This window comes from Moschus berezovskii, chromosome 17 (genome assembly GCF_049115385.1).
Source record: "Moschus berezovskii isolate FMDL1 chromosome 17, NW_MosBer_1.0, whole genome shotgun sequence".
Classification (NCBI taxonomy): Eukaryota; Metazoa; Chordata; class Mammalia; order Artiodactyla; family Moschidae; genus Moschus; species Moschus berezovskii.
In genome coordinates this window covers 54,776,946-55,034,153 of record NC_142476.1, presented here as the reverse complement: position 1 = coordinate 55,034,153, position 257,208 = coordinate 54,776,946, and the positions used below count along the sequence as shown (strand labels likewise).

General features: G+C 40.5%; 4 protein-coding genes and 1 long non-coding RNA gene across 7 annotated transcripts; 1 reads left to right on the top strand and 4 right to left on the bottom strand.

The window, feature by feature from the left end:
• Positions 1–31,614: 31,614 nt before the first annotated feature.
• F5 (coagulation factor V) lies at positions 31,615–109,934 on the bottom strand. Of its 2 annotated transcripts, XM_088845483.1 has the most exons (25): positions 109,635–109,934; positions 104,851–104,942; positions 94,207–94,329; positions 79,176–79,388; positions 77,821–77,964; positions 74,714–74,935; positions 73,292–73,457; positions 67,278–67,455; positions 65,228–65,327; positions 64,124–64,335; positions 63,417–63,567; positions 61,276–61,488; positions 57,052–59,842; positions 53,121–53,283; positions 52,150–52,386; positions 51,057–51,267; positions 48,284–48,463; positions 45,536–45,652; positions 44,582–44,653; positions 43,376–43,479; positions 42,198–42,353; positions 39,790–39,934; positions 37,402–37,553; positions 34,050–34,232; positions 31,615–31,910 (listed from the first exon to the last, which is right to left on the bottom strand). In XM_088845483.1, the coding sequence occupies exons 1-25, from the start codon at positions 109,790–109,792 to the stop codon at positions 31,764–31,766; spliced, it is 6,630 nt and encodes a 2,209-aa protein (XP_088701609.1). In that variant the 5' UTR covers positions 109,793–109,934; the 3' UTR covers positions 31,615–31,763. The 2 variants fall into 2 exon arrangements, with proteins under 2 accessions (XP_088701609.1, XP_088701610.1); XM_088845484.1 differs by lacking the exons at positions 67,278–67,455; positions 73,292–73,457; positions 74,714–74,935; ... (3 more) ...; positions 104,851–104,942; positions 109,635–109,934 and adding an exon at positions 66,428–67,044.
• A 3,460-nt stretch (positions 109,935–113,394) lies between these two features.
• SELP (selectin P) lies at positions 113,395–158,839 on the bottom strand. The gene is made up of 16 exons (XM_055419678.2): positions 158,739–158,839; positions 146,677–146,767; positions 144,281–144,667; positions 139,949–140,056; positions 139,071–139,256; positions 138,155–138,340; positions 135,349–135,534; positions 132,242–132,427; positions 128,869–129,054; positions 121,828–122,013; positions 120,506–120,718; positions 119,285–119,470; positions 118,254–118,373; positions 115,930–115,960; positions 114,776–114,831; positions 113,395–114,123 (listed from the first exon to the last, which is right to left on the bottom strand). The coding sequence occupies exons 1-15, from the start codon at positions 158,739–158,741 to the stop codon at positions 114,777–114,779; spliced, it is 2,310 nt and encodes a 769-aa protein (XP_055275653.2). The 5' UTR covers positions 158,742–158,839; the 3' UTR covers positions 113,395–114,123; position 114,776.
• LOC148775162 (uncharacterized) lies at positions 148,820–153,503 on the top strand. The gene is made up of 4 exons (XR_016039631.1): positions 148,820–149,172; positions 151,289–151,446; positions 151,802–151,968; positions 153,156–153,503. It is a non-coding gene; the product is annotated as an uncharacterized LOC148775162 (long non-coding RNA).
• Positions 158,840–212,138: 53,299 nt separating the features above from the next.
• SELL (selectin L) lies at positions 212,139–236,896 on the bottom strand. Of its 2 annotated transcripts, XM_055419676.2 has the most exons (10): positions 236,739–236,807; positions 235,650–235,734; positions 234,505–234,679; positions 233,996–234,382; positions 232,539–232,646; positions 226,272–226,457; positions 224,812–224,997; positions 222,850–222,978; positions 218,390–218,408; positions 212,139–213,235 (listed from the first exon to the last, which is right to left on the bottom strand). In XM_055419676.2, exons 4-10 carry the CDS (start codon positions 234,324–234,326, stop codon positions 213,217–213,219), a joined length of 978 nt encoding a protein of 325 aa, XP_055275651.2. In that variant the 5' UTR covers positions 234,327–234,382; positions 234,505–234,679; positions 235,650–235,734; positions 236,739–236,807; the 3' UTR covers positions 212,139–213,216. The 2 variants fall into 2 exon arrangements, with proteins under 2 accessions (XP_055275651.2, XP_055275650.2); XM_055419675.2 differs by lacking the exon at positions 234,505–234,679 and having other exon boundaries at positions 236,739–236,896.
• A 6,179-nt stretch (positions 236,897–243,075) lies between these two features.
• Positions 243,076–255,280, bottom strand: SELE (selectin E). Its single transcript, XM_055418834.2, has 12 exons — positions 255,187–255,280; positions 254,767–254,851; positions 253,543–253,929; positions 252,469–252,576; positions 251,641–251,823; positions 250,534–250,719; positions 250,248–250,436; positions 248,468–248,644; positions 247,811–247,921; positions 246,928–246,949; positions 245,056–245,128; positions 243,076–244,139 (listed from the first exon to the last, which is right to left on the bottom strand). Exons 2-11 carry the CDS (start codon positions 254,801–254,803, stop codon positions 245,071–245,073), a joined length of 1,458 nt encoding a protein of 485 aa, XP_055274809.2. The 5' UTR covers positions 254,804–254,851; positions 255,187–255,280; the 3' UTR covers positions 243,076–244,139; positions 245,056–245,070.
• Positions 255,281–257,208: the final 1,928 nt, after the last annotated feature.

The window sequence follows — 257,208 nt, the reverse complement described above, 5'->3', positions numbered from 1 at the left end:
TTCATCTGCAGTAAAAAAAAAAAAAAAAAAGAAGAAGAAGTAGAAGCCCGGTGTCTAAGCGTTCTGAGGCATTGACCAAGAGCCTGAGCAGGAAAAAGCAGATAAAATACTGTGAAAAGAATGAGAGTCAGTCACTTAAAGAGAAAGATGTCCTGGAGTCCTAATTTGAAAGCGTTTTGGCTTTATTTTGTTACAATTTGTAAGCGGAATACAATGAAAGCAAACATAATTGTTAGTGTAGCCAGTGTTTAAAAGATAAGGGGGAAATCCCGAGTCATAGCAATCACGAATTATGATCGGTCTCTTTATTAAAAAAACCACAGCAGAGGTCTTGGCATAGTTTTCAAGGGCAAAGCGTCTCAAGAATCCGCAATGGTTTCTTTCATTTCTCTCTCTAAGCCTTTTTCTGCCTGACTCAGCTTGACTGTATCCCAGTCCTCCTCCTGCACACCAGCTGCACCGTTTGAAGCAATTTTCCCTGTGCTGTATTTCCAGAGTAACAGATACTACCAGAAACTCAGAGAAAACATTTTTTAACTCTGTTTTGCATAATATGTGTTAGACCTATCTAGCCCAGTTTTCCTCCAGTCAGTAAATGACAATTTCTGCAAAAAGGGTACTTTTTGCAATAGCCACAAAAGTAACTCTACTAAATGAAACAACGTACTAGTAAAGGGAAAGGAGATTTGTTTCTAAAACTGCGTAAGTGAATGCACCAAAGTAAGTGAGTTGATAGGTTGCTGAAGAAATGCAGTTGTTATACATCTATCAGTGGGTATCAAAGTGTGGTCCAGGAAGCCCTAGGGAACCTTGCCATCTTTCCAGAATTCCACAGGGTCAAACAACTTTTGTAATAATACTAAGATTTTATTTCCTTTTGCACTCTAAAGACTACATAATGTGTGATGATACTGTCACTCAGTAGGCCAAGACAATGTGTGTGTATATTTTTCTGTTTAAAAACTTTCCAGATTTAATTATAATGTGGCAGCTATCAGCAGGTATACATTTGTGCTCTGTGTGCTAAGTCGCTTCAGTCATGACCAACTTTTTGCGACCTTATGGACTGGAGTCCTCCAGGCTCTTCTGTCCATGGGATTCCCCAGGCAAGAATACTGGAATGGCTTGCCATGCCCTTCTCCGGGAGATTTTCCCTACCAAAGGAGGGAACCCTCCTCTCTCATATCTCCTGCATTGGCAGACAGCTTCTTTACCGCTAGTGCCACCTGGGAAGCCTATCAGTAGGTATAACCCACAAAAATAGTCTTTCAGTTCAGTCGCTCAGTCATGTCCAACTCTTTGTGACCCCATGAACCGCAGCATGCCAGGCCTCCCTAACCAGCACCAAATCCTGGAGTCCACCCAAACCCATGTCCATCAAGTCGATGATGCCATCCAACCATCTCATCCTCTGTCATCCGTTTCTCCTCCTGCCCTCAATCTTTCCCAGCATCAGGGTCTTTTCCAGTGAGTCAGCTCTTGGCATGAGGTGGCCAAAGTATTGGAGTTTCAGCCTCAACATCAGTCCTTCCAATGAACACCCAGGACTGACCTCCTTTAGGATGGACTGGTTGGATCCTTGCAGTCCAAGGGACTCTTCAAGAGTCTTCTCCAACACCACAGTTCAAAAGCATCAATTCTGTGCTCAGCTTTCTTTATAGTCCAACTCTCACATCCATACGTGACCACTGGAAAAACGATAGCCTTGACTAGATGGACCTTTGTTGGCAAAGTAATGTCTCTGCATTTTAATATGCTTTCTAGGTTAGTGTTTAGAAACTTCAGTAACAGGCAACTTGAGGCCAAAAAGTAAGAACTGCATAATACAATTATCTAGTCCCCTAAATTCCAGCCACAGTATCTGCCTTTCATTTTGATTACAGAGGGAACATCAGTGGTCCTCTTAGTAATTGCTTCACATTTACATTTAGTGCTTTAGTAAAAGAGAAAGAAAGAGAAAAACAAATGAGAGGTTTCAGGAGAAGCCCAGTTATTAAGAACAGCTTTCCATCTCGTCCCTGAGTCTTGGAGATCTGAATTGTGTTCATCTGTAAATCATTAGTCCTGAAATTTTTCCTTGGTGTAAATCACTTAGGCAATGTTGGGTATTAACAAATAATTGTTCTTGACTTAACGGAAATTGTTTCATTATTTTTCTCTAAGAGATCATGACAGAATTGTAAGAATGACCCCCAGCAAGCCGGCCCTTGTATAATCGACACCCCTTCGAGTAGGGGGTGGAACTGGTAAAGTTAACCAGACAATACAACTGTTATGTTGTATGGCCCACCTGAGATTATTGAGGTGGGCCCAGTCTAATCACAGGCACCCTTTAAAAGCAGAGACTTGTCTCCTGTTTGAAGTAAGAGAAAGATATACCATGCTGTTTTTGGAGGGGGTTATGTGCCAAGTCACCCTGTGGCAGTTGAGACTGACTCTTGGCTGACAGCCAGCAAGGAACTGGGGATTTCAGTCCCACAATCAGGAGGAACTGAATCTGGCTACAGACAAGCCTGAAAATGGATTCTTTCTCTGAGCTTCCAGATGAGAGCCCAGCCAACATCTTAATTTCTTCCTGTCAAGCTTAGAGTAGAGAAACCACTCAAGATCCCTAGACGTCTGATCTACAGAACTGTGAGCTATATTGTTATTTTAATTTTGTTAAACTGCTAAATTTGTAGTGATTTGTTTTATAGCACTAGGAAACTAAAAGAGGTAAATAGAATATATTTTTTAAATGAGGTAATGTTCATGTAATACACGATGACGCAGTAACTGTACTTAAGTGTACAACTCTGGTATTAGTACATTCTCAATGTTGGGCAACCATCACCTCTGTCTAGTTCTAAGAACTTAAGTGTACAACTCTGGTATTAGTACATTCTCAGTGTTGGGCAACCATCACTTCTATCTAGTTCTAAGACATTTCACCACCTCAAAGGAAACTTGTACCCCTTAAGTATCACTCCCTATTCTTCCGTCCCCCTAGCCCCTAACAAACACTAATGTGCTTTCTGTCTATGGATTTAACTGTTCTGGGCGTTTCACATAAAAGGAATCATACAATATGTGAGTTTTGGTTTCTGCTTTCCTTCATTTAGCGTAACATTTTCAAGGTTCATTGACACATTGACACATGACACACATGAATCATGTATCAGAACTCCATTCTTTTTATAGCTGAAAAATATTCCACTTTATGTATATAACACATTGTTTATCCATTCATCGACTGATAGACTTTTGGGTTGTTTCCCTTTTTTTGGCTATGTGAATAGTGCTGCTATGAACATTTATGTGTAAGTGTTTGAATACCTGATTTTAATTCTTTTGGGTATTTAGGAATGAAATTGCCAGATCACCTAATAATTCTATGTTCAACTGTTTAAGGAATGACCAAACTGTTTTCCTCAGACCCTATACCATTTAACATTCCCACTAGCGATGTGTGAGGATCCCAATTACTCCACATCTTTGGCCGGCACTTGTTATTTTCTTTCTTTCCAATATCCATCCTAGGGGTGTGAAATGGTGTCTTGTGACTGTGATTTGCGTTTCCCTAATATGACTAATGATACTGAGCATCTTTTCATGTGTCTGTTAGCTGTTTGTGTAGCTTCTTTGGAGCAAGGTCAATTCAGATCTTTTGCCCTTTTTATAATTGGATTGTTTCTTTGTTCTTGAGTCATAAGAGGTTTTTCTTAATATATTCTGAAAAGTAAAGGCTTGTAAGATATGATATGCAAATCTTTTGCTCATTCTGTTGATATAAATAGAATATTGAGAGACATTTTTTCTCTATTCAGATGGTCTCCAACTTCATAATGAGTCAGCTTAATGGTTTTTTGACTTTATGATGGCATTCTGTAAAAGTCGTACTTGGAATTTTGAATTTTGAGCTTTTCTATAGCTAGTGTTGGCTTCCCTGGTGGCTCAGTGGTAAAGAGTATGCCTGCCAAGCAGGAGACCTGGGTTCGAACCCTGGGTCAGGAAGATCCCCTGGAGAAGGAAATGACAACCCACTCCAGTATTCTTGCCTGGGAAATCCCATGGACAGAGGAGCCTGGCGGGCTACAGTCCATGGGGTCTCAAAGAGTCAGACACGATTTAGCGACTGAACAAGAACAAGGGGCTCACATGGTGTGTTTCTCTCTTGTGATGCTAGGAAGCTGCTGCAGCCAGAGCCCCAAGTCAGCCAGGTACTCAGGAGGGTAACTAACCAACATACTTATAGCCATTCCATACCCAGATAACCATTCTGTTTTTCATTTTCAGTAAGCATTTAATAAATTATATGAGATATTCAACACTTTTATTATAAAATAGGCCTTGTGTTAAATGATTTTGCCCAACTGTAGGATAAAATCAGTGTTCTGAACATGTTTAAGGTTGGCTAGGCTAAGCCATGATGTTTGGTAGGTGTATTAAATGCATTTTTAACTTAAGATATTTTCAACTTACAGTAGGTTTATTGAGATGGCCCCACTGTGTAAGCTAGGAAGATCTATATGTGAAAGAATGAGGGAATGTGTATTTTGCAAAAGTAGAATTATATTATGTACCCTTTTGAATCTTGCTTTTTCTCAGGAATAATTCATGGAAAACATTCCATGTAATAAGGTTAAGCTTCAATTTTTTCTAATATTCCATTGTGTGGGTTTACTAAATTTTAGTCAGCTATTCCCTTTTATGATCATTTACTCTGTTTTTAGCTTTTTTTGGTCACTGCCAAACAATGCTGCAATTAAGGTCCTTGTACAATATGTGTTTGTGTATTGTTTTAATTTTGTGGAATTTATCCCTAGGAGTAGGATAACTCCTAAATCAGAGTTACATATTTTTAGTAGACATTGTTCAGTCACCTTCTATAAAAGCTATAATAACTTACAATTTTAGTAGGTACAGATGAGAGTATTCCTTTTGCATTGGGTGCTTGCCAACAACAGGTGTGATCAGGCTTTAAAATTTTTGCTAGTCTGATAGGTGAAAATCATTGGTTCTCAATCTTTATTGATTTTGCCCCACCCCTACCCCCCAGGATATTTGGCGGAGTCTGGAGATATTTTTGATTGTCAGTCAAGGTTGAGGGTCAGTGCTACTAGCTTATAGTGGGCAGAGCCAAGGATTCTGCCAAAATCCTAGAATACTTAAGCCAGCCCCCACAACAAAGAGTTATCCAGCCTACAATGCCAATTGTACCAAGACTGAGAAACCCTGGTATAAAGTGATGCCACATTTTGTCTTCAATTCGAAAATCTTTATGGATGAATTTGAGTACCTTTCCATATGTTTGCCAGGTATTTGGATTTACTCTTCTGTAAATTACCTATTCTGGAGAAGGAAATGGCAACCCACTCCAGTGTTCTTGCCTGGAGAATCCCAGGGGCAGGGGAGCCTGGTGGGCTTCCGTCTATGGGGTCACACAGAGTCGGACACGACTGAAGTGACTTAGCAGCAGCAAATTACCTATTCATGTACTTTGTTCATTTTTCTTTTGGTTGTTTATTCCTCTCATCAATTTATGAGTGTGTTGTTTTATAAAGGCTTTATTTGTCCTCTCATTGAAGATATTGTTTTTCAAAAGTATTTCTTATTGACTTGACATAAAACAATGTGTGAACCAATGGTCAGACATATTATGACCTTGGGTAGGAAAATAACATCATAAAAATGTCCCTTTCACCCAAGTTAATTTATAACCTTAATGCAATTACAGTTAAATCCAAACTATTCAATTAAGAATCCAAAATGATTTTAAAGTTCATGTAAAATAATAAATGTACAGGAATAGCTAGTAAAAATTTTTAAAAGGCTAGTAAGGGGGTACTGGTTTTTCCAGTGGTCATGTATGGATGTGAGAATTGGACTGTGAAGAAAGCTGATCACCAAAGAATTGATGCTTTTGAAGTGTGGTGCTGGAGAAGACTCTTGAGAATCCCTTGGACTGCAAGGAGATCCAACCAGTCCATTCTAAAGGAGATCAATCCAGGGTGTTCATTGGAAGGACTGATGCTAAAGCTGAAACTCCAATACTTTGTCCACCTCATGTGAAGAGTTTAGTCACTGGAAAAGAGTCTGATGCTGGGAGGGATTGGGGGCAGGAGGAGATGGGGATGACAGAGAATGAGATGGCTGGATGGCATCACCGACTTGATGAACATGGGTTTGGGTGAACTCCAGGAGTTGGTGTTGGGCAGGGAGGCCTGGCATGCTGTGATTCATGGGGTCGCAAAGAGTCGGACACGACTGAGCAACTGAACTGAACTGAAGGGGGTACTTGCCTAAACAGATATCAGAACATACTTTAAAGGTTCTTGAAGCATATCAATTTGGTAATATAATTGAAATAGAGAAATACATAAGTGAAATAGACTAGGAAGTCCAGAAATAGGATTTATTATGTGTGAAAATTTAATTGATAATTATTTTGTTCCATTAAATGAGAAAAAAATAATTTAACAAATTTTACCAGCAAAACTGTTGATTCATATGAAAGAAATTAGATTTGAGGCAATTTTATACCATATGTAAAAATGAATTTCAGATATAGACATTATTTAAATTTAAGTAATAATAATCCTCCCCCCAAATCTATGAAAGCTGAATGTATACTTTAGGAGATAAAGAAGCCCTTAAAAATATAAATGCACTAGTATAAAAAATAAACTACAAAAAATATAAAGGGAATGATAAAATGATTATACTTATTAACCTGACCTTATTGAGGAGACTGTTGGACTGAAAATAGAAACCTTTTTGTTTTAATGATCTGTTTCTCTGGCACAGTATCTGACTATCTGACTACTTGAAGGAGCCTGATAAATCTTGGTGAATGAATGGCCTTCTATACATGACTAATTCTAATCCCTTAATGACCCATTTAAAAACCCTCAAGGATAGCTTCCTAGCAAGTAGGGATCTACAAAGCATGAGCGAGTCAAACATTTATAACCTATTTTGTGGCATATAGAACTTTAGAGCAAAAGCAAGGATTATATCATCTCGCCTATTGTATTACCTTCCAGAGGAAGAGTCCAGATTACAGAGAAATTAAGAGAAGTGATGTGATGAAATTGGAAATATGCCTGCTGACCCAATTTGAACTTTGTTCTACAATAGAGATAATGATGTACTTGAGAAAAACATAATCATAGACTATTAATTTTGGAAATAATATCAAAACTGAGGCCAAGAAATGTAAATCAGTCTACCAAGATCACTAAGAGAATTAACAGCAAACTCAAAACAGTCTTTGGTTGTGCAGGCTAATGTTAATCCTCCTTGCCATATAGCCTTTTATGTTCTCTATTATTTAATATTTCCTTACTTTTCAATATAATGTACCATAAATCAGTTCTTCTTGAAAGCAGGGTGTTGAAATGCCTTTCAAATGTATGTTCTCCAACTTATATCCTCACTTCATTCTTTTAAGTATGATATGTACAAAATAGACATTTTCCTCGGTTTATAAGTGGGAACACTGAGTGACAGGGACTCTCAGTCCTTCTGAGTCATGTTTATTCCAACAGGAGTTTATTAAGAGTCTTCTCTCAGGCTTCCCCGATGGTTCAATGGTAAAGAATCCACCTGCCAATGCAGGAGACACAGATTCGATCCCTAACCCAGGAACAATCCCTGTCCTGTCGAGTAATTAAACTCATGCACCACAACTACTGAAGCCTGCGCTCTGGAACCCAGGAACTGCAACTGCTGAGCCCACGTGCCACAACTGCTGAGGCCTGCATGCTTAGAGCCCGTGCTCCAAAAAGGAGAAGCCACTGCAGTGACCAGCCCACACACTGCAATGAGAGAGTGGCCCCCGCTCACCACAACTATAGAAAAGCCCATGCAGCGACAGAGACCCAACACAGCCAAAAATAAGTAAAACCAATATTTTTTCTCTTTAAAAAAGTGCCTCTTGTCCAAGCATTGTCCTTGGTGCCATAAAAAATAATCATAAAACAATCTCAACCTTGAAGTGTCATATGATGGATCAGCAGTGAATCATCAAGCCCTACTCTCGGCTGTACCCTTGAAATACCTGTAAGCTGATGACCTGTGTCACAAGCAGAAGCATGTTGTGTCCTGACAGTAATCATAGCCTGAATGACTATGCTGTGCTATCAAGTAAAGGGTCAGCTCAGCCCACAAGTGAGTCTTCTGCCTGTTTCTTACATACTTGACCCAGAATTTTGTATACAGTCATCAAGACATCACCCTACAGCTCAGCCGTGCCTTGGAGCAGCCCTTCCATAGGGCTGCCTACTCATCAGCCAGTTCTGTCTGTGTGGGCAGGAATGCAGTACCACACAGGCGAGGCATTACCACACGAGCAAGGCCCTTTGGGATAGTGCTTGGGGTTTGCCCAGTATACACTTGGTGAAAACATGCCCCCCTCCTGCCTCTTCCTGTCTTCTAATATCCTTTGAGATCCAAACTGAAACATCTTCCTCACTCCCTAATCTTAAATTCTGCCCTGTGTGAAAAGTTAGTGCACCCTCTGAGTTATGGTTAACAATAGATTAACCATAACTCAGATTATTAAAGCACCATTTTCATCCTCTTGCTTGCATTTATTTGATTGTACTTCTCTTGTCTCTAGTCTCTCCCTAGCAAGGTCGGTTTCCATACTACAGTCAGAATAATCTTCCTGGAATCAATTATTACCCATGTCCTTAACTCTGTTTAAGAATTTTGGGTGTTTACTGAACAAAGCCCAAAATTCTTATTTTTGACTTTTGCTAACTTTTCTAATCTCACTCCTCACTGCTGGCCCTGCACTCCCTATGTTCAATTACAAGTAGCTCACCAGTTTCTCAAGATGCTGCTCAGATATCGTATCTCCTCCATCACTACAACTCTAGTCCAAGCTATGACCGTTTCTTCTCTGAGATACTGTACTAGACTTCTAGCTTGTTTTCCTGACCTCGGTCTTCCCCAAATTGTAGTCTGTTTGCAGCAGCAGCCAGAGTGATATTCTTAAGTCTATATCAAGTCGTATCATTTTTCAACTCAAACCCCTCCAGTATTTTCCCATCTCACCTGGAATTAAATCCTAAGTCTTTACCATGGCCTGGAAAGCCCTTCCTGATTTGCTCACTCCACTTCAGTATACCTCTGTTCTCCTCTCCTGTGACTCTCTAACTTCCCACTTGGGGCCAGCCACACTGGCTTCCTCATTGTTGTTTGTATGTGCCAACCATGCTCGCACCTCAGGACCCTTGCCCTTGCTGTGCCCTCTGCCTGAAACAGCCTCTCTCTAGATTCTTGCGTGGTGCCCTCTCTCACTGCTTTCAGCTTTCTGCCTGATTATCACCTTATCCTACTTAAAATAGCACGTATCTCATCCTGACACCTCTGTCCCTCTACCCTGATTTATTCATCCCCATTTGTAGTATAACTGCTTGCATATTTTCTGGAGGCCTCAAATGAGAGTTCCATAAAAAAAGTGACTTTTTGTTTGTTGCACTACAACATTACCTGGCAACAGTTCAGTTCAGTTCAGTCGCTCAGTCGTGTCCGACTCTTTGCGACCCCATGAATCACAGCACGCAGTTAATATTTGCTGAATGAATGAATGAATATTAAAATTTCAGTTTCTCTCTGCACACTTCCCTAACACTCCACTTTACTTGTTTTATTCTCTGTAGCACTGGAGCTTTGTATATACCTCTATTATAGCTATCACATTTTTATCATGACTTTTTACCTCTTACTCCTTACTAGTCTATAAAATCCTCAAAGATAGGTGTCTTACTTATCTACGTATAATTCCTGGCACCCAGCACTAATTTGGTGCAAATATATAGGGTTAATGAAGCTGGGAGAAGCACGATGATACAGCTATATTGGAGATTTTAGGGTGCAAATATATTAATCCCATCTTCTGGAGGCTATACTGGGACTAAATGCTAGCATTTACTTTAATATAAATGCCCAAGGCAAAAAATATGTGAAAACAGTCTCCTTCCAATCTACCATTATATCCCAAATCTGTCTTCTTAAGAGTTTTTGGCTTTTGTTGGCTCTCCAAAAATGGCTTGGATGGTGATTACACCTGAAGCTTTGAAAACAAATTAATGTGTAAGAGTTCTGACATGAAGGTCATGTTGCAAATACCAGTCACTTGTGGAAATCAGTCAGAAAATGAAGTTGATGGTCTTAGGAATGAGACTGTTATCTATCACCCAGCTGACTGGCATGAGTCTGTGGACCTCATGCATACTCTGGGAGCCAATCTAAGGATACGATTTACTGTTGTAGTAAACAGCACTGTTTAAGGAGTTGGGCTATAAAGAAAGCTGAGCGCTGAAGAATTGATGCTTTTGAACTGTGGTGTTGGAGAAGACTCTTGAGATTCCCTTGGATGGCAAGGAGATCCAACCAGTCCATCTTAAAGGAGATCAGCCCTAGGTGTTCATTGGTAGGACTTATTTTGAAGCTGAAACTCCAGTACTTTGGCCACCTGATGTGAAGAGCTGACTCATTTGAAAAGACCCTGATGCTGGGAAAGATTAAGGGAAAGATTAAGTTGGCATCGCCAACTCAATGGACATGGATTTGGGTGACCTCCGGGAATTGGTGATGGACAGGGAGGGCTGGCTGCAAAGAGTCGGACATGACTGAGCGACTGAACTGAACTTAAGGAGTTGGAGATCCTGAGTAGTAGTTTAGGATTTTCTGTAAACAGTGTTCATGACTTTGGATTAGTGGCTGCATCTGACACATCTCTTACATGAGGAAGGGGACTAGATGAACTACAAAAGCTTTTCCAAGCTGTAAAAATCTATCAGTTGATTCAACCAGGAGGTTGTACCCAAGTGGCTATACCCAGTGGGATAAACCGAGTCTGGGAATGGAATGTATTATCTCTCAACATCATTGACTTTGCATAGGGAGGTATGATGAAAGAATCTGACACTTGGCAGAGCTTGGAGACATGCCTCAAATCCCATTTGCCCTCCTGTTTCTACATAACTGCCTTCCCCAACCATAGAGCAACTGGACTCCCACCACGATGGAAGAGGAAGAGTGAGGGAAGGGATGGGATGCCCCTCTAGCAGGGTTTAAGCAATATGTGTAGCTGAGAAGAACTCAATGAGTCTGAAAACCTGTCAGTATTGTGGTGGTGTCTTAGCTCTGCTCTTGGGTTTTTCTCTGAAAATTAGGATTAATGTGGCCCAGTACGCAGGGTGTGCCCTTTGGAAGTTCCCATGGGGTTCTGGAGATTGCAAGAGGCACAGTGGGAGCAGACAGTCGTTTGTGAAGCGGCAACCTTCAAAGTCCCCTGTGACTCAGACGAAGAGCCTCTTCGCGTCAGACAGACCACACAGGATGGATTTCACCTTAGGCCAGAGTGGCCTAGCCTGTTTAGCCGAGCCATGTGGTGAAATAATTTACTTTCTGATATACTTTTATCTTTTTAAAAGAATGCATAGAACATTTAAGAAAAAATGTTATCAGTCCTGTTTTATAAAAGCCTCTTAGGGCAACCTCCAAAAACAACATTCACCATCACATGTGAGTGAGTCATAAGTTAGGAAATCTGAATGAGCTGAAATAGGGTGTGTTGATTTCTCTCACCTAATATTCATCATGGCAGCATACTTGACCAAGGAATAGATGAAATGCTTTATAAGCTTCTCACGGCCGTGAAGTCAGTTCATATCTATGAACATGTTTCTGATGTGTCACTCACTCTCCTGCCTCTCAACAATGTATGAACACATGCAAACACACAATCACACACACTTCTCTCCTCTTAATTACTTATTTATTCTCCATATGGTTTGATGAGGTATTTTAAAGTACTCTCTAATGGCAAAGGGCTCAAAACATTTTATGTAAAGTCTACCCAGACAGAAGAGATTACTCTTAATCTGAATGCTAGTTCAGGATTTCCTGTCCAGGTTCTCACATATCCCTGAATCCTCCCTATTCTGAGGGCAAGGATTCTTGGCTGGAATCCTTACTAACAGAGAGGACATTGTCAGCTCTCAGTAAGCTATCAAGGTACAGGAAACATGACAGCTCAAACCACGGGTACTTCTGTTAGGCCCTGGCCATGTCCTGCCTGGTAAATGATTTCTGGTAGATATATATATATGACTTCTCTCTCATCAACTGTGGGTTTCATGATCAGAAACTGAATGTAGTCTTTATCTTTATATTCCATGTGTTTATTCTGGTGTTAAGGAGCATAGGAGTTGTACAGTAGATGCTTTTGGTGGACTAGACCTCACAAGTTATGTTTCCAATCTTTGTTAATACTTTTGTACTGTGTATATACAAATATTATAACATCACATATAGCTGAATCAGTTTATGCTCATGGCCCTCTTTTTTGGTGTAAACATCTATTTTGATCTCAGGCAAAGCCACCTTTGGAGCCTGTTAAGAACCATAATATCAAAAAGGGATATTTCTATATTGGCATTTGAATGCCCTTTCAGGAGAATAATTCATTCATGCTGTTACCTATAACTGAGACCAGTTTACATTTCTGACCTTACCTCTCCAGTTCTCTACCTGCAATCTAGAACAGAAGCTCTTGAAAGACAAGAGAGGACTTACAGATTCAGGATATTGTGTCTGAAGATTCACCAAGAATTCTGTGCCTTAATACTTTATTCTGGCAGGGGATGGTTTGGTTGAGAGTATTTTGATGTGCTCCCAGCAGTGAGGATAGGGGCTTCATACAGGATACAGGATAGAGAAATGCACAAAACTTCTGAGCAGCTAGTTGTTCTGATCTCTTACCTCTCCACTCCTACCCTACCTGAATTCTGGGAGGGTTATCAGATCAAATCACCTGGCTTATTATATGAAGAGCATGGAGGTGAATTGCATCAGACAGTCTTTGAGTGTAGGGCCCAGCCCTCACTGCACATTTTGGCAACCTTGCCCAAGGTACCATCCCCTTTTCTAAAGCTCAGTTTTCCCAAGCAAAATGTAAATAGTAATACCTACTTCTTGGAGTGGCTAGAGGGTTAAATAAGGTTCAGTTCAGTTCAGTTCAGTTGAGTCGCTCAGTCGTGTCCGACTCTTAGCGACCCCATGAACCACAGCACACCAGGCCTCCCTGTCCATCACCAACTCCCGGAGTTCACTCAAACTCATGTCCATCGAGTCGGTGATGCCATCCAGCCACCTCATTCTCTGTCTTCCCTGTCTCCTCCTACCCCCAATCGCTCCCAGCATCAGAGTCTTTTCCAGTGAGTCAACTCGTCGCATGAGGTGGCCAAAGTATTGGAGCTTCAGCTTTAGCATAAGTCCTTCCAATGAACACCCAGGATTGATCTCCTCTAGAATGGACTGGTTGGATCTCCTTGCAGTCCAAGGGACTCTCAAGAGTCTTCTCCAGCACCACAGTTTAAAAGCATCAATTCTTCAGCGATCAGCCTTCCTCACAGTCCAACTCTCACATCCATACATGACCACGGGAAAAACCATAGCCTTGACTAGACGGACCTTGGTTGGCAAGGTAATGTCCCTGCTCTTTAATATGCTATCTAGGCTAGATATGATGAATGCTTTGCACAGTGCTTGGCACAGAATTGATCGAAAAATTGAGATCTGTTATTTTCTAAGTACCATTGTGATTTCAGCTTCCAAATACTTAGAAGAGACCTGGGCACATAGTGGAAGCTCTTTGAAAGCTTGTCCAGGCCCAGATGCAGATTCAGTTCAGTTCAGTTCAGTTCAGTCGCTCAGTCGTGTCCGACTCTCCGCAATCCCATGAATCACAGCACGCCAGGCCTCCCTGTCCATCACCAACTCCCGGAGTTCACTCAAACTCATGTCCACAGAGTCGGTGATGCCATCCAGCCATCTCATTCTCTGTCGTCCCCTTCTCCTCCCGCCCCCAACCTTTCCCAGCATCAGAGTCTTTTCCAGTGAGTCAACTCGTCGCATGAGGTGGCCAAAGTATTGCAGTTTCAGCTTTAGCATCAGTCCTTCCAATGAACACCCAGGATTGATCTCCTCTAGAATGGACTGGTTGGATCTCCTTGCAGTCCAAGGGACTCTCAAGAGTCTTCTCCAGCACTACAGTTCAAAAGCATCAATTCTTCGGCGATCAGCTTTCTTCACAGTCCAACTCTCACGTCCACTTTTCTAATTTAGCTTTTATTTATTCTGTAAGAGGTTGGAGTATATTTTGTGAGCTGAGGAAAAAAGATTCAGAGTTTTCAAACATCTTAATTTTATTGAGATATAATTTGCATCCAGTAAAAATCATCCAACTTTAACCAACAAGGACTGTATAGCACAGGGGACTCTGCTCAAAGGTATGTGGCAATCTGGACAGGAAGGGAGTTTGGGGAGAATGGATACATATATGTATGGCTGAGTCCCTTTGCTCTTCAATTTAAACTATCACACCATTGTTAATTGGCTACACCCAAAACAAAATTAAAAGTGTTTTAAAAAATCATCCATTTAAAATGATTGTTCAATAAGATTTAACAAATATATATAATTTTATAATCACCACTGTGAGATTCAGAGGTTTTTGAAAGAGGCTTCTGAGGTGGAGGGGCTGCTGGTTGTTAAACTGAAATGCAAGGTTGACTAAAAAAGGGAGCATTTTTTCCTCCTCAGGGAAGGAGGTAGGGTGGATAGGAATGGAGAAAAGTAGGCAGAGGGTAGAAGTGGAAACAGGGCTTCCCGGGTGACCCAGGGAAGTAAAAAATCCACCTGCCAACTAGGAGACCCAGGTTCGATTCCTGGGTCAGGAAGATCCTCTAATAAAGGAACTGGCAACCCACTCCAATCTTCTTCCTGGGAAATCCCATGGACAGAGGGGCCTGGCAGGCTAGAGTCCACGGGGCTGCAAAGAGTTGGATAAAATTTAGTGACTAAACAGCAGAAGTGGGAATGACATTGAAAGCACTGCCTAATGTTATCTGTTTCTCCTGTGTAGAAGGAGGCTAGGTATGTGTTGAGATAAAGGCGAACACGAATGGGACAGGTTCTACTGCAGAGTATGAAAGTTTTGAAATAGCTTACGTGGGGAGTAACTGACGAGGGACTTGTATGGAGGTGGCCTAGCTCAGCATGTCTGTCTGTGAGAATCAGCCTGCGGTGGCCATGGAGAATGCAGGGCTGGACTAAACCAAGCTTGGGGATTTCTCAGGGCATGGAGACAAGGGGAAGAGAAGATGAGATTGTTCTGAGGGTTGTAAGTAAGGCCGATGAACGGTGGTGCATGCTGCTTAGAGAAGGAAGTGAAGCAGTGAGGGATCTGAGATGCAGGAGATAGTAGAGGGGTTGAGAACTGGAGGCCTCAATGGAATCTGATATTTGGTGGGGTAGAAGTTTACAAGCTCCATAAGGGGTTGCTGGCTGGCTGGGTTAGAGATTCCACAGGAGGACCTGTTCTGAGAGATTCAGGTTCAGGTTATGCACACAGGAGTTAGCTGAAGAAGTAGAGTGGAATCAAAGTGATATGGTAACAATTGGCAGAAGACAAACAAAAAAGATTGCTTAGCACTAAGTGTTTTTAGGAAGCACCAGCAGTGTTTACTGGGAAGAACTTTTCCCCAGAGACTTTGGGAGTATGATACATTGCACATTGTACCCTAACACCTGTACTCCCAAAGGTTTTTACCACCCTGTTGCTACCACCCACTTATATGAATACCTGCAATTGCATCTAAATTAGTCTTTCTGTGAATATCCTTGCTGTGAATATCAATACAGCAGCCAGAAAGAGTCTTTTAAAGCCTAATTCACATCTTACCACTTTTCTGTTCAAAATTCCCAAGTGATTTCCCATCTTATTCAGCAAAGATGTCCAAGGATTTTCTAGACCTACATGTCATGGCCCCCCTCTACCCTCACCTCCTTGTTCAGTTGGCTTCAGTTTCATTGGTTTCCTTGCTATTCCTGGACCACTGCATACTTTTATTGCAGAATGTTTGCACTCATTGGTCTTTCTGCCTGCTAATTTTTCCCCCATATGTCTGTGTTTACTTCTTAACCTCCCTTTGGTCTTTGCTTAAATTTCACCTCACTCTAGGGCCTTAACTAGCCACCCTTTTTCATATTGATCTTACTCCTTCTACAAATACCTTGTTTACTCCTCTGATTTATTTTTCCCTTAGGACTTATTCTCTGCCGTCCTATATGTTTTTCTTATTGTTTATTGCCTTCTCCTTCAACACGAGAGTAGCCACCATTAGAGTAGTGATTTTATCTGTTTTGTTCTCTTTGGTACTTAGAACAGTGCTTGTGACTTTAATATGAACTGACTGAATGGATCTGCTCCTAAGAGATTCAGTTTTCATTGAATGCAAGCTTAGATAGACAAAGGAGAAAGAAACATGATTAAAAGGTCTTTTTCTCTGGAAAAAACAAAGAGAGACAATGAAAAAAAGAAGAGACTAAAAAGCTTCTGTTTATTACCAGATCCTTTATAGTCCAAAGTCAGATCAAAGGTCAGAGAAAGAAAATAAGGGAGTAGGATAAGATTTTAAAAAACCAACTGGAAGCTTTGCATTCTAAGGATATAGTCTAAGAAAAGCCTACAGTTGAATTTAAAATCCCTACATATCTATGCCAATTTAGATGGTAAGAAACATCATTAGAAAGTGTCTTTTTTTAAAGTGTAATATTAGGTTTAAGTGGCCAGTACTTTATTACTTTTTCATAGTATCAGTTTTTTACTGCTGCTGAACGAATCAACACAGATTTGGTGAATTAAAACAACAAAACTGTTTTATCATATCGGTTCAGTTCAGTTCATTTCAGTTCAGTCGCTCAGTCGTGTCCGACTCTTTGCAACCCCATGAATCACAGCACGCCAGGCCTCCCTGTCCATCACCAACTCCTGGAGTTCACTCAAACTCATGTCCATCGAGTCGGTGATGCCATCCAACCATCTCATTCTCTATCGTCCCCTTCTCCTCCCGCCCCCAATTCCTCCCAGCATCAGGGTCTTTTCCAGTGAGTCAACTCGTCACATGAGGTGGCCAAAGTATTGGAGTTTCAGCTTTAGCATCAGTCCTTCCAATGAACACCCAGGATTGATCTCCTTTAGAATGGACTGGTTGGATCTCCTTGCAGTCCAAGGGAATCTCAAGAGTCTTCTCCAACACCACAGTTCAAAAGCATCAATTCTTCGGCGATCAGCTTTCTTCACAGTCCAACTCTCACATCCATACATGACCACGGGAAAAACCATAGCCTTGACTAGACGGACCTTGGTTGGCAAAGTAATGTCTCTGCTTTTTAATATGCTATCTAGGTTGGTCATAACTTTCCTTCCAAGGAGTAAGCGTCTTTTAATTTCATGGCTGCAGTCAGCATCTGCAGTGATTTTGGAGCCCAAAAAAATAAAGTCTAACACTGTTTCCACTGTTTCCCCATCTGTTTCCCTTGAAGTGATGGGACCAGATGCCATGATCTTTGTTTTCTGAATGTTGAACTTCAAGCCAACATTTTCACTCTCTTCTTTCCCTTTCATCAAGAGGCTGTTTAGTTTCTCTTCACTTTCTGCCATAAGGGTGGTGTAATCTGCTTATCTGAGGTTATTGATATTTCTCCAGGCAATCTTGATTCCAGCTTGTGCTTCTTCAAGCCCAGCGTTCCTCATGATGTACTCTGCATATAAGTTAAATAAGCAGGGTGACAATATACAGCCTTGACATACTCCTTTTCCTATTTGGAACCAGTCTGTTGTTCCATGTCCAGTTCTAACTGTTGCTTCCTGACCTGCATACAGGTTTCTCAAGAGGCAGGTGAGGTGGTCTGGTATTCCCATCTCTTTCAGAATTTTCCACAGTTTATTGTGATCCACACAGTCAAAGGCTTTGGCATAGTCAATGAAGCAGAAATAGATGTTTTTCTGGAACTCTCTTGCTTTCTTCAGCGGATCCAGCGGATGTTGGCAATTAGATCTCTGGTGCCTCTGCCTTTTCTAAAACCTGCTTGAACATCTGGAAGTTCACGGTTCACATATTGCTGAAGCCTGGCTTGGAGAATTTTGAGCATGACTTTACTAGCGTGTGAGATGAGTGCAATTGTGTGGTAGTTTGAGCATTCTTTGGCATTGCCTTTCTTTGGGATTGGAATGAAGGCTGACCTTTTCCAGTCCTGTGGCCACTGCTGAGTTTTCCAAATTTGCTGGCATATTGAGTGCAGCACTTTCACAGCATCATCTTTCAGGATTTGAAATAGCTCAATTGGAATTCCATCACCTCCACTAGCTTTGTTCATAGTGATGCTCTCTAAGGCCCACTTGACTTCACATTCCAAGATGTCTGGCTCCAGGTGAGTGATCACACCATCGTGATTAATTTGGTCATGAAGATCTTTTTTGTATTGTTTTATCATATAGTTCATATCAGAAGTCCAAAATTAATATTACTGGACCAGAATCAAGGTATTGGCAGGGCTTACTTCCTTATGGAGTTTAGGGGAGAATCTGTTGGTCAGTACTTTAAATGGGGCTAACCAGTCCATTCTAAAGGAGATCAATCCTGGGTGTTCATTGGAAGGACTGATGCTAAAGCTGAAACTGCAATACTTTGGCCACCTCATGCGACGAGTTGACTCATTGGAAAAGACTCTGATGCTGGGAGAGATTGGGGGCAGGAGGAGAAGGGGACGATAGAGAATGAGATGGCTGGATGGCATCACTGACTCGATGCACATGAGTTTGAGTGAACTCCGGGAGTTGGTGATGGACAGGGAGGCCTGGCGTGCTGTGATTCATGGGGACGCAAAGAGTCAGACACGACTGAGCGATTGAACTGAACTGAACTGAAACATAGGCTGACAAGATGCTCTTGGTAAAGTAGATGATAAAAATGTTTACTTCGAATGAAGTTTTCTTAATATGAAAATGGGAAAGATACATCTTGTGAATTTTGAAAAAAAAAAATAGGGTGAATAAAGTGTTAGGGAAACAGGGTATGTGTTGGAGAGGAAAATGAGGGAAGGTAGTTAAATATAAACCTGGGTTTATTTGCAAAGCTTTGATCTTGATAAATGGCACCCTCTTAAAACAAATACCTCTCCAGGGAGCTCATGACATATTTGTTTCAAAATCTAGGCTATAGTCCAAATGATTTCAAATTCTAGGAGAAATTGTTGGTTTTGAATCCATTGTACTGAGTGTTAATGTAACATATCAGAAAATATTGTCAGCTATTAAGAAGAGGTCAATATATAATTACTCAAACCAGGCCTTAATAACTAGAAATTTATAAATAAGTCTGTTAGTCTTTGAATTCTATAAATGATTAACAAATAAATATTTGTTTAACTGAATTGGAAGACTCTAAACATGATCTGTTCTTTTTTCAAGAAAGGCAATTATTAGAAATGATTAACCTGTACTAAATAGAAAGATTATATCTATACTTATGTTTGAATGTTGATGTGTTTGCCATAGGTATTCTGTGAGCTGGATGAAGGTGTTCTACTTCCAAAATAGAATGGTGCTCTAGTCCAAAATTATAGGAAAAAATTAGACCGGTGCAAATAGTTTTCCCAGTTTGCAGTTTTTCTCCCATTAACTTCAATTTAATTTAATTTCAGTGTCAAAAAAAGGTGCTCTTTGGGACATTTTTCAGGGACACTGAGTTGTATAGCTGATAAGTCTTTTCTTTTACATTGGCTATTTACAGACTTCATGGTACACCCAAGCCCTACCCATAGCAAGGTGAATGGCTTTATGGTATGCATTCTTATACTGTTGATGATTATACCTGTGTTTTTGCTTTCTCTCCTACTTCTAACATATGCTCTCTAGTAGTATTTTATGTTTTAAGCAGTCATGAATCTTTTGGAAGAACAAGATGAGAGATATACAAGTCCATTCATATGTATATAAAATTATGTTGTGTTTAGTCATTTGAGTTTTATTTTTTTTGCTAAGACCATAGTGCTGTCCAATTATGTCACCTCCTGAACAAGTATGAGAATCTTTGATTTAGTATATTAGCTGATAGGAGTGGAGAGAAGATTCTTTATAATGTCTGTAAGATATCAAAGTATACATTCATCACCAGCTGATAAATTTTTAAAGACCTATTTGGTTCATTACAGAAAAATATAGTCTTCATAATACATACTACAGTCTAACCATTCTATGAGCTGACTGACTATTCTTCCTAGTTTAGCCTCTGGCACAACTTATTTTCAAGCCTTCTTCACTGACAACTAATTCATTTTTTTCTTGTAAATTTTTACTTAGTTCTGTTTTTAAAATTACTAAGGATAATTTACAGTAATTTTAAGCCCCATAACAGGCCTGTGGACTCAGGATGTAAACTACTGTTAAATAGTCTATCTCTGTGAAGAGCATAATTAGGTCAGTTAAGTCCACAGATGAAAGTCACCTCAAACTGTTTAATTCTTTGTTTAACCTGGATAATAAAGGCTTGACCTCTGTGTGAATGGGCTTGCCTGGTGACTCAGATGGTAAAGAATCTGCCTGCAGTGTGGGAGACCCAGGTTCAGTCTCCGGGTTAGGAAGATCACCTGGAGAAGGGAATGGCAACTCACTCCAGTATTCTTGTCTGGAGAATCCCATGGACTGAGGAGCCGGGCAGACTACAGTCCATGGGGTTGCTGAGTTGGACACAACTGAGCAACTAACACTTTCACTTTTCTTTCTGTAAGAATGTCTTCAGAACTCTGGCTAGGAATAGTTGAACCAGACGTCATTTTATTTGCCATGCCCTACTGCTTTTTCTGCCTCTAGTTCATAAGCACATAAAAATTTGGGAGAATTAAACATTCGGAATTTCCCATAAAATAACTCTCTATTTGAAAAACAAAAACAAAAAACCCTACACAGTAAAAACAGTGGCTTGGAACCCTCAGATATTTTAAAACATGTATTAGTCCAATTGCCTTAGGGCATATGTCAGTTATAGAACCAAAATCCACTGGCCCATGACTTGCTCCTTTTTGACACCCCCAGAGAAATAAATGGTGAAATATTCATGGCTCTTTGGAGGATCCAAACTGTTTGATAAATGCCTGAGTTTGCCAAATGGTCCTGAACTCAAAATAGGGTGATTATTCAAAGTTATTCTAAAAAGAGACATGTAGTTTGTAATTTCTTTTCAGTTCAGTTCAGTCACTCAGTCGTGTCTGACTCTCCGAGATCCCATGAATCACAGCACTCCAGGCCTCCCTGTCCATCACCAACTCCCGGAGTTCACTCAAACTCATGTCCACAGAGTCGGTGATGCCATCCAGCCATCTCATTCTCGGTCGTCCCCTTCTTCTCCCGCCCCCAACCTTTCCCAGCATCAGAGTCTTTTCCAGTGAGTCAACTCGTCGCATGAGGTGGCCAAAGTATTGCAGTTTCAGCTTCAGCATCAGTCCCTCCAATGAACACCCAGGATCGATCTCCCTCAGAATGGACTGGCTGGATCTCCTTGCGGTACAAGGAACTCTTAAGAGTCTTCTCCAACACACCCTGGAGAATTAATTCTGTATTTTCCCCTGGCCCTTGCATATTTGTGATACATTCATGGCCCCTCTTTTCTAATTCTCAATTAAAATAATTCATCATGTTTTGGATATTATCTGTTAGTTTCCTCTTCCGAGTCATGATTCTACTGCAAGTCATTTAACTCCTTTCAGTAGCAACCAGTTATGATAAAGCAAGCAGTAGACTATGTTATGTCAGTGAAAAAAGTACTACATAGCAAAGGTTGTGATTTTATCTCAATGACTTCAAACAGAAGAAGTCTGTGATTTTATCTCAATGACTTCAAACTTTAAACATAAAAGTATGGTCATGCTTTTTGTTTCAAAATAAGAGGGGTTTCAATATTTCTACATACCATCAGATATAACCCAAACATCTCACTGATCCTCAAATGAGTATATTTCAAATCAGTTAATAGTCCTTATTAATCGATATTCATGTCTAACTGTCTGGGGGGATGAATCAAACATTATAATTTCCATTTTATGAAAGAGAAACTAGACTGAAAGAGAAGTTGGGTATCTGATCATCTGGTTTCTGGTTTCAGCTCTGACATAAACAAAGCATAGCATCAGGCAGATTGTCAAAACTTTGTGGCCTTAATTTTTTTCATATATAGGATGACAAAGCTTGACCTCATGCTTTATTCTCATCTCTTCCTCTGTCACTCCTATTATTTTCTTGCCCCTATTATACTTTGGTAGATTGGAAGAGATCCTACCCATTCCTAGAGGGACCTAGGAATAGCTACATAATTTGTGGGGCCCATTGCAAAATAAAACTGTGAGATGCCTTGTTAAAAAACTGTTAAGAAAAAAAAATATTAAGAATTTCAAGAGGGTGACCACAGAGTGTTAAACTAAACACAGGGCCCTTCTGGACATGGAGACTCTTTGTAACTGAATAGATCATTTTACACCCCTGAGGCTGGTCCTGAAGAGACCAAAGGAAATTTTCCTTCTCATTTTGACACAATCTTTTGCTCTTAAGGCTTCCCTAATGGCTCAGATAGTAAAGAGACTGCCTGCAGTTGAAAAGACCCAGGTTAGATCTCTGGGTTGGGAAGATGCCCTGGAGGAGGAACTAGCAACCCACTCCAGTATTCTTACCTGGAGAATCCAATGGACAGAGGAGCCTATTGGGTTACAGTCCTGGGGTCACAAAGAGTTGGACATGACTGAGTGATTAACACTTTCACTTTTGCTCTTAACAGAATGAAAGCAAGAGAAATTTTGGTGGGAGAGTGACATGAATCATGAAAGAGAAGCAATAATCCAATTATTAGAAAGACAGTGTTTTAGACTGACCAAGGTGGCGAGATAGGGGCTTCAGACTCCTTCCTCTCACAGATTCACTGAATAAACAATTTCATATGGGTCCATTTCCCTTGAGAGAAATCTAGAAAAAAATTGAGTGATCCCTACACATTGGGTCACTGAGAAAATACCCACATTGAAATGGGTAGGAAGGGCTGAGAAACACAGTCACTGCAAAGCCCACCCCCAGCCTAGTGCCTTTCAATCAGGAGAGACCCCCCAATTCTCAGTTCTCCCTGTGAGCGAAGGTTTGGATCACACACCTAGTGCCCCAGCTTTTGCAAACGCTACCTGAGGAATAGGAATGCCCAAATCACCTGGTTGAGAGACTCAGTGGAGTTCAGCATTTGCCAGGTCCCACAGGATCTTAGCAAACAGAGAAGGAGTGGTTAAAGGGGCCATGAACACCGCAGGGTCAGTGCAAAGGGAGAAGTCAGAACCTCCCATCTCCCAGTTTCTGCCAGAAGGGGTTTCACCGCATATTTCCCCAGCTGCCGCCTGAGGGTCCAGCTTCTAATTCGCCTGGATATGGATGCTATCTGGGATCCCAAAAGCCTAAAAGAGCTGGTGAGTATTTCCCCTACATTCTTATTCTGGCTCACAGCGACAACAACAAAATCCAAGTCACCAGCTTCTCCCTTGAAATTTGTGCCCCAACTTTGGAAACTGCCACTTGAGAAGTGTGTGCTCAAATCACATGGCTCTGATATCCAACAGGGCTTGACAGTCAGAGTCCCATAGGACCATAATAAAATTAAAAGATCAGTTTTCTAACAGGCAGGCAAGCACTTTTTGTCACTATTCCCTCTCAAGGCCCAGCGCAGAGAGAACAGGCAAAAACATTCATCTCCTAGTTTCTTCCTAGGTGTATCCTTTCTCAGATGCTATTTGAGGTTCTGGCTTCTAACCAGCCTGCCTGTGGAAGCTGACTGCAGTCCTCCCAGGAGCCTGAAAGAGCTGGTGGGCATGTCCTCTGCTGTCTCACCAAGTCTCCAGCTTCTCCCTGGAAGAAACATACCCACCCATGTAGCACACCAAATATTATGGCTGCCCTGTGAGGGACTGGCTGCCAAGGCACCGAGCTCTGGGTACTGATTCAGCTTGGCAATTATGAGTCCTCCAGGACCAAGAAAATGAAGAGGTAGCTCTACATGGGTGCACAGGTACTACAAGAGACTATTCCCTCTGGCTCAGCAGAGTGACTGGGCAAAAACACCCATTTCCAGGTTTCTCCCTGTTAGGTCTATACTGCATATCTAATGTCTTGACTTTCTTAGTTGTTGCTTGAAAGTCATGCTTCCAATTATCCTCTGTCAATGAAAGTGAAAGAGGAGAGTGAAAAAGTTGGCTTAAAACTCAACATTCAGAAAACTAAGATCATGGCACCTGGTCCCATCACTTCATGGCAAATAGATAGGAAACAATGGAAATAGTGAGAGACTTTATTTTTGGGGGCTCCAAAATCACTACAGATGGTGACTGAAGCCATGAAATTAAAAGACGCTTGCTCCTTGGAAGAAAAGCTATGACCAACCTAGACAGCATATTAAAAAGTAGAGACATTACCTTGCTAACAAAGATCCGTCTAGTCAAAGCTGTGATTTTTCCAGTAGTCATGTATGGATGTGAGAGTTGGACTATAAAGAAAGCTGAGTGCCGAAGAATTGATGCTTTTCAGCTGTGGTGTTGGTGAAGACTCCTGAGAGTTCCTTGGACTGTAAGGAGATCCAACCAGTCCATCCTAAAGGAAATCAGACCTGAAAATTCAATGGAAGGACTGAGTTTGAAGATGAAACTCCAATACTTTGGCTGCCTGATGCGAAGAACTGACTCACTGGAAAAGACCCTGACGCTGGGGAAGATTGAAGGCGAGAGGAGAAGGGGATGACAGAGGATGAGATGGTTGAATGGCATCACTGACTCGATGGACATGAGTTTGAGTCAACTCCGGGAGTTGGTCATGGACAGGGAGGCCTGGCGTGCTGCAGTCTGTGGGAGTCGCAAAGAGTCAGACACAGCTGAGCGGCTGAACTGAGCTGAACTGAGAGCTGATAGGTAAGGCAGTTAATAGTCCTCTAGGACACTAAACAGCCACGTGGGCATGTCCCACTGCCTTTGGGACAGTGGCCGCTCTTAGCACCCAGCAATCTACTGGGAGCACTAGGAACAAAGAAAGTGGCTTGGTCAATCACAAAAGTTTAAGAGGCAGCCAGGAGCTCAGGCTAGGCTGAGTCATGAGGTTCATCTCCTACAGGAGTCAGTCTGTCAAGACTGGAGAGGTGGCTGTTTTATCTGATACATGGAAACAAATGCAAAGAATCAAGAAAAAGGAATAAGTGAGAAAATATATTCCAAACCGAAGAACAAGATAAATATCCAGAAACTGACCAGATGGCATCACGGTTGAATTCTACCACATTAGAATTAATACCAATCCTTCTCAAATCCTTTGCAAAAATTGAAGAAGAAACATTCCTAACTTATATTACAAGGCAAACATTACACTTATACTGAAGCCAGATAGGGATACAAAAGAAAATTAGAGGCTAATATCCTTGATAAACATTGATACAAAAATGCTCACCAAAATTTTCATGAACTTAACAGTACATTAAAAAGATCATATGCTATGATCATGTGGGATTTATCCCTGGTTCAACATTTGCGAATCAAAATAAGATATACCACTATACAAAAATTAATTATAAAAATCATATCTCAATAGATGCAGAAAAAGTATTTGACAAAATTCAATATACTTTCATGATAAAATGGATTTCCTGGTGGCTCAGACAGTAAAGAATCTGCCTTCAATTCAGAAGACCGGGATTCAGTCCCTGGGTCGGGATGATTCCCTGGAGAAGGAAATGGCAATCCACTTGAGTTTTCTTGCCTGGAGAATTCCATGGACAGAGGAGCCTGGTGGGCTACAGTTCACAGGGTCGCAAAGAGTTGGACATGACTGAGCAACTTTCACATTCATGGTAAAAACTCTCAAGTTAGGTATAGATAAAATGCACTCCAGCATAATAAGAGCATATCTGACAAGCCCACAACTAACATACTCAATGGTGAAAAACTGAAAGCTTTTCCCAAAGATCAGAAACAAGAAAAGGATACCTATGTTCACCATTTCTGTTCAACAAGTGGAAGTTCTAGCTGGAGCAATTATGCAAGGGAAAAAGCATTCAAATCTGAAAGGAAGAAGTAAAATTATTTGCAGATGATATTATCTTGTATTTAGTAAATCCTAAAGTCTCAACTAAAAAGCTATTGGAATTAGTAAATAAGTTTAATAAAACTATAGGATACAAGATCATTATACAAAAACTAATTGTATTTCTATGCACTGACCTGTTCTCTGTACAATGAACTACTGAAAAGAAAAATTAAGAAAATAATCCCACCTATAACAGAATCAAAAAAATAAAATACTTAGGAATAAACTCACTCAAGTAAGTGAAAGACCTGTACACTGAAAAGTATAAAACGTTGAGAAAAGAAATCAAAGACACAATCAAATTGAAAGATATTTTCTATCATGGATTGTAAGAATGTGTATTGTTAAAATGTTCATACTATGCAAAGCAATCTACACATTCAGTGCAATTCCTCTCAGAATTCCAATGGCTTTTTTCCACAGAAATATAAAAAGCAATCCTAAAATTTCTAAATATCCACAAAAGCCAATGAATTGCTATAGCAATCTTGAACACAAAGAGCAGAGCTGGAGGCATCACACTTCCTGATTTTAGCTTTATCATAAAGCTGTAGTAATCAAAAGAGTGGGTGCTTCCCAGGTGGCTCAGCAGTAAAGAATCTGCCTGCCAACGCATGAGCCACAGGAGACATGGGTTTGATCCCTGGGTTGGGAAGATCCCCTGGAGGAGGGAATAGCAACTCACTCTAGCATTTTTGCTGGGATAATCCCATAGACAGAGGAGTCTGACCAGCTATAGTCCATAGGGTCGCAAAGAGTTGGACATGACTTAGCAACTGAGCATACATACACACACAATCAAAACAGTATGGAATTGGCATAAAGACAGACACATAGACCAATGGAATAGAATTAAAGCCAAGATAAACCCATGAATATATATGGTCAATTAATTTTTGACAAAGGCACCAAAAATATCCAATGGGGAAAGGATAGTCTCTTTAATAAATGGTGTGAAAACTTGATATCCACATGCAAAGGAATGAAATTGGACCTCTATTTTTCACCATACACAAAAATCAGTTTAACGTGTATTAACATTCAGAAAACAAAGATCATGGCATCTGGTCCCATCACTTCATGGGAAATAGATGGGGAAACAGTGGAAACAGTGTCAGACTTTATTTTTTGGGGCTCCAAAATCACTGCAGATGCTGATTGCAGCCAGGAAATTAAAAGACGCTTACTCCTTGGAAGGAAAGTTATGACCAACCTAGATAGCATATTAAAAAACAGAGACATTACTTTGCCAACCAAGGTCCGTCTAGTCAAGGCTATGGTTTTTCCCGTGGTCATGTATGGATGTGAGAATTGGACTGTGAAGAAAGCTGATCACCGAAGAATTGATGCTTTTGAACTGTGGTGCTGGAGAAGACTCTTAGAGTCCCTTGGACTGCAAGGAGATCCAACCAGTCCATCCTAAAGGAGATCAATCCTGGGTGTTCATTGGAAGGACTGATGCTAAAGCTGAAACTCCAATACTTTGGCCACCTCATGCGACGAGTTGACTCACTGGAAAAGAGTCTGATGCTGGGAGGAATTGGGGGCGGGAGGAGATGGGGACGACAGAGAATGAGATGGCTGGATGGCATCACCAACTCGGTGGACATGAGTTTGAGTGAACTCCGGGAGTTGGTGATGGACAGGGAGGCCTGGCGTGCTGTGATTCATGGGGTCGCAAAGAGTCGGACATGACTGAGCAACTGAACTGAACTGAACTGAAAGACTTGAATGTTAGACCTGAAATCATGAAACTTCTAAAATAAAATACATAGGATAGCTCCTTGACATTTGTCTTGGTAATGACTTTTTTAGATATGACAGCTAAAGCACAGGCAGCAAAAGCAAAAGCAAACAAGTGGAATTTACAAAACTAAAAGTTCTGTACAGCAAAGGAAACCATCAACAAAGTGCAAAAGAAATCTATGAAACAGGAGGAAATATTTGCAAAGCACACAATCAACAAGAGATTAATATCCTTAATATTTACAGAACTCATAGAACTCAAGAGCAAAAATACCAAATAACTGAATTTAAAAATAGGCAAAGACTTGAATAGTCCTTTTTCAAAGATGACATATAGATGGTCAACGGGTATATTAAAAGATACTCAGTGTCACTAATCACTATGAAAATGCATCTCAAAACCATAATGAGGTATCACCTTACACCTATTAAAATGACTGTTATGAAAAAGATAAGAAATAACAAGTGTTGGTGAGGATGCAGAGAAGGGGAATCCTTATACACTGTTGGTAGGAATATAAATTGGTATAGCCACTATGGAAAAGAGTATGGAGATTCCTCAAAAAATTAGAAACAGAACTACCATATGATTCAGCAACCCCACTTATGAGTATATGTCCAAAGAAAAGAAAACCACTAGCTTGAAGACAGAGCTGCACTTCCATGTTCATTACAGCATATTCACAAAATCCAAGATATAGGAATAATCTAAGTATCTATAGATGGATGAATGGAAAAAGGAAGTGTGGTCTCTATTCACAATGGGGTATTATTCAGCCATCAAAAGAATAAAATCTTGTGATTTGTGACAACGTGGATGAATCTGGAGGGTATCATTCTAAGTGAAATAAGCTAGACAGAGAAAGACAAGTACTGCAAGGTATTACTTACATGTGGTTCCTTAAAAAAGTCATGCTTATAGAAATAAGGAGTAGAATGGTGGTTGCCAGGGGTTTGCTGGTAGAGTAAATAGGAAGAGGATGATAAAAGGTACAAATTTACTGTTAAGATGACTAAATTCTGAGGCCCATCAGTATAGCATGGTGACTACAGTCAATAACATTGTGCTGTATAATTGAAATGTGTTAAGATGGATCATCAAAAAAGCAAGAGAGTTCCAGAAAAAAAAAAAACACATCTATTTCTGCTTTATTGACTATGCCAAAGCCTTTGACTGTGTGGATCACAATAAACTGTGGAATATTCTGAAAGAGATGGGAATACCAGACCACCTCACCTGCCTCTTGAAAAACCTGTATGCAGATCAGGAAGCAACAGTTAGAACTGGACATGGAACAACAGACTGGTTCCAAACAGGAAAAGGAGTACGTCAAGGCTGTATATTGTCACCCTGCTTATTTAACTTATATGCAGAGTACATCATGAGGAACGCTGGGCTGGAAGAAGCACAAGCTGGAATCAAGATTGCCGGGAGAAATATCAATAACCTCAGATATGCAGATGACACCACCCTTATGGCAGAAAGTGAAGAAGAACTAAAAAGCCTCTTGATGAAAGTGAAAGAGGAGAGTGAAAAGGTTGGCTTAAAGCTCAACATTCAGAAAACGAAGATCATGACGTCCGGTCCCATCACTTCATGGGAAATAGATGGGCAAACAGTGGAAACAGTGTCAGACTTTATTATTTTGGACTCCAAAATCACTGCAGATGGTGATTGCAGCCATAAAATTAAAAGACAGTTACTCCTTGGAAGGAAAGTTATGACCAACCTAGATAACATATTAAAAAGCAGAGATATTACTTTGCCAACAAAGGTCCATCTAGTCAAGGCTATGGTTTTTCCCGTGGTCATGTGTGGATGTGAGAGTTGGACTGTGAAGAAAGAATTGAGTGCCGAAGAATCGATGCTTTTGAACTGTGGTGTTGGACAAGACTCTTGAGAGTCCCTTGGACTGCAGGAGATCCAACCAGTCCATCCTAAAGGAGACCAGTCCTGCAAGGACTGATGCTAAAGCTGAAACTCCAATACTTTGGCCACCTCATGCGAAGAGTTGACTCGTTGGAAAAGACCCTGATGCTGGGAGGGATTGGGTGCAGGAGGAGAAGGGGATAACAGAGAATGAGATGGCTGGATGGCATCACCAACTCGATGCTCATGAGTTTGGGTGAACTCCTGGATTTGGTGATGGACAGGGAGGCCTGGCGTGCTGTGATTCATGGGGTCGCAAAGAGTCGGACACGACTGAGCAACTGAACTGAACTGAACTGAAGATCTTCAGTATTCTCATTAAAAATAAAAAAAGTAACTGCGAGGTGGTGGGGATGTTAATTAACTTGCTTATGGGAATCCTTTTACAATGCACACATATATCAAACCAACATATACACTTTAAATGTATTTCTGTTTTATTTTTCAATTATGCCTCAAAACTGAACATTTTTAAACATAAAAAAGAAAGTCAATGTTTTGTGGATGTTTGAAGCTTTTGAATACATTCATAATGCTCACCCCACTCAGAGGGGCAGTAGGTAACTCTAGGAGTTAGTATCTGAAGAGGCTCCCAATGACTTACATCTAGAACCACCTTTGTGTCGTGACATCCTACATTGACTCTAGACTGGCCTGTGACTTATGTGAATGAGTAGAATACAGCAGTAGTGGGGCTGTGCCAGTTCTGGGCTTAGCTTTAAAAGGACTGGCAGCTTCTGCTTCCTACCTCTTGAACTCTTACTTTTGGGAGCCTCTATCATGCTATAAGAAGTCTAGCTCAGGTGATGGAGGCACCAAGTGAACAGACCATGTGGATAAGCCATGTAATGAGGAAAGAATCTGAAACTACTTGGAGAGGGACAAAGGACCAGCTGTCCCAACACTGAGTTGAGTCTCCTGATGACTAGAGACCCCAAATAAAGTTAACTGTGCCCAGTCAGCCTACAGAATCAGGAGGGATAATAAATCTGTGGCTGTTTTAAGCTGTTTTAGGTGGTTTGTTCCACTAAAATAGACAGCCTCACCAGTGATTCTCTCTCATGTGACTTAGAGGCTACTAGAAGGTTACCGAGTCTCACAGTATCTGTAAAACCGTGAGATGCCAAGTTCCCAAGGAAGGGAGTGCTTGAAAGGGAAAGGAAGAGGAGGAGGAGGAAGGGAAAGGTAGAGGCTGGGGCCATAAGGAAAAGGGCACTGAGAGAGAATTTCAACTGTTTGCCTGGAGCCAGGTCTAGCAGGAACAGCTGCATTTGGGCCAAGAATTCTGATGATCTGTTTGACGGGTATTGGCCTTCCTTTAGGGGAGCCTATGTTTGAAACAGTGTGCCGTGTATTTAATAGTACCAGCTAGAATGCAGTTAAGGTTACACATTCAGCCATCCCATATTTTTTTGGATCTGTCCTATTAATGATCCCTAACCCTGAACATCAATACATCCAATCATTCCCAAGGGAAACCAGGCCAGAGTCACAAGTCTGGCAGGACCACTGAAAACATGCTTACTTATATCTTTACTCCTGGAGGGTCAGAACAATCATTGTCATGTCAGTAAGACAGGGTATTTTAAATACTTGTTCTTTCATGCAGTAAGATTTTTTTTTCCTCCATTGTCAAGCAAAACATTTAGAAATACTGTTTTTTACCTATACTCTTAAATCATAGCTCTTTTAAGGGAAAATGTAGGAATGAAAGTTATCTGGGTTTATGAGTGGTTTAAGGAAGTAATACTTCTTTTATTAATATGTATAGCATTTAAGAAAACTATAATGAAGAATGTTAATTATATGAATATTATTTTATATAGAATTTTTAATCAGTGAAAGAGAAGCCTTTTCTTGTTGGTTTTTGGTGTTTTCCTATCTATATTCAAATCAATGCAGAAATAATAGTCATCATCTTACTCAGTGGTTATCAGGAGTTATATCATAAAGTTTTCACATATAAAATTTTATTCTCTAATAGAAAAAAGAGAAATAATGGAAACTTTTTAATACTTAAAATAGCTATAAAATGCATTGCCCACTCTAAGTGGTTTGATATCTTTGAGTCCCTCCTATCTTTTAAAATATTCAATTCTAGTAAATGTCACAGCCAAAGAGTTCCAAGCGAAGTGCGATACTCTGATTCCATGTTTTAGGAATGATGCGTATAAACCTGGAGATGATTGGTGGGTTGAAAAAATTCTTCACATGTCCTTTGACATTATTGTTTCCTTCGAAAATCTGAAAGCAAAATATGAGAGACTCTTTAATGATGGCATAATGGGTATGGAAATCTTATAACTAAAACTAAACATAATATTGTACATCAATTGTATTTCAGTTAAAAAAACTTACAGGCAATTTTTTATCTTTTTTAGTTCAAACTGTGGATATCAATGAACACATACAACTTATCACAAAGATGATTCTCAATCAATTATGAAATCTCACTCCAGACATACCTCTTTAGGGATATCACCTCTCCACTGAGTTGAAATAGGAAAAAAATAAAGAAATCTGATATGGTGCTGTGAAGCAGCCACAAAAACATCTCCGCCTTTAGCCCCTTTGTAGTTATGTGACTTTGAGCAAATTACTTATAGACTTTGATTCTCCATTTTTTCCCCGCTGGCAAAATGGAAATAATAGATTTTACCTAGTAGAAGTTGTTGTGAAGATTTTAAGAGCATGTCAACATATGACAAGTGTTTAAGTGCCAGATAAGGAGCAAAAAAATGCATAGTTGCATTTTATTTTAAATGTTAGTAATAGCTAATGATGAGCGCTGAAGAACTGATGCTTTTGAACTGTGGTGTTGGACAAGACTCTTGAGAGTCCCTTGAACTGCAAGAAGATCCAACCAGTCCATCCAAAAGGAGATCAGTCCTGGGTGTTCATTGGAAGGACTGATGCTAAAGCTGAAACTCCAATACTTTGGCCACCTCCAGTGAAGAATTGACTCATTGGAAAAGACCCTGATGCTGGGAGGGATTGGGGACAGAAGGAGAAGGGGACGACAGAGGATGAGATGGCTGGATGGCATCACCAACTCGATGCACATGCGTTTGGGTAAACTCCGGGAGTTGGTGATGGACAGGGAGGCCTGGCGTGCTGCGATTCATGGGGTCGTAAAGAGTCAGACATGACTGAGCGACTGAACTGACCTGAACTGATGATTAGTTATTACTAACATTTAAAATAAAATGCAATCATGCATTTTTATGTATTAATATCCTTTCTGTCATATGCCCTACATCCTCAACTAAACTGTGTTTGAGGTATGCTTTTGTCATTCCTAGAAAGTTCCCCAATATTTACACACATCAGAGACTGAGTCACTATTTGTTTATAAAAATGATGTTCACCTTACTATGAGAACATCCTGATACAGTGAGAAATAAACCAAACCAACCGAAACAAACCAGAGGTTTAGAGAGAGAGAAATTCAAACCCATTAACTAAGATAAGGGCTGGGTCCATGATGAGCATCCAATAAACATCCATCCCCTACTCCTGTGTTCCCCCTCTTACTGGTTTCAGCCCAGTTCCCTTTCCTGGAATATTTGGTTCATCTCCTTAGCTTTGCCTCTAGTAAGATTTTAAATCCACATAGCTAGGAGTTTAAGAGTGTGATGGAGTAATTCATCTTGCAAGAAATTAATCTCCTTGTGGGGAAGGATAACAATTGTTTTCTGCTTAGTAACAGTATGGCACAGAAAGGCATATGGCCATAGGTATTTGATCAGCTGTGAATAACATATATATGTAAGCTAATGCTAATATGGTAGGTTTTCTAGAGCCCTGTTATAGATTGTACGTTTGTGTCTTTCCAAAATTCGTGTCTTCAAACCCTCATCCTCACTGAGATGATATTAGCAGGTGGGGCCTTTGGAAGGTGATTAGGACTAGGAATGGGGGTAGGGCCTTCATAGCATCTCCCTCTCTGTGTGCATACATCAAGGAAGGCACAGTAAGGAAAACTGCCCTGACTAAAACCCTGCCCATGGTGGCACCCTGGTCTAGGATTCTAGCCTCCAGAACTGTGTGAAATACGTGGCTTTTGTCACCCAGTCTGTGGTGATTCATTACGCAGCCCAAGCAGGCTGAGAGGGCCCTTTCTTTCACCATCTTCTTCGATCAGAGACAGTTAAACCGCACACCATCCCTGCTGTTCTCATTATTTTGTAGGTGGATCAGTCAAAAGAGAAAGATAGTATACATGGTCCCTGTCCCAAGACCAGGTACAGGACTTAGAAGACTTAAGGAGTGATGCACATCAATGCACACTTATCAAATACAGGAGCGATTTGCAAATCTGAGGTACTGTTCTCATCATAGCAGTTTTCACATTGTCTTCTTTTTGCCAAGATCTCCCTGTACCTTGTCCACCATTGAGGATTTCTCCCTGTAAGGTTTCCAGTCCATTCCCTGGTCACTGTAGTGGATGGTGTAGCTCTTCACATACATTTCAGAGGACAGAGACTTGCAGCCCTGTGTTACAATTGCAGTTATCTTCTTGATTTTGAGCAAATCAATTTGTAACCACTGATTGTTGTTGTTTGCCTATGAAAATGATTAGAACAATGGAAAAGACAGAGGTTTAAACCTTTGCTTTTTTTTTTTAGATCGAGATACTCAGAAATGCATTGAGGTCAAAGGATTTCTTTTGTGTCTCATCCCTGAGAATTCCCTTTCTCCTAGAATCCTCCCCTGTTCCTTTTCATTTATCATCGGCATGTTTAGAAACTTCTGGAATATTTTACGTATTGTACAATAGTTATTTGTTTACTTGTATTCCTTACTCTTTGAGGGCAGGGACTTAGCTTTGTTTCCAAGTACTTAATACAATGTATGGCACACAGATGGAGCTCAAAAAATAAATATATTTTATCTGAGGAAAAAAATCAATTGCTAAATTATCTAAATATTTTTCTCTTAAGTTGGTTTAAAATACTATGATGGTATAGTCTAAAATGCATCGCAGTATAAGTATGAACATGCGATAGTAGTTGTCTTATTTCTGGCCTAAACAAAATGCCTAATCACATGTTTGGCATTAGTTGCTTGGAGAAAGAGGATCAGAAAGACTTATAAGTATATTTATACAGTATAAGTATACATTAAGTACAAATACTGTTTGATTCCCCTTACATAAGATGCCTAGAATGGTCAAAGTCATAGAGTCAGAAAGTATATTGATAGACACCAGGGGCCATACGGTGAGGAGGGATGGGAAGAGAAATAGGGAGTTAGTCTTTAATGGGGACAGAATTTCAGTCTAAGAAGGTTAAAAATTTGGGAGACGGATGATGGTGAGAGTTGCATAACAATGTGAATGTACTTAGTTCACCGAACTGTACAGTTAAATATGGCTTAAAATAGTATGCTTTATATTATGTGACTTTTACCACAATGAAAAGATAAAAGAATTAAATACTATGATGATATTATTGAAGTTATCTGGGAAAGAACTAGATAGTATACTAGTTCTCTTACTTATTTTAGAAAAGCTCCAGTTTTCTTTCCATTGCTAATGTCAAATAGGAGAAGAGGTCCAATTTCTTCTTTTCTGATATTTCAAACAAACATGTTATTTGAGAGACTTGATAAAGCTACACCCAGGGCTGGACATGCCATAATAGTTGTCTTGTCTCTGGCCTAAACAAAATGCCTAATCACATGTTTGGCATTAGGTGCTTTGGAGAAAGAGGATCAGAAAGACTAATTGAGTTTTGGAATAACTTGAGATTAATTTTCATCTTTGGGAGATTTATCCTGGCTCATAGTCTCATTTGGGCTTCCCTAGTGGCTCAGTGGTAAAGAATCCACCTGCCAATGTGGAAGACGCAGGTTCGATCCCTGGGTCAGGATATCCCCTGGAGAAGGAAATTGCAACCCATTCCAGTGTTCCTGCCTGGAGAATCCCATGGACAGAGGACCCTGGTGGGCTGCAATCCATGGGATCTCAAAGAGTCAGACACGACTTAGCGACTAAACAACAACATAGTTTTGTTTAATTCTATATGAAATAACCAATATATATTTTCTCAACATCACTCATATATACATGGCTGCATGTGTATACACATATGTATGCTGCAATCACAAGTTACTATATTTTTAAAGCAAATTAATTAAATTTAAATGTACTGTATTAGGTAATTTGGGTTAATTTTGTAACACCCTGTAGTGACATCTGCTGGTGTTTTAGTGTGTCTTCAAGGTTGTGTGAATGATACAGAATGCATATAGGTAACTAGAAGATTTCTGTAGGTGTATACCTTTTTGTCTCTACCATAAAAGAGATAGAGACACTTGTGCACATACCTGCACATGCCTGGTTTAGACTTTCAGCCTCTCTAAAGAAGCTCTATAAAAGACATTTTGTACTAAGTGAAGGTTAAGTGAAACAAATAGTTCTGACCTAAAATTCCCTGGCAACCTTGCATGGCATGTGGGATCTTAGTTCCCTAACCAGAGATCAAACCCATGCATCTGCAGGGAAAGTACAGAGTGCTTATCACTGGATTGCCGGGGAATGATAATTATTTTTTATTATCTTATTTATATTATAGGGCTTTTCTTGTAGCTCAGCTGGTAAAGAATAGGCCTGCATTGCAGGAGACCCCAGTTCGATTCCTGGGTCAGGAAGATCTGCTGGAGAAGGGATAGGCTACCCACTCCAGTATTCTTGGGCTTCCCTTGTGGCTCAGCTGGTAAAGAATCTTCCTGCAACACAAGAGACCTGGGTTTGATCCCTGGGTTGGGAAGATCCCCTGGAGAAGGGAAAAGGCTCCAGTATTCTTGCCTGGAGAATTACAAGGACTGTATAGTCCATGGGGTCACAAAGAGTTGGACACGACTGAGCGACTTTCACTTTCTTAAGAGAGAGCATTGGGTAGATAGAAAATAGGGAACTTGGTTTATGTTGATTGACTAGACTGTTCTGATTTCTTATGGCATTCTGATTTTCCAGGTCACTTGAAGAATGAAATAAATATGAGTCAATATTAATAGTTACCCTAGAACTAAGTTACCTTAATTGCTCAATGGGCTAACATCTAGGGCAATATAACTCTCTGTGAGATGTTTGTAAAACTTAGATCACAGATTTAAAAACCTGGTTTAGCAGCATTTTATCATGCCACCAATGTAAAGGAATGTTACAGAGTTCTGAAAAAATGGGAACAAAAGAATTTAAATGACACCCTTAAGAAAATAAAGGATAGTGCTAGATTGTGGAGGGAATCAAAGAAGAGAAGGTGGTACAAATCTAAATCATTTACTGATAATGTAAGTTGTCTCAATCAGGAGCTGGCAAAATACAGCCCAAGGCCCAGTCTAGCCTACTGCCTGTTTTTGTTAATAAAGTTTTATTGGAACACAGGCATGCTCATTCATTTACATATTGTTGATGACTGCTTCCTGTAACAGTGGTAGAGTTGAGTAATTGTGACAGAGAATGTATGGCTCTCAAAGCCTAAATTACTATCTGACCCTCCGCAGAAAAGTTTTGCCTGCCCCTAGTCTAAATCAAGACCACAGAGATGATAACTTCTCTCTGAACTAAAACTGTCAAAACAACACACATCCTAGTTTTCAGACATAGGATCATACTCTGTAGAAACAAGGGATGATCTTCTGGCTTCCCAGGTTCCCATGTTCCCTGGAGTGAGGGCCTGTGCTTTCTTCAGAAAGACTGAGAGAACTCCATTCGCAGGGGACAGTTCACCTTAGCTTGCCAGGCATTTACACGGCCCTGGGCATTAAGACGTGCAAGGAAGGGTTCCCAGTAATTTCCCCACCAAGACTTTTTAAATGAGGAGGCGGTGATTTGCTTGTTTTCTATCTTTCCATTTTCCATACCCAGCGGTGAGGAGCATCCTGTCAAGAGAAAAGTAATGTGATTATTCACACACCACCGATACTCCTGTGTGGTATTTTGTACTTCAGCAGAGACAAATAATATTACTGCTAAGTAACAACAAAACAACCATCACAGCGATGTTTTCAGTCTATACACGTATTACTTAATGCTCTTAAATAGCTCCATTTTACAAATGAAAAAACAAACACAGCAAGAAAAAGAAACTTGACTAAAGTAACACTGCTAAAAGAATCAGAAACTAGATTTGAGCCCAGGCAGTCTGACACCAAATGCCACGTTCTAAACATCTAAACTCATTCCCCTCCTTCAGAGAGTAATGGAAACTTTGGTCTCTGCTTTCAGGTAGACAGTACTCCTAAACATCCATGTATATAAGTGAAAGTGAAAGTGTTAGTTGCTCAGTCATGTCCTACTCTTAACCCCCTGGACTGTAGCCTGCCAGGCTCCTCTGTCCATGGGATTCTCCAGGCAAGAATACAGCAGTGGCTAACCATTCCCTTCTCCAGGAAATCTCAACCCAGGGATCAAACCCGTGTCTCCTGCATTGCAGGCTGTTTCTTTACCATCTGAGCCACCCGGGAAGCCCCTATGAATATAAAGTGTCACAGAGACAAGACACTTTGTTCTTGCTAGTAAGTCATGTAGACATTTTCTTGAAGTGATACCTTACTTTCTCCAAGAAAAAAGAGGCTTAAAAGAAGAATGTCTATCATAGATACTAATTATATAAACATCAAGAAAATGAAGAGATTTTAAAATTAATGCTTAATTATAGAAAATGGAGGTGTTAAACAGACTAGCATTGTTGAATGTCACATTTTAGGGTAGCTTGACTCTATGACCTGAACAAACGACCAGTTAACATCATATACCATATGGAAAGAAAAAAAATAATGACTTAAAGAGCTGTTTCAGGGCTTCCCACATGGCTCAGGGGCAAAGAATCTGCCTGCCAATGCAGGAGATGTGGGTTCGATCCCTGGGTTGGGAAGATCCCCCTGGAGGGGGAAATGGCAATCCACTCCAGTATTCTTGCCTGGAAAATTCCATGGACCAAGGAACCTGATGGGCTACAGTTCATGGGTCGCAAAGAGTCAGACACAACTGAGCATGCACACACTAAGCTATGGAGCTGTTTCAAGTTTTCCTGCTTATACAAAATTTGCATTTTACGTGGAGGATGTTATATACCATGGCTATCTGGGCATGGGTAAAATGCCCTTTCCATATCCCTCATGAATATTAAGAGTTTATTTTATTATTATCTGCTTTGATAAGAAATTGATTCCAAGGTTCAGTTACTTTCTCCACTGTAAGCTATACTTTTTTCCCTCTACCCTGAGAGAAGGTGCTGCACCTTCCCAGTAGGTGTGCTGCAGCAAGTTTTAGGTATGTTTGTATATTGATCTCTCTCCTCCCTCCCCTTGAGCAAGTTGGTGGTGCCTGAATCAGCCAAGCCCAGGATGGTCTGTTTCATTCTTTTACTGCAGACTGTGAGACCGAGGTTATATTCTATATATGCTTTGAAGTAAAAAATGTTGGAAAGTACCACTTTAAGAGAGAAGAATAGTTGATGAGAACCTTAAATATCTTATTATATATAGAAGAATTTTATTATTGCCATTTATGATTGCCTAGGTTTATATATACCACAGGTCACATTACATCCCCTGAAAAACAGAAACTCACTTAGAAAAGCTTGGGTACCTACATAGAATGTGAAACAATACAGAGTTCAGTCAAGGTTTCAGGAAGTTGGGAAGCAGTTATCGAATACCTAATATATGCCAGTAATGTCACAAGACACTTTTATTATATTAAAGTCTGAGTGACCTGGTTGGAAGGCTTTTAGAAGGGTCAGACCCAGTTTGACTCTCAATTCTTATTGAAAATGCACTGGTGGAGGTTATTCTTTGCTAGGGTCCTTCTTTGGAGGGTCAGAGCAGTGTCCATATGGTCCCAACATTGTTCAGAGAGATGGTGCCTGCCCTCTGGCTGCTAGAACCAGGCTCAGTCTAGATCATTCCTTGAATGGAACCAGTGTTTCACAGAGGTTTTTCTAGGAGCCTTAGTAATGGGAGAAAACTAAAAATCCTACTCATTCTCCCATATGCCCCAAATCTTGATATGATGAATAGCAACGAAAAAATGTCCAAGGGGTTGCAAAGAGCTGGACATGACTGAGGGACTGAACTGAACTGAGCAAGAAAATAATGCATCTGTGTTCCTTACCATTAACCTCACAACCTTGCAGCTCCAATCGAAGGGCAGGTTTGTTATAGGATCTAGTGGGAGAGATCCTAATGTATCTAGCCACAACAGGTGGGTCAATCTGATTCTCTTTTACTGTAGAAGCATCTGAATTGCCACCAAAATACTAGAAGAAAAGAAGAAAATTTAGTTATGTAACAATTCTCTATAAAGGGATTTTATAGTAAAATTTTCATCCAATTTAATATTATAATATTACATTTTCAGGTAGCCTGAGTCAAATTAATTTGGTCTTAAAAGATAATTGGGAATACTTCCACTTCAGGAAGATAGTATAGATGAATTTTGCCCTGTTCCTCCTGCTGAGTACAACTGAAAACATAGAAAGACTCTGAAAGGTGGAGAAAAGAAGGCAGACTGGCTAGGGTTCTCAGGACCCAAGGAACAACACGGTGTCAGTCCCCTGGGTTTTCTTTTTACCTCATATACAGACTTATAAGTAAGGAAGCCAGGAATCAGGAGCCACCAATAGGTACAGACAAACATACAAACAAAAACAAAATAAACAGCAAAAGCATTTTTTCTCTGGCCTCAGGACCAGGAAAAGGCAGTCTAGCACGACTTGTTAGAAGGCAACAATTGTTCTACTTTAAGCCAAACACCATAGGTTAGAAAACACTGTGTCCCCGTCCCTACCAACAGCTGCAAAGGCCAGTAGGGGAACCTAGACTCCCACGCTCATGAGATTGTAACGAGGCATCCCAACACCGTCACTGGAGTTGTGTCAGAGAAAACAACATAGAGACCCCAGATTTCTATCTCTTCTATCTTATAATAAGGCTCTCACTCTTGTAGTGTCAGTGGAGACCATTCCATCCCTACCTATTTGCAAAGAGGAGCGGGGTCCCAGGTCACGTGTCAACAGAGGAGGCCAAGTGGAGAATGGACTGTGACCTCTACGGGCAGTGAAGAGGCTGTGTCCCATCCCCTTTCCCTGGCAGAGCAGTGTGGGAAAGAGCCAAGGGAGATCAAAGATAAGAGCAGATATCAGTAGCAGTGAAAACAGAAAAGCAATAGATAAGAGCAATGAAACAAAGGGCCAGTTCTTTAAAAAGATTAAAGAAAATTGGCAAATCTGTAGTAAGACTGATAAAGCAAAAAAGAGAAGAGACTCATGTTACCAATATCATAAATGAAATAGGTACTATTACTACAGACCCTGCACAAATCAAACGGACAATAAGGGAATAATGCAAATAACCTGTACACGTATATTTAACAACTTAGAAGAGATGACTCATTTGACTGAGAAAACACAAACTTTCCCAGTTCATCCAAAATGAAACAGATAATCTGAATAACATTTAACTATTTTAAAAAATGAATTTGTAATTTAAAAAGTCCCAAAAAGAAATCTCCAGGTCTACGTGGCTTTTACTGGTGAATTATACCAAAAATTTAAAGAATTAACATCAATACTAGATAATCTCTTCCAGGAAATAGAAGAGCATGCTACCTAATTTATGTTATGAAGCTAGTATTATTCTCACATTAAAACAAAAGGACAGTAGAAACAAAGCCATACACAGATAACCCTCATGAACATAGAGGCAAAAGTCTTTAAGCTATGGACTTTAATTTGTGTACTCTCTGCAATACTGATTGCTAAGACTCATAATTTAAGGTTTTCATGATCTATTCTAAGGTTATAGTGCAAATGATTTATTATAAGAAATAGCTAAATGAGGACATAGAAGAATAAAATAGTAAACGATTTACAGAAAAAAAATGAAACTGATTCAAGGTTATCAGTATAATAATGGTGGACTGATCCTTGTATTCGGATAGCTTTCTTTGGAGAGAGGGGCGAGGGAGGAGGGGAAGGATTGGGGTTGGAATAATTGGGTCATTGGGAATAACCCTGGCTGACCCTTTGGAAGATCCAGCAGGGGGACATCACTCCTCCGGCATGGCAACAACAACAACAACAAAAAAAACCATGAGAATCACACTACCTCACAGCATTGCTGGTATTAACACTACTATTTCCTTCACTTGGGGCTTCCTTCAGTTACACTGAACTAAAGAACAAAATAAAATGTGAGAGTAAAATCGAAAATTGGTGGCCAAATTTTAGCATGGGCTCTTTAAGGCACACAACCACATATTCTGCTGTATATCATCTGCCAATCTGAGAAGTTCGGATACTTAGTTTGATGATAAAGAGATTTTTCTTGCAAGTTTTATGGAGTTTTGAAATTTCAGAAGTTAAGGGTTTTTTTTTAGTTTATAATATACAGACATATCACTTTATCACTTTTCTTCATAAAACACTAAAAATGCCATTTGTATTTATAACACCCAAAAGGTATTTTTTAAAAAAGATATAATAACCCTAGGCTTGGGAAGAAATAGCGGTGCCCACAGACCATCACATTCCTTGTGCTGTTCCCTTTGAAGATCCGCCAGTTTTTCTGATCAGAGCTGTAAGCCACACAGAACTCGGTGGTGTAGTAGGGTTTCAGGTAGTGTTTGGCGCCCTGGGTCTGGATCCCTGTGAGCAAGACTTCCTTTTGCATGTCTACCTGCAATATAGCAAAGCCATTGAGCAGAACTATCCTTGTCAACAAGTCACACACACACTGCCTGAAGTCACTGTACAGCTAACTTTCTTTAGAACAAAATAACAGCAAACAAACTAATAAAATGGCTAGGTGCAATCCATATTTGAACACAGGATACCTGAAATTGAATCCAAACTCAACCTGAAGCTAGTTGTGTGTGACATTGGGAAGTTAGTTAATTCCTCCATGCCTTAGTTTTTTCATCTGTAAAACTGGATATTACTAGAACTAACCTCACAGGTTTTGATTATGTAAAGTACTTAGAATGCTGCCTGCTGCTGCTGCTGCTAAGTCACTTCAGTCGTGTCTGACTCTGTGTGACCCCATAGACGGCAGCCCACCAAGCTCCTCTGTTCCTGGGATTCTCCAGGCAAGAATACTGGAATGCTGCCTGCTGCTGCTGCTGCTAAGTCACTTCAGTCGTGTCCAACTCTGTGCGACCCCATAGACGGACGCCCACCAGACTCTGCCGTCCCTGGGATTCTCCAGGCAAGAACGCTGAAGTGGGTTGCCATTTCCTTCTCCAATGCATGAAAGTGAAAAGTGAAAGTGAAGTTGCTTAGTCGTGTCTGACTCTTAGCGACCCCTTGGATTGCAGCCTACCAGGCTCCTCCATCCATGGGATTTCCCAGGCAAGAATACTGGAGTGGGGTGCCATTGCCTAGCACCTGGTAATTGCCGTTTCCCCTAAAACAGCACTGTAAGAACAACAAGAAGAAATTGATAAACCACTGTCATTTTTATTATTACAATAGCAGTAACTATTATCAGGTTGGGCCTTCCCAGGTGGCTCAGGCAAGGCAGGAGCCACAGGTTCAATCCCTGAGTCGGGAAGACTCCTAGAGGAGGAAATGGCAAACCACCCCAGTATTCTTGCCTGGAGAATCCCATGGACAGAGGAGCCTGGCAAGCCACAGTCCATGGGGTTGCAAAGAGTTGAACATGACTGAGCATGCATGCATTATCAGGTTAGTAAGACATACCTGGATCCAAGGTTGAGGGTTAAATTCTGTTGAAAGTTTTTCTGCGATCCAAGCATTGTATGATCCACCATTGTTTAATCTTGCTAATTTGGGTTCCCAATAACCTAAATACAAAGGAAGAAAATAATTTATTCAGAATTAAAACAAAACGAACACCCAACTAGCAATTTCTCAAGTGAATTTAATTCCAGTGGAAAATCAGATTTCTAAAGGAACTTCTGATTTAGTTAGGAAACCAGGCAATGGAAACGGGCCTCAGCTACTAAGTCAGTCCCTGATGATGAAATCTTGGTTTCAGGCCTCTGCTTGGACAGCTGTCAACCACCACCCACCCCCTTTTCTTGAATATAGATCATGTTTATTTTTTCTCAGTTATGCTGATGTGGTTTCTGCTGAGTGTGCCTGCCTAACAGAAAGTTATGGGGCAGATTTATGTGAGCCTCATGATCCTTTCCCCCTGGAGGAGGAAATGGCAATCTACTTCAGTATTCTCCAGTCCATGGAGAATCCCATGGACAGAGAGAGGGCTACAGTCCATAGGGTCGCAAAGAGTCAGACATTCCTGAAGAGACTTAGCTTGTACACATGCATGATCCTTTGCATTTGACGTCTTGATCTTGGCAAGTGTTTGAGGCAAAGAGAGGAAATTGAGGAGTTCGTGATGCACAGTGGGTGAACAAAAAATTTCTTGAATAGATGAATGGTTGACACAGCAAAGGGGTTTATTAACGGGAACTATATTATGTTGTCTGTAAGACCCTGTGATTCTGGCTGGAAAATTACACAGTTTAGTCCCATTGACACCTTTACATTCTATAAAAAAAATCAGTGATGAGTAAATTCTGCTTAGAAAATACACATAACAAAGTAAAAGTCCCATGGCTAGAGATTATACCTCTGGTGGGTCAGTGATTAGATAGTTTACTGCTGTTTTACTATCAAAATGTGGCAGAGAAAAGCCTTGAGGGGAGCAGTGACCCATGGAGGCAGGGTCATCATGTATGGTTTTGCAGGCTGTATAGAGCACAACGGTAGGAGGTGCCTTTCACAGGCTGTGATGCTACTGCTGCTGCTGCTGCTAAGTCGCGTCAGTTGTGTCCGACTCTGTGCGACCCCATAGACGGCAGCCCACCAGGCTCCCCCGTCCCTGGGATTCTCCAGGCAAGAACACTGGAGTGGGTTGCCATTTCCTTCTCCAATACTTACCCCAAAACTCAGAAGCCTGGATCTGTGAGTCAGCTATCAGGCCAGTACTTAGTCCCATTGGCATCTTACATTCTACAAGAAATAGAACAGTGGATAAACTTTGCTTAGAAAGCTCATATAACAAAGTAAAATCTCCATGGCTAAAGATATACCTCTTCTGGGTCAGTAATTAGTTGTTTTCACCTATCTGTGTGGCAACTGACTTAAATATATCTGATCATAAAATCATAAATGGACTGGCAAGACTGATACTTAATAGAAATGAAAATTAATGACACCCTAGTGGAAAACAACTTATCCGGAAGTGCAAATAGTTTTTAAATTGATTTCCATCTTTTTGTATCTTAAAATAAGCCATTTTACAATATTAAGTACTACCTTCATAAGACGATGTTCTCAAAAGTTGACCTGAAAGTTACAATGTTATTTATGTCCTGAACAAAGAAGGGAATGCTAGCCACTGAGCTATTTGGATGTTGACACAGTGCTTGGTACTCAACAGGTGCTTAATAAGTGCTGGCTAGCTGGCTGGCTGGATTAGTGGATGGACAGATGGAAACTGTGTTTCTTGAATACCAAAATGCCAAGTTCAGTGACTATCTTGGTCATACTGAATTCCTGGTATCTTTCCCTTCCTCTACTCTAGAAGTCTGGAGAATTTCTCACATGTGGTTCCCCATGGATCACAAATCATGAAGGAAGATGCTTTATTTTGCTTCAACAAATGAGAGGAATGCCTTTGGTTTGAACCATTTAATTTAAGATTCCTAGTGGACTGATGTTTGCAGTATAGTCAGATTCTAGGTTGGAATAAAAGCAATTACTGCTACAGATCATGCCTCTGTTATGTCATAGTTCTCAGAGTTGAATATTTCCAACCTAAAACTTGGTGATATTCTAGGAACAGGTACTTTCCTGCTAAAACAAAAAAATAATGTGGCTCTTGGGTGATACCTCTGTCTACGATGAGAAATGGTGTCTGCATCCCTGCTCTCTGAATTTCTCCAACTTCTGTGTCTAGGAGCCACCAGCCAGGTTTTGATGCCTTCATTTCAAGAGTTTTAAATGAACCTAAAATAAAAGACAACATTGCATACCCAAAGATTAACAGGCTAACACTGGTTGGCTCCTACCAAAGAATCCTAAAATCTCTGCATAGCAAGTAATTTAGAATATAACTTGAGCTAGCCATTTCTCTTTAGACAGTATTACAGGTGTATCAAAACAAACAACAACAACACACACACTCACTAAAAACAAATTGTCCTGGGACCTTAAAAAATCTCCAGTACCCCTTACAAAAAGAAATTTTTTATTTATCTAAATATCATGTTACAAGTTAACCCATACATAATGCAGCTTATCAAACCAACCTTGAATGATAGTCATTGGGCCTCACAAATATTGTACATGTTTTCCTTCTCTTCATTTTTCTAGTTTTTCTTTTTTATATGAGAAAATTAAAATAAAAATCCTTCCCCCATGTTTCATTTTTTTCTATGAAGTTTACATTTTAGATAGAGGTGTACAAATATTGTTTAAGAAAAGCACTGAAAGAATGAAATTTCTGAAACCTCTGATTATTCATTCTGGTATTTAACATTTCCTACCGCCAGTTAATACTTATATTCTATTGACTATGATTTGTGACCATTTCCTAGATTGTGAATAAAAAGTAATAGCTGATGGCCATCCTCCTCAGACACGCTAAAAAAAGATCTCCAGCCTTCTACTCTCTAATGCAGGTGTTAGGTGTGAAGATTTAAGTGGGCCAGTTCCCTGACCAACTTCTCCCAGGCTTGTGGAAGGGATAACTGATCTGGTAATACTTGGTGAGAAGTTAGCAGTGAGCCTGACCTAACCCTTCCTGTCCCTGATTTTAATAGAGTGGCTTTTGATAGCTTTGTTAATGAGAAACTGGTGTGTTACAAACAAACAGAACCCCTTTCCCCCGTGTGCGAGAATGCTAAGTCACTTCAGTCGTTCTTTCTGTAGTGTCCTATTGCTGCTGCTGCTAAGTCACTTCAGTCGTGTCCGACTCTGTGTGACCCCATAGACAGAAGCCCACCAGGCTACCCTGTCCCCGGGATTCTCCAGGCAAGAACACTGGAGTGGGTTGCCATTTCCTTCTCCAATGTGTGAAAGTGAAAAGTGAAAGTGAAGTTGCTCAGTCGTGTCCGACCCTTAGCGACCCCACAGACTGCAGCCTACTAGGCTCCTCCATCCATGGGATTTTCTAGGCAAGAGTACTGGAGTGGCTTGCCATTGCCTTCTCCATAGTGTCCTATTAGGGTGTGTCAAACTAAAGGCTGGAGGGCCTGAGTTCGGTTATGACCCTTAGCAACAGGACAATCCCATTTTCAGGTTGTATGCCAGCAATAAGTACATTCCTTAAACACAAAAAATTACTTACATTATAATTATTTTTGTTAGTTCAGCAGATTTGTTCAGCACTTGTTTCATGTGTTCAACCCTTCTGAGTGTATGCGCAGCCCCAAATGGGCAGAAGTTTCAAGGAACCTCCTGCTGTAAGGCTCTAGCTTACTCAGTGTGTGATTTGTTGTTGTTGTTTTCGTCGCTTAGTTGTGTTCACTTCTTTTGTGACCCCATGGACTGTAGCCCACAAGGCTCCTCTGTCATGGAATTCTCCAGGCAAGAATACTGGAGTGGGTTGCCATGCCCTCCTCCAGGGGATCTTCCCAACCCAGGGATCAAACCCATGTATCCTGCATTGGTAGGCGGGTTCTTTACCACTTGCACCACCTGGGGAGCCTCTCTTCCACCATTTTTAACCACATTGGGCCTATTTAGACTAGTGTGCCTACTTCTGAGGCTGATTCACACAGCAACTTCCCTACTCAAAATCCTATCAAGGAACTGCCGTGACTAGCTTCTCAGATACCATTTGTGGAAGGTAGGCGGCTTATTAAAAATGCAGACTGCTGGGCTCCTGCCCAAGTTCTACCAGATCAAAGTCTCTGAGAGCAAAATCTCTCTTTAAAGCATCTGCATTTTAACCAGCTTTGTAAGTTTTTATTATGCCCACTACAGAGGCATCACACTCCTACTCACACACCTACAATGCACACCTACAAGCAATTCACTGGGACATAAAAATCCTTTTTGATGGTTGTAGTTTGTTTAAACCTAGTCATTATTTTGCATATGAAAAGATTTTAATACCTTTATTTTTCTTTGGCTTTTATAATCATTTAAAAATATATTCTTCACTTCATAAGTCAGTTTAAGATTCAGATTCCGACAGCCCAAAGATATCAGGGTGATAAGACTGAGGAGTAGAATTCAAGAACACTGAAATCCTGGTTAGTCTCTGATTTCTGCCTGACAGAATGGTTTATATGCCTGATCCCTGTGGGATTCATTTTGTAATCTGCTTAAGACCTGGCCTGCATGACACATAATGGCTTGGAAGAACCTGCACGAGACATAGCATCTCTGTAGAACCAGGCTGGTCTGCAGATTTAGTCTGTGCTGTGCTGCAAACAGTGCAGACACTGGCTGAGTCTTCCGTATTCTGCATGCAGTTTTAGAATATAGCTTTGCCCAGGATCCATGTCAGAGCCCATGCCTGACCGCTTTGGAAGGAGATGCATAAAGAGGGAATGGGGAAAGAGTTACAGATGCTAAGTTACAGCCTCGCCATTTGTTACTGGGACCTCTTTTCATTGCCAAGAATTTTACCAGGCAGAAGGGGCCAGACCCCTAACTGGTGCTGTTGAGTGCCGTTTTCTAGCAAGGTCTGGCCGTGAAAGTGAACCACGTGAATGTCTCGGGAGCCGCCTAAGTTCAGTAGGTGCAACCTCACCCACTCTTGCTCGTACATTCTCAGGCCGGGCAAGTTGTAGATCATCCCATTGATGGCTGAAAGGACAGAAAGTTGCAGTCAATTAGAAATCGGTGCCTACCAGGAGAGAGGCTGGTAAGGAAATATAGGGCCTCCCTCTCACCACCCATCTTCTTTATTACTTGCATGCCCACCACCCCCCACCCCAACCCTGCCCAGGCATAGTAAGGGACCTCCTACAGTTCCTAATATCAGTGAGAGACTGAAACAGAACTACTTCTCCTCCTCACACCAGCCTGGGGCAGAAGTGTGGGTGAGTCCCCTTTCCAAGCAGTTTATCACTCTTTTCCTCAAATGTACATGTTTCCTGTTCTGTGCTTTATCCATTTATTCTTTACATTTATAATATGAATTTTCCTGGGCTACTTAAAAGATAAGGACTAATATGGGCAGATAACTGAACTCTAGTCTTTAGAGAAAAGAGGGTAAGTAAGGGGATATGCAGTGTATCACCCTAAGGTCTCCGAAATTCAGAGAGAGTTCCAGGCCAAGATAGGAAGTTGCACTTTATCTTTGTTGGACCCACCAACCTTAGAGACTCATGTTTACCCTCTCATTTGTCTGAGTGCTCCTCTGCCCCTTTCCCAGCTGGGATGTCCAGGGTTCTCAGACTTTATCAACTCTCCCCATACTGAAGTGTGTATGTTTTTAAGCATCTGATAAACCTGGTCATCTTAAAAAAGAATACATATAAAATTTTAATGATAAAGCTTAGGGCCACCTTGCACTTAATTGGGAATGAAGTGACGGAAGTTTTGGTGGTGGTGGTAACTGTTGTTGTTTATTCTTCTGAAGTTAAAGGAACTATTGTGGAATTTCAGGAACCAAGCAAATGAATTTTTGGAGGGAGAAGAGTTGAGATCATTTTGGCCCCCTTAAAATTATATCAGGTATGAGAGCACCTGTCTATATCCTCATAACATCAGCCTCACCTCCTGATCTTAGTTTCTGTGAATAGATCTCCTAAGAATAAAGGTTATCTCCAGCAGTTATTAGGTCAAACCATTACATCAGGATAGAGAAGAAAAGATGCTCAAAGTAGCAAGTGCTCAATAAACATTTGCTGAATTTAGCTGAGTGATAGAATTCATTCATTCATTTATTAATTCAACACATATTTACTTAGTGCATACTGCAGAGACCAGGCATAGGTGGTCTGCTTATCAAATACCCTGATAAGTTCGACAGTGGAAGATTACCAAATTACAGCAATTCAGATGACATTACATTTAAAACTAAAATTAAACAGGATGCATTTTAGTCTTTCCTTGAATAATCAGGAAGCAGGGCCTCAAGGGTACTCAGCAGGTAAAGGGCAGCCATGAGACAGCCTGTCTGATTCTGCAGTCTATACTTTCCCACTGGATTGAGAGGTTTTCAGAGGATGTGCTCCCTACCTTGAGACCAAGAACCTTGGGCTGAAAGGCCTAGAGATGGTAGGAGAATAAAGAAAGCTCTGCCTGGAGTCTCTTGGTCAACTCTCAATCGACTCTATTCCAGACTGCATAATAGAATTTTTTAACCTTATGTGATAAGCAGAGTCTAGAGGGTGGGGTTTTGGGGAAGATTGTAAATCATATTGTTTCCTTTCAGGTGAGATCAGATTGAATTCTACAATTGTAGAAGTTTAATTAAGAAAAATAAACTAAAAAGGGGTAGCCTGAGTATGTAAATAGGGTGGGAGAGGGAGCATAGACCAGCTTAGTCTTGATGACTGACTGGGAGAGGTGGCAGTGAATTGAATATTGCTTATAATGTCTTTTTTTTTTTTTTTTTCATTCTTGAAGCAATAGCAACTTTCTTCTTTCCTATTACATTGAATGACTGGCCCATCACCCAAAGCACAGGACCTTCCTGATCAGAAATCTCATAGCAATCACCTCTATTCATCAAACTCTGAAAACAGGATCTTCATTTGTTTTCTAATTCCTAAATTCTTTAGAAATTTAGGATTTCTAAATCCTAATTAGGATATCGTTGTTCACCATATCCTAAATTCTGCCTTTTCCTAAAACTGTAATTCCACTGACAATTTACTGACTAAATTCCCAAATGGATTTCAGAGTAGATATACTTTTCCCTCTTTTCCCACCCAAATGCTGTCTTGGCACTCTTCCTCCATTACCTGGCTACCCAGTTTCCTCAATCACTTTCTTCTCATATTCTTTGAGTTCCACCCGTGAACTGCTGAGTGTTACAAATATGACAGTCATTCTTATTTTGGAAGTATGTGTGGGCGATCACTTCTACATAAATAATTGGTCCTTTAGAGATCAAGAAACAGATTTATTAACTGTTTAATTGCAGAATAATACTAATTCCTTTCCAATTTATGTTACCAGCTGAAGCCCAGTGGCTTTTTGTTGGTTTGTTTGGGTTTGTTTTGCAGCAGCCTTGTGTGCTATCTTTCAGATTTTGTCTGCTCTCTTTCACCTACACTGTCATCTGCCAGGTAACATCAGCCTCATAGACATTTAAGGTTCTGGTTTTAATTAGCACTCCTGTTTCCACAGAAGCATCTTATGTCTGATTTTGAGAAGACCCGTGGGCAGGAATCACTGTCACCCAATAAGTTGGTTCAGAGATGAGATCAAAGTCAGAGGAAAATACCATGAAACTCATGGGAGTTTTTTACTTCTGAGGATGCACGTCTCCAAGACCTTGTGGGCTTCTTGTCATAATACCAGCTCTTCTTTTCATCAAAGACCATAAAAAGTAGGACAAATTCTCTCATGTCCACAGGCATGTTGGTCTCCTTATGAAGTGTCCCTTTTCGGCAGATCAGAAGAGGCCCTATCAAGCCTGAATGGATATCTTTTTCCTGGAAGACAGTAAGAGCAGACAACACACATTCACGGTTTCTCACGATTTTCTTTGCTCTTCTGACAACCACTGATCCTGTTGAAAAGGAGACCTTCTCAGAGGCTCTGAATTTGAAGATTATAAATGAATTATAGCTTAATAAACCTGGATATTTATTGTCTAATTCTGTGATGCTCATATTGCCTTCCTCTGATGAATCCCTTATTTCAACATGGTAGTAATAATAATTATGGTGATGATAATGATAGGGATACTATTATAAATGCTATTTATTGAGCATCTGTTAGGTTAAATATTTTGCCTGTAGTATCTTATTTAATTCTGACAACAATCCTATACAATAAAAAGTAAATTCATTGATTGAACAAATATTACCAACTGCCTACTCCACATGCTATGTACTGTTGCCTCATTTTTAACTCTGGGAACTGTGGCTGAGAGAGATCAAGTAACTTTCCTAGGGCTACACAGTAAGTGAGGATAGAAATTGAAATCTAAGTCTGTGCTCTCTCTATCACCATCAAATTGGGGGAGTCTTGAATTTATAGTTCTTTTATTTAAAAACAAGAAAAAGCAGGAGAAAGCTAATACTTGTTCAAGGAAATTGCAGATAAACATCTTCCCCTGTAAAGGCAGTCACTCTAACTGGGGCTAACCATTTAAGTAATCCTTCCTCCTTTCCACTGAACAAACGCTTCTCACTGTCTTCTGAAGATCTGCACGGAGAGTCCCTGGTTTTGGTAGCAGTTGACTGTGGACCCTGATCCTTACACATGCCTCATGGAAAGCAGGACAGATATTTACTAGGAAATAATCATGACATTCCATTTGATGGACTCAACTTAGGGGAACAACAAAAATTTTCAATGGCTATGCTTACTGGGTTCACTGCTGAGTAGTAGGCCCAAGCCCGACAGGCAGATCCAGGGTTTTCTGGCCCAGATCGTGTAGTGGCGTGCCATACATATATATAAGTGCTATTGGGCGGAATAGCATTGTCTTTCTTAAACCATTCAGGAGAGTCATCTTCATAAGTCTTTCCTTCTGATGATTTTTCATAGGAAAGCCCATGGGCATGAAGAGAATATGGTCTGGATGCTAAATTTTTAAAACGAACCTAAAAAGAAAGGAATGATTCACAAATGTATTTAAGCTTAATAAAGCCCAGTCCCCAAAATGTCAGCATTATGGGCTAAATTGGATGGCTATTCAATTGAATCTAAGATATATTGAATGCTTGGAATTGCAAAGTAATTTTTGTGTATTATTTAATTTTACAACCATCCAATGAGATAGGGCCCATGTAGTTTTCTCCAGAAACACCAAAACAGGTTTGTTTTTAGGCTGAAAGATTATCTACAAATGAAATGGTAAAGATAGGTGCTACAGATCTGAAAATGAATGAGGCTTTGGTTTTACTCACAATAAGATTTTAAGCTACTGGTGTAAAGAGATATGCACATGTGAATTCCAGTTAAAAATCTGGAGCAAAAGTACTGTAAACAAAGTATGGATGGGATTTGGTGGGAATGCGTGGGAGGAGCAGTTCAGTTGAATGTTTAGGAGAGGTTGAGAGAATTAAAGAAAGTTTCTTCAGAGAGATGAAATTGGCCCATATAGAATGAACAGAAACTTGGTAGGGGAAGAAATAAAATCGTGAGGTCATTTCTTTTTTTTCTTGAAGAGTGGCAAGTGAGTTGGTAAGCAGTCTTGAAAAGAAATGTAGTTATTTGTTAATTTTAGAAGATAAGTAAGTCACCTATAGCTTTCTTGCCACATCCATCTCTACCACCCTCTGGTGCTTTTGGAAATTCCTCTGATGATCTTATCAATGCTCAAAAGATAACTTACTTGGATAACATCATCCACTTCGGCTCTAATGACTGGACCAAGTATGCCAAGATGCTCTTCATACTCCCCCTGAGGATCAAGTTTGGTAAAAGTGCTATCAAGGTACTTTCGGAAAACTACTTTCTTGTATACGGTGTCCTCTGGAACATCATCAGTGTCTTCACTGAAATGAAATAGCATTTGTTTAAAAGAACAAATTAAAGACCATTCAAAGAATTGAGGAAATTCTCTGTTTCTGAACAAAGCGTCTAGTATAAACAAGATATTTGAAAATATTTGATGAGCAAATGAATTAAATATAAGTGACTAAATATATAAGCCAGTAAATATCATTTATCTCCCATCTCACATATTGTTTCTAAGCATATCCCCCAATGACCCTTTCAGTTCAGTTCAGTTCAGTTCAGTCTCTCAGTCGTGTCCGAATCTTTGCGACCCCATGAATCACAGCACACCAGGCCTCCCTGTCCATCACCAACTCCCGGAGTTCATATGACCCTTTCGACTGGATCAAATCTCTCTCTAAAATTCCCTAAATTTTTACAAAGTTACTGTAGTATATATAGTAAACCCCTGTAGTATTCTTATAGGGTTTCTATAGTATATATAATAAATTATATATTATTTATTTGTGAGATTATCTATTAAAATCTGACTCTACCATTAGAGTGAAAGCCCCATAAGATCAGGGACTGTGCTTAGCTTGCTTATAATTTTTATTTCCAGTGCCTAGCAAGGTACCTGGCAAATAGTAAGCAGATATTTATTTTATGTGTTAATGAATAAGGCTTCCCAGGTGGCTGAGCAGTAAAGAATCTGCTTGCAAATGCTGGAGATGGGTTGGATCCCTGGGTTGGGAAGATCCCCTGGAGGAGGAAATGACAACCCAATCCAGTATTCTTGCCTGGAAAATCCCATGGACAGAGGAGCCTAGTGGGCTACAGTCCATGGGGTCACAAAGAGACACAACTTAGCGACTGAACAGCAACAGCTGCAATTAATAAATGACAAATATAATCAGATATCAGCATAGCAGATTTTAATTTTAAAAATAGAGAAAGTCATGCAATGGAATAGTGCCAGGGTTTGGGACAGGCAGATGATAATGGTCAGTTGATATAAAGGGTCACCTTTCTGTAAAGGCCACTGGATGGGTGGGTGTTTTATATTCTGAAAGTAGCCACTCTCCCCACATTTGCTTTTGCCAAATCACATTATTCTGCATGTGGTTCACCAACTCAGTCTGAGGCTAGAGCACATCAGATTTTCCTACTGAATCTTAAATTTCCCTACAATCTGCGTGGTTTAGTCGCTAAGTTGTGTCCAACTCTTGCGACCCCATGGATAGAGGAGCTTGACAGGCTACAGTCCCTGGGATTCTCCAGACAAGAATACTGGAATGGGTTGCCATTTCCTTCTCCAAGAGTCTGGGAAACAGGCCAGAAGCTCACCCGTGAATCTCATAGTATTTGTTATACAATACAAGCCATCATTAGAGAATCCCATTCTGCCTTCTTTCTAGTCTTGCTACCCTATTAATCCCATTCTTCCAGACTCTAAGCATGGTATACAGTCCCCTAAAACATAAATGAATGTGTGTGCTAAGTCATTTCAGTCATGTCTGACTCTTTGTGACCCCATGGACTGTGGCTGGCCAGTCTCCTCTATCCATGGGATTCTCCCAGGCAACACACATGGGGTTTTGAAGGAACTGGTTTCATCTCTTTACACTCTAGAAAACCTTACTCCCTCAGGAACTTGCTTAGCAATCTCCGGATAGACTAGTTATTCTCGTATAGTAAAGGGTGTTACATTTAAAAAGGAAGTCCCAGGAGAAAGTCTCAAACTCACAGAGTTTTAATATGGAAATGTCAGGCACCATATTAATGAAATAATTTCTCTGACTTCACACCATGTGTTGTGTTTGCTTACTCTAGTTGCACTTTGATTTTAATTTATTAGGGTAACAGCTAGCTTTTGTGAAAGCTATGGGCTATATTTGGACAGTATAAATATGGCCATCAGCTACCATGTCATCAGCTATCCCCAAGAATTTGTAGTTGCTTCTTGTACCCCTTTCTCTTCTTTCTCTATATTGTCATCCCAGAATACAGAACCCAGTCCAATGTGGTTTTCCACACTTGAGCAAATTAAAATGAAAACTAACTTTAAAAAATGCATGTCAATCCATTAAAAACTCTCTATTGTAAGTCAATCCACTTACAAAATTGTATCAATTCCTTCAACTCTATGGTTGAAAAGTGGCTAGAACCCTAAAATGTTAGAGCTGAAGTGGATCTTGGGGCCCATTTGGTGTAACTCCTTGTTAAAAAGACTGCAAATATCCCAGTCAACTAGGAGTGGCTTAAAACTTTTGAAGGGTTTCTCGCTGCTCTTTGAAAAACATCAAAATTCTTCCCAGGGCCCACAAAGCCTAGTAGTATCTTATCTCTACAGAGCTAGCCAAACACTTTCTTAGCACACACCCTCATCTTGAGCTCCAGCTACAGAGGCCTTCAGTCTTAGGGCTTTCTCCTTCCCCAAGGCCTTCATCAGGCTGTTCTCTCTGTCTGGAATGCTCTCCCCTCTCCACCTCGTGTTCATTTTCAGATCTCAACTCAAATGTCACTTTTCCAGTCAGACTTCCCACTTCTTATATCGCCATCGATCACCTTTCATTATTGATCTTCATCATGGTTATTTTTTTACACTTATTTATATGAGCACTCGGTTCATATCTACCTACCCAACTAGACACAAGTTTCATCAGAGCAGGAGTCATGTGCGTTTATATTCTCTTTTATTGTCTCAGCACTTAGCACAATGCCTAGGAGAGAATAAGTCCTCATTAAGGAGTTATTGGGCTTCCCATATGGCACTAGTGGTAAAGAACCTGCTCGTCGATGTAGGAGACATAATGCAAGTTCAATTTCTGGGTTGGGGAGATCCCTTGGAGGAGAGCATGGCAACCCACTCCAGTATTCTTGCCTAGGGAATTCCATGGAGAGAGGAGCCTGGCGGGCTACAGTCCATGGGGTCACGAAGAATCAGACATGACTGAGTACACACACACACACACAAAATTATTAACTGAGTGATGCTATAAACCAAGTTAAAATAAAAGTTCCAATCAAGATGAATCATAATCTAATGAATGGCTCAATCAAGGGTATAAACTTGCTTTTTCCTTCTAAGCTACTTTATACCCTTGACCTTTGCTACTGAAATCACATGGAATTTGACTTAATCTTCACCAAGATGGTGTATACTTCATACTGATCAGTAAATAATTTTAAAATGTTTTTGTTAAGTAATAATAAAAGGAGATTTCTACATCACAAATTTAGATTTGAAGCCAACTTCAGTGAAATCATATTGATTATCCTATAGCTATTGATAAGTTACTTCCCAGGTGGTGCTAGTGATAAAGAATCTGCCTACCAATGCAGGAGATGCAGTTTCGATCCCTAGGTGGGGAAGATCCCTGGAGGAAGAAATGGCAACCCATTCCAGTATTCTGCCTGGGAAATCCCATGAACAGAGGAGCCTGGCAGGCTGTAGTCGATGGGATCACAAAGAGATAGACATGACTTAGCAACTAAACAACAATAACATTGATAGACTGGGCTCTGCACTGGAGCAAGAAGGAGTAGAAACATCTTTGATGAGAAAAGAAGAAAGAGGAGGTTGCTGATTTAAATACAGCATATCAAAGACTTCTCACAGTGATGGCTCTTCTGTTGTCCAGATGTCACCTGAAGTGGAAAAGCTTATCTTGGAATTGACAATGGAAACAGTATAAGCCAAGTTGCACTATATAGGGGAACTAAATTATACTTAGTATGATTTGTCTAAAATCATCTCCTTAAACTGTTGTAATTACTTTTTTTAACATTAGTGGAAAAAATGAAAATATAAGAACTGGTCAAACCTTTGCACAAATTTTGAATAATCCCAGGATATTTCTTCAGCTGCAATGTAATAATTTTTTCTGTTTCCATTGTTGCTGCGGAGGTACCATGCTGCAATGTTGTCAGGATTTCTGGAGGAGTTGATATCTGCCCTAAGATCAGTTTGGTAAGGGTCATTATAGGCTACAAACTCAAATTCACCATAGTCTTCTTCACTGCTCTCTTCTTTCTGCCTTGGAATAATTTCAATGTAATCTCCATCATCTCTACTGAGGCCTACTACAACCAGTGGATTAAATCCTTCTGGTATAAAAGTGTTATTTAGTGTAGAATCTGGTGGAGGAGATGGCATCTGACCAATATCTGCATAAGGGAAAGTCTGACCAAATTCTGGAAGAGGCAATGACTGACTAGGTTCAGAAGTGCTGGATGTCGGATCAAGATCTAGAGGAGGTGATGTCTGCTTGAGATCAAGCTGGCTGAGGTCTGGAGAGAGAGACTCCAGGCTGAGGTCTGGAGAGAGGGCAGTCTGGCCAAGGTCCGAAGAGAGAGACTCCAGGCTGAGGTCTGGAGAGAGGGTCGTCTGGCCAATGTCTGGAGAGAGAGACTCCTGGCTGAGGTCTGGAGAGAGGGCCGTCTGGCCAATGTCTGGAGAGAGAGACTCCTGGCTGAGGTCTGGAGAGAGGGCAGTCTGGCCAAGGTCCGAAGAGAGAGACTCCAGGCTGAGGTCTGGAGAGAGGGTCGTCTGGCCAATGTCTGGAGAGAGAGACTCCTGGCTGAGGTCTGGAGAGAGGGCCGTCTGGCCAAGGTCTGGAGAGAGAGACTCCTGGCTGAGGTCTGGAGAGAGGGCAGTCTGGCCAAGGTCCGAAGAGAGAGACTCCAGGCTGAGGTCTGGAGAGAGGGTCGTCTGGCCAATGTCTGGAGAGAGAGACTCCTGGCTGAGGTCTGGAGAGAGGGCCATCTGGCCAAGGTCTGGAGAGAGAGACTCCTGGCTGAGGTCTGGAGAGAGGGCAGTCTGGCCAAGGTCCGAAGAGAGAGACTCCAGGCTGAGGTCTGGAGAGAGGGTCGTCTGGCCAATGTCTGGAGAGAGAGACTCCTGGCTGAGGTCTGGAGAGAGGGTCGTCTGGCCAAGGTCTGGAGAGAGAGACTCCAGGCTGAGGTCTGGAGAGAGAGCTGTCTGGCCAAGGTCTGAAGAGAGAGACTCCTGGCCAAGGTCTGGGGAAAGGGCCATCTGGCCAAGGTCTGGAGAAATGGATGGTTGACTGAGGTCTAGAGAGGTAGCTGTCTGCCAGACTTCGAGTTCTAAGGAAGGGAAAATCTGACTCACATCAGTAGGGATGGCCTTGTTTCTTAGGTCATAATTGGGTATCTGGCTGGGCTGTGCGGGAGGAGATCTGTTACTGGGGGCTGTAGAAGAGTGTGTTGGATCAGAGTCTTGAATAGGGAATGTTTGATAGTGTTCCTCTGGGCTCACTGTCGGATAAAGATCTGGAGGGGAGCTAGTCTGACTGGTGTCATTCGGTGAGGTCTGGTCGTGGTCAGGAAGTGAGGCTGCAAGGCTAAGATTCATAGAGGGGAATGTCTGATTGAGGTCTATGGAAAGAGACGTTTCATTGGACGCATGGAGTAACAACGAATGATTATGTCTTTTGTCTGAAAATGGGGCGTTGACCTCTCCTCTCAGAGGGTGAAAACTCCTTGGAGATAGAGGAACATGGTATGCAGACTTCTCTTCCTTTTTCTTTCTTCGTGTCCTAATTAATGGAAGGCCTTCCTTCAATCTACTATTTCCTCTATCCTGTCTTTCTTTTAGAGGTTTACGTCTAGTTACCAAATATGTCAGGTGGCCCCTCTGCTTTCCATGACTGTTTTTGAAAGGGATGTTTTCTCCCCAAGTCCTTGAGGCATTCTGGGGGCTGTTTGGCAACTTATTAATAGTCTTGTTTTCATTAGCATCTTGGATAATTTCATAACTACCTTTCTCAGAAACCAAATGCCATTCTCCATTCAGAATTTTAGACGGATCCTTTTGTTGTAAGAGTAACAGATCACTGGGAATGTCCTCCCAGGTCCCCATTCTGGAAGAAGAAGAGTTGTCTTGGCTTAAACGTGTCCTGGTTTTATGTCTTGGGAATTCCATCTGGGAGAACTTACGCTTTTCTGCCTGGCCTCTTCCTGCCTGGAATCTTTGATGTTTAGCAGGTTTTTTATTTTGGAATCCTTTGCCAAATGGAAGTAGGCTTATCCCTGTGACGTCTGAGACTGGAGGATCTTCTCTAGGGTCTTCAGAATAAGGGCTGGAATGCTCTGCCATGGGCGGGTTGAGAGCTGAGTTCTTCTCTAAGCCAGTGTCTTCTAGTGGGGGACCAGTCACAGGGTCTTCCAGGTGCGGAAGAGTTTTCAGATGTTCTGCAAAGTTGTTGGCAATAAGCCTGCTAACATGACTTGGGGAAGAAGAATTTGAGCCAGGAGCTCTGTTGGCACTTGGAGGAATGAATTCGGAGTCTTTCTCCAGAGCTAGGGCTGTAAGATTGAACTCATCTTTCTCCTGATTCAGTGATGAATTTCTGAATGATCTAAGTCCTAACGTTAAAGCCAGTTCATCCTGGTAATCAGAGTCAGCATCATTTTCATCTTCGATTTCTGAAGAATCATGCATTTTCCTTGTAGTCATGGTTGTAGATCCTGAAGGTTCATATATAATCTCATAGGAGTCATCATCATCATTCCGGATACACTTAGCGTCCCTGAACTTCAGCCGTAGTTTTTTGCTTCTTGGATTGGAATTCATGGTAGTTAACATCCAAGTTCCTACAAAAATGAGACAGACAGAATAGAGAACTCTGAGGACAGAAAAAGATATTAAAAACCCTACAGTCCATTGTAGCAGATAATTTCCAGTGAACTTTCATCAGGGATACCATGGTCTGTGGACCACAACTGATCTGTGAACTGCTGGTTACTGTTCTACAGTGACATAAGGAATGAAATCGAGAGGAAAGGGTATAGGAAACCTTTTTGCAATCTGACATTTCCATGACATCCAACCATGTGATCAGCACACTGATCTCATTTGACAGAATATGGACCCAAAGTATTAGTCAGTGCAGATTAGGGAGAAAAAACTTTCAGCACAAATGGTTTGAGAGTCCCTGTTTTAGAATATATTCAAAAAGAGATGAATCAAGACTGAAATGTGAGTGTGTGCTAAGTCACTTCAGTCATGTCTGACTCTGTGCGACCCTATGGACTATAGCCTGCCAGGTTCCTCTGTCCATGAAATTCTCCAGGCAAGAATACTGGAGGGTTGCCATTTCTTTCTCCAGGTGGATCTTCCCAACCCAGGGACTGAACCCAGGTCTCTTATGTCTCCTGCACTAGCAGGAGGGTTTTTTTTACCACTGAACCACCTGGGAAGCTCAAGAATGAAATGGTTTTTGAATATCAAAGCTCTTGTGAGTTGCACATTTTGTTAGAGAGCTGAAGTTAGGTGAAAGATGATAAAATAAGAAATAAGAAACATCTTGTTTCTTTTGTTTCCCAAGAAATAAGAAACATCTAGATATTTCTAAGGAATAAATAATTCAAGTGGATCCAGGACAATATTGAATCTCTTTGAAATGGTATGCGATTTCCTGGCAAGTCTTCCATAGATATAACATGTTGATTGTCTACTGAGTCCTAGGCACTTGGCACATATTACAATGAATGTCAGAGCAACTCTGTAAAGTGTTATTGTTCTGTTTTTCACATTAATAAACTGAGGCTCAGTGAGGTGGAGTAACTTGTCCAAGGTTACACAGATATTAAGTGGCAGAGCAGGTTTTGAACCTGGGTCTGATGAACTCCAAAGCCCATGACACAGCTGTCTGTGAAGCCCACCTCTAAGGCACTGTATTGGATTATCGCTAACCCTAGTGTGGGATGACCACCTTAAAAAGCTGAAAAAGGAATTTTGATAAAAGAAATGCGTTGTGGCTGAATGCTCACACTTTCTCCTCAAAGTCATGCCTGATCCTTTTACTGTTATATCTTTGCTTCTCACTTAGCCCAGCGAAGGATAGAAATGCATGTAAAAGGACTGGACCCATCTGAGTAATCAATTCCCCCAATAGAAATCACGAATAGTATTGAAAGGAAAGCCTGCCAGGGATCAGAGAGAGAAGCCCAGGAAGTGTGGTGGTCTGAAGAGCTGCAGCAGACCAGGCTGAGCAGAGGATCCCCTCTAAACATCCAAGTCTTACCAACGTTATCCATTGTGACAGTCACGGATTCCCCCTGCATGGGGAAAAGGGTCAAGGTGTCCTCGTGCCTCTTTCCATAGATGAATGAGTGTCCAGTGAAATGAATGGTTAAAATGTCATTCTGGGTTCCCACACTGCAGAAGTGCCACTGGACGGTGTCATCAAAGCAGAACCCTAGTGTGGGTATACTCTCAGGTACATAGCCATTAATAGCTGAAAGAGTGAAATCTGTTAAAACATCAGGCCTATACCAACAAAAGGGAATGTGGCTAATTATAACCCAATGATACTCTGGTTGTGTCTTAGTGATTATATGGGATAAGCTTTACCAGTTTGAACACCAAACACAGACTTTTCAAATGAGAACTTATTCTTTAAAGTTAGCCAAGGGAGAAAGGTCAGGATAAAAACAAAGCCTTTCATTCACATTGATTTATTTATTCATTTGTTAAGTGTATATTTTATAGTCTAGGTCTGCTTTCAAAGATATTCTGAGGGTCAACTTAGAATATTATCTAGAGTAATTTTACCTGGAGAAAAAGAAATATAATATAAGAAAGTCAAATTCTTGAACCAATAGTTATTGAATACGAGTTATTCCTAAAAACAAAGCCTATTTAGCATATTTTGTAATTTTTATTGCTCCATCTTAGCATCTATATAATCTCTAGTTTGCACTCAGCTATCAAGTTCAGACATTTTCATTCTCTTTCAATGGGATATATTTTTAGGCAGTATCAGTATTTACTTATATACTAAGCGTGGTAATAAAATCACAGATGATTTCTATGAGGGCAGGGTCTATGTCTGCCAGGGTTACCACTATAACCCTCATTCTAGTATAAAGCCTGGCACTAGTGAGCTCTTAAATACTTATCACATAGCTGACCTAATGTGTTTTTACTTTGTACCTGATTCTGGAAGCTTTTCTAAATGGTCTATAGCTGCACTAATATGGTAGCCACGAGCCACTAGTGACTATTGGGCACTTGAAATACGGGTAATCTGGATTGAGATGTGCTGTGAGTATAAAATACACACTGAATTTCCAAGACTTAGTAAGAAATAAAGTAAATCTCTTTAATTTTAATATTGATTATATGTTTAAATGATAATATTTGCAATATATTGAATAAAGCATATTACTAAAACAAACTTCACCTTTCTCTCTTTAATGTTAATATGTCTACTAGAAAATTTTAAATTGTATTTATGGCTCATATATAATTTCAAATGGACAGCACTGGTCTAGAACTATGACAGGTTTGCTGCCAGAATGAAATTAAGCAGAGAAAGCTGAGGCTAACTCCCTGTTCAGAGTTATTTTCCTGGTAACTGCCAGTTCTAATAATCATCAACTGTCGGTCATCTGAAATTATATGAACAGACTGTGGAGAAATTGTCCTCCTTTCTGTGATTACTTATGAGAGAAAGTGAGTACAGTGACTCCCAGCTCTGAGGAAAGGGACCCTGACCCTTGTGGAGAAGTTTGCTTCCAGCTGGCTCAGTGAAATTTCTCCCAGACTTCCCATAGCAATGGCTTTGAGCACGGACTTTAAAATTACAGAAAAGCCTGATGAATCCTGACTCAGATTATTCTTTCTGTTCTGTACTTTTTACTGCTCACTTCAAACCTCTTCATGGATTGGTTTTACAAGACTCTTGGCTCCCTGTTTGCATTTTGCTTAGTTTGATTTGACAGTCTAGCTTCAGATCATTTAACTTGTTTCTGCCCAGGGCATAAAGACTATTCACCTTGCACCCAGTCTAAAATCCTCAGATACCTCTGACCAAGGCCTCTTCCCTCACCCACCCCCACTATTCACCCTGTTCTCTGCTCAGAGCATGTGTTCATGCACATGTACTCGTGCACCCCCACACACATACACACTCATACACACACACAGACACACACACATGTATTTGAAGCAGGAAACCAACAGGGTGTCTAAGGATAAAAAGCACTGATTCTTGCTGTAAAAAGATTTCTTTATCACCCAGTAATTTCATCACCAAATTCCTGGACTGGAAGTAAGGCTAAGAGGTGGGTGGATTATAATTCACACCTCTGCCTGTTGATACAGTCACACTTCAGCCACAGGAATAAAAAACTGATGGACAGAAAGAGTGCTCCAACTTACTACTCATGATGTTTGACTCATAAAACTTGGGGTCATCACGTTTCACTTTCTCAGGATTTTCACAAAACTTGTAGATGTTGTCCTCAATGTACCAGCTCTTGTTCTCATCAAACACAGCAAACACAGCCTGCTGCTCAATATCTGCTGCCCTCTGGAGGATAAAAGTGCTGTGTTCAGTGATTAACATCCTCGCCTATGGATTACCTACAACACTGAGTTCTCAGAAACCAAAGGCACACAGGTCTCGGGGCCCTTGAAGCCACAAATTCAGCCATCTGTGAACCCATTGTGAACAAAGCCCTTGTGAGAGTCACTTTTACCAGGTGATGTCTCACTGAGCCCTGAAACAGCTCTGTAAAAGTTTTAGGAAGGAATAATACTGTTTTGATGAAAGGAAAAAATTAAAAGAAACTAAGTGACTTGCTTATCATGTAGACAGTATGGACAGATCTGGAATTTGAAACACAAAAAATACAGTTATAGCACTGTAGACTTGTCTTCTCCAGTAGACTTATAAGACTTATCTAAGAAATAAATAAGACAATAAAGTAACTAAAGGAATAAACCTTGTTACATTCATGCTAAAGAGGGACTACTAAATATTTTCTGTTCTTCAGAAGCAAAAGTCCCATTATTTAACAAGGAGAACGATGCTGTTCCCATCAGAAGTTCTCAATTTCTGAAAGGTTACTTCAGGGACAAAATACCTGTATGCCTCGTTTATCCAAGGATCTGCTCTTACAAATTAGAAGAAGCCCTATCAGTCCAGAAGCAAGGTCCCTTGTGATGTCCACATTACTGTAGTATGGTCTTGTTAAGCACTGAGCATCATTTTCTGTGGGTTCATCAGATTCTAGGATGTTCCACTTATAAGTGTAGGTTTCACCTGGTTGAACTGCTCTGTTCATGGTGTTACTGCCTAAAAGAAAATATATTCAAAATTGATTTTGATTTTTGAAATTATTTCATGCAAAAAATAAGTAAAAAATGAATGAGTAATTTAAAATAATTGAGCTCTCAAGAGAATCAGTGCTGAGAAAGGGATATTCTTTTTATGTTAAGCTCCATTTGATAGAACTCTGAATTGTTGTTGCTATTTAGTCTCTAAGTCATATCATATGTGACTCTTTTACGACCCTATAGACTGTAGCCCAACAGGCTCTTCTGACCATGGGATTTTCCAGGCAAGAATACTGAAGTGGGTTGCCATTTCCTCCTCCAGTGGATTTTCCTGACCCAGGGATTGAACCTGTGTCTCCTGAGGCTCCTGCATTGGCAGGAGCATTCTTTACCACTGAGCCTCCTGGGAGATGTCCAGAACTCTGGATAGCTTGTAGCTATTAGATACTGGTCCACTTGAGGCCGCTTATTGCACTAACAAAGGACACCATACTTTGTAGTCATCAGGATAAACAAAATCCCTGAAGTGAGCAGTGTTTGGTTGTGATTCTGAGGATACCCCTACATGTATACTGGGGCTTTCCAGGCGGCACTAGGGGTAAAGAACCTGCCTGTCAATGCAGGAGACACAGGAGACGCGGGTTCCATCCTTGGGTTGGGAAGATCACCTGGAGGAGGGCATGACAACCCACTCCAGTATTTTTGCCTGGAGAATCCCATGGACAGAGGAGCCTAGCAGGCTATAGTCATTAGGGTCGCAAAGAGTCGGACACTGAAGCAACTTAGCATACACACTACATGTATACTATCTGACGGTACAAGTTATACTAACAGGCAAGAAGGATAGTAGAACAATATGACAGTCTCTCAGAGGTCAGTAGTTTCATTCAGTAGACGTGAAAGATTCAAACCTGAGGTTGAGGAAGAGTTTACTTCATCGTCATAAGGAGAGAAGGTCACACCATGAGGGTAAATGCTGTAGGTGCGGCTGGCCATATTTTTGAACACAATCTACAAAATTAATTCAAATCCATTATTTCAGGATTTAAGGTCAATCATGAGAATAGACAGTGCTAGCTTTGAATATTTACTTGTTGGATGGTACGTATGTGTGTTTGTGTCTTTATGTGAATGCAAACTAATAACTGTGTATGTGAGGGCCAACCTCTCCCCATCACCTGACAGATGCATTTGAGACAGTTCCACTTACATAGGAAGGTGGAAAATGGAAAGAAAAGCCTGACCTTAGAAGTAACATTGTCCTCATGGTACATCACCCTCTCCAAGTTGAGCCCCATCTCCCTTTCCCTCTCCTTTTGGTTTGGACCACATCTGTCTTTGAATCTGCTCCTTCCCTTCTCCAGTCTGCCAGATTTCCCAAACCCTTGAGGCCATCTTCTCCTTTTTTTAATATTTATTTATTATGTACATGGCTGCACCAGGTCTTAGATGGGGCATGTAGGATCTTCGATCTTCTAGGCATACAGAGTCTTATAACTGTGGCATTCAAACTCTTAGTTGTGGTACATGGACTCTAGTTCCCTGACCAGGGATCGAACCCGGGTCCCCTACACTAGAAGTGCAGAGTTGTAACTACTGGACTTCCAGGGAAGTCCCCCAGAAAACATCTTCTTGATGGGGCATAGCAAATAGCCAGATCTTGAATTTCCAATGAGGCATCTTTATACTTTGTAAGACCACTTAAAAGGGATCAGAAATGAGGGAAGGAAGAGAGAAACAGGAGAAAGGTGGCTTTCTGCCCTTTGGTTATTATTTTTTTTAATGAATAGAATAGGCTTTGTTTGCAGATATCCTGTTAGTTCATTCCCATGAAGAGATGAAGGAAGCAGCTTCATCGCACAAGAGTCCTAATTAGCCTCCTTAATCTAAAAAAAAGAACCTTAATCTTGTCTTCTACTTGGTTGCTTGCCAAAGCATTTGGGTTATGCTTAATCTGCAGATTATATTCATCCTAGAATCTAGCCAAAGATTGAAACTTTTAATTCTCTGCTGTCTAGTTCTTACCAAAAGATAAGGTGATGACATGATACAGCATGTAAAGAAACCTGCTTGAGGAACACTCAGTGTTCTTGACACATATCAAAATTTACCTTCATCAGAGACAATCATCAGAGAACTACATGCTTAGACCACATTGATGAATTGTTTTCATTCAGTTTGGTTATGTCCTCAGCTATAATGAGAAACATTATTTTAAAAAGCTATGCAACTTTTAGGAAATGGAAGAAGATGGCTGAGGAGTAAGCAGGGAGATCAGCTACCCCCCCCCACACAAATACATCAAAAACTCATGAATATGTGGAACAACTCCTACAGAGTAAAATCTAAATGATAGCAGAAGACTCCCACGCCTCCAAAAAGAAATCAAACCAATATTGTAAAGAATCATCAATCAATTAAAAATAAATATAATTAAATAAAAAGCTATGCAGCTTTTACATCTGTAGATTTAAAGTTGTAGATGGGTCAAGGATTCCATCTGCCACATCACACAGTATGCTCTTTTTAAGCATCCATAGGATAACTTCCTCTAAGTCTCAATAACAGGGGAAACTGTACTTCTTTTATGACTACTGTGAATCTTGCCTGACCTATTTACCTATTTATTTTGGCTGCTAGAAAGCCTAGGACAAAATTTGCAGACATTATAGGAGCATATGGTATGTGTTTCATTATACTTATCCTTGGCTTTATTTTGTCCCCACATTATCCTTCACCCCAGTTACATCGGCTCCTTAGTTTATTCCTTTATAATCTGATCAACTATTTTAGATGATTTGTAATATGAGATAGCCTATAATAAATGCAAATATGAAAAAGAATTAAAACCAAATTTGAATTAAAAATTACATGGACACGTTAAAAAAATAAATAACCATTACTTATAATCTGTTTTTTACTATTCAAGTTCTTCCATGGTTCTGTATTTCTGTTACTTACTTTCAGTGTGTCTCGGACCTGGGCTCTGATAATAGGGCCCAAGATCCCATCTTCTTTGCTACTGGGATCCTCCAGGCGTTTGGTGAAGGAGTCATCCTGGTACTGTTTGTAGACAACCTTCTTATAATGTTTTCCAATTCGGTTTGAGAAATTATCCAAATGCAGGGATCTGTATTTTCTTAAAGTGAAATAAAGTTTAAAAGATTAAATAGTTTTCTCATGTAGAGACCCCAATAGGATGGGGGGAACACCCCTATGTTTAGAAGTTCTGCTCTTGAATTAGATAAAATGCTAGTTTTCTTGGGGGGAAAGCCTTAATGAGATTTGCAAAGTCCTGATATCTTCTCTCTAGTTGGAAAACTGGAAACCTCTGATCTGTCTCCACCATTGATGAAATCATAACCTTGATTAGAGGCAGCTACTTATATCTTTCTATCTCTCCGGTTTCTAGAGTAGCTGTCACTGAAAGGTCTACTTGGATGAAAGGATAAGATACACTATGAATTTTTCTTAAGTATGTCTTATCGCTTAATTTATAGTATCCTGTTGGCTTTCCTAAGGGCTCCCATGGTGGCTAAGAATTTCAGTGATAATGAATCTGCCTGCCAGTGAAGGGGATGTGGATTTTACGCCTGGGTCGGGAAGATCCCCTGGAGAAGAAATGGCAACCCACTCCAGTATTCTTGTCTGGAAAATTCCATGGTCAGAGGAGCCTGGCTGGCTACAGTCCATAGGGTTGCAAAAGAGTCAGACACGACTTAGTGACTAAAACAACGAGCAATTGGCTTTCCAGGTATTTCTCCATCTTTAAAAGAATACATTCCCACTCTGGGAAGTTTCTACTGTCTTTATTAAACATAGTTCTGTACTGTTGGGCTATCCCTTCTAACATCCACCCAATCCTGGTGCCAGCTGAAAACCAACTGCCTTCACCCATCTTCTGTAGCTACTGCAATAAATGATTTAGGGGAGGTAACATGAACTACTTTCCCCCTTGGTCCTTTTTATTGCGTTTGTTTGTAAAAGCAGAGTTCCATAATAGAGTTTATCCATTTTGTGGATTTATTCTATACAATAAAAAGCACTGATTGCTTCTACAGAGTTCTGGATTTTTTTTTTTTCTCAACCCCACTTCCCTAACTCTTCCTGCATTTCCTAAATACTCATTTGTATTCATTTCAAGTAGATAATTCCAGAGCATCTTTATGCAAATATGACTTGCAGATATAACTATTCTTATCCTCTCATGCCTCTAACAAAAGGCAGCTATTTGCATATTCTGTACCATACCTTGAATTTTTTGTTGCATTTTCCGGCTTTATTGACATATAACTGACAAATGTTTGTATCTGAGATTACAACATAATGATTTGTATATGAGTATATGAGATTACAACAATCAAGCTAATAACCACTTCTGTCACCTCACTTAGTTGCTAATTTTTTTAATTTTGATAACACTTAAGATCTACTGTCTTAACAAATTTCAAGAATATAATAGTGTTATTAACTCTGGTGTTACTAACTATAGTAAATATACTATGCTCTATATTAGGTCTCCGGAACTCATTCATTTTAAAACTGAAAATTGGTATACTTTGATCAACTTCTCCCATTCCCCTTACCCACTCAGCCCCTGGCAACCACCACTATACTCTCTGCTTGTATGAGTTCAACTTTAGAGTCCACATATGAGATCATGCAGTATTTGTCATTCTGTGTCTAGAATATATCACTTAGCCTAACGTCCTGCAGGGTCATCCATATTATTGCACATGGCAGGATTTCCTTCTTTTTTAAGGCTGAATAATATTCAACTATTACACATATAATTGTAACATACATACACATATATATCTCCACTGGTAGGCACTTAGGTTGTTTCCATGTTTAACCTGTCATGATTAACACTGCAGTGAACATGGGAGTACAGGTATCTCTTTGATAGTATATACTACATTTCCTTTGGATATATACCCAGAAGTGAAATTTCAGGATCATACAATAATTCTATTTTTAATTTTTTGAGGAAGTTCCTTAATATTTTCCACAAGTAAAAGTGTTAGTCACTCAGTTGTGTCTGACTCTTTACAACCCCATGGACTTCCAGGTTCTTCTGTCCATGGGATTCTCCAGGCAAGAATACTGGAGTGGATTGCCATTCCCTTCTCCAGGGGATCTTCTTGACCCAGGGATTGAACCTAGGTCTCCTGCAGTGCAGGCAGTTTCTTTACTATCTGAGCCACCAGGGAAGCCTGTTTTCCATAAAGACTGCACCAATTTATATTTTCAACAGTATACAAGGATTCCCTTTTCTCCGTACCCTCATCAACACTTGTTACCTCTTTTGCATGCTAGTAATCCTCACAGGTGTGAGGTGATATCTCATCAAGGATATGATTTTTCCCTGATGATTAGTGATGCTGGACACCTTTTCATATACCTATTGGCCATTTGTATGTTTTCTGTAGGAAAATGTCAGTTTAAGCTATTTTCATTTGTTTATTTTGCCACTTAATTACATGAGTTCCTTTTACAGTGTGGAAAAACCTGAATAAACTTTTTGGCCAACCCAATATTTTGGCTATTAACCTGTTATCAGATACATGGTTTGCTGATATTTTCTCCCATTCTGTAGGTTACCTTTTCATTTTGTTGTTTCTTTTGCAGAAGTTTTTCAGTTTGATGTAGCTTCACTTGTTTATTTTTGCTTTTGTTACCTGTGCTTTTGGTGTCATAGCCAAAAAAATCATTGCTGAGACCAGTGTCAAAGAGCTTCTTTGTTTTGTTTTCTTCCAGGAGTTTTATGATTTCAGATATTACATTTAAGTTTTTAATTTATTTTTACATAGCTTTTGTATATGTTGTATGTAATAAACTAAGAAGTAAAACTTTCACTGTTCACTGATGACATGATCCTCTACACAGAAAACCCTAAAGACTTTACCAGAAAACTACTAGAGCTAATTACAGTAAAGTTGCAGGATATAAAATCAACACACAGAAATCCCTTGCATTCCTATACACTAATAATGAGAAAATAGAAAGAGAAATTAAGGAAACTATTCCATTCACTGTTGCAACAAAAAGAATTAAATACTTAGGAATATATCTACCTAAGGAAACAAAAGACTTGTACATAGAAAACTATAAAACACTAGTGAAAGTAATCAAAGAGGACACTAATAGATGGAGAAATATACGTGTTCATGGATTGGAAGAATAAATATTGTAAAAATGAGTATACTACCCAAAGTAATTTCTACATTCAATGCAATCCCTATCAAGCTACCAACGATATTTTTCACAGAACTAGAACAAATAATCTCACAATTTGTATGGAAATACAAAAAACCTCAAATAGCCAAAGCAATCTTGAGGAAGAAGAATGGAACTGGGGGAATTAACCTGCCGGACTTCAGGCTCTACTACAAAGCCACAGTCATCAAGACAGTATGGTACTGGCTTAAAGATAGAAATATAGATCAATGGAACAAAATAGAAAGCCCAGAGATAAATCCACGCACCTATGGACACCTTATCTTTGACAAAGGAGGCAAGAATATAAAATTGAGAAAAGACAGTCTCTTTAACAAGTGGTGCTGGGAAAACTGATCAGCCACTTGTAAAACAATGAAACTAGAACACTTCCTAACACCATACACCAAAATAAACTCAAAATGGATTAGAGAGCTAAATGTAAGACCAGATTCTATAAAACTCCTAGAGGAGAATGTAGGCAAAACACTCTCCGACATAAATCACAGCAGGATCCTCCAAGACCCACCTCCCAGAATATTGGAAATAAAAGCAAAAATAAACAAATGGGACCTAGTTAAAATCAAAAGCTTCTGCACAGCAAAGGAAATTATAATTAAGGTGAAAAGACAGCCTTCAGAATGGGAGAAAATAATAGCAAATGAAGCAACTGATAAAGGATTAATCTCCAAAATATACAAGCAGCTCTTGCAGCTCAATTCCAGAAAAATAAACGACCCAATCAAAAAATGGGCCAAAGAACTAAACAGACATTTCTCCAAAGAAGACATAAAGATGGCTAACAAACACATGAAAAAATGCTCAACATCCCTCATAATCAGAGAAATGCAAATCAAAACCACAATGAGATACCACTTCACACCAGTCAGAATGGCTGCTATCCAAAAGTCTACATGCAATAAATGCTGGAGAGGGTGTGGAGAGAAGGGAACCCTCTTACACTGTTGGTGGGAATGCAAACTAGTACAGTTTACTAATATTTTGATAACTTGGCATTTCTGTTCATCAGGGATATTGGCCTGTAATTTTTTTCTTATAATGTCCTTATCTAGCTTTGGTATAAGAGTAATGCTGGCTTTGTAAAATAAGTTTGGAAGTGTTCCCTACTCTTTAATATTTGGGAAGAGCTTGAGGATTCATGTATGATATACTTGTAAAGCCATCTGATTGTGGGCTTCTTTTGTTTCAAGGTTTTTGATTACTGATTCAATCTTCTTACTTGTTGATCTGTTCCGGTCTTCTGTTTCTTTTTGATTCGGTGTTGGTAGAGTGCATGTTTCTAGGACCCTTTTCCCTTTCTGCTACTTACCCAATTTGTTGGCATATATTGTTTGTAGTAGTCTCTCGTGTTCCTTTGTATTTCTGTGGTAACCCCTTGTTGGGGGATACAAGTAGGGAAATCTGCTGTTCTACCATCTTGTTCCCTTGACTTATTAATTAAAAAATATCTCTTGGAGAACTTTTTATATTAGTATAGAGAATGTTTGCATCCTTTTTAAAACAGATACCTAGTATTCCACTGTGTGAATATACTCATATATTCCTATTGAGGGACAGGTTAAAGCGTCTGCCTGAAATGCGGGAGACCTGGGTTTGATCCCTGGGTTGGGAAGATCCCCTGGAGAAGGAAATGGCAACCTACTCCAGTATTCTTGCCTGGGGAATCCCATGGACAGAGGAGCCTGGTGGGCTACAGTCCATGGGGTCGCAAAGAGTTGGACACGACTGAGCAACTTCACTTTCACTTTCACTGAGGGACATTATAGGTTGTTTCAGGGCTTCCCTGGTAGCTCAGATGGTAAAGAATCTGCCTGCAATGCAGAGACCCAGATTCAGTCCCTGGGTCAGGAAGATTCCCTGGAGGAGGAAATGGAAACCCACTCCAGTATTCTTGCCTGGAAAATCCCATGGAAGGAGGAGCTTGGTGGGCTACAGTCCATGGGGTCACAAAGAGTCAGACACGACTGAGCAACTTTCACTTTCATAGGTTGTTTCCAAGCCTTTGCTACTACTAACAGTGAAGCTGTGAACATCCTGTACATACTTCATTTCACCTCTAAGCAAATATATGAATCTATATAGTAAATTCCCAGAGTGGGGTTGCTAGGTCAAAAGATATATGCATTTGTAATTTTCATACATACTGCCAAATTATCTTCTAGAATGGTTTTCCAGTTCACTCTTCCACCAGTAATACATAATAGAGCTTGTTTCCTACAGTCTTGCCACTAGATTATATCATCTGAACTTGTGAGTCTGATGATAGGTGAAAAAATAGTATTCCACAGAAGTTTATTACTAATTTGCATATCTCTCTTGAGTGAGCTTGAGTGTTTTTCAAGTGTTTAAGAGCTATTTGAATTTCTAATTTTCTTAATCCAACTCTCCCATTTCCTAATCTCTAAAATAAATAAGAGCTATTTCTAATTGTGGAGTTAAAGCAAAGCTCTTAGAAAGGTTTACCACACTGCTTGGCAATAGGAAGCATTCAACAAGTGGTATCTGCTATTATTATTGTTGTTGTCCCTATGACTATAGTTATTATCATTCTGAGTTCTCTTGGTGAGTATGGAGTAATTTCAGATTGACTTGAAAATGAAATCCAATACACGTATGTCCTTGAAAGCTGTCAACTCATAATATTTCACCCTATGGATCTAGGATCCTATGAATCTAGGACCCTATAGAACATGTCATGAACATTTGCACAGTAGTAAGAACCCCTCCAAACTCACTTGTCCATGTTTGCTGGTATTATAGGTGCATAGTCCCAAATGACTTCCTCTGCAGCGATGAAGTATTCCCACCTCTTAATGTGTCGCCTCTGATCTCGAGTTAGTTTCTTAGGATTTCTGGTTTGCTTTGCACAGTTTTTAATGTCTATGTGAGCCTGCATCCCAGCTGAGTTAGAACATAAGGAAAATGGAAGAATTTGAGAGAAGAAATTAAGGCTGATAAAAATGAAAATCTTTTAAATAAATTTGTGGAGGTTTTCAACAATAACAGTGAAAGTAGTACTTAGAAAACTTTTAAACATTTTGGTTTGAAACTATTTTAGTACAGTGAGGAAAGCAAGAATAAAAAAGCAAGGGAAAAAGACAGGATGGGTAAGAGAAAAAAATTGGAATGGTTTTCTTTGTACTTTTCAGGGGAGGAAATTTTTGTATAATTTTCAGACTCTTAAAACTTTATGACTTAGACCTTGTCAATTTCTCATTTTTCCTATCATCTGTTTGTAAAATTAAGATAATATTAATACTAATATATACCGTATGAAATTGTAAAAACACAAAAAGTACTTAAACACAGTAATGTTAGTTTTATTATTTCGTTATTATTTGGGACTCTATCTTCTAGGAATATTGAGACAGTTCATTACTTCAAGTATAATTTTGACCACTCAGTATGAACAAAAACTGAAATGATCCCAGAAGTGTCTCTTTTTTGTATGTCTTGCTTTTATACAGATTATTTTGATAACACAATGATTTCCTATAGTGATGTTTACTTTTATGTACAGGAACCCTCCTCCTAACAGTTTTAAAGTAAGTGTACAACAGAGCATTATTTTGTTTACCTGATACCATATAACAACCTAAGCTGACTTTTTTCCCACCAGGATTCACTGATGTCCTTTAAAATCCTCAGCTGGCTAGATTCTGTTTTTTTTCCATTCAACACACATCCACTGAGTTCCTCTGTGGCTGAGGCTTTGTGTTCATCTTGTTATGAAAGACAGTTTTTTCATGTTAAAACTTTTTCACTATTTATAACTTGGTCTTTCTATAAATTTATAGAAGTTTGCCTGGTTCCAACATCTACTTCTTTTCCTTTAGCTGCATATTGAATACCCCAAGAAAGAATATCTGCACATATGTTGTTTCCTTCCTCTTTTCTCCTTTCAAGGAAGTAGAGATCTTGTTGGCTTTTGCATCATTTTAAAAAATCTTTGTCCATTTTTCTACTTCCTCTATCCCCAACTAACAAGTTATAAGTCTAAGAGAAAAGTATCTAAATTTTATTTTTGAGGACCAAGAAATGTTATATCTGGAGCTTAGGCAGCTTGTAAGGAGAAAGGAGAATGAGAGAGTCAGTGCCTAGGTAGGAAGAAAGAAGGATCTGCATTCATAAGCAAGACTTGTGGGAGAATTTCTTGCCTTGAAAATGTTTGGGGATGAGAGAAGCTATGGTCCACCTTCCCTCGGGGCTCACGGTCATGTTTGCAGTTGTGGACGTGGCACTGACGAGAGTGATGGCTGAGATCTTATGACGGTTCTGCTCCAGGACCTGACCGTTGAAATGGATGGAGAACAGTTCTGGCCCAGAGCTCATTCCAATCAGATGCCAACTGATGTGGTCATGGGCACAGACTGTTATATCTGAGGGAGAGATGGGGGCCAACACAGGCCATCAGCAGTCTGTGATAAAAGAATTCACTCACCAGATACGTTTTGAGCACCTGCTTTACATCAGGCCTTGTGCAAGGTTCTGGGGGTATAAACACTCCCACTATGGTACCTTCTCGAAAACAGCAGACATCTGAGTCATGAGCAAACAAGTAGTCACAACTCATTGCAATAAGTGGTACTAAGAGCCCAGAGATGGGGGATGTTAGCTCAGAAACACAGGGACTGCTAAGATCCAAGAAGAGAGGCAAGTAGGTGACCAACACTTCTGGTTTACCAAGGACAGAGGGGTTCCCAGAATACAGAACTTTCAGTTTTAGAATTGAGAAAGTCCTGGGCAAGCCTGAGTAGTTGGTTACTCTACAACCAATCTGGACTCAGCTGGAGTTGCCAGAGCCTCCAATAGGGCTGAGTTTAAGGGCCAAACCTCCAATAGCGCTGAGTTTAGGGGTCAAGTTTAAGTGAAGATGCTTTAAGGAGTTTATACTGTTTCTTTGGGCTTCCAAGGTGGTGCTAGTAGTGGTAAAGAACCCGCCTGCCAATGCAGGAGATGTAAGGGATGGAGGTTTGATCCCTGGGTTGGGAAGATCCCCTGGAGCAGGGCACAGCAATCCCTTCCAGTATTCTTGCCTGGAAAATCCCATGGGCAGAGGAGCCTGGTGGGCTACAGTCCATGGGGTCACAAAGAGTCAGACACGACTGAACGACTGAAGTGACTTAGCATGCATGCACTGTTTCTTTATCCACTGATTGATTATTTTAATGACAAGGCAAAGAGTTACTCTGTGGGTTATAGAATCTCCTTAATATGCAGTGGGTAAATCCTCATTATACTGGGTCACTGGGAGCATTTCATGGATGGAGTAATGAGAACTGAGTACAAAAGCTGTTTGGCTCCTTCTTTGCCCCTACAGTGACCGTGAAAATGCTAATTTGTGCTGCAGGAGATTCCAGCCTTGGCTTCTATCCTTGGCTTGGGTTTTAAATTTCAGACCTATAATCACTTGATATTAGATTGTGGGGCCATGATTCAGTCCCTCACACAAAGAGGGGCTGAGGGCTTGTCTGTTTTAGACCATTGTAACAAGACCATTTCCTGGTATCATGGGTGAGAACAAGAAGCTGGAAGGTAGGAGGTTTTGGTGGAAGAATTTATCTGTCTCAAATCAATGCTTATATTGGTTTGAACCTTATATACAACTGTGCTGGCATTTATCATAGTTTTTCAATTTATACTGCTCCATAAGGCAGTTTAACGAGCATTAACTTTTCTGTTTCTACTAATGACATTTCCCTATGTCACCCTTCTTAACCCCAGCTACTCTGTCTTTTTCAACTATGCTGCTGCGTCGCTTCAGTCGTGTCCGACTCTGTGCGACCCCATAGACGGAAGCCCACCAGGCTCCCCTGTCCCTGGGATTCTCCAGGCAAGAACACTGGAGTGGGTTGCCATTTCCTGCTCCAATGCATAAAAGTGAAAAGTAAAAGTGAAGTTGCTCAGTCGTGTCCCAACTCTTAGCGACCCCATGGACTGCAGCATACCAGGCTTCTCTGTCCATGGGATTTTCCAGGCGAGAGTACTGGAGTGGGGTGCCATTGCCTTCTCCGGCAACTATAAGTTCTTAAATTCTATGCCCACATAGTTATTGTTATTTTTTTCATATGGGTTACTTTGGCTTCTTCTCTGCATTTGCACAAACATTTCACTCTGCCAGGACACAGATACAGTTTCTCTTTTGACCATTCCCCTTAAGGCTCATAGTACTAGACATGCTATGTTATCTGTAAAAAAACATTCTTGAGTACCCTCTGCAGCAGGATAGATGATTAACCCATTTTTGTAAGAAAGTACATTGAGACAGTTAACTGCCCAAAAAACACACTAAGGTAGAGAAGTGAGCAAGTGTGAGGTCAGATGTGCTCAGTTAACTAAGTTTTTAAACTCTGAATCAAAACCCAGAGTCATGTGAGTATAAAGCCCTGACTGGGAAGATGGAATCAGATGAAATGGAACATAATTTAAAAACAATATCCAGACCTGAACTCTTAACAAGTTTTATTTTTAGTAAGAGAAGCCATTTGTGATTTTCAGATATAGAAAATAGCTTCTGAGAAGCTTAGTGCTTTGAAGCATAGTTTATTTAATAAAGTAGTTAATAAAGTAGTATGTTCACTTCTCCCATTTTTCCTCCACAGGACCTTTGGTTCTAGGTCATTTATACCAGAGAGAAGCAGAGGTGGTTTAGATGGGGGTCAATTTTTTTCTCTTAACAATAGTTATAATTTTGCATTTTCACAAGAGTCTACATGCAAATGAAGAGAAAAATATCCCACATGTCATTGAATATTACTCATTCACCATCTTTTGCAATGCTAGCAGTATTTTCATATTTCTCCTAGTCTCCTAGTCATCTTCACTTTAAGTGTCTTCATTGCATTCTTCCTGCTGACCTTTCCTGCTAGGGACTGACCTTGAATTCTGTCCTCTAAGGCTTCCTCTCTGGAGGAAGGTATGGTCACCGTGCGGTAGGAACCACACAATTCCTTGAAGAAGACCAAGCTGATATCCTGGAGGTCTTCTTGGAAATGCAGGTGAAACCTGCTCAGAGCATGATATCTAGTAAGATCACATGCTTCTCTTAGCTTCTAGTTTGTCTGTTGTACTTGCTAGTTTTGGTGGGGTTTTTTTGTCTTGTTTTTAAATAGGATAATAAAATCTTGAGAACCACTAAACTAGATTACATGACCTTTCAGATCAGGAGTTAAAAAAAAAAATAGTATAGTCAACTTCCCTAGGGCCTTAGGGAAACAGTGGGACCAATGCTTCAACTAGTTTTTCAACACTGCCTGTGTATTACCTGGTATCGTCCCATTCACATAGCCATTGACTGTGTACATTAAGGATGATGTCTGGTTCCAGCTTTTACTTTCATCAAACACAGCAAACATCAGTACATGTTGCTTGTCAAACATTTTCTGAATTCCATCCTCGGTTAGGGTGCCTGTGAAAAAAGACATAGTTTTAATAACATACAAGTTTTAATAACATACAAGTTAGAAGACTCTAGCTATTCCTAGATGGCAATGTTTTAGATAAGCAGCCAATCATACTGATGTCTACTGTGAGACATTAGAAAAAATAGCATCTATCAAGTAATAATGATTGAATGCTTATTAAAATCCTGATACCACCTGTTTCCTCTGACATCTGATAGCCCTGAGGAATGGGACTTTAAAGGTAAATTTGATCTGACACAGAGAGAAAACATTTGATGTCTGTCAAGACTTTAGTAAAGTAGCCATTTCTTCCAGTGTCGATAAGTCAATATATAGGTCCCATAGCTCATCTGGTAAAAGCATCACACTCTAAGTTTAATAGGGCCATCTTGCTAGTATTGTAATGAGACATAGAGAACTGATTGAGAGTGTCAAGATTAATCTATTCTCATGAGGGGTAAAAAATGCAGCTGATAATAAAATGAAATAAGAGACTTTTATAAGTTTAAAATCTTTTTCAGTGTCATCACAGTATCTCTGTATACCAGGCAATGAAAATATGTATTTGTGTAGTGAATAAATGAATTAGAAATGTTGTGTAAGTTTGGTATGTGTATATGTATAGACAGATGGTGAATCCATCATATTGTTTCCCACAGTGAAATTTGTTGTGGTTGTTCATTTTAATAAAAGATGGGATAAATTCTTTGGGGTAAAATAATCCAAGCTTACTCCTAAGAAGCCCAGCCAATGAAATTTCTTATAAAGTCAACTGAGTGTGTTTGAAACCTACCACCCAAATTGTTCAGCTTGCTTACAAGAAAGAAACTTAGAGTTTTGTGTATTTGTAGACCAGATTACCAACCCAAGCCTCAGGTATATTGGTCGAAATTCTTTCCAAGGACTCTCAGCAGAGTATATAGGCTGCTGTATACTTTCAAAAAGACTTGGCCTTAAGGTAAATGTTACAGATCATATGGGCATGGCAGCAGAACATACTCTCAGACAAAGATTTACTTGGGAGAGACTCCCAGGACCAAGATGAAGGAAGGATTGAAGAAAGAGAAGATTCTACCCTTCAAATACCAGTGTCAAACAATGATCTGGTTTCTTCACCCTTCTCTTGATTTATGAAAAGATCCCAAGGCACTTTCAAACCTCATTTATGATGCTCCTCACCAATCCAACATCTTTGTGGTCATTGAACTTTTTTTACCTTTCTTACAAATAAGCAGAGGTCCAATCAGTCCAGAGTTGAAGTCCTCTACCAGATTTACATAGGAGTAATAGATGTGTGTGAGGCATGGAGGGTCATCGTGGGTGGGCCCACTGTCCTCACTGATCCTCCACTCGTAGGTATATTCTTGGCCCGGAGCTACAGCATCATCCATCTTATCCATGGGGAGTGTGTGGTCAGAGTAAGATGCACCTGGAGAAGTAAAAGCCATAAGAATATCTGAAGACTTTCTGAGAAATACTTTTTCACTACTCTCAAATCTGCGGGAACATAAGCTTTCAATGAAGATGTTTATGCCTTTCTATAGTAACCCTTCATTATGTGGAAAGATTTACTTATATCCACTTCTGTGTCTGTGTAATTATGAAAACTGAGTCTCTGGTGATCTGAAGTGAACAAGAAATGTTACTAGTACATTATTTAAAGGTTAGCAAGTTAATTTTCCTGTGTGTCTAAACAACTATTATTTAAATTTAATCAAAGAAGTGAGTAACCTTAGATCAGAAAATCATCACAGAATATGAGGATGGGCTGTATCTTCTCTATGATGCTTGACAAAACAGCCAATATTTTAAAAATTCTTAAATTTTTTATTGAAATATAGTTGATTTATAATGCTGTGTTAGTTTCTGGTGAATAGAAAAATTATTCTGTTACATATGTATATCTTTTAAAATATTATTTTCCATTATAGCTTATTAAGGATATTAAAAATAGTTTTCTGTGCTATACAGTAGGACCTTGTTGTCATATTAATATTATATATAGTAGTTTGTATCTGCTAAGTCCAAGCTCCTAACTTATTGTTCTCCCACTCCCTTTCCCCTTTGGTTACCATAAGCTTGTTTCCTATGTCTGTGAGTCTTTTTCTATTTTGTAAAAATGTTCATTTGCATCATATTTTAGATTTTCACATACAAGTGATATATATTTGTCTTTCTCTGACTTACTTCACTTAGTATGATAACCTCTAGGTTCATCCATGTTTCTGCTGATGACATTATTTCATTCTTTTTTATGGCTGAGTAGTATTCCACTGTATGTATGTATAGATAGATAGATGTACATATACCACACCTTTATCCATTCTGTCAGTGGACATTTAGATTGCTTCCATGGCTTGGGTATTGAAATAGTGCCTCTATGAATATTAGGGTACATGTATCTTTTCAAATTAGAGTTTTATCTGGATATATGTCCAAAGTAGGATTGCTGTATCATATGGCAACTCTATTTTTAGTTTTTTGAGGAACCTCTGTTCTGTGTTTCATAGTGGCTGCACCAGTTTACACTTCCACCAACAGTGTAGGTGGGTTCCCTTTTCTCTAAACCCTCTCTAGCATTTGTTAGTTGTAAACTTTTAGATAATGGCCATTTTGACCTGTGCGAGGTGACAGCTCATTGTAGTTTTGATTTGCATTTCTCTGATAATTAGTGATGTTGAGCACTTTTTCATGTGCCTATTGGCCACTTGTACATTTTCTTCGGAAAAAGGTCTATTTAGGTCAGCCCATTTTTTGACTGCTTTTTTTTTTTTTTTGGTCATTGAGTTGTATGAGATGTCTATAAATTTTGGAGATTGCAGATATTTTTGCAAATATTTTCTCCCAGTCCATAAGTAAGATATGTTCAGTAGCCTGTTAGCGTGGGTTGTAAGTACATTCACATCTACTTATATACTCTTTCACTCTGTATTTCATGTCTTCTTTCCGATTGATGCCACTCTGAGCCCTTTTATCACATCTCTACCATTTGATTATCCCAATTCTTTCCCTGGAGTCTCAGAGTCTAGCAGTCGAGTTGTTCTTGTGATTATGAAATGTATCTACCCTGTGAAGGAAACATGCTTTACTTCAGTCCTTTGTGTACCTAGGAGGCCCACCAGTAAGACTTTCATGTGTATGCAACTTTCCATTCTGGTGGGAGATGGGGGAGGATATAGAAAGGGTCTTCCTTATTGAAGAAAGGGAACTGTGATGCTCAAGAGTAAAAGCAGAACAGAGGGTTGGGTGGTGTATTCAGCAACAAAAGGAAGATGTGGCTAGAGATGGAGCAAGTGAGGACAGGAAGGGCAGAGGTCAATGTCGGACAGCAAGAGGGAAGAGCAGTTTCTTCTGAGGAATTCCTCATTTAATTAGGTGACAGTTTCATGTCATCGACTGGTACCAGAACTTCTCTTTGGGATTCAGTTATCTTTGTTTAGTACAACAGTCAATAAATTCCTTGAGGTGGAAGGTAAGACCATTAGAGTGTAAATGTGAATAGAAATTAAGGATCAGAGAAAACGGCTAAAATGTTTAACATGATGGAGCAAAAGGACAGTGGAAACTACTCTTAACAGAAATGACTGTACTTTGGGAAAACAAATGGTTAATTTCTTTTCTTCCCCTCTCCCTTCCCTGTTCCTTTTCTTCTTTTTATTCCTCCCCGCTTCTCTCTCTCCCTCACCCTTTCATCATCTTTCAGTTCAGTTCAGTCCAGTCGCTCAGTCGTGTCCAACTCTTTGTGACCCCATGAATCACAGCACGCCAGGCCTCCCTGTCCATCACCAACCCCCGGAGTTCACTCAAACTCATGTCCATCGAGTCGGTGATGCCATCCAGCCATCTCATTCTCTGTCTTCCCCTTCTCCTCCTGCCCCCAGTCTCTCCCAGCATCAGAGTCTTTTCCAGTGAGTCAACTTGTCGCGTGAGGTGGCCAAAGTATTGGAGTTTCAGCTTTAGCATCAGTCCTTAAAATGAACACCCAGAATTGATCTCCTTTAGAATGGACTCTGGGGTATAAATTACAAACAATGCAATTTACCAATTTTAAGTACAATATTTGCTAAATTTGGATAAATATGTATAGTTCTATAGCTACCATCACTATGGAGGTCCAGAACAATTCCATCACTCCAAGAAGTTTCCATGTACCATTTGTAGTCAGTACCTTCCCCTACTCTCTGGACACAGGCAACTGCTCATTTGCTTTCTGTCTTTATGTTTTGCTTTCCTGTGTTGTCATATAAATGGAATGACACATCTGTTTTGTTTGATTTAATTAGTTACTGTGATATACTTTCCATCCTCTACTTTTTATCTATCTTTGTTTTTAAAGTGGATTTCTTGAGTTCAGCATCAAGTTGGGTGTTGCTTTCAATTCAGTCTTAAAAACTATCTCTTAGTTGCAGTATTCTTCCCATTTGCTTTTAATATAATTATTGATATGGTTAGGTTTAAATCTACCATCCTGCTATTGTTTTCTATTTGTCCATCTGGCTTTTGTTCATTATTTTCTTTTCTTTCCTACTTTCTTTTGGACTAATTGAGTATTTTTAACGTTTCCTTTTTACCTCCACTATTGGCTTTTTAGCTTTACTTTATTCGCAGTGCCCTTCAGTTCACAGCATACAACTTTAACTTACCATAGTCTACCTTCAAATAATACTATACCATTTTACTTACATTACAAGAAACTTGCAATAGTATATTTCCATTTTTGTCCTCCCAGCCTTGTGCTGCTTGTCACCTCCATTTTACTTCTACATTGTTAAAGCTTTGTCATCTCCCGAAAAACCTATAGCCTAGACTCAATTCAGTTCACTTGAGTTCAGTCGCTCAGTCATGTCCAACTCTTTGTGACCCCATGGACTGCAGCTTGCCAGGACTTCCTTTCCATCACCAACTCCCTGAGTTTACTCAAACTCATGTCCATTGAGTTGGTGATGCCATCCAACCATGTCATCTTCTGTTGTCTCCTTCTCCTCCTACCTTCAATCTTTCCCAGCATCAGGGTCTTTTCAAATGAGTCAGTTCTTTGCATCAGGTGGCCAAAGGATTGGAGTTTCAGCTTCAGCATCAGTACTTCCAATGAATATTCAGGACTGATCTCCTTTAGGACTGGTTGGATCTCCTTGCAGTCCAAGGGACTCTCAAGAGTCTTCTCCAACACCACAGTTCAAAAGCATCAATTCTTCGGTGCTCAGCTTTCTTCACAGTCCAACTCTCACATCCATACATGACCATGGGAAAAACCATAGCCTTGACTAGGCGGACCTTGGTTGGCAAAGTAATGTCTCTTTTTAATGCTGTCTAGGTTGGTCATGGAGAAGGCAATGGCAACCCACTCCAGTACTCTTGCCTGGAAGATCCCATGGATGGAGGAGCCTGGTAGGCTGCAGTCCATGGGGTCGCGAAGAGTCAGACATGACTGAGCGACTTCACTTTTCACTTTCATGCATTGGAGAAGGAAACAGCAACCCACTCCAGTGTTCTAGCCTGGAGAATCTCAGGGATGGCAGAGCCTGGTAGGCTGCCATCTGTGGGGTCACACAGAGTCGGACATGACTGAAGCAACTTAGCAGCAGCAGCAGGTTGGTCATAACTTTCCTTCCAAGGAGTTAGCGTCTTTTAATTTCATGGCTGCAGTCACCATCTGCAGTGATTTTTGGAGCCCAAAAAAATAAAGCCTGTCACTGTTTCCATTGTTTCCCCATCTATTTCCCATGAAGGGATGGGACTAGATGCCATGATCTTAGTTTTCTGAATGTTGAGCTTCAAGCCAACTTTTTCACTCTCCTCTTTCACTTTCCTCAAGAGGCTCTTTAGTTCTTCTTCACTTTCTGCCGTAAGGGTGGTGTCATCTGTATATCTGAGGTTATTGATATTTCTCCCGGCAATCTTGATTCCAGAATGTGCTTCTTCCAGCCCAGCGTTTCTCATGATGCATTCTGCATATAAGTCAAATAAGCAGGGTGACAATATACAGCCTTGACGTACTCCTTTCCCTATTTGGAACCAGTCTGTTGTTCCATGTCCAGTTCTAACAGTTGCTTCCTGACCTGCATACAGATTTCTCAGGAGGCAGGTCAGGTGGTTTGGTATTCCCATCTTTTTAAGAATTTTCCACAGTTTATTGTGATCCACACAGTCAAAGGCTTTGGCATAGTCAATGAAGCAGAAGTAGATGTTTTTCTGGAACTCTCTTGCTTTTTCCATGATCCAGTACTCTTGCCTAGAAAATCCCATGGATGGAGGAGCCTGGTAGGCTGCAGTCCGTGGGGTCGCTAAGGGTCGGACACGACTGAGCAACTTCACTTTCACACATTGGAGAAGAAAATGTCAACCCACTCCAGTGTTCTTGCCTGGAGAATCCCAGGGATGGGGGAGCCTGGTGGGCTTCCGTCTATGGGGTCACACAGAGTCGGACACGACTGAAGTGACTTAGCAGCAGCAGCAGCGGATGTTGGCAATTTGATCTCTGGTTTCTCTGCCTTTTCTAAAACCAGCATGAACATCTGGAAGTTCATGGTTCCCGAACTGTTGAAGTCTGGCTTAGAGAATTTTGAACATTACTTTACTAGCACGTAAAATGAGTGCAACTGTGCGATAGTTTGAGCATTCTTTTGCATTGCTTTTCTTTGGGATTAGAATGAAAACTGACCTTCTCCAGTCCATCGTCCAATTTCTGTTCCTTCTGGTGATTCTACCCAATGCCCATTTATTAGGAAGTCTTTTCACTTTTGATGGTGGGAACATACACTATTCCTGATCCTTTGTGTGGTCTAGGGGTTGTTCTGTTTCTCTTTGGTGATATTTTCCTTACCCTTAATACTTTCCTCTTGTGCATATTAGTATAATAGTTAGTTGAAGATTTGACATGACCTGTCACTGGATTCTCACGAGTGCTTTCTCTGTGTCTACACAATTCTCTCTAGGACTCTTCGCTACAAATCGTAAGTTCCAATCACTATAAAGTCTAAATAAAGTTTGTTTCTTCAACTCAGAGAGAATGCTGGGCTCTATTTTGTTTCACCCTCATTGTGCTATGCCCTGGAGACTGTCTCCAGGCAGAGGGCCCATCTCATTCACTTGTGGATCATTCGCTCACATTGTCTCTTGTTCAGTATCCAAAAACTGTTCTTTCATGTGTTCTGTCTACCTGTCTAATTGTTAAGCAAAAGTATAAATCTGTTCCCTCATGTCCAGGAGCTGGAGTCTGAGATGCTGAATTTCTATAAGAAATTTTTTATGTTGTCTCCATATCAGCTCCCCTTGTTTAACTGCACATCATCAGGAAAATATATTCCACTCAGAAACACTCGTGTGAATTTGCATGGTATCAGCATGTATTTGGGCTCTTCAGATGGGTGTGGGAAACAGCATCTGCACTCATCAGCAGTGGGACATTCAGCTGCTGCAGGAGCATGTACTGCTGTACCACATGAGGTTCTAAGCATGGAAATGATAAGATAGAAGATTTGAGTAGTTATATCTAGATTTACTGACCTGCTCTCCACAAGACACCATTCTATGTATGAAAGACAATGCAACCAGATGAACTAATATCATAGTCATGATTTCATTTGCCTTAGAGATAAGAAATAAAGATGTACTTTAATACCCTCAGAAGCTGCCAGTTTATTGTTGATGATTAAGCTTATGTCATGGGGGAAAAAAAAGACTAGTTGTGGATGGACCATAAAGTCTATTGAAGACAGGAAACTGAATCAGTTACTGTAAGCTCAACACAAATCCAACTGTGTCAACTCATTCCATCAAACTTTAAAGAGTTTTGTCTTACCCACAGGATAAAGACTAAGTATGTTGCTATGGCAGCTGAAATCATTCATGAGTTTATCCAGTCTGCCTATCCAGTAACATCTCCCTTTATACCTCTATGTTGTGCATATTTTATAATCCACAGCAATGTACTATCTCTAAAATATACTCCAAGTTTGCACTCTTCTCTGTGTCTCTCTACAGCCATCACTCTAGGACAAGTCTAGACTTGAGAATTAACCTGTTAACTGGTCACTGGGATTCTGGCATAAGAGGAACCCCACAATCTATTTCCCAGCCTATAGATAGAAGGATCCCTTAAAACCAAAGATCTTACTTTGCCATATTCCTGCTTAAAATCCTGACAGTGACCTCTTATTTCTCAAAATCCCTAACAGCAACCACAGGTCCATTTATCATCTAGCCCTCTTTTCTCTCCATTCTCAACATGTGTGACTTTTCTCCTTGTTTACTGTGTATCAGTCACACTTGGACCATCTTTTAGTTTCCCAGATGTGCCAAATTCTGTCCTAGCTCAGGATCTTTGCAGATATTATTCGTTTTGCCTAGAATGTGTTTCCTCCCTTTCTTTCTTTGAATAAATGTGTGTTCATCCTTCAGATGTCAACTTAAATGTAACCTTGCTTCTTCCTTGATTTCTGATTGTATTGTGTCTTTTTTTTCCTTTTATAGCACTCATCACAATTTATAATTAAATATATATATAATTATATGATTAATTTCTTTTCTTCCTACTAGATAATAATTAACTGTACCATGCGCATTTCTATCACTAGAATATGAACAACTCAAAGATAGGTGCTGGATTATACTTCTTTTAGTATCTCTGATGCTTTTACAGTACCTGGCATGGAGAAGGTACTCAATGAACGTATTCAACTCTTAAGATTTAAGGTTCCTATGGGCTAGAAGCAAGGTCATCAAGTCTAAGCTCGTGTGTACATCTGTTAGAATTGCATGGTGTTAAAACAAATCAGATATCAACTTTAACTATATGGAGGTATTATGTAAGAATCTGGATTGCTCGTTCTGTTAAAGAATAGAGACTTCCTGGTAGCTCAGCTGGTAAAGAATCCACCTGCAATGCAGAAGACCCCAGTTTGATTCATGGGTCAGGAAGATCTGCTGGAGAAGGGATAGGATACCCACTCCAGTATTCTTGGGCTTCCCTGGTGGCTCAGCTGGTAAAGAATCCACCTGCAATGTGGGAGACCTTAGTTTTATCCCTGGGAAGATCCCTGGAGAAGGGATAACAACAACAAATAAAACCTAGAGATCAAGGTGACACTGGACCAAATTTCTGCATGGAATTTGGTGGGATCTGAGTCCTGGCTGCCCCCTGCAGTTGGACACTGGCTATCTGATCACCAGTCTCTACTGGACTCAGTTTTTCATTGAATTTCCTTCCTGTCTGCTGTTGGCATCTATGTTTGTGGCCCTTATGCTAGTGAAAAGCTTAACATAGGACTCTCATATCTTCCCCCCCACCCCGCAACAAAGGATATTCTTTTGATACTGATAACCACTATTTAATAGGTTGAACTTTCATTCTGTTGATAAAAAGGATGTGAGTGTTAAAATTATCAAGAGCTGAGAAATGTTAAAAGCTGAAATAGCTTCCTGTGAATAATCATATTATTCCAGCCTAAAGCCAAAAGAAAAAAAGAGTTTATGGGGAAGAGTCTCTGCTAATAAACACAGTGAACTACCTCTGGAAAGTTGCAAAACAGCTTTGGTAGCAGAGCACAACCGGAACTGATAAGGAGATTTGCCATCTCAGGTCAAACCTTGTCTATTGACCGGAATTTGCATGGCAAGTTGTTGACTGACACTATGTGGAATCAAGCATGATGGCCCTTATTCAATGCTTCATGCTTTGTGACCTCATGAAGTTAAAAAATGAAGTTTCTGGACATCATGCTTCCAGTATCCCAACTCTGATTCTACTGTATTAATTTTTCTAGTATAAAATGGCATTCATAAGCTCTCAAAAGGATAAAATGTGATATTCTTTGTAGGGTAAGAGAGAACTTTTGAAGTGTTTCCTTTCTTTCTCTGGATAAACAAATGTTCAAACTTCAAATATCAACCTATATTTCAGCTTATTCATTCCATGATCTCTGATATATATCATATAATTTCACAAATACTTAATTAAAATTGTGATGATACTATAATTAAAATACTTGTGAAATTATATGATTAATGACATCATCTCCCTGCTAGGTTATGGGGGAAAATACATGAGTTTGGGAGCTAGAATTGAAATTTCTTGGTTGCACCACTTGCTGTCTGAATTTGGGGAAATTGAAGCCTCAGTTTTCTTATTCATAACTTAAGATAATGTAATCATTTTCTAGCAATAATAGTTCATTGTTGATGGGTTCTGAGGACTGAAAAATACATGCAAAATATCTGGCACCTAACCAATGTTATGGCAACCTGTGCTAATATTTTCATATTTTGGTTATGTCCTTTCTCAGCTGTGTTTTTTTTTTAATTGGAGGATAGCTGCTTTACAATATTGTGTTGGATGCTGCTGTACATAATTAAACATATATTCCCTCTCTCTTGAGCCTCCCATCCCACTCCTAGGCATTTTTTAAATTGACATCGCCTCTTCCATTTTTGAAGAAATGAACTTGGTGCTTCTGATACTATTTATCTTGTGTTCTTAAAGCCTCTTAATACATTAATCACAGCAAATTTAGTAAGTTTCAGAGCAAGCAGAAAATAACATGTAGTCTTTACTTTCTAATCTGGTCCTCAGTTTCTCAGTTCAGTTCAGTGATGATTGTTATCATAATCATCTGTGTCCCAGGCTCTGGGTTAGATGCCAGGGCACAAATATAAAGAAAGCTTGAAACCCTGAGGAGCTCACAGCCTAGTTAATAGTAGACTATAAGCAAGTTCCCTGATTGTGTTGGATTTCATTTCTAGGTTTCTTCTAGGGCCACTTCAATGGAGAAGCCATGATCAGAACACCATGGTCAGATCAGTTCATCTCTAATGAGACCAACCATATAATTATCTAAGAATCACTGAAAAGGTTCCAACACATGCTGGATATAGCAGTGTAACTGATTATCCAACAATATCAAACTTAATTTAAAATGGTCAGGGTCTCATATCTAAGTTTATTTGAACACATGGTGGTTTTCAATGCCTGCCTTGTTGACCAGGGTAAAGTACTGAAAATTTCAGATTCACTTGTTAGTTAAACACAGGATAAATTTCAAGAAACTAAATGAATGATTACAAAGTGAAATATGAGCATCTTGAAACAAATCTGCATATAGGAATAGATCCTGTAATTAAACTGAGTGAGGATTACTAATGTGATAGTTTGGGGATAATTTTCCACTGCTTTAATTCTTTTCACTTTAAAGTATTTTATTTTACTTTTCATCTAGAATAAAACAAGCAAGTTGTATCTTTGATTTTTGTGAGGTATATAATATGACATATGAAATAGAGATGGCTATAAAAAGGAAGCATTTATGAAATATATTTTTGGCAAATCTGACTTTGACTTTGTAATCAAAATAAAAAATTTAAAACTCTTCACCAAAACGAGAATTATCCAGCAAAGACTATTAAGCTAGAGGACAAAAAATCGTTGTTCAGCTTCCTGCTAGAATAAATTCTTTACACAAGGGTGGCCTTTTATTTTATAGTTCTCAATTCTGTTCATTTCCTGCTCCGTCTATCGTCAGCTTTGTGAATACACTTGTCATGATGAACTAATTATTTGCCAGGAGACTCTCAGGATTTTTTTTCCAAATGTAAAATAGTACGTACAAGCTTTGGAAAAGTGAAGTTACATAAAGGGCCACTTTGGTCACCCACTAGGGTGCTTTTCCTCTCCATTTAATAAACTCAGTGAACTGTCCAATGTGCACTTAAATATTCAGAACATTCTTTTAGAGACTATAATTTAGGCGCTGAGCAAATTAGAGTGCTGATGTTTTGTAAAGAGCCTGGTTTCATTGTACAGGGCCTGCAAGTCTTTTGAAAGAGAAGGACTTTCACGCTTGTCACATTTTTTAGACTTACGAGAATTATTATCAGTATACTAGCCCTTACAATTTGTTTGAGATATTTACTATATACTCAAAGAAGCATCTGCAGGAGGCCAAAATACCCAGAGCAAAGTGAAAAATGTAATTGACTGCATGATGTAAAGCATTGGAATGTTTTGAAAAAATTGAGGGGACTAAGTTTTCACATAGAGAATCTGGCAACACTTAGATGCAAAGAACAATCTCTGGTGGGAAAGTTATTTACTTGTTTATGTATTATTTGGGGAATTGGCTTACCAGCAGATAGCTGAATATTATAGAACTCATTTTGTTGTGTAGTATTCACAGTGCAACTCACACATTTAAATTGTGAGAATATAAGTCAAAGAATAATATTAATATTCCCTCAGAAACAAACTGTTAAAGGGAACTGTCCAAAATAGCTTCAGAAATCTTACTGGACAACAAAATTTGCTCAAGGGTGTAGCACTGTGATCAAACGGTTCAGCATGTACTAGCTACAGAGTTTCTGACATTTTAGCCTCAGATTGAAATTCTTCTAGTGATAAAAAGTTTAAAATCAGGTACAGTTGCAGATATTAATATTTTATTTACTGGTTTAAAAAATATTCCTATAAAATACATTTCTAAAAGAAGTGTTCTTGTAAGTATTTTTATAAATCACAATTTATCCCGTCAAAAGAGCTGCCCATCCTTGCCCTATGTAATGTACACCTGGGGAGGGTATGCAACTGGAAGTAAGTTGAAAACACCATGCTACAACTTGGCATTCATGTCACATGCCCGTCAGTTTATGGAGGAAAGGCCTTCACGAAGCTTCCACACTAAATACAGTAACGTCTTTCCTGGCCTGGACTCACATTTCTAGTCATCTCCTAACTAAAGTATAGTCTAGAATTTAAAAAAGGAACAAAGTTCCTGGACAACCAAAATAAATGTAACAAAATCCATGAATGAAAGCTCAGGGTCTTTATCTGTGACAATACCATAGACAATGGGCTTCCTTTGTGGCCCAGCTGGTAAAGAATCCACCTACGATGTGGGAGACCTGGGTTCAATCCCTGGGTTGGGAAGATCCCCTGGAGAAGGGAAAGGCTACCCACTCCAGTATTCTGGCCTGGAGAATTCCATGGATTATATAGTCCATGGGGTGGCAAAGAGTCGGATACAACTGAGCGACTTTCACTCACCATAGACAACGTAGCTCTTCATTTCAAGTCTGTTTACTCTTAGATTACACACAATTCTAACATTTGTGAATATTTGTAAAATCTCATAGTAGATTGGAAGTAATGGTTTAGGAAGGGATTAGAATTTTACTCCTCATCTTCTGTTTTAAAAATGTCTTGGAAAGTATAACATTTAGAAAGAGCTCTATCCAAAGTGATTTAAAAAAGTATCTTAACACTTAAAGTAAACCTCAAACTATCCGGAAAATGTTATTACTCAAAACAATTCATTCCTTATGTACTCTGGATAACTGAAGTTTTCTGTGCAATTTTAGTTCCTTTTGTCGTCTGAATTCTATTCTAGAATTTTATTTCGAGTAGAAATAAAATGATGAGCACTATGTGCCAAAAACTTGACATATACTGTGACTAATCCTTTCAATATCTTTAGTTGGGAGGAATTGCTACCTCATTTTATAGAAATAAAACTGAGGCTTAGCGATAAAGGCAATTGACTAGTCAAATTTAGGGTTCAAATCCAGGGGACTAAATTTTTAGAATGCCCTAAAGCCAGCATTCTTTCCATGGCTATCTTTTTCTTCCAGCTGATGTCAATAGGTCTCCAAATCTTTGGTGGGGCTCAAGGATTAATTTCCAGATAGAGAAGATTGCTGTCTAGGTTGGATCATTCACTGGTTAGACCAAGCAGCCACAAAGGCTGCTTGAGTCCTCTCTTAAGCCATTTATATTGTTTCAACCTCCCACCATTCATCTCTCAAGTATCTACCTCTGAGATAAGGGAATCTGGATTCTCTTGTAGTTGACTCAGCATATGGTTAATTTATTTCCACTCCTGAAAAAACAGTACAAACCACAGAAGGAGGCTATAAGACATAGGGTAAGTGTCAGACATGAAAAGAGAGATGTTTTATTCTAACAGAGGACACAATAAAATGAATAGAAGGCTTGCCTTTTTATTTTTCACTGCAAAGGACAGATCAATCTTTTAGTCTGTTTACTAGATTTGTATCTTATCTTCAAGATAAAATTGGACTTTGCCCATTCATCTGTGTTTACCTTTCTCAGATTAATGAAACCAGGGGCAATAACCAAGTGACCAATGGAATTGGTGGGAACATTTTAAAACAACTGCTCATAAATTATTCTGGCAGGAGGGGAGTGCAGGGACAAATAAATAGTAAAGGAAGAAGGATAATGTTGCAAGGTTCATTCTCTGTGCAAACAGCTTAGGTGGAGTACAAAGTCTGTAACACTTTGTTACAAACCCCTCCCACATCTGAAACAGAACCTGCCTGGAACGTTTTGAGGGTTCTCCCCTTGTGCATGGCATTGCCTCCTGATGCAGTCATCTGGAATACTTATAAGAAGGTGAAATTCTTCTTCCCTATGTCATTATGCCATTACATGCTGCCTCACCCAGAGTTTTGCAAAGTGGCTAAGATGCCTGAAATTTTAGTTAATGCTTCATTGTTTTTGCTCAAGCCAAAGGTGAAGTGATAATGCTAATGGTCCTGGGGAGGTTAGTTCATTGACATTATCAGTCATGAGTTGTCAGGATGAGTTTTATAGCAATTTACATAGGAAATAATAAATAAAAAGTCACTTTCTAATCCATATGTGCTGTGCGCTTAGTCACTCAGTCCTGTCCAACTCTTTGTGACCCCACCGACTATAGCCTGCCAGGCTCCTCTGTCCATGGAGATTATCCAGGCAAGAAAACTGGAGTGAGTTTCCATGCCCTCTTCCAGGGGATCTTCCCAACACAGGGATTGAACCCAGGTCTCCCACACTGCAGGCAAATTCTTTACCATCTGAGTCACCAGGGAAGCCCAAGAATACTGGAGTTGGTAGCCTATCCCTTCTCCAGGGGATCTTTCTGACCCAGGGATTGAACCAGGTCTCCAGCATTGTGGGCAGATTCTTTACCCTCTGAGCCAGCAGGGAAGCCCTCTAATCGTATACTGTCAGGTAAATATTAAGTTCTTTGAACACATTTCAAATAACATTTTTAGTCAAGATAAAGTTGACATTATAATTTAAAGACATTTTAATTGAATTACTTTTATCATCATAAAATTATCAAGTGCTTATTATTTGCTAATATTTATCAAGTGCTTATTTTATATACAGGGCTTCCCAGGTGGCCTGGAGAAGGAAATGGCAACCCACTCCAGTATTCTTGCCAGGAAAATCCCACAGATGGCAGCCTACAGTCCATGGGGTCTCAAAGAGCTGGACACGACTGAGCAACTTCACTTTCTTTCACTTTCCCAGGTGACGCCAGTGGTAAAGAACCTGCCTGCCAATGTCCAGTCCCTGGGTGGAGCAATCCACTCCAGTATTCTTGCCTGGAGAATATGCAAGGCATTGTTCTAATATTTCTTAACCACAAACCTATATGAGATAGATATGATTACAATCCCCATTTTACAGATGAGAAAGACGAGGCACAAAGAGGTCAAGTTACTTGCCAAAAGTCACACAGCTAATAAATGTCTGAGCCAGAATTTGTACGGGGTGTCTAGTTCCAGACCTACATTGTAAACCACTCTCCTACTTAGTTCTTCTCTTCAAAGAGTATGTCCAAAATTTCAATACTACATCTATTACCATCATCACCACCGAATATCACTTATTAGATGCCATCTATGTGCCAGGCTAGTCCTATGTCAGACTATCCCTATGTCACTATTTCAAACTATGGCTCATGGACAAAATCCAGCCAGCTGCCTGTTTTTTGTAAATAAAGTTTTATTGGGACACAGCCATGCACATCCATGTACTTATTGTCTGTGGCTGCTTTTGTACTAAATGGTAGAGTTGAGTAGTTGCAACATAGATTCTATGACTCGCAAAGCCCACAGTATTTACTGACTCTTCACAAAAATGTTTTTGAACCCCTGCCTTAACCCATCTTGCAATATTATTATTCTCATTTTGCAGAGGAACATATTGGAGTTCATAAAGATTAGATAAACTGCCCATCCAACTATTAAAAAACAAGAAGATAGCAAAAAAAAAACTGAAGTCTAGATGACTCCAGAAGTTTTTCACTTTCTCCTCTGAAATCTACAAAGGCACAATTTTTATTATTACCAGTTACAGGAAAGTATAGTACTCTTAATTAGCAATATGGTTCAAAATGTTTGACACTGGTGTTAAAAGAGTTGTACATTTTCCACGTCAGAGGGATATGATGTTAAATTCCACTTACCTTCTGAGAATTTACTGTACTTAATTCCTTGAGGATGGATGCTTAAGGGCTTGTGTGCTTTATTCTTAAAGTGAACTTTCATGATGTCTCCAACTTCAGCATACAAAGTAGGCCCAAGAAGTCCTATGAAAACAAGGATTTAAAATATATGTATGTATTCAGGATTACCAAGACAGAACTGCTAATCAAGAAAAACATGGAGAAAACCCCACAGGTGATTGCTGTCATTCCTCTCAGTCTTGAGGTTGACAAGTTTATCTTCAATCTAGAAGGCTTTGCCAGCTCATTACCTCTGTATTCCATGCAGACAGATAAGGATGGGAAGGTAGAAATACCTGGCTTGGGCTCAAAGCCAGTTAAGAAAACAGAAGAAATAGGTCTGATCATGTCCACCCCATTCTGATTCACTGTCATTCCTGGAGAGACTGCCATCTTGGGTCAAGAAAGATGTTCACTTTCATTTATACAGGGTGAGGTGAGAGAAGGTGACTGACTACTTCAGATCTCTCTGAGGTGGGAGACTTCAGAGACCTAAATGAAGTCAGGGAGCAGAACAGACCATTCTCTGGCCCTGAGGCAAGTTCAGAGTCCTGAAGCAGGAGTGAGCTTGATGTATCCAAAGAACAGACCATCAGTGTGGCCAGAGTGAGAAAAGTTAGGGTCACCCACTATGGGCCATGGTAGGGACTTCGGATTTTCTTCTAAGTGAAATGGAATATCACTGAGCTTTGTGCAGCAGAGAGACATGGTCTCATATGTTTTAAAGTTAATCCTACATGTACACACTGCTACATTTAAAATGGATAACCAACAAAGACCTACTGTATAGCACAGGGAACTCTGCTCAATATTATGCGGCAGCCTGGGTGGAAGGGGAGTTTGGGGGAGAATGAATACACATTTATGTATGGCTGAGTCCTTTTGCTGTCCACTTGAAACTATTGCAACATTGTTAATTCGCTATCAGTCAGTTCAGTTCAGTTCAGTCGCTCAGTCGTGTCCGACTCTCCGCAACCCTATGAATTACAGCACGCCAGGCCTCCTTGTCCATCACCAACTCCCGGAGTACACTCAAACTCATGTCCACAGAGTCGGTGATGCCATCCAGCCATCTCATTCTCTGTCGTCCCCTTTTCCTCCCGCCCCCAACCTTTCCCAGCATCAGAGTCTTTTCCAGTGAGTCAACTGGTCGCATGAGGTGGCCAAAGTATTGCAGTTTCAGCTTCAGCATCAGTCCTTCCAATGAACACCCAGGATTGATCTCCTTTAGAATGGACTGGTTGAATCTCCTTGCAGTATAAGGGACTCTCAAGAGTCTTCTCCAACACCACAGTTCAAAAGCATCGATTCTTCGGCGATCAGCTTTCTTCACAGTCCAACTCTCACATCCATACATGACCACGGGAAAAACCATTGCCTTGACTAGACGGACCTTGGTTGGCAAAGTAATGTCTCTGCTTTTTAATATACTATCAAGGTTGGTCATAACTTTCCTTCCAAGGAGCAAGCGTCTTTTAATTTCATGGCTGCAATCAGCATCTGCAGTGATTTTGGAGCCCAAAAAAATAAAGTCTGACACTGTTTCCACTGTTTCCCCATCTATTTCCCATAAAGTGATGGGACCAGATGCCATGATCTTTGTTTTCTGAATGTTGAGCTTCAAGCCAACCTTTTCACTCTCCTCTTTCACTTTCATCAAGAGGCTTTTGAGTTCCTCTTCACTTTCTGCCATAAGGGTAGTGTCATCTGCATATCTGAGGTTATTGATATTTCTCCCGGCAATCTTGATTCCAGCTTGTGCTTCTTCCAGCCCAGCATTCCTCATGATGTACTCTGCATATAAGTTAAATAAGCAAGGTGACAATACACAAGCTTGATGTACTCCTTTTCCTATTTGGAACCAGTCTGTTGTTCGATGTACAGTTCTATACCCCAATATAAAATAAAAAGTTTTTTAAGTTCATCCTAAAAAAAAAAATCACAAGAAAGATTTGTCCTAGCTGCTGGGTAGACAATATTCTGTGTAATGACAACAGTGGACACAGACCAGGTGGTATAGACAAGAGAGAACGCTGTGTTGGGCCAGCATGTGCAGCAGTGAAGCAGGGAGAAGAGGTTAGATTCTGGGCATTTTGACAGTAGAGCCAGCAAATTTGCTGAGGGGTTAGATGTAGCCATTGAGAGAGACAAGTCAAGGGTGATTCTAAGGGTTTTGATCTAAGCAACTGGATAAGTAATGTTATCAGTTACTTTGATGGGGAACACAGCAGGGACAGCAGATGGGGTGCAGAAATCAACAGTGAGGCTTCACTTACTACATGCCAGGTGCTGTGCTAGGTCCTGGGGATAAATGGATAAATAAATAACTGTCCTTGTCCTTAACGAGCTCACAGGCTCATTTGGAGATAGACATATGGTAGGAGCTACTGCTCACTCGGTAAAGAATTTGCTACAGTGCAGGAGACCCGGGTTCGATCCCTGGGTTGGGAAGATCCCCTGGAGAAGGAAATGGCAACCCATTCCAGTATCCTTGCCTGGAAAATCTCATGGACACAGCAGCCTGGTGGGCTGCAGTCCACGGGGTTGCAAAGAGTCGGGCACTGCTGAGTGACTAACACTTACTTACTGCTGAGATATGGGCAAAATGCTACAGGAGCAGAAAGGATGAAGGACCAACTCTGTCTGTGGAGTTAGGGGAAGAGTTGGTATTTGACTCAGCTTTCTGAAGAATCATATGTTACAGTTTCCCAAAGTGTAATCCTTGGATGCTTCTGCATCAGAATCAGCGAGGGTTGAACTAAAAGGCAGATTCTCAAGTAAGTACTCTCTCATCCCCAGTGAACCTGAGTCTCTCTGGAGGTGGGGTCTGGGAATCTGCATTTTAGAGGTGTGCTCCTGAGTGATTCTGATGTCCTTTAAAGCTTGAAGACTTGTCGCCAAAAGCCCTTTTTCAGACAGTTGACCATTCTCACTTCTAAGCCATCCATAAGCTCTCATGGGGTTGGCTTCTGCCCATTAGGAGTCACAGGAGCAGGAGAAGGAAGTTACAGTAATCATGGAGTTCAACTAGCATTTGTTTGCCATGGAGATAATTGTAATTGTCCCTCTTGATATATGTGAGCACTCTAAGTCTTTACATTAAACCTTCCAGCATATCTTTAAGATTGTTATTAAGATATTTATTTTACAGATGAAGAAACTGAACCTCAGAGAATTTAAATATCTCACCCAATACTATACAGCTAATTAAAGGCAGAGCCATAATTTAACCTTAAATCTGTCTGACTCTGAATGCTAAGCTTTTAACCACCTCTTTTTATTGCACCTGTAGTTATTCATTCTTTTAAGAAATATTGAGTGCTCACATTATTCTAGGTGTCAGAATTGCAGTGGGGAGTAAAACAGATATACCCTCTGCCTTCAAAGATCTTAGAAAATAGAAGGCGAGACAGATTTTAACAAATGGTCACACAAATCTTTAATTGCAAACTGTGGTTCATATTATGAAAGAAAAGAATAGGATTCTCTGCAGGGCATTTGACAGGGGCTATTCTTAGAGGCAGGAAGGGGATCAGAGTTGGAAAATGCTTCCCTGAGGAAGTGAGGTATGAAGATATAAATGTTGCTACTTTCTCAAGGCCCTGTCTTCTGAAGACTGTTCTTTCTTACCCTTTCCTTGTGCATTCTCTCTCCTGCCCTTAAGTCAGATATTTTGGCTGACACGTCAGCCTCCAAAGGTGGTGTTCTGCATGCAGAACACACTTCCTTATCTTCAAAGCCTTACTATATGACTCCCTTGTCCAAAAAGGGGACTTTATAAATATACACTCAGCGTTTTCTCGGAGAATTGCTCTTTCATGAGCTGTCCCAATACTATCTCTTATAATCCTGTGTGGTTGTGAAAATTAATTCAATATGACACTGCCACGGTGAGACGTTAACTGAAGCCCAAAGGCAAAGGGATGGACAAGAGCAGTCCAGGGAGTGGGACTAGCATGTACAAAGGCACTGAGGTGCCAGCACACTTGGCCTATTCAGAGAACTGACAGACAGCCATGGGAAGACAGAGTTTTGTAGGTAAGAGAGAAAGGCAGAAAGTGAAGCCAAAGGCATGATCAGAGGTCTCATCACACAGGGCCTTGTAGACCTCTCAGAGTTTTGCCTCTTAACCTAATAGTATCTGGAAGCAGGGGTGCAACATGAACCAGTGACCAGCTGCATTTGTGAGAAACCAGAGTGAAGGCTGAGCGAACGGATGGAAGGCTCCAGGAGAGAGATGTTGGTAACTTAGTTCAAGGTTAGGACAATGGAGATAATAAGGAGAGAACGTATTAGAGAGCTGTTTAGATCACACTGTTAGGACTTGATGGGTTGCGTGTAGAGTAGGGGGTGAGCGAGATCAAGTGGCCATGGATGGCTGCTGAGGTTCTGGTTTGGAGGGCTGGGTGGATTGAGGGGGCCATTTCCTGAACTGGAGGACATTGTGGCAGAGTTTTGTTGGGGGGAGTGTGGTGTGTAGTAGGCAGGATAATGCCCTCCCACGTCCTAATCCCTGGGACTTGTAAATATGCTACCTTATATGGCAGAATGGATTCTGTGGGTGCAATTAAGTTAAGGAAGTTGAGATGGGGAGGGTTTCTTGGATTATGCAGGTGGGCCCAACGTAATCATAAAGGTCCTCAGAAAAGGGAAGCAGGAGTATCTGAGTTAGCAACTAGAAGATGCTACCTGCTGGCTTTGAAGAAGAAGGAAGGGGCCATGAGCCCATGGAATGCAGGTGGCTTCTATCAGTAGTAACGGGAAAAGGCAAGGAAATAATTCTCCCCAGAAGCACCCGGAAGGAACAGAGTTCTCCAAACACCTTGATTTTTACTCAGTGAAACTTATTTGGACTTCTGGCCTCAAGAATTTTAATATAATAAATTTGGGTTGTTTTAAACCACTAAGTTTGTGGTAATTTGTTAGAGCAATGATAGGAAACTAATTTTCCCTTAGCAATGAGAAAATGTGATCTTTGAGACAGTTGTCCTATGTTTCCACCTACTGTTGTCTTATTCCACTCCCTGAGCTCCAAGTCCTAGAGTTTACACTGACCTTGTGCCAGAAGCTTTTTGTTTGTGTTTTCTATTAGTTCTTCATAGGACCATAGAGTCCAAAGAGCTGAATCCTCATCTGAGAGATGGTTACAAAGCCTGGGAAGAGTGGCGTGTCCAAGGTCAGTCAGTGATTGGGTGGCATTTCTGGGGCTAGAACTCAGGTCTCTAGACTCTTGAACCAAAGCTTTCTTTTACCACCTTCTGCGGGGCAGGTCAGCTCCCTCACTTTCCTGGAATAGTCCCCATGTCTGCACTGTTTTTCACTCCTGGCCATAGTTGACTCCACTGACTGACCCCTCTCTTCTGGCTGATACCCTCAGGCCTAGCTCCCAACAGAAGCCCCCACTGGCTACTCCCACCTGCCCAGAATGCCCATGAGCCAAGTCAGGAGCTGACTGCAGTCACATGGTCCACTGCAATTTGTTACCATGGATGCCTTGCTCGGTTGATTTGTTTGTTGGCATCACATGGCTGCACATGCCTGATGCCCAGAATAAGTCTTCTAAGTTATTTAACCTCTTACTGCAATGAGTGGTTAGGAATATTTGTTTAGCCTCCCTATCTGCTTCTTCAGAGTTACAGCAAAACAAAGGGGTATTTTTACAAATGCAAACCAAATACCTTCATGCGTGGAGACAAACATGGCTGAATGTTGTTTGAGCTGCCATTTAGATCCTCCATAAACCAGATGGCCTAAGACCTCTGCCTTTTCTTTGGTGTCCAATGTAAAATTGGGGGAAAGAGTGGCCTGTCTTGAGATCCCAGGAAGGTAGCACAGCCTGTATCCAATTTCATGCAGTTTTGGAATGAAAACTGCAGGAGGTAAGCTAACCCAGTCCCCTGCTCTCAGGTGAATAATGTGTTGCAGAACACAGGGCAGCCCATTGTTGCTGGTGTTATAGAACCCCTTTGGGGACAAACATTTCATAATCCTCCTTGATAATACAGAGACTCAAAACTAGTCATTTTAAAGCCCCAGACGGGATTCCTAAAAATGATCCTGGCCCTCTACCTGTCCATGAGTCCATAAACCTCACTGCAGAGGCATCTCTTCAAAATTCCTGTCCTGTAGCTTGACCCCACCTGTAATTACAAAAGCTTCTGGGCTCATGCTACAGAAATGCAGAACATGGCTAGAATCATACCCATCAGATGAGTGGAGCAGGAAATAAGGGAAAGATACAAAGAACACAGAACTAGGCAATGGAGTGGGGAAGCCCATGTAGTCAATGGCAGTGTTCACACCAGATCTTATTAAAAATCTGAGACTTTTCAAATGAAAAGTCTGAAAACACTAGATTTTCCCTCTTGTATCCACTATTAGTGGAGAAGAAAATGGCAACCCACTCCACTATTCTTGCCTGGGAAATCCCATGGACAGAGGAGCCTGGCGGGCTATATAGTCCATGGGGTCACAAAAGAGTTGGACATGGCTTAGCAACTAAACAACAGTCAATTCTTATAGGGATGTAGAGGTGAATAAGATACAGCCCCTGTGCTCCAGGGGTTCATAATAAAGCAACTTTGGGCTTTCAGGAAGAGGTTGCATAAAAATAGATATTAAAATTCCTCAGAATTCACATAAAACATATATGGGATATACAGGGGTTGACAGAAAAGGAATGTTTTAAGTGTCCTAGGCTTAAACAGTGTCAGACTTTATTTTTTTGGGCTCCAAAATCACTGCGGATGCTGATTGCAGCCATGAAATTAAAAGATGCTTACTCCTTGAAAGGAAAGTTATGACCAACCTAGATAGTATATTAAGAAGCAGAGACATTACTTTGCCAACCAAGGTCCACCTTGGTTGCACTTTGCCAACCTTGGTCCAACCATAGTCAAGGCTATGGTTTTTCCAGTGGTCATGTATGGATGTGAGAGTTGGACTGTGAAGAAAGCTGATCACCAAAGAATTGATGCTTTTGAACTGTGGTGTTGGAGAAGACTCTTGAGAGTCCCTTGTACTGCAAGGAGATCCAACCAGTCCATTCTAAAGGAGATCAATCCTGGGTGTTTATTGGAAGGATTGATGCTAAAGCTGAAACTGCAATACTTTGGCCACCTCATGCAACTAGTTGACTCACTGGAAAAGACTCTGATGCTGGGAGGGATTGGGGGCGGGAGGAGACGGGGGCGACAGAGAATGAGATGGCTGGATGGTATCACCGACTCGATAGACATGAGTTTGAGTGAACTCCGGGAGTTGGTGATGGACAGGGAAGCCTGGCGTGCTGTGATTCATGGGGTCTCAAAGAGTCGGACACGACTGAACGACTGAACTGAACTGAGGCTTAAACATAAATCAGCTATCAAGCTCTACTTCTAATTAGGTTGAATCAGGAAATCACTACAAAATTAATCATCTCAAAGGATTTGGACCACAGTATTCTCCTCTTCAAAAATGATCAGTGCCTACATATCACCTAAAAGACAGCCTCCAGTCTGGCACTGGTCCTTCTTTCCCTTACTGCGCTCAGCAAGTGGCTAACACAGCACAGACAAATTCAGTTCACTTGGCAAAAGCCATGAAAAAGAGAACTCTGACTATCTGCCCAATTCCTCTTTTTCCAGGCATAATGAGTATGTTTCCCAGCTTGTTTCCCCTTACCCACCTACAATTTAATTTCATTAAATAGTTCTTAAGTATTTATTGTAATACTAAGCTTAAAGCTGGATCTATAAAAAAATAAACTTACAGAGTCTACAGAGGACAGAAGATTCTTTAAGTTCCTGCCCCAAAACTACAAGCAATTTTTAGTAACTTATTAATAAAAGGTTGCTTACCTGGTCTCTTGCTGGGTCCCCCAGCCAGTTCCCCCATGAGAGCAGTATCTCTTCTACCTCAGGCCGATCCAGCCCAGCTTTGAATCCCATCACTTCCTGTTTCTTCTGAGTCTGGTTCTTTCAGTTATTCTCCCTCAGATGTTTTATCCTCTCCTTTTCTATAGCATTCTTACCTTGGGCACTTAGATTATTTTAAGTCACTGTCATTCTTTTTAAAAATAAAACTCTTGGACTTCCCTGGTAGTTCCTTGGCTAATATTCTGCGCTGCCAATGCACGCGGCCTGGTTTCAATCTCTGGTCAGGGAACTAGATCCTCGGTGCCGCAACTAAGATCTCGCATGCTGCAAAGAAGATCAAAGAGCCCTCGTGCCACAATTAAGACCCAATGCAGCCAAATAAGTAAATTAAAAATAAAATAAAACTCTTAAAATATCCTTTAATCTCTCATTTCCTCCCAGAACTACCCTATCTCTCCTCCCATTTGGAGCCAAGTTTCAGGAAAGAGTTCTCTATGTGAGTTCCTCCCACTTCCGTTTCCTCATATCCCAGTCACTTCCATTCAATTTCTGTCACCAGAGGAAGTGGCGCCAGGGACACCAGGTAGTGACAGAGTTTCAAGAAGGGAAAGCATTACATGTCCTAGTAATGTTAAGTGGGAAAATAAATGGACAGCACCCATTGGTCTGGTATCTCGAGGTCATTATTATTGTCTTCTATTGTCTCAGCTGTTTGTGATTCTTTGTGACCCCACAGACTGTAGCCCGCCAGGCTCTTCTGTCCATGGGATTTCCCAGGAAAGAATACTGGAGTGAGTTGCCATTTCCTTCTCCAGGGGATCTTCCTGCACCAGGAATCAAACCCACATTTCCTCATTGGCAGGCAGGTTCTTTACTACTGAACCACGGGCCAAGTCCCATCTCAGAGGTCACGGGTGCCCTTTTTTGAGAGTAATTTGATATGATAGAGAATGAAATGCACCAATCACACAGGAAGTTGGTAGTAAAAGAGGGAAGAAAAGGCAGGCAGAGTCAAAGGCAGATTTTTTTTTTTTTCCAGATGGTGGTTAACCTGGACATAAGTTGTGTCCTGTTTGATTTTTGAGGATTTTGACCAAAGGGAAGGCTCCAGTTAAGGAAAAATTGAAGATGAAGAGAGATCCAAAGGAGAGGCAGGACAAGATGCAGTGAATAAAAGGTGTAGGAGGATGAGTCTGGGAAAAGTGACAGGTCTTCACCTGGTTGGGGGGGGGGGTTGTGTTAATTATCAACTAGGGGACCTAACTGGAGTCCTGTGAACTATGCTACCATATTCACCACATTTGAGATCCCAGAAACCCATTCAGCCTACTTTCCTTAATTGAGAAAGAGTTGAGGAAAAGAGAAGAAATTTTTCTTTAAAAATTATAGCTATTATGCATATCACACTAAATAAAAAAGAGATGGGAAGGATAGATGTAAAAAAAAAATCAGCCATATACAGTTCCTTTAAATGAATTTCAGGACCCAGCAAATAATCATTTGCTAAAGCTCATTTGTGCTCATTAAACTAGACCCTAAGCTCCACGAAGGCAGGAGATACGTTTGTCTTGTCCACCATGACATCCATAGTGCCTATTTCAATGCTCAGCCCACAGTAGGTGCTCTTTAATAGTTTGCTAGATGAATGAATAAAAATTCAAACACTTAAAAGTTGTGTTTAGCTTTTTTAAATCAATGTTAAAAATAGTTGTCTTCATAGGCATGTGACTCATGAAATTGCAGAGGACCCCATGCTCAGGAGGGGCTTAATGCTTTGTTGTCACTGTTTTGAAATTCTCAGTACTATGAATAAGAGCCCTGCAAATTATGTAGTCACACTGGTTAAAAACAACAAAAACACATTTCTATAAAATATCACTAAATGTATATTTTAGATATATGTGAATATCAAATTAGCCATAGAGTTTTATCTTTAAAATCCTCTTACACTGTTGGTGGGAATGCAAACTAGTACAGCCACTATGGAGAACAGTGTGGAGAGTCCTCAAAAAACTGGAAATAGAACTGCCATATGATCCAGCAATCACACTCCTGGGCATACACACCGAGGAAACCAGAATTGAAAGAGACACATGTACTCCAATGTTCATCGCAGCACTGTTTACAATAGCCAGGACATGGAAGCAACCTAGATGTCCATCTGCAGACGAATGGATAAGAAAGCTGTGGTACATATACACAATGGAGTATTACTCAGCCATTAAAAAGAATGCATTTGAATCAGTTCTAATGAGGTAGATGAAACTGGAGCCTATTATACAGAGTGAAGTAAGCCAGAAAGAAAAACACCAATACAGTATCCTAACGCATATATATGGAATTTAGAAAGATGCAAATGATAACCCTGTATACGAGACAGCAAAAGAGACACAGATGTATAGAACAGTCTTTGGGACTCTGTGGGAGAGGGTGAGGGTGGGATGATTTGGGAGAATGGCATTGAAACATGTATGTTGTCATATGTGAAACGAATCACCAGTTCAGGGTCGATGCATGTTACAGGATGCTCGGGACTGGTATGAGTGGATGACCCAGAGGGAGGATAAAGGGAGGAGGGAATTGGGAGGGGGATTCAGGAAGGGGAATTCATGTACACCTGGGGTGGATTCATGTCAGTGTATGGCAAAACCAACCAATATAATATTGTAAAATAATTAGCCTCCAATGAAAAAAAAAAGAGAGAGAGAAAAAGAAAAAAAAATTTAAAAATATATTTCAGGCTTACCTGAAGTTCTGGATTGTGGTTTTTCTTTCTGAAAATATGCTTCATACTCCCTGTAGACAATTTTCTTAAAGGACGTTTCAAAAGGTTTCGAACTGGAAATAAAATACATTTGAAAGGCTTATATGACATCTACTCATAGTACAACAAAATAGATTTATCATGTCCTGAAACCTTTACTAGAAATAACAGTATTTTTTAACAGCATTTCAGAAACCCCAGGTCTTATAAATATGAACAATAAGTGAAGTTAATAAAATAATTATGGATGTCTTCAAGAATATTCTATTGTGATAACCATTCTTCCACAAATTTAACTTGCATTAACCAACCCTATTACTCAGATCAAATTTCTAAAAAAGAACCCAGACTTTAGGCTTATATTTTAAATGATTAAAGATATGGCCAAATTCCTTATGAATAAATATGTGAGCTGCTTTTCAACTCATCATTCATATACAGTTTTAAGCTGCTCGTGTTAGTTGCTCAGTTATGTCTGACTCTTTGTGACCCCATGGACTGTAACCCATCGGGCTCCTCTCTCCATGGAATTCTCTAGACAAAAGTACTGGAGTGCTTTGCCATTTTCTTCTCCAGGATTCTTCTCAACCCAGGGATTGAACCTGCATCTCCTGTATTGCAGGCAGATTGTTTACTGCCTGAGCCACCAGGAAAGCCCAAGCTGCTGGAGAACACTGTAAAAAACTGTTGATTTAATGGACTCTTTCTTGCTATGAAGTTGAAGATGGCTAATGGAGCCAAAGCCCTGGGATTCATATAGGAAACAAACAAATGAAAAAACTAAGTTTAAGTAACTTGCCTGAGGAGAAACAGTTGATAATGGCAAAACCAAGATTCAAAAACTACTGTACAGTCATCCCTGGTATCTGTGGAGGTTGGTTCCATGACACCCCTGTGCCAGCTCTTAAACTCTTTGTAGATATCAGTTTATTTAAAACTTCAGATGTTCAAGTCCCTTCTGTAAGAGTACAGTTAGCCGGCTGTATCTGCAGATTTCATATCCACAGATGCACAGGGCCAATTGTTTCCATGGTTAAGAATTCAGAGAGGAAGGCAGGGAGAGTACTGGGATAATTTCCATCCTTTCTTTCTCTGTCTCTAAAGATGGGCACATCATTCCCATCCTTGTCATAAACTCAAAGTTAAAGGCAAAAGGAAAGATAATAGTAGTAGTGTTAGTTGCTCAGCCATCTCTGACTCTTTGCAACCCCATGGACTGCAGCTCATCAGGCTCCTCTGTCCATCTGATTCCCCAGTCAAGAATACTGGAGTGGATAGCCATTCCCTGCTCCAGGGGATTTTTCCAACCCAGGGATCAAACCCAGATCTCCTGCATTGCAGGCAGATTCTTTACCATCTGAGCCAATAGGGCTCAGGAAAGGAAAGATAATTGGGGGAAATTTCTTACAGATGTGTAAACCAGTTGCCCGTATTGGCTTTGTTATGCTTCCTAGTCCAGAGAGTGGCCCAGTATAATTAGATCGTAATGGAGAAGGATACTCATCACATTTGCTCTGATGTTTATGTAGCACAGAGACTAGGGGAACTGGTTGTATGTTCAGAGTGTCTGGGTTTGAATCCCGTATCTACCTCTTGTTATCTGTATAACCTTGAAAAGTTTATTTAATCCATTTATGCCTCTGTTTCTGTAATTGTGAGCTGGGACCAACAGTAAAATCTCCTTCATGGATTATTACAAGTTTTAAATAAACTGATACCTACACAGGGTTTAGAGCTGGCACATTGTAAATATTCAATGCATGTTAGCTAGTAATATCTTATAAGTGTAATTAAAGTTGATTTTTCGCTTTCAAGTTTTCCCAGCAAGCAGAAAAATCTGTAATTTTAGTAGTACTCATAATTTTAAAATGTGGAATACAAGAACTGTGTTAATATTTGAAGGCAGAATTAAAAGAGGTACGTGTAAGTATTTTTGGAAAGGCTAGCTATAGAAGGTGGTAGGTTCTCAATCACTGGAAGCATTCAAGTAGAAACTAGACAATTATTTACTAATTGCTTTGGGTGCTTTGAGTTTGGGAAAAAGTAGGAAGTTAAAACATGCAAGTTGAAAATTAATTAAATGACCTCTTTAGAGTTTATAGAGACCAAGAACCCTAAGATTGTATATGTTAGTGTCCATAATGTGAAGGTCCTTTTTCTTGGAAGAGTGCAATTGAAATGTGCTTCCTGTCCCTAACTGTAGATCTTTAAATACAGGAGTACAGGTGACAGTATAAAATCTTTACTAAGAAAAATCAGTCTTTTATGTAGAGTAATTTTAATAGAGGTGTGCTTCCTAATATGTTTCCTTGTGCATATTGTGTGTGCATACTGAGGTATATTTATTTTTAATTTAAACCACTGAATTGCTATTGGAAAATAATCAGTCTGAACAGAAAGTTAAAGATGAATTCAAACAATATGCATGATGAATTTTTCATTTATGAAGATTCTTTAAGGGTAATTTATTCACAATAAAATCATATAAAGCTTAAACCCTTGAGAGACCAATGTACATCTATTTTTTTCAATATCTGTTACTATATGCATTCAAGTGATTGAACATATTTCCTCAGGGAAATTTTCAAAAATATTTCCTTTTGCTCCAGAGCAAGAATAAAAGATATATTTCACCACTAAAAGGCACTGACCTGCCAATATTACATAAAATAAGGAAAGATCTTTGCTTGGTGCTGAAATACACTTTAGGAAAGGATGGATGTTGATTTCTTTACAGTGAGTATCATTAGCTCTCGGTGTAGGACAATTTAAAACAAGTTCTTAGTTTAAGCGGCCAGCTATACAGGTTTGATTTTTCACATAGACGTACTAGACCAACACAATACTGTAAAGCAATTATCCTTCAATTAAAAATAAATAAATTTTAAAAAAGAAGTACTAGAAAGAAATGACATGATTTGAGGTTTGAAAATATCGACAGTTGATCTGGATTATCACTGTTTGGTTTTGACTCAATAATTGATACCAGAGGAGTAACTGTTCCCAGAATTCTGGAAACTCAATCTCAGAGGAAGAGGATAGGATGACCAGTCACGGCTTCTTTTGAGAACTCGCCGTGTAAATCAGGGTGTTGCCCTATGCGATTCTGCCTCCTCCAATATTCAGCTTGTTATTGCCCTATGTGATTCTGCCTTCAATATTCAACTTGTTATTCTCGTTGTTAATTGCAGAAGAAAGAACAAACTCCCAAGTATAAGCAAGCGTAAGCATGACATAGGAAAGCCAGCATCCAAGCTAGTGTTCTACTCATGAGCAGGAAAATAGATGTTGGAAAGACTGCTATTTCCTTTGGGGTTTTCGTTAGTATTGGCTCTCTAAGGGTGTGGTGTGACCTAGATTGCTGCTGCTAAGTCACTTCAGTCGTGTCCGACTCTGTGTGACCCCATAGATGGAAGCCCACCAGGCTCCCCCTTCCCTGGGATTCTCCAGGCAAGAACACTGGAGTGTGTTGCCATTTCCTTCTCCAAGGTGACCTAGATTATCACCTTGAAATACAATATTTTAAATGATTTTTTTAAAGAGGGGCTTACTACTACAAGACCAAGCTGCCACACCCTCCGAAATAATCCAGTTACAGAGAAAAGATTTTGAAAGGATTAATGGTATGCACTAAAAGGCTTAAAACATCACAATACTTTCCTGGCAGATTGCTTTGGTTTCGAAATTTTAAAAGAGGAACACATCTTTCACAATCATTTAAACTGTGATGTTAAGTTAAAAAAAAATCTTAGTTACACTAAGAGGTTTACTATTCAAAGAAATACTGAGTAGAACCTGTAATTTGTTTAATTTCTGGGAAATCTTATTTCTAATCTTTCAGTTAGGAAAAGAGTTTGCAACTCTGATACAGTTTTATTATTTAACCCTTGTCTTAGTTACATAGGCCTTTGAATAGTGACTCTTATCAAAATAGCCAGAGTAGACCATATCCCAGGGACTGATAAAGAATGACAGAAGAATGAAGAGTCATGTGAAACAGAAAAAAAGGTAAAAGAAAAACAATGTTGTGTTTTTATGAATTGATATTTTGAAAGTCATTTATAAGAAGGCAACAAAAGTTTGACAGTTGTTACTGAATAATCTGCTTATAATAAAGTTACAAGGTACACATTTTTAGTTTTAGAAGATGAAGCCAAGTGGATATAGAATAAATAGTATGTACCTAGAAGTTTTGTGTCTGACTCTTTGCGACCTGATGGACTATAATCCACCAGGTTCCTCTGTCCATGGGATTTCCCAAGCAAGAATACTGGAGTGGGGTGCTATTTCCTTCTTCAGAGGATTTTCCCGACCCAGGGATCAAAACCAATGCTCCTGCATTGCAGGAAGATTCTTCACCATCTGAGCCACCAGGGAAGCCCTTCCTAAAAATACTAAACTACTAAAAATCTGGAACAGGAGTTTGAGAAAGGGCTAATGAAGAGGTAGGTGCCTGGTGCTTTTGAATCAATCAATATATTAAACCAACAATCAATGATACTAACAAAATTATATCAACAACAAACTCTTGAAAGCAGTATCTAACCAAATAATATTTTCTGTAACCTTAGAATATTACACTGTATTATTAGAGGCAAAATGAGCATCCACCAATTTTTATTCATTAAACCCTCCTATTAATTGTATGTACCTATCTGAAGTTAAAAACACACACACACAGCAATGGAATTGCAAAAGGAATGCTCTCTAAAAGAAATAGATTATCCTTCCCGGAGAAGCCCATCCAGACACCCCGCCTGCTTTACCTGAGGTGTGTGGACTCAGGGCGGTAGTTCCATCTGATGCTCTGAGCAGCTACGTAGAACTGCCTTAGCCTCGCTGCTTCAGCCCCTAGGTTCCCCCAGCCTGCCCAGCTGGTGCCTAGGACCACGAGGACCCAGAAGCCAGGGCAAGCGGGGAACATGGTTCCTTTCCTTCTCTTGCCTGCCGCCGCCACCCCGGGGGTGGGTAGGGCTGCCTCTGCAAGGCTGTCGGCGGTCCGTGCTGCAGTGAGCTCCCGGAGGCTGCGGGTGGCAGTGTCCTCCTCCTCGTCAACTCCCCCAGGCGCCGCTGATGGCTATAGCCCGGGCTGTCCCCACCCCCTCAGACCTTTCTAGGCTGAGGGTTGGCTAGGTCACTGCCCCAGATGACAGGAGGTTTTAGGAAGAGCCAGAGAGTTAGTGGCTGTTTTACCACGGGTGAAGGAAATGCGGTGATCGGAGGTTCTAGCAGCCAGGGCAGCGCTCAGGGATTCGTGAGAGGGGGTGAAACTGTCTCCCACACTTCCATCTGCTCAGCCCACTGCCCAGGAACCCCTCACCAGCCCCAGCCACCAAAAAAGCTGCCTAGGGCAGAGTTCACGCTTGCCAGGCCGTCTGCAGTTCCTATTGTGGTGGGACCCAAAATCCTTAACCACACTACTCTCCTTCTGATCTGAGGAAGAGGGCATTATGCCCTGTTACTGGGCACAGAAATACTGTATTTTCAGGTGCTGACGAAGCAAGGGGGTGATCACATGAATGGGGCCTGATGGCCTGGCTCACTTTACTAACTTCTACCCATGCACAGTTCTGTCTTGATTCAAGATTGTGTTCGTTTCAGCTCTACAGCAAAGTGATACATATATGAGTTTCCCAGGTGGCTCAGCGGTTAAGAATTGGTCTGCCAATGCAGGAGACGCAGGTTTGATCCCTGGGTGGGGAAGATCCCCTGGAGAAGGAAAACTGGCAACCCACTCTAGTAATTTCCTTGCCTGGCAAATTCCATGGACAGAGGAGCCTGGCAGGCTACAGTCCATAGGGTCACAAAGAGTTAGATACAAGTTAGTGACTAAACAACAGTATAAATGTATATAATCTTTTTTAGATTCTTTTCCATTATAGGTTGTTATAAACTATTGAGTATGGCTCCCTGTGCTATACAGTAGGTCCTTGCTGTTTATCTATTTTATACGTAGTTAGTATATATATTTTTTAATCCAAGATTCCTAATTTATCCCTCCCCTCTCCCCCTTTGGTACTCATTAAGGTTGATTTCTGGGTTTGGGAGTCTATTTCTGTTTTGTAAATAAGTTCATTTGTGCCATTTTTTTAGATTACGCATGTGAGTGAGATCATATGCCATCTGTCTTTGTGTGTTGCACAGTTCTGTCTTGATAAGGGCCTGTGGCCACCTAAGGCAGCGACGAAAGAGAGGGCTTAAAGAGTTTCACTGGGAGAATCAGACCAGATTTCAATCCCACTTACTAGTTGTGTTCTCTTGGATAAGTTACACAACCTCTCTGATCTCAGTTTTGACATCAGGAGAATAAGGATGATAATAATAATTTTCTGCAATAGGATGGTTGGGAGGATAAAGGAATACTGTGAAGTATGTAATTCCTAGCAGTTGGAAAGCACCCAGCACATGTTGATTATTATGATTATATCTTTTCTGCCTCCAGGGCTCCTTACATATCTCAGAGGATCTGGCTGTTTCTCATGGCCTTAAGATATGATTTTGCCATGTATAGAGAATCTGAGAATTATCTTGTCTGAAGCGTCATTATGACTCATCCCGGGCTCCCTGAATCTACTTGCCTCCAAGCTTCTGTCTATGACTTATCTCAGGGGCTTCCCTAGTGGCTCAGTGTAAAAAACCCACCTGTCAATGCAGGAACTGCTGCTGCTAAGTCACTTCAGTCGTGTCCAACTCTGTACAACCCCATAGATGGCAGCCCACCAGGCTCTGCCATCCCTGGGATTCTCCAGGCAAGAACACTGGAGTGGGTTGCCATTTCCTTCTCCGGTCAATGCAGGAGATGTGGGTTCAATCCCTGGGTTGGGAAGATCCCCTGGAGAAGGAAATGGCAACCCACTCCAGTATTCTTGCCTGGAAAGTCCCATGGACAGAGGATTTGTTGCAATAGTTCTCAATAAATTGTAATCTATCACCTCACATGGGATCTCCATGATGTCAGGCTCCTCAACAACCTCTGTTTTTGCTTCTCGGCTGACATTATTTGATCTACTAAGAATGCCATTCTCTTACTCTTCTCTGTCCACTCTTCTAAATTCCAATCAGAGTCTCACCTCTCTCCTTGATTCTGGGACAAACTGACTTTTCCATTTTATGAATTCCTAGGCATCACCGACTCTGTGGACATGAGTTTGAGTGAACTCCGGGAGTTGGTGATGGACAGGGAGGCCTGGCGTGCTGTGATTCATGGGGTCGCGGAGAGTCGGACACGACTGAGCGACTGAACTGAACTGAACTGAACCACACTCTTCAAATAACATACTTAATACTCTCTGTCACTTTGTATTGGTGTCTCTTGTGTCCCCAATTACATTATCAGCAATTGAAGAACAGGAGTGGTGTCATATCCTTTTTCATCTATAATATCAGTGCTTTACAAAGCTGGTAAGGCATCAGAATTCCTTGGGAGGGGGGATTTTTACAAAATACAGATTCTGACTCAGGACACAGGCTGATAATCATCCTCCTATAATACTGAGCCTAAGTAAGTAAGTGTTAGTCGCTCAGTTGTGGCCGTCTCTTCGCCACCTCATGAACTGCAGCCCACCAGGCTCCTCTGTCCATGAGATTTTCCAAAAATCATACTGGAGTGGGTTGCCATTTCCTTCTCCTGGGGATCTTCCCGACCCAGGGATCAGAACTGGGCCTCCTGCACTGCAGGCAGATTCTTTACCAACTGAGCTATAAGGGAAGCCCTAATACTGAACCTAGTGATCAGCATCAAGTGAGCAGTCAGAGGTGCTGTGGGCACTTTCATGTGAGTGAAATGTTTTAAAAGTAATGTGTCCCTAAATCTCGAGGTTACTACCAAAATTCTTGCAAAACCTTGTAACCTTTAGTTAGACTGTTTCACCATTTTATTTGCGTGTTTTATTTGCATTTTTATTTGCATATTTACCTAGTCTGTGTGACACGTTCATTGCCTCACTTTTCACAGAAAGGACAGCTATGTTGTTTGGCTCTGTATTTTTTGTTTATCAGTTTCAGATAAGTACTGTGTAACTTTTAATAACATATTTATTAAATATGTGAATCAAAAAATGGGTAAAACACATTCAGGTGATGAAGACTTTTCTACTTCTCTAATTTTCTTCTTGTGTGTTTAGGGTGGTGGCAAGGAGATCCAACCAGTCCATTCTAGAGGAGATCAATCCTGGGTGTTCATTGGAAGGACTGATGCTGAAACTGAAACTGCAGTACTTTGGCCACCTCATGGGACAAGTTGACTCACTGGAAAAGACTCTGATGCTGGGAAGGATTGGGGGCGGGAGGAGACAGGGACGACAGAGAATGAGATGGCTGGATGGCATCACCAGCTCGATGGACATGAGTTTGAGTGAACTCCGGGAGTTGGTGATGGACAGGGAGGCCTGGCGTGTTGTGATTCATGGGGTTGCAAAGAGTCGGACACGACTGAGCAACTGAACTGAAGATACATATTTGCTGACTCTAGTCTCAAGTTTGTAACTGGGACAATCGTGATTGTGTATTACATTAATGTCAACAAAGTGATGGATACAGACTTTATTCGGCAAAATTTAAAACACTAGAACATGGCATTTAGGGGAATCCTTTTAACTAGACATTCAAGGATTGGTCTCTGGGTCCTCTGGGGGAGAGTGACGGCAGAGGGAAGGTCTACAGTGACGTGTACCTTCCTGTCTGGAGCACCAGTCTTCTGGGGCTTCTGCAGTCTCTGGTGCCATCCAGAGGGCTCTCTTGGAGCTTCAAGGAAGTCCAAAGGCTTCACCAACAGCAAGCACTGAAGCCCCAGGAAATCCTATAGAAATTCCCTCAAGTCAGAGACACCTCCTGCCTTCCAACAAAGTGGAGGAGAACTTCCTCCAGTCCAAAAATAAAGAGTCATTTTTATTTTTCCAGTCTGGTCTTCTGGTGAGTCAGATGCTCTGGGCTCTAGCTAATTAGTACCGCAAGTGACAGCTAGGCCAAAGCCCACAGACCACCGCAGAAAGACTCAGTCCCAGCTTCTGAGGCTTGTGTTGGAGGAAGAGGAAATGGAGCAGGAAGGGGTGGGTGGAGAATTGGGGCTCGTGGTCCAGTCCTTCTGCTCTGGTGCAGAACTAATCTAAAGGAAATTCCATGTCCTTTATTCACAAGTATTTACAGAAAACTGCAGCAAATACTCAACAGTTATAATCAAGTCTTTTTGGGAAAGCTGATGTTCAAAAATAGGATCCTGTGGGGGTTGGACGAGGTCACCAAGACGAGGACAGGTCTCTGAAAATGACAGTAAAAATTAAAATTATTGTATTTTCCTGAAAAAGATCAAAGAAAGCTCTCATCATATGTACCCTCTAAGGCTTTGTATAATCTTTTTCTAGATTCCAGATATTCTATCATCTAGGTTATTTAGGAAACTTAACCACTTTTGGGAAGAAAGAAGGTATTATCATATATGGTATATATGATATTATATGATAATATAACATTATAATATATGATAATATCATATTATTTTTTATAATTGTATGATAATATTATTTTTGTTTTCCCAGCAGGTTGCATAGGGAACTGGCTCCATAAAGTTTGTAAAATTTTTCTAGTTATCATGATTTCTGGTGATCAAGCAAGGCTACAGTATCAGTACCATCTAGCAGCCAATAATGGGAATGTCATACATCCTGAAATAAGTTATGTCTAATTAGAACGTTTATATCCTGGAGTAAATGGAAATGCTCATATATACTCACTTTCTATTGTCACTCTTCTGCTATACCTGTCTCCTACTGCCAACACAATTTCCTACATAGTTTGAGCTTTAATACATGCTTAAAGTGTAACTCCTGATTATATAAAGAAAAGGCAAGCTTTATATTCTTCCTTTTTCTACTGTCTATTTCCTTCAAAAATACCTCCATATGCAACTTACCTTAAGGGCTTGGGTCAAATGCAGCATTTGTAAAAACTCCATATGTTCCTAGGTGGCTAAAGAACAGAAACACAAAGATGAATTTGCCATATGATGCTTTGTCCTTGAACCCAGTCCTTCACATAGTTCATCCAGAGACCATGAAATACCACCCACCCCTGAAATTCTCTGATTTTAGAGGGAAAGAAGAGTAAAAATCAAAGAGATTTTCAAGATCTCAATTAACTGTTCTGGGTAATTTTCTTTGCACTTCATACCCAAGTTACTGTTGATACTTTAGGTACTGAATACCTGCTCTAACCCCTGCTGTAGCCTCTTCCCGGTGAGAGGAAATCCTTTTAAAATTCTACCCTTAATACTTGATCATATGGCAATAGTTTTCAAAGAATGGCAGTACTGCTCCCTATAGCAATTTTTAAAAATTTTCATAATCAGCAAGACTTACTATTGACATTTAGGCAGAGGCTCAGGATGCTGGGTGTCCTAAAATGCCCAAGGCACAAAAGAATTGTCTTATATATGCCACACAACTTTAGAAAAGCTACTCAGCATTCCTGGAGGTGAAAAATCTCTGAGCCTAGAACTGAACAGCTTTACATGTAAATGTTAAGTTGTTTTGTGTGTATCTTTTAAAATGCAATTACCATCTGAATTAAGAGAAGATAATAGGTTTTCCAACTCTTCGCCAGAATAGTTCATCATTTTAAAAAATCAGGTTGGTGTTGACAACCCTTCTGATACTGTTTGACTCACTAATAGAATCAGTCAGCTGACCTTTATGACTGTTGCCTTCATAGTGATTCTACTTGAATGAAGGTACAAGTATCTGATGGATGACCTCACAGCACTTGCTAGTGTGGTGCCCCAGTTCCAGTGTGTTATTTCTATGTCACTTTCCCTTGTATCTTTTATTTCTCCTTTATATTCTCATTAGGGCACTTAGTGATTTTTGTAAAAAAATATTATGTATTGCTGGGACATATTACTGATAAATTTTGCTTCAGAATTAGTCTAGGGGACATTGCCAAAGACTGATTCATAAAAGGCATGTCTGTATAGTCATTCTGACATACTCATACAGTGAATTAATAATTCATAGAGTGAATTAAAAAGTCAAACTAGAAAAACTTAACCATAAAACATTTCCATCTTACCTTTGAGGGTTCAAGGGGCTTTTTCCATCGTCTGAAATAAGCAAGAAGACACAGAAGATTGGTTTAAAAGAAAAAAAAATGAGATGAAGGGAAAAAGTCATCAGAGATAGGGATTATTGGGGTAAGTCAGCAGACTGATTTCCAGGCGGGCTTATTATAAGGGACTTATTGGGAACATTCCCTCCTTGAGAGGTGGGACCTGTTTTAGGCTAAATTAAACATTCAGCAATATGTAACTCCAGAGTCTGCTCATCTTTCTTCTCTTTCACTAACAACCTGTCCTCCTACCTCAGGCATAGATGTTGCATAGAGGGACTGGTTGTAGATTTTTGGTCTTTAAGCAGAGTTACTGTTTATCTGTTGTCCTATTCACTCACTCACAGGACAGTATTTGAAGGAACTTTGGAAAATCAGCCTAATATGATGGTGGCTTTGTGAAGGGAGAGAGCATGAGAATAGGGAACAAGCGGTTCTCCTAAGCAGTGAAGAATAGGTGTTGAAATTTCAATTCCAGGAGAGTGCTGGCAGGTACTTTTAACAGAGCCACTTTCTGTCCCTGGATTTAAGCATTTTTAACCCCTTTGATACCCCCAGTTTCATGAGGAAAGTTGGGCAGCCTCATTAGCTTATTTGAAGAGGCTTCTTTATGTCAGAAAGAGACAAATACCATATTATATCACTTAAATGTGAAATCTAAAATATCACACAAATGAACTTATCTACAAAACAGACTCACAGACATAGAAAGCAGACTTGTGATTGCCAAGGGGGAGGATGGGAAGAAGAGGGATGAACTGGGAATTTGGGGTTGGTAGCTGCCAACTATTACATATAAATGAATAAACAACGTCCTACTGTATAGAATAGGGAAATGTATCCAATCTCCTGGGATAAGCCATAATGGAAAAGGATATTTAGAAAAGAATGTATGTATGTGTAAAAATGAGTCATTTAGCTGTATAGATTGGCACAACATTGTAAATCAACTGTACTTCAATTAAAAAAAAGAAGAGGCTTCTCAACTTATAGACAGGCTGAGCATCTCAGGCAGACAATGAAAGGATGTTTGAACTCTTAAGGGAGGGTTCTCTTTTTTTATTCCTAGGCTACAGCTCATCTTTTGATGAACAATCTGAGAAACAGTTTCCCTTATAGAAAATCTTCATCCATTTGGGTCACTTTCTTGCTTCAATCCTGAATTAGCTCTACAAGTTTTCATGAGCACATACACATCTCTCAGCTTTCATACCAAGTCATTACTAAAGCAGCAGCTCTCTTACACTTCCAGCTTTGTTTTTCACTTCCTCCACTAGTTTTTTTTTTTCCCAATTCAGGTGCAATAAACTGGCCACCTCATGCGACGAGTTGACTCACTGGAAAAGAGTCTGATGCTGGGAGGGATTGGGGGTGGGAGGAAACGGGGACGACAGAGAATGAGATGGCTGGATGGCATCACCGACTCGATGGACATGAGTTTGAGTGAACTCCGGGAGTTGGTGATGGACAGGGAGGCCTGGTGTGCTGTGATTCATGGGGTCACAAAGAGTCGGACACGACTGAGTGACTGAACTGAACTGAACTGAAGCTATTGAACATAGCATTTTCCGTTATTTTGCCCTTTTAGGTCTTGTCACATGCCATTATCTCTGCTGTAACTCTATTTTGATTTTTTTCTTTGGCAAAATCCATTCCTCTTATTCTTCAAAGTTAAACTTAAAAGAGCCTTTTCTGCCCTGTCAGTCTGGGTGGGACCCTTCTATTTTTTGTTTCAGGAGTAGTCAGGTAGTGTTTTTGCCCTAATGCACTTGATACACTTCAGTATTAGCATTGATTTAACTTGTCCAAGTCGCCTACTGAATTATACATTCCTTAATATCAAGGACCATCATTCTGGGTTACACTACCTGATCGGTTGACCAATAAATGGCTATTGTGTGAAATAATGAATAAATTAAGTATAACTCTTTTCTAGTTAGTTTTGGCAATAACTAAGGTTCCCTAGACCAGAAGCCCATAAGTGTCAGTATGCACACTGGCCTCATAAAATCTTAGTAGGTGGAGTTGGGGTGGGGAGGAACTTTTGAAAAATTCAGACTTCCAGGCCCATGTCCAGATCTCCATTATATGAGGATCTGTGTTTTCCTTTTTTTTTTTCCTCCCTAAATTTGACTCTGATGGGAGTTGGTTCTCAAGACCACTTAACTTGGCTTTGTTTTCTTTTAATGCAAATGTTTTCAGACATGAACTACTGAAGTTGTGGTTTCACTGCCTTGCCCCAAATCACATGAAAGAAGAAACTAAGGAGAATACTGTGTCCAATTTACCTTTTTGTCTGCAACGCCTTCTTAGCAGAGCCAGGAGTATCGAACCCGTCACTAAGCCTGTTGTACAAGCTGCTGCTCCACCAACATAAGTCAGGGCTTCCTGGATAGTCAGTGGCTCTGCTGCAAAACAAACACACACACACACACACACACACACACATGTGAGACATAGAAGTGTTTTGTGCAGAAGACCATCATTCCCCCAGAAGGGCCCCAACAACACTAAGGTATGAGATCAAATAAGTCCTCCAAGGTCCTGGCAGTGCTAACAACCCAGCACAAAAAGCCTGGAAGTCGTAAATCACTCCAACAGAATGGGACACAAGCAGGATTTGATTTTCTTCCTAATGCTTAAATATCAAACATAATTTCCAAGGAGTCAAGGTACGGACTCAATAAATGGAAATAGATGATTAAATGGCAGTTTGGACAAACAAACTGGGTAATTTGAGGGGGAAGGTAATTGAAGATTCATTTTTATGACAAAAAATAGTTACAACAAGCTACTAGAGGGGAAAAAAAATGGAAGGGGATGAAATAAACCTTACAAGCAGAGCTTGATTAAGGAATACATATGGTATTTGGGGGAGGTATATGGTAAACAAAGGTCTTCTGAGATAATGAATTAGGATTCTTCATTAAATAACCTTCAGTTTAAAACATCTTGAAACTTCAAGATGTATTAGGTTGGCCAAGAAGTTCATTTGGGCATTTCTGTAAGATCTTATGGAAAAATCCAGCTGGACTTGTTGGCCAATCCAATACTACACAAAGATTATAAGGAAATGAGAGGATTCATTTCACAAATTGGAGCGTTGAAAAAGTAGTGGTGATTGTTTACACAGAGTCGCTACATTTGATTCCCACTGCACTGCGTAAGATTCAGAGATTCTGTTTGGTTCATTGTGAAACAATTATTAAACGCAGGGGAAACCCAGTGATAGAAAGTGAGACCACTTTTAAGAAACACACAGAGGAGAAAAACTGTTTTCCATATCAAAGCGACTTCCTAACCTATGTGAGACATATACCTTGGCAGGTTGGCATGGTCGTTGACCACTGACCATTCTCTTGGCATGCTGTTCTTTCTGAGCCATTAAGTAATTGACCCTCTGGGCAATGGAAGCTGCAGGTTGATCCATAGCTGAAATTTCCCCAAGGGTTGGAGCAGTTCATCACTATTGGCTCAGTAACAGGTAGCTTGGAGCATTTGACAGCTGTAGAAGGAAAAAGAATGTAGGAAAAGCAGACATACAGAATGAACATAAAAGAGATGATGGTTTCATATGAAACATGGCTAGGGTTGCCAGTAGATGTGGTGGAATACTAAAGATCAGAAAGGACATGAGCTATTTTTGACATTCCCACAAGTTCTTCCGACATCAAACGTGCTGAGATATACACTCAAAGAAGGATAGCCAACGAACTAAGGAGGGCATAAAGTGGTGATTCAATAAATAAATTTCCAGTGGGTTGATCAGTCTTGCCCACAAAAGTACCATTTACAGAATTTTGCTTCTCAAAAATACTGTTGTCCTAAATATTATTATTACTACCACTGGCAATTAACTGCCATGTCAGCACATATTTCTTGAAATAACAAAAGTTCAGCATACCTGGCCTCTGAAAGTTTGAAAGAAGTAGAGACCACCATTCTCTTTAAACTGTTTTTCAGGGCATTTCAGGATATTCTCTCAAATTTGTGTACAGAAAACAAAATTTAACTCAAATTTAACTCAACTCAGGAAACTGAATTTAACAAATGTTGTTGGGCAATACTGACATTTGCAAAGCACTCTTCTGTGCTTCATAGGGAATACAATGTTGGAAGAGACACAGTGCTTCATGCATAGGGTATAGGTCTTCAAGAGGTAACATTCATAATTTATCTTTTTAATTGGGTTCCAGTTATGAAATACGGAATGTGTACCAGGCCACATCATTAATAGAGTTGTACCTATAACTCACAATTCATATAGCTGGTTTCATGTTCAGCATGCTTATGGCTCTAACACATTTTGTCATTTCCATATGTTTCCTCCTTTAGGAGTACCAGGCATTAGCTTGTGATGTAGGGAAGGGGAAACATGATATGCATGTTGCTCATTACTTCTAATTGGGATTGGTGTGGTTTTCATGGAGGAGCTGACACTTGAAGTGGTCACTGGCGTTGGATAGGATTTCAACAGGCATGGACAATGCCTAGCATGCTAGAAGATAGCATCGGAGCTGCCTGCTATGTTTCACCTTACCTCTGCATGTGGGAGCTACTGCTGTCCATTGTCTGGAAGGTCTGCATTGGACAGCACTATCTCCCATGAGTGTGAATCCAGCTTTGCATCCAAAGTGGCAAGTGGTATTCACACCAAAGTTCCTCAGATGATGCTGACAGGACATTGTTCCCTGCTTTGGAGTGATGAGGGATGGGCATCGCCCCACTGGAGCAGGAACTGACCCTGTGTCCACTGTGAAAAGAAAATGTTTCAGTTTTTAGAGCTCCCAACTAAGAGGAGCACAACAGAGCTAAGACTGACATGCAGTAACTGTCTTCTGGTCCTTTCATAATCAGGGAGGTTCTAGCAATAGCTCCTTAAGGAAGTTAAGGAAAACTATTAAAATCAGGTATGGAAAACCATGGGCTTCCCTGATGGCTCAGTGGTAATGAATCCGCCTGCAATGCAGGAGATAAGGGTTCCATCCCTGGTGCGAGAAGACCCCCTGGAGAACGAAATGGCACACACTCCAGTATTCTTGCATGCAAATTCCCATGAACAGAGGAACCTGGCAGGCTATAATCCATGAGGTCGCAAAAGAGTCAGACACAACCTAGCAACTAAACCATCCACCACCATAGAAAACCAGATGAAAACAATTATCTAAAATTGTTCTTGAAGAGACGATTCTCCTGGCCAGAAGAAGAATTTGGGAAGAGGATGTCAATGTTGCTTATATTAAGAAGAAAACAAACAAACAAAAAACCCAGAATAATGGATGTATAAATATGAAAATTCGGCAAAATATGCATGGACCAATTGCTTGCCCATTGCTGCTTTATTGGGAAGTGTTCATTATCTTCAGGCCAAAGGTCATCATGAAGTGTGAGGTGAGGAAGATGCTACTGGCTCTGTCATTAACTTGCCGTGTGGCAGAGAGATGACAACTGACCTCTCCCCACTTCAGTTCCTTGATTTAAAACATTTGACCAGTAACTCCACCCCTAGTGCTCTGCTGGTGATGACGAAATGGAAACCATTCAATGGACCCAACAAAGCTCTTTGAGAAAAAGAGGCCAAAATTATGGAAGAAAATTTGTGCTTAAAAATCAGTGTATTTTTTATTCACAAATATGAAAAAGTCCTGCCACTCCTTATATATTCTTTAAATCCATAGGCTATGTTCTTGTATCCCAATAGATAACCCATTTCATGACAGAAGTGAAACTCTCACAGTAATAATAATAACATTATGTGTGCCTGTCACATAGCAAGAGTGTATGGAAGTATTTGTTATTTTTGTTGAGGAAATTTCTAGAAGAAGAGCTGTCTTGCAAGGATACAAGACATGTATCTTTTACCTTTGCAGGTTGGTGGGGGTGCTGTCCATCTCCCGGAAGCTGTGCACTCAACATGGTTGGACCCCTCCAGCTTCAAGCCCTTATTACAGGAGAAATGGCAGATGGAACCAACAATGAATTCTCCATGAGTGTCAAGACATTCCAGGCTTCCCTGCTCAGGGGCAGATAGTTCCGGACACTTGATGGCTGGAGAACCAAATCAAGAATGTCACAATCTCCAAATTGATTTGGAAACCCTGTTTTGCACCAAATTAATTCATGCACGATTTCAACAAATACGTATTGCACTACCACTATCTCCGGTGTTTTGCTAGGTAGCAGACATTTCACGACAAACACAAGTCATGAAGTGCAGAGGGCAGGGGGAAAGATGGTGGGTTTGCAAAGAGGAGTATAGGGAGAATTTCTAAAAATGAAGGAGTCAAGGGTTTAAGCAGTCAGACTTAAGAATTCACCATTTCATCCTCTTTTCTCTAAACCTTTTGCTTCAAAGACCTTGTGGCCTCCCTGAGTCTCACTGCAGTCCAGGGTTTCATTTCCATCCTTCCTTCTGCCTGAAACTCCTTCCAGTTAGATATCCTGCTGTCTCCACAAATTCAGCACATCTACACCTGCAATGATCATGTTCTATCCTAAACTACTATTCCTTCCATTTGGATACCCAGGCTTTCTTTTTTTAAAAAAACCACAGTTTCATAGCACAGGTAAGTGCAAAAGCTCCTGATCAAGCTAGGGTATTCCCCGGGAATTCCCTTAACTGACCTCATGTGTTCTTGGCTCTGGGCCTTGGCTCCCACTGCCCTAAATTTCTTTTGATTTTCACTGGATAAAATCCCAGCCATCCTCTGGGATCCGATCAAACACAGCCTTTCCAAAGCCTGTTCTGATCACTGCAGCCTGAAGTCTTCTCCTCTGAACACATCAGTGTTTTTGTTTGAACTCTCATGCTATCATATCACATGTCAACTCTTCCCTCTTCTCCTGGATGGAAAGCTCCTAAACCTGAGATTCATAAATTTTGTGTCTCCCACAATCACACTGCAGGATCTCAAAAGGTGGTGCTCAACAAACATGCCAAGTGTATGAGTAAATGAATTTACTATTTCCCTCAAAAACTATTTTTACAAATTTATTGAAGTTACGTATTTATCTTAGGATCATGTCTTTCTCTTAGTGACATTCTCTGACATGAGACTATTATTTATCAACAAATATTGGGTTATTGGAGCTTTCCTGGTAGCTCATCTGGTAAAGAATCTGCCTGCAATGCAGGAGACCCTGGTTTGATTCCTGGGTTGGGAAGATCCCCTGGAGAAGGGATAGGCTGCCTACCCACTCCAGTGTTCTTGGGCTTCCCTGGTAGCTCAACTGGAAAAGAATCCACCTGCAGTGAGGGAGACCTGGGTTTGATCCCTGGGTTGGGAAGATCCCCTGGAGAAGGAAATGGCTACCCACTCCAGTATTCTGACCTGGAGAATTCCATGGACTGTAGAGTCCATGGGGTCACAAAGAGTGAACACAACTGAGCGACTTTCACTCACGTTGCATTATTGCCAAATTAAGTGACTGTTCTTTCTTTAAATCCAAGGCTATCTGAAAGCAATGCCTTGGTCAGATAAAGCTCATTTTGCTTAGCTGTTTTGCTTTTTTAAAAAAACCTCTCGAAGCCCTATACAACGTCTCATGGAAAAGTATTGGTTTTTACATGCTGGCCCACGTATTTTTTAGGTGGGCTGTTCACTGAAGGACTGTGGATCCTGATTGTGTGAAACCATTCAGATAGCCAAAGTAACACACTGAATTTCAGTTTAGAACTATGAAATTTTTGAGTAATTAATGATTCCATGCCTGGCAGATCAATTCTGTTTATCAAACATTTATTATCTATTGGTATAAGTCATAGATATTAAATAATTTATGAACATTTTCACTAAAATAACTTTTTCAGAATCTCCCAGAAAATACACGTCAGCGATACCCCAGGCAACAGAGCCTGACACAGAGTAGAGAGGTCTAAAAATATTTGTCAAAAGAATGAATGTTAGTAAGCACAATTTAATTTGGATGCATTCTGACAAGTGTTTTCACGTGATGTAAAAAGAAACAAGAGGAGTTCCTGTCTTTAAAAATTGACTTAAGTGACCCCTAGCATTCAAAGAGAATTCCACAGCATTAAATCTACTTGGGGGACATGCTTCGGTCTCAGTTCTATGAGATTTTTTCTGCTAAGGTTATAAACACAGCCTTTTGTATCTAGGAAAGTTTCTGAACCCTCTTCTGTAAACATGAACCTTGTCGAATCAAAGGCCCCTAAGAAGGATTTGACTAACTTGCACAAAGAAGCCTGTTTTCTGGTCAGAGGGGCAGACTTGATGAGGTACTTGGAAGCCTATTCCAGATCTGGCAAGTGGTGGGCACTCAGCAATAGGGGCTGAATTAAATGTGAGGAAGTTGGTGGATTAAAGGGGCCTAGTGCAAAGGTAGAGGAAGAGATTTTTACCAAGGGATGACCTCTCTTGAGCAACAAAAAGTAGTCATATTCTTGAGCCTACTCTAAAACTTTATTAAAAACTGACTTATTATAAGAAGAACAGGAAATGGATAAGAACTGCTTTCATCACCATACTTAATGCTCTATTTTCATGGAATTCAAAGCAATGCTGTCTGTTGAAACGGTCTTCATTGATGTTTTCTATGATTGGTGATGTAGGCGAACATGATGGCATGTGAATTCATGAATTAGCGGGTTCACTGACATGCTATCATCAATTGATAAAATATTGCTTTGTATTATTTTAATTTTAATGAACTCTTTATCTCTGTGTATTATTATTATTTTTTAGCTTGAGTCAAATGTAGTTTTGTCATGAAATTTTTGGAAGGAAAAAATAGTATACATAATAAATTTCATTGAGTTGGTGGTTCTAAACTTAAACTTTGAAAATAAAGACTGGGAATCTTCACGGAGTCAGATAAAGGTTGGAGGAGTGGAGACATTAAATAGAGAGGTGAGCCAGGCCAGAGCTTAGAGGGCATCAGTCTGCTGTATTTTAGATCTTGGATGAGCGGGGGTGTGGCAGAAAGACAGAGCCAGGATTGGGACTCAAAACCAGGACCCACACCTCCCCATCAAGGTGAGGTTGGTCATCAGGAGTCAGGTCCAGCAGTTGAACAGGGTCTCCAGAGAGTCAATGACAACGTGATTGAGGGAACAGTCATCGTATCAGGATAGTGGCCCAACAGCCAGGATTGTAGGGGACAGAGCAACCAGATGGGAGCAACTCAGTATCGCTTATGTTCAGGGAAAGGAATTCAGGTCCTAGTGGGTAAAGGCAAAGGGGAAGATTAGGAAATGCAGGCGGAGCTCAAGTCCTAGAGAGCCCAAGAAACTGACATTCTAACAGAAAAGGAAATATCTGTGGACTCACTAAAAAAAAATGGAGAACCACTTTGCACCATGAAACAAGAGACTGTGCTCCACTTGCCACACCACCCATATGTACTTGGTAGCCCTCAAGCTCCTCTGATAGAGTCCAGGACTCTGCAGAACACCATGTGAAAATCAGAGTTCATTGCTGAAAGTTTCAAAATTCATGGACTCAGGCATATGGAAAAAGAAGAGGAACTCTTTGCCTAAATCTAGAGCCTGAATTTGGAGAATAAGATCGAAACACAGGTCCAAAAGTCAGAGCTAACTATCAGGTTCAGACCAGGCTGGCAATTCCAAAGCCCATAGTTCACTAAAACTGCTGCCCATGGTCAAGTTTGGTTTTAGACACTGGGCAGGGCCAGGCCTGAAATGTCACCTCTTGTGGAGAAAAGGAGGTGGAAAAGAGTCAAGAGGAATGGGGACTTCAGAGATTACAGATTTAACAACCATGTTGATTTCAATGTATGATTTAAAACTTTCATGAGAAAAACAAAAACAAAAAACTTCAGTGAGGTATTTCTTATATCTCAGGGTTTGTTTGTTTTTTAAATTTTTTAGCCTTAAAACAGAATGTGGAAAAACAGAACTCATGATAAATGCCCATGGAATAAACAAATGAGTGATTGAGAAATCTGTGATGAAGTACAAGCCCTAAAGATATCAGCTATCAAAGTCCTAGATTCCTTGGATGGCTTGTACAATACATATATTGGACAATAGATGATAGCATTTTGGACTTCCCAGAGGGTACAGTGGTAAAGAATCTGCCTGCCAATGCAGGAGACACAAGATACATGTATTAGATCCCTGGGTTGGGAAGATCTCTTGGAGGAGGAAATGGCAACCCACTCCAGTATTCTTGCCTGGAAAATTCCATGGACAGAGACCCATGGACAAAGGAGCCTAGCAGGCTACAGTCCATGGAGTCACAAAGAGTCGGACAAGACAACACACATGCATGCTCAGTAGCATTTTATGTACTTTAGCCTACAGAATCCTTGTCCAGGGAAAAAAACCTCAGAGGTGTCCTGTCCACTCCTCTCCTTTTGGAATTGAGAATATCAGGGTGTGACATGATCTTCTATTGACTCCATAACTTCAGGGTAACACAAGTCTTTGAATATTAATCTAGTGCTCATTCCACAAGAAGGAATAAGAGATATTTAACTCTTTTCACTAGTAGATTTCTAAAAACATATTCACTCACTTGATCACTCATCTAAAGTTCATTTTAGAACAACTGCTACTGCAGTTGCTGCTGCAACTAGACAAGAGCAGTGGAATTTATGAATGACTATTGCTGCAGGTGGTGACTGCAGCCATGAGATGAAAAGATGCTTGCTCCTTGGAAGAAAAGTTATGACCAACCTAGTCAGCATATTAAAAAGCAGAGACATTACTTTGCCAACAAAGGTCCATCTAGTCAAAGCTATGGTTTTTCCAGTGGTCATGTATGATTGTGAGAGTTGGACCATAAAGAAGGCTGAGTGCCAAAGAATTGGTGCTTTTGAACTGTGGTGTTGGAGAAGACTCTTGAGAGTCCCTTGGCCTGCAAGGAGATCCAACCTGTTAATCCTAAAGGAAATCAGTCCTGAATATTCATTGGAAGGACTGATGTTGAAGCTGAAACTCCAATACTTTGGCCACCTGATGCGAAGAGCTGACTCATTTGAAAAGACCCTGATGCTGGGAAAGATTGAAGGCAGGAGGAGAAGGGGACGGCAGAGGATGAGATGGTTGGATGGCGTCACTGACGTGATGGACATGAGTTTGGTAGGCTGGGAGTTGGTGATGGACAGAGAAGCCTGGTATGCTGCAGTCCATGGGGTCGCAACGACTGAGCAAATGAACTGAACTGAACTGAGCTGAACTGGGATTTAGAAACTGGCCACTGGGTGGCAGTGTAGTATAGTGGTAAAAGCTCTAATCCTGTAATTGGGCTAGACCTGGGTCTGAATCCTAACTGCACACTTAGTAGCTAAAATGTAGCACACACATCTTTGCCAGCTGTTTATCTTCTCAAAGCCTCCATTTCTTCATCTTTAAAACAGGGATAATGATAACCATGTTAAGGACTGTGTGTATTGAATGCAAAAATGCAAATATAATAACTGGTACTTACTCAAACAATAAAAATTAGCTATTATTGCTGGTTTTATTATTCCTGACTGTAGTACATGGAATAATAGAACAAAAGAAACAAAAAATGGTGACTTTTTTTTTCTTTGAGAATATTGCTTTTATTCTGGGTTTCATATGTTACAGATAAAAGAAAATACTGTATATTTGCTTATTCCTGCAACTTAAATTGTGTAATGACTGTTTTTTTTAATGTATTTATTTTTAATTGGAAGACAATTGTTTTACAAGGTTGTGTTGGTTTCTGCCACACAACATGAACCAGCCATAGGTATACATATGTCCCCTCCCTCTGTAGCCTCCCTCCCGTCTCCCACCCCATCCTAGCCCTCTAGGTTGTCACAGAGAAAAATGATGACGTTTGAAAGTAAACATGAGCTATAAATGAATCAGTTTGCTTCTACTTTAGAGCACACTATGTCTGGTGGCTCAGATGGTAAAGAATCTGTCTGCAATGCAGAAGAGTCAGGTTCAAGCCCTTGGTTGGGAAGATCCCTTGGAAAAGGGAACAGCTACCTGCTTCAGTATTCTTGACTGGAAAATCCACATAGACAGAGGAGGCTGGCACAACTGAGCGATTAACACTTTCACTTTCATATACCAGATATATGTCAGCCAGATGTTTCAGGGGAATCATAGATAAGATCTGGCCATTGCCTTTGAGGATCCACTAATTCATTGTCAATAAGGCTTGAGCTTGAATAAATTTAACCAGCAAATGAGAAGATTCAGTTCAACAGATACTTGTCACACACCTACATTTTTTTCTGTCTAGCTGCTGCAGGACATATAAAGGTGAAGGTAGAGCAGTTCCTGCCCTCAGGGAGCTTGTAATCCGTATGAAACTGGAGCAAGGAGATGAAGTCCCTCATCTGTGTCTGACTCTTTGCAACCCCATGGACTGTAGCCTACCAGGCTCCTCTGTCCATGGAATTTTCCAGGCAAGAGTACTGGAGTGGGTTGCCATTTCACAAGGAGAGGCTATACACAAATCGTTAGACTGTGAGACCCTCGAGGGTCTGGGATGGAATCACACACACCCCTGAGGTAAGCTCAGTGTCTGGGGCTTAGCAATGCTCAGTGAAGGAGGATGTGGGAATGAATAAGAGTGTAGTATGAAAATTCTTTATAATAAAGTAAAAGTCCCATTGACATAGCTGAGCTTCATCAATAACAGTATGAATTTCCATAAATCACCTAATCTCTGAGCCTCTATTTTCTCATCCATAAAATGGCGATAATATTGCCTGTCCTTATTATGTCACAATGACACTGAAATACATTATGGAACTATGAAATGGTTAAAGTTATTGTTACAAGAATATTCGAGGGGGGAAGCTTTTGATCTAGATTGTTATGCCTTGAAGAGAAGGCTTTCTTTAGCTTGAGGTTTACATGAATTCCTGATGATGATGCTCCTTTCTATACTGTTACCTGAGAAGCCATAAGAAAGGATAAACCCATGGTCCTACCTTCACACGTGGGTGGGGAACCCGTCCAGTGTCCAGATGGAGTACAGTCCAGTCTTTCTGGTCCAGATAAAGAGAATCCCTCTTGACATGTGAACCAGCACGTGGACTTATAACTGGAACCTCCAAGAGGTTGGACACAAGTCTTTTCTCCATTTTGAGGGTTTGGCAGAGGTGCGCAGGTAACAGCTAGCATGGGCATGGCCAAGGAGGAAAGAGGAGATTGTTTTAGAACACAGTCACTTAAATCAGTGTGTGTGTGTTTGTGTGTGTCCTTAACAGACCAGTGCAGTACTGGGTTAGAACGATTGCTTAAATTTCATGGACGTCACCAGTTAGACGTCCTGAATGTGTGAAATGGCAGCTGACAGTGGGTTGGTATCCTGAAATGCTCGTCCCTAAAGAGATTTAAAAGAGCTTTAGAGGTGATTTCAGAGGATGCTGGCACTTTGCTGGGAAAGATGGTGACGGTGATGCAGCTCATGTTAGTTACCCCTGGACGGGAGTGGGAGTGACTGCTCCCTTGACACGTTCTTCAGAGGTAGAGCCAATAACCTTGCCAGAAAACAATGACAAGTGATTGGAAATAGGGAAATGGAGTAAAATACTTTCTCCCCTTCCAAAAATTCTTTCCCCAACCAAGTGATGAACTCTGGGTCCAAAACCTGCCTCTGTTACTCACTAGCAGTGCATCTCCAGACAATAAACAAACTGAACCTCAGTTGCTTCATCTATGAAATGGGAAAAATAACAATCTTTGCCTTGCAGAGAACCTCAAATTTATTATTATATAAAATAATAAGTTAACAAAATCATAGGCAAAAATTAAATTAAAAAATCATGATACAAAGTAGGCAAATAATGTAACTGGCCATCTGCAAATGCTCTTTCCACCAGTCTCATCCTACAGTGACCAGCAGCAAATGACTTTACCTGTCTACTTACAAAAAATGGTCAATATGATATCATAGTTCTTTGCCACAGTTTATCCATGTGGAGTTTGTGGTGCTAGAGGATTTGATTTGGTTGGAGATCATGCTCTGTGACTTTTGGCCAGTACCTTAACCTCTCTGAATTTCCGTAAGTTTATTCACCTTTAAAATGTGGATAATAGCATTACATAGTTCTCAGGATTTTTATAAGATTAAAAAGTAAAAACACTATGTATGCAGATGTTAATGGCTGCCAAGATATCCCTCAGCCAATTAATGAAATAAAACTCAATTAAACACACTAGCTTTTAAAAAAATGAATACATGGTTTAGGGTGTTTCTTCTTCACTGTTTGGCCTGACTGGGTCGTGTGTGGCTTTAGATCAGAGACAGTGGTAGTGTGGATGAACCAGGGCTGTCTTTCAGTCACAGATTTGAACTTCTTGAGGCTTTGTGAGCATTTTCTATACCTGTCTATTCCCTTCCTCCCTTCTTCTCTCCAGCTACATCCCCATCTCATCCATTTGTCCAAAGACCTGGTACTTTCCACCACTTGAAAAGTCTTTCTGTATTCAGCATGGGTGTGAGGAGAGGGGAGAGGAGACAAGTCAAGAAGCCGATGAACTATAAGGACAAATGGGGTGCCATGAGTCTGTTTGCAGCTCTTTTGTGACTTTGCCTTCTGATAGCTGGGGTGGGAAGGTGGGTGTAGGGGTGTGGCATTGGAAAAGGAAATTGATAACATATTCTGGGGCACATTACAACAGCTAGCAGGTTGCAAGCCTCATGGTACCTTCCTGCCCAGACCACATTTGGGTATTTCACATGATGCTCGCTCAGCAGCAAGAGGAGAAAGTTCAGTCAGAGTAAACAAAGAACTAAAAGAGGAAGGGAACTAGAAGGTCACAGGAAGCGGTGGTGAGTGTCAGCCTCCCTCCTGTGAAACACCCACAGGCAGGCCACTATGGGGCAATGAATTGTAATCTGTGCCCCACACAGCCCAAGGCTGTCCGGAAAGGTGCTGCGCACTGGAATGCCCTCAGGGACTCTCAAGTTCTTCCCCACGGTCATGTGGACTTTGTAGTGCATCCAGGCTTCAGCGTAGCTGAGGGGCCAAGGTCACAAGCCTCAGCCTGGTCTCTGCAGACCCAGCTCAGAAGGTGGGCTCAGCCCTAGTCTCTGGGGCTTGCCAGGCCCTCTTGTGTCTGGGGATAAAGACCGTGCAGTTCTGTTGAGCTGGTCAGCCCCTTTGTTCATTCATCTGTGTACTCTATGTTGACCTAACTTAATAGTAGTGTGCATGTGTGTGTGCTTGTGTGTGCTTATGTGTGACCTGAATAGCAAGTGGCTTCCTTTTTATTAAAAACATGTGTCTGTCTGCTTTTATTCATGTTGAAAGTGGGCACAGAGTGAAAAGCAAAGGCAAACAGTGCAGAAGTGTCTAGTATTTTACCTAATTTTATTATTAAGCTTATATATACCTCATAAAAATACTAATTGTGTGGAGGGGAAAGTGGGAAAACATTGGAGGAATTTATACAATAATGGAGAAACATAACCAGTGTCTATTTTAGGGTAGGGTGTTTTGGGGACAGTATGTAAGAAGATTTTTTTGTTTATTTATTTTTATAGAGCTTTTATAAATACAAATGTTATCTTTTAAAGGTAGGGTTTGCCATAAACATAAGTAAATAATTGGGTAGAAAAAGGAATGGGGAGTATAAAAAGTATACATCTATCTTTCAATTTCCAAACCCAGATGATCAGAACCAGTTCTATTTCATTCAATAACAGGCTTTATTTTATAGCAAGTGAAATGCAGATATATATGATTATAATGAATAGGTACTTTTTTTTCTTCTGAGAACCCTGTGACTTTGCATGTGTAGATTAGTTTCTTTCTGTTTTCATCACTCTTCACTTTACTCTAAGTGGGTTTCTCCAATCTTATTTGCAGCCAGGCACCTGTAAATCCTGCGCCTCCCATTCTCCTATTAAACCCATGCGTTACTCCCATTCCACCACTATACTCTGTGTTTCCTAGGATTAAAGGTGCCAGATTAGTCTTGGAACAACATCCTGGGACTGTCTTTTCCCCTGACCTTGTTTCCAGAGACTATCTTTAACCACGTGAGAACAGTGAACCTAGTCCATGATAGGGGCCTTCAGGTCCTGGTAAAGACCCCAGGGCAGAGCTGGCAGCAGCCCACTCCCCTGTCCTGCTATCGGACATCCCGCCGCTTGTGGTATCTGCCAGCCCCTTAAGGCCTCTGCACTTGGGATCCCCGTGTGACCTGATAATAAGGGCTTCCTGATGATAGTGTTTATTCATTTTCCAGTCCATTTCAAGCTTCTGTCCCCTAGACAGTTACCACCTTTTAAATACAGCTTTTTAAAATAACTCTACAATTTGTTTCCAAAACACTGGAAAGAGTTCATCCTACCTTGGCATTCTGGGAAAGGAGCATCCCAGTTCCCCGTATCCAGGCATTGCAGCACACTCGCTCCCACCAGGAATGAACCTTCATCGCAGGTGAAGCTACAGGTTGACTGGTACCTAAAGTCACCAAAGGGATGTGAGCAGTTCACCCGGGCCTTGTTTGAGGTCGGAAGATCCTGGCACTTCAATGCTAGGGAGGGAGGAAGTAGGGGGTGAGGAAAGAGTAATACACAAGTACTCATTGATTCCCACCACCTAACTCTTTCTAATGCCAACAAGAGGGATCTCTGCATTGGGCATGTTTAACCAGGAGGATGAGAAAAGTATCATACAGTCACAATGCCAGTTGAATGACTTTATGAGGAAATGCTGAGTCATTGTTAAGCATTTGATAATATGCATCCATAGTTTTAAAAATATAATTTTGGACCCAAGAATCGATGCTAAGTATGTAACAAGATGCATATCAAAAATCAATTTGGAGAAATTTTATCATATCATTTGTGAGAGCAAAATACTGAAAACAAACATAAATACCACTAAATTTTTTATCATTTATCATAAGTGAAAGTCACTCAGTCATGTCCGACTCTCTGTGACCCCATGAACTATACAGTCCAAGGAATTCTCCAGACCAGAATACTGGAGCAGGTAGCCTTTCCCTTCTCTAGGGGATCTTCCCAACCCAGGGATCAAACCCAGGTCTCCCGCATTGCAGGTGGATTCTTTACCAGCTAAGCCACCAGAGAAGCCCTTTTTTAAAAATCATATGTGAGAGCAAAATATTGAAAACAAACATAAATGCCACTATTTAGAGGCTGAAAATTAACTATGGTGGAGCCATGAAAGGAATATGATCTATTTCACCTTGAAAAGATATGAGAGGTGTCTCGGTGTACAATGTTAGGTGAAAAAGCAGAATAAAAATTATATGTACACTATGATCTCAGTCATATGAAGTAGATGGCTTTAAATGGAGAGAACACCTGTATTTTATATATAAGTCTTTTCTCATCTTTAAAATGGGAGCAATAATTTTAACTACGTCATGGAGTTAGACTAAAATGCTCAGTAAATATATTGCTATTATCACTAGTAGTAGTAGCAGCAGCAGCAGTAGTATCAGTAGTAGTAATAGTCTTAAAATCATGATCGCTACGCATCAGATGCTGATCTAGCCTGTCAGAGTGGAGAACGCTAGGAAGGCCTATCAAGGGAGTTACTGAAACCATGTATCTGGATGCTTAAGAGAATAAACCAGTTTTCTATTATCTGCCTGCAGACAAGAATGGCTCCAGTGACTCCTTAATAACCCCTCCCTTTTAAGCATGTCACAGTGCTCTCGTGTCTTTGTCTCTCAGACAATAGATCCCATTCCCCTCCCTAAGCCTCACCATCACGGTGCATAGTGATCTAGTCCTCTACTGCCTCACTTTTTTTTTTCCATTTTTTAACTGTAGTAAAATACACATTGCATGCTGCTGCTGCTGCTGCTGTGTCACTTCAGTCGTGTCCGACTCTGTGTGACCCCATAGACGGAAGCCCACCAGGCTCCCCCGTCCCTGGGATTCTCCAGGCAAGAACACTGGAGTGGGTTGCCATTTCCTTCTCCAATGTGTGAAAGTGAAAAGTGAAAGTGAAGTCTATCTTTTACCAGTGAGCCATTTCTAAGTGTACAGTCCAGTAGTATTAAGTATATTCATAGTTTTGTGTACCCATCAACACTATCCATCTCCAAAACATTCTTATTTATCTCCAACTGAAACCCTGTATTCATTAAACAGTATCTACCTACACCCACTCCCTCCAGTCCCCAGCAACAACCATTTTAATACTTTTTGTCTCACTGGTTTTGACTACTCTAAGTATCTCCCATATGTGGAATCATTGAGTACTTGTCTTTTGGTGACTGGCTTACTACCCTCAGCATAATGTCCTTGAATTCATCCATTTTGTAACATATGTCAGAAAAGTGAAAGTGTTAGTCGCTCAGTCGTGTCCGACTCTTTGCAACCCCATGGACTGTAGCCCGCAGGCTTCTCTGTCCACAGGATTCTCCAGGCAAGAATACTGGAGTGGCTTGACATTCCCTTCTCCAGGGGATCCCTACCCAAGGATCGAACCTGAGTCTCCTGCATTGCAGGCAGATTCTTTACCATCTAAACTACCAGGAAAACCAGAATCTCCTTCCGTTTTAAGGCTGAATAATATTCCATCGTATGGCTACATCACATTTTTTCCTTATCCGTTCATCTGTGTGGGACACTTGAGTTTCTTCCATATTTTAACTGCTATGAATAGTGCTGCTATGAACATGGGTGTATACATCTCTCTTCAAGACCCTGCTTTCAAACAACTGCCTCATTTTAAAATCAGGGTATACTTCGACCCAGGAGATTCACGTAAATTGCTTGGGATCTCACTATTAATAGTACTTCACTTCTGGGACATAAATTCTGTGTGGGGTACCCCTTGTAAAAGAAAATAATCCTAGTGGCTCCTCTATTTTGTTCTTCAAGAGCAAAATATTGAGAACAGGAACTATTTAAAGGAGATGATTTTGTAAAATGAGATCAGAGACATATGACTTACAAAGTAACGTTATTATCATTATTTTACCTACATTTATGAAGCTCATAAAGTTTTAAGATTGCATTTACACACTTTAATCCACAACCACTAGTGAGGTGGGTAGGTAAGGCAAACATTAGTACCTTTACTTTGCAGGTGACACCGAGTTTCAGAGAGACCAAGAGCTTGTTGTCAGGACATGACAGAACTGGACTAAGTCTTGTCATTACTCTTGCACTGTACCATGCTGTTCCTCATGTATCATTCCTCTGTCCCAACCCCCTCTCCTTCGTGCTAACTCAGCACATCTGTGTCAATCAATGCAGCGCTCACCTTGCATTTCAGGATGCTGTAATGAACATATCCCTAAGACTGCCTTCACACACTTCTTCATCCTGAGTGCCCAGTGCAAAGGGTCTGGCACAGGATAGATTCTCAGTGAACGTTTGAGCAATAACTGAATGACAGAACTAAATGTAGATGCTGATGCCTTTAATAAGCCGAAAGGCACAGAAGCAACATCATGATGTCACAGTATACCTTGACAGACTGGGGCTGGCGCTGTCCACTCTCCCGAATCAGCACAGCGAACTGTGTCAGCTCCTCTCAGCGTGAAACCCTCTGCACAATGAAAGCTACAGCTGGTGTTGTACTGAAATGCTCTCGAAGACGGGGAGCAATCCATGCTTCCATGGACAGGACTCTCCAGGGACTCACAGGCAATGGCTAAATGGAAATAGTGATTGTCAGAAACTGGGTGGTGGAAGGGCTCAATTCTTTTGCAGAAGAGCACCTCAAGAGATCGTGCATCTTTTTGACTCACGTTGTCAGTATATTCAGAACCCCAAATCCTCCTTTTTCCAAATGGGGAATCTTCCCCTCCCCTTTGCCTGGATTGCTCACCTGCCCTTCAAGTCTCAGCTTACACTACACTTTCCTTAAGAAACCTTCCCTGCCCATCCCAGCTTGGGGTAGAACCCCTTCCAGCACGCTCCCACAGCCCCTCTGCTTGAGCTGTTCATGCCCTATTATAACTCTGCCCCTAAGACTGCAGTCTCCTTGCAGCTGATGTCAGTCATGCAGAGTTGTATCCCAGAGCCTGGCAGTGTTTGGACATTTAAGGTGCTCTTTAAATATTCATTGAAAATATTTGTGGAAATTGGATCTGTAAGGAGGAGATATAGACAGACTGAACTTTTAAGGAAAAGGCTAAAACAACATAGCTTATTGTTGACACTCTAATACCTAGCCGAATAAAAGGATTCTAAATGAGCCTTGTTTCTGGAACACAGGATGTCATCCTAAACAGACTTCGGTTGCCAAGTGAGCGTGCAGCCCAAGGTCAGTTCCTGAGCATAATTAAGCCCCAAGTGACCTCAGCTCTGATAAAGGCTGATTTCCTCGTGCTCTGCCTTGACAAAGCATTTCATCTCCAGAATACTCCTGGAGTTTTTCAGAATACAAAGACTGCACACAGTGACCTTAGACCTCTGGGTTTTACAGAATCAGGGTATTTAAGTTCCAAAGATCCTCTAGCGTTTCTCTCTAACTTTGCAGATTAAAAGTGAGGTTTAGAAATTTTAAGTGACATCCCTAAGGTCTCATATGTAGACAGTAATAGAGCTGGGCTTATAATTCAGGTCTTCCAGGAATTCACTTATCCAATATTTAATTTCCCACTATGCTATTCCCCATTGTTGCTTCATAAGATTCAATTGGTGTGAGGTATGAGGCAATTGCACAGAACGCAGTTTTGTGGTATTAGATACCTGCCTTGGATTGTATCACAGTCTCTCTTTAAGTGCAGTGTTCCTTTGATCCTTTGTCAAAGGCTGCCACCAAGGACTATGATGAGCAATCTGTCTGTGTGTCCTGATAGCCACTGTTCTGACTCTGTCTGAAGTGTAGCAAGGACACTGACACAGCTTCTAGACACTGGTGAGGCAGGCAGGGCAAAAAGAGGCAGAAACAAAGGCTGTCTGCGAGGTACTTTATACATACTATTTAATTGTATACTTTTTATATACTTCATCCTTATTAAAGCTCCTTGAAATTCATAGCTCTTTTCACAGAGGAGAAAACTATCCCTCCTGGGGGCTGAACAACCCATTTCAGGATCAGAGCCTAGAAAAGGTCATAATGATATTAAAAGCCCTTGATCTTCCCCACTGTATCATGACTCCTTGCCTAAATAGATAGCATGAAGTTATACTTCCCAGTGGACTGGGGGCTGCTGATGAAAAAATCATACCCTTGAAGACTGGCAAGGGTGGGGTCCCCCCAGCAAGGGCCAAGGCAGCAGTTTGTCCTTGCCCCTCACTCAATGGCAAGGTTTGCATTCAAATTTGCAGCTAGAGCCACTGCACGGGAAATGAGGGGATGGACACACTCCAGGATTCCTTTGGTAGGGGCTTCCAGGAACTCATACTGCATAGCTGGCCAGAATTACCAAGGCCATAGAGAAAAGTACTGAGGAAGGAGAAGCACCGTGCTCACAGCTGGGAGAGCAATGGTGAAACCACCTCTGGAAATCTTGAGTGGAGCTAGGAATCTGTAAGTGTCAGGAGATCCTAATGATATTTGTCTAGACTTGTAGAACCAAGCTTCAGGAGGACCTAAATCTCTTTAAAATAAAAGTTTCTTTCAAGACTCCTTTATCAAATGTCCTCTATCCCCTTTATTGCTGGAAACCTCTCCTGGTAGGTCTTCTAGCATCTACTTACAGATGGAGATGTCACTGTTCCAACTTAGGTGAAATTTATGAATGAGGTCATTCTGAAATTATTTGAGGGCAGTTGAGTTTTGGGGAGAGGAGGACTTCTAAATTTTGTTTACAGTCAGTAGTAAAATCAGCCTCTTGTTCTTCTAGAGCCTGACACTCCTTTCCTATCCCAGATGAACCCAGTCTAGCTGTATGTGTGTGTGTGTGCGCGTGCGTGTGTGTGTGTGCACGCGCATGTGTGTGTGCGCACCCGCGTGTGTGTGTGCGTGCTTGTGTGTGTTAGTCGCTCAGTCATGTTGCTTGATATGACTGAGTTGCTTGACTCTTTGCGACACAATGGACTGTAGCCTGCCAGGTTCCTCTGTCCATGGAATTCTCTAGGCAAGAATACTGGAGTGGGTAGCTTCTCCCTTCTCCAGGGGATCTTTCCAACTCAGGAATCAAATCCGGGTCTTCTGCACTGCAGGTGGATTCTTTACTATCTGAGCCACCAGGGAAGCCCTCAGTCTAGCTGAGTGGTAGGTAAAAGGAGAGTCAAGTTGTGATTCAGACTGGTTTCATCTGTGCTTCCAGCAAGAACCAGGTGCAGTGGACATTATACATCCCCAACCTCCTGGAACTCACCTTTACACACCGGAGTTGGGGCTGTCCACACCCCCGAGGCTGTGCACTGCACTACCTCTGGCCCAACTAATGTGAATCCCTCTTCGCAGCTGAAGCTGCAGCTGGACTGGTGCTGGAATGCTTTTGTGGAATGGAAACAGCTCATGCTTCCTTGCTCCGGAGACTTCAGAGCTGGGCACTGGACAGCTAAAAACAACCACAGAGCGATGGCATGAGGCCTGGTGTCATTCCCAGCACCTTGGAAACCTTAGGATGTTGCAACAGCTGTGTGTGTGTGTCTGTGTGTCTGAGTGCATGCACTCAGTTGTGCCCAACTCTTTGTGACTCCATGGATGCTCCTCTGTCCAAGGAATTTTCCAGGCAAGAATACAGGAGCAGGATGCCATTTCCTATGCCAAGGGATCTTCCCAACCCAAGGGTCGAAGCTGTTGTGTCTTTTTCATCTTCTGCATTGGCAGGCGGGTTCTTTAACCACAGCACCACCTGGGAAGCCAGCAATAGCTGTCTACATCTTCCCAAAATGTTAGGCAAGGTGATGAACTTGGTTGGTAAAATGGTACTTTCAGGAGCTGTTCGGAAAGACCCAAGCATCCTTGCTTTGTTTACTTTTTAAAGAAGCAAGGTGAAATTCTCAAATTAATTATACCCAACCCCTGAATCATTATTGTACTCTGTTCACTTTGCAATGAACAAAGGGAGAGGGACCTTTTTGTAATGCTTTGGCATGAGAATCAAGAATTAAACTCCCTCACTCCTCAGATGAAAATTAAAACTAGTGTTACTCTGGTTGACGGGCAATAGTAATGAGCACAATGTCCCATTTAGTGTAGATCTTGTTTTTCAAGTGGAGAAAGCCTCTGGTCCCCCCTGAAATTCTGGTTGTCAGTGAGGATGGAAAAGAACTGGGTGTACATACCTACACACTGTGGGGGTGAATCTGTCCAGGTTCCAGAAGCCAAACACTGCACCTCCCTGGGTCCATTCAATGTGTACCCTGCAGCGCAGTGGAAGCTGCATTGTGAGTTGAAAGAGAAGTTTCCAAGAGGGTGGCTGCAGTTCATGTGCACATGTTGAGGAAGGTCAAATCCGCCACACTCTCTGACTGTAAGGACAAAATATTGATTTCTTTCTTTGCACACTGAAAGACAATGTCAGGTTTGCTAAAAGCTGAAACTGTTTGTATAACCCATCTGAATCAATCTCCCTGGGCTTCTAACCTAACCTGTTCATCTTTACTTTGTTCCTTTGTATTGATTTGTTTTGTTTGTTTAGTCGCTCAGTCATGTTTGACTCTTTCGCAACCCCATGAACTATAGCCTGCCAGGCTCCTCTGTTCATGGAATTTTCCAGGCAAGAACACTGGAGTGGGCTGCCATTTCCTTCCTGAGCCAGAGATTGAACCACATCCCCTGCATTGGCAGGTGGATTCTTTACTACTGAGCCGCCTGGAAAGCTCTCGTATTGGTTGCATCTTGGGAAATGATCATACTTTCACTGGTGTTTATTTCCAGCAAACAAAATTAGCCTGAAAGAGTTCTCTTTGTTTCACTGCCCTTACATTTTCCCTTTTAAATTTTGAAATTTTAGGAGGACGTGTTCACTCTAAAAATAAAGTGGTTTAACCCTGAGTGTGTGATTGGCCAGTTTGAGTGGGGCAGACTGACAGACGGTAGAGAGGAGACCGAGGACTAGCCTGTACCCACTGGAGAGTCTCCAACATGATGATTTACTTCCTGGCATCACCGCTAGCACCAGACCACGGACCACGTTGCTATCAGCAAATAGTGGGCTCACCATATTCACACTCTGGTCCATAGAATCCAGGGTAACAGGAGCAGGTGTAGTTCCCAATGGTCTCAATGCACTCTCCTTGCTTGCTGCAGGACATGTCCTGGCAGGAGGCTGCGTGGATACAGAAGGGTCAGAATCACAGGCATTCCTAGGAGGTACGAAGAAAAGCTGGTTTCTTATTCCAAGTCTTAGCCCCACTTGGGTAACCTCGAGCTAGCCAGACAACAGAAAACCACAGCGTCCCCCGGAGAGCTAGACTGTTCCCTGTGAAGGGTGCCGTAGAAGCCTGCTGGAGCATTGCTTGGCTTCTATTTTTAAAATTTTTGACTAGAGGATAGTTGCTTTACAATGTTGTGTTGGTTTCTGCCATACAGCAGTGTGAATGAGCCATGGGTATACGTATGTCCCCTCCCTCTTGAACCTCCCTCCCATGCCCCGCCACCCCACCCCATCCCACTCCTCCAGGTTATAGAGCACTGGGTTGCGCGCCCTGTGTCCTACAGCAGCTTCCCACTAGCAATCTATTTTACATATGGTAATGTACATGTTTCAGTGCTGCTCTCTCACTTCGCCGCCCCCCCCCCCCCAACCCACTGTATCCACAAGTCTGTCCTCAATGTCTGCGTCTCTATTCCTGCCCTTACCGGTTCATCAGTTCTACCTAACTTCTGTTTTAGGCTGTATTTAATGTGGCCTAAAGAGGGGTTGCCATGTGGGGACACAGAGGGACAAATGGAGCTGCCAGTACATGGTCATGCCAGTACAGACAGAGAAGCTCCTCTGTGTGATACAAAATAGGTTGTGGCTCTTAACCAATCACATCCATAGAGTTGTATTATTATGGAAGCTCCTATGACAGATATCACAGCATGGAGGTTAGGAACTAGATGAGGGGTGGCAGGGGTCACATTTACATAATCAGAACCCATGCCCCACCCCCTACTATTATGTGAGCTCAAGCAAGTTCCTTCTTTGAGTCCAACCTGTCCAAAGTTAGGGCCAAAGCCTTTCCACTTTTTGCCTGCGTTAAGTCTATGCCCAGCACCACATGGCAGAGGAGCTGAATGAGATGTTTAAGACCTACTTGTGATCAAAGACAAATGACCTTATAGGGAGCTGTGTCATAGGTCTGAATATATGAGATTTAGATGGTACAGAGCATGACTGGCCTGCCAGGCCCTCCTCCCTAAGTCTGTGCCACTTGGATGACAGAATAGAGAAGGACAGAGTTTCCTTCCTGCAAGAGACCCTTTGAGGGCATTGGTACTGTGTGCCTGTGGTAGATTAGTATTAGAAATGATACTACAAAAGCACTGAGCATCTGTGTTGATGAGGCCACAGCTGGGAACAGGTCTGTGGCTAGGCTGTTTTCTGGTAGTATTTCCTAAGCCTGGCCACACACTGGTCCACACTGGGGTCTATCACAAGAGGAAATCCGTATGTCACATAGCGGGTTGTGCTATTTGATCTCTATGTTTCCTCTCAACTCTCAGACACTGTAGCTCTGTAAGCCGTGCAAGGTTCTACAGCAGTAAGTTCCCATGGCAGCCAGTGAGTTTGATGAAGCTGCACTGAACCACTGGGAAGCATTTCAAGTAACGAGAAGATGCAGAAGGGACTTCCCTGGTGGACCAGTGGTTTAAGACTCTGTGCTTGCAGTGCAAGGGGCCTGGCTTTGATCCCTGGTCAGAGAGCTAGATTCCTCATGCCCCAGCTAAAATATTCTGCATCCCGCATTTAAGACACCATTCAGCCAAATAAAAAATAATGAGAGAGAGAGAAGATGCAGAAAGCAACAGTAGCGCCTAGGTAGAAGTTTGGTCCACGTTTTCCCTCCTACTCAGCTTGACCTACCAGTGCTCTAGAGGGACACCTGCCTGCCCTATGCTCTTGAAACATAAAAGTTGTGTTCTGACTGTAGTTTCCTCAGGCCCTCAGAACTCTAGGAATGGAAAAACAGCCAGGTTCTGTATTCTACTCCATTTCAGGCTTTCCAGGCACATTAGTAACTTATATCCTTCTTGGACCTCCAGGAAAGAACATAATGGCGAGTCGATGAATCATTCTTTTTTATTTTTTTGACACCTTGTTCTGAGGTCTAACAAAGCCTGACATTTAGGGAATTATTCCAACTTAGTTTTCTTGTTGCAGGGTAGCGTATGTATCTATTTCTCATCTATCTTCCCACAGAGAACTGATGGTTCCCTCCACGCTTTACCTCTTGGATGGAAAAATGTCAGTGATAGTGGCTGCCTAGAGTATTGGGTTAGTAGAGATGGAAGCCAACTGTGTTCAGGTGAAATGGTATCAATTAGTGACATCCACCATTGTTGCAGGCTAGAGAAGTGGCATTGTTCCGTATCATTCATGCCAGTAATGTTCAATCTCTGTTCTTACTTGTAACTTTTTGCAAGTTTTTTTGAGGAAGACTATCTTGCAGATATGGATGCTGAAGTCCGAATAGGGAGGGGAAGCAGTGGTGTACTGCAACATCCTCGTGGCAGCCAAGACAGTCTGATCAGAGTGGGTTTAGGGAGCTAAAGCCCAGAAGAAGTAGGAAGCTGACTAGGAGATCAGTAGGATGAGCTAGCATTCTGGTAATGTCCATCCTGGCCTATAAAAAGCAGGTCATTGTTTTCTTTGTTAATACAATAATAAATAAGTTACTTATAAACTGAGATCTGTCTACATGACAACGTGTATATGGATGTGTTTTCCTGTGCGAGGAAAGGGAGAAAGTACAGGGAATACTCTATACTCTGTGTTCTGTTCCATTACTGCTGAGGTGTTCTGAAGGGAGGTGTTTATAATCTAACATAATTTAGAACATACACAGCAGAGGGTGGCATCTGGTAGATGATATATTGAGGAAGAAGCTTCAGAGTACTCTGGACTGTCTTGCCCAGGGCAACCCATACTCTCCCTGGCTTTAGTGTTCCTGTGCTATCCAGGGCAGGGGATGGGAAGTCACTCCATCAGAAAGATGGAGTCAGTTCTGGCATGCGGTGTGTGACTACCAGAAGACCAAGCTTTCACACATGTCTGCTCACTCTGGATCCTGGAGAGTAGAGGATCAAATATATTCACAGGATCTCACCTTCAGTTACCTCTTACCTTTCCTCACCTCTCACCTCCTACCAAAGTCAAATAGACCCAGAGATATGCTGTTGTTGGAGGGAATCTGTGAAGCATTGTCATCCTTGGTTATGTTCTCAAATTGTTTCCCAAGAATGTCAAGCCAAAAGTGTGGTCACATCAGTTCAGTTCAGTTCAGTTCAGTTCAGTTCAGTTCAGTTCAGTCGCTCAGTCATATCTAACTCTCTGCGACCCCATGAATCACAGCACACCAGGCCTCCCTGTCCATCACCAACTCCCAGAGTTCACTCAAACTCATATCCATCGAGTCGGTGATGCCATCCAGCCATCTCATTCTCTGTCGTCCCCTTCTCCTCCCACCCCCAATCCTTCCCAGAATCAGAGTCTTTTCCAGTGAATCAAGAATACCATCTTGGAGTCAATGTGAATTTGAAACTGGCTCCATTATCAAGGAGACTTCCCTCATGGCTCAGTTGGTAAAGACTCTGCCTGCAGTGCAGGAGACCCAGGTTCAATTCCTGGGTCAGGAAGAGCCCCTGGAGAAGGAAATGGCAACCCACTCCAGTATTCTTGCCTGGAGAATCCCATGGACAGAGGAAACTGGCAGGCTACAGTCCATGGGGTCACAAGAGTAGGACATGACTTAGTGACTAACCCCCCCTAACATCAAGGAACTTAGAACCTTGGGCAGGTTCCTGAATAGCTCTGAGCCTTTTCCTCATCAGCTAAAGGAGAGTTGTACTTGGAGCTGATTGGTGATGTTTTCATGAGGAAGAAACACAGCTAACACTAAATGGGCTAATGACATAAACAAATAATAATGCTTGGAACATACTGATGATCTGTAGGTATTAGTTCCAACTGTATCTCCTAGAGACAAGGCCAAATTCTCTCTCAAACTATACAGTCTCTTAGTCTAGGGCCCAGTGATGCTGAAAAGCTCTGGACATAAATTTTAGGAGACCAAAACTTCCTGAGCATCTATTTTGGCCATTATAAATTATAAGGGTGGACCGAATGATATTAAAATTTCTTTCTGGCCTTCAAAAGGCCAGTTTTTTCTAATTCTGATCTTATATTCTTCAAGATGCTCAGTAATGCTGCTTGACTGACAGTTCACTCTTTGTGTCCATGTCCCTGACTTTGAGATTCAATGTTATTGACTCGGGGGCTATATTAACGAACCAGAGAAGGCATTTTTTTTTAAACAGGTAGATTTTAGAGCCAAGAAGCCCCTACCTCTATAGCAGAGTGCTCGCTTTCTTCTCCAGCAGGGCTCATCATTCCACTTGCCAGGGGCTGACGGACTCTTGATGTAGATCTCCACACAGTCCTGGTTATTCTTCTTGTTGTTAGGCTCGTTGTCAGCCCAGTTCTCAGCCTCCTTAGTGAGAGTCTTCTTGGTTCCCACCCAGGTCCATTTATTGTTGATCTTTCGAATACCAATCCAGTAGTAAGAGTTGTAGTAAGGTATGGTCTCGTTGAGATAAGCAATCTCGTTTTTATTCTGGATGGCCACTAAATCCGTGTAGTACTTCTGGCAGAATATACGGGAATAATTCCATGGATATGATTTATTGCTGTAGTGGTAGGTCCATGCTGATACTTTTTTCTGGTTCATCAGCTCTAAGTAAAGGAGAGGGAGGATCAGGTTAGCATCCCTAATGAGAAAGAGGTTGTGAGCATAAGTATACTTCTGCATAGTCAGATGAGCCTGACTAGAATACCAAAAGCATGATCCTTTTATGTCTAATCTAGTCGTTTTTAGGAAAAAGAATGGTCTCCATCTTTTTGTTAAAAGTATTGATACACTTTAAGGCAAAATGAGAAAATGTGCTCTTCTAGACTTGTGGACACAGTGGGGGAAGGAGAGGGTGGGATGAACTGAGAGAGTAGCATTGGAACATATTCATTTGTACATGTAAAACAGATTGCTAGTGAAGTTTCTGTGTAACACAGGGAGTTCAGCTCAGCGCTCTGTGATGATGCAGAGGGGTGGGAGGGGAGGGGTGGGAAGGAGGTTCAAGGCAGGGGAAGATATATGTATATTTATGGCTGATTCACATTGTTGAATGGCAGAAATCAATAAAACATTGTAAAGCAACTATCCTCCAATTAAAAATAAATTAAAAAAAAAGAATAAGAAAGTGTCCTCTCCTGAGGATCTTTGGTATTAATATTAAAGATTTGGAATCACCAAGTTCCGGCATTGAAGGGGATCTTAGGGGCCTTCTAACCTTCTCCTTTTAGAAATGGAGGAGATGTTAAATACTTTGCCCACGCCCAAATTAAATGACGTGTCAAATGTCTTGATGGCTGCCTCATATCTACAAGTACTACCTCTTCACGTGGGAAATAAGATGCTTTATGATCTGGAGCCTACCTGCTGGTCCAGCCTCATCACCCACCATATTTACTTTTCTTCAGCAAAAACAGAAATCACCCACTTCCATGACTTTGCACACGCTCTTCCTTCTCCTCTGGCTACCCTTTTCTGCTTAGGCTTGGTAAACTTTTCCTCCACCTACTTTCCATGACGCCTCCAGGTGGGCGTGATGTTCCTTCTCCAGGAACCCTGTCTCTATCTGCGCCTCCCTTACTGGCAGGTATTATCTGTTTTATGACATGGACCACACCTGCTAGATTGTGAATCCTAATGGGGGTCTCTTTACCTCTGGATTCTTAACACCAAGCAAAGAGCTTGGCACTAATCGGGCATTCCCTGCATACTTGTTGAGTGAAAACACCAGGTTTGTGGCAGAGGCTCATCGTATCGTATCTCCTGTGTTGCAACATTACACTCATCCCACTACTCTGGGCTGTTTCCCTTTGATAAATTACTCTACTTCCTCCATCTCTGCTTACTCACTTGTTAAAATAGCACTTGAAACAGGCCTTTAAGAGAAATGTTTATGAAATCAAATGAAATAAAGAATGTGCCCTTCAAAAGTATAAAGGGTATTAGGACACAAAGTAGTGTTAACCTAGCCAGTGCGAGCTCACCCCCACCAGAAGAGGCCAGTTCCCAAGTGAAGAGGTGCACAGTGTAAGCAATCAGGCCTGGAAATGGCTCTTTTTCCTGTTTATGAGGTCTTGCTCCTAATCAACCCTCTCCTCAGCTGCCCACGTGAGTGTTGGTTCTGTTTGCCTTCCCTCACAGGCCCCTCTATGGCATTGTTTTGCTATAAGACTTTATTCTGATACCACCAGGGCTGGATTCTGACTTGCATAGAATTTTGCCTTCAGAATCCCCTTCCTCAGTAATAAAATTAAAACTTTTATAACTGCATTGGTTTAAAGATGAACATATTAGTATTACACATGAAAACATTTTCTTTGGCCTAGAAGAAAATGAATTCTAAAGAAATTACAGCATTTCTGTGGCTCTCTAAAAGTAATGCATGCCTGTGTCTATTGAGTCTAACGCATAAATTGGCCCTGGGTGTATTTTTGTATGTTCTCCCTGAAGCCTCTCCTACCAATATAGTGGTGTTGGGTGCATTTCCCCCCATCCAGGAATCTGGGCTTGGACAGTTTTCCCATGCCTCACAACTGGCTACCATCCTTAGATTTGCCCACTTGGAAAAGTTACCCTAATCCCTAAGGATCAGGTGAAAGGTTAGCATGAGGTTTACCGAAGATCAGGACACTGAAGCAAAGGAGTTGGACAGTTCTGAAGACCACTCTCTGAAATCTCCATTTCCAGATGGTTTTTGGGCAGCTGGCCTGAAACAAGAAAACTTCCTTTTAGTGTCCATGTGTAATCAATGTGGCCAACCACTTCTACTTAATAATCATGGTCTTGAGTGACCTGTCTGTTTCCATTAGGGGGTGGCTCAAGCCTTCTGCTCTATTTTTATTTCTCGCTACTCTGCTTCAGTCCTCCCCTAGTTGAACATTGCATCAAGGCTCAGAACAGACTTAATATCTTCATTTATTCAACAAATATTTATTGAGTAATAACTTGGTGCCACTAGTATTTTCTTTTAAGATGTACTTTGTAGTATTATGTTAAAAATACTATCATTATTATTATGCAATAATCTCCCTTTAAAAACTGGTATGCCATACTCAAGAATAACAGGAAGTCTCACAATACCTCCCTGATCTACACAGTTGTCTGGCCTGTACTTTAATGCACAGAACATCAATTAGTCATGCTGCACTATGCCATCTCGGAGAAGGCAATGGCAAGCCACTCCAGTACTCTTGCCTAGAAAATCCCATGGATGGAGGAGCCTGGTAGGCTGCAGTCCATGGGGTCACTAAGGGTCGGACACGACTGAGCGACTTTACTTTCACTTTTCACTTTCACACATTGGAGAAGGAAATGGCAACCCACTCCAGTGTTCTTGCCTGGAGAATCCCAGGGACGGGGGAGCCTGGTGGGCTTCCATATATGGGGTCACACAGAGTCGGACACGACTGAGGTGACTTAGCAGCAGCATGCCATCTATTCTGTATTATTGATCTATGGTTTCTTGCTTTACTATTATTCAATGCTTAATGCATGTGTATAGATATATATAATTTTTATTAATATATGAATAATAAGCTTATTCACCTTGAATCTAGAGCAAGGATGACTTCTCATAAGCTCCCTTGTGTTGGGATTTCATCAAATCTATTAACATGTTTAAAGCGTTCTTGACTGTGTGGATCACAAAAAACTATGGGAAATTCTTAAAGAGATGGGAATACCAGACCACCTGACCTGCCTCCTGAGAAATCTGTTTGCAGATCAAGAAGCAAAAGTTAGAACTGGACTTCGGACAACAGACTGGTTCTAAATTGGGAAAGGAGTACATCAAGGCTGTATATTGTCACCCTGCTTATTTAACTTATATATAGAGTACATCACATGAAATGCCAGGCTGGATGAAGCACAGGCTGGAATCAAGATTGCCAGGGGAAATATCAATAACCTCACATATGCAGGTGACACCACCCTTATGGCAGAAAGCGAAGAAGAACTAAAGAGCCTCTTGATGAAAGTCAAAGAAGAGAGTGAAAAAGTTGGTTTAAAACTCAACATTCAGAAAACGAAGATCATGGCATCTGGTCCCATCACTTCATGGGAAATAGCTGGGGAAACAGTGGAAACAGTGACAGACTTTATTTTGGGGGGCTCCAAAATCACTGCAGAGGGTGACTAAAGCTATGAAATTAAAAGACACTTGCTCCTGGAAGAAAAGCTATGACCAACCTACACAACATATTAAAAAGCAGAGACATTGCTTTGCCAGAAAAGGCCCATCTAGTCAAAGCTATGGTTTTTCCAGTAGTCATGTATGGATGTGAGAGTTGGACCATAAAGAAAGCTGAGCACCAAAGAATTGATGCTTTTGAAGTGTGGTGTTGGAGAAGACTCTTGAGAGTCCCTTGGACTGCAAGGAGATCCAACCAGTCCATCCTAAAGGAAATCAGTCCTGAACATTCATTGGAAGGACTGATGCTGAAGCTGAATCTCCAATACTTTGGCCACTTGATGCAAAGAACCGACCCACTGGAAAAGACCCTGATGCTTGGAAAGATTAAAGACAGGAGGAGAAGAGGATGACAGAGGATGAGATGGTTGGATGGCGTCACTGATGCGATGGACAGGAGTTTGAGTAAACTCCGGGAATTGTTGATGGACAGGGGAGCCTGGCATTCTGCAGTCCATGGGTTTGCAAAGAGTTGGACACAACTGACTGACTGAACTGAACTGAAAGTGTTTTTAGACAAGTAAGTTCTGGAGATGCTCATCCAGCACTTTCATGTTACACATAAGAATACTGAGGGTTAGTAGAGTCAAAAGCAACACATTGAAAATGACAGAAGCAGAGCCTAACTTTGAAACAAGAACTTTTGCCACTCTACTTTTTTACTTCTGTAAATCTCCAGGTTTTCAAACCCACCCTGCATTGCTGTTGTAGATGATGAAATATGTGACATGCCCAAGCCAGGTTGCCACATCTTTGCTCATCCAGAGCCACCCCAGCAAAACCAGCAACATAAAAATCATGCATTTGTTTTCTACTGAAGTTATGTTGCTCTTCCAGCCAGACTGCTACCTGAAACCCTTTCTAGATAGAAATTCTCAATTGCCACAGTTGGCTCCAGAGATAGATGATGTAAGGCCTATGGGGGTAAGTGGTGGTTGTGGTGGTAGCGTGTGTGTGTGTGTGTGTGCATGCGCGCACAGTGTATATGTACTGTTGACTCCAGTCAGACCAGATAGTGTGGGGCATGTAACACAAATCAGTGCAAATCTTCCATACAGTGGGGTTATTTTTATATAAGAAGCCTGGCACTTTTCTATCTAGAGTTTCTGAATATTGGCTTTGATAAGCAGGAATGTTTTGTGTACTTACTAGAACACTAATCAACTGGCCGCTGCAAGACCTATTATCAAATGTTGAGAGTATCATAATGTTATGATTTATGGTGCTATTTCTTTGCATAGGAAGTATGGCAATAATCCCCTTAGTAGGAACTTAATCCCACAGAATTCTCTGTGGATTATATTGTATCACCAGTAATTGTTATACCACTTTCAATTTAGTACCCAACGAGTGTCACGCCAGGTGCTATAGCAGCAATCTTCAAACCAGAATGAGCCTGGCTTCCCAAGGGGTACATAAGCAGGGAGAGTTTAAGTAAATCTCTGTTCAGATTCTCAACTTTATCTTCAACATGTACACTTCCCTAAAACCAATCTGCCTACAAATGTATCTACTTCTTCCATTTTACAAAAGAAATCACACCTTTTGTAACCTGACTCTTTATTCATCATTAGGCCTGTCTGTATGTAAAAAACATCCGGTATGCCAAACAGAAACCATCCAAAGTATTGGTGTAGATCTGACAACTTGAATGCTTCAAATGATAGTGAAACAAATCCTTTTCAAGTCAAGGAGTTTTCCATTTCTCTCTTTTCATTAACTTGATTGGGACATGAAACTTGGAAGGAGTTCAAAGAATTTAGAGACATCATTATAAGAAGCTTCCATTTCCATTTACTTATTCATATGAATAAAGGTCCTTAATGTTTAATAAAGTCCTTACAAAATGAAATATAGGAATAGAATCGATGGTGAACTTGTTTGATTATATCAATAAATAATATTCACACAAGGTTACATGGATAGGGAAAAAGCCCCTCTCCTTATGTAGAGATGTGTCTTCAATACCATTTTAAATATGGAAGTTAAAGTTGCTTATTAAAACTTACAGTATGTTTATGCCATTTTTAAATTGTGTACTAAAAGTAATTGTCATGCTAACTCAATCAAAAAGGAAAACATTTAACACGTAGAGATTTATGATTTCATAAAATTGAATCTCTTACATTTCAGCTTAATTATATTTTTATTTATATAAAAATATATGATATAGTTATCAATAAAATAAGCTTAAAATGTATTAGGTTAAAATTCTGTACAGGAAATGAAGTAGAAATAGGTATTAAAGAAGAGACAACAAAAAAGAAAAAAATATTAACGTCCCTATTATTAGGAATTAGTTTGTGTTTTTTTAAAGTGATAAGTGTTATCAGATTACTGTGGTATTTTATTCCACTGGATAAACTCTAGGAAATGATGTAACATTTATTGTGAAAGGCCAATTTTTACAATTCACTGGAAATTCTGCCTTTTATTTTAAAACTTATGATTAAAAATTTAGCTCTCCACTTAGAAGGGTTCAAGAGGTTATATAATTTTCCAGGATTTCGATGGGGGGCAAGTACAGAAGCAAAAATATTTCTGGTGAAGAGCACAGTAATGTAGCTAATGAGATTCAGTATTTGCCTCTGAATCTGCTGGCTCTTTCCCAGGTAGACCAGGGGATCATAGTGTTTATCATCTAGGGGGTGCTCTTCCTGTGCCCCGAGAAAGTGATTTTCTTCCTGTGGAGAGTATTTCTACAGATTTCTCTGGCTTTGGGGCCAGCTCAAGGAAGAGTGTTGGAATAGTGAGCCAGTGAGGCTCCTACCCACATCTGCATTTCCAAGTCCACCCACTATCCCAGCAGAACCATTTTATGTCTTAAGTTGTTTGTGTGAACTTTTCAATATGGTTTGGTTTAGCAAAATAGAGACAGAGAGAGAGAGAGTGCTGGTTTTAAACTTCTTAAGATTTTAGAGGACTGGCAATTGCTTCTGATTAAGACACAACACTGAGAAAGGAAAATGCAAGTCATTGTGTGTCTCCTGCTTTAATCTGACCATCCTTTTCTGTTTTCTCAAATCACGATTATACCAAGAATCACCTCTCATTCTATAAGAGTGGCAGGAGACTGTAAAGATGACTACCAAGTCAATTAAGCATTTCTCCAGCATTCTATAACAGGTCCAGGACTACCGTCACTGCCTACCACTGAGACTCAGTGAGTTCAGATGATCTGCCGATGCTTGCACACTGGTATGTATGTTGGCTGAAGACAGTGATTCTTTTTTTTTCTCCTAAGTTTAATTTTTATTTTATCTTGGAATATGGTTGCTTTACAATATTGTGTTAGTTTCAAGTGTGCAGCAAAGTAATTCAGTTATGGATATACATATATCCCTTCTTTTTCAGATTCTTTTCCCATATAGGTCATTACAGAGTACTGAGTAGAGTTCCCTGCGCTATACAATAGGGCTTTGTTGGTTATCCTTTTTATATGTATAAAGCACAGTGATTCTTATTCTCACAGAACTCATGAACTCCTTTGAAAGTCTGATAAAAGCCATAATCAGGATTCTTTTTTAAAAATTTCATACTTGCAATTTTTCAGACAATTTCAGAAGGCTCATGGACTCCCAGAGCAAATCTCTGTGTTAACTGTAAGATGGCTCCTTGACTCATTGGCAACTGACAAGCATTTGGTGTGTGGGTGTGGAAGATGAATGATGCTTAAAAGCCTTCCTTCAAGCAATAATTTTCCTCAGAAACTTCCTTGGGGTGAGGAAGCTTTCTCACACTTGTCCCTACTTTCACTGTCACCTTTAGGACAAGGCAGCGCTAGATCTAGGATGGTGAAGAGTTAAGGTTTCTGTCTTGGTGTCTATGACTAAACAAGTGCTGAAACCCCAGGAAATACCTCCCGAGGAGAAGCAGCCGTGTGCTGTGTTCATTTTTACTGTAATATTCTTTGGCAGCCTACATCAAACCGGAAGTCACTGGGAAGGAGTCTGAGACCAGGTTATTGGAATAACATCCTGTGCCTGTGTAAACCTTCATGAAAGCTGCTTTCCACTGTGCTTGTCTTTAAGTTTACTTTCCAAAGAAGTAAAAGTGAGTGTGGGGGGAAGAGAGAGGCAGAGACAAAGTAGAAGGGGCAGGAAGTGGTTCTTTCCCCTCAACCTTTGCATAGAGCTTTTAGATGCCAGTAGCAATCCCATGTCTGCCAGCATGCCGGGTGGCTGACAAAGTTGGCAGGAAAGGTACCACAGAAAGGTGATTCTGTTCTCCTGCCTATGTTGTAGACCACAGCCTTGCACTTTAGAGGCTGAACCTTCAGTGTCTCTCCCTAGACCCGTCTTCTGCTTAGGTCCTGTCTGATTCTTCTCCTTCCTCTACATTTCAGTTTTATTAATTTCCTTGCCTCCTCTTTCTTCCTCAACCCCTAGCTCCACCACTCTCCAAAACTGCTCCTTCTGAGTTTACCACTGACATCCCCATGACCAAACCTGATGCAGTCTTTCCATCATTATCTTCCTTGACCATTCTGTAGCAATTAATGACTACTTCCTTTTGCTTAAAATGCTTCCCTGGTTCTTCTCTTGCTTCTATTCTGACATCTTGAGTGATTGTTCTCAGTCTTTTCCTGAATGCATGTCAACTCTGCCTTCACTTGCAGAGACAGAGATTACCCTGGGTTCCTGCCTCCAGGACCCTCTTCTCATCAATCTTCTGCTTTCCTGAGGCCTCCTTATGGTCATCTTCATGTCAGTGGGTCTCCATCAGCATCTCCACCCCTGACTTTCCTCCTGAGCATGAAGTCTGCAATCCAAATGCAGAAGAAACCTATTTGCACTCAGCTGGAGGGAGCAGCTGGCAGAGCCATCTTAGGACAAGGGCTATGACTTACATCTGAACCCCAGCCATAGTAGAGAACAGATGCTTACTGCTTAATAAATGTGTTACAGAGGACTTCCCTGGTGGCTCAGTGGTAAAGAATCTGCCTGCCAATTCAATCCCTGGTCTAGGAAGATCCCACTTGCCATGGAGCAACTAAACCTGTGTGCTGCAGTTGTTGAGCCTATGGTCTAGAGCCTGGGAACCCCAAGATGAGTCACCACGATGAGAACCTGTGCACTGCAGCAAAGAATAGCCCCCTCTCCCCCACCTGCTCTCTGCAACTGGAGAAAAACCTGCACAGCAACGAAGACCCAGCACAATCATAAATAAATAAATAAAATGATATTAAAAATATGTTACAGATGAATAAATGAACGAACAAGTGAAAAAATAGCAAGGGAATGACTGAAAGTAAAACGGAAGCATGCTGAATGGAAAAATGTTGGGAAAATGTGATAATTAGAATTAAGTACAATAGGTTACAGCAGTGATTGTATCAAATTTAAAAGTGTATTGTATGGGAGGTGGGGGGGAGGTTCAAGAGAGAGGGGACACATGTACACCTATTGGCTAATTCATATTGATATATGGCATAAATCAAACCAATATTGTAAAGAAGTCCTCCTTCAATTTAAAACCAAAAGTGTGGTTAGATAGAAGAGTATAAGAAGGCTGTACAAAAAATATGTTCTAGGCACTTTGTCTCATTCTCTTGGAGTGTGAGAGAAACAAGGGCATGATGGCTCACGTCCCATATTGAGAGAACAGAGGAGCAGGACTCACTCACTGAACTCTATGTGGGTGGCTTTGGGGCCAACTCAAGGAAGTGTGTTGGGACAGTGGCCAGTGGAGGAGAGGTAGAGAATTCAGGACCTACCATAGCTGGTGTGTCTCAAGAAAGCCTGGAGAAGCATCAGATAGCAGCAGCTCTTAGAAGAGGGAGAGGAGATGGCAAATTCCATTAACTTTCTGGAGTGGGTGTGTCCCTTTGAAAGGCTCCTGCACCAAAGAGGGCTCATATAAAGTATGCATGTTCTTATTATTGACAGTATCCCTGACCCAAGCCCCACAACCTACTTGCCCACAGAGACCCTCAAGTCCTCCATCAAGTAGGACCAGGGAAGGAAGACCAAAGATCCCTTCATATCAGTCTGCCATCAAATCCTATGGATTTAACCTTCTGATGAGCTACCTGGCCATTCTCCAGATTTCCACTTTACTGCTGCAGCACTAATTCTGACATTTTCACTTCTTTCCCAGACCAGAGAAATCATCTTCCCCTTGATCCCTTCTTCTCAAGTTTACCCATCGCTAATTGTTTATCTCTAATGCCATCAGAATGATATTCCTAACACAAAATCTGATCATATTGCTTCACTACTTAAAGTCCATCAGCTGTTTCTATTCCCTGAACAATACATACCAACTTCCTAAGATGACACTTCGAGGCTCTTTAAGATGAGGCTGCTTCTTATTTATCTAATCTCATCTCCTGCCATTACTCCTCAATTACCCCTCTCCTCCACCACAATTCTACCATGCATTTATAACAAGACATCTTGTACTTTTCAGAATACACCGTATGTTCCCTGTGTTCTTTTTATGCCCAGAGCACCCTCTCCCTCTGTGGGTCCCTAGCTCTAGTAGAAAAAGAATCTCCTCCTTAAAGGAGCCTTCCCCATACTAACCCCTTCCTCCCCACACCAAGATAGGCATGTCCTTGTACTGCCTGTGTTCTTTCCCACTACTTATTTCAATAACTATCGATTTATTAAGTGCCTACAATGTGTTGGATACTGTTCCAGGCAATGGCATTAAAATGATTAAAAAGATACAGTTCCTGTCCTCATGAAATGTACATTCTATGGAAGACAGACAATGAAGCAAACACCAATACATATACAACAGTACTGAACAAGTAAACATAAAAAACAGAAGATAGTGATAAGGGGTAGTTAGAGAATTAAAGCCAGGTTATGTGATAGAGTGACGGGGTAGTGATATTAGGAGGGAGGTCAGGGAAGACCTCTCTAAAAAGATAACATTTAGACTGAGAGCAGAATGACCAGAAGAAAGCAGTGAGAAACAGGAGGAAGAGCAGTAAAGATAGAAGGAAATGCTAATACGAAAGCTTTAAAGTGGAAGGAAAGTGTGGAGTGTTCAAAGGACAGGAAGAAAGCAGTGTAGCTGGAATGGAATGAACGAGGGGAAGCAAAAGACGAGATGATGCTGGGGACAGATCGCTCTGGGCCTTTGGGAACCAAAACAAGGAGATGAAATTTTTGTTCCAAGTGCAAGTCATGTGGGGCAGCAAGCAGACTTTAAGAGAGGGAGCGATGTGGTCTGATTGCTGCTGAAAATTGGGAAGTCCTGGGGGTTAGTTGAAAAGAAGTTGGTTCATGGCCAAATCGTGTGAGTCAGAAATACTGGTTGCAGAAGGAATCCAACTGCCAGGGTTTTGAACAGAGAAACATCCTGAATCGATGGCGTTTTTCTCTCTTTTTAAAATTTGTGGTAATGATCTGTAGACTTTTCAAATTGAAAATGTAATAAGTCTATGTTCAGTCTCTGAGTCATGTTTGACTCTTTGTGACCCCGTGGACTTCAGCCCACCAGGCTCCTCTGTCCCTGGGATTTCCCAGGATTTCCATGGGATTTCCCTTCTCCAGCAAGTCTACAGGTGATTTTAAACAAATTATTTCTCTTCAACATTTATTTACATGTATTTCTAACATACTGCTAGGTACATGGTGGGGTACCAAATGAATATTTGCAAATGTTGGGTATTATAATATCTACAGAATCAGTTTGTTTTGTCTTAGAAATTTCCTATGGGAAGGAAAGAAAATTAAAGAGGGTGAATAGGAATCCAAAGGTGGTGGGAAGATATGAGAGTCCTTAAGGTGATAGAATTACAAAACTTCTTGGTGGCAGAGTCGAGATTTTCTAGGTAGTACAGCTGATCATATAGTTTCCCTTAAGTTTCTGGGTGGTGGTGGTAATATAGTATAGCTTTTAGTGGCCCCAGCCTAAAGGCAGAAACTGAAACGGTGAAACAAAGAGATCTAAAAGCCAAATAACCAATAGAAATAAAGAGAGGAAAGAACCCAGGCCATCAAAACTAAGAATCAAAGCATATGTATATATTTAAATCAGACTCCTGATCACCATTATATAGGGTGAAATGTTAATATTAAAAACAAAGTAGCGTACTTAAAAGATTTTAAGTCATCTGGACCATCACTGAACTATATCTCTAAAATATAAAGGATTTATTTTGTGTGTTTGACTTTATAAAATTTCTATTTTGCTTTTCAATCAGAGAAATGAATTACTTAGAAGACAATGTAATAAATGCCATTTATGAAACACCATATGCTACCCTCTAGGGTCAGGTCTAGGGTCTTTTCCCAGGGCTGCCTGTTGAGTAGTAAGTCACTTTGATGTTTGGGGGTTTGATTAATAAGTTTCCACTTATAAAATCCTGAAGCTGAACTTTCTAAGACCCAGCAGCCTGCCCAGGAGAACGTGAACCATTTAATTCAGTTCAGTTCAGTCGCTCAGTCGTGTCCGACTCTCCGCGATCCCATGAATCACAGCACGCCAGGCCTCCCTGTCCATCATCAACTCCCGGAGTTCACTCAAACTCATGTCCACAGAGTCGGTGATGCTATCCAGCCATCTCATTCTCTGCCGTCCCCTTCTCCTCCCGCCCCCAACCCTTCCCAGCATCAGTCTTTTCCAGTGAGTCAACTCGTCGCATGAGGTGGCCAAAGTATTGCAGTTTCAGGTTAGCATCAGTCCTTCCAATGAACAACCATTTAATTACATTTTGAAAAATAGATAATGAAAGCAAGAGTAAGAACTAGAATTAACAGACCTAAAGTGGTTAAAAGGCATAGATGAAAGTGAACCCAGACCTCCTGTTTAGCCCACTGATACCCTAACGCTGGCGTAATTTAACTGTAAGTTCCCCATTTAGAGCTCCCACATTCTGAGATCCATCTGGTTGAAAACGCACCAGCAGATAAACCTTAATATGTTTCCTCACGTCCTAGGGTTAATTGAAGCCATTCTGAACTTGGAGTTGAATTTACATGCAGAGTTTGGGGTTCCCGAATCCCAAGAGACAAATGTGCTCCAGGTCTAAGGAAGAGGTCTTGTCTTTGGAATATTTAAAACAATCCCAGGGCTGGAGTTCTTAGCACTTCATTGCAGAGTCCCAGCCTAGTTCCAAGAAGCCAATGGAGAAACTTCTGAGCTTAAAACACAGGAAGTGAAAGGGTAGGGTTCTTAGACATGGAAGTTTGGGGACCCACTGCAGTTATCCATAAGGCTCAATGTTTATGTGGATGTCTGGTATTTTCATCTGGGAAAGGATTCACACCTTTCTTCAGAATCTCAAAGAACTCTGTGATTTAGTCTGTTAACATTCCTCTAAAATAAAGGAGGATCCCAGGGAGAATAGACGAAAGAAAGAAATAACTGTTCATTCCTTTAAGTTGACCAATTCAGGAAATATATGCAAGAGATAAAGAGATAAAAGAAATCTACATTCTTACATCTCTGGAGTTCACACTCAGAACAGACTCAGACTGCTTCCTCTTCTTTTCATCATCCTCTTAGCCCTGTTCAACCCAACTTGTAAAATCCTCACTAAAGTGTTTGAAAATTATTCTATAGTAAAGCAAAGAAATGGGGGTGAAGTGAATATAAGCACTACTTTCTTCTGGTGTTCCATAGAAAGGGGCTCAAAAACAGGGACAGTCTGCTTCTTCTCTAGCCACAGACTAAAGGATTTTAGTCCCTAGGACTGTATGAGATACACCTTATAAGTCAAGGATAAAACTGTGTGTTTGTGTCTTATTTAATGAGTTCAAGAATGCCCTTTTCCTTGGATCTTTCCTGGATTTCAGATCCTACAAAATCCCAAGAATCTTCTCTTTCTCATAACAATAATACCTAACATTTACTAACCCACAACTATGTGCCAGGTTTAGACCTACTTGTTTTTCAGCTTATTTAATTCCCACAGTGATGCTACAAAGTAAAGTACTATTATTCTGTCCATTTTACAGATGAGAAAATTGAGTCACTAGCAGGACTAAGAGTTGTGACAGAAACAGAAACTGTGTGGCTAGTCCACATCAGTCCCAGCAGACTCCTAGGGTATAGAGAAAGAAATGAGAGAGCTGGGATGAGAAACCATTTGACTGTAGTCTTGTACCAGGGCACTTGCTCAGCCTTGCATTCAACCTAGACAGGAGAGCAATCCTGGAGAAGAGTTGAGGGTTAACCAGGATTTGCTCCAAGAGAGTCCCTGTAAGCCCTGCTAGGAAAGACAGTACCTGTGGAGCAAGAGGACAGAAATTCAGATACAGACCACATCCAGTCCAACAGTGTACCTTAGGTCAAACACCTAGCCTCTCTGGAAGGCACAGCAGCTTCACTTGTAACATGGAGATAGCAACTCAAAAGAATGCTGGGAGGGTCAAAGTGGGCAGCAGGTTTTGAAATTCTTACAAACTCCATGGGTCTACTCAATGTAAAAATCCATAACTACTGCTATTCCACATTTTAGGAATACTTATCTGCCTGACCCAAACCTCTTCCACCCAACCACTTCCCATAGCAAAAAGAAATGAACTTACCATCTCTTTTGTGACACGGCTGACTTTCTGCTGTCTGTCCGGCCCAGGCTTCTTATAATCTCGCTGCCACCACTCAGCTGTCAGGCTGTTTAGAAAAGCACTTCCTATTCACTTTCCTGAAAGTCACCACAGCCCTTCCCACGAAGTTAGAATGTTGATAATATGGGAGCAATGTTGGCAACTTAGAAATAATAGTCACCGAGGAAGCGGGAGGGAGGGGGGTACAGACTTCCATGGGAGGTGGTCTGAAGACAGACAGGGGCAAGTGTGAATCACTCCTGGACATTCCAGGGTGGGTAGTGCAGGAATCATACCCACGTCCCCCAGTGGTCAGGTTTCCTTGATATGACCTGTGATAAGTTACTCCATTTTAAGGTCATATATCGGAAAACACACTTGGTCTTAATCATTAATGTAAATTTTCCAGTTACTGTAAAGTCTCAGTGAATGTTTTCTATTCCAGCAGCTTTCTGAGCAAAAATAGTTACCAAAAAAATTAGGTGGGAAAGGGAAAGCCACTGAGGGTTTTCTGGCATCTGGAGGGATTGTTAGAAATAGTTTTGGAGTAAGATATAAAACAGACATGGGTCATTATTAGAAGGGAACTTCTGCTTCTTAAATTAGAAGAAAAAAATGTGAAAATGGTTAGTGTTGGGGAAGTAAAAGACTGTGTAGCACAGTGGTTAAGACTTGCGCTCTTTGAGTCAACTGCCTGAGACCCCTCTTGGCTCCATGTGTGGCTGTTCTCTAGGCAAAAATGCTTAAACTCTCTATGCCTCTTTTTTTTTTTTTAAACTGTGGAATCTAATGGTAATAGAACTTACCTTACAGAGTTGTTATGTGATTAAATGAGTTGATAATGCGGAGTGCTTGAAACAATAACTGGCCCACAGTTGGCCCTCAATGAATATAGGCTATTATTACTTTTCAGATATGCCATCAGACAGTAAAACCAAGTATCAAGCATTTAGTGTCAAGTCAGAAAACCATAACCCCAGTTTATCCCTTCGGAATTCAGTTGTGCAGTAGTGAGTGTTATTTTTCATTCACTACATGATTATTACAGCCTGTAAGTAGGCATCTCATGGACTGATTGAAAGTGGAATAAAATGGAAAAATCTGGAAGTCCAAAGATAAAGATGATTTAAGGACCTTGGAGCTGCATTTGAACTTAGGAGCTTGGAATGAAGAGGAAAGGATTAACACATGGTAGAAATAGAAAGCCTAGTAAAGGAGGCAGTGATGGAGGAATGGAAGCAGGGGAACAAGGGATGTTGAGAGACAGGAAAGCACAGGGATCTTTGAGCAGCATGATGCAAGGGTTTAGAGCCAGACTGCCTGGCTCCATCACCTACAATCTGTGTGACCTGAGGAGGTATTTTCCTCCTGTGACTCAGTTCCCTCAGCTATACTAACAAATAAGGATAACAGTCACCAGTCATCATCAGCACATGGAATTGTTTGGACAGTTAAATGGATTAACACTTGAAGTGCTCAAAACAATACCTGGCACAGTGCAAATGCAGTGGATGTGTTCACTATTATTTTCCTAAGACTCGCCCTGCCTTCCTCCTATTCTTATTTTTATACTCTAGACTCTCTTTTTGACATTGCTTCATTTAAAAACATTTATCAGACGAATATGAGGGAAGGTGCTAGGTAAACTTTAGGTTCTAGCAACAATATGTTTTAAGTGGGATAATGTTAAATTGAAAGGCGTGAGGGAAGTGGAAAAGAATTCCAAGGAATAGGAATGGAAGGAAAGTACCATTGACTGTTTAAAAGCTGTTCAAACTGAAACCATTTACTCAAATGGATTTAGTCTAGTAGAAAAATCTATATTGTTTCTAATCGCTGCTGCTGCTGCTAAGTTGCTTCAGTCGTGTCCGACTCTGTGCGACCCCATAGATGGAAGCCCACCAGGCTCCCCTGTCCCTGGGATTCTCCAGGCAAGAACACTGGAGTGGGTTGCCATTTCCTTCTCCAATGCGTCAAAGTGAAAAGTGAAAGTGAGGTCGCTCAGTCGTGTCCAACTGAGTGACCCCATGGACTGCAGCCTACCAGGCTCCTCCATCCATGGGATTTTCTAGGCAAGAGTACTGGAGTGGCTTGCCATTGTTTCTAATTAGGTGGCCACTAAAAACATGATGATTCTAATATAATCTGATTAATAGTATTTCTTCTATGTTCCATACATATTTTCTCATCTTGTATTGTACTAGAAATTCCCAAAGGACAGGACCTCTTTTTATATTAGTCTTGCTTCTCCTGTAGTATCTAGCAGAGGGCAATTAGACATCCAACAAATACTTGTTGATTCATTGATTGGATCTATGACAATAAAAGTGTCCCCTTCATCTTTCTCTCTGATTTCTGTTTGTATTATTTCAGTGATGCATTTATATACACAATAAATAGTTGAGCTTTCCTGGTGGCACAGTAGATAAGAATTTGCCTGCCAATGCAGGAGACACAGGTTTGATCCCTGATCCGGGGAGATTCCACATGCTGCCAAGCAACTAAGCCTGTATACCACACTCTAGTGACAGTGCTCCAAAACAAGAGAAACCGCTGCATGAGAAGTGCGTGCACTGAAAGGAAGGGTAGACTTTGCTTGCCACAAATAGAGAAAGCCCATGCAAAGTAACAAAGACCCAGCACAGCCATAAAATTAAAAAAAAAAAAGAAATCTTCAAATCTGGTATACATCAGGAATACACCTTAAGACACAAAAGTGCATGTAGGATGCCAGTTGAGAGCAGACAGGAGTACCTGACCAGCAGAAAAACATATATAGACCCATGCAAAACTCGAGATCAAGCCCTGAGCCTTTGGAGTGGGAGCACTGACTCCAAGACCCTAGACAACCAGAGAACTAAACCAAATAGTGAGAACTCACACAAAGGAAACCACTGTAATACAAGGCCCAGCATTGCCCAACCACCAATAGTACCCTGTGCAGGACACCGCATCTAAACAACAAACAAACCAAAATACAAATCAAATCATCAGCAGACAGGATTAACATTTCACTCAGCCTTGCCCATCAGAGGAAAAACAAACAGAAACAGAAAAGCTCAGCACAGATCTCACCCTAGACGAAGCTCACACAAACCACTGGACCAACCTTAGAGGGCAGAAACTAAAAGGAGGAAAGAATTCAACCTTGAAGCCTGGGAATAGGAGACCTCAAACACAATAAATTTTTTTTAAAAAGTGAAAAGGCAGAGAAATTCTACACAAATGAAGGAACAAATCAGAAATACAGAAGTGCAAATAAATGAAGAGGAAATAGGCAAATTACCTGAAAAATAATTCAGAATAATGATAGTAAAGATCATCAAAAACCTTAAAATGGAGAAAATGCAAGAATCAATTAAAAAGACAAAAAGAATTAAAGAATAAACATACAGAGACACATAACACATTTACTGAAATTAAAACTGTCTAGAAGGAATCAATAGCAGAATATCTGAAGCAGAAGAATGAATCATTGAACTGGAAGATAAAATGGTGGAAAAAACTTCTGAAGAGCAGAATAAAGTAAAACGAATGAAAAGAACTGAGGATAGTTTCAGAGACCTGTGGGACAATATCAAAGGCACCAATATTAAAGTTATAGGAGTCCAGAAAAAGATGAGAAAAAGAAAGGGAATGAGAAAATATATGAAGAGATTACAGTTGGAAATTTCCCCAACATGGAAAAGGAAATAGTCAATCAAGTCCAAGAAGCACAAAGAGTCCCATACAGGGTAAGCTCAAGGAGAAACACACCAAGAGAAACAACACATACTAATCAAACTAACAAAGACTAAATACAAGGAAGGACTATTAAAAGCAGCAAGGGAGAAGCAACAAGTAACATACAAGGGAAATCCCATACACTTAACAGCTGAACTTTCAGCAGAAACTCTGCAGGCCAGAAGGGAATGACAGGATATATTTAAAGTGCTGAAAGGGAAAAATCTACAACCAAGATTACTGTACCTGGCAAAGACCTCATTCAAAATTGATGGAGAAATCAAAAGCTTTTCAGACAGGAAAAAGTTAAGAGAATTCAGTACCACCAAACCAGCTTTACAACAAATGTTAAAGGGACTTATATAGTCAAGAAATACAAGAGAAGAAAACAGATCTACAAAATCAATCCCTAACAGTGAAGAAAATGGCAAGAGACACAGATATAGCAATAATTATTTTAAATGTAAACGGACTAAATGCTTTAACCAAGAGACACAGACTGGCTGAATGGATACAAAAACAAGACCCATATATAACTGGCTACAAGAAACCCACTTCAGACCTCAAGATACATATAGACTGAAAGTGAGAGGATGGAAAAATATATTCCATGCAAATGGGAAGCAAAAGAAAGCTGGAGAAGCAATCCTTATATCAGACAAAATAGACCTTAAAATAAAGAAAATTACAAGAGATAAGGAAGGACAGTACATAATAATCAAGAGATCATTCCAAGAGGTAGACACAACAATTGTAAATATCTGTGCACCCAATACAGGAGCACCTCAATACATAAGACAAACACCAATGGACATAAAAGGAGAAGTTGACAGTAACACAATAATAGTAGGAGACTTTGACACTCTACTCACACCAATGGACAGATCATCAAAACAAAAAATTAATAAGGAAACACAAGTCTTAAATGATACATTAGATGAGATGGATCTCGTTGATATCTTTGGGACATTCCATCCAAATGCAGAAGAATACACCTTCTTCTTGGGTGCACATGGAATGTTCTCCAGGAGAGACCACATCTTGGGTCACAAATCAAACCTCAGTAAATGTAAGAAAATTGAAATCATATCAAGCATCTTCTCCAACCACAATGCTATGAGACTAGATATCAATTACAAGAAAAAAACTGGAAGAAACACAAACATGTAGAGATGAAACAACATGTTTCTAAATAACCATCAGGTTACTGAAGAAATAAAAAAAAATGTCTAGAAACAAATGACAATGAAAACACAACTCAAAATCTAAGGGACGCAAGAAAACAGTTTTAAGAGGAAGGTTTATAACAATACAATCCTACCTCAAGAAACAAGAAAAACATTGAACAGACAACCTAATTTTACACCTAAGACAACTGGAAAAAGAAAAACAAAAAACCCCCAAAATTAGCAGAAGGAAAGAAATCATAAATATCTGAGCAGAAATAAATGAAAAAGAAATCAAAGAAGTAATAGTAAAGATTAATAAAACTAAAAGCTGGTTCTTTGAGAAGATAACAAAATTGAGAAACCTTTATCCAGACTCATCAAGAAAAACAGAGAGAAGAATCAAATCGACAAAATTAGAAATGAAAAAGGAGACGTTACCAAAGACAATGCAGAAATACAAAGGATTATAAGAGACTATTATGAACAGCTATATGGCAATAAAATGGATAACCTGGAGGAAATGGACAGATTCTTAGAAAAGTTCAAATTCCAAGACTGAACAAGGAGGAAATAGAAATTATGAACAACCCAATTACAAGTACTGAAATTGAAGCTGTGATCAAAAATCTCCCAAAAACCCAAATCCCAGGACCAGATGGCTTCACAGGAGAATTCTATCAAACATTTAGAGAAGAGCTAATGCCTATCCTTCTAAACTCTTTCAAAAAATTGCAGAGGAAGGAACACTTCCAAACTCATTCTATGAGGCCACCATCACCCAATACCAAATCCAGACAAAGAAAACCCCAAAAAAGAAAAATGCAGACCAATTTCACTGGTGAACATAGATGCAAAAATCCTCAACAAAATTTTAGCCAACAGAATTTAGCAACACATCAAAAAGTTCATACACTGTGATCTGCTGCTGCTGCTGCTAAGTCACTTCAGTCGTGTCCGACTCTGTGTGACCCCATAGATGGAAGCCCACCAGGCTCCCCAGTCCCTGGGATTCTCCAGACAAGAACACTGGAGTGGGTTGCCATTTCCTTCTCCAATGTGTGGAAGTGAAAAGTGAAAGTGAAGTCGCTCAGTCGCGTCCGACCCTTAGCAACCCCACGGACTGCAGCCTACCAGGCTCCTCCATCCATGGGATTTTCTAGGCAAGAGTACTGGAGTGGCTTGCCATTGCCTTCTCCGACACTGTGATCAAGTTGGGTTTATTCCAGAAATGCAAGGATTCTTCAAAATAAGCAAATCAATCAATGTGATATACCATATTAACAAATTGAAAGATAAAAACCATATGATAATCTCAATAGATGCAGAAAAAGCCTTTGACACAATTCAGCACCCATTTATGAGTAAAACATTTCAAAAAATGGGTATAGAAAGAACCTACCTCAACACAGTAAAAGCCATACATGATAAGCCTACAGCAAACATTATTCTGAATGGTGAGAAACTTAATCCATTCCCCCTAAGATTAGAAACAAGACAAGGGTGTCCACTTTCACCACTGTTATTCAACATAGTTCTGGAAGTCCTAGCTACAGCAATCAGAGAAGAAAAAGAAATAAAAGGAATCCATACTGGAAAAGAAGACTCTGAAGATAGTCTCAGAAAATTACTAGGGCTAATCAGTGAATTTAGCAAAGTCACAGGATACAAAATCAATACACAGAAATCACTTGCATTTCTATATACTAACAATGAAAAATCATAAAGCAGTGTTAAGGAATCAATCCCATTCTTCACTGCAACAAAAAGAATTAAATATCAAAGAATAAATTTACCTAAGGAGACAAAAGAACTGTACACAGAAAATGATAAGACACTAGTGAAAGAAATCAAAGACAACATAAACAGATGGAGAGATAGTCCATATTCCTGGGTCGGAAGAATCAATATTGTGAAAATGACTCTACTACCAAATGCAATCCACAGATTCAATGCGATCCCTACCAAATTACCAAAGACATTTTTCACAGAACTAGAACAAAAAATTTCACAATTCATATGGAAACACAAAAGACCCTGAACAGCTAAAGCAGCCCTGAAAAAGAAGAATGGAGCTAGAGGAATCTACTTTCCTGTCTTCAGATTATTCTACAAAGCTACAGTCATCAAGACAGTATGGTACTGGCACAAAAACAGAAACATAGCCCAGTGGTACAAGATAGAAAGCCCAGAAATAAACCCATGCACCTATGGGTACCTTCTTTTTGACAAAGGAGGCAAAAATATGCAATGGGGCAAAGACACCCTCTTCAATAAATGGTGCTGGGAAAACTGGACAGCTACATGTAAAAGAATGAAATTAGAACACTTCCTAACACCATACACAAAGAGAAACTCAAAATGGATTAAAGACCTAAATGTAAGACCAGAAACTACAAAACTCTTAGAGGAAAACAGACAGAACACTCGATGACATAAATCAAAGCAATATCCTCTAGGACCCACCTCCTAGAGTAGTGGAAATAGAAACAGAAGTAAACAAGTGGGACCTGATTAAACTTAAAAGGTTTTGCACTGCAAAGGAAACTATAAGCAAGGTGAAAAGACAACCCTCAGAATGGGAGAAAATAATAGCAACTGAAACAACTGACAAATGATTAATTTCCAAAATATACAAGGAGCACACACAACTCAATGCCAGAAAAACAAACAACCCAATCAAAAAGTGGGAAAATGATCTAAACAGACATTTCTCCAAAGAAGACATACAGATGGCTAAGAAACACATGAAAAGGTGCTGAACATTGTTCATTATTAGAGAAATGCAAATCAAAACCACAATGAGATATTGCCTCACACTGGTCAGAATGGCCATCATCAAAAAGTCTACAAACAGTAAATGCTGGAGAGGGTGTGGAGAAAAGGGAGCACTCTTATACTGTTGGTGGGAATGTAAATTGATGCAGCCACTATGGAAGACAGTATGGAGAGTCCTTTAAAAACTAGGAATATAACCACCATATGACCAGCAATCCCACTCCTAGGCATATACCCTGATGAAACCAAAATTGAAAGAGACACATGTATCCCATCGTTCACTGCAGTACTATTTACAATAGCTAGAACATGGATGCGACCTAGATGTCCATTGACAGATGAATGGATAAAGAAGTTGTAGTACATATACACAATGGAATATTACTCAGCCATAAAGAGGAAGGCATTTGAGTCAGTTCTGATGAGGTGGATGAACCCAGAACCTATTATACAGAGTGAAGTGAGTCAGAAAGAGAAAGATAAATATCGTATTCTAACGCACATATACAGAATCTAGAAAAATGGTTCTGAAGAATTTATCTACAGGGCAGCAATGGAGAAACAGACATAGAGAATAGACTCATGGACATGGGGAGAGGGGAGGAGAGGGTGAGATGCATGGAAAGAGTAACATGGAAACTTACATTACCATATGTAAAATAGATACTGCTACTGCTAAGTCACTTCAGTCGTGTCCGACTCTGTGTGACCCCATAGACGGAAGCCCACCAGGCTCCCCCATCCCTGGGATTCTCCAGGCAAGAACACTGGAGTGGGTTGCCATTTCCTTCTCCAATGTGTGAAAGTGAAAAGTGAAAGTGAAGTCGCTCAGTCGTGTCCGACTCTTAGCGACCCCACGGACTGCAGCCTACCAGGCTCAACCATCCATGGGATTTTCTAGGCAAGAGTACTGGAGTGGCTTGCCATTGCCTTCTGGGGTGAGATGCATGGAAAGAGTAACATGGAAACTTACATTACCATATGTAAAATAGATAGCCAACGGGAATTTGCTGTATGGCTCAGGAAACTCAAACCGGGGCTCTGTATCAACTTAGGGAGTGGGATGGGGAAGGAGATGGGATGGAGTTTCAAAAGGGAGGGTACATATGTATACCTATGGCGATTCATGTTGAGATTTGACAGAAAACAACAAACTTCTATAAAGCAATTATCCTTCAATAAAAAATATTTTTTTTAAAGTGGGAGGGGATATATGTATCCCTTTGGCTGATTCATGTTGATGTTGACAGAAAACAACAAAATTCTATAAAGCAAGTATCCTTCATTAAAAAAATATATAGAACTAAAAAAATATATAAGGCTCAAATCCAAGAGTTCCAAATTTATTTAAAAAAAAGAAAGAAATGTTTATGTTCCTTCAAGGCTTCAGGCATTGTGCTAACACTAGGGATTCAGTAATGGGTAGAGTGCTCATGGAGCACAGTTGTTTTATTTGGGTGGGGGGCATTAGATACTAGATTAAAATCACACAGTTAAATGCAGGAAGGAAAAAAAGTATGACATGGAAAGAACATTCTGGGCCAGCTGAGGCTTGGAGCAGCCTGGGAGCTACCACACAAGCACAGTGGCTGGACGGTGGTGAAGGAGGCTGAGGAAAGTCATGACCAACCTAGATAGTATATTAAAAAGCAGAGACATTACTTTGCGAACAAAGTTCCGTCTAGTCAAGGCTATGGTTTTTCCCGTGGTCATGTATGGATGTGAGAGTTGGACTGTGAAGAAAGAATTGATGCTTTTGAAAGAGAGAATCGCCAAAGAATTGATGCTTTTGAACTGTGGTGCTGGAGAAGACTCTTGAGAGTCCCTTGGACTGCAAGGAGATCCAACCACTCCATTCTAAAGGAGATCAATCCTGGATGTTCACTGGAAGGACTGATGCTAAAGCTGAAACTGCAATACTTTGGCCACCTCATGGACGAGTTGACTCACTGGAAAAGACTCTGATGCTGGGAGGGATTGGGGGCAGGAGGAGAAGGGGATGACAGAGAATGAGATGGCTGGATGGCATCACTGACTCGATGGACATGAGTTTGAGTGAACTCCAGGAGTTGGTGATGGACAGGGAGGCCTGGCGTGCTGTGATTCATGGGGTTGCAAAGAGTCGGACACGACTGAGCGACTGAACTGAACTGAGACCATGCCAGATCTCACAGGCCATGTTAAGGTTGTATCATCATGGGTAGCATCTGTCATTGGGTCAAACAGAAGACAGTTAACTCCTCAGGGAAGTTCCACCTGCACAGCTGGTCCTCTATGCAGAGAAGTGTCCTTTCTACAGAATAGTCCATAGGATGACAAGTTAGAACTTCAAAAAAGAACATATAACTTTTCCCTCTTTTGTTAATATATTACATGTTTGTTATAAAGAAAAGCATGGAGAAGGGAAAAATATCATCCAAAGTACTGTCACCAGTGGAATTGGAATCACATTGTATATTCAGCACAGTGCTTTTTTTCATTTGATAATATATCATACTCCTTTTTGATATAATATTTTTTTCTCTAGTTACAACTGAAAAAAAAAACCCTACGTATCTGTTACTCCCCTGATGGCTGACACAGTCATGGACAAAGATGTTATCTCTCCCCACCTAGTTTTCAAAAGATATCTGACAAACATTTCATGAACTGCTAACTCTTCCTGCTGAAGTTCTATTTAAATTGGTCTGTGGTATTCTAAGTATTTTGTGTCTCTATCTTGCTCTCCAGTTTTTGAAAGGGAAGTAAAGGCAAAGGAATCAGTCATCTGGGCAAAGGTCTCGAACAGCAAACATGAGCATTCATAAAACTGTCTACCACATAACCTTAAATAAAAGTCAGAATCTCCACATTACCCTATTTACACCTGCTTAGCCCCATCCAGGGTTTCATTTATTTGTTCTACACATTTTTATAGGGTCTATTCTGTGCTGTCATCTAAGCTATTCTCTGGAGACATACAGAAAAATAAGATAGAGTCCTGGACTTCCGTGGTGATCCAGTGGTTAGTAATCCTCCTGCCAATGTGGGAGGCATGGATTTGATCATTGGTCCAGGAAGATACCACATACCAAGGGGCAACTAAGCCCATGTACCACAAGAGAAGCCATTGCAATGAGAAGCCCATGCTTTGAAACTATAAAATTGCTGCTCACCATAACTAGAGAAAGTCCACACACAGCAACGAAGACCCAGAGCAGCAAAAAAGAAAATAAAAGAAGCCGTATTAAAAAAAAAAAAAAATGCAGTCTTGGTCCTGATGGAACTCAAAGACCAAGTGAAGAGATGAATATAGAAATTTAATTGTAATGATATGGAGGAGACTGTGTATACACACGTGCCAGTCCCACAAAAGGATATCTAACTCAGTCTGATGGTGGCAGTGGACAGGTGATTGGAAAGGATGCTTAGAGAAGGTGACCCTTGAGCTGAGTAAAATAAGTCAGATTCTTTTGTGCAAGCTCAGTGGTTGGACATGCACGCACGAAAATCCTTTAAACTCAGCAGATGAATTAGGAAGTGGTTTTTGTATTAAAAGTATTTTTATCCTTCGAGGAGCATATGTGTCTGGGGCCCGTTGATCACCAGAAGGCTGTGATAACCACAGAAGGGTTATCACCCTACAGTTGAACAGTAAAAACACAATTAAATGGGTGACCTGTTTGTACATGAACACCATGGATAGTCTCTCAAAGTCGCTGAGGAAGTGAAACAGAGATATTGTTACATTTTTAGTTACTATTATGGAGCCCCTGTTTTAAAGCCTGTATATCACTGAATTCCCATAACAGTCTTATGGGTTAGTTCCATCTGAACAGCTGGCTCATCTACTCAGAGATTATTATGATATACATTTTGTTAAAAAGTAAATTGCAACTTGGAGGATTATAGCATGCCAGAGCTGATAAATGAAGAAGAGGGGGTTCAAACTCAAGTTTAGCTGAAATGACCATACTAAAATATGGGTTTTCCATTAAATTCATTAAAAAGCAGTTTCTGGAAAAAGAAGAAGTGGTCCTTCTGACCCCCTTCTCTTGATTTTCTGGTGAATATTCCATGCATGAACTCTGGTAATTAAAGAAGAATCAAGAGTGAAACTAAATCAAGCTACTTCTTCTATCAAGACTAATAACAGTTTCACACATTCTCCAGGTCGATTTTCCCTATAATATTCTAGAGGCAAGAGCACCAAATACAGAATAAAAATATAAATTTAGCATTCAAAATACTGCCTCTAGTTCAGAAAAGTACTCCTCCAGTTAATTAAGCTTTTTATTTAAGGATTAAGCAATTTGTGCAGTCAGGCCTCTCAGACCAATATCCAGCTATGTAATAACATTCCCATCAACAACCATTTATTGAATGTCTGTTACATGTAAGACATTGTTCTAGGACTTAGGACTTCACAAAGTTATGACACTTGATCTGCTAAGTCTGCATGGAAAGCTGCCTCTAGGACCTTTCAATCTAGTTGGAGATATAAGCCAGATGCAAAGAAAGCAGAAAAGCCTAAATGAGAGAGTACATGCCCAGGAGGATAATGAGGGCCACCAGGGTTCAGGAGAGAGCAACTATGAGCTAGGGAGCATGGAGGATACAGAACCGGAGGTGCATCTTGTGGTTTCTGCTCCAAACCCACAAGTTGAGGCGAGGTCAGCCTCACGTGGCTCACACAGACAGCCTGTTCTATCACATTTGACTCGGAACAACTGCAAAGTGTTAATTCATGTTTCATGTGTAATTTACCATTGGCTCTTGGTATCCATGGTCCCTCCACATTCGGTTGGGGATTCAGCCAACAACAGTCCATGTAGCACTGTAGTATTTACTACTGAAAAATATCTGCATATAAGAGGATCCAGCCAGTTCAAATTTATATTATTCAAGGGTCAAGTGTATTTCTTAAAGTGCTAATATTTATTGGGTTTTAGAAATTTAACAACATCAGATTAAGAAGAGAGGAATTGCAGGGGAGAAATGTATTCTACACTTCCAACACAGATACAGACAAACACACACACCTATGTACACACACTGTACATACACTTTTTTAAAATTAAAGACTGTTATTTTTAACTATGGGAGCTTCCCACATGGCTTAGTGGTAAAGAATCTGCATGCCAATACAGGAGATGTAGGAGACATGGGTTCCATCCCTGAATCAGGAAGATCCCCTGGCCAGGGAAATGACAACCCACTCCAGTACTGTTGCCTGGAGGATCTGATGGTCAGAGGAACCTGTTGGGTTACAGTCCATAGGGTCTCAAAGAGTCAGACATGACTGAAGTGACAGCACACACACACACACACACACACACATTTTTACTGTAATGAATGTATGAATCTGGTGAATATACAAGTTTTCCTTTTTCTTTATTGCTTGCCCCTATTATTTCCTAAAGTCAGATTCAAACGTATGTCCTTCTTTGAGAGCCTAGACTTGAACTGGCAGGAAGAGTCTGAACCCTATTAAGGGGCCAGTGTCAGGCCAGTTTCAGCTTAGGGCTGAGTCCATGGAGACTGAATGAGGGAGACCCTAGGGGGAAGAGAATGGGGAGTCTGGGACCAAATCCTGAAGGAGATCAGGAGCCCAAACCCTGAGACTACAAACAGCATCAAGACTAAACGGTAGGAGGGGAGGCCAAGGGAGACTGGGCAGACAGACTAGAATGCAAGAAAGGAGCCTACAGTCCTTGGCTGGCTTAAGTCCAGGAAAGTCAGAATGGTCAGGAAGGTCAACGAAGGTAAACATCATCTGCTTCACTCTAAAAGGAAAGTTTCGCAAAGGATTTGGAGAACAGGAGTGAGTCTGGTTTGGCATCAGCAGTAACTCTTCAAGTACTTGAAGGACTGCTGTGTGGAAAAGGATCTGTATTTTCCGTGACACCTGATGTGGCCGGCATAGGACCAGCACACAGCTAAAGGCTGTATAGGCAGTGGCAGGGTCTGTAAGAAAAGCAAGGCTGCAGCCTTTCATCTGAGTGCCAGGTACCCTGGGCAGCCACAAGTACCGCCTCTGCTTGTTGGGCCTGAACCCCACTCTCCCTCAGAGGACTGTAAGTTTCTCCAGTGCAGGCACCATGCCTTAGTCGCTTTTGTAACGTCTGGCTCTTAGTGTACTTACTAAAAACCTATTCAAGTCACGTCGGATTCCTGGCATCTGAGATGTTTTCTCTCTCAGCCAGCCATCTATTCAGAGCAGTGACACTGTCTTTGCCTGTAACAATCAATGCTCTTCCATAGCCCTGGTAGGACTGGCACCCTCTCCACAGCCTATGTTAGCCCACAGCTCACAGAATGTTCTTGCGTTCAGAGCCATGAACTCCTTGTCCTCTCCCACCACACGCTTTTCAGCTGAACAAAAATATAAAGAATTGAAGAAGTACTAAGTCTTTTTTCTTTTTTTTTTTAACATGTATCTTTCTTTTTTAAGGGGTGTGTGTGTGTGTGTGTGTTCAGGTGCTAAGTTGTGTCTGACTCTTTGTGACCCTGTGGACTGCAGCACACTGGTATTTTGGGAAATGACTCCCTGAAAAGTGTCTCTGCTCTGAAACTGGGACTCAGAAGAGCCTGCTTGTGCAGTCTGACCAGGGGAGTTCTTACACAGAGGACATAGAGTTCCCAGGCATAATTAGAACAAAGGCAGCTTTAACTGGGACTTCCACTGGCCTGAGGGTCCCTGAGTGAGTCCTACAAGGATAGGTAATTTTGAATTATGCTTCAAAATTATTTACATGTAAATTTAAAAATTGCTTCCTTTCTTTGTGAATATCTTTGTTATACAAATGTATAATTTATTGAAATACATGTAAATTCTGGCAGTGGCATTAAATAGATTATCATAAAATAGAAATGGGACAAAGGCAGCTGTATAAAATCACTTAGTGGGAAGTAATCAAATCAAGCCCAAATTTTTAATCTTCAAATAATTCCATGCTCCTGGCTCCTGATAAAAGGGAATTGTCTTACCAAGAGTTATAATAGTCTCCTAGGGATTTGCCCTCCTTTAACAATAAAGAGACAGGAAAAGGTGTCATTTGAGGTTTTAATTTGGCTGACTCATTTGTGAGTAAACGATGTGTACTAAGTGTTCTCTTTCTATAGCTAGAACTTGTTGTTTTACTGTTATTACAGTAAAATTATGATTTTTAGTTCTTCTGTCAATGTAATTAATAAAACTTTCCACAGGAAAAGTCTTTCGCTGGAATGAAAACATAAAAGTAATATATTCTCTTATAAAGGATCCCTACCATACAGAAAGTCTAAAAGAAAAGTGAAAATCATCCACGATATCACCTCACCCAAAGATAACCACTATTAACTTGGTAGGCTTTCAGAATTTTTTAATTCATATATTCAGAAAAATTTTTTCAAAAAAACTAGATTACAGTTTTATTTTTATATTTTGGTTCTTAAAACTAAACCATATATTAAGAACATCTTTTATTAATAAATATATACCTATATCAGCCTTCATAAGGGCTGTATAATATTCCATTATATAATATACCATAACTTATTTAAAATATCCCATATTGATAAAAATCTTGCTATCATAAATAATACTACAAAACATCTTAGGATATTTATCCTCGCCTATATTTGTCCTATAATTTCTCTAGGAAAATTACTAGAAGTGGATTTACTAGAGAAAAACCTAGGTGCATTTAAAATGTTGACAGAAACTATTTCATCATTCTCCAGGTAAAAATATAAATTTGAATTCTCACTAGTAATGTATGAAAGTGTTCATTTCTTCAGTTTTGCTGTAATGCTCACTTTATCAATTTTATAATTTAAGAAACTTGGCCAAACTGATAAATAACTACCAATTTAAGAAACTTCACCAAACTGGTAAATAACTACAACAAAAATCTCATTTTTCTAATTTTTATGAAAAATTTTAAAATTTTTCTAAATTTTATGAATTTTTCTCATTTTTCTCATTTTTATTTTGGATTACAAGGAAGTTTACCTAATCTGTAGTATTTTGAGACTATAACACAAAAAATTGGGACACTTTCTACCTAACAAACTTGGGGACTTTGGTACAGTCACTGGCAGTGAGGTATGAATGGTGGCAGGCTCAACAGAGGTGAAAACAACAGAAAATATAGATGTCTAAGACACAAACATGAACTGCTCCATGGGTTTTTGGCTGCTGCTTTTGTAGTTATTCAGTTCTTGCCCATTTTTAAAAGATTATGTTATTTCTGGGGACTGCATTGTCAGACTTAAAGGGGAGAATTCAGATAGACATGTGGATCTGAATAACAATAAAAAAAAACTCCATAAATACTCTGGAATACTTGGTGCCCAAATATCTTGGTTATCAAAATGAGTCATTGAACAAAATACGTATTAACTCCAGCTGTGACATTAAAAAATAGACCAAAATATAATAAAGAAATGGAAAAACAGCAACTATATAAAGTCACTTAGCTGAAAGAAATCACATCAAGTCTGAGTTTTTGAGGCTCAAATAATTCTATGGATTCTGGCCCTTGATAAGATGGAATTGTTTTTCTCAGAGGTTTCTCAGAGGTTTAATACCTTCCCTGAAGATTTACTTATGAGATGATGGGGACCCTGCATAACTCTAAATGAAACATTGGGGTCCTACTACTGCAAGACAAGTTTAGGACTAGATGTTATTATCCAAGGGACAGAGTGGTTCTTTCTGAATAAAGTGGTCTTCTGGTAATAACTAAACACCTTTTAGGTCAAATCCATTTTTTTCCAGTCTACTTTACTCAGAATGTCAAGCTTTCGGTAGTCGATTTTTTATAAATATCTGGGTTGTGTGGCTGTGGGCAAGTGGCTCATATTCCCTTAGTTCAACTTTCCTTATGTGAACTATGTAAACAATGAAGAGGTTGCATAATGCACCATGACCAATTGGGATTTGCCCCAGGAAGGCAAAATTGTTTTAACATTAGAAAATCAGTTATGTAATTCTCCATATTAAGAGATTAAAGAAGAAAAGCATGTAGACTTCTCAATATACACAGAAAATTTTCAGTGAAATTCAACATCTATTTATTTAAAAACAGTTAGAATGTTAGGAAACTTCTGTAATGTAATAAGTGTTATCTAAAAGAAAATCTTTAATAAGCATTATACTGAGTAGTGAAACACTGTAAACATTCCCTTTAAGATCAGAAGCAAGAAAAGATACCACTGTTTCCACTACTATTCTGTATTGCACTAGATGTCTTAAACAAGAAATAAAAAGCAAAGATTACACTAATTTTATTCTTTTACATGTAGGTGTCCAGTTTTTACAGTACCACTTATTGAAGACACTGTCTTTTCATCATTGTATATTCTTACCTCTTATGTTGCAGATTAACCATAAATACATGGGCTTCTTTCTGGGCTCTCTGTTCTGTCCCATTGATCTATGTGACTGTTTTTCTGTGAATGCCATACTGTTTTGATTACTAGAGATTTGTATCATAGTCTGAATTCAAGAAGCATGATTTCTCAGGCTCTGTTCTTCTTTCTCAAAAATCTTTTGACTATTCAGGGTCTTTTTGTTTTCATACAAATTTTAAAGTTAGTTCTGTGAAAAATGTCATTGGTCTTTTAATAGGGATTACACTGAATGTAGATTGCCTTGAGTAGTAAGGTCTTTTGGCAATATTAATTCTCCCTATCTAAGAACATGGTATATCTTTCCATCTGTTTGTATTGTCTTAAGTTTCTTTCACCAGTGTCTTGCAGTTTACCAAGTATAGGTCTTTTACCTCCTCAGGTAGGTTTATTCCTAGATATTGTATTCTTTTTGACCCAATGGTAAATGAGATTGTTTTCTTAATTTCTTTTTCTGAGAATTTGTTGTTAATGTATAGAAATGCAGCATATTTCTGTATATTAATTTTTTTAATTTATTTTTTTCTTGAAAGATAATTGTTTTACAGAATTTTGTTGGTTTCTGTCAAACCTCAATATGAATCATCCATAGGTATACATGTGTCCTCTCCCTTTTGAACCTCCAGCGATCTCCCTCCCCATCCCACCCCTCTAGGTTGATACAGAGACCCTGTTTGAGTTTCCTGAGCCATACAGCAAATTCCTGTTGACTATCTATTTTACATACGGTAATGTAGGTTTCCATGTTACTCTTTCCATACATCTCACCCTCTCCTCCCCTCTCCATGTCCATAAGTCTATTTTCTCTGTTTCTCCACTGAGCCCTGTAAATAAGTTCTTCAGTAACATTCTTCTTGATTCCGTATATATGTGTTAGAATATGATATTATTCTTTGTCTTTCTGACTCAATTCACTCTGTATAACAAGTTCTAGGTTCATCTACCTCATCAGAACTGACTCGAATGCATTCCTTTTTATGGCTGAGTAATATTCCATCATGCATATATATAACAACTTCTTTATCCATTCATCTGTTGATGGATATCTAAGCTGCTTCCATGTTCTAGATATTGTAAATAGTGCTGCAGTTAACAATGGGATACATGTGTCTTTTTCAACCCTGGTTTGTCAGGGTATATGCCTAGGAGTGGGATTGCTGGGTCATATTCTGGTGGTTTTATTCCTAGTTTTTAAGGAATCTCCATTCCATCTTCCATAGTGGCTGCATCAATTTACATTCCCACCAACAGTGCAAGAATGCTCCCTTTTCTCCACACCCTCTCCAGCATTTACTGTTTGTAGACATTTTGATAATGGTCATTCTGACCGGTGTGAGGTGATATCTCACTGTGGTTTTGATTTGCATTTCTCTAATAATGAATAATGTTCAGCATCTTTTCAGGTGTTACTAGCCATCTGTATGTCTTCTTTGGAGAAATGTCTGTTTAGGTCTTTTTCCCACTTTTTGATTGGGTTGTTTGTTTTCCTGGTATTGATTTGTATGAGCTGCTTGTAATTTTGGAAATTAATCCTTTGTCAGTTGTTTCAGTTGCTATTATTTTCTCCCATTCTGAGGGCTGTCTTTTCATCTTGCTTATACTTTCCTTTACTGTGCAAAAGCTTTTAAGTTTAATGAGGTCTCACTTGTTTACTTTTGTTTCTCTTTCCACTACTCTAGGAGGTGGGTCCTAGAGGATCTTGCTTTGATTTATGTTATCAAGTGTTCTGCCTATGTTTTCTCTGAGAGTTTTATAGTTTCTGGTCTTACATTTAGGTCTTTAATCCATTTTGAGTTTCTCTTTGTGTGTGGTGTTAGGAAGTGTTCTAATTTCATTCTTTTACATGTAGCTGTCCAGTTTTCCCAGCACCATTTATTGAAGAGGCTCTCTTTTCCCCATTGTATATTCTTGCCTCCTTTGTCAAAAATAAGTCACCCATAAGTGCATAGGTTTATTTCTGGGCTTTCTATCTTGTTCCATTGGTATATATTTTTATTTTTGTGCCAGAACCATACTGTCTTGATGACTGTAACTTTGCAATGTAATCTGAAGTCAGGAGGGTTTATTCCTCCAGCTCCATTCTTCTTTCTCAGGACTGCTTTGGCTACTCAGGGTCTTTTGTGTTTCCATATTAATTGTGAAATTTTTTTGTTCTAGTTCTGTGAAAAATGCCTTTGGTAATTTGATAGGGATCGCATTGAATCTGTAGATTGAATTTGGTAGTATAGTCATTTTCACCATATTGATTCTTCTGACCCAGGAACATGGAATATCTTTCCATCTGTTTATGTTGTCTTTGGTTTCTTTCATTAGTGTCTTATCATTTTCTTTGTACAGTTCTTTTGTGTCCTTAAGTAAGTTTACTCCTAGATATTTCTTTTTGTTGCAATGGAGAATGTGATTGATTCCTTAATTTCTCTTTCTGATTTTTCATTGTCAGTATATAGAAATGCAAGTGATTCGTGTATATTGATTTTGTATCCTGAGACTTTGCTAAATTCACTGATTAGCCCTAGGAATTTTCTGATGCTATCTTTAGGGTTTTCTATGGGCAGTATCATGTCATCTGTAAACAGTGAGAGCTTTACTTCTTTTCTGACATGCATTCCTTTTATTTCTTTTTCTTCTCTGAGTGCTGTAGCTAGGACTTCCAGAACTATGTTGAATAACAGTGGTGAAAGTGGACACCCTCATCTTGTTCTTAATCTTAGGGGGAATGCATTCAGTTTCTCACCATTCAGAATAATGTTTGCTGTAGGCTTATCATAGCAGGCCTTCACTATATTGAGGCAGGTTCCTTCTATGCCCATTTTTTGAAGTGTTTTAATCATAAATGGGTTCTAAATAGTGTCAAAGGCTTTTTCTGCATCTAAGGAAATGATCATATAGTTTTTATCTTTCAATTTGATAATATGGTGTATCACATTGATTGATTTGCTTATATCAAAGAATTCTTCTATCTCTGGAATAAACCCAACTTGATCGTGGTGTGTGAGCTTTTTGATGTGTTGCTGAATTCTGTTTGCTAAAATTTTGTTGAGGATTTTTGCATCTATGTTCATCTATGAGACATTGGCCTGTAGTTTTTGTGTGTGTTGTCTTTGTTTGGTTTGGTATCAGGGTGATGGTGGTCTCGTAGAATGAGTTTGGAAGTATTCCTTCCTCTGCAATTTTTTGAAAGAGTTTAGAAGGATAGGCATTAGCTCTTCTCTAAATGTTTGATAGAATTCTCCTGTGAAGCCATCTGGTCCTGGGATTTTGGTTTTTGGGAGATTTTTGATCACAGCTTCAATTTCAGTACTTGTATTTGGGTTGTTCTAATTTCTGTTTCTTCCTTGTTCAGTCTTGGAAGTTTGAACTTGTCTGTCCATTCCCTCCAGGTTATCCGTTTGTTCATGATAGTCTCTTATAATCCTTTTATTTCTGCATTGTCTGTGGTAACGTCTCCTTTTTCATTTCTAATTTTGTTGATTTGATTCTTCTCTCTGTTTTTCTTGATGAGTCTGGATAAAGGTTTCTCAATTTTGTTATCTTCTCAAAGAACCAGCTTTTAGTTTTATTAATCTTTACTATTGCTTCTTTCATTTCTTTTTCATTTATTTCTGCTCAGATCTTTATGATTTCTTTCCTTCTGCTAATTTTGGGGGTTTTTTGTTCTTCTTTTTCCAGTTGTCTTAGGTATAAAATTAGGTTGTCTGTTCAATGTTTTTCTTGTTTCCTGAGGTAGGATTGTATTGCTATAAACTTTCCTCTTAAAACTGTTTTCCTGCGTCCCTTAGATTTTGAGTTGTGTTTTCATTGTCATTTGTTTCTAGACATTTTTTTATTTCTTCAGTAACCTGATGGTTATTTAGAAACATGTTGTTTAATCTCCACATGTTTGTTTTTCTTACAGTTTTTTTCTTGTAATTGATATTTAGTTTCATAGCATTGTGGTTGGAGAAGATGCTTGATATGATTTCAATTTTCTTAAATTTACTGAGGTTTGATTTGTGACCCCAAGATATGGTCTATCCTGGAGAATGTTCCATGTGCACCCAAGAACAAGGTGTATTCTTCTGCATTTGGATGGAATGTGCCAAAGATATCAAGGAGATTCATCTCATCTAATGTATCATTTAAGACTTGTGTTTCCTTATTAATATTCTGTTTTGATGATCTGTCCATTGGTGTGAGTAGAGTGTCAAGTTCAGTTCAGTTCAGTCGCTCAGTCGTGTCCGACTCTTTGCGACTCCATGAATCACAGCATGCCAGGCCTTCCTGTCCATCACCAACTCCTGGAGTTCACTCAAACTCATATCCATCGAGTCAGTGATGCCATCCAGCCATCTCATTCTCTGTCGTCCCCTTCTCCTCCTGCCCCCAATCCTTCCCAGCATCAGAGTCTTTTCCAGTGAGTCAACTCATCGCATGAGGTGGCCAAAGTATTGGAGTTTCAACTTTAGCATCAGTCCTTCCAATGAACACCCAGGACTGATCTCCTTTAGAATGGACTGGTTGGATCTCCTTGCAGAGTGTCAAAGTCTCCTACTATTATTGTGTTACTGTCAACTTCTCCTTTTATGTCCGTTAGTGTTTGTCTTATGTATTGAGGTGCTCCTGTATTGGGTGCACATATATTTACAATTGTTGTGTCTTCCTCTTGGATTGATCCCTTGATCATTATGTAGTTCCCTTCCTTATCTCTTGTAATCTTTATTTTAAGGTCTATTTTGTCTGATATGAGGATTGCTACTCCAGCTTTCTTTTGCTTTCCATTTGCATGGAATATATTTTTCCATCCTCTCACTTTCTGTCTATATGTATCTTGAGGTCTGAAGTGGGTTTCTTGTAGCCAGTTATATATGGGTCTTGTTTTTGTATCCATTCAGCCAGTCTGTGTCTCTTGGTTAAAGCATTTAGTCCGTTTACATTTAAAGTAATTATTGCTATATCTGTGTCTCTTGCCATTTTCTTCACTGTTAGGGATTGATTTTGTAGATCTGTTTTCTTCTCTTGTATTTCTTGACTATATAAATCCCTTTAACATTTGTTGTAAAGCTGGTTTGGTGGTACTGAATTCTCTTAACTTTTGCCTGTCTGAAAAGCTTTTGATTTCTCCATCAATTTTGAATGAAGTCTTTGCCAGGTACAGTAATCTTGGTTGTAGATTTTTCCCTTTCAGCACTTTAAATATATCTTGTCATTCCTTTCTGGCCTGCAGAGTTTCTGCTGAAAGATCAGCTGTTAAGTGTATGGGATTTCCTTGTATGTTACTTGTTGCTTCTCCCTTGCTGCTTTTAATAGTCTTTCCTTGTTTTTAGTCTTTGTTAGTTTGATTAGTATGTGTCCAGGTGTGTTTCTCCTTGGGCTTACCCTGTATGGGACTCTATGGCTCTTGGACTTGATTGACTATTTTTTTCCACGTTGGGGAAATTTTCAACTATAATCTCTTCAAATATTTTCTCATTCCCTTTCTTTTTTTCATCTTTTTCTGGATTCCTATACTTCAAATATTGGTGCCTTTGATATTGTCCCAGAGGTCTCTGAGACTATCCTCAGTTCTTTCTACTTTATTCTGCTCTTCAGGAGTTATTTCCACCATTTTATCTTCCAGCTCAATGATTCATTCTTCTGCTTCAGATACTCTGCTATTGATTCTTTCTAGAATATTTCTAATTTAAGTAAATGTATTATGTGTCTATGTATGTTTATTTTAATTCTTTTAGGTCTTTGTTAATTGATTCTTACATTTTCTCCATTTAGTTTTCAACGTTTTTGATGATCTTTACTATCATTATTCTGAATTTTTTTTCAGGTAGTTTGCCTATTTCCTCTTCATTTATTTAGACTTCTGTGTTTCTAATTTGTTCCTTCATTTGTGTAGTATTTCTCTGCCTTTTCATTAATTTTTTTAACTTATTGTGTTTGAGGTCTACTCTTCTCAGGCTTCAAGGTTGAATTCTTTCTTCCTTTTGGTCTCTGCCCTCTAAGGTTGGTCCAGTGGTTTGTGTAAGTTTGCGTAAGGGTAAGATTTATGCTGAACTTTTTTGTTTTTGTTTGTCTGTTTGTTTTTCCTCTGATGGGCAAGATTGAGTGAGAGGGTAAACCTGTCTGCTGATAATTGGGTTTGTATTTTTTTGCTTGTTTAGATGAGGCATCCTGCACAGGGTGCTACTGGTGGTTGGGTGATGCCGGGTCTTATATTACAGTGGTTTCCTTTGTGTGAGTTCTCACTATTCGATATTCCCTTGGGTTAATTCTCTGGATCTTGGAGTCAGTGCTCCCACTCCAAAGGCTCTGGCCTTGATTTCTGGTAGAAATGAAGATTCTACAAGTGATTTATTATGGCATTAACTGAGATTAAAACAAATATCAAAAACAAGGAACCAAAGGTGAACTCCAAACAAATGACAGTTACAAAATCAGACAAATAATAATTAAAGTAATGCTGCTGCTGCTAATTCACTTTTGTCGTGTCCGACTCTGTGCGACCTCATAGGCAGCAGCCCACCAGGCTATTCCATCCACAGGATTCTCCCGGCAAGAACACTGGATTGGGTTGCCATTTCCTTCTCCAATGCATGAAAGTGAAAACTGAAAGTGAAGTTGTTCAGTCATGTCCGACTCTTCACGACCCCATGGACTGTAGCCTACCAGGCTCCTCTGTCCATGGGATTTTCCAGGCAAGAGTACTGGAGTGGGTTGCCATTTCCTTTTCCAATTAAAATAATGGAACGTACACATATACATATACACCCATGAGCAAAGTCAAAACAGTCCAACAAAAATAAAGTACAGTAGATTGTCCCAGCAAACAAAGGAAGTCAAAAATTATATTTACCAGTTAACAAAACTAACTAAAGTATAAACTGGAAAACAAAACTAAAACAAGGTGCAAAGTAGGGAATAAGGCAATGAAAACAAAACTAACAAATATGTTGAAAAGAAAGAAAGAATAGATATGCAAAGTTAAATAGAGGTAGATAAAGAAGATTTATATACAGTAAAGATTAACTGCAAGGAGAAATGAACAGTAGGAAAGGCAAACAAAGGAATAAATGTAGAAAAAATATAATAGGTTTTAAAAAATTAAAAATTAAAATTATAAAATAGAAAAAAAGATGGAAAAAAGGGGAAAAAGAAGGAAAACTCCACAGAACTGCGGAAGCCCAACATAGAGGCAGAGGTTTATAACAACAGTAAAAAGTGTTACTGAATATACACATATATATAAATATCCATAAGGAAAATCAAAACAGTCCAATAAAAAATAAAGTACAGTAGATTAAGCCAGTGAACAAAGAAAATAAAAAATTATATCTATCAAAACAAAACTTCCTAAAGCGGAAACTAGGAAACAAAACTAAAGCAAGGTGCCAATTGGGAAATAAAACAACGAAAATAAAACTAATAAATATGTTAAGAGGAAAGGAAAGAAAGGATATGAAAAGTTAAATAGAGGTAGATAAGGAAGATTTGTATAAAGATTAACTGCAAGGAGAAAAGTACAGTAAGAAAATCAAACAAAGAAATAAATGTAGAAAAAATAGTAATAGGTTTTAAAAAAGAGAAAAAAAAAAAAAAGGAAAACTCCACAGAACTGCAAAAGCCCAACGTAGAGGCAGAGGTTTATAACAACAATAAAAAAAATGTGACTGAGAAAAAAATCTCAAAAGCTTAATTAGATTTAATAGTGTCAACAAAATTGACAACAACAACGGAGGAGGAAAAGAGGGTGGGGAAGAAAAAAATCCAAAAGAATCTACAGAACAAGTCAAAGCATAAGAATAATAAATGTTTTTCTTGAGTCATTGCTGTTAGAGCCCTTCCCTGGCTGGGAGTCACAGTCCACCTCACCTCACTAGGATGCCCTCCAACACTGTGTTGATCTCTGGACCTGCTGTGGGGGCAGCTCATATTCTAATCTGGTTCTACTCCTGTGTGTTCTTGTCTCCAATGTCCACAGCTATCAAAACTAGTGCATTTTCTTTTGTGGGAGCTCTCAGTGACTTTTGTATATTCCATAGACACAGAGTCTGCCTAGTTGATAATGTGATTTTATCTGCAGCTTATACAGCTAGTGGGAAGGTTTTGGGTCTTCTTCCTTAGCCACACTGCTCCTGGGTTTCAATTGTGGTTTTATTTCCACTTCTACATGTGGGTCATACACTGGGGTTTGCTCCTGAGGCTGCCCTGGAGGACTTGGGTTTGCCCCAGTGAGGGCCAGATGTGGAGGTGGTGCCTCTGCTTGTGTCGCAGGGGTTCTGGTAACACCAGGTACTCAGGGGAGTTGGCAGCTAGGGCAGCAGGAACTATAGTGCTCAGAAGGGTAGGGCAACCATTATTTGCCAATACGCTCCAGTATTCTTGCCTGGAGAACCCCCCTCCCTGACAGAGAAGCCTGGCAGGCCACAGTCTACAGGGTCTCAAAGAGTCAGACACTACTGAAGCGACCCTGCAAGCATAGATGCAAGACTTTTTGCCTGTGGCAGCTCTGCCCTAGTGAGGGTTGAGCATGACAGTGGTGCAGCTGCTTGACTTGCCAGGACCCTGGCAGCCCCAAGTGTGCAGGGACACAGACTGCCTCCGCTGCAGGAGTTAGGGCTCTATCAGAGTCTTTTTTCAAATCTCTTGTAGCTGGCGATAAGGTTTCTTTGGCCAGTCTTTCTCCATAGCTCCACCTGTTCAGGCACTTAGAGGGCTGCCTTGCCTGGCGTCCTTCTCTGTTGTTCAGTGTGTCAGGCACTTAGAGGGCCCCCCCCGGCTGGGGTCCTACTCTGTAGAACTACCTACTTTGTAGTTCAGTACATCAGTCACTTAAAGGAGCACCCTTTAAGAGCAGACACTTAAAGGGCACCCTGGGTCAGACACTTAAAGAGCACCCTGGGTGGGGTCCTACTCTGTAGTTCAGTGCGGTCAGGTGTTTGATGGGCCAGCCTCTCTATTGTTTGGCTGCGGATGCTGGCGTGTGGAGACAGAGAGCCTGGGTGATGGCTCCACTCCCTACGTGTGACTCAGCAGTTTTGCCTTGCTTCCGTGGCTGCCCAACTTTCCTCTACAGGCATTTCCCACCACAATCTCCTCCCTCACATCCCCTCTATCCATCTCTCCACAGTCAACAGCAGCCCTTTCCCTGGGATTGCTCCACAATCCCTAAACTTCACCTCCCAGCTGCTGCGCCTTCCAGGGGATCTGTGTCCCTGTCCGGGGTATGTATGGCTGTGACAAGTACTGTCTGATTCTCATTCCATTTAGGCTGCCAAAGATCAGCTGATTCACTTTCAGCCTTAAATGTTTCTCCTCTGACTCTGACAATTGCCCCAATATTGGGATTGGACCCCTGCTTCAGTTCCCCGACCAGTGGAGGGCAGGTCCAGCCCTACTAACACTCCTGTTTTTCCCCTACTTCCTTCATCTTACTGAGTTTTGCATGATTCTATATATTCTTTTCCATTCATCAGGTACTCCTGTCCGCTCTCATCTGGTATTCTGCATGCACTTCTGTGTCTAAAGGTGTATTCCTGATGTATCCGTGGAGAGAGATGTATTCCATGTCCAACTGCTCCTCCGCCACTTGTTCTCTCTTCTGTATATTAATTTTGTATCCTACAACTTAACTGAATTCATTTGTAAGCTCTAGTAGTTTTCTGGTGGCATCTTTAGAATTTTCTATGTGTAGTATCAAATCATCTGCAAATAGTGACAATTTTACTTCTTCTTATCCAATTAGAATTCCATTTATTTCTTTTTCTTCTCTGATTGCTATAGCTAGGACTTCCAAAACAGCCTTGAGCAAAAATGGCAAGAGTGAACATCCTAGTCTTATTCCTGATCTTAAAGGAAATGCCTTTAACTTTTCACCACTGAGTATATTAACTGTGGGTTTTTTCATGCATGGCCTTTATCTTGTTGAAATATATTCTCTCTATACCCACTTTCTGGACTCTTTTTCATCATAAATGGGTGCTTAATTTTATCAAAAGTATTTTCTCTGTCTGTTGAGGTGATCATATATGATTGCTGTTCTTCAGTTTGTTAATGTGATCTGCTCTTTGCAGCAATGTCAGTGGACTTGGAGGTATGGTGAGAAAGACAAATACTGTATGATATCACTTACATGTGGGATATTAAAAAAGTACAATAAACTAGTGAATGTAACAAAAAAGAAACAGACTCACAGGTATAAAGAACAAATTAGTGTTTACCACTGGGGAAAACAAAGAGGGGAGGGACGACATGGAGCTAGGGGGTTAAAGGTACAAACTACTAGGTATCAAATAAGTTGCAAGGATATATTGTACAACACAGGGAATATAGGCAATATTTTATAATTATAAATGGAGTATAATCTTTAAAAACTGTGACTCAATATATAATAACTATATATAATATTGTACATTAACTATAGTTTAAAAAAAGACAGGGAATAAAAGGAAAACAGATATAAGGACTGGAGAGGGAGAAACAAAATCATCTTTATTTGCAAATGATATAATTGAGTAGAAAACCTCAGTGAAATTACAGATAAGTTATTAGAATTTATGACAATTTTAAGAGGTGACTCAATAAGCAAATAATATACAAAGTTGCAATTCTAAGCATCAACACAAAGAATTAGAAAATGTGATGTTTTTGTAAAAAGGCTTTACAATATTATAAAAATTTTAGATACCTAGGAGTAAACCTAACAAAAGATGTGTGTGGCCTTATAGCAAAAAATTATAAAGCTTTATTGAAAAAATTACAGAAAACATAAAGGTATATTTATGAATCATAGAATATAAACACTCCTAAAATTAATCTAATCCTATATAACTCTAATTTTAATAAAAATCTCAGTGGATTTTTTGTTATAGAGCTTTTATTAACTTAATAACTATTTACTGATTACCTAGTCCTTGCCAGACGCTGTACTAGGCATGATAAAAAATAGCAATGAGCATGATATATCCTTATCTTTATGGACCATCGTCTAGAGGGAAAAACTGACTTAAAATCAGCCAACATTAGTATGCGATATTGATTATAAGCTGTGTGTATGACATTTTACTGATGATAAAATTGAAGCTTAACCACATTATTTGCCTTGTTCAGGATTGTAGAGCTGATACCAGAGCCTCTTCTTAAATCAAAGTCATGAAGTCTGACTTCAAAGATCCAGTTCTCCCCATGTCACTGTACAGGTTTCCAAGATCCCCTTTGGCCAAAAGTTCAGCCACTGCATATTCCTCTGTATATCTTTATGGAGTCACAGATGCTTCTGAAACATCCACAGAGTATACATGACCTAGACACAAAGCTGCGTAAGAGTTGTAGCAGCAACAAAGTGCATGCAGTGTTCACGTATGCTGGTGCCACTGGGCTCTGTGTTTAGACATAGTTGGCAGCTGCCATGATGTGATTTCAAGGCTGTTTCTCTAAAAGCTCTCCTTCCTGTACTATCTCAGTTTTTGAAAAATTCCACAATTGAAAAGTCAGGCTCTAGGATTTCTAGGAAGATTGTGCAATAAGGGAAAATGTCAGCAACCTTCTTCTCTCCAATGCTGTTACTTTAGTGGGGCTTTTTTTTTTCCCCAGTGACTATGGTAATAATGACACAAAGGCTCAACCTTATATCATAACTAAGATTTTGCCACAGTCTGGCTTTATCTCCTGTAACTTGCCTAACCTTAGTACCCAGATGCATTGTGAAGGGAACATCCTTGCATAACCATCCTTCAGAAATGGGATCTGAGACCTGTTCCCCCAGTCCTAACTAATGGAACCCTACAACTCACCTGGCTGGAGTCCTGGGCTACTACCCCATCTCACCTTCTGCCTTGACCTTGCTGTAGGAAGCTTCAGGAAGTAATTTAAGGCAAGTGCTTAAAACTCTCTTTTCAGGTTTCTGAATGACAGTGAACACCAATAAGTCAAACTGATGGAGACTAAATAGGAAGGAGAAGAAATGCTTCTAATAAATAGGAATCAAGCCAAGAGCTGAGAAAGCCTTTCTCTAGAGTGTTTTAATTCATAAACCTAAAATATCAGGAGACTATTTTAAACAACTGGCTGTTTATTATGTCCAGTGAGAAAAAAAGAGAATATGGCATCACGGACAGGTGTGAGAAAAAAAAAAACAAGCTCAGTAATATGTGATGGAGCAAAGAAAATAATGGCTGTAAACTGTAAAACTGTAAAAAGCAGAATTATTACTGCAGAAAAGCAAATCGAAAGGATAATGTCTATGTTGTAATGATCAAGAACTTGTCTCTTCAATCAGATGGGTTTGGCTTTAATTGAATTGCAATTTGGCTTTATTTGAATTGCAATTCTTCCACTTCCAGCTGTCTGACTTTCAGAAATTTATTAGAGCTCCACACATCATTCATAAAATAAGAATAATGGAGGATTAAATAAGATAATGCATTTGTAGTGCTTCGCATAGTACCTAGCACATAGCAAATGCTCGAAAAACTAATGCCTATTATTATTTTTATTCTAACCAGTAAGTTCAGTTCAGTTCAGTCGCTCAGTCGTGTCCGACTCTTTGCAACCCCATGAATCACAGTACACCAGGCCTCCCTGTCCATCACCAAATCCTGGAGATCACGCAAACTCATGTCCATCAAGTTGGTGATGCCATCCAGCCATCTAACCAGTAAGTTCAGTTCAGTTCAGTCGCTCAGTCGTGTCCGACTCTTAGCAACCCCATGAACCACAGCACACCAGGCCTCCCTGTCCATCACCAAATCCCGGAGTTCACTCAAACTCATGTCCATCGAGTCGGTGATGCCATCCAGCCATCTCATTCTCTGTCGTCCCCGTCTCCTCTTACCCCCAATCACTCCCAGCATCAGAGTCTTTTCCAGTGAGTCAACTCTTCTCATGAGGTGGTCAAAGTATTGGAATTTCAGCTTTAGCATCAGTCCTTCCAATGAACACCCAGGATTGATCTCCTCTAGAATGGACTGGTTGGATCTCCTTGCAGTCCAAGGGACTCTCAAGAGTCTTCTCCAGCACCACAGTTCAAAAGCATCAATTCTTCGGTGATCAGCTTTCTTTCACAGTCCAACTCTCACATCCATACATGACCACGGGAAAAACCATAGCCTTGACGAGACGGAACTTGTTTGGCAAAGTAATGTCTCTGCTTTTTAATATGCTATCTAGGCTGGTCATAACTTTCCTTCCAAGGAGTAAGCGTCTTTTAATTTCATGGCTGCAATCAGCATCCGCAGTGATTTTGGAGCCCAAAAAGATAAAGTCTGACACTGTTTCCCCATCTGTTTGCCATGAAGTGATGGGACCAGATTCCATGATCTTGGTTTTCTGGAGATACTTAACTTCCAAGTATTTCTAACAGAAAGATACAATTTCCCATGAAAGGTCATAGCATGGTCTAGGAAAATTGCCTTATTCATACTGTCTCTAAGATCCCAACTGGGTTGAAAAGTGATGGAGAAATAGTGGGAAACAACTGAGTTAAGTCATTTTTAGGTGGTGTGTATCTACTGATAAAGAAGAGGGTCATAATCCCAGGCATCTCAGTGAGCAATAGGAGACTGCAGATGATGATAAGGAGACGGGGCAAGACCAGAAGCCAATTTAAACCACGTCACACCTGGGCCTGGTTCCAACTTTCTTTGGAGCAGTGAGATGGCAGCATCTTTTCCTGTCTTCAAGTACCTAGGGACTTACACAGGAAGTCAGTTACACTGGCCTGACAAACTTGGATGACGAAGAGTGGATTTGCCGTGTTTCCCCGACAATGTTATATTTCCCCTGCTAACATCTCCCATTGTGGAAAACTCTAAACAAATGAAAATTAACGGGAATCCCACATTTTCCTTTCTATAGAGAAAAGTTTCCTTAATAAACTCCTTTAGGAAACTCCATGTCATGGGGTTAGAGAATTGGAGAAAGAAAGCCTGAACACCACTGCAAAATTATTTTTAGCTCTATGTGTTGAAAATAATACAACAGGTTGCCTAAAAGCCATGATGATGTGCAATCTATACACCACTATATGGATGAGTCTCATAGATGAAATGCTGAGTGAAAGAAACCAACTGAAAAAGGGAACATGCTGAAAGATCCTATAGATAGAAATAAAAAACAGGTTGGACCAATATGTGCTGTTAGAAGTTGGGAGAGGGTTTACCTTTGACTCTTAAGAGGTAATGAAGGGAAGATGCTCGGGGTTACCTTTGACTCTTTAGAGGTAATGAAGGGAAGATGCTCGGGTCTGGTAATAATGTTTCTTGATCGGAGTGCTAACTACATGGATGTGTTCAGTTGGTGAAAATTCACCAAGTGGTACATTCTTGGGTGTGTGTGTGTGTGTGTAAGTTGCTTCAGTGGTGTCTGACTCTTTGCAACCCTATGGGCTAGAGCCTGACAGGCTTCTCTATACATAGGATTCTCCAGGAGGGTTGCTGTGGCCTCCTTGGTACATTCTTGACATGTATACCTTGTCATGTGTATTTTATACTTCAAAAAAGTTCAAACAGTAATTAGCAGTCAAAACTACCTAAATTAGCCTCAGCATTCTGGCTTGATCATGGTTTCATCTTTCCAAAAAAAGAAACCATCAATCACTTTCAGAATGAGCAAATTTAGGGGGATATCAGAAGGGAAAGAATTCAGAATTTAGGTTTATTGGATCATTTATTGAGTCATTAGGTTTATAGGTTTATTTTCCACAGATTATAGCAACATGGGCATATTCCTCTATGTCAGCCCTTAAGGAACTTTGTGTTTTTCCTCTGAAAAACAACCTCTGCTTCTATTTCCTGAAAAAGCATTTAACAACAATTGGTAAACAGGTAAGGGCTTCCCTGGTAGCTCAGCTAGTAAAGAATCCTGGTAACAACTGGTAAAGAATCCACCTGCAATGTGGGAGACCTGGGTTCGATCCCTGGGTTGGGAAGATCCCCTGGAGAAGGGAAAGGCTACCGACTCCAGTATTCTGGCCTGGAGAATTCCATGGACTGTATAGTTCATGAGGTCACAGAGTCAGACACAACTGAGCAACTTTCACTTCTGAATGGTTACAAGGCTTTGGCTTTTCCTTGTAACATATCTCCTATGAACACAGGTGTTTACTGCTATTTATCTTATTTGATTTAAATCAAACTTTTTGAATTAAAAAATTTGAGTGTAATGTGAGATCTTCTGAAGCCAGAGGACTCATTCAATATTTCATTGAAAAATTTAGTGGTTTTTATGTATTTTCACACAGAGTTGAATCATGGAAAGATTTTTCATTGTGAATATTTTTTCCCCTTGGACATCAGGTTCTCCCCCCTGAAGCCCCCCAAAGCCCCACTGAAGGATAATTTCGTAATCAAAACCCAGTTTTTATAGCATTTTCCCAAGATTAAAAGGGTACTAGCATTTTTTATAATGATAAAATTAATAGCTGATTCTTTTTTAAAAAATTATATATTACAAAACATCATAATAATAAAAATTTTAAAGTTGCTTGAACTCCCAGAAAATAGAGGTTAAGAGTTTGATATAAAATAAATATGTATACATATTCCTAAACTTCTTTCCCTTTTAAATGCATGTGTGGATTTTAATAAAAAATGCCCTTTGAATAAAAATAAATACATTATATGCTTTCACACCATGCCTTTCTTTTATAGCCTTTATTATAGCAGTCATAAAATAGTGATTTACATCATCATTAGTGTTGCTGGTAGTTAAGTGCCCTTTAGTGCTAGACTCCCTGGTCATAACTCCCAGATCTGTCATTGACCGGAAATATCATCCTGGACAAATTATTCTTGCTCCTCAGCTTCTTCATCTGTAAAACAGAAAAATAATATTTACCTCACAGGATTAGTGTGAGTATACCAAGGAAATATTTCATGAAAAGATGGGCTCGATAAAGGACAGAAATTGTATGATCCAAGAGAAGCAGAAGATATTAAAAAAGAGGTGGCAAGAATACACAGAAGAAGTGTACAAAAAAGATCTTCATGACCTAGATAATCATGATGGTGTGATCACTCTCCTAGAGCCAGACATCCTGCAATGTGAAGTCAAGTGGGCCTTAGGAAGCATCACTACGAACAAAGCTAGTGGAGATAATGGAATTCCAGTTGAGCTATTTCATATCCTAAAAGATAATGCTGTGAAAGTGCTGCACTCAATATGCCAGCAAATTTGGGAAACTCAGCAGTGGCCACAGGACTGGAAAAGGTCAGTTTTCATTCCAATCCCAAAGAAAGGCAATGCCAAAGAATGTTCAAGCTGCCGCACAATTGCACTCATCTCACACACTAGAAAGTAATGTTCAAAATTCTCCAAGCCAGGCTTCGAGAGTATATGAACTGTGAACTTCCAGATGTTCAAGCTGGTTTTAGAAAAGGCAGAGGAACCAAAGATCAAATTGCCAACATCAGCTGGATTATCGGAAAAGCAAGAGTTCCAGAAAAACATCTATTTCTGCTTTATTGACTATGCCAAAGTCTTTGACTGTGTGGATCACAATAGCTGTGGAAAATTCTGAAAGAGATGGGAATACCACACCACCAGAGAAATCTGGCTCTGCCTCTTGAGAAACCTGTATGCAGGTCAGGAAGCAACAGTCAGAACTGGACATGCAACACCAGACTGGTTCCAAATAGGAAAAGGAGTATGTCAAGGCTATATATTGTCACCCTGCTTATTTAACTTATATGCAGAGTACATCATGAGGAACGCTGGGCTGGAAGAAGCACAAGCTGGAATCAAGATTGCCGGGGGAAATATCAATAACCTCAGATATGCAGATGACACCACCCTTATGGCAGAAAGTGAAGAGGAACTCAAAAGCCTCTTGATGAAAGTGAAAGAGGAGAGTGAAAAGTTTGGCTTGATGCTCAACATTCAGAAAACTAAGATCATGGCATCTGGTCCCATCACTTCATGGGAAATAGATGGGGAAACAGTAGAAACAGTGACAGACTTTATTTTCTTGGGCTCCAAAATCACTGCAGATGCTGATTGCAGCCATGAAATTAAAAGACACTTACTCCTTGGAAGGAGAGTTATGACCAACCTAGACACCATATTAAAAATCAGAGACATTATTTTGCCAGCAAAGATCCGTCTAGTCAAGGTTATGGTTTTTCCAGTGGTCATGTATGGATGTGAGAGTTGGACTATAAAGAAAGCTGAGTGCCAAAGAATTGATGCTTTTGAACTGTGATGTTGGAGAAGACTTTTGAGAGTCCCTTGGACTGCAAGGAGATCCACCCAGCCCATGCTAAAGGAGCTCAATCCTGGATGTTCATTGGGAGGACTGATGTTGAAGCTGTTTGGCCACCTGATGTGAAGAGCTGACACATTTGAAAAGACTCTGATGCTGGGAAAAATTAAAGGCAGGAGGAGAAGGGGACGATAGAGGATGAGATGGCTGGATGGCATCACTGACTCAGTGGACATGAGTTTGAGTAAATCTGGGAGTTGATGATGGACAGGGAGGCCTTGTGTGCTGTGGTTCATGGGGTCACAAAGAGTCGGACACAACTGAGGGACTGAACTGAACAGGACTGAACCCTGATTTCCCATTTGTAAAATGGAGATGGTAATATCTTCTTGCAACATTGCTACGTGGATTTGAGACAAGTGTGTTAGCTTATCAACAAAGAGTAACTATTTCTTGTACAAATATCACATTATAGTGTCCAAAGTATTACACTGTGTATAACCCAAACGGGCACAATTCATGTGAAATACAACGGAAATGGTGTTCCCTGGAATACGCACTGCAGGAGGTATCATAGTATACTTTCAGTTGATAAGAATAGCAAAGTGGCCCTGTATTAGAGTTTCTCAGCGTAGGATATTGTGGGTGTCCAACAGCAATCCCACTGCTGGGCATATACCCCCAGGAAACCAGAACTAAAAGAGACGCCTGTAGCCCATGTTTATTGTAGCACTATTTACATTAGCTAGGACATGGAAACAACCTCGATGTCCATCAGCAGATAAATGGATAAGGAAGTTGTGGTACATATACACATGAAATATTACTCAGCTACAAAAGGGAACCCATTTAAGTCAGTTCTAATGAGGTGGATGAAACTGGAGCCTATTATACAGAGTGAAGTAAGTCAGAAAGAGAAAGACAAATGCTTCATATTAATGCATATACATGGAATTTAAAAAGATGGTACCAACCATCCAACATGTAGGGCAGCAAAGGAGACATAGATATAAAGAACAGACTTTTGGACTCAGTGGGAGAAGGCAAGGGTGAGATGATTTGAGAGAATAGCACTGAAGCATGTACATTACATAATACATTTGAATCAGTTCTAATGAGGTGGATGAAACTGGAGCCTATTATACAGAGTGAAGTAAGCCAGAAAGAAGAACACCAATACAGTATACTAACGCATATATATGAAATGTAGAAAGATGGTAACGATAACCCTGTATGCAAGACAGCAAAAGAGACACGGGTGTATAGATCAGTCTTTGGGACTCTGTGGGAGAGGGTGAGGGTGGGATGATTTGGGAGAATGGCATTGAAACATGTATATTATCATATGTGAAATGAATCACCAGTCCAAGTTCGACGCATGACACAGGATGCTCGGTGATGGTGCACGGGGATGACCCAGAGGGAGGATAAGGGGAAGAGGGAGGTGGAAGGGGGGGTTCAAGAGGGGGAACACATGTACACCTGGGGCGGATTCATGTCAATGTATGTCAAAACCAACCAATATAATATTGTAAAGTAATTAACCTCCAATAAAAAAAAAATTTTTTTAAAGAGCTTAAAAAAAAAAGCCAAAAAAAATAAAATAGACGATTAGTGAAAGTTCGATGCTTGAAGCAAGGCACTCAAAGCTGGTGCTCTGGGAGAACCCAAGGGATGGGGTAGAAAGAGAGGTGTAGGAGGTAGGGGTTCAGATTGGGGGAGACACATGTATCAGTTCAGTTCAATTCAGTTCAGTCGCTCAGTCATGTCCGACTCTCCGCGACCCCATCAATCACAGCACGCCAGGCCTCCCTGTCCATCACCAACTCCCGGAGTTCACTCAAACTCATGTCCACAGAGTTGGTGATGCCATCCAGCCATCTCATTCTCTGTCGACCCCTTCTCCTCCCGCCCGCAACCTTTCCCAGCATCAGAGTCTTTTCTAGTGAGTCAACTCGTCACATGAGGTGGCCAAAGTATTGCAGTTTCAGCTTTAGCATCAGTCCTTCCAATGAACACCCAGGATTGATCTCCTTTAGAATGGACTGGTTGGATCTCCTTGCAGTCCAAGGGACTCTCAAGAGTCTTCTCCAGCACCACAGTTCAAAAGCATCAATTCTTCGGCGATCAGCCTTCTTCACAGTCCAACTCTCACATCTATACATGACCACGGGAAAAACCATAGCCTTGACTAGGCGGACCTTGGTTGGCAAAGTAATGTCTCTGCTTTTTAATATGCTATCTAGGTTGGTCATAACTTTCCTTCCAAGGAGTAAGCATCTTTTAATTTCCTGGCTGCAATCAGCATCTGCAGTGATTTTGGAGCCCAAAAAAATAAAGTCTGACACTGTTTCCACTGTTTTTCCATCTATTTCCCATGAAGTTATGGGACCAGATGCCATGATCTTCGTTTTCTGAATGTTGAGCTTCAAGCCAACCTTTTCACTCTCCTCTTTCACTTTCATCAAGAGGCTTTTGAGTTCCTCTTCACTTTCTGCCATAAGGGTAGTGTCATCTGCATATCTGAGGTTATTGATATTTCTCCCAGCAATCTTGATTCCAGCTTGTGCTTCTTCCAGCCCATCGTTCCTCATGACTTACTCTGCATATAAGTTAAATAAGCAAGGTGACAATATACAGCCTTGAGACACATGTATACCTGTGGCCAATTAATGTTGATATAAGGCAAAAACTATCACAGTATTGTAAAATAATTATCCTCCAATTAAAATATATTAACTGATTTAAAAGTTAAAAAAGAGCAATTTAAGATTAACATTAGCTGCAGAGACCTTCTGAAGGTGATATTTTCATTTCCATGGAAAATAAAGACATAACTATAAATTCAAGCATACATGCATGCTCAGTCATGTCCAACTCTTTGCAACCCCATGAACCAAAGCCCACCAGACTCCTCTGTCCTTGGAATTTTCCCGGCAAGAATACTGGAGCAGGTTGCCATTTCCTTCTCCTCGAGGGGATCTTCCTGACCCAGGGATAGAACCTGCCTCTCCTGCATTGGCAGGTGGGTTCTTTACCACTGAGCCACACGGAAGCCCAGGACTTGGGGTTAAATTCAAGCCTTTTAAATTCCAAGTTCACTATTTTCTAAAACCCAATAAATACAGAGACATTTATGACTCTGTAACAGAGAACAAAGGACAAAACAAACTTAATAGGGGTTTCCCTGGTGGCTCAGTGGTAAAGAATCCACCTAATAATGCAAGATTCAGGAGTTCGATCCCTGATCTGGAAACATCCCCCATAAAGCGGAGCAACTAAGCCGGCAAGCAGCAACTACTGAATCCTGCATGCCTAGAGCCCATGATCTGCAACAAGAGAAGCCACCACAATAAGAAGCAACTGGAGAGTAGCCCCCATTTGTCACAACTAGAGAAAAGCCTGTGCAGCAATGAATAGGCTGTCCAGCACAGCCAAAAATTAATTTTAAAAATTATTTTAAATCCCACATTTATCTTTTTAAAAAGCAAACTAAATAAAGTCGTGTCAATGTTTGTGCTAACTGCTGGTTTATTGTTCAACATTGACCAGATGCTCCAGAGCAAAGGAACATCAACTCAGTTCTACACCCCCATCTCTGTCCTGCATCCTGGGGTAGATTATGTTCAGCTGGTATCCACAGTCAGGACAGAGTGTCAGAAAACAAAGAGAATCTCCTCTTCAATCAGATGAACAGGATATTTGGCAATAACAAGCTGCTTCTGAGGAAAAGTGAGTTTCTTGGCATGTTCCTTGTCAGTATTACAAAGCTAAAAGTTAAATTTCTCTTCATTTATAGCAGCACACCCTGTTGCCCCAACATCTTGGTCTTTTGCCTCTGCTATTGTTGCTAGGGGGGCATGAATCAGGAATTCAGCCCCCAGGTTTTCCTAGGACTTTCTTACAGGCAAAATCTGAATCTGTTTGATGAGTAGTCACAGGCTGACACACAAAAGGGCCAGCCTGGGGGCTGGAGAGCACTTGCTCAGGGAGTCCTCAGCGGAGCCCCAGGAATTACATTTCAATAGAGCAGGAAGGGGAAGTGGTGGCCTATGACCTCAGGGAATAATTCCAGATGACCCACCCAATCTTTCTCCTGCTTTGAGGGAGTGGCTTAGCCCAGAACAGCACCACCCATGAGAGAAATGCAAATCCTAACTAGGAGAAGCAGGCCCTTACTGGGGAGGGAATAATTCAGGGTCATCACCAGATGCTGCTACAATTTTTAAAAGCACTCAAGTGTAGGCAAGAAGAAATGATCTTGGGTTAACTGTGACTACAATATTGGCTTCTTCTGTGTGGAAGTTTCAGTTCCCCCAAAGAACAGAAATATACTGAGGTTACAGCAAGAGGAATTTAAGCAAGATATAAAGGAGAGCTTCGTGAATACTAGTGTAATTACATTTGGGACTTTTTTATTTCAGAGAAGAACTGTTCAGAGTCCTTCCTGAAGAAGGAATGTTAGAATGATCTTGTAGTTAACCAGACCTCTGCAAGGTTTGGATCCATGCTGATATGTACTCTGTTATTCCTGTAATCGGGACTTTGCTGATGGCTCAGTGGTAAAAAAATTTGAGTGTGATCCTGGAGACCACCTGCAGTGCAGGAAATGTGGGTTCCTTCTCCAGGGGATCTTCCCCACACAGGGACTTTCAATGAATATCCAGGAAAGATTTTCTTGAGGATTGACTATTTTGCTCTCCTTGCTGTCTAAGGGATTCTCAAGAGTCTTCCCTAGCATCACAGTTCAAAAGCATCAATTCTTCAGCACTCAGCCTTCTTCATAATCCAACTCTCACATCCATACATGACTACTGGAAAAACCATAGCTTTGACTAGCCGGACCTTCGTTAGCAAAGTGATGTCTCTGCTTTTTAATACACTGTCTAGGTTTGTCATAGCTTTTCTTCTGAGGAGTAAGCATCTTTTAATTTCATGGCTGCAGTTGTTATAGCCACGCGTTCTGGGAAACAAACCCACTCAGAAGGACAATGCAGATAGTGGAGTGCAGTTTATTACACCGGCAGGCCCAAGGCAGTCTCCTCTTAGCCAAGGACCCCGACAAGCATTTGTGAAAATCTTTTATACCCCATACGTACATGTCCAAACCCACCACCCCAAATTCCTTGAGACTTACATAAACAAAGGAAGGGTAAACACAATCACAATAATCCCATCATTCATGTGTTAGGTATTCAAACAGTTAATAATCAATAAGCCTGGTTACACTCCCAATAGATACAGAAAGAATTTATGATCTGTCTAGAGGCAGGGGTGATTGGAGTATGTTTTCTCTTAGGCGATGAGTGACCTGGATGTGATCTTCAAGATTCCCCTGTCTAGAAGGGGTCTCATCCTTCTACTGTAGTTTCCATGGGCACTAAGCACCGAGTTCAGAGTCCATTGGAGAGGTGGCCGAGCATGATCAGCATGAACAGGCCTAAGGTGGAGTCCAGGCCCTATGAATTCCTTCTTCACAGTCATCATCTGCAGTGATTTTGGAGCCCAAGAAAATGAAATCTGACAATGTTTCCCCGTCTATTTGCCATGAAGTGATGGAAACAGATGCCACGATCTTAGTTTTTTGAATGTTGAGCTTTAAACCAACTTTTTCACTCTCCTCTTTCACTTTCATCAAGAGGCTGTTTAGTTCCTCTTCACTTTCTGCCATAAGGGTGGTGTTATCTGTGTATCTGAGGTTATCAATATTTTTCCTGGCAGTCCTGATTCCAGCCTGTGCTTCATCTAGTCCAGCATTTATCATGATGTACTCTGCATATAGGCTAAATAAGCAGGGTGACAATATACAGCCTTGATGTACTCCTTTCCCAATTTTGAACCAGTCCGTTCTTCCATATCCAGTTCTGTTCATCTGGTTGTTAAATCAAGGATATTTTGGCCTCTATAGAATAAGTGGGGGATAGCTCTTCTTTTCATCTCCCTAGAAAATGTTGAATATATTTGGAAAAATCTGATTTTTTTAAAATTGATAGAGCACACCTGTAAAATTATCTGAACCTGATATTTACTTTGTGGGAAAAGTTTTAACTCCAGATTCAAATTCTTTATTGATTATAGGAGACCATTCAGGTTTTTTAATTCTTTAGGAGTAAACAGAAAATCTGGCAAGTATATTTTTTCCAGCAAATTTGTTAGACTCTTACCAAATCTATTTTTATTAAATGGTTCTTAGTGTCAAAAAGAAAATCATCCTTGACACCACTATATATATATCAGTTAGTTCAGTTCAGTCGCTCAGTCGTGTCCGACTCTTTGCGACCCAATGAATCACAGCACGCCAGGCCTCCCTGTCCATCACCAACTCCCGGAGTTCACTCAAACTCATGTCCATCGAGTCAGTGATGCCATCCAGCCATCTCATTCTCTGTCGTCCCCGCCTCCTCCCACCCCCAACCTTTCCCAGCATCAGAGTCTTTTCCAGTGAGTCAACTGTTCACATGAGGTGGCCAAAGTATTGGAGTTTCAGCTTTAGCATCAGTCCTTCCAATGAACACCCAGGACTGATCTCCTTTAGAATGGACTGGTTGGATCTCCTTGCAGTCCAAGGGACTCTCAAGAGTCTTCTCCAGCACCACAGTTCAAAAGCATCAATTCTTCAGCGATCAGTCTTCTTCACAGTCCAACTCTCACATCCATACATGACCACGGGAAAAACCATAGCCTTGACTAGACGGACCTTGGTTGGCAAAGTAATGTCTCTGCTTTTTAATATGCTATATAGGTTGGTCACAACTTTCCTTCCAAGGAGTAAGCGTCTTTTAATTTCCTGGCTGCAGTCAGCATCTGCAGTGATTTTGGAGCCCAAAAAAATAAAGTCTGACACTGTTTCCACTGTTTCTCCATCTATTTCCCATGAAGTGATGGGACCAGATGCCATGATCTTCATTTTCTGAATGTTGAGCATCAAGCCAACCTTTTCACTCTCCTCTTTCACTTTCATCAAGAGGCTGTTTAGTTCCTCTTCACTTTCTGCCATAAGGGTAGTGTCATCTGCATATCTGAGGTTATTGATATTTCTCCCGGCAATCTTGATTCCAGCTTGTGCTTCTTCAAGCCCAGCATTCCTCATGATGTACTCTGCATATAAGTTAAATAAGCAGGGTGACAATATACAACCTTGACGTACTCCTTTTCCTATTTGGAACCAATCTGTTGTTCCATGTCCAGTTCTGACTGTTGCTTCCTGACCTGCATAAAGGTTTCTCAAGAGGCAGGTCAGGTGGTCTGGTATTCCCATCTCTTTCAGAATGTTCCACAGTTTATTGTGATCCACACAGTCAAAGGCTTTGGCATAGTCAATGAAGCAGAAATAGATGTTTTTCTGGAACTCTCTTGCTTTCTCCATGATACAGCGGATGTTGGCAACTTGATCTCTGGTGCCTCTGCCTTTTCTAAAACCTGCTTGAACATCTGGAAGTTCACGGTTCACATATTGCTGAAGTCTTGCTACTCTTAATTTTATGTATTTGTACCATTTTTCTTTTTTTGCTTAATCAGTTTGCCTATTTTTGGATCCTCTTTGTTTTTCTACTTGAATGCTGTGATAGTGTGCACTCAATATGCCAGCATATTTGGGAAACTCAGCAGTGGCCATGGTACTGGAAAATGTCAGTTTTCATTCCAGTCCCAAAGAAAAGCAATGCCAAAGAATGTTCAAACTATGGCACAGTTTCACTCATCTCCCACACTAGCCAAGTAATGCTCAAAATTCTTCAAGCTAGGCTTCAAAGGTATGTGAACCGAGAGCTTCAGATGTTCAAGCTGGATTTAGAAAAGCCTGAGGAACTAGAGATCAAATTGCCAACATCCATTGGATCATAGAAAAAGCAAGAGAGTTCCAGAAAAATATCTACTTCTGCTTTATTGACTATGCTAAAGCCTTTGACTGTGTGGATCACAACAAACTGTGGAAAATTCTTGAAGAGATGGGAATACCAGACCACTTTACCTGCCTCCTGAGAAATCTGAATGTAGGTCAAGAAGCAACAGTTAGAACCAGACATGGGACAACATTGTTCACATGTTGCATTCAGGAAAGAAAAGCTGCCACCACCAAAACAACCCCTAACCCATGACAAGGGACAGGAATGTTTTTAGGATAAGTAATGAGATTTTCACTTTCCTTTGGCCTTAGTCTTGTCTATCTAGTGACATTTGGCATTTCATGAGATACAGCCTTCCCTGTGTGACTCTGAAAGGTTTCAATGGAACTAAGGTTTATTCCTGGACAGTATATTAAAACACCAAGACATTACTTTGCCGACAAAGGTCCACATAGTCAAAGCTGTGGTTTTTCCAGTAGTCATGTATAGATGTGAGAGTTGGACCATAAAGAAGGCTGAGGGCTAAAGAATTTATGCTTTTTGAACTGTGGTGTTGGAGAAGACTCTTGAGAGTCCCTTGGACTGCGAGGAGATCCAATCAGTCAATCCCAAAGGAAATCAGTTCTGAATATTCACTGGAAGGACTGATGCTGAAGCTGAAGCTCCAATACTTCGGCCACCTGATGTGAAAAGCCGATTGATTAGAAAAGACCCTGATGCTGGGAAAGATTGACCTCAGGGGCAGAAGAGGACAACAGAGGACGAGATGGTTGGATGGCATCACCAACTCAATGGCCATAAGTTTGAGCCAGCTCTGGGAGATGGTGAGGGACAGGGAAGCCTGGTGTGCTGCAATTCACTGGGTCGAAAAGAGTTGGACACAACTGAGTGACGGAACAGCTACAACAAAGGTTTACTCAACATCTTGGTATGAAGCTTGTTTCAAGTATCAGATCAAGTTGCAGTGTTTCCAATACAAACAGTTCTAACAGCAACAGTAGTCATGATGGTGATAATAGCAGAATAACAGATTCTTTTTCTTAAAAATTATTATTTCAAACTTATTTTACTTGCATCCAATTATCTTATGTGGCATCCAAATCAAAATTGGGAAAAAACTTTCTTTTCTTCAGTTCAGTTCAGTGGCTCAGTCGTGTCCGACTCTCCGCGACCCCATCAATCACAGCACGCCAGGCCTCCCTGTCCATCACCAACTTCCGGAGTTCACTTAAACTCATGTCCACAGAGTCGGTGATGCCATCCAGCCATCTCATTCTCTGTCGTCCCCTTCTCCTCCCGCCCCCAACCTTTCCTAGCATCAGAGTCTTTTCCAGTGAGTCAACTCGTCGCATGAGGTGGACAAAGTATTGGAGTTTCAGCTTTAGCATCAGTCCTTCCAATGAACACCCAGGATTGATCTCCTCTAGAATGGACTGGTTGGATCTCCTTGCAGTACAAGGGACTCTCAAGAGTCTTCTCCAACACCACAGTTCAAAAGCATCAATTCTTCGGCAATCAGCTTTCTTCACAGTCCAACTCTCACATCTATACATGACCACGGGAAAAACCATAGCCTTGACTAGACGGACCTTGGTTGGCAAAGTAATGTCTCTGCTTTTTAATATACTATCAAGGTTGGTCATAACTTTCCTTCCAAGGAGTAAGCGTCTTTTAATTTCCTGGCTGCAATCAGCATCTGCAGTGATTTTGGAGCCCAAAAAAATAAAGTCTGACACTGTTTCCACTGTTTTTCCATCTATTTCCCATGAAGTGATGGGACCAGATGCCATGATCTTCGTTTTCTGAATGTTGAGCTTCAAGCCAACCTTTTCACTCTCCTCTTTCACTTTCCTCAAGAGGCTTTTAAGTTCCTCTTCACTTTCTGCCATAAGGGTAGTGTCATCTGCATATCTGAGGTTATTGATATTTCTCCCGGCAATCTTGATTCCAGCTTGTGCTTCTTCCAGCCCAGCGTTCCTCATGATGTACTCTGCATAAAAGTTAAATAAGCAAGGTGACAATATACAGCCTTGACGTACTCCTTTTCCTATTTGGAACCAGTCTGTTGTTCCATGTCCAGTTCTAACTGTTGCTTCCTGACCTGCATACAGGTTTCTCAAGAGGCAGGTCAGGTGGTCTGGGATTCCCATCTCTTTCAGAATGTTCCACAGTTTATTGCGATCCACACAGTCAAAGGCTTTGGCATAGTCAATGAAGCAGAAATAGATGTTTTTCTGGAACTCTCTTGCTTTCTCCATGACCCAGCGGCTGTTGGCAATTTGATCTCTGGTGCCTCTGCCTTTTCTAAAACCTGCTTGGACATCTGGGAGTTCAGGAATCCTCTAAGGCTGAAGGTGAGACCCTTCAGATTCAGACTCAGTGTTGGCAGAAACCTGAGCAGTAGTAATATGTAATGAGGCTGCTGTGCATAAAAAACAATGCAAGGAAGTTAGTTTTCTTTGCTCCTGTGAGGGTGTGACAAGGAAAAGGAGGGAAGGTAATGAAGATAGAGAGGAATGAAAATAGAAAAGTTGTGAGAAGCAAGAACTCTGTAGGAGCATCCCAGCCTGTTAGGATCAATGTGAATATTAAATGGTATGATTCCCCCAGCATTACACAAACCTGTAATCATTCTGGGGCTCTCCTGGTGGCTCATATGGTAAAGAATCCACTTGCAATATGGGAGACCCAGTTTTGATCCCTGGGTTGGGAAGGTCTCCTGGAGAAGGAAATGGCAACCCACTCCAGTATTCTTGCCTGGAGAATCCCTTGGACAAAGGAGCCTGGCGGGCTATAGTCAATGGAGTAGCAGAATCAGACACGACTGAGTGACTATCGCTGTCACTGCAAACATTCTACTGCAAACACAGACCCCTATTCAGGTTGCTTTGAAGGAGGGGTTTAAGGTGAAGAGGCTGCTTCCTTATTTGGGGAAAACAGCACTTATGAAAAAATAGCCACAAAAAGCAAAGCTGGATCAAAATATTTTGGCAGGGACTTCACTGGCAGTCTAGTCGTTGAGACTTCACCTTCCAATGCAGGGGATTCATGTTTGATTCCTGGTTGGTGAGCTAAGATCTCACATGCCTTGTGGCCAAAAAACCAAAATATGAAATGGGAGCAATTTGTAACAAATTAAATAAAGACTTTTTAATTTGATGGCCCACATTAAAAAAAATCTTAAAAAAATTACTTTGGCAGAAGCAAAATATTTAGAAGAAAATTAGTATCAAGGTAAGCATAAAAATTAAGGGAATTTGGAGAAGTTTCAGAGAGGGTTTTGGGCTTCCACAGTAAATATTTTGATTCATTGTATAATCTATTAATGCTAATCCATAAAATCCATTAATAATTGGGATTTTCAGGGACAGAGAGACTCTACCTGACATCTGGGTTATACTCCTCATAGAATTTAATCCTTGGCCACAGATATTATTATCCCTATTTCAAATTTTAGGAAACTGAGACTCAAAGATGTTAAATAACTTTAGTCCACATGGCTAGTGTCTGTTTAACAGGTAAGGAAAGGTGATATTAAAAAGAGCTGTGTGGGACTTTGCTGCTGGTCCAGTGGTTAAGAATCCACCTGCCAATGCAGGGAACATGAGTTCAATCCCTAGTCCTGGATGATCCCACATGCCATGGTGCAACTAGGTCCATGCACAACTACTGAAGTCCATGAGCCCTAAAGCCTGTGCTCCACAATAAGAGAAGCCACTTCAATGAGAAGCCTGCACATCGCAACAAGAGAGTAGCCCCCACTCACCCCAACTAAAGAAAGCCCATGCTCAGCAATGAAGACCCAACACAACCAAAAATAAATACATATATAGTTTTTAAAAAATAGCTGTGTGTGACAGGACTTAATTTCCAAAATATACAAATAGCTCAAACAACTCAATACCAAAAACAAACAATACAATTTCAAAAATGGACAGAAGACCTAAATAGACATTTCTCCAAAGAAGACATACCAATGTCTAATAGCCACCTGAAAAAATGCTCAACACTACTAATTATCAGAGAAATACAAATCAAAACTACAATGAAGTATCACCCCACACCAGTCAGAATGGCCATCATTAAAAAGTCCATGAACAATAAATGCTGGAGATGGTGTGAAGAAACGGAAGCCTCCTCCACTGTTGGTGGGAATGTAAATTGGTGCAGTCACTATGGAAAACAGAATGGAGGTTCCTTAAAAAAACTAAAAATAGAATTGCCATATGATCCTGAGCATACATCCAGAGAAAACTCTAATTTGGAAAGATACATGTACCCCAGACTTCTTAGAAGTACTGTTTACAATAGCCAAGGCATCAACCTGAATGTACATTGACAGAATGGACAAAGAATATGTGATATATATATACATATACACACACACACATACATATATACTCAATAGGATATTACTCAGCCACAAAGAGAATGAAATAATGCCATCTGCAACATGGATGGCCCTAGAGATTATATTAAGTAAAGTAAATCAGGCAGAGAAAGACAAATATCATATATCACTTACATGTGAAATCTAAAGTATGGTACAAACGGATTTATTTACAAAACAGAAACAGACTCACAGACACAGAAGACAAAGGGGGAAGGATAAATTAGGTTTTGGGGATTCAGTTCAGTTCAGTCACTCAGTCGTGTCCGACTCTCCGCGACCCCATGAATCACAGCACGCCAGGCCTCCCTGTCCATCACCAACTCCCGGAGTACACTCAAACTCATGTCCACAGAGTCGGTGATGCCATCCAGCCATCTCATTCTCTGTCGTCCCCTTCTCCTCCCACCCCCAATCCCTCCCAGCATCAGAGTCTTTTCCAGTGAGTCAACTCGTCACATGAGGTGGCCAAAGTATTGCAGTTTCAGCTTTAGCATCAGTCCCTCCAATGAACATCCAGGATTGATCTCCTTTAGAATGGACTGGTTGGATCTCCTTGCCGTATAAGGGACTCTCATTAGCAGATACAAAATACTATATAAAAAATAGACAACAAGGTCCTACTGTATAGCTGCTGCTGCTGCTAAGTTGCTTCAGTCGTGTCCGACTCTGTGTGACCCCATAGACGGCAGCCCACCAGGCTCCACCATCCCTGGAATTCTCCAGGCAAGAACACTGGAGTGGGTTGCCATTTCCTTCTCCAATGCATGAAAGTGAAAAGTGAAAGGGAAGTCGCTCAGTCGTGTCCAACTTTTAGCAACACCATGGACTGCAGCCTACCCGGCTCCTCAGTCCATGGGATTTTCCAGGCAAGAGTACTGGAGTGGGGTGCCATTGCCTTCTCCTATTGTATAGCACAAGAAGCTATATTCAATATCTTATAATGAAAAAGAATATATATATATATACATATATATGTATAACTGAATCACTTTGCTGTACAGCAGAAACTAACACATTTAAAATAAATAAATTTTAAAATAAAAGGAGCTTTGTGTCCAGTGTTGAAGAAAAAAGGTAATAAAAATTACTCAAAATAGATTTAATTTTAAGTAATAATGCTGAGCTGCTTGGGTAAGCTGAAAGAATGCAGCCATTCCCCAGTTCGCACCAAAATCACCCAAGAAAGTGACCTTGAGAGGCCAGGCTGTGTCTCTTGATCTCAGCATCCCTAGAACACACCCCTATATATGGAGGATGACAAATGCTCAAAGTGATTGCTTTTTTAATTTTAGTTACATGGGCATATTTAGGGTAAAGAGCAGCCAGCAGCATAAGATTGTGGTCTTTAATTAACCGATAAATGTCTACTGAAAAGTCACTATTGTAAAAAATGTTACCAGGGGCCAAGTCCTGCCCTAAGGGACCCAGCATCTGGAGGGGAGGGAGGAGAACACCTCTAACTGCATGTGGAGGCAGTGTGAACTATGGCAGGCTGAGTGTGCAAGCTCAGAGGTACTGCAGTCCGGAGGAGAGAGGGGCCACTTGACAAAGGGCAGCAGAATTTACAGATAAAATAAATCTTGAGTGAGGTCTAGTTAGGAACCAGAAGGTGAGTTAACTATCTAAGACATAGGTATGGAAGTCAAAGATATCAGACAGGCATCTGGGCTTAGCAGAGAATCAGCAATGAAAAAGGCACAGAATATCTTTAAACTCCAGACCAAAACATGTGAAGTTTACTTGGTAGTTTCTGGGAAAACTTGAGCAAGAGAAGGATAGGATTACAGTGATATTCTGGGAAGATTAGCTCTCCTAGGGGTTTAGGAGTGGAAAGAAACGGAAGCAGGGAGACAGGTCAGTAGATGTAATCACTCAAGCATGATAATGAGGGTGAAGCCAGGAAGATTCCAAAGTGAAACAGAATTAGGCTTTGATCTCCGACTAGCTGGGGTCCAGGGACAGAAAGGGAATTGCAAAGGCGTATAACAAAGCATTCAGAAAGGAAAAACACAAAACAAAGATCCTGGTTAAAAATGGTTTATGCAAATATTCTTTTTTTTTTTTTAAAGATGTTGTAGGAAAGTCCCTCCTTTGTTATATTTCCTCTACATGAACATTTCTCCTTTATTTTTAATTTAGGACTGAGTCAAGGATATGACAAAATGACTTTGGATTCACGAAGACAAGTGGTAGAGTTTGAGAATGGAAAATGTTCCCAGACTAAAGAGGTCTTAGAGAGAGACGCGGGTTTGAATCAATTCTGAACCCTTAAGGGAAGTGAAGTCACTTTGCAACCCCATGTACTGTAGCCTGCCAGGCTCCTCCATCCATGGGATTTTTCCAGGCAAGAATACTAGAGTGGGTTGCCATTTCCTTCTCCAGGGGATCTTCCTAACCCAGAGATCGAAACCAGGTCTCCCTCATTCCAGGCAGACTCTTTATCTTCTAAGCCACCAGGGAATCCTTAACTGAAATCAATCTGTGTTTAGTTTCCACAATGCAGTTTTGACAGAAACCCTCATGCAGACTGGCCTCCCCTGTCTTCGTGTGCTAGGACCTGTCCATTGGGGTCACCTTTGATTACATGGTCAGTTTCATATGGATTTAGAGTTAACAGGCAGGAGGCAAGTTTGATGATACACATGAGACATACACAATTGTGCTAATTACTTCTGAAGCACTGTGTGAATGTTCCTGAGAAATCAGTATATCTTTAGAAAGCATATACCCAAGGAGTAGTTTCCAAACTTTTTTGTTATAAGGAACACTCATTAATGTTTAAAAACTGCAGGATGGTAGTTATTTTCACTATCCACTAATTGAAAAAAATACAGATGTATATATGGATGATAAAAAATAAAGGTTCCTTACTCAGAAGGAATTTAGGGCCCAGAAGTTAGAAGCTACTGCTTGTTCCTACACTGTAATGTGTTTAAAGAGCCCAACTTTATAGAAATCAGGCCTCTCATCTTCATCAAAGAGTATACTCAACCACAGTCCTCATGCAAAAACACCTATGTTTGATTTCTTGGACCTGTATAGAATACAACAATCAATCAGTTCTATTACACACAAAACATGTATAGAAATAGATTACATAATAGAATATAAATCAAGTGTTAATAAGTTTTGAAAAATCAGAATTATACAGATAAAAGCCTTTTCAAAGTTAAGAGAAAAACTTTAAAAATCCCAGTATGCTTAATAATGTGAAAGTATTTAAACAACTCCTAAGTCAAAAAAAATCTCAAAGAGAATTTTGAATTATTATTAATTGAATACTATTTAAGATACTACATATTGATATTTCTGGGTACAGCAAAAGAAATGTCAAGGAAATTTTATCATTTTATTGTTTATTTTAGAAAAGTACAATGACAAAAATTAAACACTTAAGAATAAGAGGGAAAAAATTATATTCAATAGAATAATCCATAAAAAAGTAAAAAAATAAATTTGATCAAAAATTAACATATAGAAAAAAGAACAATAGAGAATCAGTTCAGTTCAGCCGCTCAGTCATGTCCAAGTCTTTGCAACCCCATGAACTGCAGCACACCAGCCTTCCCTGTCCCTCACCAACTCCCGGAGCTCAAACTCATGTCCTTTGAGTCAGTGATGCCATCCAATGATCTCATCCTCTGTCGTCCCCTTCTCCTCCTGCCTTTAGTCTTTCCTAGCATCAGGGTCTTTTCCAATGAGTCAGTTCTTCATATCAGGTGGACAAAGTATTGGAGCTTTAGCTTCAGCATCAGTCCTTCCAGTGAACATTCAGGACTGATTTCCTTTGGGATTGACTGGTTGGATCTCCTTACAGTCCAAGGAACTCTTAAGAGTCTTCTCCAATACCACAGTTCAAAAAGCATCAATTCTTCAGCCCTCAGCCTCCTTTATGGTCCAACTCTCACATCTATACATAAGAAGAACTAAAGAGCCTCTTGATGAAAGTGAAAGAGGAGAGTGTAAAAGTTGGCTTAAAGCTCAACATTCAGAAAAAAAACTAAGATCATGGCATCCAGTCCCATCACTTCATGGGAAATAGATGGGGAAACAGTGGAAACAGTGTCAGACTTTATTTTTCTGGGCTCCAAAATCACTGCGGATGCTGATTGCAGCCAGGAAATTAAAAGACGCTTACTCCTTGAAAGGAAAGTTATGACCAACCTAGACAGCATATTAAAAAGCAGAGACATTACTTTGCCAACAAAGGTCCATCTAGTCAAGGCTATGGTTTTTCCAGTGGTCATGTATGGATGTGAGAGTTGGACTATAAAGAAAGCTGAGCGCTGAAGAATTGATGCTTTTGAACTGTGGTGTTGAAAAAGACTCTTGAGAGTCCGTTGGACTGCAAGGAGATCCAACCAGTCCATCCTAAAGGTGATCAGTCCTGGGTGTTCATTAGAAGGACTGAAGTTGAAGCTGAAACTCCAATACTTTGGGCACCTGATGCGAAGAGCTGACTCATTTGAAAAGACCCTGATGCTGGGAAAGATTGAAGGCAGGAGAAGGGGATGACAGAGGTTGAGTTGGTTGGATGGCATCACTGACTCAATGGACATGAGTTTGGGTGAACTACAAGAGTTGGTGATGGACAGGGAGGCCTGGTGTGCTGCGGTTCATGGGGTCGCAAAGAGTCGGACACAACTGAGTGACTGAACTGGAACTGAAACTGGGAAAACCACAGCTTTGACTATACAGATCTTTGTCGGCAAAGTACTGTCCCAGATTTTTAATATGCTGTCTCGGAGTAAATCTTAGTTCCATTGAAACCTTTCAGGGTCACACAGGGAAGGCTCTTTCTCATGAAATACCAAATGTCACTAGATAGACAAGACTAAGGTCAAAGGAAAGTGAAAATCTCATTACTTATCCTAGAAATTTTCCTGTCCCTTGTCATGGCCTAGGGGTTGTTTTGGTGGTGGCAGCTTTTCTTTCCTGAATGCAACATGTGAACAGAAAGTGAAAAGAAAGTGAAGTCTCTCAGTCGTGTCTGACTTTTTGCGACCCCATGGACTGTAGCCTACCAGGCTTCTCAGTCCATGTGATTTTCCAGGCAAGAGTACTGGAGTGGGTTGCCATTTCCTTCTCCAGGGGATCTTCCCGACCCAGGGATTGAACCCGGGTCTCCCACATTGTAGGCAGACACTTTACCCTCTGAGCCACCAGGGAAGCAGAAGGAAGAACCAAATTGCTAGAGTCAAGAGAAGGGTAATTGCAGAACTTTGCACAAAAAGGGAGATAAAGAGTTGAGTCAGCTGGCAGAGAATAGGAACCTTGATGGGGAAGAACATAGATGTCTAGAGGATAACTTTATTAATTTTCTACAGTATGACTTCAATATAAAACCTTTTTCTTGCCTCATCTCTTTCTCATTAACTTATTATGGAGTTAGGTCTGTTTCAGACGTGTGACAAAGAACACAGCACAATCTTAGGGAGGCCAAGGGGTGCTGGGTAATATTCAGGGTACAGATTTATCAGAGCTAAAGTCATAAGATTAAACCTTAATTTAATAAAATATTTCTTGAGGAAACTAAAATATAGCACAGGTCCTCCTAGCTCTGGCAAACAAATCCAGAGGAATGGATCATTCTATGTCCCTTGGATTCTATCATTTCACGAAGGCTGGTATTCTAGGTTATGGGAGAAAGGGGTTGTTTCATTTAATCTGGAGCATAACTGTGTGAGGAAGATGATGATAACCCTATTTCAAACTAAATCTGAAATTCAGAGAGGTTAATGACGTACAGGGTCACCCAATAGAGGTAGAGACCGGATCTCAACCAAGAGGGTCTGATTCTCCAGCCCATCCCCTCCCATCTCACCCCAGCAAGGGCACAGGTAGTAGAGCTGACCTGTGGGGAAAATCTGAGCACTGGGTAGTGAGTAGAACAGGAGTGAAGAATCCCCTCCAGTTTCTAATCTTAGGAGAAGGCCTCAGATCTGCCTGTGTTCAAGCCCTTGCCTAAGGCCAGAATCCTACACCATTGAATGCATGCTGTGATTCATGGGGTCGCAAAGCGTCGGACACAACTGAGCGACTGAACTGAACTGAACTGAAGACAAGATCTGGGTGGAAAAAAAAGTCTATGTTTAAGGTTCAGTTCACAAAGCAATTTCATACCCAATCATTGCAATAACCCTGTGAGATAAGCAAGGCATACTTCATTCTTATGAATAAGTCTTAGGGAGGTTAAATCCAAGGTCTTTGAGGAATTTATTTTATAAATCTTTATTTATTTATGAATGTTCATGAAATGTCATGTGACATAATTCCTAAGATCATATAGTAGCCTCAGGGCTTAAACATAGGACTGTGCTTTTAAGTCTATATATCTTACCCCTAAGTAGCCATCTCTACTTGTATTCTTTGATCTTGATATCTTAGTTGAATAAGCTCTTGCAATCAGAACTGCCCTGTGAGTCTGTGCAGGCTATGCCCTGCGCAACTTTGAAGGATTTATTCTAAGCTACATGAATGTGAATGGCTCATCCTGAATTTATGGTGTACATCATGGAGAATTGTTTGCAACAGCCCTGACATAATGCAGAATCTGAGGTGGCTTTGAGAAAGGAAAATGTAATTATACAAAAAAATGATTCTCATAACATGTACAAGTTTGTATGAAAGTTGTATTGGCCATGGTGCAAGGAGTATTTCCAACTAGTTTTTACACAGGGCCCTATTCTCTTATAAGAATTAAGTCCTTGACATTAGATGAGTGTCTGTATGGGTCATAACATGCCATGGAGAAAGAGTTTGCTGCAACTGATATTGACAGTACATTGTATTCTCTTTCTGATTTATTTGAATGAACATTTACTAAGTATCACATTATGAATTAGACATTCCAGGGACATGGCACAGTGTCTGCCTATAAGAGGGTTAGAAATTCCCTGGGGAGAAAACACACGATAATTAAAAAAATAACAAACTAGGTAATATTTTGTAGAAAAAAAAATTGTATTTAAGTACAAAAAAATGCATGTTACTAATCTTTCTGTAGGAGGCCAGGAAGGGGGAGATATTTCCACAGTTTGGAGTATTTATGAAACAGTGGCAAGGGTTGGGGATGCCTGAGATGAATCAGAAAGAGTAGATAGAATCGAGGTGGATACGTAAGAGGGTTGAGGGTGAAGAAGGAGGAGCATTTCAACTGTGAGTCAAGACATCTCTTTCCACTTGCTTTAGCTCTTCTGTATGACATCAAAGAGATGCCTGCAGCTGCCATTCTAGTGATGAGTGGTCATAAGAGAAACATCTGGATGGGGCTAATAAAAAGAAACATTAAAACCCCAATCCAAAAATAATTTAAAAAAATGAAACCAACAGTGTAGGCTTTCTCTTCTTTTGTTTGGTGCTCATGAGCTGCTATATGTGGAAATGAGCCAACAGAGGAGAGATGGCTGAAGAAGGCAGGCGACTGGAGGCAGTTAAATGGGACGGCCTCTATTTATAGAGGCTGGGGCTACACTGCAAATAGGACTTTTCCTAGTTGGAGCAGATCGCCAGTATCACTCAAGCTGGAAAGCAAGGATAACGTCATTTTATGAACTGCCCCCACAGTACACTGGAAGGACTAGGGAGATAAAGTGTGTTCTGCAACAAAAATGAGCCTATAGTTGCATATGTATCAAATTTTCACTATATTTAAAAGTATATGTCATCAGGTACAGCATGGAATTGAAGCCAGAAGCCAGAATCAAGAGAGAGAAAGAAATCAGTGCATTTACATGCCATAGTAATCCTTTTTCCCGTAGTCTTGGTAGTCCATGGAAAAAAGAACGAAAGGCTGAGGTATTAAACTCCCCACTGCAGGCTGAAAGTTGAGGGATGGGAGAAGGAGCAAAGCGGGAACAGAAGGAGCAGCTGGTCATGTTGAAAACTCTTCAGATGCGCTGGGAGAGACACACTTCCTCTTCAGAGTAGCAGATGCCACCAGCAAAACTTTTCACGAGGGGATTTGAAGGATCCACTGACTTTCATATCCCAAGAATTTTCTTTCAGAGCAGGTCGTTTAATATGCATCAACCGTGCTGAATGAAAAACCAGAGAAAATAAACTCAGAAACTGAAAAACTGCAAAACATAGAGTGTTGGTGGTAAAGATAAATTGTCACTAAAGGTCAGAAGTAAAGGAACTCCATATTTCAGATGAGTTACAAGATGCAAGACATTCAATGAGGCACAGAAATGAGAAGTCAACCCCAAAGCCACGCTTCTCACCATTTCAGGTGCTTACCACCCAGACATGGTGCTAAAACACAGACCCTGTTCAGGTCTGGGGGGACCCGAGATTCTGCATTTCTAACAAGCTCTTGGGTAATGCTCAAAGCAGCCAGACCTCAGAACCCACATGGAGAGAAATTTCGACAGTACAGACTTTGTCTTCAGATCGAATGAATATGAATGGCATTTTGATAGAATTTGAACAGTGGAAAGTCAGAAACGTAGAATAAGACATATTTAAACGGAAAAAAAAAATCAGAGAGAATCGAAACTCGTGAAAGGTAGTACAATAGTAGTTCTGAGGGCCTGAAGCTGGTGGGATATGATTTGAGGAGGTTTTTAGTTTTGTGAGAAAAAAAAATGACACTTGTGTATGTGTGAAACAATTGTCCTATTCTTGGAAAGAACAAGGGAGAACCAAATAGGGTATGTCTTAATAACACCCTTCAAAAGAAGAACCAGATTCCGAGATTCTGCTCTCATGATGAACTGCCAGAGTTAACCACAGTTCAGCAGCTGCAAGCACGCTTGCCAATTACAGAGATAAAAATGTTTCTGAAAACAAAATTTCACGTATTCCCCCCACCCCAACCCCCCACCTCTGAGGTTGGCATCGTATCTTCCTGTGTATCTTGGGTGTAGCTTTTACCAGGCAGAATTTAGACACTAGAAACCAAATGAGGTGATAAACAGAGCCAGTTTGCAGAAGAGTGAAAATAACCCAGCAAGAATTGAAACCACAAATGCCCTAAGAGTCAGTCATTCACGAACCAAATGCTAATAGGGAACAGCACAAAGGACTATGCAGGTTAGCTCAAGGACTTAAAAACTGATACGCAGTGTTGTGTGTGATATTGTTCATTTTACCTTTGGCTTGTTTTAGAAACACATCCTACCTCTGCCACCCCACCCTTCCTCAGTGTCGGCACACAATGGTTTCAGTGCAAAAAACTTACAACACTGGGGGAGGAGGGTATCTGGAACTTATTGGGTTGGTCAAAAAGTTCACTTAGGTTTTCCTAAGGTCTTATGAAAAAACCCAAGCGAACTTTTTGGCCAACCCAATACAACTCCAACCTGGGTGTCAAGAGACCTGAGTTCTAGAAGCACAGATGTTAAGATCTTTGGATCATGATGGGTGACCTGGATCATGGTCTTTGGATCTAGATGGGTGCAAATCTCAGCTCTGCCATTTATTCAGTGACCTCAGGTAGTTAAGTTCATTGGCCCACCACCTTAAAATGGAAATATTAATAGTACCTACATTCACAGGTTTGTAGGCAATCTTTAATGATGTAAGACATGTAAGACACTCAGAACAATGCACAGCACGGAATTAATGGTTGATAAATGTCTGTTATTGTAACTAACTCTGTCACTAATTCAGGCACTGTAAGAAAGATATTTAGTAAAAAGACAAATAAAAAAATTCCTAGAAACAAATGACAATGAAAACATGATGACCCAAAGCCTATGGGATGCTGCAAAAGCAGTTCTAAGGGGGAAGTTTATATCAATACAACCCTACCTCAAGAAACAAACTAACTAACAACAACAAAAAAAAAAACACATCAAATAGACAACCTAACTTAATACCTAAAACAACTGCATAAAGAAGAACAAAGAAACCCCAAAGTTAGTAGAAGGACAGAAATCATAAAGATCAGAGTAGAAATAAATGAAAAAGAAAGTTAATTAGCTCAATTATCAAGAGAGTATGAACATCAAAATCCTTTCCATAACTAAAATTCTATGATTGTATGGTCACTTTGGCCAAGAAATTTGAAACATCCCAAGGCATCTGGGCAAATAATTCTTTTCTGCTAGGTCCTTCTAGAATGTCTGATAAAGCATTCAAGACCTGTGTTGACGGAGCAAACCTTTCCTTCCAACTTCTGTTCACAGCCCACACTGTGGGCTCCAGGTAGCTCTACTCACTGGCCCCTGAATGTGCTTTCAGAGACCCAGGACCATGCCATTTATATCATTGCCTCTCCAGACTGCCTTCCCTGCTTTCTGTCCATACCTCTAAATCCTATCTATCCTTCAAAAACTAACCCAGGTTCCAGCTTCTCTATAAGGTTTTCTGCGATCACCATACTTCTGTACTGAAGAAGTCTTGTCTTCAGTATAGAATTAATTGACCATTACCATATTATGCCTTCATTCTTCTGAATTTTTTTCCCTATATTTGTTAACTTTCTCAACCCACTCCAGTATTTTTGCCTGGAGAGTTAGATGGACAGAGGAACCTGGCAGGCTACAGTTCATGGGGTCGCAAAGTCAGACATGACTGAGCTGTCACTCCTCAGCCTTTCAAGTAGATAATAAACTCCCTGCGGTCATGCACAAGGATTTACTCCTCCTGGTATCTCAGGCAAGCCTAGTACTGGTCCAACACATGGGTGTTTTAATAAACAGCTATTGACTGGTTCATTGTAAAAACCTGTGAAGCACTTAATAAGGCAATTAGCTTAATATGGAACTTCACTTAATGTTAATACTCTTCCTGCCAGCATCTCTTTCTGCCCCTCAAAGACATCTGAAAAATTGATCTGCTCCCATCTAGTGGCAATTAAAACACAGGTGGTTCCTGTGGCCAGAAAAGACTTTCACTCAGTGGGTGTGAGCATGAAAAAAATCTTTCTATCTTGTGGATTTCCTGCCCACAGAGACAGGGAGGTCAGCCTAGAGAAGGGTCAAGGACTCCCATCTATATTATCTAACAGGAGACACGGAGGGCAATAAAAGAAACTTCACTGACCCTATGTCCCCAACCAGTTACCCCTCCTGACTCTCTCATCTCATCTCCTCCCAGCCAAGTTTTATAAAAGAGATGATGTATATATTCTCCCTCTACATTTTCATCCCCACTGATTCTTCAACCCCTGGCTATAGGACTTGCATCATGAGCTCAACAATGAAAACAATTTCCCCACTGATACCCTTATTATATCTAGTAGAAACTTACTGGTTCTCCTTGCAGTATTTGAAATAATTTTCATTTCCTGCTTTCCTTAGGATCATGACCCCATACTCTCCTCATTTTCCTTCTACCTTTCTGGCAACCTCTCCCTGTTCTCCTTTACCTTAGCTGACGTGTTGATATTGACCTTCCTCTGGCTCCTATCATCTCTCCCACATCCTCTTCCATTCTCACACTGTACATACTCCCTTGGTGACTGGACATGTTCCTAAGATATGGTTACCTCCCGTAATGTGAGGACCTCCAGATCCTTTTCTTCTGCCCCAAGGTAGCCCCTTTGGGGCAGAAGAAACGGGCAGATAGAACCAACGGACTGTGGTTGAACCACAGACTCCTAAACCCTAACAGGTACAAAACTGAACTCGTGATCATCACCTCCAAAACTTCTCATTCTTCTGTGTTCCCTTCTCAGTAAATAATGAAACAGAGATAGTAACCATCCACCAGATCTCAGATCAGAACCATGGCAACTTATTTGAGTCTTCTCTCTCTCTTAGTCAATTAATAATCATAATCAGTTGATTCTACCACCAGTTATCTCACAAACTCATACTCATTGCTCTTGTCCTAGACAGGCATCATTGGCTTTAACCTAATAACTTCAAATGCCTCCAGAACAGTTCTTTGCCCTCAGACTCACTCAACTCCCATGTTTACAAACTTTTATGGATAGTGATCCTCCCAAGATGCAAATTTCAGCATGATATTCACCTGCTTCAACCCCTGTTAGTAATAAGTCAATGACCTCAGGATTAAGTCCATACTCCTTTGTATGGCTTATAAATTATAATAGCCTCTGTTGCCTTCTGTCTCCCCAGGTTTTCTTTTGTACCCTAAGCTACAGCTCAGTAAACTACTATGAACTTCTCAATAACCATCTGTGGTTGGTAGGATGGTTGCCTGAACAAGAAACCAGCCTCCTCAGGGACCATCTTGCTTCATTTCCTCCAGCATTTGAAAAGGAGCCCAGTTGTCTGGCTGGGCACCTAGTCTGTCACCAAAGTCTCATCTCTGTTGTTCGTTTGACTTATACTTTCCTTCCTAAAATTTCAAAGCAAGTCACCAAACCCTGAAACTGAGAAATGTTTTGTTGTCTTCATTTCTGCCAGGTGGAGCCTTGTATTTTCATATGTATGTGTTTTTGCAATTGAAGAAATCTGACATTCAAGACCAAATCAAACAACTTCCTCTTCTTTGGGGGAAGCTGTAGGTAGAACTAATGCTCCCCACCTTTCCCACATTTCTGAAGGTCAGTGCTTATCAGAGGTCTTTTACCCTCTGCTAGGTGCTGCAGGCTCAGGGTCTGGAATTATACCATTTTCTTAGAACCTGGGATTCATTAGTTTTTCAATAAATAAATCCTTGTTGACTTGATTGTTCACTGAATGCTATATTTACCATTGCCCTCATGTTCAGTCAGGATAAGAAGAAAAAAAACATAATGCTTCCAATCCGCAAAGAAAATTCTGAAGCAATCAGAAAAAGCTGTCTTTACATAAACTGTCCCTTCTTAATAGGGTATTACTTGTTCATTCATTCAGCTCCACTAGCACTGAAAAACCTGACAGCTATTAAGGAAGGTTAGTAGATTTATTACTTTGTCTGGAAACTTCATTTGGATGAGATCCCACGTAAATAACTGTGTGCTTGCATGCTCAGTTGCTCAGTCATGTCCGACTCTTTGCAAAGCCACAGACTGCAGTCCGTCGGGCTCCTCTATGTTAGTCTTCAGACAAGAATACTAGAGTGGGTTGCCATTTCCTCCTCCAGGGGCTCTTTCCAACCCAGGGACCAAACCCACGTCTCCTGTGTCTACATCTCTCACATTGGCAAGAGGATTCATTACCACTGAGCCACCTGCGAAGCCCATGTAAATAGCTACTAAGGAGTTAATGTCTCTAGCTATAACAGGAAGTATCTTACAGAGATAGAGAATAGATCAACAGATGTAGAAACTTCTTTCCAATCAAACTTACCTTCTCCGAGACTTTTTGCCTAAAAATAGAAGAGAAAAAAGGTATCAGCAGAAATAGACAATTTCACTATTTTATACTTAGAGGAGAAGGGAGATTCCCTGTCTCAAAACAGTTTTTTGAAGAGTCTTATGTTAGGTGGACCTTATCGGTGTTTAAGGGGATTTGAGATCCTGGCTTAATGTTCTCATTTGAGCTTTGGTAGATAACTCATTCGGAACAGACCCATTAATGCAGATGCTTCTTAGAGCACCATTTCATCCTTGGTGCTGCTCATAAAGACAGAAGGCTAGTCTGAACTGTCTGATGATCAAGGCCCCATGTACCTATTCTTGTGTTTAGCCATTCTGATCTGCCGTCTCATCCTACCTACAGAGTCTTCCCTAAGAGACTCAGCTGCAAATATTGTAAGAATATGTATCGTTACACCTCATGTCATCTTCTCTGTGAGAATATGCAAGAGAAATTTCACTCAGGTCTTGGTAGTAGGAGCTACACACCTCATCTGTGTAACCATTGTGTTCTAATCTTACAAACATACTGAATAGCATTACTGCTTATGTGTCCTTCTTTGGCTGGCTGCAGGAAAACAGGCGTATCTGAAATCTTTGTCCCTGGCTCTGACTTATTTGTGGTATTCTAAACCTTGACCTTCTTTTTCTTATTTTTAAACTAATTTTAATTTGCTGTGTTGAATGCATTTGAGAAACTATCTTACATTCTTTTTGAAAAAAGCAGGGTATAAATAAGTGAATGAAACTGCAGGGTTAGGCTCCAGAGGAAACAAAAGCAAAAAATGCTTTTTGAGGAGGAAAAATATCACTAGGAGGCAATATATTTCTGTGACTGTTAAGCTGGAGCACTAGAGGATGAAATCTGGGTCCAGGTCCCTTTTTGCCAACTTAAGTGTGTCTTTGAATAACTACTTATTCTAAGTTACCATTTCTTCATCTGTGAAAGAGGCTGATAATTATTTTCCTCACTGAGTTGATAAAATGTACTCAAAATATTTAAGCCAGGGCCTAAAGCATAGACAGTGCTCAATTCTTGTTTTAAACTTTTAAAATGCTAGAAATTGCTATTTTAATTACTTCTTCCAAAATTTAGCCTGCCAGTAACATGAGCCAAAAGCATTTGAGCAGGGAGAAATAAATCTGAGTGAATTTCAGATTCTGTTCATTTTCATACAAATATATTTTTCTCTCAGGAACAATGAAACACATAACAATACATGAGCAAGAAGCTGTTCCTATTGAGAGAGTTTCTTTTTCAAGAAAAAGGGAACTAAGGGGCATCTGTTCAGTTTTGTGCCCAGTTCTCAGCCTGTGTGTTGGTTCAGGTGGAAAATTCTTATCGGGGGGCAGGGCGGAGGGAGAAGGAGAAAACTAGAGCCTCATTAATCTGAAGACCAGTGGTTTTAAGGGGCATATTTTGATGGAAGTCTGATCTCTGACCCTGGCCCTTGGTGATATGAAATTTTAGAGATGTGGCCTAAAACAGCATTGCCTCAGTTTCCTCATTTACTGAACAGGGCCAGTGATGCTGACTAATCAGAAAATGATGACGCTAAGAGAAAAATATATATATTTCTAGACAAGCGCATTCACAGGGAAGCATGTTCCTGGAGCCCACCCTTACTCCTTTCTTAGGAAAAACACAGAGGAGCTGAAGTCTGCATATTAAGAAAACTCAGGCAGGGGCCAAAGTACAGGTTCAGAAGATCTATCTGAGGACAGGATGGGGGTCAAGACTCTGGCCATTTTATTGGCTACTCTGCTCAAAGTATTCACTTGTCCCTTTTTTCCAGCTTTCAGAACCCCGAAAGCCTATATACAATTCTCAGATGGATGAATACTGGATGCAGGCAGATTGATTGGTGTTGACCTTTCTTCTTATACAGGCATCAGCTCTATTATGTTAGAAAAGCTCTAGGGGCTTAACCTGGGAATCTAGCCATCATTTCTAATCATTGTCTCTACAGGAAAAACATTCCTTTTCCCAAGAACTAACAGCTAAAATTTTTTAGAAGATAAAGTCACTTGAGAGTTAGCTATATCAGAAGGCATTTCACCAATGAGGACGACTGAGTGTGAGACTCAAGATGCCCTGACTTCCCTACAAAGTCAGTGATCTCTCAGGGCTTCTGTTCGCTCATGCTTTTTGTTGGCATAACTGTAACTAGCCTAACTGCCCGTTATCTATTTCCTGTTTGCCCCACACTGATTCCCACAGTGGGGGCACGAAGTTTTCAAGGTATCAGTTTGAGATCTTGTACAGAAATGACTCCAAGGTAAAAAAAAAAAAAAATTAAAAACAACCCCACTGCTTTTCTCACCACTGGTTAGAACACAGCCTTAGGTAGAACCTGCCTCCTGCACCCCACTACTAAATAGACACTTCAATTCTGATTTTTTTTTTTTATTCCACTAGCACTTATTGAAATATTTAGTCATTTGGGAATATCTCCTTACTAAGGAACCTTCCAGCCCCACTGTCCTTAGTGGTTATGTAAATAATAGCCCTCTTATCCCAGAGGGCGGAGCTTAACTACCCCATCTGTTTTCTACCACCTCACTTTTGCCAGTGTCACCCAAGGAAGGAGGAAAGAAAGGATGATTGTGAGACAGACTTTCAGTCTTAAGGGAAAGGATAACCAACAGTAGGAGAAGAATCTCATTCTTCTCTTGCCTTAGTGCAATATTTAAGTAAATAGCATAGTACTATAAGATGGTGGGATCCAGTCTCAGCTGAAGTTGCAAAAGCAGGAGCAGAGACCCTTTAACTGCTCAGGACTCTTCACTTTACAGTTAATGAAGTTCTTGCACATCAGGAACACTCCCTTCCATTGTGTTTATGGGTTGGTTATAAAACTGATCTAGTACCCTTGGTCTGGGCTTCCCAGGTGGTGCTAGCGGTAAAGAACCCATCTGTCAATGCAGGAGATGCAGGAAATGCAGGTTTGATCCCTTAGTTGGGAAGATTCCCCCAGACAAGGGCATGGCAACTCGCTCCAGTATTCTTGCCTGGAGAATCCAATGGACAGAGGAGCCTGGCGGGCTACAGTTCATGGGGTCACAAGGAGTCAGACATGCCTGAAGCGACTTAGCATGCAAGCACCCTTAGTCTTCAATTTGGAATGACAGATCAGATCATAGGACCAGAGGACCATTAGGGATTGGCAGATAATATTCCTGCAATTGCCAGTGAGAATGGGTGGTGTAGCAGTCTTTACATACTATATTCATGGAATATAATACATACTAATTAATTTGATGAAAGTGAAATTAAAATGGCACTCAATTGACCCCATAGAGGTAACACAGAGAAGTTGGTTAGCCATTGTGTTGAGGTCATTGATGGCCCCTGAAGCTGACGCAGGGTTATCTTTAAATCTGCCTAATGTCTATACTTGTCATAATCTTGAATGTTTCTGCCTGATGACTTTGGCCAAATGTGGGAGCACATTCCCAAGGCTTGCCTGACTATGGGCCTATAACCAGCAGGTTGGTTCCACTTGAGCGTTTGGACACACTCAGAAGGGCATTGAAGGGAATGATGCTTCTGTTCTTCACTGATGGTGTTTGGCCTACTATATTAAGCAGCAGACACTACCTTCTTGAGGCCATCTCCTTATTCTCTTTTCTTTTCCAGTCCAGAGTGGAGGGGAAGCATAAGTATGGGGTGCATTTGGTTAAACCTGTGACCTTGGTGAATAGACATGGAAGAAAATGTGGGGATTTCCCTAAGGGACAATGCAACAACTCCCACACGTTAGGAGCCAGACAGGTGTCTGACTCTTGACAAAGTTAGCTATTTGGGAGCAGTGCTTTGAAAACACTGCATGCATGCTCAGTCGTGTCTGACTCTGCAACCGCATGCACTGTAGCCCACCGGGCTCCTCTGTCCATGAGATTCTCCAGGCAAGAATACTGGAGTGGGTTGCCATTGCCTACTTCAGGGGATCTTCCCTATCTAGGGATCAAATCTGAATCTGCTCCATCTTTTACATTGGCAGGTGGATTCTTTACCATTGCGCCACCTGGGAAACCCTGTGGGACATGAAACTCACTTCCTAGTAGAATTGCACTGAAATCAAAAGCATGTGGGCTCTTATAGGACCAGATCACACACTCTTTTTTTAAAGAATTAAATAATAGCAAAGAACCATTACAATTTCTCATTTGTCTGTTAATACCCTAGCAAGATGCTCAGGTCGTAACAGGTGCTTGAAAATAGTAGGCATTTTAAAAAGACTTGTCAGATGAAAAGAAAAAATTAGCCAACTTATTGTAATGAAAGTGTGTACTGGGCTGCTTCATTCATCTCTAGGGACCGATGTTTATAGAACCCAGAGCTTGGTATTCTGCTTTGGTCAAAGCTCTCATACTTAATTTTCTGTGGGTTTCCACATTTTCTCCCACCTGAAAGTTGTATTATTTTTACATGAAGGTAAACTCACGTACTTTTTTTTAATCTCCTTGCCAGACAAATGATAAATGCCAACCCAGAGAATGCGGTAACCGTGATTGCCACCGGGATGAAGAGGGGGTTATAATCACTCTCTTCGTTTACTGAGACAGTCCTGTTTACTTCTGAAAGAGAAATCAGTAAAGCATTTGGTTGAGGCCACAAGCATTATTTCCTTAGTGCCTTTTCACAACATTAAACTCTCTTCCTCCTTACATCTTCTAATAATTGTCCATTTGGCGCTATTAGACAGATGAGGAAACTGGCTTGGGAAAATCCATGATGAGTGTATAGCAAAAGCAAAGACTAAACTAGCTTTTCTGGCTCAATGCCTACAGAATCTCAATCCTCAGATTTGTGAGTCATAGAATTCCTGGGAGATGTACCTAAAAATTTTGGTAAGAAGTGGTCATCATTGTATTTAGCTCCATGATCTTCTTCACTGCCTAGGACTCAAACACAGAGAAGAACTAAAAAGTCTAGAACGACTACAGAAAAAATAAAAGCCAGTGATCTGAACCAGGTAACTTTTCAATCAAAGCAAAGTATTAAGGCTTTGAAGCAGCTGTGCAAACATAGGCACATACAATTACATGCCAAGGACTTGCATTAATTTGTCTTTCAAATGCTGTAGTCCTACCATTTCCCTCTACTTCCTTCACAAATAAATAAAAGGATACATTTATATATCCTCTCATAAGGGTGAACTAAGTTCATGTGGGGGCCTTTATTGAAAAAATACTGATACAAAAAAATTTATCTTCTGATACCACCAGTTGAAGAAACTTACTTTTGCATATTGGCACAGGGTCTGACTGTCCCTTATTCTTCACATCACTTTGATGAACCTTTTCAAGGTGTTTCCATCCCCACACCCAAATGTATAATGGAAAGGAGGTACAATTCCCAGAGGATTGCACCTATGGACTGTAGGAGGTTAAGGAGGTAGACAATAGCCCAGCCTTTAAAGGAAATGCCCCATAAGCCTGAGGTACAGTCCTCCTCTAAAGACCCCATGCCACCTTCCCAATTCCCCACCCCACTTCCTGGCCCCAGACCACAGAGAGATTAGCTTCTCTATTAGTTTCTACAGATCCTACCACTTAAAGACTGCTGCCATGGGATGAATTGGGAGAGTAGCACTGATGTATTAACACTACCATGTGTAAATAGCTAGCTAGTGGGAAGCTGCTGTTTACTTCAGGGAGCTCAGGGAGCACAGGGAGCTCTGTGATGACCTAGAGGGGTGGAATGAGGGTGGTTCAAGGGAGGCTGAGAGGGAGGGCATATGTGTATACTTAGAGCTGATTCACGTTGTTGTGCATCAGAAACTAACACAACATTGTAAACATTTATACTCCAATAAAAATAGAGCCTTTAAAAAAGACGAAAATAAAGAGTTCTTTCATTGGTGTAGTCTTGGGGCAGACATGAGTAACTATTCTGTCAAATGCTATTTGAATATGGATTAATATAGCACCTATTGCCAGGCACTGTGTCAGGTGGAAGGTATACAGAGATGAGGAAGACACAGTTCTTCTTATGCACAGACAGATTTAGGAGGAATCAACTTTGTGATAATTGAGAAATATCTATTACTTTGGGAATTAGGTGGTCATTGGTGACTTTTGTGGAGACATCTTGGTAGACTAACAGAGAAGTGAGATTGTACTGGAATAGAAAAACGGATAAGAAATAAGTCAGTAGAGACAGTGAGTTTAGATGTTAAGGGAGGAGGAGTTGAGAACTGGCTGAAAAAAAAAAAAAAGCAATCAGTGTCATTGAAGGAAGAGGAAAGAGCAGCCAAGGGTTTTCTGGTAAATCAATGTGTATGAATTTATTTTTAAGCTACACATGTCTTAGCAACAAAACTTAAAAGCTTAATATTTTTTCCCACCATCTGCTTATTCATCAAATACCTCTTTAACTCTTGAACATATTGGGCCAAACTTACTCACTTTGACATTTTGGACTAGGGCTGGACCAATTTCCGGACAATCCACAGGTAGTTTTTTTCTCCCCAATTAACTCAGCTTCTTCTGAACAAGTGAAGGTGCATGTGGAGGAAAAGCCGAAGTCAACAAGGGGGTGATTACAGTCCATGGTTCCCAAATCGGGTTCTGTTAGAGGCTCACATTGAACCACTTCAATGAAAAAGAAAAAAAAAAAATCAGTATTTCTGAGCAGAAACCCTCTGTGAGGAACAGCTTTTAGTCAAACTGCCTAACTTAACTGGGGAACCATTGACTTGAATCTAGACATTTCTAATTTCTAGAAATTACTGCTGATGATGCTTCCAGGCTTTCTTTTCTTGAGAATGATGGAGAGTGGTGAGTCAGAGGTAGAATGAGGAGAACCCAGAAAGCCCATGGTGGGAGGGAAGCAGTGGGGTTGGGGAGAGGAGGGGAGAGCTGGCTGTTCCATGTTGCTTCCCCAGCCCTGGTAACTCTCTAACTCTTCTGGAACACCATGCTATGTGGCCTTGGCCTCAAGAGCTCTTATGGTACATTATCAACGAAGACAGAGAATTTCCTGCCTTTTACCTGTTCTACCATCAACCCAAGAAGTTTTGAAAAACACCCCCATTCTCTGAAGCAAGTCCCTCAAATTTTATAAAATTCAGCAGGTTGGTCAATTAGTTCTATGATTTCAAATATGATTTGAATAGTTCTCTTGAGAATTAAGCCACTTAAACTAGTGAGTCAAAAGCATAAAGGTTGAATATGTAACCAAAACTTCACAAATTTAGATACCACCAATTTTTTTTCCCCTAGAGATGATCTTGACAGTAAATAAGGAAAAAAAAAAAAAAAAACCACCATGTTTCAAATGAAAAAAAAATCAAGAGATTGTATGTTTGTTTTTCACAGAATTTGCTATTCTCCTGAGAGTTCATGGAGGAGGAAAGGTGAAACATGATTCTAAGAATAAACCAAATAAAATAATCAATAAAGACCTCTAACCCCACCACCCCACAATAAGGAAATTGTTTGGTGTCAAGCAGAACACCACATAAAATCAGTGTTATTGAAAGGGGAGAACAACCAAAATTCAACAGCAGTTCAGCAAGACTGATTATTCCATAGCAATGAGAAAAATAAAAATAAAATAAAATAATACAGTATAACCACACTGTTCTGCTGAAAGTTATATGTGCATGTATATATATATATATATATATATATATATATATATATAGTGACGTAGTCTCAGAGATAGTTGGTTGTTATTTTTTGTTTGTGGTTTTTCTTTTGAATTAGAAAAAATAACCCTTTTGAAAAGTATCATGGTAAAATCTAAGTCAGGTTAAATTGTTTCAAAAGAGGATACAGAACTCTTAGCAAGGCTCCACCACATTATCTTAGTTTATAAATCCAGAATTGCCATGATAAAGCCTCTGGTATGAACATAGGCTCACCTCGACAGGTTGGTTCTGGAGATGACCAATTTCCAAATGGTCCACAAATGGTTTCTTCAATCCCAATTATGTCTGTTCCCTTAGAGCAGTTGAAGGCACACTGCGACATGAAGCTGAAATTTCCCAAAGGGTGAGTACAGGCCATGGTACCCAGCTCTGGGGCCTCCAAAGGCACGCACTGAGTCACTTCAATGAGAAAAGAAACAACACTCAACAGAGTTAAGAGGATCTGATGACCGGGTTTGAATCTTAACTCTGATACGTGATAACCAAGTATCTTTAAGCAAGGTGATTTAACCCTTCCAGCTTTAGGTTCTTTATCTATAAAAGAGGGATAATGATAAATGTACTGACTTCCCAGAGATTTGGAATTAAATAATTTAGTGCAAGTCAGGATTTAAAGTCTGGTTCATAGGAAGCTTTTAATGAAATATTAGCTAATCTGCATGCACACAATCTTATTATCTTTGGAATTACCTGGACAGAGAATTATCAAATGTACAGGTTTAAGTGGGAATGACCAGCTCAGTTTGGAAACAGCTGCCACATTAGAGACCCTAAGAATGCTACAGTGTTGGAAGTAGGAGGTTCAGAGAAAGACTGGGTATCCATAACTGTCTTCTTTACAAGGGGAGAAGATAAAAGTTTTCAGTTCAGTTAAATTCAGTTCAGTAGCTCAGTCGTGTCCAACTCTTCGCAACCCCATGAATCACAGCACTCCAGGCCTCCCTGTCCATCACCAACTCCCGGAGTTTACCCAAACTCATGTCCATCAGGTCGGTGATGCCATCCAGCCATCTCATCCTCTGTTGTCCCCTTCTCCTCCTGCCCCCAAACCCTCTCAGCATCAGAGTCTTTTCCAGTGAGTCAACTCGTCGCATGAGGTGGCCAAAGTATTGGAGTTTCAGCTTTAGCATCAGTCCTTCCAATGAACACCCAGGACTGATCTCCTTTAGGATGGACTGGTTGGATCTCCTTGCAGTCCAAGGGACTCTCAAGAGTATTCTCCAGCACCACAGTTCAAAAGCATCAATTCTTCGGCAATCAGCCCTCTTCACAGTGCAACTCTCACATCCATACATGACCACGGGAAAAACCATAGCCTTGACTAGACGGACCTTTGTTGGCAAAGTAATGTCTCTGCTTTTTAATATGCTATCTAGGTTGGTCATAACTTTCCTTCCAAGGAGTAAGCGTCTTTTAATTTCATGGCTGAAATCACCATTTGCAGTGATTTTGGAGCCCAAAAAAATAAAGTCTGACACTGTTTCCACTGTTTCCCCATCTATTTCCCATGAAGTGATGGGACCAGATGCCATGATCTTAGTTTTCTGAATGTTGAGCTTCAAGTCAACTTTTTCACTCTCCTCTTTCACTTTCATCAAGAGGCTTTTGAGTTCCTCTTCACTTTCTGCCATAAGGGTGGTGTCATCTGCATATCTGAGGTTATTGATATTTCTCCCGGCAATCTTGATTCCAGCTTGTGCTTCTTCCAGCCCAGTGTTCCTCATGAAGTATTCTGCATATAAGTTAAACAAGCAGTGTGACAATATACAGCCTTGATGTACTCTTTTTCCTATTTGGAACCAACCTGTTGTTCCATGTCCAGTTCTAACTGTTGCTTCCTGACCTGCATACAGGTTTCTCAAGAGGCAGGTCAGGTGGTCTGGTATTCCCATCTCTTTCAGAATTTTCCACAGTTTATCGTGATCCACACAGTCAAAGACTTTGGCATAGTCAATGAAGCAGAAATAGATGGAACTCTCTTGCTTTTTCCATGATCCAGCGGATGTTGGCAATTTGATCTCTGGTTCCTCTGCCTTTTCTGAACCCAGCTTGAACATCTGGAAGTTCCCGGTTCATGTATTGTTGAAGCCTGGCTTGGAGAATTTTGAGCATGACTTTACTAGCGTGTGACTAGAGCATGACTTTACTAGACTGTGAGATGAGTGTGGTAGTTTAAGCATTATCTGGCATTGCCTTTTTTTGGGATTGGAATGAAAACTGACATTTTCCAGTTCTGTGGCCACTGCTGAGTTTTCCAAATCTGCTGGCATATTGAATGCAGCGCTTTCACAGCATCATCTTTCAGGATTTGAAATAGCTCAACTGGAATTCCATCACCTCCACTAGCTTTGTTCGTAGTAATGCTTTCTAAGGTCCACTTGACTTCACATTCCAGGATGTCTGGCTCTAGGTGAGTGATCACACCATCGTGATTATCTCAGTTGTGAAGATCTTTTTTGTACACTTCTTCTGTGTATTCTTGCCACCTCTTCTTAATATCTTCTGCTTCTATTAGGTCCATACCTTTTCTATCCTTTATCGAGCCCATCTTTGCATGAAATGTTCCCTTGGTGTCTCTAATTTTCTTGAAGAGATCTCTAGTCTTTCCCATTCTATTGTTTTCCTCTCTTTGCATTGATCGCTGAGGAAGGCTTTCTTATTTCTCCTTGCTATTCTTTGGAACTCTGCATTCAGATGCTTATATCTTTCCTTTTCTCCTTTGCTTTTTGCTTCTCTTCTTTTCACAGCTATTTGTAAGGCCTCCTCAGGCAGCCATTTTGCTTTCTTGCATTTCTTTTCCATGGGGATGGTCTTGATATCTGTCTTCTGTACAATGTCATGAACCTCTGTCCATAGTTCATCAAGCACTCTATCTATCAGATCTAGTCCCTTAAATCTATTTCTTACTTCCACTGTATAATCATAAGGGATTTGATTTAGGTCATACCTGAATGGTCTAGTGGTTTTCCCTACTTTCTTCAATTTAAGTCTGAATTTTGCAATAAGGAGTTCATGATCTGAGCCACAGTCAGCTCCTGGTCTTGTTTTTGCTGTCTGTATAGAGCTTCTCCATATTTGGCTGCAAATAATATAATCAGTCTAATTTTGGTGTTGACCATCTGGTGATGTCCATGTGTAGAGTCTTCTCTTGTGTTGTTGGAAGAGGGTGTTTGCTATGACCAGTGTGTTCTCTTGACAAAACTCTATTAGCCTTTGCCCTGCTTCATTCCGTGCTCCAAGGCCAAATTTGCCTGTTACTCCAGGTGTTTCTTGACTTCCTACTTTTGCATTCCAGTTCCCTATAATGAAAAGGACATCTTTTCTGGGTGTTAGTTCTAAAAGGTCTTGTAGGTCTTCATGCTGCTGGTGCTGCTAAGTCACTTCAGTCGTGTCCGACTCTGTGCGACCCCATAGACGGCAGCCCACCAGGCTCTGCCATCCCTGGGATTCTCCAGGCAAGAACACTGGAGTGGGTTGCCATTTCCCTCTCCAACGCATGAAAGTGAAAAGTGAAAGTTTCATAGAACTGTTCAAATTCAACTTCTTCAGCATTACTGGTTGGGGCTTAGGCTATAGGAAGCATCTAAGCCTGGATTCTGTCCTCACTATCTCTAGCTCAGTTCCAGAACTTTGGTTCTTCTGATTTTAACAAGCCTTTGCAGAAAGTATGTCTGCTTCCTTTCTCTGATCAGTGGCATAATAGATTAAATTAAGACTTGGAATTCAGTCTTCATGTTTTAGGTCCTGCCACATCATTTAGGCAAATATTACAACTCTTGTGTCTTATTTCTTATCAAATGTGAGTCACCATTTTAACCTTGTTCTAAAGAGATAAATGAAGAATTGAAGAATGAATTCAAGAAATTAGAAGAATTTTAATATTTTCCATCTATAGTACAAGTCCAGATGAAAGTCACTTATGTTGTCTAATTCAGTTCATGCCCACAAGCAGGTGCCTAAGTCTCAATCTTACAGATGCAGTGATAAATAAAATACTGACTGATCTCAAGTTGCTGTCAGTCTGCTGAGGCATACAGACAACTAAATGGATGATTTCAACAAATGTCAGATAAATAAGAAACAAATATGTGGCGCTATTGGAACACAGAATAGCCTGTCTTGGCATCCAAAGAAAACTTCTGGATATAAATGGTCCCTGAACTGTTATCTTCCAGTTGAACAGGTATTTTATCCATGTGCAAAATGAGGAAGCCATGAGCAAATCAATGAGCTACAAAGCAATGGGGTAAATGTAGAAGACTACAAGCATTTTGACGTTAATACTAGAAGGAAAGAGGAGGCAGGGGATGATGTAAGATGAGATTAGATAGAAAGACAGGTGCTAAGGCAAAAGGAACCTATCTTTTCATCAATTGAATGAGTATCTACTATATATCAAGCATTATATTATGCCTTGAGGAGTTCAGAGTTCAGATTTCATCCTATAGGACAAATGATAGGTAGAAATTAAACGGTGGATGGCCACATATGTGTGATGTTTACTTGATTTTTAAAATTGGTCAGACTGCCTATAGTATGGGGAGCTAATTTAAAGATGTGGAACTCAGCTCAGAAATTATTGCAATAATCTAGGAAGAAGATAATGAAGGCTATAGTGTAGAGTTAACTAGTAGAAGACAAGTTGGAGAAACATTAAGTTATAAAAATGAGTAGTGTGTTACTTTGCATAAATGTAGGAGGAGGTGAGAGAGTTTTATACCAGAGTACCCATATAAATGGTGGTACCACACACTGAGATAAGGAATACAAAAAGGAAAGCTGACTGGGGAAAATTGATTTTTCAATATTTGGGGCACCCCAAAGATTATGCTTAGCATATTTGGAGTTCAGGGCTGGAAACAGATTTGTCTGTCCAGAGCTCACATAGAAGTGTGCGTCCACAGAAGTTTCTAGGTTTGACCAAAGGGAACATGTAAAGTGAGAAGAGCAATGGATGAAAGATGGAAGATAAGAAATAACAATAAAAATATGGGCTTGAGAAAGTGCCCATGAAGAAACCCAAGGAGAAACAATCATAGGTAGAAAGAAAACCAGGGAAGAGTTGTATGATGGAAACCAAGACAGAAAAAAGAATGAAATGTTTAAAAAGGCGTAAAATGGGCATGCTGATGATACAATAATTTTTAAAAATTTAGAAATGGAGTGAGTGTAAAGTATTGGATAGAAGTCAGGGCTTAGGAATTGAGTGAAATAAGCCAGATCTGTTTCAGCTGGTTGATCATTTAAATTTGTTTGCCTTTAATTCTTTATTCATTGCAAACACTGCTTTTATCTTATTATAATTTTCTACTTTATTCACAGATACATCAAATACAGTTTTGAAACTCCACCAATATCAGTCAAAGGACTTGAAGTTTCTTTCAGTAGTGAGTTGACTAGGTCAAAGACTCCATGTCTTTCAATCTATGTATTCTTTCCTTTCTGTTTCTACCACCACGACTCTGAATGATTTCAGTGGACTCCTAATGATGCTCTCCGTCATCCCATCTTCTCTCTTTTTTGTTCTCTGGTCCATCTTACGCACTGCTTCTAGGATAATTGCTCTAAATGCTGGTGTTCAGATACTAAGTGGTTTCTCACTATCAAATAAAGGCTAGAGATTTTTATTAGTCAATTTTCAGTCTTCACAGGCTTCCTCCAGCATATCTGGCTTTCCATCAGATTAAATTATAAGCATGTGTAATTTCCACTGCATGCATGCTCAGTAGCTAAGTCATATTTGACTCTCTACAACCCCATGGACTCTAGCCTTCCAGGCTCCCCTGTCCATGGGATTTCCCAGAGAAGAATACTGGAGTGGGTTGCCATTTCCTCTTCCAGGGTATCAAACCCCCGTCTCGTTTCCTGCATTGGCAGACAGATTCTCTACTGCTGAGCCACCAGGGAAACCCATAATTTCCACTAGTTAACTGTAAATCCTTTAAGGTAAGAATCTATAATAGATTTGTCCTCATCCCCTAAAATGCCAACCAATGTGTTGGATTTATTATTCTATTTTCTGACAGATGCTATATATCATTATGTGAATTTTTATTTTTGGTCTTGCCTTTGTCATGATCTTGAGGATAATGTAAAAAAGCAAGATGGGTGACTCAGCCTCCTAATGACAAATGGTATTGTTTCTTTCAGATTCAGAGTTCTAATGAATCCAACAGGCTCACTAGCTTATGCATTCCTTAACAGCCGGAATCTATCAGGCCTGATTCATTATTGTAATCCTTACAGCTTTTATTCCAATGCCAATGCTCTTGTGGCACTCAAAAGGACTTGTTGAGAAGTGAATTGAAACTTCATGCTGACTTATGAAATCTTTACGGAAAAGTAACAATATTGTGCAAGCATGGCCTACTGATCAAAACTTCTCATTTCTCAGAATGGCTAGTATCATTTTCCCTCAAGCAACTTCCATAAACTATAATACTTTACATAGGAAGAAACAAAGAAACAAAAGCAGCTTACCGAACTGACACTTGGGCCCGTAGTACCCCAAATCACAGTTGCAGGTGTAATTATTGATGACTTCCACACATTGTCCATGGCCACTGCATGACCAGGGTTCACAAGAAGCTTTAAAGGGGTCAGAAATTATTTTTAGATGGATACTCTTCTCCTAGTCATTCCTTTAGATATAAACAACTTTTTGGCTGTGACTATTTTAACAAACAGGGAAAAGTATATTTGTACATTCATACCATTTTTGCTTAAAAACCATATCCTAAAATTTTTATTTATACAATATAGTTGTCATACAGCCATAGACATTTGTTTTTAGAATGAATTTACTGAAGCTAATACTCTATAACATTTAGGGGAAACATTGAAACTCTTAAAATTTCTTTTTTTTTCTTTGATGCAGTTCTGTAGTATGCTTGGCAATCCCTTTCATTATAGAAAGTACTGAACAAAAATTAGAGAGTCTGAACTTACCAAATTAGTACACACACGCGTGCTCAGTCATGTTCAACTCTGTGACCCTATGGACTGTAGCCCATGAGGCTCTTCTATTCATGGAGTTTTCCAGGCAAGAATACTGGAGTGGGTTGCCATTACCTACTCCAGGGGATCTTCCCGACCCAAGGATCGAACCTGAGTCTCCTGTGTATTCTGCATTGGCAGGCAGATTCTTTACCACTGAACCTCCTGGGAAGAAGCCCTGCTAAATTGGTAGAGTCCAAGTGAACAAGAGATTGAATGAACGTTTCACTGTTAAAAATAACTTGGAAAAATGCTGATTACTTTTGAACTGTCACCATTGTCTCTACAGAAATTTTCACATACCACAGATAATGAAACACTGCAAAGTTTCATTACATAGAATTCTATAAGATTAGGGCTCCCCAGATGACTCAGTGGTAAAGAATCTACCTGCCAATGCAAGAGATGGTAGAGACGAGGGTTCGATCCTTGGGTCAGAAAGAGCCCCTGGAGGAGAAAATGGTAACCACTCCAATATTCTTGCCTGGATAAGCCCATGGGCAGAGGAACCTAATGGGCTATATAGTCCATAGGGTCACAAAGAGTTGGACATGACTGAGCACTATAAGATTAGGCCAAAAAGGAAACATGTAGCATCAAGTTGCCTGCTTCTTGAGGAGGAAACAAGTGATGTGAGCATCAGCTCTGGGCCCTCTGCTTCTGCTTCCTGCCTTATTATCAGGGACACTCACTGTCCAGCTCTTCCTCTTTACTTTCCACATGGATTTGTCATCTTAATATAAACTGATTCAGGCATATAGATTGTGGGCGTAGGGCCTAGTCTCCCCCACCAAAAATGCTCAGAAGTGACATGATTCACGCTTATTTAGAGGACGGGCCCTACTTCAGAATGCCCTAGCAGCTGCTCTGTGGTCCCAGGTTCCCATGGGGTTAGCGCGTTCATTCTCTGCCCTCCCTGAGCAATGCAGCAGGCTGCCTACCTGTGTAGCAGAGGGCTGTCTTTGCTTTGTGGCAGGCATCATCATTCCACTTCCCCGAGTCTTTGATCCTCTTGATATAGATTTCCACACAGTCCTCCCTGCTCTTCCTGTTGTTGGGCTCCCCTTCACCCCAGTTCTTTGCTTCTTCAGTGAGAGATTTGTTGGTTCCCACCCAAGTCCACACCCCCTCTACTTTCCGGATTCCAATCCAGTAGTAAGTACGACTGAAGGGAAGCGTCTTATTCAGGTATTCGATCTCTCCCTTGTTTTGTATGGCAACTAAATCTGTGTAATTTCCCCTGCAGAATGCTCTAGCCCTTTCCCAGGGCATGGGTCTTTTAGAATAATGGTAAGTCCAGCAGTCGGTTCCATGATGCGCAAAGAAATCTGAAAGACATCCATGTGAATTGTGTAGCCGCATGATTATAGCTGAAAAGAACCTAGAACTAATCCAAGCTGAGCCTGCTATTTAGAGACGAGGAAGCTGACACCTCAGGAGGGTAAGTTACCTGCTTGAGGCTGTGGAATTAGTCATCTGCAGATCTGAAGTAGAACCTAGAACTTCCAGTCCCAATCACTTTTCACCATAATATGGAATATTTTTGCTCAAAGTTCTATTTTAGATGAATTTGGTGGCTTTCTAGATTTATTTTCATAAACTGTTTTTTTCTCAAAAATTATTTCCTGTAAAATTTAACCAACATATTTTAGAAATTCATATTTCTTAGTGGCTCTCAATCATTTAAAGTTAATTTAATTATAATATCATATAACTCTAAAATTTATTGCCCACTCTTTTATTCTGGGATAATTTCCTAAAGACCAATATTTATGTTTCTAAAGGAGAAGTAAAATAAGAACAGAAATAATGGCACACTTTGAAGTAATCTCTTTTATATCAAAAAGATAATGTTTCCATAAAAGAGCTGTTTTTAGGAAAACAGACAATCTGAGCATTATATACAAAATAGAAAAAGAAAAATTTACAAAACCAGATGACGTAGGATTATGAAACTGATTTTAGATTTTATTACACACACAAAGATACTCAGCTGATGGTATTTAATAATTATATGGGTGCTTCAAATATGAGGGCTTTGAAGAAATCAAAACAAACACATAATTACACAATGACACTATAATAATACATGCCATTTTAAGCATGGCATGATCTAAGTGAAACGCTATTATAGCATAAGGTGAAAGCTTTCACAGCCATCACTATTTGCTGAGTTTTCACTGTGTAGGGCAAATACTATGGAGAAATACCAAAGAAAACACAGATTCAATTTTTACAGTTTCCTAAGGACTCTGAGCAAGGAATAACAGATGCAAAGAATACATAATTAATCTTGATCAAATTAAACATATATAAAATGTACAGAGAACTGGGAAAGAGTTATGATTACGGAACAAATAATGTCATAAAATAAACCCTACAGCAAAGGGTGGGTCAAGGCTAGGAGTTCTCTGGGGAAAGAAGTATTAAAGGTAAAAGGAAGAAAAGAGATGTTTGCAGAAAGGGCAGAATTAGCAGCTCTCTACCTATTACTTTTACCTGCCACTTTTACCTATGTACGCTGAGTAGATATTTACCAAAAACTGAACATGTGTTTTTTAAAAAGCTTGGCAATATATAAAAATCATAACGTACCACAGCAGAGCATAATCCAGACCCACAGTTTAAAGGGCTTATTCCATAAGCCCCTCTGAGCATTTTGACATTTCCATGGACATAGCTGCAAATAGAATACAAAATTTTACTCAGATTTATACTCTAAATCACCATTTTACAAGTACCTTGAAGAGGTACTTACAACTTTCTCAAAGTTCAAAGTATAACATGTATGCCTACTAACTTTGTCTGAGGTAAGAGATTTCTCAGACATAGGTGAAAAAGTAGAATTAAATTTGCCTCAAAATTGGTGTGTAGTTGATTCTTTTTCTCTCCCATTTTAGCCTCAAGTTGCTATTGCTGCTATTCTGATATTTTTTTCCCTACATTTCAGTAACTTTTTGCATCTACTTATCTGCTGAGCTGTCAGATAAAGCTATGTGATATTTAGTACATATATTTTGTAAGTGTTCTTTGGTCCTTAATTTAGGAGAAGAAAATGGCAACCCACTCCAGTATTCTTGCCTAGAGAATCCCATGGATAGAGGAGCCTGGTGGGCTGCAGTCTATAGGGTTGCAAAGAGCTGGACACGATTGAGCAGCTAACACTTAACTTACTTAGTCCTTAATGAACTATTAATGTCTATGTTTAATATTAAAATCTCACACTTGACTATGATGGGTCAGTACTCCAAATTCCTAAAAGAATTAGGTAACCAAACAGACACTACTGAAAGAAAGGAGTTCATTTTTTCTCAACTAAATAGAAATACGTTTTGAGCAACTCAAATGACAAGATCATAAATTTTCTTCACACCTTTACATCATATTTTCTGAAATGTATCAATTCTCAGATAGCGCCAGTGTTAGTCACACAAGTGCTAATTTCCGCAAGATAGTAGTCCTTCTTCAGGAACCCTCAGTAGAGACAAGTCAAGGAGAAGAAATCAGCACACGTGAGAAGAGAGATTCTAGGAACACTTTTTAATTTAGACTCAGCAATTTTAGTTTTGGCTTTGTTAAACCAAAATTTAAATGTGCTGCTTCTTGTCCTTTGCCACCTGCCTCTGCATCACAAGACGAGGTTCTATCTGAGCATCTGGACACATTTTAGGCTGAAAAGCTTACCATGGCTTTTCTCCGTCGTTTTGGAGCCCTTCAGCCTCTCAGCGCAGCACCACAAGTCTCTGGATCCTTGCCCAAGGCTGGGTGTGCAGGGAGACTGCACTCACTGTCCCCAGAAAGGCTTACTTTCTTTCATATCTCTAACCAAGGCTCATACCCTCCCCTTCCCCTTCTTCCTCCCCTTCCTCCACCTCTTCTGTACCTTTTTCTCCACCCCTTTCCTAGTCTGCGCTCTAAACCAACCCTAAGAAAAAAGGAACTGCTGACCCAAGACATTAGTGCTGGATTTTCCCTTGTTCCCTCCTTTGCTCCTTCCCTCTTGCCTTTCTCACTTCCTTCCAACCTCCTCCCCACCTTCTTCTCCCCCTCCGTCTTCCTCTCCTCCTCCTTTCTCTGTCTCTCTCTCCTTTCTTTTATAAGCATTAGACTAGCTCCTGGCTATCCATGGTAGAGAGCCCCTGATAGTTTCAAGCACCACACACTCAAAACATTATTCTTTTGGCCACATTTATAAAGTCTTAAACCTCGGTGTTTGTGTGCAAAATTGTATCCGACTCTTTTCGACCCCATGGACTGTAGCCCGCCAGGCTCCTCTGTCCATGGAATTTTACCAGCAAGCATCTCCTTGCATTGGCAGATGGATTCTTTTTACCCCTGAGCTACATGGGGAGGCCCTGTTCATTTCCAGTGGAGCGAACCCAACAGACTGGATTAATGGTAGCTCTTTATCCTCCCTCTTTCCTTGCTCACCCCCTAGTGGACGTTCTTATTAATGGCACCTCCTGAAGATAGGCGACTCTAGCAGTGTTCTTGCCTGGAGAATCCCAGGGACGGGGGAGCCTGGTGGGCTTCCGTCTATGGGGTCACACAGAGTCGGACACGACTGAAGTGACTTAGCAGCAGCAGCAGCAGCAGCAGTTGTCAGGACCTACAGGTACCTTAGGTCTTTCCTGGTGGCTCAGAGGTTAAAGCGTTTGTCTCCAATGCGGGAGACCCGGGTTCGATCCTTGGGTCGGGAAGATCCCCTGGAGAAGAAAATGGCAACTCCCTTCACTATTCTTGCCTGGAGAATCCCACGGACAGAGAAGCCTGGTAGGATACAGTCCACGGGGTCACAAAGAGTCGGACACGACTGAGCGACTTTCTTTCACAGGTACTTTTGTATTTCCAGACCCAGATGTAAAGGAGACAGACTGCATATAAAATTAGGACCCATACGGTGGAAGGCAATGTAAAGGAAGAGTTACTGACATAGCCAGATTAACATTTTTAAAAAGACAGTAACAACAATCGTGTAGAGCTCAACACTCCATATTTATCACCTTATTAAACCTTTATAAAGCTTAATCACTGCTCTCCAATAGTTATACTAAATAGTACTGCTTAAAAATTATTATATTTAATCAGTAATATTAAAACAATAATCCAGTAATTATATTAAATATTACTGCTCTCCAGTGAATATAATTATTATCCCCATTTTTAAAAGTCTCAGAGAGGTTAAAAAAGTTGCTTTAGTCCCAAAGGTAGTAAGAGACATGGCTGGGGTTTTGAACCAGGGTCAGTCAGTTCTGGAAACCATGCTGTTGATAGTTAAGCTGCAATTTTGGAAGGAACCCAGAAGGCATGTTGAAGTGGGAACCAACCTGGGAGCTAAGAAGACCAAGAAGTGTCAGTGCTTCTGCTATATAAACCCCAAAGACACGTCTAGGCCTGTGTTTCTGAGTCCTTCCCTTCAATTCTCTCAACCCTTGTCCATCCAACCAGGCTTCCAACCACACTCATCCCCAGACACTGCGCTTGCCGAGGTTCTTCACTTCACTGAAGCCAAAAGCCAGTTATCTGTCCTCATCTTATTTGACCAATCAGCTCCTGGATTTCACTTCTCTGGTGACTCAGCAGTAAAGAATCCACCTGCCAATGGAGGAAACTCAGGTTTGATCCCAGATTTGGGAAGATCTGCTGGAGGAGGAAATGGCAACCCACTCCAATATTCTTACCTGGGAAATCCCATGGACAGAGGAACCTGGTGCGCTGCAGTTCATGGGGGTGCAAAGAGTCGGACATGACTGACCAACTGAGCACACACGCACTCCTGAATTTCCTCCTACTTCCCTGACTAGTCCTTCTCTATTTCATTTGTTGATTCTCCCTCATCTCTCCAACCACCAGAACTTTGGAGTGTTCCACCGCTCACTGCTTTTTCTCTTCTTATTTACCTTCATGGACTTGACAATACAATACAATCTCTACATTTTGATGACCAGCTAAATGCTGATAACTTTCAAATTTATATTTCCAGCCAGGCCATCCTGTGCCCTAGGAATGTTCCCCATTCCTAACCAAATGCCTACTTGATATTGCCATTTAGTTCCTTAATAAGCCTCTCAAATTGTACATGTACTGAATTGAACTTCTGAACTTCCTCCATACTTGGTGGGTTCTTCCCACAACCTTTCCTATTTCAGTAAGTTATAACCCCATCCTTCCAATTACTTAAGCCAAAGCTTTGGAGTTAACTGGGACACCTCTCTTTTTCTCACAACTCATATCCAATATGGAGAAGGCAATGGCAAGCCACTCCAGTACTCTCGCCTGGAGAATCCCATGGATGGAGGAGCCTGGTAGGCTGCAGTCCTTGGGGTTGCTAAGGGTCGGACACGACTGAGAGACTTCACTTTCACTTTCCACTTTCACACATTGGAGAAGGAAATGGCAACCCACTCCAGTGTTCTTGCCTGGAGAATTCCAGGGATGGGGGAGCCTGGTGGGCTTCCGTCTATGGGGTCACACAGAGTCGGACACGACTGAAGTGACTTAGCAGCAGCAGCAGCATATCCAATATGTCACCATCTTTTGTCTTTCTCATGAAAATATTTTTGGCATTCAATCACTTCTATTTTATTATGAATCCAAACCACCATCATCTCTCACCTATATTATTGTTGCAAAAGCCTCCCATCTGGACTCCATGTTTCTACTCGTTTCCTCTTATGGCCTGTTTTCAACAGAATAGTTTAAGTGATTCAGTTAAAATTAGTTTCATTCAGGGGCCCATCCAGAAACGAAGCTGGTCCCAAATGAGTGAATTCATCTCCCACTGAAGACCCTTTAATGGAGGGGCCACTTACAACAGATAAACAACAAGGTTAAGAAAACAAACAAGAGAAAATGAGTATCCAGAGACTGGCAATATAGGAAGCTATTGCATCCTTGGGACTGAAAACTCAAGGAGAGGACATAGTGTATCAGTGAGGACTAGGATCCTAGGGAGAAGGCCCCCATCAGAAGATGTAGGAGAGGAAGGATGCAGCTGCTTCCAGAAATAGCACCAAAGAGGGAAAAGAGAGAGTAGGCAATAACCTGACCACTCTCTCTTCTCATTTTCTGGTCTCCTTTATTGTTGTTTAGTCATTCAATCATGTCCAACTCTTTGCAAACCCATGAACTGTAGCCCGCCAGGCTCTTCTGTCCATTGAATTCTCCAGGCAAGAAAACTAGAGTGGGTTGCCGGTTCTTTCTCCAAGGGATCTTCCCCAACCCAGGGATCGAACCTTCATCTCCTCCATTGACAGGTGGGTACTTTACCACTGAGCCACCAGGGAAGCCCTCTGCATTGCCTCTTAATCCTACCTTATGGAACCTCTAGGATATTACCTAGTTCCTTTATTCCTAGCCATCAGCTTTCTCCTTTGTTTCCATTTTATGCTGCACTGTTGCCAAATATATTTTGCTCCATAACTGGATTTAAAACTTTTGCCTCTGAGTCAATTCATTCCATTTGTGAAAAGCAGTCCTACTTCTTAGGATGAGCCCAAATCTGCTTTCGTTCATCCACTTATTTATTCATTCATTCAATAAATATTTGTTGAGTATCTACCATGTGTCAGGAATAGGCCAGGTTCTAAGATTATAGCAATGAATAAGGTAATAAGTTTCTACTCCTAAGAAACATAGAATCTAGTGGGGAAGACAGATATTAAACAAATAATTATTTAATAACAATCAAAGAAAAGAAGAATATGGGCTATGAGAGCATTAAAGAGGGGACCTGGTCTAAGGCGTCAATTGTCATGAAGGGAAATTTAAGCAGAGAACCTGAAAGATGAGTAGGAATCAGGGACGCAAAGAGTAGGGGGTTTCTAGATGGGGAGGGGGAGTAACTGCACTCAGAAGAAGCTAATGTGTCCAAGGCAGGCAGAAAAAGTTCTCCATTGTGGATGGAGTACAATTCCTGAAGTGCTGGTGTGAAATGTGGTTGGGAGATGAGCAAAGACTAGATTTGTGTGCTTGTTGTGTCAATGACTTGGAACCACAGTACGTCCTAACAGCCAACTGAGAACCTAGAAACTAATGAGTTTCTGGGGATTTTATCATGTAGTCCAGGGGTGGTAATAAAGACCCATTCTGAGGGCTCTCAGTGGGAATCAGTTGATGAAAGTTATTAAAATAGCTATTGATAGGATTTTGCACGATTGGGAGATCAAGGAAAAGAAAACATCTCCTTGATTTTAGACTTTAATCTTATAAACCAGCAGCATGACTACATATGTGCATAAGTGAAGAGAGAAATATTTTAATTTCTCTTGGCTTAGACTCTTTTGGGAGAGGGCAGTTAAAGTTTTAAGGTAGAAACTATATTTTTTCTAACTGAAAGAGGACCATGAGCACTTCCTGTTTAGGTCGATTTTTGTTTTCTCTCATTAAACACTTCTTTTCTAATCTTTTAATCTGCTGACACCAAGAATTGTTCCACCTTGTACTACTATGTGTGCTCTACTTGTCTATGTCCGTTTGACTTGGGTATCTTCTGAATACATTTGATTTGTTCAGTTTTCTCTTTGGGGGAACCTGGGAAAGCTAATATTCCTGCTTCCTCTGCATTTCTAGCTGGTGTCTCAAGTGTGTACCCATTTCAGTCCTACATGAAAACATCTCTAATTAGCAGGATCTATATTTGTTTTTCACCTTTTCTTTAATTTTATCTGAAGTAGTACTTTGAGCTAAGAAGAAGTATAAAATCAAAGTGAAAAAAACTTTAGCCTGTAACAATGTTATAGCCACATTTTTTTTTTTTTTAGTCTGGCTAACCAAGCCAAACATTAAACCCTGTTTTCTTAGAAATTTCATATATTCCAATTCTTTGATAACAATGAGATTCACAAGGTGGTTTTTAGCTGGGTACACACAAGGCATTTTGCGTTGACACTGTTTTAGCAAAGAGAAGGCACATGTTCTCTGTAGGAAAAACTACTGTCTCTAACCCTGAAGAATAACAGTCTGGAGAATAAATCAAGGTGAATTGGTTGACTTGAGCAACCTAGAATTGAAGCTATCATGATGCACAGACTCCAGGAGTCTTTGTTTCATTGCGCTGAATGATTGTTTTTAGATTATTAATATTTTTCCAACAACTGTACATTATTGATGCAAAAACCCATATGTATACTACTTCATACACACTAGGATGGTGATAATCAAAATGACAGGCAATAACAAGTATTGAAAAGAATGTGGAGAAATAGGAACCTTCGTACATTGCAGGTGGGATTGTGAAAGGGTGCTGCCCTTTTGGGAAACAATTTGGCAATTCCACAAAATGTGAAGCATGAAGTTACCATATGACCCAACAATTCCACTTCTGGGTATATGACCAAGAGAACTGAAAACGTAAGTCTACTCCAAAACTTGAGTGTGAATGTTCATAGCAGTGTTAGTCACAATAGTCAAGAAGCAGGAACAATCCAAATGTCCATCATTTGATGAATGGAAAAAGAACATGAGGCATATTCAAACAGTAGAGTATTATTCAGTAATTAAAAGGAATGGAGTACTGACACATGGTTAAAAAATGGCTGAACCTTGAAAACATTATGCTAAACAAAAGATGCTAGACACAACAGGCCACATACGTCCAGAAAGGTAAATTCATAGAAGGAAAAAGTAGGTAGGTAGGTATTTATCAGGGGCTGGGAAAGATGGAGAGTGACTACTATTGGGTCCTGTGTTTCTTTTGGGGGGTTATAGAAATGCTCCAGAGTTAGATAGCAGTGATGGTCACAGGGTCTTGTGAATATACTGAAATCCATTGGATTTTATATTTAAAAACAGTGAATTTTATGGTATGTGAGTTTTACCTAAGTAAAATAGATTTTTAAGAGCCATTACACAGGATCAATATAAACATGTTTATTATCAAACTTTACAGTGCCATGTTAAGTACAATAGTTGTGATTGTAGACATTTGTTGTTTAGTCACTAAGTTGTGTCCAGCTGTTTTACAACCCTGTGGACTCTAGCCCACCAGGCTTATCTGTCCATGGGATTCTCCACGCAAGAATTCTGGAGTGGGTTGCCATTTGCTTTTCCAGGGGATCTTTGTATCTCAGGGATCGAACCCACAGCTCCTGCTTGGGAGATGGATTCTTTACCACTGAGCCACCTGGTAAGCCCAGGTATGACATAAGCTTAATAAATACATACTTAAAACATTTAAAATCATAACTTAAAATACTTGTACTGAATTAAGACTTATGGCATTTATACTATATTCAATGCAAGCAAAAAGAACACAACCTCTAAAAGCACTTTAATGCTTAGTCGCTCAGTTGTGTCCAACTCTGCGACCCCATGGACTATAGCCCACCAGGCTCCTCAGTCCATGGGATTTTCCAGGCAAGAATCCTGGAGTGGGTTGCCATTTCCTTCTCCAGGGGATCTTCCCTACAAAGGTATTGAACCCACGTCTCTTGCATCTCCTGCAGTGGCAGGCAGATTCTTTACCACTGTGCCACCTGGGAAGGTAAAAACACTTTAAAAAACACTGAATCCCACAGGGATCAAAGTGATTGAGACTGTACTTGCTGTGCTAAATAGAATTTTCACGATTAACAACTTTTCACATGTCATCACCCTGTGACATTAAACTTTTGTCATTTCCCCCCAAGTCTATAATAGAATATCTGTGACCAATTAGTTTCCTCTAAATTCTTGACAATTATTATTCATCCCCATGACAGCAACTACAGAGTCACCATGAGGGACAAAAGAAAGAAACAGTGCCACTAAATATTGTATTATCCCACAAGATTGCAAAGTGAGTGAAGGGTGAGTTAGGAAAGGAATTCTGAGATTCTAGAGCCTTAGTCTCTTTGCTTTTGCATGGGCAAGAATATCTTTTCCTTCCAGTAGCCAGCACTGGAAAGGAGAGAATCGAGTCTTTTTTGGTGGCCGACTGGACATGCTCGTTGGATTTTGTCCACTGAAGTCCTCATGGGTACCATGGCCCCACCTGTAAATGTAGCCAGTGGATGCAGTAGGAGAGAAGAGCTGGAGACCCAAGCAGACCTCTCTGTCTCTGCCATCTTCAGGGTATTGCTCTAGTTCCCTAATTTGCTTGTGCTCCTGCAATGAGAGTGCATGACATCAGGATCCTTAATATTTTGCATACTAACAGTAACAACAAAATTCCCCTTCTAGCACAGACAACTGTGTGTACTCTCACAAGGCTAGTTCAAATATGAACACTATCCTATTCAATTGGGATAGTGAAACTATTCTGTACGATACTGTAATGATGGATACATGTCACTATATATTTGTCAAAACCCATAGAATGTACAGAACCAGGACTGAACCCTAATGTCAACTGTGGGATTTAGTTAATAATGATGTATCAAAACTGGCCCATCAATTTTAACAAATACCATACTAATATAAAATGTCAATAATAGAGGAAATCAGAGTGTATGACGGAGGTATGTTGGAACTCTGTTCTTTCTACTGATTTTTTTCTGTAAACCTTAAACTGCATACACAAAAAATGTCGATTAATTTTTTAAAAAATCTATTCAGAGGTGACTTGAAATCTCACAAAGCAAAGCAGAGTGTTGTTAAGAATACAGATTTTAGAGCCAGACTGCCTGAGTCTGATTCCTGACTATATAACTTAATAGTTTTGAGATTTTAGACATTACTCAACTTCCCTGTGCCTCATTTTCTTCATATATATAATAATAAATACAATAGCCCTTATCTCTTAGAATTCCTAGCTTAGAGTGGTTCCTAGAACATAGTAAGTGCCATAGAATGGTTAACTATCATTATTATTATTAATGTTCATAAATGAAATGACTCATTGAAGGCAAGATTCTTGTTCCTTTCCTCTCCTACAAAAAAAAAAAAAAAAGGAGAAACAACTTTCCATAAAATAACACCAAGGTGGTGATTCCCCCCCTAGAAACTAGCAGGTTTGGAGGGTTCAAGGAACAATAGAATATGTGGAGAAGATGTCTTTTTTCAAAACCATATGTGATTTTACCTGATTCCTTTGGACTTAAATTAACTCGGAAGGTGTTGAGTAGCATCCATCTGATTTCAGACTTGAGCAGCTGCTGTGGAACACATGACAGCACCAAGGTAAAGCACTGGTTTCCAACACGAAGAGAAAAATGTGTAAAATGTTCAAAGGCATGTTTTACATTAAGGTTGTTACAAAAGTATTTGTAGTTTCGGACTGTGAATTTTAAATCATAACTAGGCTCAAACACATCGTTAGCAATCAAAACAGGAACCATGACAATCAACACGTTTTTGCCAATGAGAAATAAGTTGCTCTATTCCTGTAGCATAAAAATTTGTGCTTGGGTATTCAGTGAACTCTTGGCAAGGATTTTCTGCCTCAGGCTGGTTGTAGAAGCATTTTTCCCTGCAAAAAGTTGTAAAGCTGCTTAATGAAGTGCTAGTTGGTTGGCAAGAGGTCAGGTGAATATGGTGAATGAGGCAAAACTTCATAGCCCAATTTGTTCAACTTTTGAAGCATTGGTTGTGTGATGTGTGGTCCAGCAATGTAGAGAAGAACTGGGCCCGTTCTGTTGACTAATGCTGGCTGCAGGCGCAGTTTTCGGTGCGTCTCATCAATTTGCTGAGTATACTTCTCAGATATAACAGTTTCACTGGGATTCAGAAACTTGTAGTGGATCAGACAGGCAGCAGACCACCAAACAGTGATCATGACCTTTTCTTGTGCAAGTTTGGCTTTGGGAAGTGCTTTGGAGCTTCTACCTCGGTCCAGCCACTGAGCTGGTTGTCATATAAAATCCACTTTTCATCACATGTCACAATCTGTTTGAGAAACGGTTTGCTGTTGTTGTATAGAATAAGAGAAGACAACATTCAACATTTTTTGTTGTGTAGAATAAGAGAAGACAACATTCAACATTTTTTTTTAATTTGCGGTTAGCTCACTTATTGAGCCTTTTCACCTTTCCAATTCGCTTCAAATGCCAAATGACCATAGAATGGTCGACAGTGAGTTCTTTGGCAGCTTCTCACGTAGTTAGTTGTTAGAGGATCAGCTTTGGTGATGCTCTCAATAGGTCGTTGTCAACTTCTGATGGCCAGCCACTATGCTTCTCATCTTTAAGGCTGCCTTCTTTGCAAAACGTCTTGAACCACTACTGCACTGTATGTTCATTAGCAGTTCCTGGGCCAAGTGTGTTGATGTTGCAAGTTGTCTCCACTGCTTTACAACCCATTAAATTGCTTTGAGTTTTGCCTAACATCATTTCTGTAGTCCAAAATAGCAAGTTTGATGCATGAAGCAGGGCACTCAAAACTGGTGCTCTGAGTAGGGGGATTCAGGATGGGGGGACACATGTGCACTTGTGGGTGATTCATGTTGATGTATGGCAAAAACCACCACAATATTGTAAAGAAATTATCCTCTAATTAAAATAAACTAATTAATTTTTTAAAAAGAGCAGGAACAGAGTAGGAAACAATTGCTCTTCATTATAAATAAATAAATAAACAGCAATCAATGCCATTAATGGGGCTTTCCTAGGGGGCAATAGTGGTAAAGAACCTGTCTGTCAATGCAGGAGACATAAGAGATTCAGGTTTGATTCCTGGGTTGGAAATACCCCTCCAGTATTTTTGCCTGGAGAATCCCATGGACAGAGGAACCCGGTGGATTATTGTCCATAGGGTTCCAAAGAGTCAGACACAATTGCAGTGACTTAACACACACAACGTCATTAGCAAAAACACATGAAGTGAGAAATATGAATTAAAATAATGTATAACATAACCACATTTATTTAAGAATGTATTCCAATATCAAACAGCAAATTTCAACAGTGCAAAACCACAATTACTTTTGCACCAACCTAAAGTCAAGAATGGAGCTTACCTGGCAGGAGAAAATTTTTTTGCTGCAAGAGAAAGAGAACTATTAATTTGGGCTAAATGACTTTCAAGGACATTTTAAATCCTGAAACATTATGACTCTATTTATCAGGGATTGCAAACTCAAGGCCTTCAAGGCCCTTATAATGATCAGAACACAAACATATCTTGGTGACAACAGGGCAGGGCGAATGTAAAGTGTACCTTCGTGCAAAGGGTACAGCAGCTTCCTAAGGCAGGCAGATAGCCTATGGGCTCCACCTGCCAAGTTCGTCTGTCTTCCAGTTGGCCATGAGAAATCTCAAATCTGATTTGATATGAAATTTCCTATTTCATAAATGTCAGAATTTAGTTCAAAAAATTTTAAAGACTCTGTAGGCCAAACAGATCAAGAGCGTGGCTAGATGTGTTCGCATAGTCTCTGTGTGTGCTTGGTTGATCCATTGTGTCCAACTCTTTGTGACCCTGAGGACTGTAGCCCACCATGATCCCCTATCTATGATTTTTTCCTGGCAAGAATACTGCATATTTCCTGAGATGCTCCCAAATTTAAGCCTATATTCCAAATACAATTTTTAGAAATGTTTTCTTCATTTTCCCAGGAACACTAATTATGGCAGCCTCAGCGCAGCAACTCCTCGGACCACAGGGTTCAAAGTGAATAGCATCCCCTGGAGTTGTACAATGTTAGCATATGAAAATTTATATTAAAACTCTTTTCCTAGATTTCTGCTTATTTATCCTGCAGTTTATCCATGTTTATCATTAAATGACTAGTGATTTGATTCTAATTACTTTTTAAATCTGTGAGAGACAGCATGACTCATCAATGAGAAAAAAAATTTTTTTCAAAAACTTTTTTGGAGTACGTTCATAAATGCCCTCACCTTTCTTCTGAAGCCGTTTCAGAAGCCAGAAGAGAAGTGATGGTATTGTCACAAGGGAGATTCCAGCAGTGGAAAGTCCAACTGCCAAGGGAGTTTGGGACACAGTGGGAGCTAAGGAAACAGGGGGTGAATGGTCATGAGAAGAAATTAAATTTAAAGTCTTCCTGTTCTGTCCATTTGCCCTTTTCGTTGTACACTGGTTATAATGTGCAAAGCAGAAGAGTCATCTAGTCCAATACATGAGGCAGAGACATGGTACTAAAGGCCTCTGAGATCAGCCCAAACCTCTTTGTGAGCTTATCTCCCAGCACGGTCAGACAGAGCTCTAACTTGCCAAGCTTTTACTGCACACCTTGGTTAACCTCTGTCTCTCTTTCTCTCTTTTTCACTCGTTTTGCTTTCCCCCTCCAATTTCTCCCACTAGCTCTCCTTTCTCCAATTATCAAAATTCCATCAACATGTCACTCCTGTTTTCTCTCTTCCATAAAATGAAATAAATATCCATCCATTAAATGTTAACCTGGGTAACCTTTCTGACCTTCCTGGTTTGGATGTACTGGATAGTTCATTACTGTGGCCAGATAGCTTCCTTCCTTCGCTCCCTTTCTTCTCTCTGATTCCCCCGCCCCAGAAAACCACCATCACTCAGTGCTTCACCTTCACAGGTTGGCAGCATCCCAGACCAGTGTCCTGTAGCACCGCAGGTCAGCACTACAGAGCCATTGAGCATCCATCTTTCAGGACATGCAAACGTACACTCAGTGCCAAGCACGGGCTCCCCACTGCAGTTCATGTTGAGCTTTCCAGAAACGTCCAAACGTGAACATCGTACCACTGAAAATGATAGGATATGGGTAGCAGTTAAGAAAAATATTCTGGAAGACTTCTGAAACTGACAGAAAGTCACCAATAAATTATGTACTACATAGTTTTCAGTATGTAGGAAATTAGAATCAAGTCCTTTGGGGCAATCTACAAAGCAGATAAATTTTATGTGGCTGCCTCTTCATTGGGCTTCCCTAGTGACTCGGTTGGTAAAGAAACTGCCCTCAGTGCAGGAGACTCAGGTTCGATTCCCGGGTCAGGAAGATCCCCTGGAGAAGGAAAAGGCAACCCACTCCAATACCCTTGCCTGAAGAATTCCATGGACAGAGGAGCAGGGCAGGCTGAAGTCCATGGGATTGTAAAGAGGACATGGCTGTGCCTCTTAATTAGTCCCCTGACAAATGGTAAGATGGCTGTGTTTCCTTTGAATTCCAGTCCCTCTGTTGACAATGATGCTAGACAGCCTTTTACAGGCTCCTGAGCTCTGTTCTGACATGTGATGAAGTTAGGGTCGGGAGAAAGATTTTAGGTAGCCAGGGAGCAACTTATGAGTCTTGAGTACTTACAGATGAGGCCAAAAAGAAAGGAAGATAAGAAGGCAGCCACATCAAATTTATCTGCTCTACAGTTTGGTTTTTGTCTTGTGGTTTTTTTTTTTTTTCACAAGAAATAACTCTGTGCTGTATTTGGCTACAAAAATGTTAGTACCTGATAGTGAAACCTGCTTGTTTTCAATATCCTTGCTCTTGCTTTATTAAACTAAATTTTAGTGCTTATGTATGTTTTAAGGGCGTCTCTAACTGAGACTATACTTGAAACATTTTAATCACTGCTAGTTATGAGCAGTTTCAGAAGAAGGGCATGACAAGAGTTTTAGAGTCAAATCATAAGGAGAAGGGGGTGGCAGAGGATGAGTTGGTTAGATAGCATCACCAACACAATGGATATGAATTTGAGCAAACTCCGGGAGATAGTGAAGGACAGGGACGCCTGGAGTACTGCAGTCCATGGGGTCTGAAAGAGTCAGACACGACTTAGCAACTAAACAATAACAACAACATGTTCTCATAATTCTATTTTGTAAATTTTCTAATGTGATTTCCCTTTAAGATTTCTGCTTACTCGAATGTTTATAAAGTTAAATATATTTATATATTTGCGTGTGTGCTCAGTTGTGTCAACTCTTTGCAATTCTATGGACTGTAGCCCCCTGGTGACCCAGCAATAAAGAATCCACTTGCCAGTGCCAGAGCCCAGGAGATGTGGGTTCAGTCCCTGGGTTGGGAAGATCCCCAGGAGGAGGGCATGACAACCCACCCCAGTGTTCTTGCCTGGGAAATCCCATGGACAGAAGAGCCTGGCGGGCTACAGTCCATGGAGTTGAAAAGTTATACAAGCCCAGAACAATTAAGAAACCAGCAAAGCATCCACTCTTATTCCACACAGTCCTTTCTCTGGACAAGCATCAGTTCTTTTATATGCATCTCAAAAACATAAGATGGTTGTTGCCCATCAGATCTGATTATTATAGTTAATGTAGGCAGCTGGTTTCATTTTAAGTGCCCACATTTGCAGACTGCTGTTCTTTGAGAAAGGAGACTCTCAGGCTTACCTTCACAAACTGGGACCTGCTGTGTCCATTGTCCCTGGGCAGTGCATTCAACCTGGCTTGGCCCCTGCAATGTGAAGCCCTCTGCACAGGCGAAGTGGCAGGATGACTTGAAGGCAAACTCTCCAACCAAGGAGTGGCTACAGTTCACAGTGCCATTCTGAGGACGGCTGATGACTGCACAGGTTACAGCTGCAACACATGTCCCAATTTATATTAGCAGGTCAGACTTGCCCATCTGGAGAATAGGTGAGATGTTATAGTAAATCTTGATGTGGAAGCACCTTACCTTTACAAGTTGGCTGCTTGTTGTCCCAAATCCCAGAGGAGGTACACTGTAGGTGCTGGGGTCCAGTGAGTTTATATCCTTCCTGACACTCAAACGTACAGGTGGTGTTCCATGGGAGGCTTCCATGGTTTTGGGAACAGTTTACAACTCCGTTGTCCGGATTTGACAAAGCATCACACTTAACCACTAGGGATTTGAAAGAACACCATGAAATTTTGAAGAAGAGTGAGATATTCACTTCTTGTTGAACTGGAGTTTATAGCACAGCAAGGAAACTACCTTCAGAGGGTAGAACTCAAAGCCTGAGGTTAACTTCTGGGGACATGCATACCCACAATAAAGTTCTTATGTTTTTTTCTTGATATTTTCATCCTCTCTGATTGACTTTGACTATGCTAAATTGTTCCTGATTGTTTTACCTGCCTTATTTTACAAAAGGCACAAACAAAGAAAAATAGCAGATTCTAGATTAGGATTTATGACTAGTTGTGATTTAAAAAAACAAATCCCAGCATACACAGAACGTTCATTAATTTTAGCCCAGCAAGACCTGGAGGATGGAGAAGGAAATGGCAACCTACTCCAGTATTCTTGCCTGGGAAATCCCACAGACAGAGGAGCTACAGTCCATGGGGTCACAAAAGAGTTGGACATGACTTAGTGACTAAACAATAAGACCTGGAGGAAAAAGTTTTTCTGTCTTTGGCCTAGAAAAATAAAACAGAGAGAAAAGGATATATTGAGGCTGCTTGGTTATCATGATCTTCAATGGTCCAATTTCATGGATGAAATTAAACAGAGAAAGGAGAGGGGAAGTCTTTCAGATTTTGAGAGGGCAGTTCCACAGTTCTGTGTTCTCTTACACATCACGAGAGCCTCAGAAACACTCATGTCAAATACAGGATCAAAACTCTTCTCAAAGCCAGCTGGTACCATAATGGTCCTATATACAATGGCTGAGAGAACAAGTTGAATTAGAACTTGTTTAATTAGAATAAGTTTAGAAGGAATTTTGCCTGAAGTGCTGAAAATGGCATAAGTTGGGTAAAAACCAAGGGGATGAGAGATGAATTGGGGAATGTTCTATGCTTTCTGAGAGAGACTTACCATTGCAGGTTGGGAGAGGAGTGCTCCACTCTCCAGAGGACATGCACCAAGTGGCCTCTGTGCTGCTTGGGAGGTAGCCCTCTGCACAGCTGATGGAGCAGGAAGAATTGTAGCTGAATTTCCCCAGAGGGTTGCAAACCAGATGTCCATGCTCAGGATGTTTCTGTGCCTGACAGGTCACAACTGAAAAAGGAAAACAAATCAGTTCTGCTCCTCTCTCACCCTGTAGCACGTGAGAAGAACCCTGGACACCAGAACTACTATTTATCAAATGTCAGGCACCAGGCTTCCCAGGTGGCACTAGTGGTAAAGAGCCTGCCTGCCAATGCAGGAGACAAAAGAGACCTGGGTCCGATCCCTGGGTTGGAAAGTTCCCCTAGAGGAAGGCACAGCAACCCATTCCAGTATTCTTGCCTGGAGAATCCCATGGACAGAGGAACCCGGCAGGCTACAGTCCATGGAGTCACAGAGAGTCATACATGACTGAAGGGACTTAGCAAAGAGCAGGCACTATGAAAATGTCATGTCTGCATTTGTTCACATCATCCAAACCACAAGCCTATGAAGTCGGTACTCTATTGTCCTTGTTTTACAATGAGAAACCTGGGACTTGAGAGTTTACCTCCCTGTTGTCAAGGTGCCATAACTACTAAGTGGGGGAGCTTGGATTCAAACGCAGGAAGATCTGATTTCACAGCTTCAGCTCTCAACCTCCTGACTCCATATGCTCCAAGGAAGGGAAAGCATGCAGACCTGACGCCAAAACCAGCTAGAACATAAAATGCTCTTACAATCTCAAGTGAAGGAAAAGGTGAGACCAAGCCTTACCTTGCTCACATTTGAGGCCCTTGAAGCCAGGGTGGCACTGGCAAGTGTAGTTGTTGATGGTCTCCACACATTCACCATGGCTGCTGCAGGGTGTGGGGCTACAGGCAGCTGTGGAAAAGACAATCGTGATGACTATTGTTATTATGCTTCAACTGAGTTTCTTGGAATTTGGGATCAACAGTGTGTAACAGGGATGTCACCAATGATACAGAGTGTCAGAGATTTTAACGGAGGTGCTTGATGAAATGCCCAAGCTGAGTTTTAAGCTCAAAAATTTCAAACCCTGATGTTACTATCAGAGGTAGTAACTGTAACTGGCACCCAAAATAGAAAATTCATTTTATCACAAATTTTAGAGAATTCTCCTACTGCAAATAAATAACAAGTAACTAAAAAGTGTGTTATACGTGTACATACACACTGTTTATAAGTATGTGGTGGTTTAGTTGCTAAATCACGTCTGACTCTTTGAGACTCCATGGACTGTAGCCTGCCAGGCTCCTCTGTCCATGGGATTCTCTAGGCAAGAGTGGGTTGCCATTTCCTTCTCCAGGGGATCTTCCTCACCCAGGGATTGAACCTGAGTCTCCTGCATTGCAGGTGGTTTCTGTACCAACTGAGTCACTGGGGAAGCCTATATTTATATATACACATATGCATATATTTAGGTCTATACTTATATATGGCTTCCCTGGTTGCTCAGTAGGTAAAGAATCTGCCTGCAATGCAAGAGACTCAGGTTCAATCCCTGGATGGGGAAGACCCCTGGAGAAGGAAATGGCAACCCACTCCAAGCCTCGTGGGCTACAGTCCATGGGGTCACAAGAGTTGGACACAACTTAGCAACTAAATCACCACTATACATAAATAAATACATTCTTAACTACACTCAAACAAAGAAGCAAAAAGAGGTAAATTTCAGTTGTTTAAACATTTTAAATAGAATGTTTAAAAACTGTATCTTTTTAGAACATAAAATCCACACAAAAGAGACCAGTTTTTGTATACAGTCAACAATCTATCAAGATGCTCACACACAACATCTCCCTCCCACTGCTGCCCCAGACTCCCTACCTTTATAACACAAGGCGAGCTTCTTTTTGGTGCATCTCTCATCATTCCACTTGCCTGAGTCCTTTTCTCTCTTAATATAGATCTCTACACAGTCCTCATCACTTTGCTTATTGTTTGGTTCACCTGGAGCCCAGTTTGTGGCTTCTTCGGTCAAAGGCTTATTGGTCCCTATCCAGGTCCATGTATCGTTGATCTTTCTGATTCCAATCCAGTAGTAACTTGGTGAATGGCTGAATGTGGAGTTCAGGTATTTAATCTCTTCCTGGTTTTGAATTGCAACTAGAGCTGTGTAAGTTTTCTGGCAATAATCTCTGGCCTCCTCAAAAGTCATGATTTCCGTGGATGCATGGTAAGACCAGGTTCTACTTTCTTTAAGCAGGAGAAGCACTAAGGGGGAAAACATGAAAGGAATTGGGAAGTTTAGCCCTGCTGTGGTTTGACTCTGTTAGCTGAATCTTTTGTTGTCGTATTTTTGGCATCTAGTGACCTTTGTGTGCGTGCCTGCTCAGTCGCTTCAGTCATGTCTGACTCTTTCCGGCCCCATGGACTGTAGCCCGCCAGTCTCCTCTGTCCATGAGATTCTCCAGGCAAGAATACTGGAGTGGGTTGCCATGCGCTTCTCTCAGGGGATCTTCCTGACCCAGGGATCGAACCCATGTCTCCTTCATTGCAGGTGGATTCTTTACTGCTGAGCCAGCAGGGAATCCCCCTAGTGGCCTTTGGGATGATTCAATTTTTTTTCCAAAGTAAGAATTTCTTGGAAAAATTTTTTCCAAAGTAAAAATGGGTACGAATGGAGAAGCTACCATTTACTGTGTTTCTCTTTTGTAATTGACCTTCCACTTGGTGCTTTACCCACTATAACCTATCAATACACCTACCTAATAGTAGAATAATAATCAAAATAACTAAGCTTTTTTGAGCACTAAGTATGCACCACCAAGCACTGTCTGAGGCACTTTACATGAGCCATGATATTGAATCCTCAAAAGGCCTCTGGGAAATAGATTATTTGTGATCGCTCTTTATACCTAAGGAAGCTGAGACACAAAGAGGTAAATGGCTCCTAGCCCAGGGCACAGCACATTATGAGGAGGAGCCCAGGATGCTGCTAAACAACCTACGTTACACTCGGCAGCCCCCCACAAGGAAGACTTATCTGGTCCAAAATGCTAGTAGTGCTAAAGATAAGAAATTTTAGTCTATCAACAGACATTGACTTACCCAAAGTGAGAGCAGAGAGATACTGTGAAGCAATCATGACTTCAAGAGTTCTTTTGATCCGAAGATTAGACTTGAAAATGCTTTTCTGGGGGGGAAGTACAAAATTAATTATAGAATGAATTCCCAGGCTACCAGATACCCAGATCATCCTACAATGATGTGTAGAGTCGCATCAAAAGATGTTTAAAGGATTATAATCTTTTGCCACAAGGTTTATTTCAAAGAAGTTTGCCCAAGGAAATAAATACAGAAGTTAAGATTGTCATCATTTCAGTCAAAAAGAAAAGTCAGGTTTTAACTAGTCTGAATACAATAAGAGCCTGCATGGATCTTCTTTGGAAGGCGTTTTGCATATCTATTCATATTTATGATCTGTGCTTCATGGTCAAGACTGCTCTTATAAAGATTTCTTGCACTTACTCTTCAGTATCAGATTCCTTCTGTGTTGTTGCAGCTTCTGTTTTGTGCCACTCCTGCAGGTTTGATGTGAGGTCAGCCAAGAACAGTAGAGCCCTGCTCCTGCTGGAACCATCCTTTATAGAATGGCTCGCTTCCTGTGAGTAATACCAAGATATGTCCAAACCCAGTAAAAAGGAATTCCCAGCAATTCCACAGTGCTAAAAATTTCAATGATGTCAAAATGAATTCTCCTTTTTAATGTGCCTTTTTATTTTAGATGAATTCTATTAATATGACACAAATGCACGGTTTTAATTCTATTAACATAAAATCCATGTCTTTAGAAAGCTTTAAAACGTGGCTTATTAGCAGTCCCTTTCCTGAAATTGTGGTAGTAATCAGAATTTTATCAACTGAAGTGAACTAAGAATAGTTTTGTTATCTATGGGCTATTACTCTTGATTTTCTTACTGCATACCAGTCAATAATGGGTCATCACTCACTTTTTTTTCTCTTTCTCACCTTCCAGCTCAACTCATTTTAAGGTACACTGTCTCAAAGAGGTAATGTTAATCATGAAATAAATGTTAACCCTCAGATTCTATGCATAGTTTTGACTAAATTACTAGAAATAGTATCTCCTGCTTACATGTCTGAAATAATTCCTTGTTTCTTAAATATAAGAAAAATGAGAAACAGATATTCCATCTGGAAAGTGTTCGTGATTTGTTCAGTGAGAAAATAAAGATGAAAACTATACATATTTGCATTTAATTGAATCAAATTTGGTTTGAAAAATTTAAATGTGAATTGCAAAATAAAAAAAAAATTTTTTTAATGTATCAAAATGTCAACAGTAGATTTCTAGAGGGCAGGATTTAGGGGTTATTTTTATAAGCTTCATGATTATTTTCAGCATTTTGCAGTTTTTGCAATGACCATCTACTACTTTTATAGTAAAATGAACACAGTTTAAAGAATTCTGTGTCAAGTGTAACTATATGTATAGTTATCACCTTCATATATGTATATATAATATCACTGATTCCTGCTCTTTATATTGGCATTTCTTTGGGGGGATTATGTACAGTACAGTCACCATTCCCCATCTCTGCATCCCATCTAATTCAAATGGTAGAGACAGTAAAAGGGAATCTTCTAATTTCCATGTTCTGTAGAGATCAAGTGAAGCTAATATTCTACGGTTACAGCTTTTAAAAATAGGACACCTAGCAATGTCCTCTCAGCAGACACGAAGTAGTAGCGAGGGGGTTGAGGGGGACATAAGTTTATTTTTCTCATTACTTGTTAGCGCCCTGGTTCTTTCTGTGTACATAAAGACCTAAACCAAACAGGAAAAGAGAAGAAAAATTCCAATAAGTACAACTGACTTAAAAAGTAAATGAACAACCCAGTTAGCTAATTTAGCTCCTAAATATGCCCGACTTTTAACAGAGAATATATACCATCCACCCTCTCACTGTCCTGTATTTTCCAGATGTTAGCATTATTTTAACTTTTTATCAAACTTTACTTTTGTAAATGTGGTTGCTGTTGCTCAGTAAATGTGGAAAGTAATCAGTCACAAGTGTTTGTTTAGATTTTAGAGAAAGATGTGAAGCTGGGTTAATATTAATATTGTTAATCTATATGTATGTTAATTTTTAATAAGTTGTGAACACATGATTTGTCACTTAAAAATGTGTACTGTAGGCAGATCTTCATCTGACACAATAATAAAGTACCTAATAATTATTTTGAAAATAGAAGTTAGTCATAACAGCCCAAGATAACTACATTTACTATTATGATTTTTCATAACTAAATTAAGTTTGTCTTTTTCCTTTCTCATTAGTTCACAAATATCTAAAAATACCTCCAATGGTGGTACAGTCCCTATTTCATTTACTATATGTGTCCTGGACTCCCCAGTTATAATCTGTAACATATATTGAAACTTCACCATGTGCCAGGCCCTGTTCTAAGTTTTTTACATATTCATCTACATAATTATTTAATTCTTGCAATAGCCTATGAAATAGG

Bases quoted from the DNA above. Each gene is read 5' to 3' on its own strand.
- SELP (XM_055419678.2), bottom strand. The intron at 138,341-139,070 runs GTATGTACACCC...GGTTGTTTTTAG, and splicing joins TTCACCCCCACAGTGTGTAG to CTGTCCAGTGCCCAGCTCTG. The intron at 129,055-132,241 runs GTAGGATGAACT...TGCCCATGCTAG, and splicing joins TCCTTTCCCAGAATGCCAAG to CTGTTACCTGCGCACCTCTG.
- F5 (XM_088845483.1), bottom strand. From the start codon at position 109,792: ATGTTCCCCGCTTGCCCTGGCTTCTGGGTCCTCGTGGTCCTAGGCACC. The intron at 65,328-67,277 runs GTAAGTAACAGA...TTAATTTTGTAG, and splicing joins AGGTCCGAGACACACTGAAA to ATTGTGTTCAAAAATATGGC. The intron at 59,843-61,275 runs GTAAGACTTGGA...TCATTTTTGTAG, and splicing joins TGTCACAATGGATAACGTTG to GAACTTGGATGTTAACTACC.
- SELL (XM_055419675.2), bottom strand. The intron at 234,383-235,649 runs GTACGTTATGAT...GATGTCTTTCAG, and splicing joins CTGGATTATGCTCTGCTGTG to ATTTCTTTGCGCATCATGGA. The intron at 224,998-226,271 runs GTGAGCCTATGT...TTTTCATTGAAG, and splicing joins TCCAGAACCAACCTGTCGAG to TGGTTCAATGTGAGCCTCTA.
- SELE (XM_055418834.2), bottom strand. From the start codon at position 254,803: ATGATTGCTTCACAGTATCTCTCTGCTCTCACTTTGG. The intron at 252,577-253,542 runs GTAGGGAGTCTG...TCTTTTCCACAG, and splicing joins GCTCGCCTTGTGTTATAAAG to CTGCCTGTAGCCCCACACCC. The intron at 250,720-251,640 runs GTAAGTCTCTCT...TCAAATCCCTAG, and splicing joins TCCTCTCCCAACCTGCAATG to TGGTTAAGTGTGATGCTTTG.